This window comes from Lissotriton vulgaris, chromosome 12 (assembly GCF_964263255.1).
Source record: "Lissotriton vulgaris chromosome 12, aLisVul1.2, whole genome shotgun sequence".
In the NCBI taxonomy this organism is placed as follows: Eukaryota; Metazoa; Chordata; class Amphibia; order Caudata; family Salamandridae; genus Lissotriton; species Lissotriton vulgaris.
In genome coordinates, this window is record NC_141700.1 from 28,744,564 (window position 1) to 28,947,155 (window position 202,592).

At 47.5% G+C, this 202,592-nt stretch overlaps 1 protein-coding gene across 1 annotated transcript; it reads right to left on the reverse strand.

Moving 5' to 3' along the window:
• Nucleotides 1–3,187: 3,187 nt before the first annotated feature.
• Nucleotides 3,188–198,308, reverse strand: MAU2 (MAU2 sister chromatid cohesion factor). The gene is made up of 19 exons (XM_086946848.1): nucleotides 198,004–198,308; nucleotides 143,809–143,826; nucleotides 135,423–135,488; nucleotides 134,938–135,033; nucleotides 133,709–133,803; nucleotides 132,910–132,937; nucleotides 114,565–114,720; nucleotides 107,850–107,996; nucleotides 106,185–106,275; nucleotides 105,457–105,560; nucleotides 103,073–103,150; nucleotides 67,060–67,125; nucleotides 53,674–53,757; nucleotides 52,889–52,938; nucleotides 51,768–51,845; nucleotides 51,139–51,250; nucleotides 16,597–16,687; nucleotides 14,261–14,388; nucleotides 3,188–11,147 (listed from the first exon to the last, which is right to left on the reverse strand). The coding sequence occupies exons 1-19, from the start codon at nucleotides 198,253–198,255 to the stop codon at nucleotides 11,073–11,075; spliced, it is 1,815 nt and encodes a 604-aa protein (XP_086802974.1). The 5' UTR covers nucleotides 198,256–198,308; the 3' UTR covers nucleotides 3,188–11,072.
• Between the last annotated feature and the right edge of the window lie 4,284 nt (nucleotides 198,309–202,592).

Genomic DNA, 202,592 nt, shown 5'->3' on the forward strand with positions numbered 1-202,592 from the left:
TTACCTCTCGACGTGCTGGTCGCCCCTGGAGAGTCTCCGCCCGAGCCTGCAGCCTTTGTTCCCTTTTGACCTTTTCCATTGGATAACATTGAGCACCCGACAGCTCAAAAGTACCCTGCACCAAGCCGCCCGAGTACCGCTGGCTATGCCACCGTTGTCCTATCCTGCTTTCCCATTTGTCCTGAGCAAGTGACCAGGAGCCCAGCTCCCACAGCCGCATGGCCTGCTAGCCAGCAGCCACCAACCGGAGGCCACGCGTCCCCCATTGGATAACCTTGGACGTAACCTCCTCTGCACCCGGCCGCCCCTGAGAGTGAACCAACTGTACCTACTCGACCCTATGGGGCGCCCGATTCTATGCCCAGAACCAAAACTTCACCAGTCGAGTACTCACCAGGAAACCTGTAACTCACTTACCTGCCATTGAATACGATTGACTGGTTTGACTCGAAAAATCGTCTAAGTGCCTACTTGTGAAAACTTGAAATATTCATATGAAATCATCCGAATTCCGAAATACTCACCTGTGATCAGGAGAGGAGCCAGTACTGTACCTTGTAGCCCAGTGCTGAAACGCAAAAGTAATCCCTAGCGGGTTTACCAGTAACTTATATTTTCTCCTTAGGAATCCATTGTCTGCTTTTCTAGGACATTTCTTCTAAGTGTCTACTTTTGAAAACTAGAAATATTCTTTAACAATCATACGTAATACTGAAACGTAATTACTTGCCTGTTTTGAGTTGAGACCCCAGTGTTGGCCCCAGTAGACAAGTACTGGATTACAAAAGTAACGAGATCGTACTTTACCTGCAACCTGAATTTTCTCCCATTGGATAACATTGCCAGATTTCTGTTGAAAAGTTTCTAAGTGAACTTTTAAAATAGCTTTTTATTCCTGAAAAATAACTACAATACCTAAAACGTTTTCGCTATACTGTTTTCAGCTTAGACCCCAGGACTGAAACTAGGAGCCAGTCCTGGAATAACCAAAGTAATCTACAAAGTAATCAACTGTGTTTATATAAGGAAATCCATTGAACTCAATGCTAAATTCTGTGTAGAATTGTGTTGCCTACTGTAACCCCTGTACCAATTATCTCTACAAAGTTTATTGCTTTTCTGCAAAGTACTCATCTAAAACCTCTCATATTGAGAACAGTATATTTTTGATACCTGTTGGTTCTAGAAATAAAAACTATATCTTTTGATATAAAAACAATTGGCCTGGAGTTCAGTCTGAGTGTGTGAAACCTTTTACTGATTGAGTGTGTACAACAAATGCTTTACACTGTCCTCTGGTACTGCCTTACTGCTCAACCAAGCTACCACTTTGGAGAGTAAGGTCAGTTCTTACTTTAACCTTTGTTATACCTCAGGGGTTGGTGGACTCTATACACACTATACCTTATTCTGGTCCAGTATATATAGAGCCACTTTCTTCACAACAACTGTCTTGGTCCCAGCCCTACCAGCCTGTCTGGAGACCTTGAAGAAACATGCTCTTAACAGCGAACCGTTCTGCAGGACCAGCGACCTCCAGAAGTCTGGGAGGACTGCCTGCCTTGCTTAAAGGCCAAGAGCTTCTGAGGACAGCGGGCCAGGTCCACAAAAGAAACCAACACCAAGGACTCCTTTGCCTTTTAGAACCGCAAGTCCTGCCAACTCCAGATGCCTATGGCCTGAGTCTCATTGGCCCAGCGGTCCAGTGAAGTCTACCCAGCAATCGTGACCTCAAATCCACTGGTGGATGACCTCTCCTGGACTCCATGAAGAAGCTTCAGCATAAAGGGTCCCCTGACCGCAACCGGCCCAGGTGAAGATTTCCCAATGTCTAAAGTCACCCCTGCATCCAAAGCCCCCGACCCTGGGGAGCACAATAAAGCGGTGGCCCAGCATCCACAACGTCTCAACCTGTCTGCCCAGTCATTGGTCACCTTCGTCCAACTTCCTAGTCCAAGTCTGCACCCTCTGTGAAACAGAGCTCTGCCATTCACCTGCATTGGGTGCCCAAAACGGTTTCTGCACCCTGCCACCCCTGTGCACTGGTGGTGTAAGCTTGCTGCTGCTCCCAACCCTGTGCTTGCTTAAAGCCCTGGAGCCTGTGCCCTGAAGTGGCAGGTACTTACCAGCTGACCATGCATCCCCGATCACCCCCAGTCGCCACCTTTGACCTCTGCTTCCGTCCGCCCCGGTGCTGCAGATTTGCAAATTTGGTGTCCACTTGAGCTCTGACTGCCCTGTGTTGGTTCAAACCTCCAAAGATTGGGATAGTAATTTGTGTACTTAACTGTGTATAAATGTTTGCCTTCCTCAGGACTACTATAAAGTATACCTATTGATATTTGCAACACATTCCTACAGTACCTGAAAGTATTGCTCTTTTTAACCAGGTACTGACCTGCAACTGAGTTCTTCCTTGTTCTACAATAAAATAAAACTACTTGGGTTTAGTCATTGAGCGTGTGCCTCATTTGGCAGTGTGCGCACAACAAATGCTCAGTTTTATCTATTTTAGTCTATGTAAAGCCTCTGGGGATCCACTGGAACCTGTGCACACTATACCTTGCTTTGGTATAGTAAATACAGAGCCAGCTTCCTACACCTTGAAGTTAACTAAAGGTATTCATGGAATGAGTTCCAAGGGACAACTGTTTTTTTTTTAATTACCCTTGTCCCTGTGGACATATAGGCTTGCCTTTGTATGGGTTATACAACTTTTTAGAAAGCAAAAAGCAGGAAAAAAGCAGCACCCTCCAAAACAGAAGGTGTGGCAATCCCTACATGTCAGGTGGGAAAAATAGCAAAGGGGTGTGGCCGTAAGGGCGATATATCCGAGACAGTCACTGTAGCACAAGCAGTTGTAGCGTATGCAGACTGTAAACTTTTTTAAAGAGGTAAGGTTATGTTTAAAGGAGATTTCTAAAGACCTTCCTCGGAGCACAGACAATTAGCAAACCGATGTAAGAGAGTAACATCAATACAGCAGATTATTATTTCAAGCACATATTTCACGTTTGTGTTGCTGCAGAATAAAGCTAAGCCAGTAGGTCATTCATAAAACACATGTGATGAGAAGGGTCAGACTGAGGGAGATCTAAACAAAAAGCAGAAAAAAATAATTTAAAATGTCACTTGACGTTTCAATATCTTAGAGTAACAGTTGTTAACATTAAATGAGAGAATACAATTTAATTAACACTTTTTTATTTAAAAATTCTTCTAATATATAGAAAACAAGATAAACCAAATGCAATGACAAGCTAACACCTACGCTTCGAATTACTTAGAATTCCAGTGCCTTATGTACATTTTACAAGGTTGATATTTAAAGGTGTGGTTAAAAGCATTTGTCTGGCATACATTTTAGTACGGAACTGCAATCGCACTAAAAACAGGTAGAAAATACAATGTACAGACCCGTCAGCATTACAAAGTGTGTATTGTCGCAGAAAAAACAATTATACAAACAATAATGTATTATGGACATCTACAGTTGCACGGATAAAAGGAACCCTCCTGTTTCAATCCAAACATAGCATACTATTTACAGGTTGAACACAAAAATATTTACTCTGAAAGCATGAAAAACATGGTTTTCCAAGGAAACTGAAGTGCCTACACTAGATTTTGGACTTTGAATTTTATCATAGATTATTTTTGAAAAAGGTCATCACGCAGGTAGCAATAAAGGGGCTAAGAGGTCTTAGACTTATTAAAGAAAGAAAGGAATTCAATGGCATGTGCTGGTGTAAACAGGAACTCAGGATCTACAAATCCATTATTGAAGGATCAGGCGCATACTTTTGTACCAATGAGTAAAACATTTATTTCAGAGACAGAATGGGTTAACCAATGTAGTCACCACATTTCCAGCCCTGGGCTTTCCTTTTACAAGCCACTTTAGTAAGGAACAAACAGCTTCAAATGGGGGGGGGGGGGGGGGGGGGGGGGGGGGGGAGGGGGGGGATTTACATAAAGAAATCCCAAACCAGGAAACACCGGTATCATATCAGACGATAGTCCTATAAACCATTAAAGTTAATTCCCAGTTATAAGCAATCAAACGCTGCATTATACTAAATATTCTCTAAAATTAAAGCAATGTCCAATTCCGAGGGGCAATATTGGATTCAGACCTGCAGGGACGTCAGCTTATTATCCTTCAGGTTACATGAGTCTTTCAGGCTTTTACAGTCAATGTGCAGAACCATAGAGTGTGTAAAGTACAGTTAGAATCAATGTTACACTCAGTTATATTAAGTGTGCACATAAGCAGGAACCTCAAGGGATATACAGCTACAGCAGCTGGTGGTGAACTCAAACATCAGCGCTTGATGTGCAAAGTCTGGTGCCTGGGTGAAGCTAACAACCATAAGTTAGTTTAATTGATGCAAGTGATACTCACATATTTATTGTGGCCATTTCTGCAGTTTATTTTTTGATTCAAGACAATGGAGGACAACCCTGTCAGATAGCAAAATAAAATAAATTGAGGCCTGGTTTCCAAAGCGTTGTAGACACCTGAAACAGCATCGTCCCAGAAAGATATGGGGCTGCTGTTTTTCTTCCAGCATAAATTTGTGGTTGCTAGTCTACTACTGGCCTTCTACCTGCACATTAAAGTGATCTGCAAGGTTTTAAATGAATAGAATCAGGGTTCACTGACACCCCAGAGCACAAACAAAAACTGTCAAGAGACCATATCAAATTATGGGCACTCAGAAAATCCGATACGTTTGAGGTCAGAGATACCATTTTAATTTCATTCGTTGTCTTATGTTGTGTGAAGCGATTTTACAGCATCTAAAAAGGGTGCCTCTTAAAGCTCTTATTCCAAACTCATACAAAACATTTAGTACAATTATACCAAAAATAAGCAATTGTGATACTGAACAGTCTGAGAAAAGCTTGCCATGGTTAAAATAAGCAAATAGGTCTTACAATTGGGCCATTTAATTTTCACCAGTAAATAGTACAAGATCTATGATAACACAATCCAAATGGAACTTCGAGACCACAATTTATAGTCAGTGTCAAATTTTCTCTTTTGTTTGGGTTGGGGTTGTAATTTTCTCAGAAACCAACCTGTGCTAAACATTAAAATGTGCATACGTGCATATGTACTCAAATGTCACACTACTGATGAAAAAATATCTAATTATCCACTTCACATAATAAAGCAAATCTGAACACGCAAACCAACAAATCTTGAAATCCTTACAATGAAAACTACAGAACGTGTCACAAATAGGGGCAATTCTGTGTCTCATCGGAAAAGAAAATGCAAAGTGATCTACAGTTAGCTGCCCTAAAAAAACTAAAGGTACATCTAGGATGTGTACTCTACTCCTGTATCTTCAAAACTCATAAGCAAGCTACAATCTCCGGTTTTGCCAAAGTAATATGCACAATGTACATTTACCTACAAAGAATGTTACTGGGAATTATTTGCAAAATAACCTTTTCTGAATATCCAGCTGTACAGGGACCATCAAACAAACCTTCTAGTACAATATACGGCCTGCATTTGTTTACATGCTGGCATGCATTGGTGCACACTTGGAAATGTCACCATGGTAAAGATAAGACTTCTTGGAACATACTATATTCTCAGTGTGGTCTCGAAACAAGATGCATAAGGCTGGTAGGTAAATTGTATTTCAACTCCTGCAGGTTCGTAAGATGCAACATTTACTTTAGCACTTACGACTAACTTTGAACCATCATGTTCTCCTTAGATGGCTTTTATTTTTACTTGCCCTGCTTCTACTAAAGATTTTCACTGAAGTCCATACCCGTTAAGCACACTATCTTTATCTCCAGGTACACAGAGGAAAAACATGCCCAGGAAAATAATCCATCCCGAACAATTATTATTCTGCATAAGACCTGTGAAAAGGGTGGGATAGTCCATTTAACTCTACACTCCAAAAATATTTTCAATTTCCTATCTAGCAGACATCCTACCTCCTTTTTCAGTAAGAGGTGAGCTCAATGTCCCTCAAAAATTACTCTAATTCAATACTTCAAAGGGAAGAACTGTGTGTTCATTTGAGGAAAAAACAAAAGCAAACCATGTATTGTTCCATCACACAAATTACAATCTCCAGAAGTCCAACGTCAAAACATTAGATGTCCTAGGGTCACAAGCATACACATATCAGGGCAGGTTTCGCATAAACAAGTGTGCCAGATGTAATCAGCAGCTGACACTGGCCTCACTGATAGGAAGTATCTTGTTTTCCCCTTGCTTTCATCATCATCAAAACAAAACAAAAAAATCTGCTAATAACTGATATCTCTGCCTCCCAAGCATGCCAACTGTAGTTTGAAAAATACATGATAGGTTGTTGCCAAAAAGGTTAAACGCACAAGAACTGTAGCATCTAAATTTCAAAACACAATCACCCAACATAAATAAAATGTAAGACATGGCTTTTTGGATATTGTTGCCATAATAGCGTGTCAATAGCCACATTATTTAGTTCACCTTGGCTACTGTAGAGCAATCAAGCTCAAAAAAGGAAAAAAGCAGCAGTGTATATTTTCATCAGTATCCTTCAAAACAGCATTCCTAATCTTTCATTTAATGCACGTTCCCAAAGCATACCAACATAATCTGCATTCTTTCACGTGAGGAGTTCAGGAGAAAAAGTTTCTATAACAAAATCATAGCGCATGACCAAAAGGCATTATAGGTTTCCATGTGGATTGCAGGAGGCATCGTGCCCTCTGGGCCAGAAGGACCTTAATGGCCAGCCCTTCTGCAGAAGAATGGTAGAGCTCTATATCTGTGTGCTCCAACAAATGCTACTCTGTACAATTTATTTTTACATTATCTACAGGACCACGATTAAAGGTTTCGACAACGTGAACAAATCTGGTTAAAAAAATCTCTTTAAAAGGTTGCTACAGAAACTGTACAGTTTGTTTTGCTAAGATTTTCTTATATAAAAAAGTTCGTATGAAAGACTATATATAATCGAAAGATGCAGTTAAAGGTGTTTAAAGTGAATACAGGGATTGGATATTTAAATAAGGTTACAAGGGATTTAGGTATAATACAAAAGTGTTTATTTCTTTTACACAGTGTTACCTTGCTGTTTTTAAACTATAAACATCCGGTTTACCAGTCAAAACGTGATCAGAAAAAATTATGTTCTCAAGCTCACGCCTTAGGCATTTATAAATGGTATGGTCTGAAAATAGAAGATCATTAATTTTAAGTCAAAACATGAGTGGGTCTACAAGATGATGCTAAGATGTACATACAACCATTAAATAATTTAATATACACAAACAGAAAACGGCTATACAAGAGTTTTCCGGTCGCTCGCAGGGTCTTCTGAGATAGGCGACAATAAGACAGGCAGGTTTCTTACAATGAGCAATTAATCATAAATAAAAGCACAGATTTGCCTTTGGAGTCCCTTTTGTTAAAGGGAAATATATGAGTTAATGATAGATACATTTGTCTCAACTAGCCCTGCCAACATTGAACTCTTTGAAACCAAGTGCTGTAATAAAATTCAACCACGATTTGGGGGTGCTACTGGCAGAAATGTGCGCACTAGGCTGCATTACATGAATCTGTAGGTGAATTAAGGTTTCCCCGAACCAGCGGAATCTACTATCCTCCTTTCAGTCGCCTTAGATAAAATGTGGTGATATCATAGATTGCAGAGGTGCACAAATCTAAACGTTGACAAACACTTGTAATGCAGAACAATTCATTTTCAAAATGGTACAGGGTGCCTCGGATACTCTACAGACATTACAAGGCATCACAAAAAACTCACAAAAATGTTTAATCCACCCATTTTTACGGTCCTGTGTATGCGGAAGTCTCTCCTGTTTTCTGTAGAGACTTGTGGACTTCTCATGGGAGTACTAAGGCACTGTGCCACACACCTGCTGCTTCACACTCTGTAGAGGCAGTCTGTTTATTATTAGCCCATTTACACATGATAAATATCTACATCACTTTTAAAGAAATGTCCTCCAGGTCCGCCCACCCTTTTCACTTCACCCTAAAATGGTTATACTCAAATGGTGTATTTCTGCAACAGCAATACAATGAGCATTTACATGCCTTAAATTTAACATGCCAAGTAATCAAGGATTACAAGCAAAGCCAAAACCATTCCTTTTGCTCTCTACATAAATTGTCGCTGCTAAATTGCAAGTCCAAGTGGATTACATCTTTCATAAAGGATTTTAAAGAAAGCTGAACTAATTCCAGACATTTATGGACCTATCATTTTAACTGGGATGTTGGCATAATCGGTCGTGTCTGAAAAGGCAGAGAATGTTAGACTTCCAGACCCATCAGCAAATAACTTGATTTAAATACTCTTCTACAATAACCCCCCTCCTTGTCTACACACACCAAATGCCTCGAATGCAATTAATGGGGAAGAAAACTGGCAAACTGTATGGCAGTCAGATGTTCAAATAAGCATGTAAATGGTGTAGGAGTTTAATTTTTGGCTTCTTGAAACACCTATGCAGTACAGTTAGGCATTTCCCCTACCTTCTCTTTAAAGCAACTATTTATCTAAAATAAGTGTCCATGACACACAATGAGCAGGGAACATACTATTACAACTGAATTCAACTAACAGAAGTCAAACCTGGTTACAAATCCATTTAAATGTTGGCAATCCCTGTGACCGGCCAAAATTTGTTTTCCATAGCATTTCTGTACCAAAAAATAATTTTCTTCAATTTCTTTCTTGTTGAATGTACGAACCCTACATTAAAAATGATCAATTTGAGAACACTGAGACTAGTTGTATAAGCAGAACGGATCAACACCTAAAAATGACCGAAAATAAGAGCATGTGCTAAATGGACAAAAACAAAGGTTTGAGGCCAAGAAAGGGGCAGCAGGAATAGGTGGTAACTTGCAGCAGAGACCCAGGACTGTGTACAAACAACAAAGTCTTCTACTTGCACTTGGGATGTTCCACAGAATACTGTGGGAGTCTTATATTGTAACAATCTGGTCTAATTTTAGCACCTAAACACACTGTAGTCTCTGCTAACAAAAGCTCCATTACCAGTTGCTATGACAAAAAGGAAATTGTGCCTTAACAGTATTTTGCAATAACATAAGTAACTGAATTTCCGCAAGCCTAAAAGTATGAAAGTTACAAAAGTATCAACTTCTCCAGCAAAGAAGCAACCTACAAGTAGCAAATGCAAAGAAAATTGCTGCACACTAGGTTTTCACCAGGACTTATGAGAGACAATCAAGCACAGCAGGAGGTAAAGAATAGAGATCCAGAAATTGACATTTAAGAGAAGGCCACTGCAGACACTGGAAAACTCAACCTTGCTGACAAGCTTCCTTTTCCGGAGATAAGACAAAACAGGAGATTAAAATGGATATTAAAAAGCAGTGTGTCATAGTCATTTGACTTGACAGACTAACACCACACTTTCTAGCCGACCGCTTTTTATTAGCTATTACATTTTCAGCTCATTGGAGATCCTCTGCACTTTTACACCACAATATGGTAATGGGATTGTTTAGGAAAAACCCGAATGAAAGTACCTGGAAGTGATCTATTTTCATTCCTCTCAACTCCTCTTCACATTATCAAAACAGGCTTCATTTTGACCTTGTCTGAACATACCAACCAAGCACACCAAAGAGCAACGCAAGGCAATCTGAGAAAGGAGCTTTAGAAAACGCAAACCAATTCAAACACGTCATTTTTCAAATACAACAGGACACAAAACATTTGCATACTTTAAGCTAAATATTTTATGTGCACTGTTTAAACAGTTTGGTTTATAAAAGCTGCCTACAGTGCCCTTTTCAGTTACTTATTGTAGAAATGCAGACCTTTAACTAAATACAAACGATGCATTATTGGGCTCTTTGGGAAAGGTTTTTGCTTCCCTTTAAAAAGGTATTTTTTTCAGTCTTAAGTAAAAACATGGCACACTCGGGACCCAAAAAGTCCCAAAAAGATTAATGGAAACAAAACCAGACATTCTGTACCAACAATCTCTGACCATCATCAAGAATCTTTTCCCACTGCACATCAAACTTGTGAGTCTTTGCCTGCGATGACGTGAGAATTGCGATCTGCCCTGTGCAAACCAGGTTTTGTGCTGGAAGTAAAACAAAGTTGAGCCAAGCACACTCCTTTCAAAACAAATGTTCACAAGCCTTTCACAAAGTTTGGAAAACATGAAAAATTAAAACAAAACACAACAAAAAAACCTGCTGACTAATCTTGACTCTTTCTTGCTCTGCCTGATTGCACTGTGATAAACTGCAAGTACTACTGAAAACTGGGCTATGGGTTTACGCCCTGGCAAGAATGAGGAAGGGAGATATCATTGTGGCATGAGGTTTGAACACCTTTTGATTCCTGAAGCCACAGCTGAAGTTCTCCCAACTAGGCAACATTACTTACATGATTTTCCTGCACATTTTTATAATCATCCTTCTCATAAGCTGTAATGTTAACAATGGCTAGATAGCTTTTGCTGATTGAATGGCAAGTTCAGGTCGCCATTTTCTTACTTTAAGTTTCAACTAAGGTGCTGCAAAGGGTGGCAGAGGGTGCTACTAAATGTTGAGATAACCTAGAATTATGGTCTCCACTCAATTGAAAACAGCACAATCCAGACCAGGTGTTTCTATTGAATATGTAGGTGATGAGCGCTTTATCGTGTAGTGGGTAAGATCAATAACAGATCCACAGTCTTCAGATTTTTTTTCGCCTTGTCCGTCTGCCCATCTCATCCTCCTTTCAGCTGCAAACCCTGCATCCTAGCAACCAACCGGCAGCTTTCACACAGAACTGCCTTGCGGTCATACCTTGATGCTGCTTAGAGGGTTTGTGGAACACTTCAGTGGTGTTTGAAAAACCCAGCGAATATGGTGGAAAAGAAAAATAAAGGCCAGGTTTCCCCTTTGTATTAAAGTGTGCAGTGCTTCCTGGTAGCACCATCCTCAATCCCAAGCAGAGTTTATTGAGGTGGGGAAGGGTCCTGGCGACGAGGAGAGGCTGCAGTTTAAAATGTGCATGGTACACATACATTGCTATCCTTCATAGGAGGCTGGCTAGGCTTGTGGTTGGGCCGTTCTGAGCTTGGAACTGTACCGGAGGAGGTCCATCCGTCCACTGAAAAAATACAGAACTGAGTATTACAACAGTAGTGCAAAATCATGGTAAACGCTTCTCACAAAAACATCACACCAACTACAGCATGACAAAACCAGGGTCATACAGCATGACGAATCCAGGGTAATGCAGCATGTCTTGATTGACAGAACATTGCATGCAGATTGATGCACTTAAAATGTACAGCTTCAAAACAAGGAAGCAAACATCCACATTTAGAGCATGAGCAAAGCTGTGGTATCGAGCACAATATGAAAACAAGTTATTACAGAGTTCAAGTTCAGTCACCTTGTCAGAAATTGATCTATTACTGCTGAATATTTTGAAACAGCAATCTAGAAACCTGGCTAGCATGCTGTTCAAGTCATCTGGCAGTCTAGAAAGAGCCAAACCTGAACTGAGTAAATTATAAGCAGCTGGGTCAACATCATCCTCTTCCCTTACCTGCATATGGGATTTGTCTTAAGGTACAGATTTTACATTGCACACACTTACCCATGATGGCATTATGCCGGATGCATAGGATTACTCCAGCATTGAAATCATTTGAGCCCCTGCACACACTTACCCATGATGGCATTATGCCGGATGCATATGATTACTCCAGCATTGAAATCATTTGAGCCCCTGCCCCCCACACACCCCGAAATAGAGCACTGGCAGCGAATCACATGGTCTCTCACGCCACCTCGTGACACTTGTGCTTCACCAATGACCTCTAGCTCAGACAACCCAGTCTCATTCTCCTTCCCCACTAAAATAGATTCCAACAGCTCAATTGTCTGCCCAGAGCAATTGCCACAGGCTTAGGTGCTCCGTGCATTTAGGGAGAGAACCTCCCCATACCTCATTAGTGGTTGATCTACTAAGAGCAGCTGAGCTGTCCCTTGAGAGGTGGCCTGCGTGCTCTGCATTTGAGGTAGTGTTACATTCAGAGTTAATCTGGCTGCTCTCAAATCCAGAATGGTCATGCGCAGGCTCCTCTACTTTGATCACAATACCTTGAATGTTAACTCAAAGGTGAGCAGCACAGACTTGAACTTGAGAGATGCCTCATTCAAAGCAACTGCTATTTAAGAAGGGTGAAAAAGCTCCCCTTTCTTCGCAAGGCTTCAAGAGTCAAGACTTCTACCATTACTACCCTGTCACCAACTGAATTTCGAGACAGACCATGCCCTGCTACCCCATGGAATTGATTCCACTGGAGACTTAGATCTTATTGGAGTTTGAATCTTAAATGAGACTGGGGTGCCAAGAACAAGCAAAACGTCATCAGCCTCACAAGACAGAACAGACCTGGCTGGCTGAACCAGATTGACTAACAAAAGTATACTCTCTTCAACAGACCATATGCTTTTTGGAGGAGGAAAGTATGTATAAGACCAGTGTTCAAAATAACGCCCATGTGTCGAAAATGTTACACTAATTTTCAGATTGAAACTGAGAGCATTTTCTTCAATGATCACCCCAACTGCTACAAAATAGTGACTGTACCCGCTCGATTCTTGCACACGAAAGAACGTGAACTGGCAGCGATGGACCAATCATCTAGCTACAGCTAGATGAAAAGAGATTGTCTTCGCAAATGAGAATTTTGGTCTCTTCGCTGAAGCTCGATTTGATAAAACAAAAACAAAAAAAGAAGAACCAGACCAGGTCCCAAACACACGTCCCCTCTTGGGAATCTGTATATATGCATTCTTTCCCTTTTAGCGAGGGCAGCACCAACTCCATGTCACCTGTAATCTACAGCACCACTACCAAAGGCACGAGGTGGTGAGGACGATCAGTGATTTATGCCCATCTACTACTTGTCTTAAAAGACTTGAAGACAATGTTTTGGGGTTAGACAAAGCCTTCAGTCATAAAAAAAAGTTTGAATAAAATTAAAAACACTTCTAGATTTTTTGTAGGTGGAGCCATGGAAAAATCACTGACATTAAAGCACACAAAGCATTTTGTATGTGGTAATAAGATCACATCTTGTGGAGGTGGAACTGAGAGAAGGCACTGCTAATACTATGCTGACACCATTAACAGCAGTGATGGAGAGTATGATGGAAAATTTTGAGATGTAGTCTGACACCTAAGGAAGTTCAAGTGAGCATTCTGAAGGTGCTATCCATCAGAAATGACTTATCTTAACTATATAAAGTAACAATAATGCGCTGCAACCACAAAGTATTTTTTGCACCAGTACCCTTTGCTATTCTACAGCACAACACAGATAGATACGTGGCTTTCTTTAACCATGCTTGTCAATTTAATTTAGTGGTAGATTAATTTGTGGATCAGAAACATCAAATATGGGGTATGGTTGGGAGCGAAATAAAATCGGCAATACCAGATCTACACTATTTTACAAATGATCATGAATTTACCCTTCCATCCTCTATGCCCTCCACGCCCATCCCCCACTCCTTACTAACCATCCAATGAACAATCTGCAAATTTCAAATCAGAAAATGTTTAATGCTTAAATGGATGGAATGAAATGCATATCTGACAACAGTATTCAAGTACATTTAAAGGATCAGGAATTGTATGTATATCCCAAAAAGACTTAGTTGTTGTCTGATACAACATTAACCTGCCCATGCTAGATTGGAAGATACAGTTTGTAGGGTGAAAGTTTCCCACTATGGTGGCAGTCTGTTGAGTTGCAAAACCTTGCCACTTTTTATTTTAAACTTGTGTGAACTGTATTGAGGGGTTTACCAAAGAGGCGGAAGGCAAGGACAGTGTTAGGACTCTCTGTCTTGTGTCTAAGCACCGTCCATTACAGCAGTGCTTCGCTGTGGCGGTCCTTAAAACTTCCTGTTAGCTATTGGGTGTGTCAGTCTTTTTTGTGTGCAGTGTTTGTAACTTAGCTTTGTTCAAGTGTTCTAGTTTCTGAACTAGAGAGTTGATGCATGGGTTTTTTTTTTGCATCCGTCCATGGAGAAACAAGAAAGCAGGCCCTGCAAGGACTTTGGGGTGGTGTGAGGCAGGCAGTAACCACAAACTTAACATACTGACAGGAACTTTGAACCCTGATCTTGTCATTAGTAAGATACCCCTCCGAATCTTTTAAGCATAGTCAGTAACAGGGCAAGTTTGAAAGCTTGGTGTACCGTGATAAGGTTGTGTTCTGGAAGACTGCAGGCTTCAATGTGATCCTGAAGAAGCTGCTGGGAAAAGTTCTGATGCATCTGAGCTGCCTCGTGAGCATCGATGGTGTTACCACAGGCTTTGTTCAGATCTAGGAGCAAAAATATAAGTGTCCAAAAGTGACTATAATGAGAATAAGAAGGGCACATTAACAAAACAGGCAAACCAGTCATTAGCACAGCCCCTCACTCCCTCTACATAGAAAGTAATATCCAGGTTTGTAATAAAAATACTAATCCCTTCCGACAACACTTTGCATGAACCCACTGCGTGTCTGTTTACTTTTCAGTGTAGGACTAAGTCAATAGGTGTGGCTGCAAGAGTGTTCACCTAATATATTATGGTCCCTGGCCTCCATTTATTGCTACTAATATTCTGGGTCAAGAGCTAAAGAGGGCACATAACGCAACCACTTTACCATATAAAAGGCTTCAAAGAATCATCATTCACAGACCAGAGCAAGTCAAAGTGAGGGTCCCTTTCTTTAAACTGAAACACAGGAAACCTATTATTCTAGCCACTAGCATGGGAGGACTTTACTTTTGTAATGATATCTTCCTAGGTCTACCCCCGCCCCCCAACAAAAAAACCACTAGTTATAATCTCTCCAAAATGCCTTTGCATGATTACTGTTGGGTATTAAAGAATGTGCCTCAATCTACTCTCACCTTAGGCTTCCTTTTGACAAAAGATACCTATTCAAATACCTCTGTATCTGCTATTGTGTGGTCCATATTTAAGCTTCGTCATATTTGCAGGATCTTCTCCACAGATATGACCCTTCAACTTCAGTAATCCTCATCTATTTTACTAGTGATTTCTCGCTTCCTAAGCGCCAGACTTGGCGGTTTCTTCTTTTGCTGTCTGACAGCAACTGCCTGGAATACTCTACAGATGCATCTCCTCAGCACCATTTCTCATCTAGAGTTCAGGAAACCTCTAAAATGTCCTCTTTTCAAACTTTAACCTTCCCTTTTCTTCTCACAGCAACTGTACACATATTACAATGGTAGGGTACCTCTATGGGTAATAGTGCACTCTATAAGTATGCAAAACAAATCGTGGCTACCAAAAGCTAACCGAGTGATGAGAAAAGATTGACCTCGTGAAAATAGGGGGATGCAAAGATTATAAATTACATTATCAACAAACCATGCCCCATAACCATTCCTCAAAAAACAATATAAACTGGAAAGGTATGCTTTTTCCACACTTCTTGCAAATGGCCAAATGATCATTTCAATGGCAGTCGCCTTTTTGAAAGCCTAACAAACAAAAGTAAGTACTTCTGCTGCATTTACAAAGTAAAATTAATAGGCAATGTCAAAAGTTATGCTCAAGCACGGACCAGCACATTCTTATCCAAAACCGTGGTAGTTAAAAAGACCATTAGCAATATATTTCTCTGCAAAGTTGGATCACCAGCTGAGATGGATACCAGGACGGATGTGTAAGACAAAGGGTATTTTTTTATTAAATTGTCACAAAGTATTATTGAGCCCATAGTGGTTTTCAATTGTGTACAAGATCATCTGCCTCATGCCCCTGTAAAATCAAAGCTATCACACAAAAGGAGGTCTTCATTCCCTAAGAACAAACAGTTTGAGGGTTAAAAAACAAATCATGGTGTAAGGGGTACGTTTGGAGACCTATGCGTTGTTACAAATCCCTACGTATTCCAGATGATTCAATTCTAAAATCAACAAATCGCCTGGGTAAGGCCTTTCTAACATTTTGCAATGAGGCATTGGAAAAAGCCTTACTGAGAAAAATAAAGTCCCAGATTCGCTGGACAATTCTAACTCCGCCATCTAGGCTGCCTTTACAAGAAGCCTGATAAACATGTAATCTGGAGACAAGACATCCTTGCAGACCAACAACGTACTGTCTCACATGGATGCTTAGTCTGAATAAGACCGGTAAAGAAAAGGTGCAAGTCAGTTTTGTTTAAAAAAACATTCGCGTTTGAGTCTATTCTTTTCTAAACTGGTTCTATGTACTAATGAACGTTTAAAAAAAAACATCTAGCTCTGTAGAAGATAAAGCGAAACCATTACTGCCTACTATAGAAAGGTTCGTTTTTTTTGTCTTAACAGAATATTATCAATCTTGTTAAAAACTCCTAATCCTACCTAATGCATGTCCAACCTCTTAATTATCTCTTCCTTTGGTTTGCCTCCCCCCCCCATTTGCCCCACAAAGCATTCCAGAAGGCCTGCAAAACAACTAGCTTTTTCCAAAAAAACAAAATTAAGCTATAAAATACACAATCTTAAGCAGAGATAGATGTATTAACTACCTCTCAGTAGAGCGGAGGACCACAGCTGAACAGACATGTCGGGTATCTTGCTGGCAAGCTGCATGGCTGGTACCACCATGTTGTTGCTCTCCTGGTAAGGACAAAGACATGAAAATAGATGGGTATACTGTAGCCTACTTTTGGCTCACCATGGATACAAAAAACGTCACAAATGGCAAAAGTAAAACTGGCTACTACAGCAACCTTCAGATCTACCTACAAGTGTGGATGATTGAGATGGGAAGCTGGTCACCTCAACATGTTTACAGCCAAACATGTATTCAAGTACAGTATACCCCTCTAGCTCCCAAAGCCCTCAAAGTGCAACAAGCGGCTTTGGCGGAGAAAAAAAACATGCAGATGGTGAACAATTTATTTTTTAAATCTGCCAAATCTTTACACCCAATATTAACTGAGAATGTAAACACTTGGTTATCATTTGTTTGCCCATCATAAACATCTAGGATGTGCGTTTTGCACTCAATTATGACGGACTTGAAAAATAATTGTAATCTGGGCTTTAAGTGTCTTTTTAGTTTCTACTATCACATTAGTCTGTCGACTCTTGCCTGCCTAAACCATGATAATTTGGCAATAGAATGTTGAGGAACCAGGATCTATGAGCACACCCAAATTTCAACGATGTAACAGAATCAGACATATATAGAATGAAAATAGTTGATTCAAAACGTGTGTTTATTTAGACCATCTTCAAAACACTTAAAAAAACCTTTACATAAAATTAATTATTTAATAAAAACGTGTTATAAAACCATTTCTATAACCACAACAGGTAGCTTAAAATTACATCAAACATGTGTGCTAAAAAAATAGTCAGACATTTATGAACAATTCATTCACAAACCATACGAATTGCCCAAAGCAAAAGATACATCTATGAATTCCATATGCAACTATACATTGGCCGCTTGCCACCTTCTTAAATCCCATGTTTGTAAAACAGGTTCCAGCAATCTTTTTTAGTGTCCTAAAAAATCACAGAAACTAGTACAATGTGCATTAGTTCCCCTTTCATATTAAGACCACATTTACAGATGTTCTTCTTTTCCAAAAAAAGAGCCTTGCACTTGAGAAAGTAAAATCGGATTAATACCACATCTAAATTTCAGGCTTGATCTTAGACGTGCCTTTGGTCAATTACCGAAGTAGGGAAATGTTTCCTAATGCAGCCACGAGCCCATCAAGGGATACAGATTTCTTGTTTCGGAAACAAATCAGGCCACCATCCCTGGCTTTATAAACTTACCCTATCGTTTTTTGTCAGTTTCTTACATAGATCTTCAATCCTTGTACTGACCAATCTTGCCCAATATAATTCCCTTCCCAAAATGCAATTCTTTCAAATTTACGATATTTTGAAGGAGCTCAGTCATTTCTATTCTGGACTAACAGTTTTTTTTTAAATTCTTTTTATTGAATCAAGCCATCAAACAACAACATTTACAATGCAATGTCTCTGCATTGTTAAAGGTAGAGCTATTGGCATTGCTCATGACATTATTTTTTTGTTTTTTTTTGTTTAAACCAAATAAATGGCAGTGTCATTTACAATGCCAATAGCTTAATCGCTCGCAAATGCGAGATCTATTGCATTTGCACCCACAAAGAGCCACACACACAAAGCCACCCACACACATATAGAGCCACCCACCCACACAGCCAGCCATCCACCCACCCACACAGAGCCTCACACAGAGCCCCCCACACACACACAGAGCCTCCCACACACAGAGCCCCCCCACCCCCCACACACACACACAGAGCCCCCCACACACATAGAGCCACACACACAGCCCCCCCACACACAGAGCCCCCCCACACACATACACAGAGCCACCCCCACACACACAGAGCCCCCCCCACACACACAGAGCCCCCCCACACACACAGAGCCCCCCCCACACACACAGAGCCCCCCCCCACACACACAGAGCCCCCCCCCACACACACAGAGCCCCCCCACACACACACAGAGCCCCCCCACCCACACACACACACAGAGCCCCCCCACCCACACACACACACACAGAGCCCCCCCACACACACACACAGAGCCCCCCCACACACACACACAGAGCCCCCCCACCCACACACACACACAGAGCCCCCCCCCACACACACACACACACAGAGCCCCACCCACACACACACACAGAGCCCCCCCCCACACACACACACACACACACACACACAGCCCCCCACACACACACAGCCCCCCCACACACACACAGAGAGCCCCCCCCCACACACCCAGCCCCTACACACACACCCAGCCCCTACACACACACACAGAGCCCCCACACACACAGAGAGCCCCCCCCCACACACAGAGCCACACACACAGAGCCTCCCACACACACGCACAGAGCCCCCCACACACAGAGCCCCCCACACACAGAGCCCCCCACACACAGAGCCCCCCACACACAGAGCCCCCCACACACACAGAGCCCCCCACACACACAGAGCCCCCCACACACACAGAGCCCCCCACACACACAGAGCCCCCCACACACACAGAGCCCCCACACACACAGAGCCCCCACACACACAGAGCCCCCACACACACAGAGCCCCACACACACAGGAAGCAGCTCAAGACCTGGTTGTTCGAGCAGTAGAAGATCCCCCTCCCCCAGCGCCTTGAGACCCTCTGGGTAAGTAGTGTGCTTTATAAATGCGATGATTGATTGATTGACACAGAGCCCCCACACACACAGAGCCCCCACACACACACACAGAGCCCCCCCACCCACACACACAGAGCCCCCCCACCCCCACACACACACAGAGCCCCACACACACACACACAGAGCCCCCCCCCCACACACACACACACACAGCCCCCCCACACACACACAGCCCCCCCACACACACACAGCCCCCCCACACACACACAGCCCCCCCACACACACCCAGCCCCCCCACACACACCCAGCCCCTACACACACACACAGAGCCCCCACACACACAGAGCCCCCACACACACAGAGCCCCACACACACAGGAAGCAGCTCAAGACCTGGTTGTTCGAGCAGTAGAAGATCCCCCTCCCCCAGCGCCTTGAGACCCTCTGGGTAAGTAGTGTGCTTTATAAATGCGATGATTGATTGATTGACACAGAGCCCCCACACACACAGAGCCCCCACACACACAGAGCCCCACACACATACACACACAGAGCCCCACACACACACACAGCCCCCCACACACACACACACAGCCCCCCACACACACACAGCCCCCCACACACACACAGCCCCCCACACACACAGAGCCCCCCACACACACAGAGCCCCCCACACACACAGAGCCCCCACACACACAGAGCCCCCACACACACAGAGCCCCCACACACACAGAGCCCCCACACACACAGAGCCCCACACACACACACAGCCCCCCACACACACACAGCCCCCCACACACACAGAGCCCCCACACACACAGAGCCCCCACACACACAGAGCCCCCACACACACAGAGCCCCCACACACACAGAGCCCCACACACACAGGAAGCAGCTCAAGACCTGGTTGTTCGAGCAGTAGAAGATCCCCCCTCCCCCAGCGCCTTGAGACCCTCTGGGTAAGTAGTGTGCTTTATAAATGCGATGATTGATTGATTGACACAGAGCCCCCACACACACAGAGCCCCCACACACACACACAGAGCCCCCCCACCCACACACACACACAGAGCCCCCCCACCCACACACACACACAGAGCCCCCCCACCCACACACACACACAGAGCCCCCCCCACACACACACACAGAGCCCCACCCACACACACACACAGAGCCCCCCCCACACACACACACACACACAGCGCCCCCACACACACCCAGCCCCCCCACACACACCCAGCCCCTACACACACACCCAGCCCCTACACACACACCCAGCCCCTACACACACACACAGAGCCCCCACACACACAGAGAGCCCCCCCCACACACAGAGCCACACACACGCACAGAGCCTCCCACACACACGCACAGAGCCTCCCACACACAGAGCCCCCCACACACAGAGCCCCCCACACACAGAGCCCCCCACACACAGAGCCCCCCACACACACAGAGCCCCCCACACACACAGAGCCCCCCACACACACAGAGCCCCCCACACACACAGAGCCCCCCACACACACAGAGCCCCCACACACACACAGAGCCCCCACACACACAGAGCCCCCACACACACAGAGCCCCCACACACACAGAGCCCCCACACACACAGAGCCCCCACACACACAGAGCCCCACACACACAGGAAGCAGCTCAAGACCTGGTTGTTCGAGCAGTAGAAGATCCCCCTCCCCCAGCGCCTTGAGACCCTCTGGGTAAGTAGTGTGCTTTATAAATGCGATGATTGATTGATTGACACAGAGCCCCCACACACACAGAGCCCCCACACACATACACACACAGAGCCCCACACACACACACAGCCCCCCACACACACACACAGCCCCCCACACACACACAGCCCCCCACACACACACAGCCCCCCACACACACACAGCCCCCCACACACACACAGCCCCCCACACACACACAGCCCCCCACACACACAGAGCCCCCACACACACAGAGCCCCCACACACACAGAGCCCCCACACACACACAGAGCCCCACACACACAGGAAGCAGCTCAAGACCTGGTTGTTCGAGCAGTAGCAGATCCCCCTCCCCCAGCGCCTTGAGACCCTCTGGGTAAGTAGTGTGCTTTATAAATGCGATGATTGATTGATTGACAGAGCCCCCACACACAGAGCCACACACACACACACAGAGCCACCCACACACACACAGAGCCACCCACACACACACAGAGCCACCCACACACACACAGAGCCACCCACACACACACAGAGCCACCCACACACACACAGAGCCACCCACACACACACAGAGCCACCCCCACACACACAGAGCCACCCACACACACACAGAGCCCCCCACACACACAGAACCCCCCACACACACAGAGCCCCCTCCACACACACACACAGAGCCCCCCCACACACAAAGAGCCACCCACACAAACACAGAGCCACCCACACACACAGAGCCACCCACACACACACAGAGCCACCCACACACACACACAGAGCCCCCCACACACACAGAGCCACCCACACACACACACACACAGAGCCCCCCCACACACAAAGAGCCACCCACACAAACACAGAGCCACCCACACACACAGAGCCACCCACACACACACACAGAGCCACCCACACACACAGAGCCACCCACACACACAGAGCCACCCACACACACACACAGCCACCCACACACACACACAGCCACCCCCACACACACAGAGCCACCCACACACAGAACCCCCCACACACACAGAGCCCCCTCCACCCACACACACAGAGCCCCCCCACACACACAGAGCCCCCCCACACACACAGAGCCCCCCCACACACACAGAGCCACCCACACACACAGAGCCACCCACACACACACACAGAGCCACCCACACACACAGAGCCACCCACACAAACACAGAGCCACCCACACAAACACAGAGCCACCCACACACACACAGAGCCACCCACACACACAGAGCCACACTCACACACACAGCCACACACACACAGCCACACACACACACACAGCCACACACACACACACACACACAGCCACACACACACACAGCCACACACACACACACACACACAGCCACACACACACAGAGCCACACACACACAGATCCCCACACACACAGATCCCCACACACAAACACACAGTCCCACACACAGACACACAGTGCCCCACACACAGACACACAGAGCCCCACACACAGTCACACAGAGCCCCACACACAGTCACACAGAGACCCACACACAGACACACAGAGCCCCCCACACACAGAGCCCCCCACACACAGGGAACAGAGGCCAGAAAAAAATAACGAGGGAACAGAGGCCAGAAAAAACGCTCGCAACGAGGGAACAGGGGGCAGGAAAGCAAGCACAACGAGGGAACAGGGGGCAGGAAAGCAAGCACAACGAGGGAACAGGGGCCAGAAAAAGAAGCACAACGAGGGAACAGGGACGAGGGAACAGGGGGCTGGAAAGCCAGCACAACGAGGGAAACGGGACGAGGGAACAGGGGGCAGGAAAGCAAGCACAACGAGGGAACAGGGGGCAGGCAAGCAAGCACAACGAGGGAACAGGGGGCAGGCAAGCAAGCACAATGAGGGAACAGGGGGCAGGCAAGCAAGCACAACGAGGGAACAAGGGGCAGGAAAGCAAGCACAACGAGGGAACAGTGGGCAGGAAAGCAAGCACAACGAGGGGGCAGGAAAGCCAGCACAACGAGTGAACAGGGGGCAGGAAACCTAGCACAACGAGGGAACAGGGGGCAGGAAAGCAAGCACAACGAGGGAACAGGGGGCAGGAAAGCAAGCACAACGAGGGAACAGGGGGCAGGAAAGCAAGCGCAACGAGGGAACAGGGGGCAGGAAGGCAAGCACGAGTGAACATGGGGCAGGAAAGCAAGCACAACAAGCTCTCTGTCTCTCTCTATCTTTCTTGTGCCCTCTCTCTACCAACATCTTGTGCTGTCCGTAATCTCTGGAAATGCAATGACGATTTACCATCTTACACACCTGATCTATGGTAAAAAGAAAAAAGAAAACGGATGTGTGTCCATTACATAGTCAATGATGCAAACACAACAGGTGATGGACCGAATGTGGATCAATGTCACACACTCACCCCAGTCCAAAGATCTGGGCCCAAATCCATCGTTATTTTGCACTCCACACCACCCCGGGTTAGACAATGGCGATATGCAAATCAGCTCTGACCCTGTGCCCCATGGGAACAGTCCAGTCCGAACTACAAAAGCCATGTCCTTCCCAGAACGGAATCAAGCATCCGAGGACCGGACCGGTTTCGAGGTAACACCTCTCATCAGCCCGGCTAGCTTGACTCCAGTGGTGTGGAGTGCCTGGGACCCACGTCTGGGCATCCCCAGCGCACTTAGGGCGGAATATGCAAACACAACAGGTGATGGACCGAATGTGGATCAATGTCACACACTCACCCCAGTCCAAAGATCTGGGCCCAAATCCATCGTTATTTTGCACTCCACACCACCCTGGGTTAGACAATGGCGATATGCAAATCAGCTCTGACCCTGTGCCCCATGGGAACAGTCCAGTCCGAACTACAAAAGCCATGTCCTTCCCAGAACGGAATCAAGCATCCGAGGACCGGACCGGTTTCGAGGTAACACCTCTCATCAGCCCGGCTAGCTTGACTCCAGTGGTGTGGAGTGCCTGGGACCCACGTCTGGGCATCCCCAGCGCACTTGGGGCGGAATATGCAAACACAACAGGTGATGGACCGAATGTGGATCAATGTCACACACTCACCCCAGTCCAAAGATCTGGGCCCAAATCCATCGTTATTTTGCACTCCACACCACCCTGGGTTAGACAATGGCGATATGCAAATCAGCTCTGACCCTGTGCCCCATGGGAACAGTCCAGTCCGAACTACAAAAGCCATGTCCTTCCCAGAACGGAACCAGACGTGGGTCCCAGGCACTCCACACCACTGGAGTCAAGCTAGCCGGGCTGATGAGAGGTGTTACCTCGAAACCGGTCCGGTCCTCGGATGCTTGATTCCGTTCTGGGAAGGACATGGCTTTTGTAGTTCGGACTGGACTGTTCCCATGGGGCACAGGGTCAGAGCTGATTTGCATATTGCCATTGTCTAACCCAGGGTGGTGTGGAGTGAAAAAAAAAAAAACGATGGATTTGCGCCCAGATCTTTGGACTGGGGTGAATGTGTGACATTGATCCACATTCGGTCCATCACCTGTTTTGTTTGCAATTGCCGCCCTAAGTGCGCTGGGGATGCCCAGACGTGGGTCCCAGGCACTCCACACCACTGGAGTCAAGCTAGCCGGGCTGATGAGAGGTGTTACCTCGAAACCGGTCCGGTCCTCGGATGCTTGATTCCGTTCTGGGAAGGACATGGCTTTTGTAGTTCGGACTGGACTGTTCCCATGGGGCACAGGGTCAGAGCTGATTTGCATATTGCCATTGTCTAACCCAGGGTGGTGTGGAGTGCAAAAAAACGATGGATTTGGGCCCAGATCTTTGGACTGGGGTGAATGTGTGACATTGATCCACATTCGGTCCATCACCTGTTTTGTTTGCAATTGCCGCCCTAAGTGCGCTGGGGATGCCCAGACGTGGGTCCCAGGCACTCCACACCACTGGAGTCAAGCTAGCCGGGCTGATGAGGTGTTACCTCGAAACCGGTCCGGTCCTTGGATGCTTGATTCCGTTCTGGGAAGGACATGGCTTTTGTAGTTCGGACTGGACTGTTCCCATGGGGCACAGGGTCAGAGCTGATTTGCATATTGCCATTGTCTAACCCAGGGTGGTGTGGAGTGCAAAAAAACGATGGATTTGGGCCCAGATCTTTGGACTGGGGTGAATGTGTGACATTGATCCACATTCGGTCCATCACCTGTTTTGTTTGCAATTGCCGCCCTAAGTGCGCTGGGGATGCCCAGACGTGGGTCCCAGGCACTCCACACCACTGGAGTCAAGCTAGCCGGGCTGATGAGGTGTTACCTCGAAACCGGTCCGGTCCTCGGATGCTTGATTCCGTTCTGGGAAGGACATGGCTTTTGTAGTTCGGACTGGACTGTTCCCATGGGGCACAGGGTCAGAGCTGATTTGCATATTGCCATTGTCTAACCCAGGGTGGTGTGGAGTGCAAAAAAACGATGGATTTGGGCCCAGATCTTTGGACTGGGGTGAATGTGTGACATTGATCCACATTCGGTCCATCACCTGTTTTGTTTGCAATTGCCGCCCTAAGTGCGCTGGGGATGCCCAGACGTGGGTCCCAGGCACTCCACACCACTGGAGTCAAGCTAGCCGGGCTGATGAGAGGTGTTACCTCGAAACCGGTCCGGTCCTCGGATGCTTGATTCCGTTCTGGGAAGGACATGGCTTTTGTAGTTCGGACTGGACTGTTCCCATGGGGCACAGGGTCAGAGCTGATTTGCATATTGCCATTGTCTAACCCAGGGTGGTGTGGAGTGCAAAAAAACGATGGATTTGGGCCCAGATCTTTGGACTGGGGTGAATGTGTGACATTGATCCACATTCGGTCCATCACCTGTTTTGTTTGCAATTGCTGCCCTAAGTGCGCTGGGGATGCCCAGACGTGGGTCCCAGGCACTCCACACCACTGGAGTCAAGCTAGCCGGGCTGATGAGAGGTGTTACCTCGAAACCGGTCCGGTCCTCGGATGCTTGATTCCGTTCTGGGAAGGACATGGCTTTTGTAGTTCGGACTGGACTGTTCCCATGGGGCACAGGGTCAGAGCTGATTTGCATATTGCCATTGTCTAACCCAGGGTGGTGTGGAGTGCAAAAAAACGATGGATTTGGGCCCAGATCTTTGGACTGGGGTGAATGTGTGACATTGATCCACATTCGGTCCATCACCTGTTTTGTTTGCAATTGCCGCCCTAAGTGCGCTGGGGATGCCCAGACGTGGGTCCCAGGCACTCCACACCACTGGAGTCAAGCTAGCCGGGCTGATGAGAGGTGTTACCTCGAAACCGGTCCGGTCCTCGGATGCTTGATTCCGTTCTGGGAAGGACATGGCTTTTTAGTTCGGATTGGACTGTTCCCATGGGGCACAGGGTCAGAGCTGATTTGCATATTGCCATTGTCTAACCCAGGGTGGTGTGGAGTGCAAAAAAACGATGGATTTGGGCCCAGATCTTTGGACTGGGGTGAATGTGTGACATTGATCCACATTCGGTCCATCACCTGTTTTGTTTGCCATTACATAGTCAAGTCAAGTCAAAAAGATTTATATAGCGCGCTACATACCCATAGGGTCTCAAGGCGCTTGAGGAGGGGTGGGGAATTACTTGTCGAATATTCAAGTTTTAAGTTGTTTTCTGAATGCTAGGTGGTTCTGAGTAAGGCGAAGGTGAGTAGGAAGGGAGTTCCAAGTTTTAGCTGCCAGGTAGGAGAAGGATCTGCCTCCCATGGTGGTTTTGTTGATGCGAGGTACAGTGGCAAGAGCTTGGTTGGAGGATCGTAGCTGACGGGAGGGGGTGTAGAAGGACAGTCGTGTGTTGAGGCATTCAGGTTCAAGTTCGTAAAGTGCTTTGTGTGCGTGGGTTAGGAGGCGGAAAGTAATCCTCTTATTTACGGGGAGCCAGTGTAGGGTTTTCAGATGACCAGAGATGTGTTCTTTACGCGGGATGTCTAGTATGAGCCTGGCAGAGGCGTTCTGGATGCGTTGGAGTTTTTTCTGGAGTTTTGCGGTGGTACCGGCGTAGAGGGTGTTTCCGTAGTCCAGGCGGCTAGTGACCAGTGCGTGGGTGACCGTTTTACGAGTTTCGGTGGGGATCCAGCGAAATGTTTTTTTGAGCATGCGAAGAATGTTGAAACAAGATGATGAAACGGCGTTGACTTGTCTGGTCATCGAGAGTGAGGAGTCCAGGATGATGCCCAGGTTCCGTGCGTGGTCTGTCGGGATGGGTGCCTTTCCAAGGGCCTCTGGCCACCAAGAGTCATCCCAGGCGGAGGGGGAGGAGCCTAAGATGAGGACTTCTGTTTTGTCGGAGTTCAGTTTCAGACGGCTGTGCTTCATCCACTCGGCTACTTCTTTCATTCCTTCGTGTAAGTTGGTTTTGGCGGTATTAGGGTCTTTGGTGAGTGAGAGGATCAGTTGAGTGTCGTCAGCGTAGGAGATGATGTTGAGGTTGTGTTGGCGAGCGATGGTCGCAAGGGGGCTCATGTATACGTTGAAGAGGGTGGGGCTGAGAGAAGATCCTTGTGGCACGCCACAAATGACTTCAGTGGCCTCTGACTTGAATGGTGGGAGGCAGACTCTCTGGGTTCTTCCGGTGAGGAACAAAGTGATCCAATCCAGTGCTTTTCCTTGGATTCCGACGTTTCTGAGGCGCTGTAGAAGGGTGCTATGACAGACTGTGTCGAAGGCTGCGGAGAGGTCGAGGAGGATGAGGGCGACTGTGTCTCCGTTGTCCAGTAGAGATCGAATGTCGTCAGTTGCAGCGATGAGTGCGGTCTCAGTGCTGTGTTTGGCTCGGAAGCCGGACTGTGAGGAGTCGAGGGATTTGTTGGTTTCGAGGAAGGCGGCGAGTTGATTGTTGACAGCTTTCTCCATGACTTTGGCAGGGAATGGAAGAAGTGAGATAGGGCGGTAGTTTTTGAGTTCGGTGGGGTCAGCTGTGGGTTTCTTCAGGAGGGCGCTGAGTTCGCCATGTTTCCAGCTTTCCGGGAAGGTTGCGGAGTTGAGGGAGCAGTTGATGACGTCACGGAGGTGCGGTGCTATAATGGAGTCTACTTTGTTAAAGATGTGGTGAGGGCATGGGTCTGTGGGGGATCCTGAGTGGATAGAGTTCATCAGACGGATGGTGTCCTCAGTGGAGATTGGCTTCCAGTCGTTGAGGATGTTCAGGGGGGGGTGGGGGTCCTGCAGGGGGTTGGGTGGGTTGGTCTTCGGGTCGGTTGTCGAAGCTGTTGTGGATGTCTGCAATATTGTTGTGGAAGAATGAGGCTAGGGAGTCGCAGAGGGCTTGAGAGGGGGTGATGTCGTTGGAGTTGGCCGAGGGGTTGGTAAATTCCTTGACGATGTTGAATAATTCCTTGCTGTTGTGGGCGTTGTAATCTAGTCGGTCCTTGAAAGCGGCTTTCTTGGCGGTCCGGATCAGTTGGTGGTGTATGCGGGTGGCGTTTTTGAAGGCGTCCTTGGTGCTGGTGGTTGGGTCTTTTTTCCAGGCCTTCTCAAGGGAGCGGCAGAGTTTCTTGTATTTCTTAAGATCATCGTTGAACCAGGAGGCCTTCTTGCTGCCTAGTTTGATTTGTCGTTTTTTCAGTGGTGCCAAGATGTCGGCGCTGTTGGATAACCATTGGGTGAGGTTGGTGGCTGCTTGGTCTGGGTTTGAGGAGTGGGCTAGGGGGTTTAGAAGAAGCAATGAGGAGATCTGGTCGATGGTGATTTTGTTCCAGTTTCTTTGCAGAGTGGGTTGGTGGTTGTTGGAAGTGGGCTTGTTGTAGGTGAAGTGAACGCAGCTGTGGTCAGTCCAAAGGAGAGCTGTGGTGTGGCTGAAGGAGACATGTTTGCTGGAGGTGAAGATAGGGTCGAGTGTGTGACCTGCGATGTGGGTGGAGGTGGTGACAAGTTGTTTAAGTCCGAGGTTGGCGAGGTTGTCCAAAAGGGTGGTGGTGTTGCGGTCGTTGTTCTTTTCAAGGTGAAAGTTGAGGTCTCCCAAAAGGATGTAATCCTCGGAGGGGAGCGCGTGTGGAGTGATGAAGTCCGTGATGTCTTCACTAAACTGTGCGCGGGGTCCTGGTGGCCTGTAAAGGAGGGTGCCTCTGAGTGTGGCACATCATTTTAAACCAGCAATTTGATCTTTAAATGATAAATGTGATCTGGTAAAACAGTTTCATTCCTGTCTTGTGCAAGGTAAATACCAATTCATCAAGTCTATGTACACCTACGACTGTCTGGCTCCCAGCCGCTTGTGATGTAAATAACCTGCTGCTTTCTTGCGTCTGGCAGCTCCCTCTGCGGACTCTTTGAAGCTGTGCAGACGGGGTCCGCTCATGAGCGTTCAAAAAAAAATAACTAACTTGAATATATCCTCCACCGATTCCTAACTCTTTCATCAGATACAGAAGGTTAAGAGGGGTGGACACAGGAGGTGGTGGGTAGCCCCTAAACGCTACTCACTTCAAGCGCACGGGACACCTCCCTTCATCTCCATCACTGCAAAGGAGTTGGTGCTGTAATTCACCCGGTGGCGTCTCCTGCGCTGCGCCAGCACAGAGGCGGCATGTGCGCTTCTTTTGGGCTTCCTGAGCACATACGGTTGAAGTATTTTTTCAAGTTAATATATATTTTTCGGACAAAAGGGCTGGGAAACATGACAAACCTGGGGGTAGTAACTGCCTCTATGTTTCTGGCTACTGTTGTCAGAAGAAAAAAATGCATAAACTCAGAAATATTTCTAGTTAGTGAGTGTGCAAGATGGCAAAAAAGAAGCGCACAGACCACTTCTGCACTAGCACAGCGCAGAATACTTCACCATCATTCATCCCCAGAATGCCAGTCCATGAGTCCACACCGCACCCTGCCGAGGGCACTTGACTACTCACACTTTCCCCAAAAATAATAATCCTTCATCTCCTCACCCACCGCGTGTGCATCAATACTCGCTCCATTAGAGCCCCCCTTCCACACCACGGCGCGTTCGGATCTCGGATGCACACTGGTGCGCCTCGGATGGCACTTTATTGCTCGTCTGCAGAGTTCAAATACCGGCTCTACTGTGGCGCTCCTGGGCTGTGCAACGCCCGCCACCACCTGTACTTCGTGGCCCATTACCTCCACCGTGTGCCGCACACGGCCACCACCTCACAGGTGGCACCGATCACCGCACACATCTTTGAGGCGGCCTGCCCCTTTGTCTAGCGCCTCTCTCCCCCTTCTAGGCAGACGGATGTGTGCACTAACACACCGGTGTGCACACGCCCCCGCAGCATCAGTGCAGACTCCTGTTCTGCGCCAGGGTGGCCTCCCGTGCAAGCTTTAACTAGCTGGTCCCCTGAGCGGCGTCTAGTCGCAGCTCCCACCGGACTCATGCCTCCAGTCCCCCCGCTCTCTGCACGCGGTGTGCATGCCGCCCAAAGAGCGGCGGGGCTGTGCCAGGGTGCAGGCCACCGTCTGTGCCAGGGTAACCCGATCTGACACAGGAGGTGCCGCAAGCCAAATAGCGCACGGTGTCCCTGGAGGGGCTCGGCCCGCCAGGGCCCTCGTACCTGCAGTGCCTCCTCCCCCGTAGAACACCTACAACTCCGCACTCACTGCACGCCGACACTACGCCGTGTCCTCAGAGTTGAGATTGCGTCACTCGTGGAGGACAGAATGGAGGAAGGTATTCACCCGCAGGGCCAGGCTGGTGTGTAGAGACTTGCTATGTTGTTGCCATGTGTATATAGGCTGTATGCAGGGAGGGGGCGAGTCCTGTCACAGCTGTGCCACAACACACTACACCCCACGCGCCTGCTTCCCAAGGCAGGAGGGGGTCAACAGGGCAGATGCCAGGCAGGCGTTAAAACTTTTTCGAGCCCAGGCTAACTCAACGAGGGCAGTGCCACAATGCGGCAATGACCAGACTGCCTTCAGGGGCAGTAGCATTTCTGAATCCACACGTGTGAGTAACACAGCGGGTTTCCACGGTTCGCAGGTAGCTGCAGATTTTAAACTGGAGACATTTCTGCGCACGAAGAGGTCTTGCTGCTTTTTTTTTTACAATAATGCAACACCGCCTAATTCTAACTCAGCAGAACGGGATAGTTAGAAATGTAAGCTCACGCGAAAAACGCATATTCACTGCATTTTTCAGTTACCTTACATACGTTCTGAGGACAGTGTATGGGCTACATTGCATAACTACTTTAATGAATATGCCTTGGCAAAGCCAAGACTCTTCACCTTGCGATACTTTTGGCGGTACAGTGCAACGCCGGGACACACTTTTCAGCATCTTCGGCAGCCAGCTCATGGAGGTGGGCAGGGGAGTGAAATAGGTAGTAGAGCCAATGCGCGGCTAAATAATTAAATAAAGAAGCCACGGAAGGCTTAACAAGCGCCACCATGTTTCTCCTAGGCGAGGCATTCCAGCCAAGGAGAAACGCAGCGTCATTTTTGGATTCGGGGGCGTGTTTTCTTTCTCTCCTCTTCCCATTGGCTGGAATGTAAAATTCCAGCCAATGGGAAGAGAGAAAGAAAAGAGAAAGAAGCGAAATAACACACCTCCGAATGCGAAAAACACAGGGCTTAAATGGAGTGACGCCCCTCTTCTCCAATGGCAGGCCTCCGTTTAGGAAGCCAGCCAATGGATAAGAGGGGCGGGTTGAGGCCTCACTCTAGAAAACCAGGTCTCGGAGCGAGACTGCGCAAGCGCAGCCTACGGTCCGAGACCTAAAAAGGACAATACAGAAGAATCGCTTTACCATCTTGTAATACATTTGAAAGGAGAGGCGGGAAGCAGAGTCAAAGCACATACATTATCAGGAAAGAAATACATTCAAGCGGATGGGGGAACATCAAATACTGTATCTCTAGGTGGTACACAAATCTACCCCCTATATTTATTCCACTGATCCCAAACCAATGCCCATTCTCGGGGAGGGCCTCTCGCCACGTACACAATTTTTTCACTTAACATACTCCAGTCCAAGTCACTTCCAACTGTCTCGGGTGGGATGCAATTCGGCACCCCACTGTTGAGCAATGTTTCTTTTCGCAATCATATAGCTTAGTGTGGCCCACTGTGTCTGCGCTGAGATCAGTGGGTTCCCAAATATTGAGAAGGCATCTGCGCGCCTCCGGTAACAAGAAGACACGCGTAACCTCCTGGATATTATCATGAATCCTACTCCAATACTCGGCTATGTGTCGGCACTCCCAGATGATATGGGAGAACGTTCCCACCAGCCCACATTTACGTCTACACAATCAACCTTCCAAAGCCCCCTTCTGTACGAGGAGGGGGCCTGTTACATACACTCTGTGCAGAATTTTTAACTGTACTAGTCGCAGCCTAGCAGGAATAGCGTCCACTTTTGGGGAGGATAGCGCTGATTGCCAGCCTTCATCATCCAATTCTATCCCATCCCGGGTCCACTTATCCCTCAGCTCCTTAAGTAGGTCAGCCCTATTATTTATTATTTTTTTATAGATCAGGGAGATCGTCTTTTCGGGGAGATGACCGTCTTGGATTGTATCCTCAAGGGGCGATGCTTCCGGCATATCCACCTCCGCACTCAGCGTCGCCATTAACGAATGTCGAACTTGCACATATTGGTAATATTCAGAACCTGAAAGCTCAAATTCCACCTGCATTTCTTCAAATGATTTAACCCGCCCCTTGCCCCACATATCCTTTATAGTTGAAATCCCTATTAATTCCCATTTATCGAATCCCTTTGTGTTCCAGAGATTACCCAATCGTTTCGAATCAAAAAGTAGGGTTGCTAGTGTCAACCTGTTCCTCCGCCCCAAGGAGTTCGTAGCATCATGCCAGATTTTTACTGCATGTTTGGTGGGTCCTGTCAAAGCAAGCTTCATCGGTCTGGAATATAATGCCCTGTTATAACTACCCCTCGGGAGGAGCCATTTGTCCATAGCATAACCGGGATCTGACACGGGCCCATAAGTTCCATGATTGATTGCAGCCAGCTGGGAGGCCCAGTAATAGTGCTTGATATCCGGGAGGGCAATACCTCCATCATACCATGGGAGCGTCAATTTTGCTAGAGCGATATGGGGCCTCCCCTCCCATAACAGACTACGTTGTAGCCCCTCCACTGTGCAGAAATAACTAGCGGGCACTACGTTTAAAGTATTCTGAAGGGCATAAAGGAAGCGGGCAGAGACATCTTGAATAGGGCCGCGCGGCCCAACAATGAGATCGGGAGCCTTCTTCAGTGAGCGGAGTCACTTCTGAGCCTCAACAACGGGGGAAGAAGATTTTCAACATATCTGGTTGTCGGATCCAGGGAGACATAAATACCCAGGTATTTGAATCCACTCGTGTTGATCTGAATGGGACCGTTTCTCGGAGGAACCGGAGCCTCACCGTTAAGAACATATAAAAGATTTCCCCCAATTAATAGAGAGTCCGGAGTTTTTACCGAAAGATGCCAGAACATTATTTATTTGCAAAGTTTCATATAGCGCTGGCTAGACCCGGAGGTATCAGAGCGCTTTACATAAGGATCAGCGAGTTACAGGATACATAGTTATATCAATTGAATCAGTTACAGGTTACATAGTTACATCAGTTTGAATCAAAGAATCACAGTGGGAGGAGGAGGAGGGGGAGGGAAGGAGACACAAACGGGGACACGAGGAAAACTATGTCAGATGACCGGCTGGGTAGGTGACGGCCAAGGGGCCAGACTCCTCTATAACTGTATAGGACAGCTCCACCGGGCATCAGCCAAGGTTGCTCGGTATCCGCAGTGGGTACAAAGAATTTTGGGATCCGACTAGGGGGCGTCATCATCGTTCCATCGAAGGGGGAGAGAAGGAGACACAAACGGGGAGACGAGGAAAAACAATGTCGGATGACCGGCTGGGTAGGTGACTGCCAAGGGGCCAGAATCTTCTAAAGCTGCATAGGACAGCTCCACCCGGCATCGGTCAAGGTTGCTCGGACTCCGCGGTAGGTAAATACAGTTTTGGGATCCGCCCAGGGGGCATCATCATAGATCCATTGAAAGCATCTAGTGTTCCTGACTGCTGGGTTGGAGTGTGAGATGTGCGGTGGGAGCTGTGACCGATCCACGTACAGGCCTGTGTTGCTGCCCTCAATGCTTAAGCGCCATCATAGAAACAGCTTACAATAACACCAACATTTGCCCACGAGTTGAATCTTGCATACATTTCTTTTTTTTAACATACTTTGTTGCTTTCCAGCATATAACATGGCGTTGTCACAATACAAATGCGCACTCTCCAGACCTGCAGCACTACTTCCTCGTCTTCACAAGACTGCCATCTTGGGGTCATGCACCATTTAAAGTAAATTCGTCAGGCAGCTGGAGTCTGACTCTCTAAGAGGTGCTTTTCATGAATCACTCGTGCTGCGCCAACAACGATTGCTCAGATACACAATTTCTTCTTCTCAACATCACTGTAATCGGAAAGGCCGGTCCTGGCATTGCATTTAAGCCCCCATTTTAATAACAGACTTAGTCACGATAAGAGCCACGCAAAGTGTGAAAAACTTGGTCATACCGCTATAAATACCTTACCGGAAGAATATGCACACCCGTGGCTGTGGGACTGTAGCAGGACTTTACAACCTTTACAATTACAGTCTTTTGCAATGTGGCAACCTAGATTCAGGCACTAAATGAAGCCATGGTTATGCCTGCGTACAATGTCCGTAATGCTCTGCAATGCTCCAGCGATTTTAAACAAAAGGACTAAATTCTACAGCGAGAAGATCAGCAACACCACTGCCAGCGAGAATAGCATGTTGATGTTGATGGCCATTGTTAGAAGGGGCGATCCCAGAGGCCAGGTTATGTCTACCCGCCTCTCCTGTGACCCGCCTCTCCCACCAATAATGCCGAGCCCTAACGAGGGATCCCCACCGGGGAGGACCTCAAGTATCGAATCGTACACACGAGGACCACACCACACTTATGAACAGACACTCCACCGTAGGTTTTCGATATCAAGTTCTTTATAAACAGGTAAAAGGAATTAGCACTCTTATGTACACACGATCGTAAAAGTCTCAAGGCTTCTGGGAAGGGGGTAGCAGGACAGTCTCAGTCTCTTAGGCCAGTACGTACGTACCCTGCACACAGCTCTCAATCCTCGAGCCGGGGGTTACGGAAGATGGGAGTCGCACTGGGTGTCCTACTCACTTGAGGTTGACTCAATTTGTGTTGGTAGCGTTGATAGTCCAGCCGGACCAGAGTACTCCTCGAGCCGCGACGGCGTCAGCAGGGCTCGATCTGGAGGGTAGTTCGTGAGGAGCCGCGACCACGTCAGCAGGGCTCAGTATGTTCGTTGAGGTCTTTAGGATTCAAGCTTGAGCCGCGACGAGGTCAGCAGGGCTCCGATGTTCCAGTTCCAGGGATGAACTGCGACAGCGTCAGCAGGGCTCGAAGAGTTACGAAGTTCAGTTTTCCCCAAGGGCAGCCACGATCAGATCAGCAGGGCTTTCTTGTCCAGGATACACTTGCCCGCTAGTTCAGGGGCGGGCCTTGATATAGTCCAGGGGCCCTTTGATGTCCGGACCCTCGTAGGCGGAGGGCCGAGGATTTGGGGGCGGCCCGTTGGTGAGGTCCGGCGGTTGGCCCTTTGATCCCTTGAGAAAGCGTCCGGTAATTCCCAGACGCCCAGCAGGTCTGGAGCCAGCACTCTGGGAGGCCAGAGGTGCAATCGAAACTGGCCCCCAGGGGAAGACCAGAGGTGTGACAGAAACCAGTCTCTCAGGGGAGGCCGGAGGTGCCATCGAAACTCCCTGTCTTCTCGCACTAGGGTAGCCCTCACCCTCCCAACGGGGGCTGGCGCGTCTGGAGCCTAAGCTTCGCTGGGGCTGGGGTCATGCTAAGCCCATGGAGTTAGGGATCTCGGGAAGGGAAAATGGCTGCCTATGGGGCCTTGCGGGTTTGGGGCGCGCGAGCTGGGAAGGTTGCCGGGGACAGGCCAATGCTGGTCACGGGCGTTTGGTCGGACATGGGCAGGGCAGCCAGGGGTTTCTGAGTACGGGGCTGGGCTAACGGGGAGCTGAGGAACGGGGGGAACCACGCCACAAGGCCAGGTCCAACAGCCATCAAGGCCTTGTGGCCCACCGCCAGGGCTTTGCTTGTTGTGTAAGTGTTCGCCATGAGGTCAGTCACCTCTAGGAAGTCGCCTTCTCCAGCCGAGCCTTGCTGATGCCCTGGCACCCCTCAAGCAGCCCCCCCTGGCACACCACCATGAGGGACTTACGCAGGGCGGTCAGGTAAAGCAGAATATCATCCGCATATAAGGAGATTCGATCTTCCCAGTCAGGGGAGTACCGTATTCCACGGATTGATGGTTCCCAGCCGTTCCAGGCCGCCAGGGGTTCAAGAGCCAATGAGAAAAGGAGAGGGGGCAACCCTGACGAGTGCCCCGACCCAAACAAAAGGGTGCAGAGACGCGACCATTGAGCACTATCTGGGCGAGCGGCTCAGCATATAATAAACGCACTCAATCAATATAGCCGGGCCCGAATCTAAATTTCGCCAGGACCGCCCATAAATAAGACCACTCTACGGTATCGAATGCCATACTTGCATCAAGAGAAGCGTTCACGGCTCGTTCTTGCAAAGTGTGTGCTCTAGCTATTCCTCTATGTAACCTGCATAGATTCAAAGCCATGTTTCTATGGGCTGGACCAGAATTTTAACATTTCCACCAAAGCTAGCTAACTTCATGTGGTTAGTAGCCCTGTTTCAATCCTGATGGCCTGGATCATAGAAGGTGGTAAGGAAAGTCCTCTTTTTAAACATGTACCCTCTTCAAGATCCCAGTTTGATTTCCCACTTATGCAGATTACCTCCACAGCATATTGTAACAGAGGCTGGATCATCCTTAGGTATGCCATCAACACTGGTCTTAGAGAGGAGCCTCCATTCATTTTATCTAATTTCTTGAGTCTCCCTACTGAAGAAAGAGCTTTTGCCTGCAGATAATCAATATGCTCCTTCCATGATAACACAAAACTTCCTATACTTAAAATGGATAACTGTTAATAGTCTCAATTAAAAAAAAAATGGAAACCATTTAAACGTGAATCTCTTCTTCCCAGAGGGAAGCACTTTTGTTTTCTCCAAATTAAGCATTAGTTTTTTTTATCACAATAATCCGAAAACACATCTAGCTTTTTCTGTAGACCAATTTACTCCAGTATTGGTATCTTTCATAGATTCACATGCCTGAATCATTCCCCGTCGTCGAGACCGGAGTCTCCGGTCTATAAAAAAGCAATGCTTAGTTGTATAGCAAACTGAAAAGATGCCTAGGCCCATTTCCCTTTTGCAACCCATAACCTTAATTGTGTAAAAGAGACCAAACTTGTCTCTGAGCCAATCAGAGCTCCTCACCCTCCAGAACACTCCTGAGAGAACCTTTTGTGTGCACTTTTGCCATAGACACCCTTTTGTGCTAATTCCAAGGTGAGCCTCTCAGGGGAGGAGGGTGGGTCGCATGTGAATCTATGAAAGCTTCCAATACTGGACAACTACAGTTACAGGTAAGTAACTTGTTTTCTTACTCCAGTATTTGAGCTTTCATAGATTCACATTCCTAAATCAGAATAGCGAGCAGTAAATCATAGCACATTTTTTGTTACTTAAGATCTTGAACTAGGCTACCTATGTAATCTGACAATAGCAGCATTCAGATATAAACCCATCAATAAAACTTCAAAAATGTTATAGAATACAGCATACACCAATAAAATGGCTTATATCACCAACAAAGGAAGGAGGCATGGTAAAGAGAGCTTGCAGTTACTGGAAAAGCTTCCTCAGTACTGCTTGTCCACTGCCACTTCATCTCTGCAGGTACAACGAGGCAGTACTGTCTGGTGAAGGTATGCGTACTCTTCTAGGTAGCAGCCCTGCAGATATCCTGGATAGGTATGCCAGCAAATAAAGCAGTGGAGGTGGACACTGCTCTAGTAGAATGGAAACGTACTGTGCATTCAACAGCTTTCCAGCCGCCTGATGACATGCGCTGTATTGCACTTGAAATCCACCAGGCAATTGCCCTCTTTGACAACGGAAATCCCTTCCTGGGGGCACTAAAAGCCACAAATAATTGGGAAAGCCTTCGGAAAGGCTTTGTTTTTTGCAAGTAAAACTTCAGACAGCGTTGTACATATAATGAATGAAGAGCTCTTTCAGCTACGGTTGAGGGAAAAACCTCTTAAGGATCAACGGTTCATTTAGATGAAAATCTGTTGGCATTTTTGGAATGAATTTGGGATTAGTCCTTAGGGCAATCCTGACCTCCCTGAATTGCAAAAACGGTTCTTGTATCCTGAGAGCCTGTATTTCCCCCACTCTTCTGGCTGAAGTGAGAGCTACCAAAAGAGCCACTTTCCAAGATAAGAATTTTAGAACCACCCTGTGAATTGGTTCAAAGGGCTGTTTCATAAATTGGGATAGAACAATGTTCAACTGTCAGAAAGGTGGTGAAGGTCTTATGCGAGGTAAAGTCCGAAACAATCCCTTCATTAACGGTTTAATAACTCTTTCAGACCACAATGATGGACCCGAAGAAGTCATTCTATATCGAGAAATTGCCGCAAGATACACCTTAATAGAAGTCTGTGCCAAACCAGCATCAGAATATATAGAATAATTTGATATGCCGCTGAATGACTGAATTCTGGCCAATTGTTTGTATCAAAAATGTTTCTTTGTTGTATTTTATTTTTAAAACCAAGCCAGACTTAGTGCAGGTAAGTAAAAATAGTACATTTCTGATAATACAGTAGAATACAGTTAAATGTAGATAAAGGTGGGTCAAATATTCAGAAACAGTTGAAATTACTTTTCAGTTACTTTAAGTTACTTTTCAGATTACTTTTTCTACTCGGTGACATATGCCTAGATATCACACTGGGACATTTCCTGGATTTAAGGTGAGTAAAACAGTTTGTCAAAATACAGAAGTTTTTAACACAAAAACAGTCAATGCAATCCTATAGAGAACAAGCATTTACAATGCAACTGTCTCGCCTTTGCAAAAGTTTGAGCTATTGGCATTGAAAATGACAACATTTTTATGTGTTAGTTTTGAAAACAGATAAATTAAGGACATTGTTATTTACAATGCCAATAGCTTAATCTATCGCAAATGCGAGACCTATTGCATTTGCAATGCAATAGGTCGCGTATTTAAGCGAGTTTGAGCAATTGACATTGCAAATAATGCGTTTTATTTAGGTTTCAAAAACCAAAACATAATTAAAATCTCTCTCACACTGCGGTCTCTCTCACACTGCGGTCTCTCTCACACTGCGGTCTCTCTCACACTGCGGTCTCTCTCACACTGCGGTCTCTCTCACACTGCGGACTCTCTCACACTGCGGACTCTCTCACACTGCGGACTCTCTCACACTGCGGACTCTCTCACACTGCGGACTCTCTCACACTGCGGTCTCTCTCACACTGCGGTCTCTCTCACACTGCGGTCTCTCTCACACTGCGGTCTCTCTCACACTGCGGTCTCTCTCACACTGCGGTCTCTCTCACACTGCGGTCTCTCACACTGCGGTCTCTCTCACACTGCGGTCTCTCTCACACTGCGGTCTCTCTCACACTGCGGTCTCTCTCACACTGCGGTCTCTCTCACACTGCGGTCTCTCTCACACTGCGGTCTCTCTCACACTGCGGTCTCTCTCACACTGCGGTCTCTCTCACACTGCGGTCTCTCTCACACTGCGGTCTCTCTCACACTGCGGTCTCTCTCACACTGCGGTCTCTCTCACACTGCGGTCTCTCTCACACTGCGGTCTCTCACACTGCGGTCTCTCTCACACTGCGGTCTCTCTCACACTGCGGTCTCTCTCACACTGCGGTCTCTCTCACACTGCGGTCTCTCTCACACTGCGGTCTCTCTCACACTGCGGTCTCTCTCACACTGCGGTCTCTCTCACACTGCGGTCTCTCTCACACTGCGGTCTCTCTCACACTGCGGTCTCTCTCACACTGCGGTCTCTCCCTAGAACACACACACACACTGCTGTTTCTCACACGGCTTTCTTTCTAACGCACAATGCTATCTCTCACACTGCTGTCTCATACACACTGCTGTCTCTCGAACTGCAGTTGTGGGATGTGGGTTTCCAGCTCATATTTGGAGGGTAGGCGCTGCTGCGTTTCATGGGTATTTTTTTTTTTACATACTCCCCAGGGCATTAGTGGTAGCTTCAGAAGCTTTTGTTTTGCGGGGAGGGATGTTGGGGGTCAGATCTCAGCCCAAAGCCCCGACCCCTCTTCATGACCTTGTGCCCTCATGACTCGTAAGCGTGTGTAGTAGAGAGCTTGTGTAGTAGAGAGCGTGTGTAGTAGAGAGCGTGTGTAGTAGAGAGCGTGTGCAGTAGAGAGCGTGTGCAGTAGAGAGCGTGTGCAGTAGAGAGCGTGTGCAGTAGAGAGCGTGTGCAGTAGAGAGCGTGTGCAGTAGAGTGTGTGCAGTAGAGAGCGTGTGCAGTAGAGTGTGTGCAGTAGAGTGTGTGCAGTAGAGTGTGTGCAGTAGAGTGTGTGCAGTAGAGTGTGTGCAGTAGTGTGTGCAGTAGAGTGTGTGCAGTAGAGTGTGTGCAGTAGAGTGTGTGCAGTAGAGTGTGTGCAGTAGAGTGTGCAGTAGAGTGTGTGCAGTAGAGTGTGTGCAGTAGAGTGTGTGCAGTAGAGTGTGTGCAGTAGAGTGTGTGCAGTAGAGTGTGTGCAGTAGAGTGTGTGCAGTAGAGTGTGTGCAGTAGAGTGTGTGCAGTAGAGTGTGTGCAGTAGAGTGTGTGCAGTAGAGTGTGTGCAGTAGAGTGTGCAGTAGTGAAGAGTGAGTAGTAGAGTGTAGTAGAGTGTAGTGAGTGTAGTATAGAGAGAATAGTAGAGAGTAGCAGAGTGTGTAGCAGAGTGTGTAGCAGAGTGTGTAGCAGAGTGTGTAGCAGAGTGTGTAGCAGAGTGTGTAGCAGAGTGTGTAGCAGAGTGTGTAGTAGTGTAGTAGAGAGTAGTGAGTGTGTAGTATAGAGTGAGTAGAGAATAGTAATGTGTAGTAAAGTAGTGTGTGTAGTAGTGAGTGTAGTAGACAATGTGTAGTAGAGTGAGTAGAGTATGTAGTAGAGAGTGTGTAGTACAGAATGTGTAGTAGTGTGTGTAGTAGAAAGCAGTGTGTAGTATAGAGTGAGTAGTAGAGAATAGTAGAGAGTAGTATAGTGTGTAGTAGAGTAGTGAGTGTGTAGTAGAGAGTAGCAAGTGTGTAGTAGAGAGTGTAGTAGAGTGTGATCCGACTCCCTAAAGTTATCTAACAAACTATGGACTTCCTACGATTATACTCACAACAAAAACGGAGTAAAATTGTTCAAAACGGTTGTTATATAAACTTCTTTGTAGGTCATTTACACAAATTGAGATCTCAAGTTTGAGTTCTTGCATGACTAGATGAGTGAATCACGGATTTTGCCTTGCATTCTGGGACTCGTAATCTTGATTTTAATTGTAGGGGAAACAGGACTACAAATCCCAGAACGCGAAAATAAAAAAATTCGGACTAGGTGAGCTAATTTAGCATTGTACTCGAAAACGTCAGACCTCTGATTGAAGCTGCATCGAATAATGCATTCCTTAGTTCCTGTTCCACATCCTCATAAGACGGCTGACTCACTCTACCAGTAATCTGCCCCATATTCCATGCATATCTGTGGGTCTCCCCCCCCCCTCCCCTTTGTATATATAAGCAGACTGCACACTGCTAGGCAGCAAGCTCAATGTTTCCAATTATAGGAGCCAATGGCCACTATTTACTTTTCATGGCTTTCCTGCAATCAAGATAGCAACATTACATTTACCACAATTCAATGAATACAGTTTGAACTGGAACAATATAAGAGCTCTGCTGTAAGGACCACCTGTAAATGAATGGATTAGAAACAGACGCTCTAAATCACGTCTACTTCCAACACCAGCAGAAAGACTCGAAGGCCACGAGAGGGCGACAGCGGACCGTTAATCACCTGAGCACGGCACCTGCGTGATACGTGTGAAAAAAATAAGCGTTCGGTATTTTTTTTAACCGCTCGGTATTTTTTTCGGTGACTGTTGTAAACACTGGTGGCATATTTCTCGCGAATACTTGTCTGTTCATTCGCATTTTCAGAGAGAAGTCAGCGGGAGAAGCAACATAAATGCTCCAGTGTTTGACACCTTCACACCAAATAAAAAAGCCAGACAGCAATGAATAGAACCACACAAAATTTCAGATAAAGTGATGTACAACATTTGTCAATATGTGACAATCACACACGGAGCCAGGGCTTTGCTGTTGGAGGCAACGACGTGCAGCACACAGTTTTAGGTAATCTGCCAGAGGCGTTTCACACTTCCCCGTTGTGTATGCTCTAGTGAATTTGCACCAGGGTAACAACCAGGGGACATCAGTTGATGCCTGTAAAAAAAGACAAAGGGATAAATGGTTTTTACCCCAAATCTTTTTTAGGTCGAGGTAATATCCGGTCTGCCGAAGGCAGAACCGGAAGTACCGAGATTTAATGATTCTTAGAGTGGACGATTTGTCCCGCCTCTTTTTTTGCCTCTCTCCCATTGGCTGGCTTCCTACACGGAGGCCAGCCATTGGAACAGAGCTGTCCCTCCGAATAGGCTCCGTCCTTTTCGGATTTGGAGGTGTGTTCGGTGTTCTTTCCACTTTTAGGCCACGCCCATTCTGAGAACACCGAACACGCCCCAAAATCCGAAAAAATTCTGAAGCTTGAGGCCGTCATTTCCCTGCTGGTAAAGTTGAGGTAGGCTGCTCTTTCCTCGTTCTTGCAGTCGTTTTTTCCCGCCCCCTCCCGCTGTCCGTGTCTTTCTTCCCATAGTATCCCACCCCCCTCCCGCTGTCCGTGTTTTTTTATCCCGCCCCCCCTTTGTTGTGCGACCCGGAAGTACTAACTTTGTGTTTAGTGCCTGATTTTATAAGATCAGTAGCCGGCAACGGACTTACGTTGAATTACGGATGGGCGTTGTAAGTAGCTGAGAGATGGTCACCTTGTGCACACACGCATATTCTATACGGACGGGTGTGTCTTCGAGCCAGGCATAGAGTGACAGGGCTCGATCTGCCAGCACCACAGGAGGTAGGTGATCGTATAACAGCCGGACATCCCATGGATGAGCAATCCACACAGGAGACTCGTCTCGGCCCCCCCCCCAGACTCAACTACAAAGCAAACAATGCATTTATTAGGGAAGGGGGTAACCTCCAAACACCTCACCCCCAACCCCTCCCAAAATAACTCAACGGACTGTATGTCACTCGTAAATCTAACCAGCCGGTGTTGTCAACAATAAGATGACAGCTGGTACTTTGTTTATACACGCCAGAGACACGTGCAGACTCCACGACCAATGAGCACTTCGTATTTCTTAGCAGCGAAGTAGGATTGGCTAAGGGACAGCTAATGCTCCAATCTTAGGTCCCTTTACACTATTCGAGATCCTAATACTTGCAGACCATTCCAGATTATGCTTAGCCCTGCCATTTGCGGTTATGCGACCCGGAAGTACTAACTTTGTGTTTAGTGCCCGATTTTATAAGATCAGTAGCCGGCAACGGACTTGGGTTGAATTTACGGATGGGCGTTGTAAGTAGCTGAGAGATGGTAACCTTGTTCACACATGCATATTCTATACGGACCGGCGTGTCTTCGAGCCAGGCATAGAGCGACAGGGCTCGATCTGCCAGCACCACTAGGTGATCGTGTAACAGCTGGACGTCCCTTCCCAGCATCACCCTCTGTTTCTAGCTCGCAAACACACCCTTCAGTGAGACAAACCTGTACGTCCAGGATCAGGAGAACACAGTAAGATGTTAATCGCTAGTTCCTCTTTACATCCCCAGCAGCATCCCTGCCTCAGTTACAGAGAGAGACGCTACATCGGGTTTTGCCGTCTTAGCTGCCAAAATAGTAGTTTTTCTTACATGTGACACCATCAGCTAGCAGGACGCGGCTTTTTACACAACAGCTCATTCATACGGAGATGTTTAGTGCATGCCTACAGTATTAAAGGAGAAGGAACAAGTCTCAGAAAGTAGCAGGACTGTTGAAGGTGTCACGCATGAAAAAGGACCGCTTATCAGCTATACCTAGATTGTGTTCATGACCGGGAGTAGCACAATGACCTACGAGCCCTATAGAACCGAATTTCCAGATACATGCGTTTACAAAACGTGTCTACCTCACAGGCACACCGTACATTATCTGTAATATGTGTTCACCTAACCAGCACACTGTACAGTGTATGCAGCATTTGTTCAGACAGCAAACTGTACGGTATCAGGAGGAAACAAAGGGAGCTGCCAGCCGATGTTGGGTCTTAACACCCACCGCAGCGCATTCCAGCTGCAAGATTTACTTACCCTTGGTCAACAGTTGTCTGCATACCTGGCAACTTTTTGACTTTAAAATGGGGTGAATTTAGTTGTTTAGGAGGCCGATGTTTTGAAGGTAAGTTAGGAATGGACACTTCTTTTGGGGGGTGATGCAGTTTTGAAAACGGGTGATCATATACAATCTATCATTTTGTTTGTCAGGCGGGAGAATACAAGTACAAAAAGCGTGTCATCCGCCAAAATTCGGGAGAGTTGAAAGGTATTTGCCCGTCGCTGACCAAAGAGCACTTGACTACTTGTCACATTAGCACACTGCTGCACACCCAGGAGCATGCACCCTATGCGTCCAGTTGAGAAACATCGTGAGCGTTAGGCTGCCAGATGACCCAAAGTTGCCCCAGACATTATGGCCTTAGGTTTATTTTTTGCAAACCATGTTGTTGTTGTTTAGAGCAATCGGTATCAGTAACAAGAATCTAGTGTTCAGCTACCTAAATATTGAGAATTAAATAAAGGTACAGGGCTGCCTCATTGCGTCTTTAGTGACATGGAGCCGTCTATTCATTTTATTTGCAGGATTCAACACCGTATGAACCAGTGGGCACGCAGTGATTTGGTAGTACCTAGGGTACATACCACTTCAGCAAGCATCTGTAGCCGTACCATCTGTTATTTGAAGCTCTAAAATGAATCATTGGGGGATGGGCTCTACTCCGTGTCAAAGAACTGCATGAATTGCTAACTTTAGCTTTGGGGTAGCTGAACCAGATATATTTTTAGATTACCGTTTGCAATTATTTCACAACCCTTATTTTTTGTTGTTGCATATAGAAGACTAAGAGATATAATGCGAGCCTGGCAGCACCGCAAAATCCTCTTCTCCAGAGAGCCGAATGTAATTTGCCTTTTTTTCAGCATAGATACATTCTGGACCAAACAATCAGTCATAATCTACAACCAGGGGGTAATGTCCCAGGGCGCCCCCGACAACCGTTACTGCCAAACAACCATTAGTGCACTAGCTGTCTCCAAGCCAGAAACACTTGATGAAGAGGGACGTCTCTGCTCTGTATTCTCCCCAGGAAATGTACCATGATACTCCACTCCCCGAGGTACTCTACAACCAGGCATACACAGCATTGCCCTTTTCATACGGTTATACGCAGAAGCTCCTATGTTTCCAAAACCATGCCCCCCTATGAGTTCCACGCACCTTACATCTATAATACTGCAATATCGCCTGTTGCCTTTGCCTTCAGTTCAGAATCTTGCTTTACAGTAGACTATCACTACTGTGGGCGTCTGCACACAACATGTGAGCTACCATCTCCTATGTTACGTGATTACCAAATAACTCCAGCAGTGCACTCTACTTTAAGACCTTGGGCACTTTAACAGGAGTTTGTGTCCATGTCAAAGTACATGAGTCAACCTTCCAATTTTAAAGATATCTGATCGGGCATCCACAGTAGCACTACCTGACTCCAGCCAATGCACACATCGGCCTGCACTCGATGTAACCAACTATTATACATCCCATTCAGCACCATCTTCCTTCATCTCACAAGCATATGAAAGGGTGCTGCAGAGTGCAAGAATAGTCGGAGTCCCCATTAGCCACACTTTGTTAATTTGTGTCATGCAATTTTGTGAAAAGGTTGGGTGATTTTTTTTATTGAATCGTGTTCCATATATTAGAGTTTTACACAAAGATGAAGCTTCCACCAATGCCTGATAAATACCAGTTAGCTCTAAAATCTACATCTCTATCACTATTTTTGAGGGTGGAGGCACTTGTCGGCATTACTTACTCACCTGGTAATTTCCAAACCCCAGGTTGACAGAATTTACTTTGTGTGGGACCTACGTTTACTAGTATGTGTAGCTCTATTGTGTTCTGGTGTTTATGGCTATACATGCATGATTCATGGTGGGTGGGTGGTTCTTGTATGTGGTTCTTGTGTTGGTGGGTGTATCTATTGTTTGTGTTGATATTTGTGGTTTTGGGATGTGTGAGGTTGCGTTAGTGTGTCTGGCTCTTGAGTTTACTTTTGAGAATGACTCTTCTTTTGGTGTTTTTTTCTGTTAAGTGTGTATATGTGATAGCTTTTTTTGTAGGTGGCTCTATGTGTGGGTGGCTCTCTGTGTGTAGGTGGCTCTCTGTGTGTAGGTGGCTCTCTGTGTGTAGGTGGCTCTCTGTGTGTAGGTGGCTCTCTGTGTGTAGGTGGCTCTCTGTGTGTAGGTGGCTCTCTGTGTGTAGGTGGCTCTCTGTGTGTAGGTGGCTCTCTGTGTGTAGGTGGCTCTGTGTGTAGGTGGCTCTGTGTGTAGGTGGCTCTGTGTGTAGGTGGCTCTGTGTGTAGGTGGCTCTGTGTGTAGGTGGCTCTGTGTGTAGGTGGCTCTGTGTGTAGGTGGCTCTGTGTGTAGGTGGCTCTGTGTGTAAGTGGCTCTGTGTGTAAGTGGCTCTGTGTGTAAGTGGCTCTGTGTGTAGGTGGCTCTGTGTGTAGGTGGCTCTGTGTGTAGGTGGCTCTGTGTGTAGGTGGCTCTGTGTGTAGGTGGCTCTGTGTGTAGGTGGCTCTGTGTGTAGGTGGCTCTGTGTGTAGGTGGCTCTGTGTGTAGGTGGCTCTGTGTGTAGGTGGCTCTGTGTGTAGGTGGCTCTGTGTGTAGGTGGCTCTGTGTGTAGGTGGCTCTGTGTGTAGGTGGCTCTGTGTGTAGGTGGCTCTGTGTGTAGGTGGCTCTGTGTGTAGGTGGCTCTGTGTGTAGGTGGCTCTGTTTTTGGGTGGCTCTGTGTGGAATCTCTGTGTGTGTGTGGCTGTGTGTGTGGGTGGCTATATGTGAATGACTGTAGGGGTGGCTCCGTATGTGTGTCTGGGTGGCTCTGTATGGGTGTAAATGCAATAAGTCATACATATGCGAGCGATTAAGATATTGGCATTGTAAATGACAATGCCATTTATTTAACGATTAAGCTATTGGCAGTGTAAATGACAATGCTATTTATTTATGATTTAAAAAAAAAAAGAAAAAAAATGTCATGAGCAATGCCAATAGCTCTACCTTTAATAATGTCGAGACCATTGCATTGTAAATGCTTGTTACCCAGGCAAACAAGCGCTCGCCATGACACAGCCTTTTCTCTTTTAGAGCCGTCCCACTTGGACAGGCTCGGCATGACTTGCTGCTGTGGTAAAAGCTTTCCTATCTTCTTTATGGGGCGAAACAGATGGACCCATAAAGAAGATAAGAAAGCTTTTACCACAGCAGTAAGTCAAGGAATCCAGTCTGAAAGGGATGGGGCTAAAAGAGAAAGAAGAACGTCACTAGGACCTCTTCTCCAATGGCTGGCCACCGTTTAGCATGAACGGTGACGCCAGCCAATGGAAAAGAGGGGCGGGGCTTAACCTCACTAGTGAAACGTACTGAATCTCATTAAATCTCGCCAGCTCGACTGCGCAGTCTTTCGCAGGCTGAGACCTAAAAATGGGGTTATCGTTTTGCAGTTAATTAAACAGTCTTGAGGGTTGAGTTACTGGGGTTAGTACAAGGGTTGCCCCAGAGTCAAGGATGCACTTAAAAAACACCCTCAGCAGCACTAGGGTGGCCTGGAGCAGAGTGCTAAGGCCCAATGTTATCCGATAGGGGATAGGCGGTCTCCAGGTGGTAGCTACTCACGAGCAGGCCACAAGGTTGAGGGAGCAAAGCTCCTAGGGTAAAGCACAGTGGGATAAAGTAAGCACACAAAGTGCACCCACAGCGGTACTGGGCGCCGGGTGTAGGTGCTGTTTTGGCGTTGGTGTCCTGTTTTCAATGGGGATTCTCCGGTTTCAACAAATACTGCAGGCTCGGGGATGAAGATCTTCTGGAAGCTACAACCGGATGGAGAGGTAAGTTGGGATGCCTGGGGATCCTAGAACACAGTCGGTTCAGCCACCCAAGGCTGTGGGAAGTCGGGTGCAGGGGTGTCTTCTGGCGCCAGGATTTTCTTACCAGCTCCAGTCAGGGGGGAATCCTCCAGAAGGGGCTGCAGGCGTCGTCGGGAGACTTAAGGTACGTCAGGGATCATCAGATAGCAGGTCAGGTACACCAGCGGGTGCAGAGTGGTCTAGACTCATGGATTTGGCCAGCACCAGAGTCTGTGGGTGAGCAAATCCGATGCTCACGGGAGACAAAGTCTTGATTTGAAAAGACAGGGTGGGTCCTCCTGGTTCTTGGGGGCTGCTGGCTGCAGGACACATCAGGATTGCGCTGGAGCAGGTTCGAGGTGAGGACAGGCCGATAGGGCCGCAGCAAATTCAGTGGTTGTCTTTTTTTTTTTAGTTCAGCACTGCTTCAGTACTTCTCTATTCTTGTCTGATAAGACAAGGTTCAGGGTTGTCCCTAAATACTCAATTTAGGGGTGTTACAGATCGGGACCAATGGTTTCCTTCCTTGAGGTGGGTACACCCCCTATTAAGCCACCCTCCAGTGGCAATTTTAGGGAAAGAACATGGACCCTGGGTACCTGTCTGGCAGGAACCCAGGGAAAACTCAGTGAAAGTACATCAGTAGTTTAGCAAAATGTGGGGGCAACCATGCAAAAAGAGGGCACTTTCTTACAGGTGTTCCACCCAATCTCCCATTCCTAAGATTGACGGCATGGCTCCAGAGTTCCTCCAATATGGACATCTAGGTCTCTCGTCCGACTGAATGAATATTCTAAAAGAAGATAGGAGACCATCTATGAGGAAGTGTACAGCCAATGGCCAAAACCCACACTTGGACAGGAACAGGTTATTCTGCCCTGCCTATTGTATTTGGCTAAATCAGGTCTCCAGTCCACTTCTATAACAGTGCACTTGGCAGCCATTACAGCTTACAGAAAATCGCCAACGCAGGTTTCTATTTTTCAGATGCCAGTAATTACTGACTTTCTTGAAGGGCTGAAAAATATCTCTCCTCAGGTTAGGTCCCCCTCTGGGGGCTTAATATAGTCCTTTCTAAGTTGGTGGGTCCTCCCTTCGAACCCATCCATAAAGCATCACTGCAGCACATGACGTGGGCGGCAGCTTTCTTAGTGGCAATTACCTCTACAAAACTGCTCTAGATATCTTTGCAACAAACGAAACTCACAAATGACAATTGTGTGCAAGTTGGCATCCCCAACCAGGATCATGAGGAATGTGTTTAGACTAATGGTCCTGGATCTATCCATAACTACCCCCCCCCCTCACCCACCCCTAGCCCTCCCAATACCAAAGGTTCTCAGAAGGAGGAAAGCGGAGCGGTGTCATCCCATCCAGATAGCCCCAAGGTGGCCCATGCAGCATTGTTTCACGGAGCTTTTAATGCTATCGGAACCCAACCTAGTTTCCTGCCTATGGTTGTTTCGGATTTTCATATTAATCAGTCAACTACACTACCCACTTTTCTCCCGAACCCTACCACCCCTCCTAAGACAGCTTTGTATTCTTTCGACTTCAAAAGGGTTCTAAAATTCTACCTGGATAAAACCAAGAGCATAAGAAAATCTGACAGCCTATTTGTGAATTATGGTCCTATGTGCACTGGTCTTCCTTCCTCTAAGAAATACATCTCTAGATGGATACTGTCCTGTATTACCTTCTTTTACCAGTAAGCTAACAAGCAACTCACTGGTGGACCAAAGTCTCATTTCACCAGAGAGAAGTCCTCCACTACAATCCTTCTCAGAAATGTACCCATTGGAGAGATTAATAAAGCTGCTACATGGTGATCAGTACTTATTTTTGCTCGCCACTACTACCTAGATTCTGATACTCGGGCGGATGCTCAGTTTGGGCAAGCCTCTTTAAGGAAACTGTTTGAATAACTTGCCCTCAGGGAGTACTAGCTATATTGTAGTTGTTCGACATGATTCTGGGAATGGGCTTGCTACTGTAATCAGTACTTAGGACTATTGATGAGTATCTCCTGGAAAAGAAGATTAAGTTACTTACCAGTAATCCTAGTTCTCTTCCAGGGGTATACTCAAAGTCATAAGCAACTCACCTGCCTCCCTGGATGAATACCATCTATAGTAGCAGTCTGCTCCTTACTATCAATACACAGTGTAATATGCAGTAAAAAAATAGACTTGACCTGTCACCTGTGGGGCCTGATAGGAGTTTGGAGGTCTTAAAGGCATGGCACCAGTTTACGTCGGTTGTGTGTACTCTATGCAGCCTATGTGCTAACTGCCTGCTATCACTAGCCTTTTTCCTTGAAAATAAAGGCTATGTTGAAAGAGTGTATGTTTCTATGTCACACACATGTTAAATAGATATGTATTTAAAATGGAAAATACAAGGCAATTTAGCTTATTTGGTGGACTAGGCTACATGCATTTGTGTATATATATATATGTATATATATATATATATATATATTTTTTTTTAATAATATATATGTAGGTTTGCTACACTGTACTGTGTAATAGATTTGGGTTAAACATACATTACTATATAAGTATTTTGTATATGCTCCGAGGTCCCAGCGCGAGAGTAAGACTATTCAGTGTTTTTGACTTTGATGAGTATACCCATGGAAGAAAACTATGATTACAGGTAAGTAACTTATGCTTTTTAAAGACCCTGAACCATAGTTTTAGACCCGAGCCGCTGATGAGGGCGTTAAACATGAAAGAATAACTATTATAACCTGCAGTAGAAGAGCAATAAGGCTATTAGAATATCCCACACACTTAGGGTACAATGTTCTAAATTAAAAATGAATAAACAAAGATAACAATTGCAATGTTGAAGCATTATTGACTGCCATTATTGACCAGGAGTAGTGTAAAAACATAACATGGCCTTACCCTGTGATTCCCAAGCACATAAAAAATATGACCCAGCAGCACCAGCGAGCAGGCTGTTAATCGATTCAAATCTTCTGCATTGGACATTTTGAGGGTTTCCCGCAGAAATCGCCTACAAAATAGAAGTTACAATTAGCACATTCTCTGTAGGACATGCATAGTGATGCAGGCATAAATGGGTAAAAAAACATAATTGAAGTTTTGCAGTTTCACTCTACTATATCATCTCCATTTTAGACTTCAAAGTACTGTGAAATACCAGATGAGATACACTCCTGAAACCCTTAAACAGTTAGCATACTTGAGAATGAGTTCTTCACCAATCAACTCACAACACCTATCATGCCAAAAACATTTCTGTAACAATTATGGGACACAACAATAATGTAGGTCTGATCCCCTGACCCTCATGTTCTGTCATAAGCTTACATCTGTCACACTCCATGACATCTCCCTGAGCTTCCCCCCCACTCAATGCTAGTGATAGTGCATTGTAGCACCCACAGCCACACACACTTTGCTTTCAGACAATGAGGATTTGTGGTGCCACATTCATATATTCACTTATAAATATTGCAAGCCAATAGATTACAAATAAAACACATTGACAAAGGGTAAGAAGTACTCACTTGGCTTCGTTGTATCTTCCTTGAAAGAAGGAGAAGAGGCCTCTGATGTAAAACGCTGCTGCCCTGAGACAATGGGAGCTTAGGCGAAAAAAGGGATATATTGAAAACAGAGCCACTTGATTATCGTCACTGCAAGTGTAGCCTAATGCGTCCATAAGAACAGAGTGCCCTAGGTACCCCGATTCTCGCAGCAATCTCAGCATTTATCATTAAATACCTAAAAATAAACTGCATTCATAAATTGTAGCCAGAAAACAATATAAAGGAGCACTTTGATATTTCAAGTGAATTAAATCTAAAAAAGGCAACTTCTAGCCCTCCTCAATTCCAAGGAATGCATTAGTGTGTTTACATTTGCTAGAGTGCTGACAGCTTTAATATCTGGCCAATGTTTATTCAGGTCTAACTGGAAACATTAGTAAATCAACACAGTATGTGCTTCTCCCCATGAAGTGTTAGCCAGTGACCGCACAAGAAAGGTAAGTCTATCTTGTGGGGCCTAACAACTTTCATATTTGGCTATTGCAGACATTACTTTAGATCACAATCAGGGGTAAATGGTTTCTGCCAGGAGCAGAACAGGGCATGTTAAAAAAATATATTCAGACTGCAACAGGACACAGGCTGTCATTAAGAAAAACCCAGAAGCCATGGCCAACACCAAAGGGTACACCACCACTAGTCAAAATGAGTTTCTCAACCTAGCACAACATTGGCTAAGATTTAGGACTGAAAGGAACAACTGGCACTTCCAAAAGGAGCATAGCTTTTTCCAATAATTATCTAAATAAAAACTCATCAAAATGTCACCTTCATAACCCAAGCAAGCAAATATTTCCTCCCTTTTTCCAGCAGTGTCATTAAGGCTTATTGAAACCTGGCAGAAGCAAGAATACAAGCTACAGTACGAGTACATTTGCATTCAATGTTAACCAGTAAACAGTCACTCTCTCAAACCTATGTGGATAGCAGTAGAACTTGAGGTAACACCAAACCCATTATGTCAACCCCAATGGACTGATGAAAACACTAACCACAAACCCCTGTCCTCATCCCAAGGACTGCGCTGAAGTAGAATGTAAATAGTGTAAAATGTTTTTAATCATCCACATCCATCTTACCTTACAGGGAAGTTGTGATCTGGGTTTATCCTTTCCAACAAACTGAACAGCTACAACACAAAAGAAAAACTATGTAAGAAAAGTGATGTGAAATACCATCTGCGATGCTTGCTTGCTCCCAAGATTATCCTTTCTCTCGGATCTCTTAATGTTTTACTGCAAGTATTAGAGAACCTGATGAATCAAACTAAAGCGTAAGCAGAAAGATAAAGACTTTTTATTGACTTCAAAACAGACAACTTGTGAAAATGTACATTTTACAGCAGATCTTTTAAGAAGAAAACAGGCCATTGGGTAGAGGGATGTTGCAAGTGGAAAACAAGACTGCCAGCAAGGAAAGCATTTAGACATTATGCATACCAAATAACCAAGACAACGCTTAATTGACTTGTTAACCCTTCAGACCACTAACAATGAAAGACTAAAACACCCTATAACAAAGTGACCAGAATGTACTACTGATGGTAAAGCCAATCAAACAATAAGCCTCTAGTCTGCACTCGAACCCTCAAAAAATGCTCAAAGGAACCCAAGACACATTGTTATAAGGCACACAACACACATAAAACATACCATTTGAGCTCATTAGAAACAGACTAATCCTCAAGTTAATAGGGAAATTGGTATGTAACTCAGAAAATTTAACTGGACTAAAATTGCAGATTTTCCTCCATTTTGTAGTTCGCAAAAATTGAGATTATGCAGATCGTAAACCACTGTGAACTGAATCAGTTTTTCATGCAATTCCCCTTAAAAATATGATCCAGTGGAGATTATCTCCTTACCTCTTGGTGTCTGTTGCCTTCCCGTATGTAGACACTGGCAAGGTTTGTTACAATGAAGGCCCATAACTCCTGATGCGTCGTGAGCTGTAAGCAAAAAACAGAAACCACTGTCAGGAACCAGGGTGCTAAAAAGTCTACTCTGAACCCAACCTCCTTTAAGGACTCTGCTGCTTCACATCTCATTTCAGTTAAAACGCGTAGAGTATAGGTAGCTCTCTCTGGAATTAAGTCACCAATCTACACGCAGGAGAAATGTCAAAGTATATGTACCATACTGGCACCAATGAAATGGGAGTACACAATTCTGCAAAAGGGAATGGTTCACTTAAGTCCTTCAGTATTGAAGTTTTCATAGGTTCAGATGCTTGAATCATTCCCTGTCGTTGAAGTGGGAGCCCTACGGTACCATAAGCAGTATGTATCACTATCATAGGCTATAATGGCAATGAAAAACTCAGTTTAATAGCCTATATCCTTTTTAAACAACCATATGCAATGTAATAGGTCTAGCATTAGTGACAGTTTGAGCGATTGGCGTTGCAAATGGAAGTGTGTTCGATTTTCTTTTCTTAAATATCCCAGCTGTAGCATAAGTAATCAAATTAATCTTATTAAGCAAGAAAAGGATGCTGTACCACAGGTTTTTACTAAGTGTTCTTGTGGAGTTGTAAAGGGAACTCTATTAGCCACGTAAGGTACTTCACCCTTAATACAATTATAAAGAGAAAGCTTATAGTTGAGCATGCGTTTCTATTTGTTTTTATTGGAAGTGAGATTTTATTCAGATAGCATTTTAAAAATGCACCATTTCTCCAGTATTGGAACTTTTATGTCAGCTAGCGCTGCGTAAGTTCTAGACAAGTCACCCCTTCAGGAGGCCTTACTAGCCCCAAATCAGGGCTCACTGTATCCCAGGTGTCGGCACACCTGCATGAGCAGATATGCCACTATAGCATTAGTGTTTATTCCTAAATAATGTAAATGCTGCCAGGGAAGCCACAGAGAGTACATGGGCTGGAATCTCGACAACTCAAGTTACATAGCACCATGATGGCTTTACTGAACACAGGAGTGATTGGTATTAAACTAATCCTTCCAATAAATACACACTGATCCCAGTGCAAGATTTACTAGACCCCTGGGTAGAGAGTGAATGCTCCTTGGGACCAGAAACAATGCACATCCTGGGCATAGGTGTCATGCCTCCTCCCCCAGGATGGGCCAGTGCTCGAAGAGGGTCGCTTCAAAGGCCTGGCGCCTTTGTAATTTGACACGCATCCTTTGCTGCTAGCAGCAGATGGCAGCCCCCCCCCCCCGGCTTAGACCCCCCCACTTTGGACACGAAAACTTAGGAAGAAAAGGAGGTGTGCCCACCTCTGCCAACTCCACCCCTTGGGTGGGGGAGTCGAGGTGAAGCACATCAATCTGTCCCTGCCATCTTGAAGATGGGGAGACCCCCTCTAATCAGGGCTAGGACCCCCTCCCACAGGAGGCTGGCATAATAGAGGGTGTAGCTCCCCCAGGTAAGGTGCCCATTGGCCTTACCTACTACTCCCCTATAACGCCTCCAAAATGTATTATTTAGGTGGTCTCCCAGGACCTAGAAACTAGATCTGCGACGTCCTAAGAAGAAAGAGGACACCCTGCAGTAGAAAACAACTGCCTTGGAGCCAGCTCTACCGGCCCGATTCCAGCTTTTGATGACCTTGCGACTTGTCTTGCAGCAGCGACCCCTGAAACCCTGGGAGGACTGCTGCCTTCGAAAAAGAATCCAATCTCCTGTGAACAGTGGACCAGTCCAGAAGAAACCTACTCCAAAGACTTTGGATGTAAGTGGATCCTTGTCCCCTGCCCACTCTACACCCGATGCTCAGAGCCAGAGTGGTTCACCTGAGCAGTGAAGTCTCCTCAGCAATCCTGACCTCGAGTCCAGCTTTGGCGGACCACTCCTGATCTCTAGGACTGCGTCTACACTGTGAATCCAGAGCCTGCCCCCCCGACCATGACCAGCATGAAGACTCCGTTGAAAGGCAACCCTGCACCGAAGTCCCTACGACCCCCTACATCCCTACTTAACTCTGCTGTTGTTGGTCCTCCTGTAACCTCCGGTGCTACGCCTGCACCTCTTTGCCCAAATAAGAACCCCCATTGAACAGCATTGGGCACCCAACGTCGAAATTGCACCCTACATACGGCCGCTTCTGTGCAGCTGGTGGTGGTTGTTTGGTGCTGCTTTGTGCACATGTGCTTACTCTAACCCCCAAATTTTGGCCTCTGCAACCGATCTACTTACCTGCAAGCAGGCACACCCAGTCCCAACTGGGAAGCACTGAGTCGAACAGCCATTTTGACCTCTGGACATGGTTGCCCCAGTGCCGCTGGTGGTCCAATGTTAGTACTTAACTGACCCCTGCCCCTTGCTGACTTTTGGTTCCGAAGAATGAGATTGCAAGTTCAATACTTAGCTGTTTACTCGCAATATTGTTTTCAACATTGGATAACATTGGACTGTGTTAAAAGTTTCTAAGAGTCGATTTTTTCAAAGTGGAAAGTATTTCTTAATTAAAAACGTACTTACCTTATTACGAAGATCTGGGTCTTAAGGATCAAATGAAGTATAATTTTCTAAATCTGAAAGAAACAGGTTAGTATTAGATTCCTTACCTTACAATATAACCCAGGCGTCAGACTGGATCCGGAAATTTTTGCGTAGCAGTACCCTTGCGCGTCGGTAGGCGTCAACTGCCTCGGCGTCGATCATGACGACAAGACCTGCTACGACTGTCGGGCCTTAACCTCGAAGGCTAGACGGGAGCGGTCCCGCAAGCGGCTTGAGCTCCGGCAGTCAGCCCCGTGCCGTGAGAGGTCCCGGTCCGGACGGAGGTCGGGGGACCAGTTGCGGGGGCGGAGCCATCATAGCTCCAGGAGTCGACATTACTCCTCCGGGTCGAAGTCGTCGTCAGGTAAGCACAAGAAGTCTAAAAGAAGTCATCGCTCTTCCGACTCCCCCCCGAGGCTCACACAATGCAGCCGGGGGTTCGGGTGACACCGCCTACGCGGCTCCGTCGGAGTCGCGGGCGTCGCGACCTGCCCCATACCCTCCGGTCCCTGGGCAGCAAGCGATGCCGGAGGAGATCGAGCGCTTCCTCATGGCCATGAGGTCCCTCACTCCTCTGGCAGGTTCCGCGGCGCCTTCGGGCCCAGCGGACCCGTCTGGGGGCCCTAGCAGGTCGGGTGCTTCGGCCCAGACGCCGCCGGCGCCTTTGGGCCTGGTGCCGCAGCGCCCCACTGGATCCGCTTCTGGATCCGGATCGTCACCGGTCGACCTGACTGCCTCACCAGCGCCGAATCCACAGGTGTCACCTCCGGCGCCGTCCCCAATACCTCCCTCGACCCAGTTCCGGCGTCGGAGCGGCGCAGCTGGGCGCCGCTCTCGACGCCGCTTTGGGAGTTCTACTTCAATGAACCGCCCCCGTCCTTTGACAACCCTGATTATCAGGAGATGGGTGATGAGGAGTATTGGGAGGGGTCTGAGGACCCTCTGACACGTAAGTGTCAGTCCCAGGAGGACTGGACAGGTGGACTTGGGGATGCCAGTGGTCTGGACACTTCGCCAGACACTGGTTTTGTCTCACCTCCTACCGTGGCTTTCGGAGGAGGGGGCAACCTTCAGTGTGGTGTTCACGCGGGCAGCCAAGGCCTTGAGCTTCCCGTCGTGGCCGAGAGGACTAACCTCCTCACTGAGGTCCTTAAACCGCAGTCAAGCTCAACTGAGCCTCTGCTGCCGTTTAATGAGGCCTTGACTGACGTTCTTTTGGGCACCTGGTCCAGGCCCGCTACAGGCCAGCCTGTAGATAGGAACGTGGTCAGACGCCACCGCCCGGCCCCGGGCGACCCTTCTTTCCTGTCCACCCACCCCACCCCGAGAGCCTGGTCATCCAGGCCTCTAATTCCCAGACTGCATTCCCGTCGGCTCCGCCTGATCGGAAATCCAAGAGGTATGAGAATTATGGAAAGAAAATATTCTCCTTCCTTAGTTTGGGACTGCGGTCTTCCAACACCGCATGCCTCTTGGGCAGTTACACCCACTCCCTGTGGGACACGGTCGCGGACGTGCTGCCACAATGCCCGGCGGAGATCAAGGCTAAACTCGCCCAAGCCCTTGCGGAGGGTCGAGATGCGGCACGTTTCTCCATCCGGTGTGGGCTGGATACCATCGACTCACTAGGCAGAGCGATGGCAATGACGGTGGCGATTCGTCGCCACGCCTGGTTGAGGTCCGGCAACTTTTCAACGGATGTCCAGAATACTCTCATGGACATGCCGTTTGATGGCAGTCGCCTCTTTGGCGACGAGGCAGACCATGCGCTTGAGCGCTTTAAGAACTCCAGGGCTACGGCCAAGTCCTTGGGCCTCTCGGCCCCACTCCAGCAAACGGGTGCCTTTTGCTCTTTTTGTAGCCAAGGCAGGGGCGCCCCCCACACATGCTGCCAGCCACGCACCGCAGACTAACATCCAACGCGGTGGCGGCCATGGAAATCGCCATGGAGGCGGTCGGGTACAACGGCGAGGCCAGTCCACACCTTCCCCTGCAGCATCCGCCTCATAACCCTCCTAGTCCGTGCTTTCAGGCCCATGTGACGCCAGTGGGGGGCAGGGTTCGCCATCACCACTCCCACTGGCGCACTGTCACATCGGACAGGTGGGTGCTGCAAATCGTCCGAAGGGGCTACTCCCTCCCCTTCGAGACTACCACTTAAGCCATGCCACCGCAATACCACTGCGTATCGGGGGATCATCTGCGGCTTCTGCAGGAGGAAGTTCTGGCCCTCTTGGCCAAGTGGGCCATCGAGCGCGTTCCTGGGCCAGAAGTAGAGTGTCGTTGCTACTCACACTACTTTCTGGTACCCAAGAAGGGCAAAGGGAGCCTACGCCCTATCTTGGACCTACGGAACGTCAACGGCTTCCTCCGGAAGGAGAAGTTCAAGATGCTGACACTGGCTCAGATCTTAGCTGCCCTGGACCCAGGAGACTGGATGGTAGCGTTGGACTTGCAGGACGCTTATTTCCACATCCGCGTCCTGCCGGCCCACCGAATCTAACTGCGGTTCACGGTTTGGCCGCGAGCACTTTCAGTTTACCGTGCTCCCCTTCGGCCTTACCAGCGCCCCACGGGTGTTCACGAAAGTGATGGCGGTGGTCACAGCTCATCTGCGCAGGTTAGGGGTTTCAGTCTTCCCCTACCTCGTCGACTGGTTGTTGAAGGCGGGCTCGCCCCAGACAGTCGTCAGCCACCACCAGACGACAGCAGACCTCCTGCACCAGCTGGGGTTCTCCATCAATGTGCCGAAGTCTCACCTGTGCCCCTCTCAGAAGCTCCTTTTCATCGGAGCGGTTCTCGACTCGGTGCAGTTTCGGGTTTACCCCCCCCGAACAGCGGGTTTGGGATATACAGGCTCTGATTCTGATCTTTCAGCCTTTATCCCGAGTCTCGGTCAGGTTGACGCTGCGGCTTCTGGGGCTGATGGCTTCCTGCATCCTTCTGGTGCATCACGCCCCTTGGCGGATGCGGGCTCTGCAGTGGGACCTGAAGTTTCAGTGGGCCCAGCATCAGGGCAACCTGTCCGAAAATGTCCTGATCTTGGAGGGCACTGCAAGACAGCTGCAGTGGTGGCTCACAGACCGCAATTGGGTCAGCGGCAGAGCACTCTCCCTTCCCCAACCGGAGCACGTAGTTGTGACGGACGCGTCCCACCAGGGCTGGGGAGGCCACAAGGGAGAGGCGGAGATCAGAGGGCTCTGGTCTCCGGCGGAGTCCCGGCTCCATATCAACCTTTTGGAGCTGCGGGCGATTCGTCTAGCACTAAAGGCATTCCTCCCCTCTGTCCGAGGGAGTGTAGTGCAAGTGTTCACGGTCAACACCACCGCCATGTGGTACTGAAACAAACAGGGCGGGGTGGGGTCGTTGACCCTCTGCCAGGAGGCTCAGAGCCTCTGGCAGTGGCTGAAACATCAGGGTGTGACCCTGGTGGTTCAACACCTGGCACATTCTCTGAACGCCAGGGCGGACGAACTCAGCCGCCGGCGCATGATGGATCACGAATGGCGTCTCAACTCGTACGTGGCGCAAGGCCTCTTTCAGCAGTGGGGAGACCCTTGGTTAGATCTATTCGCCACCGAAGAGAACGTGCAGTGTCATCAGTTCTGCGCGTTGGAATTTCCAAGGCGGCACTCGCTCGGAGATGCTTTTCGTCGCGAGTGGAGTTGCGGTCTGTTGTACGACTTTCCGCCTATACCACTTCTGCCAAGAGTGCTGAAGATCAAACGCGACCGGGCCCAGGTCATCATTGTGGCTCCGGACTGGGCACAAAGGTACTGGTATCCCGAGCTACTCAGTATGTTAATCGATCCCCCGATTCGTCTGCCTCTTCAGGAGGACCTTCTGTCGCAGCAACAGGGGACGGTCCTCCACCTGAACCTGCTCAGTCTCCACCTCCATGCTTGGAGATTGAGCAGGCGACAGTTGAGGCCATTTGACTTGCCTACTGAAGTCTGTAACATCATTCTGGCAGCCAGGCGTCCCTCCACTAAGTCGGTATACGCCTGCAGGTGGAACAGATTGTGGCATGGTGCACAGCAAAGGCTGTGGATCCGCTCTCTGCCCCTCTTTCTGAGGTTCTTCTATTCCTTCTTTCTCTTGCCCAGCAGGGCTCTGCTCTGGGCACTATCAGGGGCTACCTTTCTGAGGCTGCCTGATCAACCATCTTTGTTCAAGTCCCCTATTGTAAATCGCTTTCTGAAAGGCATCACCCACACGTTTCCACCGGTTCCCTTCGTGATGCCTCAGTGGGACTTGAACCCGGTTCTTACTTATCTGATGTGCGCTCCCTTTGAGCCACTTCACAACTGTCCTATTCGCCTTCTTACTTTGAAGACTGCTTTCCTGGTTGCCATCACCTCTGCCAGGAGAGTGAGTGAGCTCCAGGCTCTTTCCTCTAAACCTCCTTTCCTTTCTGTCCATCCGGACAAGGTTGTGTTGCAGACAAGACCCTCTTTCCTGCCCAAGGTTGTCACGGCCATCCACATCGGGCAGTCTATCACCTTGCCCACCTTCTTTCCGCCTCCGCATCCCTCAAAGGAGGAAGAGTGGCTCCACCGTCTGGACCCAAAACGTGTGCTCTCATTCTATTTGGATCGCACATGCCAGTTCCGGGTGGATGACCAACTCTTTGTTGGCTATGTGGGCGCTAAGAAGGGACGGGCGGTACACAAGCGGACCATCTCTCGGTGGGTCGTCTTGTGTATCAAGGTTTGTTACTCCTTGGCAAGGAAGGAGCCTCCTGTTGGGCTGAGGGCCCATTCCACTCGGGCCACGGCGGCTACCACTGCCCTGGGTCGGGGAGTCCCCTTGCAGGACATTTGTCAGGCAGCTACATGGGCCTCGCTGCACACGTTCGCAAGACACTACTGCCTGGACAGCCAAGTCCGGAGGGATGGCTTCTTTGGCCGTTCCGTCCTCCAGGACCTTCTGGTGTGATTATTGGTTCGCAGACCCACCACCGGGGTTGGTATTGCTGGGGTATCTATTCTAAGGTAAGGAATCTAAAATGAACCTGTTTCTTTCAGATGAACAAGTTACTTACCTTCGGTAACGATATCTGTAAGAAACAGTAGTTAGTATTAGATTCCTTACCGCCCCACCCGTCCTCCCCGTTCTGCGAATCGATATCTAGGGTTAAGGTCATCCCCTTTAAGGGCCCTAGTTTCAATGGCACCAGTGTTGGTTTTTGACATGGCTCTGCGTTTTGGGCGCGGAAAAGCTGTGTCTAAGAACTGACATCAGCACATGGAGACGGCGTCTTAAGTACTCCGACTACGTCATCACGGCGCCCACGACGCCGGATGCGGAGCCGCAGACGACGCCTACCGACGCGCAAGGGTCCGGCTACGCAAAAATTTCCGGATCCTCTGACGCCTGGAGATATTCTAAGGTAAGGAATCTAATACTAACTACTGTTTCTTACAGATATATCGTTACCAAAGGTAAGTAACTTGTTCAATTGGTCTAGATCTCCTTTTTGAGCCCGATGTCCATTATTGAGCGCCGTTGTGCAATAAATGCCTTACACTCCTCTGTGTTAAGCCTAAGCCTGCTTACCCACATTACAACAAAGAGCACTTTGGGTTTTACGTTGAGCCCTGTACACATTTAGGGAACCCCTGAACTCTATGCACATTATTACCACCAAGTGGTAATAACATATACAGAGCCAGCTTCCTACAAGGGACTAGTAAACAATTCACCAATGGAAAAAAAAACATTTGTAAAAGACAGACAAAGGAGCCAATAAAATACATGGGTGGGGAAATGGGCAGAGCTTACAACCAATACTCTGAATACATGTCTTGAAAAATCAGCGCAAGCGCTGCCTCGGCAAGACCTAAAAAGGACCAAACTTGAACTAAAACCAATCAGCCGACAGCACCCTCTAGAACACTCAAAAAGAGGCTGGGTCCCTCAGATTTTCTACAGCACCTCGTGTGACATGAGTCTCCCTGAGCTCTGCTCAGTTTCTTCAGCTTTTACTTCTTTTTGGATCCGCCAAGGTTATGTTTCATGTTTCAATTCTCTGACCCTGGCACTAATATGTCAGAGTAGCATTAAACAAGGTTATGGACTACAAAATATGTAACCTTATCCTCAAAAACTCACGTTCAGAGAGATGAGACTATTATTAGGACTACAGAAACTTAAATCTGCCACTTTGATAAGGACTGTGAGGATTCCTTTATCTCACAGGAGAGCTCAAAGGGAGAGGTTGTACCAATGTTCTCCAGAAAGCACGCAGAAAAGCCAAACAAAAAGACTTACCATGAGTCTTGATAAGGCACTTATCAGAGAGAGAGAGAATTGGGAAAAAAAAACACATCATCGCTCAGATTTTACAGGATTCATACTTCCACATTCCCACTCACGCATCAAAGTTCACATTTGGCTTCAAATTACCTTCCTGCATTTTTACCTACTACCTAGACCTGTGGCAGTTTTTTTCAGGAAGGACTATAATCAGGTATTCTTCTACTTCGACAACTGGTTCATAAATGCACCAACTTCATTTAAAGCGTCCAAGGCCACAGAGGCTTGCATAAAGTGGTTTTACAAACTAGGTCTCCTTGCGAATTATCAAAGATCATCAACTTCTCCTTCCAAGAAGATACTGTTCCTGGGCAACTAGACTAGATACTCTCCAAGGCTAAGACTTGCGATCACCAAACAAGCAACAAAGCCTCTAGAAACTGGCACTCGAACTATAAGAAAAAAATAATTCTGTGCGCCTGTTCAATTTGCTTCTGGGCATCATGTCCTCAGCGATCAATATGATCTTTTGCATGCTTGAAAATGAGACCCTTACAGGAACAGCAATATAAACAACAAATTCAAACAAATGTACAGTTCAAGGGGCTTGTGATCTTCGCACAGGTAAGATAGAAGCTCTAGCCTGGTGGTCCCTGACCTTCCACCTGGCAGAGCACCTCACGTTCTTACCACAAATACCTCACGTAATAATGACTACAGATGCCTCCCTGGAGAGCAGAGAAGAACAGCTGCAGAACCTGCACATTCAAGTAAAGTGGTCTCCGTTACCGAAGAGCATACACATCAATCACCTGGAGCTCAAAGCCATCTAACTCAGTCGCCAAGCTTACCTGCCAATGATAGCATGCAATGAAACAGCCTCCACTAATGGAAATTTGACCAGTCAGCGATAAATAGGATCTTTTTGTTCTGGGGCAAACCGGCTTTAGATATCTTTGCAACAAACCAAACTTGCAAATGACAATTCTATGCAAGTTGGCATCCCCAACCAGGACCGCGAGGAATGCCTTTAGATAGATGGTCCGGGATCTTTGCTTAACTTCCCCCCCCCCCCCCCCCCCCGCCCCAAAAACCAAATGTTCTCAGCAGGAGGAAAGCAGAGCAGTGTCGTCTCATCCAGATAGCCCCCAGGTGGCCCACACAGCATTGGTTCATGGAGCTTTTCCTGCTATCGGAATACAACCGCATTCACCTTCCAAAATCCCGTAAACTTTTGACGATAAACTAAGGTCAGGTCCTCCATCCTGATCCGACCGCTCTCCTCCTTCAATGAATTCAATGAATTCAAAGATCTCAATGTTCCTCATAACTGCAGGTGTATTCTGTCCAAGTCAAGGTGGGAGCCATGATAAAGACCAGTAAAATATAATGGAAGTGTTTCTGCCTCTCTGATTATTCAGAGTTTTTTCCTCCGGTAAGTACCCCTTCCCCAGAATGACACCTGAACATAGTTCTAAGTCAAATCATGAAGAGTTAATTCAAACCCATTCACAGAGCACACCTCATTTCTCACATGGAAGATCGCAGTAAAGGAAATACAGACTTTCTCAACCCAACAACTTTCTTGCGCCTCGTCAATTTAGTACTTCTCAGAACAAATCCAAAGACTTATTCCCAAAGTTCCTTTGGATTTAGCCTCAATAAAGCACTTATGCTTGAATATCTGAGGGACCCAGCCTCAGTTGCGATTGTTCCAGAGGGTGCTGACAACTGATTTTTTAAATTAAAAAAAAGGACATAGGCTAATAAACTGACATTTTCATAGCCACTATAGCCTATGATAGGGATACATACTATTTTATTATGTTAACATGGGACTCTCAGGATGACGGGGAATTAATCAAGTGTAGGAAGCTGGCTCTGTATATGGTATACCACTAAGTGGTTATACCGTGTACAGAGATTCCCCAGAAGTGTACAGGGCTCAATGCAAATCTAAAGTACTCTATTTGTAGTAGCGTGGGCGAGCAGCTTTAGGCCAAACACAGAGGAATTTTAGACATTTGTTGTACACACAATGACCAAATAAATGGACACATGACTGAAAAAGGAGACCCACACCAATTTTATAAAAATAAGCTTTGCTCAAGATTTATTTTAAGATCAAGATCTTCGCAAAAACGTGAGTACATTTTTAAACAATAATGCGGTTGCAGGTCAGTAACCAAGTTACAGTTAGTCTTTGCGTTTCAGGGTCAGCAGAGTAGAAGGTTCAGCCAAGCACAGACACTGCACCACCAGCGGGACGGGGAGGCCAAATACAGAGGTCAAAGTTGAAGATCAGGCCCAATGCGGACTCTGGGTGCTTGTGACACACTGCTGGCAGTTAAGTAAATCTGTTACAGGGGTCAAGCTTTGGGGGATAAAACAAACAGAGGGGGTCACAAGGCAGCACAAATCTACACCACCAGTAGCACAGGGGTGGATTGGTGCAGGGAGCAAACACTGTTGGGCTCCCAATGTAATTCAATGGAGAAATGTGGTTTGGAAAACAGGCTACAGGCGATGAACTAGAAACCAGCTACAGGAGAGGTAAGTTGAGATGCTGTAGGTCCTAGGGACACCATTGGACAAGCTCAAGGCAAACCGTTTGGGTGCAGTAGTGTCCTTTGACGTCGGGGTTCTCTCAGCGGAGCCTTTGGATTCACACTGTAGGCGTTGTCGTTGAGTCCAGGAGGGGTCGACCAAAGCTGGACTTGGACTCAGGATCGCGGAGGAACCTTTTACTGGATGAGTGGGCCACCGGACACAGGCCGGCATCATCGGCTGCAGGGTGATCAAAGATCGAGGATCCTTAGGGAACCAGAGTCCTTGGTGTTTTCTTATGGACAGAGCCGCTGTCCTCTGGAGTTCTGGTCTTTCTCAAAGGCAGGCAGTCCTCCCAGGGATTGTGGAGGTCGCGGATAGGCGTTGGTCATTCAGCATTGTCTTTGAAACTGCAGGCAGGCTGTTAGGGTTGGGGCCAAGGCAGTTGGTGTTGACCATCTTCTCTGCACAGCATCTTCCTCATCCTTCTTAGGTCAGAAGGATAAAGTTTCAGAGTATGAGGTAGCCACCTTAATACTAGATTAAGGGATTTTTTAGGGGAGTGACAGGTAGGACCAATGGGCACCTTACCCAGGGTGTCTACACCCTCAATTATGCCCCCCTCCTGTGGGATGAGGGGCATAGTCCTAGCTCTGATTGAAGGAGTCCCATGTTGAAGACGGCAGGGACTGAAAGATGTGCTTCACCTCGCCTCCTGCACCTTAGGGGTGGAGTTGGCAGAGGTGGGAAAACCTTTTCTTTTTCGTTTTTCCAGCCCAAACTGGGGGTCTAAACCGGGGGCTGCCATCTGCTGCTAGTAGCAGAGACTAGGGGTCGCATTACAAAGGTGGCAGGCCTTTGAAGTTTCACTCTTGAGCACTGTGCCCATGATTGGGGAGGAGGTGAGACACCTCTGCCCAGCATGTTCTTGGTTTCTGGTCCCAGAGAGCAGGGGATCTCGACCCAGGGGTCCAGAAACATATCTGGTGTTGGCAGGCTGCCTATAACCGGTCTAGGACCACATCAGGATTGTTAGGTTTTCAGGGGGCCTCTCGGAGTACGTTTCAATAAATCCCACACTGGCATCCATGTGGGTAATTGAGGGGAGTAGTTTGGTACCAAACACTCCTTTGTTCAGAGAAGCCATCACGGTTCTGTGAAAGTTGAGTTTCCATGTACTTTCTATGGCATCCCTAGTACTTACAATATTAGGAAATAGATCCAAATACTGTAGGGGGCATATCCGAGCCCTGCCTTAGGGCTGTAAGGCCTGCTAGAGGGGTGACTTACCTATAACTTAGGCAGTGCTGGTTGGCATGGCAAACAGGCAGCGTGCCATGTCGATTTTGTCGTATTGTATGCACCAGGGAATGCATGCTGCAGTGGCTGTCTGCATGGCCTAGATGAGGAGTTACAGGTAAGTAACTTATTTTCTTACTCTGCATAAAAACTCCAACTGTTGTACATGAAGAACACATTATTTGCACCTGTAGTACACATTCTCAAGCACACCACTTCAAAGCAATTTGCCCAGGCTCCATTGACGAAAATGAAAACCTCCATTGAGGTAAGGAACCTGGTCATTGAATTTTTTCACATAAACATACCCCGAGTAATTCTGACAATTATTAACAGCGGGCATCAAATATATTTTAATCTCATACCACCCCTAGAGCTGTTGTGCACAGGTTAGAATAAAATTGTGTTTTTTTAATATACTTAATACACCCTCAGAACGCATAATCAATGATGTCAGTTTATTGTATGCCATTGCCCACCTCAAGTATGACTTAAATATCAAGAGTTGTATGTACATAATGTGGCCTCAAATGTTCCTCCCAAACAGTGGACTACTGATGGGGGGTGGAATCTGAAGTTACCAGTCTCAAAATGGAACTTCTGGTTCCAATAAGTGTGCCCTAGCCCTGCACGAGCCTCATGTTACAGTGTCTAATATAACAATAGTGCAAAACAGATCTTACCCGGAGTGCTGTCGTAAACTGGGCTTCTGCATTATCCATACAGTTCACAGAAATGCAGTAGAGACCCTATGAAAGATGACAACTGCCATGTTAGAGAAGTCAGATAGGACACCACGGTATGCTGCACAAAGCTTGCTTTGTGTTTTATGGCATTCAGAGCATGCACCTCACATTTTTCACAATCAAAATCTCACATGGATCAAAATGTTCTTTAGTGCCACTGCTTACATGTGAAATAAACAATCAGTGTATAGGTCATGACAAATATGGAAAAGTCACCTGTACTACTAACTCTCCATCACGAGAATCTTCAATAAGGAGGAATTGGCAGATATACATAGGTGAAGGCAACGTTCTAAATCATGAACACTGCACATATATGAAATTTAAATCCTATCTTTTTTCTAAACACATTTTGAAACAGATTTTAATTTTGACCGGACACTGTAAATATGACTAATATCAGGTTTCTTATTTTTCTTGTTGAAGTAAATTATTCAAATGCTGCACAAAATTATTCGACTTGAAAAACATTGAGCCACTATTGGACTGGGCAAATCTCCTGAACTGGACTTCATTCAGACTTTCTAAGCATATGTCACTTAAAAAGCTAGTTTTCTCCGCTGAAGGAATGTTTGGGGCAGTGTAGCTCTCCAGCCACCTCAGAGCAGCTCACCTGTGTGCAGCCCAGCTTATTAAATTAGAAACCTTTTGCCTGGTTGAATTATTATACATATAAAAAATTGAAATTATACAAAACTAATCATTTGAGTAGGTCTCAATGCGTTTCCTTAACCATGAATAGCTCTCATCGTAGAAAAGGTTGGAGGCCCCTTTGGGGCATGGATTCTGAGGCTGATTCAATGGGAAATGGGCAGGGTTGGGCAATAAAGGAGGAGAGCTGTGCACATGTTGGAAACAGTAGAGCAATACTGCAAGTATTAGATGTCTGTACATTTGAACAGCGTTCCACTTATAAAGCATTATTATTCCACCGCTAAAGTCCGAAATGTGACTAACAAGATGCAGATGCAAGCAGGACCGGTGTTGACTGTACTATAGCATTTTCATCCGGTCTAAAGGGTGAATGTAAATTTGGTAAAAAGGAGAAAGCCATTTTTCCCCAATTCTTTAAAACCAGGACCTGAAAATCTACATTTGAACCATTACAAACACAGAATTTCAAGAAGATTAGGTAGTAGTGTTCCCAAAGGAAACGTCCGCACAGTTCTTTAGAATACAGTATTGTTAAACAAGTAGAAAAATACACGATATATGTAGAAGCAATAAAACAAAATTATGAAATGGGTGCTAAAGAAACTCCAGGCACCTACTACCTCAAGGTGCTACAGGCACACACAAATGTGAAAGCCGTATGAACTATCAAAAAGTGAGATTCTGATTACAGCACTCCTAATTAATCAAAGATTTTTCAGTCTGGGCTTAAATATTGGGCCCTCAGCAACAAAACTCTAACGGCCACCCGCTAATTAAAATATATTCATTTTCGCAACCCTGATAAAACGACGGTCGCGCTTCCTGAGCGATCAGTGGCCCACAACAGCAACTGTTGTGGGCTACTGTCTGGTTGCGAAAATGAATATATTTTAATTAGCGGGTGGTCGTTGCTGTATAATTCAGACCTCTTTGTAACATGGGACTCCGACTCACGAGCCCGTCTTTCACTTGCTAAGTCACATCTTCGTATTTGATAGATGTTGCGGTCTTCGATATACCTTGAGCTACCTTTGATGCTCTGTATGCAGGTCTATACTCATCATTCAATTTTTCTAGTGGTGCTCTGCCCCATACAGACTGCATTCTGCTTCCAATAACCTGGCGTACCAATAGATATCAATCTATCATATTTATGCCTTGATGAAGTCCCTGTGTGGGACGAAACACGTGTTGGCGATTTACGTGCTGGGAGAATCCTTTTTTTGAAATTTGAATATCAATAAAGAAAACTTTGAAGAAATTTAAAGAGGACTCTATTTGAATTCATCTTGGATTATTTGGACCCCCTTTTTGTCCACTAGAATATTTGTTCTGTTCTCAAATCTACTCTTTATGACAGAGTTTTGTTGCTGAGGGCCAAATATTTAAGCCCAGACTGCAAAATCTTTGATTAATCAGGAGTGCTGTAATCAGAATCTCACTTTTTGATAGTACAAACACAGAATTTCAAGTCACATGACATGCTGTAAATCCCAGCTCAAATACATTTTACCTTGATTTTTTTTTCTCAAACGAAATGTCTGCAGCTGAACTGTGAACATGTCCATTGTCCGGGCCTAGTAGAATTGGTATTTTTTGTAACTATGCTTTTTTCTAAAACTAAAGATAGAGCCTTTTTGCTGCACAAAATCTTACTTTGCGGGATCCTTCAAGTGGCTCAAAGATCTGGCACGGGGGAAGAGTCTACAGTGTCATAATGTTCCCTTTTCCTACTGTCAATTTAATGCAATAAAGTTTCCCTGGTTTTAAAAGTGCTTTTTAGGTCGAGGACTCCGTCGCACTGCGTAACAGTGGGTGGAGCTCCGAAGATTTAATGTTTCTTAGAGGGGGCTTGGAACCCGCCCCTCTTCTCCATTGGCTGGCTTCCTAAACGGAGGCCAGCCATTGGAGGAGAGGGGCATCACTGCGTTCAAGCCCCGTCTTTTTCGGATTCGGGGGTGTGTTTTTTACTTTCTTTCTATTTACTTTCTCTCCTCTTCCCATTGGCTGGAATTTTACCTTCCAGCCAATGGTAAAAGGAGCGAAAGAAAACCACGCCTCCGAATGCGAAAATGACAGTGCTTTCTCCGAGGCATTCCTGCTAATGCTTAGGAGAAACGTGGTGGTGTTTCCGGAGCTGCTCGGCTGCGCTCGACTCCCCCCCCTTCCCTTCTGCTGAGGTAGGGTCGCACTTTTCATTAAATTAAGACTGCACAGCTCTCCTCCGTCCCGCTCTCGCCTCCCCCCTCTCCTCCATCCCGCTCTCGACTCGCCTCCTCCCCCTTCCGCTCCGAAGCCCCCACCCCTCCCTCCCTCTCCAGCGGCCATGCTGCCTCAGCATTTTTTTCTCTTCAAAGCATTCGGGTTAGAACCGAGAAATCCCAGTGCCAGTCAGTGCGTTCTGATGATCGACCTTGCCCCCTCTCCGTATTGTGCCCGCAGCCGTCTGTTCACATACTGGGACCTGCACCCGCAGACCTGCATCGATTCGTGTCCGCAGCCTGCGTGGCCGCTTATTTGGGGCCATCAAAGCTTTCTATCAAAACCGATTACATTTTTTTCAATGTCGAAACCTCCCACGGGCTTCACTACTAACGTTCATCTCCTGCAGTCAGTGAGCTGAGGAACACGGGACCCAGATGCAGGAAGTAGAGGTGTCAGCTGCTGGAGTGAAGCTCAATCCTTTATCGTTTGAAAACAAGAGCACCGGGAAGACTTTAGGCGCAGTTAGTCCGAAGGCACCAGTTTAAAGAGTAAGACGGTGAAAGGACACCCGTGACTGGAGGTTAACGTGCCCTATTTGCACAGCCATGACTGGAAAATGCGTGCGGGACGTGGAGCGGTACCACCCTATTACAGGAGGAAGAAAATAGGACGTGTGCAGACTGCGGAGCTAAAGGTATGTGTAAGCTGGACAACTTATTCAGCCTTGGACATTTTGACCGTACTTTAGAGTTCCCTCCGTCTTCTCGTTTGAAACAGAGAACCGATGCTCCCTTAGGACATCTCTTAAACCAGATCCCAAATTACCGGAGTAACCGCCACTGCCACAACCACCCTCCCTCCAACCCCAATCACTTTACTCTTCAGCAATCGCTTCCATAGCCTCCTGTTATCGATCCACACCAAGATCCCAAAAGAATTCGTAAAATAAAGTGCTCCATATCTGGCACGGAGACCTCAGCGTCACCCCGCCCTCCTCAAAGGTCTTCAACAGTTCCTAGTGGAAAATCGCAACTAAACAGACTCAAAGCAGATGGTGCGCGCGTGGGGGGGCTCTGTGCGCGCGCGTGGGGGGGGGGGCTCTGTGCGCGCGCGTGGGGGGGGGGGGGCTCTGTGCGCGCGCGTGGGGGGGGGGGGCTCTGTGCGCGCGCGTGGGGGGGGGGCTCTGTGCGCGCGCGTGGGGGGGGCTCTGTGCGCGCGCGTGGGGGGGGCTCTGTGCGCGCGCGTGGGGGGGGGGGCTCTGTGCACGCGTGGGGGGGGGGGGCTCTGTGCACGCGTGGGGGGGCTGTGCGCGCGCGTGGGGGGGGCTCTGTGTGTGGGGGGGGCTCTGTGTGTGGGGGGGGCTCTGTGTGGGGGGGGCTCTGTGTGTGGGGGGGGCTCCGCCTTACCCAGAACCACATTTACTTCAGGAAGGAACTTAAAACCTGGCTATTCGATAAATAATGCACCCCCTTCCCCCAAGCGCCTTGAGACCCTCCGGGTGAGTAGTGCGCTATACAAATTCCTGAACTTGAACTTGTGTGGGGGGGGCTCTCTGTGTGGGGGGCTCTCTGTGTGTGGGGGGCTCTCTGTGTGTGTGGGGGGGCTCTGTGTGTGTGTGGGGGGGCTCTGTGTGTGTGTGGGGGGGCTCTGTGTGTGTGGGGGGGGCTCTCTGTGTGGGGGGGGCTCTCTGTGTGGGGGGGGCTCTCTGTGTGGGGGGGCTCTCTGTGTGTGGGGGGGGCTCTCTGTGTGGGGGGGGCTCTCTGTGTGGGGGGGGCTCTCTGTGTGGGGGGGGCTCTCTGTGTGGGGGGGGCTCTCTGTGTGGGGGGGGCTCTCTGTGTGGGGGGGGCTCTCTGTGTGGGGGGGGCTCTCTGTGTGGGGGGGGCTCTCTGTGTGGGGGGGGCTCTCTGTGTGTGGGGGGGGCTCTCTGTGTGTGGGGGGGGACTCTGTGTGTGGGGGGGCTCTGTGTGTGGGGGGGCTGTGTGTGTGCCAATAACTCTACCTTTAATAATGCCGAGACCATTGCATTGTAAATGCTTGTTCTTTTTTTACTATTCTTCCAACTCACATTAGCTAGGGTTTTTTTGTAATATTTTAACAAATGCGGGTTTAATTTTCTTTTGGTTATAACTTTTGACAAACATTAAGAGTGTTGCTAGATTTTCCTTTTTTCCTTAGTGGATTTTTTTGTATAGATTTTATATTCTTTTACTTACACATGCAATCTTAATTTACAGTTCAGATATTGGTTAAGAACTGAATCATTACATATTTTTTCTGATGTATGCTTCATTGTGCAGGCCAAACTGCCCAAGGTGAGCAAATGTATGGCCTAGAACATGAACAATGGCTCAACAAACCGCTTTCTAAGTCAATCAAGAGCTACAGACTGCCAATACATGAATGGGCACTGCCATAATTACCAAACAATGATTTTGATTTATTGATCCTGTCTTGACTATGTAGCCTCCACAGCCAACAAAGTATGCATATGATGTTTTTTTGTGGGCAGAAAAGGTTTAGACAAGCATTGGAAATGCAATTGGTCTAGCATTTGTTTGAGTTAGAGCTACTGGCATTGTAAAGGCAATGTTATTTACCCATGTGTTATGCTCTGGAGTGTATGTATGTGGTGTGTAGTAGAATTATGTGGGTTGGAATCCATTAGTTATTTGGGTAATTGTGTGTGGAGTGGATTTGTGTCGCGGATAGTTATTATCTGGTATTGAGTGTACTGGAATTATGCGGAGTGGGACTGTGTTATGGAGTGTAATTATGTGGAATGTTATTTTGTGTTGTGGAGTGTTATGTAGTGGAGTGTTATGTAGTGGAGTTCAAGCATGTGGTGTGATGTTGAGTGTTGTAGCACAATGTCGAGTTGTGTGGTGTTAATTGGATGTATGTGGTGAGGTGTGTAATTGTGGGGTTGAGTTGGATGTATGACGTTACAACGCAGGCTATTACAACGCCTGCCTTTACAACGCGGTTTTTACATCGCATACCTTTACAACGCATAGTGCTTTGGGGAGCTGGATAGTGAAAAGTTTAATTTTCTATTCCAACTCCAGTCCCCGTGGACACTAGGGAAGGTGTTAGATAGAAAATTAAACTTATTCCCTATCCTAGAGCGCCCCCCAGCGCAATGCGTTGTAATAGTTTGCATTGTAATGACCGCGTTGTAATGGTAGTGCGTTGTAAAAGTTTCGTTGAAAAGGCTGTTTACCATTGAGTTGTATTATGTGTGGTGGTGTGGATTGGAAATGTTTGGAGTTAAATTGTGTGACGTGGAACTGTCTGGATAGCTTTGCGTTTTTGGTGACGAAAAAGAACAAATTGGTAGGAGCTAGGCTCCAGATCTGTTTGTTAGGAGGTTTAAAAAAATAAATGTAAACAAGCATTTGCAATGCAATAGGTCTCGCATTAGGAAAGTCGGAGCTATTGTTATTGTAAATGACATTTTGTTTTAATATGTGTTGGCTTTGAAAATATATAAATTAATAGCATTGTTATTCACAAAGCCAATAGCTTACACTTTCCTAATGCGAATCCTATTGGCTATGGCATTGCTTGTTGGTAGCAAGCAAGGACAGTGCTGTTGTAGTGATGATGTGGTTGGGCTGAGTGATGCGGGGGCGCCCCCAAGTGATGCGGGGGGCATGATGCGGGGTTGCCCCCGAGCGATGCGGTGGTGCTCCTGAGGGGTGCCCCTGAGTGAGTGTGAGTGAGTGTGAGTGGGCGAGTGAGTGTGAGTGAGTGTGAGTGGGCGAGTGAGTGTGAGTGAGTGTGAGTGGGCGAGTGAGTGTGAGTGAGTGTGAGTGGGCGAGTGAGTGTGAGTGAGTGTGAGTGGGCGAGTGAGTGTGAGTGGGCGAGTGAGTGTGAGTGGGCGTGTGAGTGGGCGTGTGAGTGTGAGTGGGCGTGTGAGTGTGAGTGGGAGTGTGAGTGGGCGAGTGAGTGTGAGTGGGCGAGTGAGTGTGAGTGGGCGAGTGAGTGTGAGTGGGCGAGTGAGTGTGAGTGGGCGAGTGAGTGTGAGTGGGCGAGTGAGTGTGAGTGGGCGAGTGAGTGTGAGTGGGCGAGTGAGTGTGAGTGGGCGAGTGAGTGTGAGTGGGCGAGTGAGTGTGAGTGGGCGAGTGAGTGGGCGAGTGAGTGGGCGAGTGAGTGGGCGAGTGAGTGGGCGAGTGAGTGGGCGAGTGAGTGGGCGAGTGAGTGGGCGAGTGAGTGGGCGAGTGAGTGTGCGAGTGAGTGGGCGAGTGAGTGTGCGAGTGAGTGGGCGAGTGGGCGAGTGAGTGGGCGAGTGGGCGAGTGAGTGGGCGAGTGAGTGGGCGAGTGAGTGGGCGAGTGAGTGGGCGAGTGAGTGGGCGAGTGAGTGGGCGAGTGAGTGGGCGAGTGAGTGGGCGAGTGAGTGGGCGAGTGAGTGGGCGAGTGAGTGGGCGAGTGAGTGGGCGAGTGAGTGGGCGAGTGAGTGGGCGAGTGAGTGGGCGAGTGAGTGGGCGAGTGAGTGGGCGAGTGAGTGGGCGAGTGAGTGGGCGAGTGAGTGGGCGAGTGAGTGGGCGAGTGAGTGGGCGAGTGAGTGGGCGAGTGAGTGGGCGAGTGAGTGGGCGAGTGGGCGAGTGAGTGAGTGGGCGAGTGAGTGGGCGAGTGAGTGAGTGGGCGAGTGAGTGAGTGGGCGAGTGAGTGAGTGGGCGAGTGAGTGTGAGTGGGCGAGTGAGTGTGAGTGGGCGAGTGAGTGTGAGTGGGCGAGTGAGTGTGAGTGGGCGAGTGAGTGTGAGTGGGCGAGTGAGTGTGAGTGGGCGAGTGAGCGAGGGCGAGTGAGCGAGGGCGAGTGAGCGAGGGCGAGTGAGCGAGGGCGAGTGAGCGAGGGCGAGTGAGCGAGGGCGAGTGAGCGAGGGCGAGTGAGCGAGGGCGAGTGAGCGAGGGCGAGTGAGCGAGGGCGAGGGCGAGTGAGCGAGGGCGAGTGAGCGAGGGCGAGTGAGCGAGGGAGAGGGCGAGTGAGCGAGGGCGAGTGAGCGAGGGCGAGCGAGCGAGGGCGAGCGAGCGAGGGCGAGCGAGCGCGAGCGAGCGAGGGCGAGCGAGCGAGGGCGAGCGAGCGAGGGCGAGCGAGCGAGGGCGAGCGAGCGAGGGCGAGCGAGCGAGGGCGAGCGAGCGAGGGCGAGCGAGCGAGGGCGAGCGAGCGAGGGCGAGCGAGCGAGGGCGAGCGAGGGCGAGCGAGCGAGGGCGAGCGAGCGAGGGCGAGCGAGCGAGGGCGAGCGAGCGAGGGCGAGCGAGCGAGGGCGAGCGAGCGAGAGCGAGCGAGGGCGAGCGAGCGAGGGCGAGCGAGCGAGGGCGAGCGAGCGAGGGCGAGCGAGGGCGAGCGAGCGAGGGCGAGCGAGCGAGGGCGAGCGAGCGAGGGCGAGCGAGCGAGGGCGAGCGAGCGAGGGCGAGCGAGGGCGAGCGAGCGAGGGCGAGCGAGTGAGGGCGAGCGAGTGAGGGCGAGCGAGTGAGGGCGGGCGAGTGAGTGAGGGCGGGTGAGTGAGTGAGGGCGGGTGAGTGAGTGAGGGCGGGTGAGTGAGGGCGGGTGAGTGAGGGCGGGTGAGTGAGGGTGGGTGAGAGGGTGAGGGGATGTGAGGGAGGGCGAGGGGATGTGAGGGTGACAGAGGGTGAGGGTGACAGAGGGTGAGGGTGACAGAGGGTGAGGGTGACAGAGGGTGAGGGTGACAGAGGGTGAGGGTGACAGAGGGTGAGGGTGAGTGAGTGAGGGTGAGTGAGGGTGAGGGAGGGTGAGGGTGAGTGAGGGTGAGGGAGGGTGAGGGAGGGTGAGGGAGGGTGAGGGTGACGGAGGGTGAGGGTGACGGAGGGTGAGGGTGACGGAGGGTGAGGGTGACGGAGGGTGACGGAGGGTGAGGGTGAGGGTGACGGAGGGTGAGGGTGAGGGTGACGGAGGGTGAGGGTGACGGAGGGTGAGGGGGTGTGAGGGTGAGGGGGTGTGAGGGTGAGGGGGTGTGAGGGTGAGGGGGTGTGAGGGTGAGGGGGTGTGAGGGTGAGGGGGTGTGAGGGTGAGGGCGTGTGAGGGTGAGGGGGTGTGAGGGTGAGGGGTGTGAGGGTGAGGGGTGTGAGGGTGAGGGGTGTGAGGGTGAGGGGTGTGAGGGTGAGGGGTGTGAGGGTGAGGGGTGTGAGGGTGAGGGGTGTGAGGGTGAGGGGTGTGAGGGTGAGGGGTGTGAGGGTGAGGGGTGTGAGGGTGAGGGGTGTGAGGGTGAGGGGTGTGAGGGTGAGGGGTGTGAGGGTGAGGGGTGTGAGGGTGAGGGGTGTGAGGGTGAGGGGGTGTGAGGTTGTGAGGAGGTGTGAGGGAGGGTGAGTGAAGGTGTGTGAGTGAGGGTGTGTGAGAGGGTGAGAGTGTGAGGGAGGGTGGGTGAGGGTGTGTGAGGGAGGGTGGGTGAGGGGGTGTGAGGGAGGGTGGGTGAGGGGGTATGAGGGAGGGTGGGTGAGGGGGTATGAGGGTGGGTGAGGGGGTATGAGGGAGGGTGGGTGAGGGTGTGTGAGGGTGGTTGAGGGGGTGAGGGTGACGGGGTGAGGGGATGTGAGGGAGGGTGGGTGAGGGGGTCTGAGGGTGGTTGAGGGGGGTGAGGGAGGGTGACGGGTGAGGGGGTGTGAGGGTGTGTGAAGGTGAGGGTGTGTGAAGGTGAGGGTGTGTGAAGGTGAGGGTGTGTGAAGGTGAGGGAGGGTGAGCGGGTGAATAGGTGTGAGGGTGAGTGAGGGTGGGTGAGGGTGAGTGAGGGTGTAAGGGTTCGTGAGGGTGAGGTGTGAGGGTCCGAAATAAATGGTGGCAGGGCAGACATAATAAGACAGAAAAAAGACTGCGTGGTAACTGCGTTGGTCAGTTTCAGAATCAGGAGGGGCAGAGTCAGCACAGTCTGCGAGGGATCAACGTGTCTAGAGGCAAAGCATAGCGGATGTAGCATTGCAGCTAGCAAGTCGAGTGTTTTCAAGCTGAGTGTCCCTAGAGAGAGGGCAACACAGCAACAGCATTTGAGGAGCAAGGCTACTGTAAACAAGCACGGTAGGCTTTCACTTTCGTCCAGAAACAAGCTCTCGGCATTGCTGTGGCGGGTGGCAGGGGAGCGGCAGCGCAATCCTTTGAAGTCTGATGCAGAGGCACAGACTAATGGTGGTGTGTTATGTGGCTGGCGATGGTGTGAAGGTGCATAGAACACATAACCTGTATGCGTTCCGCAGCCGTTTTGGTAGACTTTTCTTTTCCGCTTACTATAATCTCGCAGGAGCGCATTGGCTCAGGCGAGACCTAAAAAGAAGTTAGAGCGATTGGTGTGGTAAATGTATCTTACTTATGTGTTATGGAATGGAAGCTGTTGGTTCGTGGTGGTCAGGGAAGAAACAGTGATTGCCTGTGCACGTTCATAGAAGACCATACACACTGGATGTGTTTAGCACCTGAGCATTTCCAGATTATTTCAATCTGCTTTGCAGGCATGCTTCTACTATAATCTTTTTGCGATTAGTTTCACATTTCATGCTAATTTACTCTTGAAATGTCTCTGCAACATATCAAACGATAAAATGCCTGATGACAGGTTAAGTAGGAATTAGGGCTCCCGGTTTTATGGTATTTCTTTATTTATTTATTTATTATTTCCGTCTGTATTTATCCATATTGATTTTTTTGTCATTTTAGCTGTATATATCTGTATTTATTTTTGTCGCAAGCAAAAAAAGACGTTGCAGCTAGTATTTTTCCACATTTATTTAATAAGACAGTGCACACGGTTGTTATAGGTTTAGCTATATGTTTTTCTCCAGTATTAGGGGTGTCTTTCATAGATTCACATGCCTGAATCATTCCCCGTCGTCGGAGTGGGAGCCCCGCGGTACATAAAAAAAGCAATAAAATGCCATAATAACATAGGAAAAAACCAGTAATTCCCAACCAGGAAGTAAAGTAGCCAAAGCTACAGGAGAAAAAACTTCCACACTCATGACTATCCTAGTCATTTTGTATAGTCCAAACTACAGCCAATCAGGCGACAGCACCCACCAGGTGGTTCTCCCCAGAGGCTCAGGCTCTCAGATTTTCTACTGCACGTCATGTGAAGGGAGTCTCCCTGAGCTCTGCTCAGTTTTCTTCTCTTATTCCAGTTTGGATTTTTCTTTCAAGAATGTCTCCTAAGAAATCTTTATTTAGAGCTTGTGACTCTTGTGGTAAGCTCTGGCCTTTTAAAGAGGATTCCCACAAAAAGTGCATATACTGCCTTTATCCTGATCATCAGGTCAAGGACTGTAAAATTTGTAGAATCTTCCCTCAAAAGACCCTCAGGGATAGAGAGGGTCGCCTGCTTTTGTGGCTACAAAAGCTCAATAATTCTGATAATCCTGCGTCTGAGGTAGGCAGTATTGCCTCCGATTCTACTTCAACCTCTAGGAAGAGGCCTGCGACTGAGGGGTTAACATCTCCTGAGGCTAAGGCGGCTAAGAAACGTCTGCCATCTAAGGGGTCTGAAAAGCCTTCTACTATCAAGGCTACTCCCCCAGTCAAGGAGAAGGAGGGACCATCTACACCCCCTAAAAAAATCTTTCAGGAAATTGCCTCTGACTTCTGAGAAGAATTTGCCTCAGATTCCACCACTGTTGTCGACGGCACCATCTTCAACTCCTTTGTCGACGAGGAACTCCATCGACTACATCTACGTTGACTGTAACATTTTCATCTCCTAAGCCTCATATGATCATGTCGACGGCGGCTTCTTCGCCTACTTTGGTCTATGTTTCTGTCAGACCTCTCTCGTCGACGGAGCAGCTTTCTTCTGCAGTCGCCGGCGCATCGTCGCAGACTCCTCTGAAGAAGATCCCGTCGACGAGAGTGTCAACGACATGTTCCGTCGACAAAGTCTATATGGCCGACGACACCAACACCGTCGACGGACCCTTCATTGTCCACGTTGACTACTACCTCGCCTACAGCTAAATCCACTGTAACGAATCCTTCAGTGGAACCAACGTCGACGCCGCAACTATCCTCTTGTACCGCTTTACAGGTCTGGTCACCTTCTACGGTTTTTCTGACGCCCAAACAATCTTTGCTTCAGAGACGTGGGTCGACCGTGGAGCTCTCACCCCTGTATATTTCTCCACAAAAAGATACCCCTGCAGGTGCCTGATAAATTTCTGGATTCTGAACACAGCGAAGAAGACTCAGACATTGGGGAAACCTTTGGTACAGCAACTAGTCCGTCCGAGTTAAATATCAAGTATCCACATGACGAACAGGATGATCAGCAATCACCTGAACATAGGCTGTCCCCTGTAACAGATGTCCCTGCCACGCAGGTGCCGATCGCATTGCTCACCAACCTCGAATACATGTTGGATGACTACTACAAACTGTTCCCACCATCAGAAACTACAGGCTCGGTGCCTCCTACACGTGCTACGAAGCACCTATACCAGACTTTCGACCTCTAAAGTCTCCTCCACCTCGGCCGTCCACTCAGCCTGAGGATCAACAGCTTTCAGATGAAGAAGACCAGAGAGAGGAAGGCGAAGTGGATGATACGTCGGAGATGGATGAATATCAGGTGCAAACTCACTCTCCATCACCTCCCGCTACCTCGGACCAACCACCAGTAGACGTTGGTGGTTTCCACCTCTTGATGGAATGGGCTACTAAGCGTTTCCATATTGATATGGAGCAAACAGAGCAAGAATTTTTTCTTTACGACTTTAAAGACCAGCCTAGAAAACAAGTCAAATCCATACCGATCATTGACTTTATCTGGAAGGAGGGTATAAAGCTAATGTCTACTCCAGCATCCATTCCTCCGGTCTTGCAACGCATTGAGAAAAAGTACAAGGCTCCTGGAAAGTCACCTGCGTGCCTTATAGGACAACCAAAACTGGACTCAGTTATTATCCAGGCGGCGCAAAAGAGAGCTAGAAACCCTTCATCTCCAGTTGTAGCCCCACCGGACAGAGATGGCAGGCGCCTGGATGCCATTGGAAAACGAGTTTCAACGATGGTAGCTACCACAGTCCGGGCTGCAAATTCTTTGGCCATCCTGGGCAGGTATGACCGCCAGATGTGGTCAGACATACCTCCGTACATAGACCTCCTTCCTGAGCCTTCTAAATCTGAGGCGCTGAAGATCTTACAGGAAGGACAAAGAATCTCAGAGGAAATTATTGATTCAGCAGTTGACGTCGCCTCAACTGGTTTCCGGCAGCTAGCTGGTGCTGCTGTCTTGCGTAGGCAGGGGTGGCTGCGATCTACTTCTTTCTGTCAGGCCTTATGATGGTGAATTCCTGTTTGGCCCGCAAGTTGAAGAAGCCTTACAAACAATAAAGAAGGATACAGAACAGCGAAATCCTTGGGTACACTTCAATTTCGCAAGCCGCCCTTTCAAGGAGCGAGAGGACGTGGATCGTTCTCAAACAGAGGTGGATACTCACAACAATCTTCCTACAGACAAGGAAATCAGCGCTATCAGACCCAGCGCTATCAAACCCACGGCCAGAGGAGAATTATTCCCAGAAGAGGGGAAAAACTACCTACCGCGGAAAGGATAAGCGCCAATGAGACCAGTCACCTGCCACCACTACTACACCACTCTCGAGAAAAAGTTGGAGGACAGATATCAAAGTTTTACTCAAATTGGCTATCGATAACATCAGACAGGTGGGTCCTGGATATTATAGCCAAGGGCCACGCATTTGAAAATCGACCATTTTCCTACGAATGTTCCCCCAAAAGGCCCAACTCCAGCTCACCTGGAGTAGCTATTTGCCCAGATCAATTTGATGCTACGGAAAGGAGAAATCGAGAGAGTACCTCAAAATATGAAGGAAATGGGATTCTACTCCAGATTTTTCCTAATCAAGAAAAAGTCAGGAGAATGGCGTCCGATTCTAGATCTCCGTGCCCTAAACAAATATTTGAAAAAGTTAACATTCAGGATGTTGTCACTTCAGGAAATACTGCATCTTCTAGCAGCAGGAGACTACATTACCACCTTGGATCTCCAAGATGCATATTTCCATATCCCCATCTTACCTCGCCACAGAAAATTCCTGCGATTCAGAGTGGCTGGCAGGGATTACCAGTTCAAAGTACTTCCCTTCGGTCTATGCTCGGCGCCAAGGGTATTTACAAAGGTCTTAGCCCCAGGGGCTGCTCACCTCCGGCTGTCGGGGATTCAAATATTTCCATATTTGGACGACTGCCTTATCAAGGCCAGTTCTTACGAGGAAACAGAACACCATTTACAACGGTGTCTGAACCTTTCTCAGTCCCTGGGTCTCTCCATCAACTTCAGCAAATCCCAGTTGATACCATCACAAAAACGGGCTTTCCTGGGAGCAACCTTGGACACCCAGTTGCTCCAAGCCTTAGTCTCGGACGAGAGGCAAGTCAAGATACAAAATATGGCCAAAAATCTACTTTCAAGAAAGTCAGTTTTATTTTGACAGTACAAGTCTTTTCTGGGGACGGTTATCGTCTTGCATTCCATTAATACTGAATTGCCGACTCAGAATGAGGCCTCTGCAGGAAGAACTGAGCTTACAGTGGCTCCAGGTCTCCGGCTCTTTCGAGGATCTCATTCAGATCACACCTCACATGCGGAGGTCCCTCCTCTGGTGGAAGCAAAGAAAACATTTGCAGCAAGGTTGCGCTTTCCTCCAGGATGCGCCAAGTCTGACAATCACCACGGATGCATCCCTCGAAGGCTGGGGAGCTCATCTTCAGGGCCTAACTATCAGCGGCAAGTGGAACCCTCAACAAAGGCGTTGGCACAAACATGCTAGAACTGAGAGCTATTTCGTGCAAACATCCAGGATGCCAATGTGTTGGTACGCACAGACAACACAACAAGCATGCATTATGTAAACAAGCAGGGAGAAACAAGATCACTTCTCCTTTCTCAGGAAGTCCAAAGGCTATGGACATGGTCAATACAACACAATATCAATATTCAAGCAGTGCATGTTCCTGGAACGGAGAACGTCTTGGCAGACACTCAGCAGGACAACTGTATCCACTCACGAGTGGGAACTTCATCAGCAGACCGTGGATTGGATCTTTTGAACTATGGGGTCATCCAGACCTAGACCTCTTTGCAACCAAGACCAACAGCAAATGCTGATTCTTCGCAAGCTGGCATCCCCACAAAGACTCTCAGGGGAATGCGTTTTCGATCGACTGGTCTCTGACATATGCGTATGCCTTTCCACCAATTCCGCTAGTTCCCAGAGCCATGTCGGCTGATTCTAATTGCTCCCAGATGGCCTCGCCAGTACTGGTTCACAGAGCTCCTTCTCCTATCGGAGTGCAAGCCGATTCAGTTGAGTACAATTCCGGATTTACTCTCCATTCAGGACGGCCAGATTTACCATCCGGATCCAACATGGCTGAAATTAGCGGCCTGGCGCGTGAGTACCGTGAGTTTGCCCATCTAAACATCCCTGCGGATTGCAAGGAAGTTCTGGCCAAGGCGAGGGCACCTGCTACCATAAAGACGTACAGTCTCAAATGGGAAAGTTTTTCGGTCTCGCCTAGACGAAAGCAAAAGCGAGACAACTAGTGCGAGACAACTTATGTTGTCACTTTTGGGGGAATGTGGACAGCAGACTGCCACGCGCTTCTTCTGGCAGAGATTTGACCTCGTGGGCGCGCATGCCCAGGCCGGCGCTGTGCACGTCCCCTGCCACAGATTCCCTGAACACACACATGCACACGCAGGCAGGAAGGCGCGCACACACACACGCGAACCCCCTCTACTTTCCCCCACTCACCGGCACCCCCTGCAGCACACACACAGGAGCGCACCTACACACACACACATACAGAGACCCCCCCCCCCCGCCGCCACCGCCGCATACATACAAGCGCCCCCCGGCCGCCGCCACCGCCGCATACATACAAGCGCCCCCCCAAGCCCCACTTACCGCCATTCTAAACTCTTGCAGCCTCCGCGGGGCTCTCCCTCGGGCATGGGAGCCCCGCGTCACCAGCACTGCTTCTCTCCGTGGGCACGTGCGCGGGCTTCCGAAGACGGAAGTCCCGCCCCATGGAAGGTTTCGGTTTTGCTGTCGGAGCTGGTTTTGCTGGGAGGAGGGGGAAGGAGCCAGGTGCTGGTCCTGCATTGACACACTTGCTGCTGCTGCTCTAGTCGGGCAGGATGGCGGGCTGCTGCCTTTCGGCGGAGGAGAAGGAGCAGCACAGGATCAACACGGAGATCGAACAGCGGATCAAGAAGGACAAGCAGAACACTCGCCGCGAGCTCAAGCTGCTGCTGCTCGGTAAGTGGCTGCGGGCTTGCAGCTAAGTCTCACTACAGTCTTAACATGGCCGCGCCCCTCCTAAGGCAGGCTATACTGGAAACGCGGCTTTATGGTACCCTGTTGGCCTTGCACTTTACTCTCCGTTAGGTGTCCCCAACATGGCAGCTGAACACGTTCCATGATGCTGATGCACACAGGATCGCCGTGCATGCACACTATAGCTAGGCAGCCACAAGCAAGAGCACTCAAAACGGTTTCCCACAGACCGTGTTTACAACACCCCGCATGCGTGATGAAAGACGAGTTAGCGCAATGGCGCCCCCCTGCTGGAGCCTCCCTCACATCTACCTGGAGCAGCGTTCCATGGCCGCAGTACTGCAAACTAGCGTATGTTTGAGGCACTACACCTTCTTCCCTCGCCAAGGCTGTTTACCCGCTGGCTTCCCATCCCAATAGTCATAGGCACTGCGGTCGCAGCTCTGCTGAGCTCCAAGGCTACCCCTGCCTGCTCACCAGCGAAGGGCTGGGCTGCTCGGCACACTGAGGCAGCGGATAGAGTAGGTGCCAATGTCGCCGTCATTTTTACAGCACACACTGCTCCGCATGGCTCGGAGCGGCTTATAGAACGCAGGAACATACCTGCAGCACCGCAAACTAACAGCCAGCGCATCCGCGGCCAGAAACTACTATGCCTGGCTCCCACCTGGGGCTGAGGGTCATGGGCTCCCATGGCCCTCTCAGCCCCCACTAGACAGTGCCTTGCGGCTCTGTAGGCGGTTCCGGGGGACTGGCGGGCGGGGTGCTGGTGCATCCCAAGGGCTATCTTTGAGCAACCCCAAAGACCGGATGCTACACCTCAGAGTGTTCCACTCCATCCCATTCTAATTTCCACTACATCCCCTTCTACATTCCCCGCTGTCTCCCTCTCCTTCTACCCTTCACCCCACCCGAAGCTTCTTACCCACCGCACACTACCCTTTCTCATCCACGGCTCCTTTCCTCTCATGTTACCTTCTCTACTCCTGCTGCTCTGTCTTCCTGGTCACCCCACTGCATTCTTCGCTCATCTGCCCCCGCTCTCTTATTCTGTCCATCAAGGCCCACTTGCCACCTCCTTCTATCTCACGCACTTTGCGCTAGTCATTGGCTTGTATCCTGTTTAACCTCAACCCCTCTTAGATCCCCCTGCATTTATAATGCAATAGGACTCGCATTTGCAAGAGGTTAAGCTATTGGCATGGTCATTTAAAAGGCCAATAACTCAAACTCTCCTAAATGCGAGACCTATTGCATTGCAAATGCTTGTTGTGTCTGGTGTCGTTCCGCTGGAATTCACCCTTTTTCAGCTAAACCAGAGGAGATCCTGCCTTTTTTCCTACATCTGGCTCGCTCAGGGTTATCTCATGCTACCCTAAAAGTTTTCCTGGCAGCGATTTCAAGATATCGACAAGATGGGACCAATTCTCTTTACTCTACGAGAATAATACAGCAACTCTTTAAAGGCCTTTTTAGAATGTTCCCTCCGGTACGTCGTCCACCTCCATCGTGGCATCTCAATGTAGTGTTGGCACAACTCATGCGACACCTATTCGAACCCATCCACAGAGCAGATCTGAAATTTCTTATGTGGAAGGTATCACTTCTACTGGCCCTAACCTCCTCTAGGAGAGTCAGCGATATCCAGGCTTTTACTGTTCTACATCCTTTCTTACAGTTCACAAATGACTCTGTGGTGCTCCGCACCAATCCCAAATTCATTCCAAAAGTACCTTCGGATTTCCATTTGAATGAACCAGTGGTTTTAAAGACATTTTTTCCTAACCCTCAGACACCTGCGGAAAAGGCATTGCATACTCTGGACATTAAAAGGTGTCTAAAATTATATTTGCAAAGAACATCTACATTGCGCAGGTCTGATCAACTATTTGTCACTTATGGGACAATTCGTAAGGGAAGACAGTTTCTAACCAAACAAATGCAAGATGGATATCTGCAGCTATTGCACTTTGTCACGCACAAGCAGGAAGGCCTCTGCAAGCAGCTCCTAGAGCGCATTCTATAAGAGCAGTGTCTTCCTCTACGGCGTTATTTGCTGGAGTTCCTCTTCAGCACATCTGCAGAGCGGCAACCTGGGCCAGTCGCCATACTTTCACCAAACACTATTGTTTGGATGCAGCCAACGAGACCGATGCTTCGGTGGGTCGAACAGTTCTACGAAATCTTTTCATCTAAGGTGAGCCTCTGTATCCCACCTCCTATTCCTGCTGTCAGGCGCTTGTTATGTTTCTGTTATGCATATGATCAAGTGATTGCGTTCTACTATGCTTTTACTGATGTTCTTTTACATATTGCATTGTTATGTGCTTCTAATATTGACAAGCTTATGCTACCATTAGCGTCTGCCAAGCACGTATATGTACTGCTTTCTACTCTGATTCAGGCATGTGAATCTATAAAAGACACCCCTAATACTGGAGAAGAACAATAGTTACTTACCTGTAATCTGTGGTTCTCCAGTATTGGTGTCTTTCATAGATTCACATGCAACCCGCCCACCTCCCCTCAGAGGCTCTTAGACTACATTGGTTTACCATCACTCCTTGTGAGAAAATCTGAGAGCCTGAGCCTCTGGGGAGTACCTTCTGGTGGGTGCTGTCGCCCGATTGGCTGTAGTTTGGACTATAGAAAATGACTAGGATAGTCATGTGTGGATGTTTTTTCTCCTGTAGCTTTGACTACTTTACTTCCTGGTTGGGAATTACTGTTTTTTAGGTCTCGCCTATTCCATTCCGCAGGAATGAATATGCGAGTCTAATGCCGTCAAACCAAGACTTAAATCCAAGGCTCCCCAAAAGCGAATTTCCAACAGTTCGAGTGAATCACGTGACCACAAGCACGCGCATTTCCCCACATGAAAGGAATCAGCCTCCCTCCCACAGGCTTCTCCAGCATGCGCTCGGCCGGCCTCTGCCAGTTCTCCTCCCCAAATTATTCACTTCACTTTTCACGGCCACAGGCCGTGACTCGCATTTCTACTCCCCCCCCCCCCGTTCTAACATCAAAGGCATCAGCCTCCCACAGGCTTCCCTCCCACAGGCCTACATGTTTACTCACTTCCCCTCTTCCACTCATAGCCCGAACCCGACCCAAAGGCATTGGAGCGCTTTATAGAGCAACAGTTACATCACACAAGGACACATTCATTTTTGTAGGCACGGGGAGAGCAAGTGACTTGCGCAGAATCACAGGACGTTCAATGGAGTTTCCAAACGCAGCTTTCCAATTCCAAAGCCGGAAGCTCTGGCCCGTGCGCCATATCCTCTCCCGGTCGGCACCGTAGAGGCTGGCAGGACATGGGCGTGGCTAAAGAGCAGCAGCCAAACACGCAGCGTTTATACAGAGTCCTTTATTGCTGGAAATGTACTGCAAACATGGAAACTGCACAGGGCTGTGTTACAATCTCAAGTGGGGGCTTCCCCGAATTCCACGCAGAGATCTCACTCCACTCCATTGTTACGTTTCATGTTGTTAGTGTACTCATTGTGTGTTCTGTCATGGGCATTTTGTTTTGTTCAGCTACTTTTTGGTGTATTACTATTTTGTATTGCTCATGCACGAGAACATCCCCAAGCCTTCTGCCTGCCTTCTGCCTTGTTGTCTAAGCTTGCATAACTTCAGGCTCCCCCAGCGTGCGCTCGGCCGGCCTCTGGCATTTCTCCTCCCCTAATTATTCACTTCACTTGTCACGGCCGCCAGGCCGTGACTCACTCGCATTTCTCCTCCCACCGGCCCATCGCAGCCTGCCCAGCCTGTGCCGTCTCTCCCTACTCCTTAACCCTTCACCCTGCCCCCACCACCTCTCGATATTGCTGCTTGTTCTGGTGCTGTGCTTCGAAACTGTATCGAACAATGGAATCCTACCATTTGTCATTTTTTTCAGGCTTCCCTCCCACAGGCTTCCCTCCCCGCCTGCACTCCCCAACCAGGCTGCCATTACTTGCGTGCTATTATTTTAATAGAATACAAGTTGTCTGTGTGCCCCACTTTCTCACCCAGCATGTTAGTGTGTCCCACCTCCTCACCAAGCTTGCCCGTGTGAATGGCATCAGCCTCCCTCCCACAGGCTTCCCCAGCGTGCGCTCGGCCGGCCTCTGCCAGTTCTCTTCCCCTAATTATTCACTTCACTGGCCGTGACTCGCATTTCTACTCCCCCAAGCCCATGTAGACACCTCCTGCCTTAAAGGCACACATCAAAGGCATCAGCCTCCCACAGGCTTTCCCCCCGCAGGCTTCCCTCCCCGCCCCCCCTGCCTGCACTTCCCAACCAGGCTGCCATTACTTGCGTGCTATTATTTTAATATAAAACAAGTTGTCCGTGTGCCCCACTTTCTCACCCAGCATGTCCACGTGTCCCACCTCCTCACCAAGCTTGCCCGTGTGCCCACCTCCTCAAACAGCCTGTCCATTTGCCCTCACTTCTAACCCAGCCTGTCCGTGTGCTATAGCTCCTCATCCAACCTCAGTGCCCCTTCATTTCCTTGACGTCTTACATAAGACTTTAGCTAAGGCAAGCCTGTCCATGTGCCCCACATTTAAATGTCCACGTGTCACTCCTCACCAAGCGTGTCCGTGTGCCTCACTTTCTCATCCAGCATGTCCATGTGTCCCACCTCCTCACCCAGCTTGCCTGTGTGTCCACCTTCTCAACCAGCCTGTCCATTTGCCCTCACTTCAAATCAAGCCTGTCTGTGTGCTAAAGCTCCTCAGCCAACCTCAGTGCCAGCTCCACCTCAGGCTGTCCGTGTACTCCAGCTCCACCCCAGCCTGTCCGTGTACTCCAGCTCCACCTCAGCCTAGGTGCGACTTGGTGTAGTTTATCGTAAACCCTAAGTTGTGCAGTGTTTGAATTGTTAGTTTTGTGTGTTGTGCACACTGGTTGAACGATTTTGCTTTTATGAGCCAGTCGTCGAGGTAGGGGAAGACATGTATTCGTTTTCTTCTGAGATGTGCTGCCACTACTGCTAAGCACTTTGTAAACACTTGTGGTGCTGGTGTGACCCCGAATGGAAGGACTTTGAACTGATAGTTTTGTCCTTGTATGACAAACCTTAAATACGTCCTGTGCGAAGGATGTATTGGAATGTGAAAGTAGGCGTCCTTTAGGTCTAGTGTGGACAGAAAGTCTCCCTGTTGTAGTAATGGGAGTACCTGTTGTAAAGTGCTCATGTGAAAATGATCTGATTGTATGTAGTGGTTGAGGGGCCTGAGATCGAGAATCTGTCTTAATGTCCCGTCCTTTTTCGGAATTAGGAAATACAGTGAGTAAACTCCTGTTCCTTGTTCCTCCAACGGAACTACTTGAATAGCATCTTTTTGTAGAAGTGCTAGAACTTCCTGTTGAAGCAGAGTTTTGTGTTCTGCAGACATTGGACGCCGCCTGGGTGGTATGTTTGGGGGGGTTGCTGCGAGTTCTAGGCAGTAGCCATGTTGGATAATTTGTCTTACCCACCTGTCTGTTATGGAGTTCCAGACAGGTAGGAACTGTGAAAGTCTGCCCCCCACAGGAGTGGAATGCTGTAGGGGAGGCAGAGGAAAGTCACTGTTTAGGAGTGGAAGAGGAGCGGTTGTTGTTACTACCCCTACCTCTTCCCTTGTTGTTATTGGCTCTGTATCCTCCTTTGAAATAGCCTTCATTAGAGGAGGTTTGTGTGTGCGTTTTAAAAGATGATGTTGTGCCTGCAGCGGTCTGCTTAGAGCCTCCTCTATAAGAGGAGTGGCGAAAAGAACCTCTAGTTTGGGTGGATTGTAATGCCCCCATAGACTTAGCGGTGTCTGTCTTTCTTCATCTTTTCTAGTGTATTATCTACTTCCGGCCCGAACAATTGGTTCTGATTGAAGGGCTGGTCAGGATGGTAGTTTGTACTTCTGGTTTGAAACCTGAAATGCGTAACCATGCATGACGTCTGAGAATCACACTAGTATTGACTGCTCTGGATGCTGTGTCAGCTACATCTAGTGCGCATTTAATTGAGGCATTGGATATTAGTTTGCCTTATTGTAAGAGCTCTGCTGCCTGATCTTTGTATTGATCTGGGAGATGTTCCATTAACTTTTCTAGTTGGTCGTAGTGAGCCCTGTCGTAGCATGAGAGTAAGGCTTGTGTGTTTGCTATGAGCCATATGTTTGTTGCTTGTGCAGCAATCCTTTTCCCAGACGCATCAATTTTTTATTCTTTGTCACCAGAAGTTGTTGGCTCTTTTACATGCATTTGACACTACCAAAGAGTCTAGTGGCAGATGTCCGTTAATATAGACCGGATCACCAGGTGCTGGTCTATACTTTTTTTCTATTCTGGGATTTAGCACCCTACATCTTACTGGATCTTTAAAAATGTCTGGAGCATGTTTAATAAGGAGTAGTTTCTTTTCTGTAACTCCAGTTCTGTAGTAGGGGTATCTCTGTTATAGTCATAATCTAGTGAATAGTCCCGCCCATGTGCGTGGACCCCGGAGCAATCAAAAATAATCTCTAAAGTGTCGAAAAAATGCAGAACTGCACAGACACTTAAGAGAGAATTTAAAGACATATAATGCAGCCTATAAAAGGCTACACTGTCCAGTACTTCACCTAGAAATTCCACCAAAAATCCACAAAAACAGCAAAGCCTGTCCAGATTTCCTTTGTCTTCAGTACAAACCCCTCTGGAAGATAGAGAGGAAGGCATGGACAGACAAGCCCCATAGGCTGCCATTATGTGGCTCAGAATAGGATACTGTGCCTTTAAGAGAACTTTCCAGAACTCCACAGTATCCCAGAATGCCTTGCAGGTCTCTCTTACTTTCAGTTCTTTTTGAAGGCGTAACACGCCCGACCTGTAGCATTCTTTACATGAACATCTCTCCACCGGGGAGGAGGGCGGGCGCTTATGACTATAACAGAGATACCCCTACTACAGAACTGGAGTTACAGAAAAGAAACTACTCCTTCTGTAGTAGGGGATCTCTGTGTATAGTCATAATCTAGTGAATAGAATGGCAAGCCCATCCCCACACCAAAGCGGCATGGAGAAAAGAAACCAACACCACTATTGTGCAAACAAATTCCGCAGCGAAGCCTGTCCAACCTGAGCATCTGCTCTGGCATCAGCGTCCAGACAGTAATGCTTAGCAAAGGTATGAACTGACTTCCAAGTGGCGGCCTTGCAAATTTCTGCAATCGGCACATTACGGAGCAAGGCTGTCGTGGCAGCTTTGCCCCTGGTGGAATGAGCCTTAGGCTTACCCCCTAAGGTCTTATTAGCTTTCTGGTAACATAGTTGTATGCAGGAATGGACTAGAAATGGACTGCTTAGAGGTCGCAAGACCCGTCCTGACTGATCCGTAATTGATAAACAATTGGTCTGACCTACGAATATCTTTAGTCTTATCCAGATAAAATTTCAACACCCTCCGAACATCCAGGGAATGTAAGGACCCTTCCGCTGGAGATGAAGGATTCTGAAAAAACGTAGGCAAAGTTATAGTTTGGTTGACATAAAAGTCAGAAATAACCTTGGGAAGAAATTTAGGGTGAGTACGCATAACAACCTTAGCAGCATGAAATACAGTATAAGGTTCATTACAACACAACGCCTGAATTTCACTCACCCTGCGGGCCGATGTAATGGCCACGAGGAACGCCGCCTTCCAGGACAGGTGCTGCAACGAAGCCTTATGAATGGGTTCAAAAGGCTCCTTCATCAAACTGGACAGCACCACATTCAATTCCCATGAAGGCGAAGGAAGCCTGACAGGAGGGAACACTTTCTTCAAGCCTTCCAAAAAGTCTTTGATCACAGGGATCTGAAAGAAGTAAGTCTGTGAAGGGCTTTTCCTGTAGGCAGTCAATGCAGCGAGATGAACCCTAATAGAATGAACATTAAGGCCAGATCGCGCCAAATGTAGAAGGTAGGGAAGGATGACATCTTCCTTGCACGTCGTAGGATCAAAGTTCCTGGACATACACCAGATACAAAACCTCTTCCACTTGTAACGTAGGACGTCCGAGTGGAGGGCCTCTTAGACTCCTTCAGTATGTCCATGCAATCTTCTGGTAGATTCAAATGGCCATATTGCACTACCTCAGGAGCCATGCCGCCAAACTCAAGGATGAGAGGTTGGGGTGCACCATCTGCCCCCCGAACTTCGTGAGAAGGTCCGGCCTGCACGGCAACCGTATGTGTGGAAGGAGGGACCGGTGTAGAAGGTCCGTGAACCACCACTGTCTGGGCCATTCCGGGGCAATCAGGATCATTCGTGCCCTGGACCGGGACAGCTTGATGAGCACCGTCGGAATCAGAGGGATGGGCGGAAAAGCGTAAACAAAGCTGTTCGACCAGTTGATCCAGAGTGCATTCCCCAGCGTCCCTTGCTGGTAGTACCTGGAGGCGAAGTCTCGGCATTTGCTGTTTTCGGCGGTGGCGAACAGATCTACGTCTGGAGTCCCCCACCTTGCGAAGACTTCTCGTAGCACGTCGTCGTTTACGACCCACTCGTGGTTTTCCTGAATCAGCCTGCTCAGTGCGTCCGCCTGAACATTCTGCACACCTGGCAGATGGGTAGCCGTTATCGTCAATCCTCTTGCCAGAAGCCAGTGCCAGATCGTCTGCGCCTCCCGAGACAGGGTGCGCGATCTCGACCCTCCCTGCTTGTTGAGGTCATACATTGTGGTCGTATTGTCCGTCTGTACAAGCAGAGAGTTGGTCCGGAAGGACGGATGAAAGGCCTTCAGCGCCAAGTGAACAGCTCTGAGTTCCAGGAAATTGATGTGATACGTGGCCTCCGTCTGAGACCACGTGCCTTGGATCTGTAAGGCCCCCGAATGCGCTCCCCAGTCCTGGAGAGAAGCATCCGTCACGATCGTCTGAGTAGGAATGTCCTTGTGGAAGGGAGCCCCTCTGAGGAGATTCTCAGCTGAACACCACCACTTCAGAGACTGAAGAGCATGCAGAGACAGTCGTATCTTGTCGTCCCAAGATCTTCTCCTCTGGTCCCATTGGTCCTCCAAGCACTCCTGCAGAGGTCTCATGTGTAGTCGTGCATGAGGAGTGAGGAAGATACAAGAGGCCATCGACCCCAGTAGAGAAGACACCGTCCTCACTGTTGTAGATGGAGCGGTCATAAGAGCCTGAGCCTTCCGAAGGATCGATCTCCGTCGCTCCTCCGAAGGAGACACGCTTGCTGACAGCGTATTGATGGTGGCCCCCAAGTATTGAATACATTGGACCGGGATCGGGACAGACTTGGACATGTTGATGTGCAACCCCAACTTGTTCAAGAGAACGCACGTCTTCTGGAAGTCTGCTTGAGCTTCTGAGAAGGAGGAGGCCTTGATCAACCAATCGTCCAGGGACGGGTAGACAAACACCTTGCCTTTCCTTAGGTGTGCCGCTACCACTGACATGCACTTTGAGAATGTGGAACGCGGGGTGAGGAAGAAAGAACGGGCATGGCGTAAAAAGTACGACGCTATCTCCAAACAAGAATATACCTCATCCTTAGCCCAGTACAAACTAGCCATACAATCAAGGAAGGCAGCTTTCTTTGAGGAAAGAATAACTACTGCTAGAAATCCGCAAAAAGAAATCTTCCGGGTCCTGGCGGAGCTCAGGGTGAACAAGGAGCAAAGTCCCGAGTTCACCCAGGAGGACTGTCAGAGGTTCCAGGATTTCTTCGTAAAGAAGATATCTGACATCTTGGATGAAATTGCAGAAACTGCACCCCTCGAATGTCCGCACATACCGGACCTCACTGGCCCGCTTAACATTCCACCTCTAGCTGAGCTATCCCTTATTTCCAAACAGGAATTACTTAAAATCATAGGCCGAGTCAAATCAGGCTCCTTGGTGGACCCTTGCCCGCCTGACATATTTAAGATGGCAATGCCAGGATTAGAGGAAGAGGTTCTGCACCTATTGAACACCTCTCTTCGGACAGGACAGATCCCTTCAGTCTTTAAAGAGGCTCGCCTGATCCCCTTATTGAAGAAACCTGGAGCAGACACAAAATGTCTGAAAAATTTTCGGCCTATCTCCCAGCTGCCTTTCTTGGCCAAGGTAATTGAGCAGCATGTGTTAGCTCTATTATCGGGCCATCTAGAGAGTAACAACTTGCTGGAGACCAATCAGGCAGGGTTCCGTGCTAATCACAGCACGGAACTAGTTATGTTATCCATTCTGGATGAGCTAAGGATGCGAGCTGACGTAAAAACACCGAGCGCCCTGGTACTACTGGATCTCTCCGCGGCGTTTGACACCGTGTGCCATAAACAGCTTCTGTCGCGGTTGAGATCCTTTGGCGTCGTGGGTACAGCACATGCATGGCTCACTTCATTTCTGCAGGGTAGGACACAACGAGTACAGCTGGGGGATCTACTTTCTACCCCTGCTCCGATCACCTGTGGGGTCCCCCAGGGATCTGCCTTGTCCCCACTACTTTTTAACATCTACCTGCAGCCACTAATTGCTCTCCTGAATAGGATGGACTGCCTAGTGTACAACTATGCCGATGACACCCAGATAATCATCCGGCTGGATGATGGTCCAGGAGCATCCACCAGGCTACAGGACATATTGAAAACTACAGTCAATTGGATGTCTGAGAACTCCTTAAAAGTTAACCCGGATAAAACGGAAGTATTACCCATTTCCATCTCGGGTAACCCTTGGAGTGATAAATTTAGGCCTAGGGAGCTGGGTGTACCCCCAAAGCCGGCAGTTGCAGTTAAAAGCCTAGGCCTATATGTGGATAATAAATTATCCATGGAAAAACAAGTTACCACCGTAGTAGGCACCAGTATAGGCTTGTTAAGACAACTTAGGAAGATCGCTGCCCTACTCTCATTCTCTACCTTGAGACACGTGGTCTCAGCCACAATTCTGGCTAGGCTGGACTACGGGAACTCCCTTTATTTAGGTTTGCCACAGCGGCTGCTGGACAAACTACAGGGAGTCATGAACGATGCAGCTAGGTTGATATTTAAAAAACCCAGAAATGCCCATGCCTCTCCCCTGATGCAGGAGTTACACTGGCTACCAGTTCGCCAGAGAATTGTCTTCAAAGGGATGTGCATTGCTCACAAGGCTTTGTATGGCAAAGCACCAAAATACCTAAAATCCCGACTATCCCTTTACATACCGGGTAGGACTTTGCGTTCGTCGGACGCCACTCTTCTGTCTCAGCCCCGCTTTAAATTGACCACGGTGGGGGGCCGTGCTTTCTCCAACACGATCCCAGCTTTATGGAACAAATTGGATCCAGAGCTCAGGAAGGAGAGTAATTTACTTTCCTTCAGAAAAAAACTAAAAACCGTACTATTTAAACAAGCATGGAGCAGACCTTAGGTGTACAGCTGGTTTTAAGTGAATATTACATCTATCACGGAAATCTGGTCAGACAGCGCTTAGAGACCCCTGTGGTTATAACGCGCCATACAAATTAAATAAATAAATAAATAAAATAAATAAATGTCCTGGGTGCAGATTTCAGTCCAAAAGGCAGCACCGTGTATTGGTAATGATTGGTGCCGACTTGAAATCGCAGAAACTTCCTGTGCTTGTGCACGATGGGCACGTGGAAGTACGCATCTTGTAGGTCTATGGCACAAAGCCAGTCCCCCTGTTGCAACTGAGGATAAATCTGATGCAACGACAGCATGCGAAACTTTTCTCTGCGAATCCACTTGTTTGCCTGCCGCAAGTCCAGAATGGGCCTGAACTCGTTCTTGTCCTTTATGCGAACCAGAAAGAACCGGGAGTACAGACTCCTTCCTCTTTGAGACAGAGGTACGTCTTCTATCGCCCTTTTCCTTAACAGGATATCGGCCTCCGCCTGGAGCTCGCGCAGTTGATACTGCGAACTGACCGGAGGGATCGCTGGAGGAGGGCTGAGGAATCGAAGACTGTATCCATTGCAAAAAATATTCAGCACCCACTTGTCCCGAGTAATTTTTCTCCACTCTGCCAGAAAAAATTGAACGCTTCCCCCCACCGGAGCGGGTAACGGATGACAGGGAAGTAACCGCTCAGGGTCGAGACCCGGCCGGGCCCTTGCTCGCGGTAGAGGACTGCTGTCCACCTCTACCCCTCTGACGTTTTTGGAAAGGTCTTCGGAACTGCTGCTGTTGTTGCTGCTGCTGTCGTCCCGAAGACTGTCCTCTTCCTTTCCCTTGCGAGCCGAACCGCCGTTGGAACTGGCGGTAGGGTTTCCTATCCTTGGGCTTCTCCAAGCCCACCGCCGTCAGGGTTTCTGCCTCGGCCTTCATCCGGGCCATCTCGTCATCTGCGTGTTTACCGAAGAGCGTGTCCCCGGAAAACGGCAGGTTGGCCACTCGCTGTTGCGCCTCAGGCTTGAGAGACGTAAGCCTGAGCCATGCATGGCGGCGCTGGTTGATACCGTGGCAGTAGCCATGAGCAGTTACAAGGAGATATCCGCCGCGGCACTGATGGCCTGGTTCGAGACCAGCATCCCCCTCCTTGACGATTTCCATGAAGTCCTCCCTCCTGTCGCGCGGCACAAGGTCCGCGAACTGCTCCATGGAATCCCAAAGCGCACGGTCATATCGTCCCAGTAATGCCGAGTCGCTGGAAGCCTTCATTGTGGTGGAAGAAGTCTCACATGCCTTCCTTCCCGCCAAATCAATCCAGCGGCTTTCCTTGTCTGGAGGCACGGTGGAGGACGGGGAGGTAGAATGCTGTTTTCTGGCCGCCGTAACTATTACTGAGTCGGGGACTGGGTCCATCCTCAGGAAGGCAGGGTCCAAGTCCGGTGCCCTGTATTTTTTCAAAAATCTGGACGGGGCAGCCTTTACCACCGCAGGTGTAAGAAACAGTTCCTGTGCCGGTTCAACCAGTCCCGGAACCAAAGGCAACAGAGGGAGAGACAGGTGCTTCTTGTGCAAAGTCTCGAATATCACGGACGTCGTAGGTGTAGGAGCAGTCACCTTGATACCCAAATTCGCAGCCCCCCTCAGAAGAACCTCCTGGAATGTACCGATTTCATCGATAGGAGACACCCTAGTCTCCAGGGAATCGGACAAAGTAGGGGAATAGGAGCGGGTCCTAGAAGACGTATCGGTGCTGGATCTATGTCTCCTATGGTGCCGTCTGGAACAGGTGGAGGACCTGTGCCTGCTCCTCGATCGTTCTCTCCGTCTGGAGCGAGATTTCGATCTCTTGGGCCTCGGCCGGTCCACCGGCTTCTCCGGGGTGGCCGACTTGGGCTTACGTGGTTCCTTGGATTTAGGAGTCTTCTTGGGAGGGGCCGTGAGCCTGGGCAACGAGACCGACCTCGGTGGAACCGGTGGAGGCTTTTCAGGCAGAGGAGGCAACGGAGGAGGGGTAGGAGTCCTCGGACGCAGGCCTCTAGGTAACGGAGGAGGAGGTGGAACAGACTTCTTCGGAGTATACACCTCAGAGTACACCGATCCAGGTGACCCACCATCCTTCCCGGGCTGAGGGGAGCCCCCCACAGCCCTAGGCTGCGCAGTACGATCCCTCGACGCCGCTGACCGGTGTTCAGGCGCCGACCGTCGGCCCCTCGACGTCGAGCGCCCCTTCCGCGTCGACCGTCTCCTCCTCTTCGGCGTCGAACGGCTGCCATGTCTCGACGTCGACCCAGACCATCTTGACGATCCTCTGCGTCTTGACGGCGATCTCTTGCGCCGACGGCGACCGCCTCGACGTCGCCTTGGAGTGTCTCGACGTCGACCTCGACGGCGATCTCCTTCTCCTCGACGGCGAACGCTTCCGTCTCGCCGGCAACTGCTTCCGCGTCGACGGCGGGCTCGACGACGAGGATCCCCTCGACGACGATGAAGCCTTGCGTCTTGACGGCGATCGACGGTATCGCCTTGGCGGCGAGCGCCGACGCCGGGCCTGTCGACGCCGAGAGCTCGACGTCGACGCCGAAGACAGCGACGATGACAATGTCTCTGTGTTCGACGGCGGCCTATGCAGGTCCCTCGACGTCGACGGGCAAAGTTTCCTCGACCCAGAGCCCTGGGGAGACGGGGAGCCGGCCTTGGACTTCCCCCTCGACGTCTTGGCGGGTGCCACCGACCCAGACGGAGAATGGGGACGTGTGCTGAGCTTCCTGCCCCCGGGGAGCCCCCCAGGGGCCTCAGCATGGGCAGATGAAGCCCCTCCAGACCCACCTTGCGTCTTCTGTCTTCTTTCTTCTAGTCCCTGAAGCCTGATCTTCAGTCTGTCCTTCAGGGTCCTGCCAGTGAAACCTTGGCAGATCTCACACTTCTCAGGGATGTGGGAAGAGGGAAGGCAGAGGATACAGACCTCATGGGGGTCTGACTTGGCCACCTTCCTGGAGCACTCCGGGCATTTGTCGAATAATGCAGGCATTATGGACGACCAAGGGGTGCAAGAAACCAAGAAGAAAGCTTTAAAGTACTTAAAAAGTACACAAAATCGAGTTTAGTGCAAAAAACACCAACAAAACCCTTGAAAAGGGAGAGCTCAATGCTCCAGGGTCCTGCTTGCAGGAGCCGGAAAAAAGAACTGAAAGTAAGAGAGACCTGCAAGGCATTCTGGGATACTTTGGAGTTCTGGAAAGTTCTCTTAAAGGCACAGTATCCTATTCTGAGCCACATAATGGCAGCCTATGGGGCTTGTCTGTCCATGCCTTCCTCTCTATCTTCCAGAGGGGTTTGTACTGAAAACAAAGGAAATCTGGACAGGCTTTGCTGTTTTTGTGGATTTTTGGTGGAATTTCTAGCTGAAGTACTGGGCAGTGTAGCCTTTTATAGGCTGCATTATATGTCTTTAAATTCTCTCTTAAGTGTCTGTGCAGTTCTGCATTTTTTCGCCACTTTAGTGCCTGTATGGGGTTGCCTGTCTGCCTTTCTTTGTGTCTGTCGGTCTGTCTTTCTCCCTCCTCCCGTATGTCATCATTGACTCCCCTTTGGGACGTGCTTGCACCGCTGTCCCTTCTCCCTCGGGCCCCTCCCGGCTGTCTCCTCTCTTGCACCGTCATCCCCTCACTCTCTTCCTCTCACTTTGCTTTCTTTCCTCGGTTTCTCGCGTGCGCCCCTGCGTGCCCCAGTCCTCGGCACCCTCATACCTGTCCGTGTCGCTCGTTGTGTGTTTCGAAGTTCGTGGGTGTACGTGTACCGCCCCCTCTTGTGGTCCCCCCCCACCCTTTGATTCCTCCACGCGCGGCTGGCCTGTCGTGTCTTTGTTTTCCTGATTTCCCGCTCTCAGGGGCTTATTTACAAGCCTCGTGCGCCGCCCGTACGTCACTTTTTCCCATATTTAAAGTGACGCACCGGCGGAGCGAGAGGCTTGTAAATAAGCCCCTCAGTGTCCGGGAGACCAATGCAAGCATCCACCCCTCTTCCAGTGCAGGCAAGGGCCCCCGTCCTTCCACTGCTGACCGCTCGGCACAGAGCCCCGTCCGAGCAGCATGGCTGTCCCCTGAGACCCGGCACCCCCCCCTTTTTCATAGCTGCCCGTTCGGCACACAGCACGCCCCTCCACACTTCCTCCCTTCCATCCATGGTCTGTCCCTCCCCAGCCAGAGCATGGCTCTCCCCTGAGCTACAGAACCCCCTGTAGTGTAAGAATCCTTCCCTCCCAGCTCTCAGCGGGCACGCAAGGCAGGGCCCCGCAGGGAGGGTGCCTGTCATGTACCTCTGCCTGTCCGACCTCGCTTTTCCCTGCTTTGAGGCGAGTCTTCCGCCTGCTGCGCCGCTGCCACTCCCTCTCACAACTCCGTCCTTATCATCACAGATGTTTTCAAGGCGCTATTTCATTCCGTCTCTTTCTCTAGATGTCTCCTTCGTCTCCCCTTTCTTCTCCTATAGCTTGTCCCCTCCCTCCCTCACTCGTGGTCTCCCCTCTCTGGTCCATTCGCTCCTCCACAGCGCTTTGAGACAAGCTCAGTGCAGTATAAAAGCCCTATACGATGAATAAACAGGATATAGCATTGCATCAGAACATAATATATAGCGTATAACAATATAGCATATGTCTGAGTGTTCTCAACACGTCACTTCCTGTTAGCAGTGTCTCGGTCTTGTGTCAGACACTCACCCATAACGACCCGCAAACCCATTCCCGCAGTAGACCTCTAGGGGATGTTTGCTCATTTGCCACCATTGCTTTTCTGACGTCATTCTTCTATATTTCAGGGTGAATTTCTTTATTTTGGATGAAAACAACGTAACACGAGCTCACACTGACTGGTCCGAACCCATAAGTACTCTAAACGGTATGTTTTGCTGAACTTGCACACCTGCTCTTTGTTTCGTTTGCTCGTGCTTCCAGCTGTGCTGAGGGTGTGCGTGTGGTTGTGAGTGTGTGAGGTGTGGTTGTGAGTGTGTAAGAGGCGTGAGTGTGTAAGGCGTGCGTGTGCCTCCAGAGTGCTGGTCTGTGAAGGGTGCGCGTGGGGCTGAGGGCGTGCGTGTGGTTGTTAGTGTGTGTTTCTTCCTTCTTATTCCCTCTTTTTTCACCATTCTATCCTCCCCATCCTTGTATTTCCTTGCTTTCATATTTTCCTATCTTTTAATTGTTCATATCCCTCCTTTTCTTCCTTCATCGCCTCCCTCTTTACAGTCACTCTAATACTTCACTCTTTCCATCCTTATCTCTTTACTCATCCACTTTGTTCTTTCTCTTATGTCCGACATCATCCAGCAAACGTAGGTATTGGCTCTCATCTGGAGAATGTGCTAGCCTGGAAATCACCCGGGGGAAGGGGCGGGGGAGCAGCAGAACAAAACTTGTGATTTTGCTCATCTTCGCTATTGCAGTAGGAAAGATGCTCTTTGCTTCAAACTGCCCCTTCCCTATTTCAGCTGAAAAAGAATATGAATCTAAAAAATGTGACCTTTTCTATTTAGATCACCTTATTTTTCTCGTTTTATCATGTCTATTAAGCCTTCTCCATCTCCAGAAAATCTTGCTTCATGTCAAACCTTTTCTTTGCCTCCTATTCCATTTGTAGGTCTGTGCAGTGCTCTGATGTCTCTCGAGGCCTGATTGCAATTATGTAAAAACTGAATAAATAAAATAATAAAAAGCAGTTTAGGCCAGAGAGGTTTAGGTAAAAGTCAGAAGTCTCTGGACCCAGGAGAAGCTCAAACCCGCGCAGAGAAACTGTAGAGGGTACTAAGGTATCAGTATGTGGTGGGCTTCAGGACAATGTAAAGCACCTTGAGGTTGTCGCTGGTCTTACTTTAGTCTTGTGCAGAAACCACTGACGGACCCAGAGGTAGATTGAGTTTCCAGACGTGAAATATGTGTGCTCACTTGCTTGAGTGCCCAACGGTGCACGCAAGGCATCTAAGATCATGGAAGTTGGGGGGTTGTTGGGGGGAAGTTGGAAGCACTATAGTTCTCCACAGTCACCAGCTCAGCCATCCCAATGTACTCATGGGCGGCGTAGGTTTATGTTGGTCACATCATGTGTGAAATACTACAGTAGGACCGCGTGGGAATCAGTTTGACCATTTGCAAGGGACGTGACCCACTCCGCCAGCTTCTCAAAATGGAGGCATTAGTAAAAAAAATGTTAAGGACTTGTGATAAGCGTGTACCTGCTTTGAGAGTTGTGAAGGAGAGCTAATTAACTCACCCTGTACCATGGCGATTTAGACACATTATCCGTCCATGGCAGTAGAGGCATGTTCCGATCAGAAATATTTGTGCCCAAGATTGTTTTTTTGCTCAGAAAAAATGAGTTATTTTTAGAGGGGTCGGAGTGGGACACAGTGGGTGGATGGATGCATGATGGATGTATGCATGATGCATGGATGTATGGGTGGATGCATGGATGGGTTGTTGGTTGGATGGGTTGGTAGATTGCATACATTGTTGAGGGATTGGCTGTATATATGCATCTATCCATCCATCTATCCATACACCCATCCGTACACCCATCCGTACACCCATCGATGCATGCACCCATGCATGCATCCACCAACTCATCTATGCAAGCATTACAACAAGAGCCCGCAGCTCTCCTTCGTCTCTCCTCGCCCCCCTTCCCTGTGCCCTGCCCTGCTATTGTAAATGACAATGCCATATATTTATGTTAAAAAAAACATAAATAAAAAAAAAGTCAAGAGCAATGCCAATAGCTCTAACTTTAACAAAGGCAAAACCATTGCATTGTAAATGCTTGTTCTGTTTAGGATCTGGTCTAAACAGTTCTTCTTGTTCTGTAATCTTCGGCGTCGATTTTTTCGGTGCCGATTGAGGTTGCTTGGTGTTCTTTGCCTTAGGAGGAGTGATTGAGTCCTGTGGCAATTGTTTCGGTGCCGAAGTTTGTTTAGGCTTGGTAGGCTTGTCAGAGTGTTTATGCGTGTCTGTATTATGCCTTGGAGTCTTTGGTACCGATATCGGAGATTTTGGCGTGGAGACAGGTTTTGTTGGGCCTGCGGCGCCAGAATCTGGCTTCCCTTCTTCATTTTTGGAACCGGAGGGTTTCAGAGTCTAAGCTTTCGGGTCCGGTAGGGTACTTGGCTTCGGCACCGATGTGTCTTTTGGTTCGGGTGCCGAAGGGTCTTTGTGTTTGGACACCGAAGGGCGTTTTGGCTTTAGTGTCGAAGGATGTTTCGGTGCCAATGGAGGAGGCGGAATTGGCACATGTTTTTTCGGCGCTGAGGCACTGGAAGGCGTAGTCTTTGTCCTCGGAGCCGAGCCCGAAGGCGGGGCGTTGGAGGGTAAATCTCGGTCTCGACTGGGCCCCATGGGCAGAGTGCCGACCGCTGCCTTTGTCTTGGGTAGTGTATGTTGTGCGGGGGCAGTGGTACTCACAGGTTTTCGAGATGGAATCGAATCGTCCGAGTACTCTGCCCCCAATATGATCTGGAGATCAGGCGAGTCTTCCTCGGCGACGAGTGGAGCCTCGTCCTCGGAGATATCTTCGATTGGCTCTTGGTCCTCGGAGACGTCCAATCTCCTCAAAGATGGCCTCCGGTGCTGGCGCTGATCTCCTCATTTCGTGTCGATAGGCCATCCGATCCCAAATGGTTTTCTTCGATCGGAAGGAGGCACAGGCTGCGCAGGTCGACTCGTGTTCTGGCGAGAGACAGAGGTTGCAAACCTCGTGATGGTCGCTATGAGGCAATTTTGCTCGACATACTGGGCATCTCTTGAATGGAGTTCTGTCCATGAGGTGTAGGCCGTACGGCGCCGATAGGCCCAACAGCCAGCGTCGACGCACCGGAATGTAGCTGGTGATCTCGAAAAGTCTATTCGATGTCAAAATAAGTTTAGATAAAGTTTCTCGCTTCGAAATTGCAGAAAAAGTCTTTTCTAGCCAGAGCGGAAAACTTTCATCCGAACCCAGTGGCGGAAAAAAACAATCTGAGGATGGAGTCGATGACCATGCGCAGTATTGTCCAAGGGAGGAGTCACCTATCTCGTGACTACAAAGACTTCTTCCAAGAAGACAACAACCTGCAATCATCCGAGCCCAACACCAGGTGGCGATCTATTGCTAAGTGTAGGGTCTGCAGCTCATATGCCTCGAACATAATGTTTTCATTTTCCAGCAAGTGGGGGGGAAATCAGACTAGATTACACTTTCACACCAAAATAGGACTGGTCTATGAAGTCAGGCATAAACTCAGAAACAGTAGACCGTCGGTGAGGTTGCGCAATTTGCAACCTGCATGCTTTATCTTTTAATGTTAGTTACACCCCGCACAATGTCAATGTCTACAGGAGACAAGATAAATGTGAGAGCAGGTTTCTGAATTTAAACTCAATAGGAATACTTTAAGGAAAGACTGAATGACCATAGCAAGTGTTTAGGAATTTATATGTGGTGTCACTCACCAATAAAGTGTGTAGCTGGGCTGCGTGATTCGAGAACAATCTTGGAGATTGCTGACAAAGCTGGCAGACTTGTGAAATCTGTTGGAAAAAGGCAAAAACAATATTTTCTGGAATCCACAGACTCTATGCAAATGTTCAGGGCATACTGAAGCAGAATTATTTATCTCTACAACATATTTTATCATTGCCATGCCATTGGATAGCGTAGAACCTAGTAACATGTACCATCTTACTAATGACCTCTTTGAAGGTTAACCAATCTACTTGAACCTTTTACGCAACAGCCTCAGTAGGAAAGACACTGATTGTGGTGAAGAGGACACATACCCTTAATTCTCAAATTCTTATGCTTCAAAACATCTATGATCAGGCAACAGAATATGGTAATTGCTCGGGATACTCCCTTAACAGAGAATAGACAGTTATTTTGTGTACCGACAACATTGTATGTTCGGATCAAACAATTAGTGAAGCTCAATTTTGATCCTCTTCTTGTTAAGATAAAGAGGGATTTGGACAGGATAAATAGTCTTCACCTCACGATTATAGGCAGAGCCAATTTTTAGAAAATGAAAGTGTTACCCAGATGTCTATATTTATTTTGAGCGATTCCTCTAGCTGTAGAGCATAAAATGTTAATACTGATTAACTCATGTCCAAATGTATCTGGCAGAATGGCAAGATCCGGAGATCCCATAGTCTCATGTCACTTCCACTCTATAGAGGGGGGCTCACTATACTCAATATTATCTTCTATCATTGGGCAACATTTCTTAAACAACTCACCCCTTTAATTAACATCCCAACAGAAGAAAGTATGATGGACATTGATCTAATACCTTCAATCTATGAGCTCCTACTTGGTCAAAAAGCTAAAGGCCTATTCAAACTGAGGCAAAGTATTACAAGAAATTTAAGGGAGAAATCATAATTAGTGCATGGAAAATCTGGGATAAAGGTACTAAGCATATGCACTTTGGGAAAACTAATCGCTACACACTAGCACTGGCACTCAAACGTAACACATGGTCTTGAGTTTGATGTTATTGCAAGGAAGTGGGAAAGGCTGGGTATTAGCACCGTCAATGATTTTTTGTTAAATGACTGATACAACGTTTTATGATTTGAAACTTAAATACGACTTGTCTAATGGTGATTTTCTCAAATTTGTGCAAATATTTGCTAAACTTAAAGCTAAAGAGCCTATAATTTGTTTGTCAAGAACTGAAATTATTTATGTTATGTTTAGAGTAAATACTACAATAGGAACATTTTACAATATTCTTTTGACTAAAACTCACGATGACCTTGAAAACACCGAAACAAAATGGGCGGCTAAATTAAATATCCGAATATCGACATAGAGTGCTGGAGTTGAGTCACAATCTCTTTATGGCTAGTAATCTGAAAGCACAGCTCTTCAAAACCCCATTTGACCTCTATAATACCCCGGACAAATTATTCAGTTGGGGCAAAAGAGAGAATGACCTGTGTCCCAGATGTTCACAAGGACCCGCGACTCTTATCCACATGTTTAGCAACTGCTCTGAGCTGGTCTTAATTAAAAGTATGATTTCAACCTTTTGGGAAGAGCTATTGGCCACAAATTACCCGAGTCGGAAACTCTTTTCTTATTGGGACATGATAACTCCTTAAAACTATCGAAGACAGAAGAAAGACTGCTATTTATTGGTACAGCTGTATTAAGGTTAATTTTGTCTGCTCGCTGGAAAGAGCCCAACCCCCCCAGCTTTCAGATATGGCTAGCTAGATTTTTAGCGGTTTATAGCGGTGAAGTGGCCACTTATGATACTAGAGGATTTAAATCAAAGAAACGGGGGGATGCAATTTGGCTGCCAGTCACTAAATGGAAAGCAGGCCTAACCCCGCTTCTGGGACTATTTGATTTGGCTGGTCCCATTTAAATACGGTTAATGATTTTGTTGGATGGAAATTTTTTACATCTTGCCCTAGATAACATTTTCTGACACTCCTTTTCTTCGCCTTGCTGTTTTGTGCCATTTTCCTCCCCTGTGTTTTTCTCTCATTTAGTTATGTATCTCTCAAGTGTTTATACGGTATTGTATTTATAATCATTACTCCATGATTTTGTCTTGTCTGCGTGTTGCTATTATGTTCTGTTTTTTTACAATGTCTCTTGCTGTTTCCCGATTCAATTAAAATGTATAAAAAAATAAAATAAAAAACATCTATGATCAAAAGTATAGAAGGCAGACCAAAATTCTGCTACTTCAGTCTTTCAAAGAGATCATTCCACGTAATGTTAAATATGAAGTTATAATAGTTAAAGCTACAGAATTCTGATCACCTAGATAATATCCTAAACCACTGCGATGCACTGAAGTGACAAGAATGGAACATACCTCCTGCAGGGCAGTAGCTTTGTGTCCAGTCACTAAGCGGCACATAATTATATGTTCCAACAAAATGACCTGGAAGGATGATAAAATCGAACTGCTGTCTAACACTGTGAGAGATGAGAAATAAACACAAGTTGTACATGAGCCATGCCACATAACAAAAGGTTCAAACACTGGGTGATACAGTTAAATAAATGTGTTGAACAAGGATTAACAATGTTTCTATTCATAACCTTTTCTCTCAGTTCAACATCCAGCAATGGTACTTGTAGAGAATAATTGTATTTTGTCAGGCTAAGTTACATCCATTCACCTTGCACCCAGCTTATGATAGCCCTGCAAGTTATAGACAGGCAGTTCTGTCTCCAAGCATTAAGAACTCACATGGAGATGACATTCCTTTCGATTCCAAGTAAAACTACATAGTATATTTAAAAAGTTAAGTATTTATATCTGGCACTTCAGTTTCAAAGAGCTGATAAACAGAGCAATGGGGTGGTCATTGCACTGCTTCTGTGAGAGTAGAAGTCCATAGGCAGCCTGCAAAGGGGCTCATTTTATCTCTTTTCAAGGCTGCATGGTTAAGGACATTTCACCTTTTCTCTTTTAAAAAGAAAAAGGATTCCCACGTCAGACTACATATGGTGTTATGAGGCAGTCTGGTTATGCCAACAGCTCAGGGAGCTATAATCACAGTACCAAAAAGTTAATTGTAATACTTTGAGTCTTACTTTTCAGCTTTTCTAACTGCATGAGTGCTTTGTCCGTGTACTTCTGTGCCTTTTCCAGGTATCCTGCTTGCATGGAGTGCATCACCGTCACCTATTGAGGATACACAGCATTGTTAACAGCAAGAAGCAAATGTCCAGTGATCTTAAGCCTTCACCTACCACACCCAAGCAAGAGTATCACTGCCAAATTTGGTCACAATTCCATGGTACTAATTCAACTTATGTTTTCGAGAAGCATAAAATAAACAAGCACATAACAAACCAATGTGATCGCTGTCAAGCAAGACTCACTTCCTCTGCTTCCCCACTGCTACTCTTGAACACAACCCTCACACAAAAGAATCACCATAAGCAGTAGGGTGGTCCAAGATAATTTGCCAAGAATGGCTAGATTAACATTTGTATTTGCTTGAGATGGGATGCTATCGTGGGCACAGAGGTAATGCTAGCCATTCAAAGCTTTTATGCATTTTGAAAGCAAAGCTACATATCCTGGAGGCCTTCTGCACAGTGTTCCTTGTTGTGACTGAATAGCTTTTACCCAGAATTAAAATAAGTTGGTCCACTATTATTTGGTTGCAGTTATGAGGTTAGGTCTAGGCTGGACCTCATCTGGACTTCAAAGAGCAGATAGCGAATGGCCATTTCTGAAGCAGGCACTCAATCCAATCTTACTAGGAGCGAGTCAGTTCACACATAGTGGTGAGAGCAGTTTGCTCTAAAATAATATTGGCCATCTAGCTTTATTTTAAATTATTATTCCCTGTCAACGGGAGAGTTAACTGATTTAAGAACTCATCTGACAGACGCTCAGTCTGCTGAGTTGATACAGTTCTGTGTATTTTCATGAATGCAAACAAGGGAGCTTGAATACATTGATGTGGGTTCCCTCATCCAGAGCTCTTGCAACACTGGTATAAACAAACTTTCATAAGACCCACTGTTTTCAAGATGTCTCACTATCACACACAGGTAAGGAGGATCTCCAACTTAATGCACACAGGTGCACCCGCCCCCCCCCCCCCCTTCAAATCTCGATTTTATGTGGGAGCCAGTGAAAAGGTGCTAGAATCCAGTAGCTCAATGCTTTGCTCCCTCTACTCTACTGTGTGCCATTTAAAATGACAATAGCTTAATATACAACATCAGTGAAAACCTAATGTGGGAGTCTGAGCAGATTATTTTAGAATTAGTCCAAAGAAACGTACAGTGATCTCTCAGAGTTCCTGCAACTGAAACCAGAGCCAGATGAATGGCCAGTCTTTTAAAAATAGAAGGACCTCGGTCTGGAGTCCAGTACTCTTCTGGGTGGTTCATAAACTACCATTTAAAAGAAAAATTCCATAGAGATTTGATGCAAGAGGTTTGATACAGGGGTAACAAGAGGGCTAGATTGAAAGAGGGGCAAGGTCAGTGTTCGATGGAAGGTAATAGAAAGATAGCTTGACAACAGTTCTATCGATCACTTTACTGATGCATTATCCGCCTGGATTCAGAGTTGTAGTTCAGTGTTGCAGAATGATGTGTACTTATGCAAGACTTTTCAGTGAAACTGGTTCAGATCTGATTAAGATGCGATTTTAGACACCAGTGAAAACTGACAATGCACGAGTTCCCACAACACGTGTTCCGTGAGACAGAGTGAAAGGAATAGGAGGAACTCACCAGGTACACCAATACACACATATGTTCCTTGGGCAGCCAGTGGAAAAGGTCAGCGGGGTTACTAGGGAGAATCTCGTCATCATGGAGGGTTGAAATGGTCTGGATGCACTGCTGGAGCTGCTTCAAGCATGGCTTGACACTTTTGACCTGTTTCAAAAAGTCGTCATTATTGCACCAGAGATGGAGGGTGGATTTGAAGGATATTAATTTAAAAAAACCTGTTTGGCACTAAATCCTTAAAGACATTTAAACCAGCTATTTGAATGCATATCTGTACCTGGCACCTAATTTTGCATGACGCATCACTTACTAGATACAAATGTACAACAGGCACGAAAACGGACACATTAATGGATAGTACGGTGTTGCCCACTCTAATATGTTCTGATACTCATCAGCTGCATCTCCAAACCTTCAAATAAATATACGATCTACAGATTAAGAGTATGATCTGTAACCGTCATTTAGATAATCATGTCACCAGCTAAGTTGCTTTGTTGCATTTTGGCCAGCATTTTATGGGAAGGCACTGTTTTAACTGATTGATGTCACAGTAGCTTATACAAGGTCCCTAAACGCCTCCCAACTCTCCTGGGTTTTACAGACCTCAGACAATCAGTAGCTGGATGGCACCAGATTCCCAATGTGACACCCTCCAACCAACTACACCCACGCCTCCATTACAAGTGCTCCGTCAAATAACAATCCCTGCACAAACACCTGGGCATGTTGATATCTCAATTACAAGAGATCAGGCCCTTTTGTTACATGTCAAAATCTGCTTGTTAGATCTAATTTTTGAAGGCATGGCCTAGTGCCATTATAGCCTATGGTAAATTTACATACTACTTGACTATGGTACCATGGGATTCCCAATGCAGCTCTTCTTTTTTTTTTAAAAAAGACCACATTTCATATAAAACCATTCAGTAGCTAGCACCCTATTGAATAATTTCAAAAAAGAGGCCGAATCCCTCAAACTCATCGCACGTCGGGTGTGAAGGAAGTTACCCTGAGCTCTGCTCAGTTTTTTTTCTCCTAAAACTACTACTAGAACTTTATATTTCTGCTAACATGTCTGAAGAAAAAGGCCTGTTTTGTACCTGCAAATCTTGGGGGAAGAAAAGGGTTTATGTGGATGACCCACATAAGAACTGCATTTACTGCCTCCATCCCCAACATGAGGCAAAAGTGCAAAATATGTCACAATTTTTCCTCTAAAACCTTAAGGGAAAGAGGGGGAGGCTACTTTTGTGACTTGAAAAAATTAAGTCACACAAGACATTATGCGATGAGGACAAGGCCTCTCAAGTATCGCAAAAGAGCCCGGTCCCATGAGAATGTTTCTGAAGGGGCCAAAAAACGTTTTAAAACTTCCAGGGCTAAGGACTCTCATATAAAGGAGAAACTCTAAACTCTCCTCAGAGCCAGCCTTATCTGTACCATCTACTCTCTCAAAAGGAGAAAGTACACCCTCATGACACCTCTTCTAATACAGGAAAAAATAAAACCTCTCATAAGTTCCGAGCAACGCCATCTCCATTGACGGCCCAAGCACAGACGGCAACCAGTACTTCTATCTCGTTGTCGCGGCAGTCTGCGTCTATAACGTCAACCACAGCTGCCATCAACTCTCCCATAAGACAATTCAACCATCCACAACATTGTCACTGCAGACAGTCGATCGACAAAGCCACAATCAACTGCACTTGTCAAAGAGAGGATCACCATTGCAGTCGGTCCAGCCATCACCGAATCCATCGACGGGGGCCTCGTCGATGAGAAATCTATCAAAGATGGAACCGAAAGGCAACATCAGCCAACAGAGTACAAATCAAATTGCATAAGACATTTCTACGCCCAGAGATCACCTCACTAAGCAAGGTGTCTGATACCACAGAGTCACCTATTGGATCTTCAGGATTCGGGTGAGGAAGGTCCTTTTGGCACTGGCAACAGAGTCTGAGCTGCATGTAAAATTTCAGGACTTAGACTAGGATGATGAAGAGAAGTATTATCAACATTACTGCCCTGCTCCTCAAAGACAATTTGAGCCTATTCTAGACCCCCAGGCATTATACTGAACACCTACTGCCATCCTTAATTGAGGACCTACAGGAGTTACTGTCATATTACAGGAAGACATTCACTGTCATATTACAGGAAGACATTCTCAGCCACGGAAAGAACGTCCTGTACATCCGCAAATGCAACCTGCTGCCCGTTTGAATCCAAATACGCCACCTCCACTCACACCAAGTTTAACTCCTCGTCCATCAGCGCATTTACCTCCAAGGGACTATCCATCCTCTTCTGACGAAGCGGGTGAGGAGTACGGGATTCATGACCCTCCATTGCAGACTGAGTGGGATGATCACATAATCCCTACACCATCTTCCACATCATCCAACTGACTCTCCACGGGACGATATTGAAGTTTTCCACAATCTAATGGAGAGAGCGACCACTAGGCTTCACCTCCCTATGGTGTTGAAGCAGCCAGGCTGCTTCGTATACGATTTTAAAGAGCAAAAAAGAAAATCGGTACACTCCATACCTATAATTGGCAGAAGAAGCTAAAGGAAATTAATGAAAACACCAGCTTCGATGACTGCTGTCCTTCATTTAATTGACAAAAAATAGATGCCCCCTGAGGACTCCCCGGCATGTCTCACTGGGCATCTCAAGACCCAGAAATCCCACAACGCCAATTCCCATGCCTCCTGACAAAGGAGGACGCAGATTAGGAGTTATTGGGACACGCTTCTCCTCAATGTCTGTCATCCCAATTCGGGCCCCCAATGCTGTGGCAATTTTGGGTCACTATGATCGGCAGATGTGGTCTGATATGGCATCTATGTTGGATTTCATCCCGGATGACAAGCAACAGGAAACAAGAAAAAAAACTGACTGCGTGATGGATACAGCTATAACTGGTTTTCAGCAGTTAGCCGGCGCAGCAGTTCTAAAACGTCAGGGGTGGCTGAAAGCAGCAACATTTAGGCCAAAATCCGGGACATATCGATTGATGGAAAGGGTTTTTTTTTTAAAACACATGGATGAGTCTTTACTGACCATCAAAACAGACACCGATACTGCCAAATCTCTGGGCACCATGCAGTATCATAAACAGCCCATTCGAGGTGCGCATGGTCAGGGGTTTTTAGGCTATAAGGGTGGATGCCAGTGCACCCAACAGTATCAGTCCTCCCAGTCCCAGTACAGACAGGGTTACCAGCAGCCCTCTTATTGACAGTCAACAGCTGGCTTCTCCAAACAGGGATCCCGAACGAGAACACTTTCTCAAGGCGGAGACACAGGTCGCAAACTATGACCTCACTCAGGTACCCCCTATGACTCTTTCCCGTCGCCACGAAAATATCCAGCCACATCAATCTGTGGAGCAACTGGGTGCTGTACCGGAGAATTTGTACAATGACCACGGAACTCCCCTCCGGGGAGAGCTACTCCCTTCGTCTTCACTTATTAAGAAAGGAGGTCAACAGTAAGCTCCTCAAGGGAGCCATAGAGGAAGTTTTTGTAACCCAAAAGGGAAAGGGGTTCTACTCCTGTTTCTTTCTCATATGCATAAAGTCAGGGGGCCTATATTAGGCCTCAGGGAACCTAACAATTTTGACATTCAGGATGGTTACAAATTCGGATACCTTGAATCGCCTCAACGGTGAAGGTAATATAACTTATCTACATGTGGAAGACACTTTTCTTTCACATCCCCATTCATCTCAATCATCAAAGGTACCCAATGTTCACAGTAGTTGGTACCCATTTCCAATTCAAGGTCCTTCCCTTCGTACTAAAATCCACCCCACGGATATTTACCAAAGGCCTCGCGCCAGTGGTAGCCACGATGATAAAGAGAGGTCATCAGGTATTTCCCTACCTAAACGACTCGCTGGTAGAAGCCCCAACTGCACAACAACCCTCAGAAGCTGCAAATGACTGCCTACCTCAGCTTTGTAAATTATGCCTTACTGTAAAACATCACAAATCTTCTCTCATCCCTACTCAAACACAAACGTTCCTGGGAGCCAACCTGGATACAGGTCAGAAAAAAGGCTTTTTATCACATGAGTGGCAAGATCGGTTGGTTCACTTGGCACAGAACATAAAAAAAAAACCAGTGCGTGTTCAGTGAAAATGCACAAATCGCTCCTAGATAGGCTTTCTTCTGCAATAAACCTAGTGCCTCACATTCCTACCATCCATCCCAGATTTCATCGTCATGAGGGACGTATCTATGGATGTCAGGTGAGTGCATCTGCAAGACCTCCAAATCCAGGGCACATGGTCTTCTCAAAGAATGATGTAAACAGTCTGTAATAAAAAGCAATTTCTAACCCTGCAAGCTTTCCCACCAAGGATCTGCAGTGCTGGTTCGTATGGACAATACGACCAGCATGTATTACATCAACAAGCAAGGAGGAACAAAGTCTCTCACACACACTCACAAGAAGCCCAAAAGCAATGGCTCACGGCATATCCCTAAAACCTGAACATGTTGAAGGTCTTCACAATACATTGGCAGACACTCAGCAAGACTAACAGCAGTTGCCACAAGTGGGAGCTGGACCATCATCAGCTGGAGAAGATCTTCTCACAATGGGGAAAACTACCACTGGATCGCTTTGCGACGAACAGCAACAACAAATGCCGGTTTTATGCCAGCAGATTACCTTTCCCAGGGTAGTCCAGGAATGCCCTTTCAATGCAATGGTCCGGTATATATTTATATGCTTTCCCCCCCCCATCCCATTGATAGCCAGGGTCCTAACCAAAATGAGGACAGAATGCAGTAGTCTCCTGCAGATCACACCCAGTGGGCACAGGAAACACTGGTTATCGGAGCTTTCTCTTTCAGAAGCCTTCACTTGCATGCTTGGCTCCTGAATTCTATGAGTTACGGGACGTAGAAACAGCTCAAGAATGCAGGACCATTCTTTCCAAATGCAAGGCAAAAAGCACCAACAAAACTTACATACTGAAATATTGGAGATACTGTATTTTGTGCAAAACAATAATTTGCATCCTTTTGAAGCTTCGCCAGGGCAAATCTTAACATATCTGCTCACTCTAGTTCAGTTAGGCCTAGTTTTTGCATCTGTAAAGGTACACCGTACTGCCTTTTCCAGGTACCGACACTTCCTCTGTTCTTCCAGACATGTAAAGCAATTCATGAAAGGACTTTTTCGAACATTCCTGCCAGTAAGAGCCCCGCCTCCAGAATCATGTCTCAATGTGGTACTTTTGCAATTGATGAAGCAACGTTTCAAATCAATCCATAGGGCTGAACTAAAATGCCTCACATGGAAAGTGGCTCTTCTCCTCACTCTCACATCCACCAGCAGTGTTAGCGAGATACAGGCATTCACTACTAAAGAACCTTTCTTGCAATTCACAAATGAATTTGTACTTCTGAGAACTGATCCCAAATTTATACCAAATGGTTCCCATTCAGCTTCACCTTAATAAACCGGTCAACCGGAGGACTTTCCCAATCCGGCTACGACAGCCAAGCAAGCAATTCACACTTTAAACATCAAGTTTTAGTTACAAAGAACTAAAGACATCCGCAAAACTGACCAGCTATTAGTGGCTTATGGTTGGGGCAGTCAAGGAGCACCTGTGACAAAACCAACTACAGCCAGATGGATTTCTGCTGCAATTCAATTTGGTCACATAAAGGATGGCAAACCTTTAAGAAACCCACAAGTTTACCCATCACTACCTGCCTAAAATCCGCGCAGCACAGTGACGCAGCTGTGGTTCGAGCAGTGCTTCAACATAAGTTCCAATAAGTTGAGTCTCTAATTACAGGCGTTTGTTTAACTTGCATCGATCTTTATGCTTAAGTAGGTTATGCATGCAGTTATAATATACACATGTATATTTCTATGTTTTATTCTGGGCAACATTTCTCAGCAAGTGTCTATTACTTCTACCCACCGCCCGCTAAGGATCGATATATCCCTGAGACACCGCTTGCTCTTATTTAAGCATGTGAATCTATGAAAGATACCCCAATACTGGATAATAAATGAAGTTACCCAACTTAAACTTCATATACACAGTACTGGTAAAGCTCTCAAGGGTCTAGGACCAGCTTTTCTAAAACAAAAACTTCAATATTATTCACCAAAAAGATCCTTACGCTCCGAACACAGTCACCTACTGGTAGTGCCTCGCACCAGGACGGTGACATGGGGCGATAGAAGTTTTACCAATGCTGCAGCCAAAATCTGGAACATGCTCCCAAAGGAAATAAAACTGGCACCATCGTTACTTCAGTTTAGAAAACTGGTAAAAACATGGTTATTTGATCAATAATCCGCTCAGAAATAATACGTCTGAAGGAATATACCACCTCACTCTGAGATTTTCAGCAAATTATAGCGCCAAGACACCCACGGGTATACGCCGCGCTTTATAAATTTTTAAATAAATAAATAAATAAATAAATTAAATAAGCAGTAAAATACAAGTGTGGAACTCATTTGGGTATATTAATTCAGATCTACAAACAAGCTTGACAAAAACTGTATAAAGGGCAATGTAATCATGTGAATTCATCACAGAACTACAAAAAGTTCAGTTTTTTCCAACTTTACTCACATTTGATGTCTTTTTTCAATATATATTGAATAAATTAAGTATGAGAAAACATGCTTAACAAAAAGGGATTTAATTAAAATCCTACCTGTCCCGCATCCAAGTAATGGGTCACCTGCAGCACCAAGAAAAAAACCCTGAGCGACTCCTTTTGGATGGGATTTCCTTGCCAGTTTTCGACAATTTGACCACAAAGCGTCAAAAGTGGATGCACTTCTTGCAGTTTTCGTTCCATCAGAAGCAGCTGCACAAAAAAAAGGCAGTAAAATGTCACGGTCCACTTCATGGACTTTAAATTCTGTTCAATTAAGCACTTCCTTCCCCTTTTAAGCACCTCTTCATTTGCATCCCAATTTTAAAACCGCCCACTCCCACCTGCCTTCGCATCACAATAGAAAACTGTTAAAAATTGGAGCCTTATTCTGAGGTTATATTTTTTTGATCCTAGACATTTGTCTCAGTGGTGGAGACCCCAGGAGATAAGCCACAAAACAATAGGTTTCTCGTACCTGAAATTCCACGTTAGTGGAGGAGAAACAATGGGATAGATGGCAGTTGTATAATTTTAAGGGAACTTTGCTACAGCAAGGTATATTATATCCAGTCTCATTACTATCCTAGGGGAGAAAAAGAGCAAGATCAACTCCTTTTACTGTAGGATGAATGGTGTAGATGCCTAATGTATGCGGCTAAGGGGAAGGTAGAACGTCCAGTTTAAACTTTGAACGTAGAGGTCACACAAGTTTCGCAGCTTCTCTATTAGAACACCTCAAAAAGAAGATGGGGTGATGAATCAAAGTCAACAACTTAAATTATCCTGTAAGAACACCAGAAGGGGGCAGTGAGGGAGAGGGAGATATATATATATATATATATCACATCTTGGAAGATGCAAGGAACAATATGAAGCTGGTATTTTAAAAAACATACACTTCAATAACAAACTGGAAAGCCACAAAGTGACAATAAATTGTTCAGACCATGAATCATCCACATGTAAAGCACAAGCTCTTGGTTGCCTAAGTGAAGAATCTACTGGACTGTCCAGTCTACAACACTTGTGTTAGCCAAGCACACCACGAGAATGGAAACACACTTTGCACCTCAAGAATGTATCAGTCTGTATTCAGAGCTGGGACATATAGCAAACATTATTGGATTTGGAACCTCTGCAGAGTGTGTAAGCGGCACAGGGAAACCTGTCCTACCAGATGGTCTGACTTGCTAAAAAAAAAAAAAAGGTCAAGCAGTATAGTATATAACCAAAAGTCTGGTTGGACACAATTACAGTTTGCCTGTTTGAACAAATTAGCACTTCTGAATGGCACCTTTGACTAACGAGTCCACAAGTTAACCTATATTTTTCACATCAGATACCCTCTGTTAACTGGGAAGAAACAAGGCGTCATCCAATGGCAAGAAATCAGAGCCAACATACTAGCATGGACGTTCTAATTTACCGATCAAGGAGACCGCTGAAATAATATATTTAAGTAATTGCTTAATTATTAACTCCAAGCCCAGTGCTGGCGCTTTAAGGTGTTCTACAGTGCAACACTTTCCTAGGTGGAAAGAAATGTAACAGTAGCCCTAAGGAAGGGGACCATAGAGAGGGGAAATTAGATCTCTAAACTGGGGAAACAGTTTTTTTGCTTGTATTCCATTCCTCCAGTCAGTTCGGTATTTCCTCTAGAATGACTCTTCTGCCCAATAAGGGTTCCCATTTAAATGTCTGTGACCTACAATAAACAAGACACTTGCATTTGTCTCCAGACCTTTGGAAACTTCTGACTTAAATCCAATCTACCCTATAGCTGTTTGTAGAAAGCAGGCTCTTTATGTGATATATCAATAACCTAATATACAGTGTAAAGAGCCTAGGGGTTCCCTTACTATGGAAGAGGTGCTTGCTATGCAATACCAAAGTGTGCTATGGGTGGGTAGTGTGGTTGAGCAGCAGTAGGCTTAACACAGATGCGCGTAAGACATATGCAAATAAACACAATGATTAATAAATTACAACATGAATCAAGACATCAATTTATGAAAAATACCAAGTATCTTTATATACGTTTAGGCACCAAAATCAATCCTATCAGGCAAGTGTGTTTCGGAAATACAGTAGAAGACAGTTGCAGAAGAAAATGCTTAAACACAGTCAAGTATTTACTGTGGAGGTAAATGTAGGATACCCAGCGGTAACCTGCACCACCGTCAAACAATTTTGGATTGCAAGCAATGGGGGAAATCGGGTGACAAGAAGGATTGTCATTCAAAGACTGTTGCAGTTGGTGGTAAAAGCACACAACCTTTTGCAAGTTTTGTGCCAATGGGCACTTGGGGGTCCCACGACCAGAGTGGAAAAGGCAGTTTTAGATTACCTTGCCCTGGGACTCTGGATGCAGGGACATGTGGAAATGTCCGACACCAGGGGCAGGTGCGCTAAAGATGCGACTCAGTCAATCCGTCAACAAATGGTGGTCGTGCCAAGACTGTTTCTAACACAGTTGACGCCACCAAAAAGGAGATGGAAATTCACAGTAGTGGGGTCGTTTCTTACGCCGGTTGCAGGTCTGTGAAGTGCCCTCTTGTGGGAGTGAAGACTAACGGGTTTGGTGGCCGGGCTGCTTACCATCAAACCTTGGCTGCAGCAAATGATGTTGAAAGGGACTTCATAGGCTGGAAGTCACTGGGACTGAGGTAGGGGCTCGGAACGTCTGAGAGCCAACTACCATTTTTGGGTGCTCCTGCCACTTTGCTTTGGGTCACCCCCTCGCCAGACCCACCGGCAAGCACTTTGTTGCTGCTTTGGACTTGGCCTGCGAAGTGCAGGAGACTGGTTCGACCAATCCAAGAGTTCCACGTTCTTTGTCAAAGGCAGGCAGGTCTCCCAGGTTTCTGGAATACAGATGCAGAGCAAGACGTCTTTGGGGCAGGAGTAGGAGACTACAGGCAGGCCAGCAGGGTTGGCGCCGGGTCAGTCACACGTCATCTTCTTGCTCTTTGCAGGTCCTCAGTGTCCGTACTGCAGGATCTGCTTCTCTGGTGCCACAGACTCTCCTAAATACTGAATTTAAGGGCGCTAGGGGAGTTTGGGGTAGTAGCGAATGGGTTACTGACCCATGGGGTCACTATGCCCCATATATGGCCTTTTCCTGTGGGAAGTGGTCATAGCCCTATCCCAGAATTCGTAGGTTTGCCATCATAAAGAAGGCAAACTCTGAAAATGCGGGTCCACCCTGCAGTTCTACAAGCCAGGGTGGTACCAGCCTTGGTGGGACTTCTAGCAACTTAGCTACTTTTCCCCACATATCCAGCTTCTAAGTAGGCTCCGGACAGGGGGTGGTGGCTTCCTCTCCTGTGAGGGGAGTCAGATTAGCATTCCAGAGGCAACAGCATCTTTGAAGCTTGCCAGCCCATGGCGGCTATTCAGCAAGTCATACTGTGGGCGGGAGGGTTAGACCTTTTTCCTGGACAGGCTTTTGTTCCAGACGGAGACAGCAGAAGGCTCTCTCTCACCCTAGGAGGCCAGAACATTGTCTCGGGTGGCAGGTTGGCAGAATCCAGTCAACAAGCACACCAGAGGCTGGTAGTATTTCAAGGGGCACGTCTATAATGCCCTAAGGGCATTTAAAAAAAAAAAAATCCAACACTGGAATAAGTGTGCGTTTCTAAAGACAAGATGTTTGGCACCAGACATCCATATTTTCAGTGAAGCCATCATGGAGTTGGGGAACTCGTTTTATTCAGTGTACTACAAGAAAAAAACAGTTTCCTACATTAGTCATAAAATAAGTAATAAAGGATGCTGGATGCAAAGGTATGCGCAGCTCTGCTACATAATGTGCAATGGGGTTAGTCTCTGCAAGAATCTTACTGTCACACAAACATTAACTTCACTTAATTGATGTGGTGTTTAAAAATGCGAACAGATGCTGCGTTTGCTCAGGCTAAATGTGAAGTCTTTACCAGTATAAATGTTTCTGAATGTTTTCAAAAGCAAGATAGATATATTGCTGAAGTTTCCATTTGATGAGTTTGGCGATCTGGGGCACCCAGACAAGTTATAGCTTATATACTACTATTAAGGATGTAAGCCTCCCCTCTGTAGTGTAGAAAACTCAACCGGTAGCTAGGAACAAGTGGAGAAGGAAACAATCTACTTCACACTGACAAAATAGCCACAACACCACCGCTTGTAGATGACATGAATGAATAAATAAATATCTTCCCATAAGATCAATGAGAACTATTTTCACCTTATTAGGTTTAAACGGTCACATTACAGACATTTGTGAAACTTAGGAGGCAGAGTGGCGTAAAAGCCCTTCTGTCCATCACTCTGCCGTTTCTTGTTACTGGTTGTGAACACCAACAAGGAGTTTCGGGAGACATAAGAAAGCTTATCTCTACTATCTGCACTCTAACTTTATTCTCTGAATGGAACAATCTATGTGATATACTTATTTTCTTTATAACAGCTGTAGGAAGCTGCCTCTGTATGTACTATACCAAAATAAGGTATAGTGTGCACAGAGTCCAGTGGAACCCCAAAGGTGGGCAGAGATAAAAGTAAAGAGCACCTCACCAAGAAATGATGTTACACACTCAGACTCAACTCTGACCAATTTCCTTGTATAAAAAATATAATTTAGTTGTATTTTATTTTTTAGAACCAAGCCAGGCCGGGTACAGGCAATTTTAATACTACTTTGCAAGAATAATACAGTTCAGATACAGTTGGAACAGAGCTGAATTCAATTGGATTGGCTACAGGCACAGTATGTGTTTATAAAGCAGTTTGAATTACTTTTCAGGTTACTTTTCAGATTACTTTTCAAGTTACTTTCTCTACTCAGTGTAATATGCCTAAATATCACACTGGGACATTTCCTAGAAGAAAGGTAAGTAAATCCGTTTTTGTACATTTGCATTCTTTTAAGGATTCATACAAACCAACAACACTGAGAAAGTGCCATCTTTCTTGCCTTGGTATGCCCCCACTTTTTTATGAACTGCTGATGTGCTTTGACTGAGTGTACCCTGGGTTCCTGCCAACCTGGTACACAGGGCCTGTGTTCCTTCCCTAAAACTGTGCTGAAACTAAGAACCCAATTGGCCTCTCTGGCCACCTGTCAGCCCCTAGTAAATGGTACCCTAGATACCCAGGGCATGGTGACCAGAGAAGACCCCTGAGGGCAGCAGCACTTATTGTGCCACCCTCAACTGTACCCTGGCACACACATGCTGCCTTTGCACGCTGAGTGCCTAAGTACAGAACTAAACCAAGAGTCGACATGGCACACATCCCTGTGTGCCATGCCCACAGAACCCACTGCCCTGGCATACTTAAGTCACCCCTCTAGCTGGGAGCCCTATGCCAGAGGTGTGGGCACAGGTGAATGAGCCCTGTGCCCCTACAGTACCCAGGGCCATTCCTGGGCACTGTAAGAAATATTCTTTAAAAATCCTACGAAATATTGAAACGCAATTACCAACCGGTTCTAAGTTAAGACCCCAGTGCTGGCCCCAGGAGACCAGTGCTGGATTACAAAAGTAACGCAATCTTACTTTACCTGCAACCTCAATTTTCTCCCATAAAATAAAATTGTCAGATTTTCATTGAAAAGTTTCAAGTGTGAACTTTTAAAACAGCTTTATATTCATGAAAATGTACTACAGTAACTAAAAGTTTTTGCTAATCTGGTTTCAGCTTAGACCCCAGAACTGAATCTATGATCTAGTCCTGGAACTACCAAAGTAATCTGCATAGTAATCAACTGTACTTAAGTGTAGAAAACCCATTGAGCTCAATGCTATAGTGTGTTCTAGGATTGTGTTGCTTACTACCAAGACTGCATTTACTGTGTGCACAAACTTTATTGCTCCTTTGCAAAGTAATTACATGAGAGTACTCATAACGAGGAAAGTATATTTTTATAACTGTTGGTTCTAAAAATAAAAACAACTATATCTGTGGATATAAAAACAATTGGCCTGGAGTTCAGTCCTTGAGTGTTTGAAACCTTTTGCTGATTGAGCGTGTACAACAAATGCTTTACACTGTCCTCTGGTACTGCCTTACTGTTCGAACAAGCTACCACTTTGGAGAGTAAGGTCAGTTCTGACTTTAGCCTCTGTTATACCTCTGGGGTTGGTGGACTCTATACACACGGTACTCCATTATAGTCCAGTGCGTATATAGAGCAACTGTTAGACGGGGACCCGGAGGGTCGGCCAAGCACAGGGGGAGAGGCCTCCGGCGAGGGCCCTCTCCGGTAATCGTACAGATAGGTAACTTCCCCCCACAGATAGACGCCACACAGAGATGAATTCTGCACACTTTTATATATCTTTTAGGCAAGGTGAATGAGCGGTACAGTGGGACCAGGATACGGGGATCCCGTCAATTCTAGTCTCTTTGGGGGAAAAGGGGTAGCGGGACAGTCTGAATACCGGTCTGGTACAGAGGCAGCAAAAGGTGGAGCTCACAATCCTCGAGCTGGAGGGTTCGTAAGGAGGGGCCGCGGCAGCGCCAGCAGGCCTGGTAGATGGTTCACGACGAGGAGGGCCGCGGCAGCGCCAGCAGGCCTTGAAGATGGTTCACAAAGATGAGCCGCGGCAGCGCCAGCAGGCTTCCAAGGATGAGTTCGTCTCGGTGTCTCTCGACTCCAGGATACAACTGCCTTCCTGCTCTGGAGCTGCCCCAGTTATAGGTCTGGCGCCCTTTGATGTCCTGACCCTCGCACTTGGAGGTCGGGAGGTCCGGGATGAGGGAGTCCAGACACCCAGCAGGGGGGTGGAGCCAGCGCCCAGGGAGGCTAGGGGCGATCGACACCTGGCAGAGGAGAGCCATTGACACTCCTCCTTCCATTGACCCGCCAAGTGGTCTCTTCACCCCCTGGACGGATGGTGGTGCCTCGATGTCAGGGCCTGCCCGGGCCCGAGGTCGACCCGAGGCCACGCGGCCTGGTCGTGTAGTGTCCAAAATGGCGGCTGGGCCGGGGACAGTGGTTCTGGAGGGGGCCCGGGCCAGCCGATACTGGGGTGTTCAGGAGCTGGGGTTCCGTCGGGGAAGGGTCGTGGGTTGCCCCGGCGGGTTGCAGGGGTTGTTCTTGTCCGGGAAACAGGAGGAGCAGGGGTCCGTGACCCGCCATGCGGGGAGGGATCGGGCCTTCCACGAGGCCTGTCCAACATGCGTCCCCCCCAGCTGAAGGCAGGGAGAGTCACCCATCCTCTTGGGTACTCTCCTCGCCGAGGCGGAAGAAGCGGGACAGGCCGTCTGCGTTGGCGTGGTCCTGGCCGGGGCGATGCTCCACAGTGAAATCCATCACCTGCAGGGAGATGGACCAACGCAACAGCTTCGGGTTTTCCCCCCACATCTGCATCAGCCATTGCAGGGGTCGGTGATCTGTCTGCACCCGGAAGTGGGTACCGAAGAGGTAGGGCCGGAGCTTCTTGAGGGCCCACACTACGGCGAAGGCCTCCCGCTCGATGGTGCTCCAGCGCTGTTCTCGGGCCAGCAGGCGTCGGCTGATGAAGGCCACTGGCTGATCGACTCCCTCAGGGTTGAGTTGGGAGAGGACGGCCCCAACGCCATGATCTGAGGCGTCTGTTTGTACAATGAATTCCCGGCTGTAGTCGGGGGCCTGGAGCACGGGAGCGGTGCACATGGCGGACTTCAACTTCTCAAAGGCCGCCTGACATTCAGGAGTCCAGTTGACTGTCTTGGGGTTCTTCTTGGACGTGAGTTCTGTGAGGGGCCCCACGATGCTGCCATAGTCTTTTACGAAGCGCCGGTAGTACTCTGTGAGCCCCAGGAAGGCTCGGACCTCTGTTTGGGTGACCGGGGGCACCCAGGCCTGGATGGCGGCAATCTTGAGCTGGAGGGGGGCCACCAGGCCACTTCCCACCTGGTGCCCCAGGTAGGTTACGGACCCTTGGCCGATCTGGCACTTGCTGGCCTTGATGGTGAGCCCGGCCTGCCGGAGGGCGTTCAGGACCTCTGAGGTGGGGGAGGTGTTCTGCCCAGTGGCGGCTGTACACAGCAATATCGTCCAGATAGGCGGCGCTGAATTCCTCGAGCCCCGCCAGCACCTTGTTCAGGGACCTCTGGAAGGTGGCGGGGGCGTTTTTCATTCCGAATGGCATCACCTTGAAGTGGTAGTGGCCATCCGGGGTAGAGAAGGCTGATCGCTCCTGGGCCCCTGGGGTGAGGCCGATCTGCCAATAGCCCGCTGTCAAGTCGAAGATGCTCAGGTAGCGGGTGGCCCCCATGCGATCAATCAGCTCATCTGCCCGGGGAATGGGATGAGCGTCGGTCCTGGTGGCGGCGTTCAGCCCTCGATAGTCCACACAGAATCTGAGCTCGGGGGCGACGCCCGGGACGGCGGCCTTAGGGACCAGCACAACCGGGCTGGCCCAGGGGCTGTCGGACGGCTCGATCACTCCCAGAGCCAGCATTTTGGAGACCTCCGACTGGATGCAGGCGCGTACTCGATCAGGTACCCTGTACGCCCTGTGTCGGATAGGGGGGCTATCCCCGGTGTCAACGTCGTGGAGACACCAGGGGGTGACCCCAGGGATGAGGGAGAATAGGTCGGCAAATTGGAGTAGCAGTTCTTGACAGTCTTGGCGTTGCGCTGGAGACAGGGCATCGGAGAGGTGGACTCCCTCCACGGAGCCGTCCTTCGAGCGTTTTCAGAAGATCAGGGAGGGGCTCGGAGTCTTCTTCAGCCCCACTGTCGGTAGCCATCAGGAGGCTAAGTTCAGAGCGCACAAAGTGGGGCTTGAGTCTATTGGCGTGGAGGACACGTAGGGGGTTTCGGGGTGACTCCATGTCTACCAGGTAGGTGACGGGTCACTTGCGCTCCACCACTTTGAAGGGTCCCATCCATTTGTCCTGGAGGGCGCAAGGTTCAACCGGGGACATCACCCAGACCTGTTGTCCCGGTTCGAACTCGATGGATGAAGCATGCTGATCATACCAGCGCTTCCTGTCTTTTTGGCTGGCTTCGAGGTTGGCCTTGGCAAGTTCCCTGAACCGCCGGGTCTGGTTACGGAGAGTCAAGAGGTACTTGTATACATCAGGGGGAGTCTTCTGAGGAGCCACTTCCCACCCTTCTTTGACCAGGCTGAGGGGGCCCCGGACGGGGTGTCCATACAATAGTTTGAACGGACTGAAGCCCAGGGATTTCTGGGGGACTTCTCTGTAAGCGAACAGGAGGCACGGGAGCAGCACGTCCCATTGGCGACGTAAGGGTTCTTCCAGGCCCATGATCATCCCCTTGAGAGTGCGGTTAAATAGTTCTACTAGTCCGTTCCCTTGCGGGTGATAGGGGGTCGTGAATTTGTAGGTGACTCCGCATTGTTGCCATAGGGACTTCATGTACTTGGAGATAAAGTTCGTGCCCCTGTCACTGACGACTTCTCGGGGGAAGCCCACCCGCGAGAAGATCCCCATCAGGGCTCGGCCCACCACAGGCGCCGTCACGGTCCGGAGAGGTACAGCCTCTGGATAGCGGGTGGCATGGACCACCAGGACAAGTATGAATCGGTGTCCCTGTGCTGTCCGGGGCTCCAGGGGCCCCACAATGTCGATTCCCACCCGCTCAAAGGGGGTGGTGACGATGGGAAAGCGTTGCAGGGGGACTGAGTTTTCGACCGCTCTTCCCGCTGGCCTGGCAGGTAGGGCAGGCCCGGCAGTGGTTTGCTACATCGTTCCACATCTTCGGCCAGTAGAAGTGGGTCACCAGGCGGCTGTACGTCTTGTCCTGCCCCAGGTGCCCAGCAAGGGGCACATCATGTGCCAAGTTCAATAGGAAGTCTCTGAATCGGAGGGGGACCACCAGCACCCGGCTGGCTCCCAGCTCGGCGATCTTTTGCTCACTGTAGAGCAGCTCGTTGTCCAAGTAAATCCAGTGGGCCCCCGAGGTATCTCCTGCGCTCTGGGCGAGGGCCTGGTGTCGGAGTCCCTCGAGGGAGGGACACGCTCTTTGTTCCTGGCGGAATTGTTCCTGAGTGGGGCCACCCTCTTGACGCCACTGGGCCAGGTCTGGGATGTCTCGGATTTGATCAGGTTCTTCGTTGCTGGACCCCGGGGGACCAGGCTCAGGGGTTGTTTCTTCTGTGACGATCGGCGGAGGAGGTTCAGGCCACTCCGGTTCCTCTGGGCTGGAGATGGCGTGGGCGGCCATGGACCGGGTCGTTACACAAACCCATTCAGAGAGACCAAGCATCCCCAGGTGCTCCCTCCGCTCAACGGCTGACCAGGGGGAGCTCTCGAGGTTGTTCCCCAGAAGGCAGTCCACTGGGGCATCGTCGCGGACAGTCACTTTTAGCATGCCGGACACCCCTCCCCACTCGAAGGGGACGCAGGCCATCTGGCACAGGCTTTCGGAGTTGTCAGCCGACCGCACTGGACAAAGTACATTGGGTAGGATCTGGTCAGGTGTCACCAGATGGCAGCGGACTGCGGTCACACTGGCCCCTGTGTCACGGAGGGCTTCCGCCCGGCGTCCATTGATGGTGACCCACTGGCTGTATTTCTGCGTGTTGGCGGGGAGGGGTGCCCGCGGGACCATGTCTCTCTCCCCTAGACAGACCAGGGACATGGCGGCGGGTTCCCACTCGGGTGGTACGGTTCGTACTCTTCGGCGTCTTCTTGGGCCGGCTCTTCTCCCAGGGCGGCGGCGGCGACCTGGCGGTTCATGGGGGATCTGATTTTTCGGGCAGTTGGGGTCATTGGCGTAGTGACCGGGTCGCTGGCATCTGTGGCAGGTAACGTTGAAGCGGAACCCTGGTCGCGTTGGAGGGCTTCCTCTTCCAGCCGGGGGCGGGGGTTGCTAGTGGAGGGCACCGTGACGGTGTCCCTGCCCCACCCTGGCCTCCGCCTCCCCCCCGGGGGCGGTGGGGCCCTTGGGAGGCTCGGTTCTGTTCGCTGGGCCAGCTCCGAGTGACTCGGGTGCTCTCCCATCGGTCTGCTTCGATGGCGAGTTTCCGAGGTTCAGTCAGTTTACTATCAAGGAGGTGCTGTCTTAGTTCTACGAAGCAATTATTGGAGAGGTGCTCCCATACAATAAGGTCGAACAATTGCTCGTAGGTGGTGACTTGGCTGCCCTTGATCCACCCCTCGAAGGCTCGGCTAAAAAAGTTCACGTATTCCACCCAGGTGGTACCCGGGATTCGTTTGCAGTCTCGAAACCTCTGGCGGTACATCTCGGGCGTGAGCCCATAGCGAGTGAGGAGGGCGGCCTTCATGTGGTCGTAGGATGTCATCTGGTGGTCGGGGAGTTGCAGCAGGGCGTCTCGCCCTTCGTTGACGAATCTCCCCCATAACCCGGCTCCCCAGTCGCTCCGCGGGATTCGGTGGGAGGTCATTGCTACCTCGTAGGCTTTAAACCATTGCTGGATATCATCGTTCCGGTAGTATTCCCTGACAACATCCTTGGGGATGTGGACCTTGGGGTCCGTAGGGGCAGTGGGGCTCTGGTGCCCGGAGACTCCGAGGTCTTTGTTCTGCCGCCGAATTTCTACCTCCTTCAAGTTGCGCTCATGCTCGTAGGCTAGTCTTTTCTCTTCCAGCTCCCTCTGGCTCTTTTTCTCTTCTCGTTCTTCCCTGAGCCGTAAGTGTTCGAGGGTTATTTTTCGTTCTGCCAATTTGAGTTCTCCATCTAGGCGGAGTCGAGCCAGCTCCAATTCGTGGAGCCGGCTTTTCTCCCGTTCTCGGGCCTCCTCGGACGAGAGGCCCGATCTTCTTTCGTCCACAGGGGTGGTACTTGCTTCGGTGGTCTCGAGGCTTTGATTTTGGGGTGGGGATGCTTCCGTCTCCACCCAAGATTCTAAGGCATGTTTGAGGTCATCTTTCGTGCTCAGTCCCGTGGTAGCAATGCCCAGTTCTATACAGAATTGTTTTAGTTCTTTGTGGCTGTACTCTTCCAGCTTTTCCATCAGGAATTTTCCTGTTCCGCTTTCCTTTGTTGTCATGGTGGCTGTGTGTCGTGGGGTGAGTTACTCTCTGTACGATTATGCGTAGGTTCGGATCGCGCCGCTGGCCACCAATGTTAGACGGGGACCCGGAGGGTCGGCCGAGCACAGGGGGAGAGGCCTCCGGCGAGGGCCCTCTCCGGTAATCGTACAGATAGGTAACTTCCCCCCCACAGATAGACGCCACACAGAGATGAATTCTGCACACTTTTATATATCTTTTAGGCAAGGTGAATGAGCGGTACAGTGGGACCAGGATATGGGGATCCCGTCACTTCTAGTCTCTTTGGGGGAAAAGGGGTAGCGGGACAGTCTGAATACCGGTCTGGTACAGAGGCAGCAAAAGGTGGAGCTCACAATCCTCGAGCTGGAGGGTTCGTAAGGAGGGGCCGCGACAGCGCCAGCAGGCCTGGTAGATGGTTCACGACGAGGAGGGCCGCGGCAGCGCCAGCAGGCCTTGAAGGTGGCTCACGACGAGGAGGGCCGCGGCAGCGCCAGCAGGCCTTGACGATGGTTCACGACGAGGAGGGCCGCGGCAGCGCCAGCAGGCCTTGAAGAGGGTTTCACGACTAGGAGGGCCGCGGCAGCGCCAGCAGGCCTTGACGATGGTTCACGACGAGGAGGGCCGCGGCAGCGCCAGCAGGCCTTGAAGAGGGTTCACAAAGATGAGCCGCGGCAGCGCCAGCGGGCTTCCAAGGATGAGTTTGTCTCTGTGTCTCTCGACTCCAGGATACAACTGCCTTCCTGCTCTGGAGCTGCCCCAGTTATAGGTCTGGCGCCCTTTGATGTCCGGACCCTCGCACTTGGAGGTCGGCAGGTCCGGGATGAGGGAGTCCAGACACCCAGCAGGGGGGTGGAGCCAGCGCCCAGGGAGGCTGGGGGCGATCGACACCTGGCGGAGGGGAGCCATTGACACTCCTCCTTCCATTGACCCGCCAAGTGGTCTCTTCACCCCCTGGACGGATGATGGTGCCTCGATGTCGGGGCCTGCCCGGGCCAGAGGCCGAGGTCGACCCGAGGCCACGCGGCCTGGTCGTGTAGTGTCCAAAATGGCAGCTGGGCCGGGGACAGTGGTTCTGGAGGGGGCTCGGGCCAGCCGATACTGGGGTGTTCAGGAGCTGGAATTCCATCGGGGAAGGGTCGTGGGTTGCCCCGGCGGGTTGCAGGGGTTGTTCTTGTCCAGGAAACAGGAGGAGCAGGGGTCCGTGACCCGCCATGCGGGGAGGGATCGGGCCTTCCACGAGGCCTGTCCAACAGCAACTTTCTCACATCCACACTTTTAGAGCAATTTTCACAAGCAAGCAGTCAATGCAGTCATATGGGAGAAAACAATGTTATCAGTTTAACTGTAATAACTTGGCTTTGGGAGTTAGTTTTCTAGGGTTAGAACCAGGGTTTCTGCAGCGTCAAGGATGCACTCTCAAAGCACCCTCAGCGGCACTAGGGCGATCGGGTGCAGAGTGCGGAGGCCCAATGTTATCCAGTAGGCGGTAGGGGGCCTCCGGGTGGTGGCTGCTCACAAGCAGACCACAAGGTTGTGGGAGCAAAGCTCCAGGACTTAGGCTCAGGGCAAAGAGGGATCTGATTTAGCACAAAAGGTACGCACACAGCGGCACAGTTTTCAATGGGGATTCTCCAGCTGCAACAAACACTGCAGGGGCGGGGACGAAAATCTGCTGGAGGCGATCACCCAATGGATAAGTAATTTAGGATGTCTTGGGGTGACGGTGAACCATCTGTTGGGCCACCCAAGATTGCATGAGATCGGGTGCAGGGGTGTCTTTCGGTGTCAGGTTTTTTTTTTTTACTGGCTCCGGTCGGGGAAGTCCTCCAGAAAGGGGCAGCAGGTGTCAGTTGAAGACTTGAGGCAGGACGGGATCACAGGATCCCAGATCAGGATCACTGGGGAGACCCCCTTGTGGTGTTGGGCCACTCATACTCGGGCCTTGGGGTGCAGACTCACAGATTTGGCCGGAGCCGGAGTCTGCGGGTGAGCAAATCCGGTGCTCATGGGAGAGAAGTCTGGTTTGGGAAGTCAGGGCAGGTCCTTCAGGTTCTTGGGGGCTGCTGGCTTCAGGACACTGGGATTTTGCTATAGTAGGTCGAGGTTTGGACAGGTCGGTAGGGCTGGGGCCAAGTCAGTGGGGGTCCTCCTCTTCTTAGTTTCAGCACTGTTTCTTTGGTACTCCCTTTCTTCTGGTCGGTTCTTGTCTGAGGAGGCAAGGTTCGGGGTTGCCCCTAAATACTAAATTTAGGGGTGTTATATGTAGTTGGAGGTTGGAACCAATGGGTCCCTTTCTTGGGGTGGATAAACCCCCCTATTTTGCCACCTTCCAGTAGGAGGGAGGCATAAGCCTCACTCTGGTTGGCTGGGTCCCCCATCTTTAAGATGGTGGGGACTGAGAGTTGTGCTTCACCTCACTTCCCCCTTCTGAGGGGTGGGATTGGCACATCTTTCCTCCTAACGTGGTTCTCCCGCCGAAAATGGTCGTCAGAAGCTTCCCCTTCGTGGACCCAGCCATCCTGGGAGAGAAGGCTTGGCACCTAGTCTCAGGATGCGCTTTGTTTCAAGACCCTGAGAGCAGCAGGCTCTCGACCCAGGAGACCAGAAACATGTCTGGTAGTGGCAGCTGGCAAGCAGCCCGACACTAGCGCTAGGTCGTTTTTCAGGAGGCATGCCCTCTGTATGCATTATTCATTAAATCCCACAGTGGCAACAGTGTGAGTTTAATGTGCTGACTAGTTTAATACCAAATTTCCCAGTTTTCAGTAAAGCCAGTATGGTGGTGTGGAGTTCATAATGACAAACTCCCATACCATTCACTATTCTACTTAATCAAAATAACGAACATATCCACCAGTCAAAATTACTTTCATATTTTCACTATGCTAATTCACACTAATCCATTATGAGTTCTGGAGTAGCGCGCTACTCGCCGAAAAAGCACTTCACTGCCTCGTGAGGGGTAGTAAGCACTATATAAATGTAATTACAATTCAATACAATATAATCTTTATTGCATTACTGCACTTACAATGTCTAAGAACTGACAGACAGAGTAGGGGTGCAGGGCTCATAGACCTGCCTCACCACTGGTATAGCGCACCCAGCTAGAGGGGTGGCTTGCCTATGCCAGGATAGTGGATTGTAGGTATGGCACACAGGGATGAGTACTATATGTCGACTGTTCACTTTGGTCAGCACCAAATCACGCAGCCTGCAATGACAGTGTGATGGTGTAAATATATAGGGTCCCTAAGGGTGGCGCAATAAGTGCTGCAGCCCTTAGAGGCCTTCCCTGGTTACAATGCCCTTGGTACCTATGGTGCCTTTTACAAGGAACTTACATGTGGCCAGAGAGATGCCAATTGGGTTTTGCATCAGTACAGTTTAGGGAAAGAACATAGGCCTTGGGGGGTACCTATTTGGCAGGAACCCAGGGCACACTCAGTCAAAGTGCATCAACATTAAGCAAAAAGTTGGGGGCAACCATGCAAAAAGAGACTTTTCTACAACAGCATTGCTATTCACTGGATGATTTCTGGAACTAACTGAATTGTTTTACAACTGCATTTACTGTGGGTGTTTACTACCGTTTTAACATGGTTTCTCTCACTTGGCAGCATTCCAAATAACATGTTTGATTAAGTGTTGCTACCTGAGCACACCTATGCAAGACAGCAGTGTTAAGACCGCTCAGAACAGTGCCATGACCACATGAGCCTAATAAAAAGCACAAAATTAGGAAATCTTCAAAATGTTCCTAGCTTGAAGTGGAAACCTCCAAGTAAAATAGGGCAGAAGCTGCAGGCCAACGAAGTAGCCATGCAACCACAAAAGAGGTTCTAGTCCTGGCAGGGAAGCTGAAAACAAACAGGTGAAAATACCACATCACAGGTAGAAGAGAGGAAGAACACATTAGTTATGTGCATCCTAAGCAGCACCATCCACGTTATCAAGAGTTGAAAAAGAGCCACCCACAATTTTAGCCATAGCTACAGTCCTTGCTAATCAGATAATTCCTACAGTCACCAAGTAACTATCCATGTACCACAACTGACGATCTACATGATGGTTTCTGGTCTGTTCCTGCAATAAAAACACTTAATACCAGAGCACACTGCACTTACCATACAAAAAGAAAATCCACACCTAAAACTAATTGCAGCTGTGATTTGCAGCCTTAAGTTCTCACATCATTGTGTGGGGAAGCAGACACACTAACATGTGCTCCTCCTTGCACCACAAAACAGACGTCTGATACACTGAACAGGAAGCACTGTAATTCAGTAAGGACATGAATGGTTATGGAAAGAAAAGAGTAAACCAAAACAAAAGGTCCCACGATTTTGACAGAGCGAGAAAAGACAGGCAGATCAAAAGACGAGGCAAAACCCTGATCTTGCTCCAAAGGTGAAAGTAAGATCTGAGCTTCCTTAACGAGAGATGGAAGTGAAATGTAGGAAATTAATTGGTCCCACCAAATAACGTCTTACCCCAACACCTGGAGTGGTTCATAACACAAATATTGCTGAGCCACGGCAGATTGACATATAGAGCGTATCCCCTTTATGGATTTGCCATAAACTAACTGAATGACTTAATGAAGCTGTAAAAAGCACACAATTCCAAGACTTAACACGTAAGAGACCCAGACATACAGCTACCAAAAAAAAGCATTTTGTGATTATCAAAAGCAGGAAAATAAAAGCATTACTAAGGTGCAAAGAAGCACAGGCAATTATAGTGCTTCACATAAATATGCCGAAGCTCATTAAGTATCAGGAAACTGAAAAACGTTTTAATATAATAATTATAATAGTGTTATTTGTATCAGATGCCACGCAGCTAGTAAAGAGTTGTACATACTCTTCATTATTCCTCCATTTGTGCTGTGCTACTTCCTACTAGTATCCTCATAGCTTTCTATTCTTTGCTGCACCTTGAAGCTAGACCACTGGCATTTTTTGTGCTTTACAACAAACATTAAGAAACTAAAAGATTTCCATCACAGAGGTTAAAGTGAGGTATTTATAACAGAACCCGAACCCAACACCCCAAACTCTGTCATAAAACCTATTTCAAACAGGTACCCAACCTGCAGACACTAAAGACATTTTATGGGGCAACCAATATCAGGTACAGTAAAAAGTTACTAAGATTCAGCATACTCAGACCGGTTATAATAACATTATGTGGTTATAATAAGAGGGCTGTCCAACAAGATCATAAAAATACATAATGGGTCAGCGAGGCAGGTAATCTGTTCATGGCTGCTTTATATAGCCGTATCAACAAAGAGAGAGGTAGGGAGAAGGGAACACTCTTATTCCCCACTGATCATCATTAACAACAACAAAAGAGTGTTCAGAGCTCGTCTGGAAGGACGGGTTTCAGAGCACAAATAGAAGAAAGTATAAACACCCTCTTGGTGTTTATAGACAGCCCTCACTCACCGACCTGGTTGGTGACATGCTTCATCATCGGGCCCCACTGGGAGTGGCCGAGTGCCACCCCAGTGTGCTTCAACGCCAGATTTACTGCCGAGCGGGTTAATGTGAAGTCTTGAGTGGCTAAGTGGTTGTGTAAGTGACTAGAAAAAGTGTAAGTGGTGAGATTAAAAATGCCTTAATTGCATCAAAAAATTCTTTATGGTCTGATCAATAAGCCATATTAAAAATGTGTAGGAAAACTCAGCCCTTGGTAGGGTGGGCCTTAGCGCGTCCATACCGCTGGGGTTTACTACACTATAGGTCCTGACGAATGGCAGGTAAATTAACACCGACATTGGCAGAAACATGTTGACCAGCACATAAATCTAGAGGAAACAAGCCACTAAATTTATCTGGCTGAGTTTTCCTACACATATTTTTAATATGGCTTATTGATCAGACAAATAATTTTTTGATACAATTAAGGCATTTTTAATCTCACCACTTACACTTTTTCTAGTCACTTACACAACCACTTAGCCACTCAAGACTTCACATTAACCCGCTCCGCAGTAAATCTGGCGTTGAAGCACACTGGGGTGGCACTCGGCCACTCCCAGTGGGGCCCGATGATGAAGCATGTCACCGACCAGGTCGGTGAGTGAGGGCTTTCTATAAACACCAAGAGGGTGTTTCTACTTTCTTCTATTTGTGCTCTGAAACCCGTCCTTCCCGACGAGCTCAGAACACTCTTTTGTTGTTGTTAATGCTTTATATAGCCTACAATTGTGATTTTCCGGTCTATCCTATCTTTGCTCAGCATCACTGTGCAATCAGCAACTAAATGTATTACTGCACACTTAGCCAGTTTAAAAAGCTTAACTGTAAATTAAGACTTTAGCGTTCAAACTCCTTTCAAGACCTGTACACTGTGCTCCAAAGACCCTGGAAAAACACTCAACATGGAAGTGCACAAACTAACAATAATTTGAATGTAAGAAATTTGATAACTTACCATTCCTTTACTGAGCAGGAAGAGTGCCCTAAGGAGAGGGAAACATTGGTTAGGATGACAAAAATAATGTTTGCCATTTCAAACAGGTTTGCTTTGCAGGGACACAGTGCTCATATAAGTCATCTCTAAGCAGAAATAATAGCACCCCTTAAACATTTCTCCTAAGTCTTAACTAGACAAGTCAAAGTATATAGATAACAAGTTAACCAAAAACCTCCAGAGTCCTGCGAGTTACACTAATTAAAATACAGAATGATAATAATGATTTAAACCTCCCCCTTCAAATGCTTCTTAACAGAACGCAGGCAAATGACTAGTAAGCACTATATAGAACTTTTATAACAGGTGAGGTGGTGAGCTTTTTAAATAACACCTTTATAAATAATAATATTTCACTCACATATATTGCAGCTCAGTTATATATTCAGAGCAGATAATAGTAAATGAAAGCAGAGAGTCTCTCAACTAGATAAAGCACACCACCTGACATCACTGGATACTCAAAGTCCTGCAGCCTAACTCAGTGAGGCCACATACTCTGAGATAAACTCACCATGTTATAAGAAACAAATGGAAACCCCAGTCGGTTTAAATTTAGTGCTCAATCAGAATTGTAAAAACAGTGAGAGGAGTTCCATTTACCGAAATAGTAATAAAAACAAAATGTGACAGCAGTCAAAAAAATCAGCACCATGCTATTGGAAAGAGATGTCATTGCTTCACTCACCCAGAAAAGAAGAGTAGCACATTTTAATAGATATCTTTTTGAACAAAAATCAGAAAAAAGCCATTTTTATACCTAGTATATTCCGATCCAACAACCCGGGCATACTCAGCGCCGACTCCCAGAAGGTCACATGCAGAAACCAAATCTTTCTCCAGCGTGTGAAGTTGCTAAAATAACCAAAAGAAAATTAGTGGTAGCAAGCTTGTGTAACCCACAAAGTAATTAAAATACCACAACATGCCTTACAGTAACAGATTCCAACCCTGTACAACGCAATAAAAGAATAAGCAACAGTAGGGCACCTGGTCATACTTAATGTGACTGCAGACACCCGTACTACTGTAATCAGCATTACCAAAAGCAAAAGATTAGAAAGCAAAACAAAATAATTATACAATTCAAGGGCATGCCCGAAAAGAAGAGATTATTCACATTTACATATTTAGGTGAAATCCCTATGTTAGAATACTTGCATCCCACATAATACAAAACCAGACACTCCATGTTTCTTGGTGTGAGACTGAACATTCAAAGCCACAACAAAGTAGTGGAGGGCAATAAATAACAAGTGCTACCTTGCCGGCCACCAGCTTGCTATTACGCGCACGCTCTTTTGAGCGTAATAGCAAACTTGTGGCCGGCAAAGTATCACTTTTAAAAGCAGCTACTAAATGTCTATGCCAGACCAGCGCATGCGCCAGATCAGGCCGAGACCTAAAAAGAAGGTGGAGTGCTTTCCCTACACGTCCTGAAAATATACCTGCGGGGGACTCTTCTGGGGAAGCAATGATTTGGAGAGAAACTCCTTAAGGCCATGGATATTCAACAGGAATAAACCAGACATTTTGAACTGTTAACACGGATTAGGTCTGATGTTCTAAAAGCCTTTTTTTCAAAGTTAAAATGGTTGCAACTTTCCTACAAACTTACATGCTTCAAAATGTGTCTACTTTAATGCTGTAAAAAAGGTGCGCTTGTGATTTTTTTTTTTATTAAAAGACCAGAAACTTGTCACTTCAATCAAATACGATAAGAGTGTCCACCAATGCACAGTGCCCCTTCGCCATTGTGTTTGGATTCATTTCCAGTACCAACCAAGTCCGGCAGTCATTTCTTATTGAGTTAATTAGTGACTCAAGGGCAAACAATATCAAAGTATACAACACAAGCAACGTATATATAATTTACTACTTAAAAAATAAATAAAATACATTACCACACCCACCTGCCACCATATACTACTTATCTCCAGCTAGATTTTAGCACATTTACTAAGATTTCATAAACTACAAGATACTCACCGCCAGCTGGAATAACAATCTACAATGCCAATATGGCGTCTGCTGGGAGATCTGAATGGCTTTTCGTAGAAGAGGTTTTGCAGCATCAACTGAATTCTGCAAGAGAGCATGACTAAATATGTAAGGAGGTACCAAAGTGTTAACAGATTTGCCTTGGCTAACAAAACGGAATAGTTAATTTAAACCTTAAGTCCAGTATGGAAAATCTAAAATAAACATTAACTAGATTTCATCTTTTTGAAATGGGAAGGAGGAGTAAAAAGGGGAAGTTCCTCAAAAGATTGTTTGCTCCTTCCTCATTATAAACACCCTACCATTACATTAAATCGTTTTGGGAAATATTTGTCTTTCTAACACATGATAATGACCAAATGCTAAAGTAGGTTATCCACGTGCAAGTCGAAGCAGGTACATCAATAACATTGTCTTTTTAATGTGATAAAAAGATGACATTTAAGCTACAGTCCTAAATGCCTGCTGCTTACCTCTTGACAGTAGAGTTCAGATAGAAGGCTCGCAGCTTCAAACTTCACATCTTCAAATTGAGATATCTAAGTACACAACATTAAGGAAATCATGCCTGGATGGGAACAGCGCAGTTACAGAATTTAAAAGAACACACATCTCCAATCTACATCTCCAATCTGTTTCTTCAGAAAGGGTTCTGGGAGCCGCAAAATTGTTTAAACCAACTTACAACTTTTAAAACATGCAAAATTGCTCAATTCCCGTGAAAATCCCTGAAACGGGTTTATACTTAGGAGTGTTAAACTAGAAAACAAAGAAAATTAAATTCCAAGCAATTCCGCAAATTATCAACAGAACTAGGAGATTACAGTGACACACACAGAAGGGAGTCAACAGGACTATAAGTAGTTCCTCAAACAGTTTGTTTTACACAAGCACTCAAGTAGAGCAGGAAGGATGCTAATAAATAGCCAGTAATATTAGGTGAAAAATAATATCCCACTGACCTGAGACAAGACATGAATTACAAATTCTCAAGCAAATGTGTAAAAGTGACAGTCAAAGAAAGCAAATGGTTGAAAGGGCAGGGCTCAAAGCCCACTTCATGTATACTGTTAGTGTCAGGTCAATGTGATAGCTGTGCTGTCAAAACCCGGCCTACAAACAGTACATCAATTGGTGGCTGCACATGCTAGATACCTGGTTCAATGAGATAGTTATCAATGGAATTCCCCCAATCTAGAAAGTTGCTGCTATGGTTACCATAGTTTAGAAGTATTCATTATTCCTAACTAATCACTCCTCTAGATTATTAGTCAACTTCTAAAATGGTTTGCCGAGATTTCATCATCAGATCGAATTGGCTGGGCGGAGAAGAATGGAATCATTCCTACAACCCAATAGGGTTTGGTGAGTGTTGCTTCATTTTACATGATTCAATGGCCTTAATAGCTATGGAAAGCAGAGTGCTGGACACCAATTCACCACCAGTATATTGCACATTTATTGATTTTACTAATTAAGACCCTTGACTAAATTAAAAAGGCACCACTATGGCCCAAGAAGCAGTGGTTAAGTGCACTTCGGAATCTTGTCATACGTGCACTGTACTCTGAGACACGGGCAGGTGCGAGATAATGAAAATCAAGCAAATGTGCCAAGATCAGCTGCCAGTCCAGGGAGTGCCGGCAATTCGCCATGGCTCCTTATCTTTTTTACATGTTAAATTACCACAACACCTGGGCCTATGCCCCAGTTTGCACAAATATCTCTACTCGGAGGCCGGTGCATTAGAGCTTTATATGCTCATGTTTCGTTGCTCAAACCACCTTGGATATTCAGCAAACTCTTAGTGTATTATCGCTGTGTTTATTTGGCTAAAGTCCAAATTCTATCCTTTGGAAGTCAAGTATCAGAGCTTTTGAATAGATGGGTGCAAAGGGATACCTTTCAATAATCATATAAAGCTAAAACCATACCACTAATAACGTATCAATGTCCCCATTTGATTCCAGGCTACAAACGTACCTTCCGATTCCACTGAAGGTATCATTTTGAATAAAATCCTATAACCAAGTCAGAATAAGACTGATATTTGTGGGGTCTTGCCCTGAAAGTACTGTTAGAAAATTACAAAAAACAATTTGATGGACAGAATGTAGATCAATGTCTTACATTCACCCCAGTACAAGGATCTGGGCCTAAATCCATCGTTTTTTGCACTCCACACCACCCTGGGTCAGATAATGGCTTTATGCAAATCAGCTCTGACCCTGTGCCCCATGGGAACAGTCCAGTCCGAACTACAACAGCCATATCTTTCCCAGACCGGAATCAAGCATCCGAGGACCGGACCGGTTTCGAGGTAACACCTCTCATCAGCCCGGCTAGCTTGACTCCAGTGGTGTGGACGCTCTGGGACCCACGTCTGAGCTACCCCAGTACACTCAGGGAGAAAATTACAAAAAACAATTTGATGGATAGAATGTAGATCAATGTCTTACATTCACCCCAGTACAAGGATCTGGGCCTAAATCCATCGTTGTTTGCACTCCACACCACCCTGGGTCAGATAATGGCTTTATGCAAATCAGCTCTGACCCTGTGCCCCATGGGAACAGTCCAGTCCGAACTACAACAGCCATATCTTTCCCAGACCGGAATCAAGCATCCGAGGGTCAGAGCTGATTTGCATAAAGCCATTATCTGACCCAGGGTGGTGTGGAGTGCAAAAAACGATGGATTTAGGCTCAGATCCTTGTACTGGGGTGAATGTAAAACATTGATCTACATTCTGTCCATCAAATTATTTTTTGTAATTTTCTCCCTGAGTGTACTGGGGTAGCTCAGACGTGGGTCCCAGAGCCTCCACACCACTGGAGTCAAGCTAGCCGGGCTGATGAGAGGTGTTACCTCGAAACCGGTCCGGTCCTCGGATGCTTGATTCCGGTCTGGGAAAGATATGGCTGTTGTAGTTCGACTGGACTGTTCCCATGGGGCACAGGGTCAGAGCTGATTTGCATAAAGCCATTATCTGACCCAGGGTGGTGTGGAGTGCAAAAAACGATGGATTTAGGCCCAGATCCTTGTACTGGGGTGAATGTAAGACATTGATCTACATTCTGTCCATCAAATTGTTTTTTGTAATTTTCTCCCTGAAAGTACTGTTAAGCAGTATACAAACTTAGCAACTTTTCTTCCTGGATTTGGTACGAGTTACCAAATTGGCCGACTCTTTGTATTCGGTTTATTCTTCATTTTGTTCAGCTGAGCTTAATCAACTTTACAGATTTTGGGTGACTCATCCACATTCAAACATCAAGACTCACTATGAAGCACTCATTTATACCTTCAGACACGTCTAATTTATAAATCAATTAGTCTTATTCTAAGCCTGTTTTTATAGGGAGATATGACCCTCTTTTCAAACTTGAAGGACTTTTTGTGATCACTCCGAAATTATTACCTGTAGATAAATGACCAAAACAAATTTGCATTAGGAACATATCAGCAAATCATAGAATATTCGTGTGAGTATTTCTTATACAGCTTTTTACCAAGTGTGCTAGAGACCAACTCTGTTTATGTAAACTTTAAGTATCTTGCTTGCAGCACAAATGCATTTTTAGGTCTCAACCTCTGCCAATGCTATTGTGCATTGCAGATGTCGAGACTTATAGAGTTGGATCCACGAAAGCTAAACCAGGCGGATTGCGCTGAGTGCATGTGCCCGTGCACACACTTTCCATTTGCTCTCAGAGCCGCCTGCCGCGCATCACTGCATCAGACCCGCCACAGCAATGCCGAGAGCTTCACTTCAAAGGGATCCGCTCCCCCGCCCCCTGCTTCACACTTCAAAGGAATGCGCCACCCGACCACGCAATGCCGAGAGCATTTGCCGGCCGCTTTTAATTTCATTTCGCGGCCGCTTTTAAGTATCCTGCGTGTCTTTTGCGCTTGTTTATTCATCCGATTCCTAACATATGGCATGTACTGAAAAGTTATGTACTAAACCTGGCAGAGTGGGTGCCCTTCGAACTTCTTGTTGTTTTTTTTGCAAGCACGCATTTGTCCTGATCAGAATTGGTGGAAAGCATCAAACCACCAAATACTTAATGCCACCGCAATCTCTTTTTGATTCATTTAGTCTTTTTCGTCTATTTCTTGAAAGCGAATCATTTTCTCCCGTTACTATCTGTATTTGAAGATAATTTGCTCACAACGGGGTCGGCTTTGAAAGTAACATTTACTGCCTGTTGACAGCAATGCCATTGTTTTATTATTTTTGACGTTTGAAAGACCGAGGGAATGTGCTCGCTTTCCATAAATTTCCTTCGTGGTTCCTCCCTTCAGGCGATATATGGCATTCCTAGATGCGCGTTTCCTTTAGTGACAGCGCCTCTGTAATTCTGGTCTAAGGACCCCTGTGCGGTGCTCTGTGGTAGTCTGTGTGCTCCGGCATATTTAAAGGCTTGGTGACTCCGCCCCATGGCTGTCCAAACACACTCTCTCCACAGGCCCCAACATCAAAAGAGCTAAGCCGAGGCCACTGGAAATTGGAACCACAGGGTTCTGTATATCAACTTCACCACTGTGATGGGCAGTTATTTCTTTCCATAATGCATCTTTTCTTAAGATCTGGCAGGTGTGTCTGTGCATGTAATGGGGAAGCACAGCAAGATGGCTCTTTATTTGCAGCACCACCACATTATCACCCGGCGCAACCCCACAGCGCCACCACACAGCGCCGCCTCCACGGCGTCACTCACGGCCTCCACAGCGTCACTCACGGCCTCCACAGCGTCACTCACGGCCTCCACAGCGTCACTCACGGCCTCCACAGCGTCACTCACGGCCTCCACAGCATCACTCACGGCCTCCACAGCATCACTCACGGCCTCCACAGCATCACTCACGGCCTCCACAGCATCACTCACGGCCGCCACAGCATCACTCACGGCCGCCACAGCATCACTCACGGCCGCCACAGCATCACTCACGGCCGCCACAGCATCACTCACGGCCGCCACAGCATCACTCACGGCCGCCACAGCATCACTCACGGCCGCCACAGCATCACTCACGGCCGCCACAGCATCACTCACGGCCGCCACAGCATCACTCACGGCCGCCACAGCATCACTCACAGCCGCCACAGCATCACTCACAGCCGCCACAGCATCACTCACGGCCGCCACAGCATCACTCACGGTCAAGGGCCACCACAGCATCACTCACGTTCAAGGGCCACCACAGCATCATTCAGGGGCACAACAAAATCACTATGCGCTCCCACAGCATCACTGAACGCCACAGCATTACTCGTCGCCACCACAACATAACTCCGCGCCATCACAGCATCAATCTGTGCAACCATTCAACAACAACTGGTTCAAATATGTTCTCTCAATGATTCAAGCTTTATTACAAATGTCACAAAAAAGATGTTAATATTTCACTCCTGTTCTTGGATTTTCGTCACAATAAAATACACTTAACAATCTTCACAAAAGTTATTTACAAAAGTTTAAGCTATTGCCATTATAAATTACAATCACTTATTTAATTATTTAAAAAAATTAAGCCATTGTTATTTGTAATATCAATACATCTAAGTCACGTAAATACAAAACATGTTGCATTACAAATGCTATAGGTGTCACATTTGCGAAAGTTATAACTATTGGCATTGTAAATGACAAAGCTAGTCATTTAGCTATTTTCAAAAAGAACATAAATAAAAAAATTGTCATTTACAAGACCAATAGCTCAAACTTTCATAATGCGAGACCTATTGCATTGCAAATGCTTGTTACTCTAACTGCTAAATCTTAACCTCACTTATATCTGCCACGGATGCCTAAGAAATACAGTGCTAGAAAATGGCGTACAAGTGAAATGCCATCAGTCACATACATTGCGCCAACACTCTTAAGGAAGAAAATCAGGTCACTATAGGATAAGACAAAAACATTAAACACAGTGACAATGAGAATTTTCAAGACAATTGAAACAGTCATGAGAATCCTACAAGAGTCAAAAATATAGCACCAGCGATCAGATAAAAGTAAAATGCAAAAACAGTCAATAGTAAAATAAATTGTGTTGATTAACCCATGTTATCAGACATATCATTCATTCAGCTGTGGGGAAGGCGGTTACAAATAAGTCAGGCAGCATGAAGAAATTTTGCAACTGCAACAACAATCACTTCTCTCATGTCAGTGCATAAAACACGTCATGCAGGTACAAACTGAGTACATCCCAGGAGATGGCATACAGGTTTGAACCATTGCAGACAGGACACTTGCTAAAAGTACAATATTTCTCACCTTATTGAGCACAGAAACTATTCACAGGCACCTCATTCCTCCATTTTAAATAAAATTGCTACGGGATACATCCCAGAACAATGTCAAAGTGTGATTCATATGCAGGTGAAATCTTGAGGTCTAAAACAAGTCTGTCAAGCGCCCTACCGCCACACACTAAAGTTCTCCCAGCCATAGGTGCTCCATAACCATGGAGCAAGAAACAGACTTTACTACATCTGGGGTGTCCTAAAGTGAGGACAAGGCAACCTCAACTCGTAATTTGATATATGCAAGCCAAGGGACCCACTCGCAAACCGGGGATCTTAAGAGGACCTTTATCGTAACTCTGAATGATTCCAGCTCATCTGTGGCCAGAGCCTATGCCAAGAGGTAATGAGCTGGAGTATCGCACTACGTCTGACTGGATAAATACCAATGTCCAAAAGTTGGGGAGGGCAAGGAGCACTTTGGGGTAGATTGAGGAGACTCCTGACAAACCTATCTTCAACCTTGGAGAGGTCCTCAATTCTCACGGGAAACCAAAACGCTACACTAGACATAACTGAGCTTTTCGATTTTAAGTTATAAATTGAATACTGCTGGAGCAGGTGACAAGCATGAGCTCTCAAGCATTTTAATTACAGCACCCGGTTCTTGTTGAAGTTACAGCAAGCTCTTAATGTGCATGGTGTACCTCAGCTTTTTAGTTAAACAGACCCCCAGATAAACTCCTGATCTTGCTGCAATGGAATGCCCTGCACCTAAACTATTTGCCCGCCCTGATTTGTATGGAGTGAGTACCATAAATTTAGTGTTTTTAATGTTCAGTTCAAGGCCTCTGCATACTACAAAAACTTAAGTGGTCAACTTTCACCTGCAGGCCAGACAGAGTTTTGGAAATTAGGAGCCTGTGGTGTACAAAAACCAGCATCTAGATTGTATACGAGCCTGGCTTAGGTGAGTCATTGCCAGGGAAATCAAGGGCTTTACTAGATTGTTAATGTTAAGTGTGAATACCTGACAGACACCAGTCACAATACTAAAGTCTGTGAGCTTTCCTTTGTACCCATAGCCAACACGGGCAATACTGAAAGCATGCAGACTAATTAAAACAGACTAAATGTTAGCTGGAACACCCATCTGCTTCTGAACTTACCGCAGCTTGGTTCTGCGGATCGAGATGAAAGCACATATCTTTTCCATCAGACAATTTGTAAAGTGTTTAAGTTACATGGAAGTTATTTATCAATTGTATTGTTTTTTTCCTCAACCTTTTTGTTTACAAGTGTTTGGATAGTGCGTTTTATTTTCTGTAGTTTTAGTAAACAATTAAAAATAACACCGAGATACAAACAGCGGATTTTAAAAGTAATTTGCTAATCAGAAACCCCTTCCTAAGTTCACAGTCGCATTAGAACATAGGAATAACACAGTTAACAGGTACTGACCTGCCATGACTTGCTTTGGGCTTATTTTCATTTGCACTGCCACAATTCATTTATTAGGCTTTTTTGTTTTAGCTTATGTCTTTTTTCCTTTCAGAATTTCACAGGGGACGGATAAAACACAGCTTTCCGCCACAGTCTGCACTTAAAAAACCCAGATTCTGTAGTCATGCAACAATTTGATTTTAAATAAATTTTTGCAAGGAATATGGGAGATTTCTTTTTATGTTCATAGTACAACCCACAAGATGAACCTGGTCAGAAAACAGACAAGCCAAATCCTTCATTTAATGTTCGATTTGGATTTTTATTTTGGGAAGTACAAAATGGTAAACTTCTCTTGTGGTGTAGCAGGAGAAGAGCTGCTGACTAAGAGCAGCTTTACAAAGGGAAGAACTGTTTCACTCAAGCATCACTTGATGTTAGTCTACAATGGACAGTTTTACTCCTAGCCAAGAGCCAGTTTCCTCTTCAGGTCGAGACTACACAAAGAGGAGACCCTTAAAAGGAGACTTGTCTCCCTCACAAGCTTTGTGAACACCTGCCTTTCTCCTTCGCAGTGTGAAGGATAATGAGCCTACAATGATCTGTAACGCAGATGCACATCACTTTGATCAGTGTAAAGACTGGATTTGAGAAAAATTAGACTGATAAGGGGAACCGATATTAACACTTCTCTTTAATTGATATCTTTAGCATTATACAGTATATCCTTTCCTAAACTACAAAAGTCTACAGCATCAATATTCTGAGTATATGAAAAATGGAGCAGTGGATTCTAAGTTTTCCACCAAATTCCCGCAAAGCTTACTCATTTCAATCTAGTATTGTAATTTCCCCCAAAAATATTTAAAGTAAAATTAACAAAATAAAAAATAATAAAGCTTAAGGCTGCCACCCCAACCCCCCTCCCCCTCCCCACCAAAAAAAACCAGTTGCAAGCTCAACAGGAGCCAAACCAAGTTAGAGTTAGACGTCTTTTTAAAGTGGACTAACTAGACAGATTTCACCCAGATCAGTCACTACCCAAATTAGGACACAGCCTTCTGGCCTCCTCCTGACCCAACACCCCCTTATCAAGGGTGCTCTTGGACAGTGAAGACATAGAAAAATAATAAAATTCCCACAGCCACAAAAAAGGATACTTGTTGCGATATCAGCCACTGAAAAGGAATAACATATATTAGTTTTTAACCAACAAAATAAATTATAACTAACAACACTAAAGCAACTGGGGTATAGGGCATAGAATGACTGCACTTTACCCAATATCTTGTGGTCTAGTTTTCAAAGAATTCTGTGTGCCAAGAACCTGAAGTCACATACTCCTAGACTCCCAAGGGCAATGCCCAAAATGCTTTACAATAGAACACAATGGTTCAGCACTCCCACACAGTACACAGTACACAGTAACAATGATAATCAAAAATAATGATTTAAAAGATCAGTTCAGTGGGACTTAAAGTTCTCTTTTTCTTTTATTCAAAATGTTCATACGAAGCGTAGCCAACGCGTTTCGTTTAGATTGGTTCCACAAACTTGAAGCCGTTACCGGGGTTGAGCCGATATGCCGCCAACAAACAAGCGAATACGGATGCCATAAGAATTGGTTGCGTATACTGGCACATTCTAAACAATCCTTCCTGTCTATAAGGATGAATACTTTAATCGAAAGATTGACCTGTTTTATTTAAAATAAGGCTATTATTGTCACGCACACTGGAAGTTCCGAATACTATGTCCCTGAAATACATCTGACAATTTCCATATCTTTCGCCCTGAAGAAGTCCTCTAGACGAAACGCGTTGGCTACGCTTTGTATGAAGATTTTAAATAAAAGAAAAAGAAAACTTCAAGTCCTACTGCACTGATCTTTTAAATCATTATTTTTTTGATTATCATTGTTACTGTGTGGGAGTGCTGAACCATTGTGTTCTATAACAAAATTAATTATGGTTTCCACCTACTAGACAACGGATACAAACTACAAGTCAGAAAGTGATTCAAGCGATTGAACAAGAACAAAGCCATGTTTCAATGGAGAATGAGCGGGGTTTCTTTAATGAAAGCAAATGACAGCGCTCATCACGGACACCGTCCAACCTGCTCTACATGACACAGAAGGTGGACTGTAAATGAGGAGTGCAAATAACCATAACAAAATCAAGGCTTGGATATGGTGATATCAAAAGGACAACAGTAGGTGCAGATCCATACAGGACGTCACAAAACAGTTAACTGGTGAGCGAACATGGACCAGTAGCGCATCAGTCAAATCTTGTGCGTGGAGACTTTTTCCATGGTGCACTGCTATTTTGAGTAATGTGCCCTTTCGTAGCATTAGAATATGTTCAGGTTTGCGCAACAGAGATGGAAAGTAGAAGCAATCTACTAATGTCCAATCTGTTACTCATCCAAACATTAAAAGCAACACGACCATACAGAGCACTGCTGAATAATAAGAAATCACAAGGGCCATTCAATGGTGCAAGCTGATTTACAGTCTCACACACACCGCTAAACACGCATTCTGTTCGGTTACTTTGATGAAGAGCAGCACGACAAAGTTTGTTGTGCAGATATCACAGAGAATCACTCTTCTCTAGTGTACAATTGGTACCTAATGCCTTTGAATTCTTTAGGTAAGATAATTTGACATCTGATTATAATTGAAATGGACCATGGAATGCTAAATGTCAATAATGAAAATGGTGCCAACCAAAATACGGTCCAGCTCTGGCACATGGTCCAAAAATAGATGGGCCGGGAAAATAAGATTACGAGGTACACACCACTTCGGGGTGCAGAAATACTAAGAACAAAGGGCAGATACCAAGGCTTTGATAAATGGAATCTCACTGGAATATCTTGGGTGGGGGACCTGAGGCCAGGGGGATGGGAATACAATCATTTGAGCTCCTGCAAAAGGAATATGATCTTTCCGTTAAAGAAACGTTCTGTTACATACAGATAAAACACGCGCTACAAGCAGCGATCCCCAAAAATATGACCTTCCCGGAGTCCTCTCCACTGGAAGACAGAATCCTGATAGACCACAAGAAAAAGAAAGCCATATCCCTAACATACCAAAAATTTATAAATAACTCATCACCTCCACTCACGACTCTCAAAAAGAATGGGAGGCAGACATCGGAGGAATAGACGAAGAAGTCTGGGGGGATGCCCTGTAGTCCCCAAAGGAAGTGGCCGTATCCAGTAAGTTCAGGCTAATACAACTAAAACTCCTTCACAGTATTTACTATTCAAGAACCCGTCTAGCTAAAATGGGCAGAATAGAGGAGACTACTTGTAGAAGAATGTGTTGGATAGAGGGGGCATAATACCATACAGTTTGGGTATGCACGCAGATTCGACACTACTGGGTGGCCCTAATCCAGAAAATGTCCGAAGTAGTGAAGAAGACCCAGGGTGGTGTCTCCTTAATATATATAGAAGCCATCTGACCTTAGCAAAAGGGGGAGAACATGGGTTACACTGGGACTCACAATCGCAAAGCGCAACATCGCAAAAAACTGGGGGGGGGTAGGGTGGATGGGGGGGTGGGGGTGGAGGCAGCACCCTGCTTGCTGAAGTGGGAGAAAAAATTAGATTGGTGCAGGGTGGCTGAAAAAACGGTACACACAAACAGAGGATGCCCCAAAAAGTGGAAATAGATTTGGGGTATGTGGAACACGTATCGGGGGAACCTGTTTGCAATTCCAGTCGGGGAGAGAAAACTCGAGAGGGGCAACCAAATGGAAGATTCCCCATAGTAATGAGAAGAAACGATCATAGATGTGGGCTAGGGAAACAAGGTGTCTAGGGAAAAAGGACTCTTGCCAATGATTGTGAGACGGTAATGTATAAAGGTGATGTAATTACTGCTTGGCTTACATGGTATTTGTTATTTCAACCGGTCATGTTCAATAAAAATATTTTTTTTTACATTTAAGTGGTGAGCTAGATGCAATTAATGAAAATCGCCTAGCCTGTGCTAGTTGGCGAAAATTTTAAATTTTCACTCTTTACCATTGCCATATGGCAAATTTCTCCAAAACTGAGTGCATCTACTGTAAACCAACTGGGCAGGATGAAACTTGTCCATGGTGTAGGCACATGGCTTAATTCAAACTGTTCACTGCATGCCTTATTGGGCTTAATGGCAACAAGACATGATGTGAAAAATGGTCATAACTGTAACTGAGGAAGGAGAGTTAAGGAGGAGAGCAAAAATGCACTTGATATGCTAATTGAATATACTTACACAGGAACTGAGCACTCCAGACTCCGTATATAAATCGGTAATCAAGCCATGATGGAAACGGATTGTTAGGTACCATATAGGTATTGCAAAAAAAGGTATGCATTGTGGTAACTGGACCTAAAGTATTTGACCATGCCAAACTAACAAGCATATGCTGGTTTACCATTTCTAACAGGGGACTTTGAATGCCTTTCTGACTAGAGCTGAATCATTATTGACCCACCAGAAAAAAAGACTCCCTGGAAACCCTCGTGGCACAAAAACGTTCGGCCATGGGTAGTATAGCAGTGACCAAATCCCCTAATGGAGTGGACCATTCGTGTTTGGCCGTACCTGATAGTAGCACAAACAGGGAAAGTGTCATTCTCAGCGCCTCGCCACCTTTGTTAGTATACCCATCACAAGAACTCACAGAAGCACAAACTGTTTGTATCAGCCTTCCTCAGAACGCTGCAGGGGAGGGAGCTGGGGCCACAACATCAACACCGTCTCATAGGCACCATGCATAGGCAGGGAAAGGCCATTACCTGCTCGAAGAGGGTCGCTAAACCTTGCAGTATTAGTACCACCAAGCTCTTAAATAGCGATGAGCCGCCAGCAAAGCGAACTAGGTGTGGGGGGTCTCTCAAATCAACACATAATAAACAAAAAACTAAGCCAGCAACATAAGTAACTAGGCCCTGGGATACAGTAGACCTAGATGCCAGTCGAACGCCAGACAGTGGTGAATGTGCTAGCGTAGAGTTGGGGGCTGATCTTGAGTATTGGAAAAGAGCTGAAACGCTGATAACTGTCCTTCTGGGGCATTTATTAGGCAGACTAAGGTCAATAGAGGAAAAAAGTTTGTTACTCCTGGCCCAGACTAAGGCATCTACCAATGATGCTAGTCAGTATGCAGTGGAACATCCCAAATTCCAATTCCAAGTAGCACCTGTAGTATCGGGGGGGGGGGGGGAGGAATGGGGTTAAAGAACAGTCCACAGGTTCACAAGATGGGGACACCAGAGCGTCAAACCCAGTCCCCCCCGGATGAAAATAGAACACAAGCACTACCACCAGGGGACACAAAGACCTCGGGTGGGGACTGCAGGTAACATCGCAGCACAACAAACAGCCCACATTAACACAGTGGATAGAGTCACCCCATACCAACATCCCAGGGAGTCATCGACACAAAGTGAACGATGTACCATAGATCTGCCAGTTTTTAAGATTACCCCCGCCGCATGCCCATATACTGTGGTTCTGACAGGTGTTCCAGCCTGCACGAATGATAGAGAAGAATCTACATTAATGCTGATTAACAAGACAGCTCATTGGTTGGGCAGGAATGTAGGTTTCAACATTACTGACTATAGGCACATTCTGATGGCCAGGAAAGTATCTTGGATTGGCAGCACCAGGAAAGCCTTCTCAGGGTACTGCGTTATTGTGACCTTAAGGTACCCCAAGCTCGTGTGTAAGCTGCTCTCTCAGAGCAAGGGGCTCTATCGAGATGAAGGGGGCTCAAGTATTAAAATGGTCCCACTTGGCTATTTTTATCGACACACGATGATCTCAAACAACCTGCAGGAACATATGGGGCATCGGGTGGGAGAGTATGAGGGAGGTTTTAGAGTCAAGACATACAACTTTTACACCTCCCTCAGTAATGCCAGAGATTTAAATGACATTGATTGACTGGACCTGCCTGGGTAAGTCAAAGGCGTTCATGCCCATGCAAGAAATGCCATCACCATAGTCCCTGGAAGGACAGAAGTGGCGATCACAGCTGGGGGAGCAGTAGTTCAAACCGGTTCAGACCCCAACGTAGCATGATTACAAGAGCTTATCGACCTAAATATGGAGGACGAAGGGCCCCACACCCGTCTGACATTGGTCAGTGCAGACAGGCAAAATGAGAGAGAAGTCAAGTTAGTTTCCTGGAATAAAGCAGGTTTATCCTCTAAATTTAAGAATGAAGACTGGGTACGATATATAAGGACATTTCAAATTATCTGTCTACAGGAAACATGGGAAGTGGTGAACAGTTCCTTCTATCTAGAGGGTTATAAGACCCACTTTGTCCCGGCCTGCAAGAAACTATCAGGGAGAGCTAGGGGAGGGTTGGTCACATTCGTTGATCCCAGGTTACAGGGCAGATGGACTGACTTGTACTGGGATTCTGATATTGTACAGGGGCTTAGGTTCTACAATTGAGGTCACAAGTTAATTCTTATACATTTTTATAATGCAATGCCATCTGGGCAGGGCATTGTATGCTTGCAAGAGCTAGACAGCAGGCTCACCCAAACACAAGAGCGAGGGGGGATGGCTCCACATCTGGTTTTAGTTATGTTATGTTATGTTAATTCATTTGTAAAGCTCGTCTGTTACCCGTGGGTGTCCTGGCACCATCTGCTATCCTGAGAGTGGGGGAGATTGAGGGTGAGACTAGAACAACCATGTTTTGAGCATTTTCCTAAATGGTAACAAATCCGTGCAGTTCCTCTGGTGAAAGGGAAGCTGGTTCCACAATTTTGCGGCACCTACCACAAAGCTTTTCCCACCCCATCAGGCTTTTTTTACTGGTGGGACTCTCACCAATTTTTGGAGCTGATGAGCGTAAAGGCCTAGTTGGTAGATACCATTGAAGTTGGTCCTGTAGATAGCGTGGTCCCCGGTTCTGGAGTGACTTAAAAACGAGGCACATGGATTTGAAATATACTCGTTGCCTCACTGGCAGCCAGTGAAGTCCACGGATTTCACTAGAGATTGGGGAGAATTTTGGTATGCCAGAAATCAGCCTAGCCGCAGTGTTCTGCAGCATCTGTAGCCTATGCAACAGCCTCTCTTGGATGTTTAAATGGAGGCTGTTGCAATAGTCCAGTCGTGACATAATCAATGCCGTAACCACCGTCTGTCGACTCTCCCTACGCAGGAAAGTGAGAATTTTCTTAGTGGTTCCAAGGGTGAACATCGTGGATGACACAATGGCGTTAACCAGCTTTTTCATGTCCAATCTGTCATCCAAGTACACTCCCAGGTTTTTCACTTGCGTGGAGGGTGAAGGCAAGGGTCCCAAAGAGTCGGGCCAACATTCAGAGGTCCACAAGTTAACATAATTCCCAAATAGAATGACCTCAGTCTTGTCTGAGTTTATTTTATTTATTTATTTAATTTTGAAAGTTGTATATACCGCTGGCTAGCCCCGGAGGTATCAGAGCGCTTTACATGAGCATCAGATCATAGTTACAGGTTACATGGTTACACAACTTAGAGCATGGCAACATAGTTACTTGTAAGGTCGAGATAAACAATAAGCACAAATACGTAAGGGGAAAAGGAGGCAAGGTGAGGGATTCAGGGGAGGGGGCTTGGAGTAGGGGAAGTAGACAGATAATGAAGGCGGGAAAGAAGAGGGGAGGTTGAGAGACACAGCATGGGGAGAGGAGGGGAAGGGTAACTGGGACACCGTCCAAAGTCCAGTAAGCTATGATCCCAGGGGAAGTGGTATTCCTTCCCTCTCTCTATTGCGAGAGGCTCCCTTTACGCAGTGGACTCTCTCCAAGGGGTCTCAGACTCCAAGGCCTACATACTAGATCCTTCCCCAAAAAGGGGAGAGGGAGTGCTTTGGCAAGGGGTGCCATACCATACCTCAAGTGAGAGTGGCTCCCTTGGCGCAGTGGACTCACTCAGCGGGTTCGCTGAGACTCCAGAATATAAATATTGGATCTTTCCCCAGCAAGGGGAGGAGTGCTTAGTCAAAGGGCACAAAGGACAGGGGGGTAGGCAGAGTAGATGGCAAGGGGGAGAGATTCAGGGGAGAGAGGATAGGAGCTAGGGAAGAGACAATAAGGAGAGACGAAAAGAAGTCTGCCTTAAGACCGACTGGGTAGGTGACGACCAAGGAGGGAATCCACGGCCCATCTCCCCTATAGCTAAACAAAGTAGCTCCATCGGGCATCAGACAAAATAGTTCAGTCTAGAAACATTGAGAGAGGAGGGAGGGAGAGACATAAATAGAGGGAGGATGCGGTAGGAAACGACAGGAGAGACGAAAGGAAGTGAAACAATGTGGTTCAACAATATACCAGAAGAAGATCAGCAAGTAAACATGAAATCAAACAATCAGCAATACAATTAGGGGAGGAGAGAAAGGAGAGAGAAAGTAGTGGGGCGTAGGGGAAGAGGGAAAGTGGGGTTAAGGGAAGAGACAACCGTAGAGACGAAAAACTGATCAATATTATTGGTATTATATAAGAGTAAAGACGGATCGGGACCAAAAAAGAGCATATATTTGTCCAGAAATGTAGAGAGAGGAAGAGACTTTAGAGACATATCTAGGGAGATGGAGACAAGAGGAGACTTTTATAAAATGCAGCACATGGTATGAAAGCAGCTAGAGGTGGAGAATTAGTGTACTTGAGCCAGTGTTGACAGGAGGAGTAGGTCTGGTGTTCGCTATCAGCCTTTTATCTTTGTCAGTGTCTGTTTTGTTTTGTCAAGGTTTTGGTAAAACATTATTGTTGGGTGAGCTACTGAACCCGTGCCAATATATGAAGAGAAATAAAATTGGCCAAAAGCAAAGATATTTTTTCTGTCAAACACCACATATTGGCATCAAAGTCCCTAGAACAGCAGGATATTAATTTGGATGCAGATGTGTTCCTTGTGAAAGATGTGTCACTCACAGTGAAGTTTAATTTAAGACAATTACTGGACATCCAGGATCCAACCGCTTCCATACAATCGTGTAGCTTGTGGCTCACAGCCCCTTCTGATCCTGGAAGAAGTGATACCACTATCTGCATATCGTCCGCATAGGAGGTAAGATGGAAACCAAAAGATCTTATCAATGGCCAGGGACGATACGTAGACATTAAGCACCTCAGCATCCTGAAGGTATCTGCTCAGGTGACTATTAATCAATTTTCCCAACATTTTGGCCGGAAAAGGTAGGCGAGAAATTGGTCTAAAGTTGCGAACATCTTTTGAGTCTAGATTAGGTTTTTTTTTTTTTGGTGTAAGATTTTTATTGACCGTTACCATCAAAATAACATCAGTACATCTGGTCAGTCATACATTTCGTATGGTAATGCAGTAGTTTGTACTTTCACACAGCTATTCAGCCGACAACCCTCCGATCCGGCAGCGAACGTTGGAAATGATGTGGAATGCCATCAGGATACAATAATTGAGTTTATGAAATCTTACGTTTTCTAGTCCATTTTTTGTTTTTATGTAAAAAAGTAAACAGAACAAACTCAATGGCTCATCTGTGATATATAGTCACAAAGTAAAAAACGATGTCAATGAAGTATGCCGATCCCAATTACCCAGGTAGATACCCCTCCCCCCTCAAGCACCAAACAAAGTCTAAATCTCTATTAGCAAAGGAACATTACCGGTCCCTCCCCGGAATACCCCCCGATTCAATCGACCAGTTCCTCCTCATCCTCCGAATCGTCGTCTTCGTCCTCCGGCAGCGGTTCACATAGGTCTCCTCTGTATCTATTCCATGCCTCCCATACCTTGTTCCATTTCTTTGGGTTAGCTCTCATTTTATACACAGTTCTTTCGGTTAGCATCAATTTATCCATAGTCCTGCACCACAATGCCAACGTGGGTACCTCCGCCACCCCCCATCTTTGTGCCACGTCGCGCTTGGCCACCATTGTTCCGATAGTAACCCACTGCTGTTGTCTAAGATTAAGGTCAGTACCCTCCCAAATATTCAGTAGGCAGAGGCGTGGCTCCGGCGTAAGGGAAGTGTCAAGAGCCTGGGATATTGTCCTCATGACCTGTTGCCAATACCTCCTTATGGACGGGCAATCCCACAGTGTATGCAATAATGTACCGTCCTCCCCACATCCCCTGAGACAGTGTGGGGTTTCAGCCCTATGTATTTTATGTAGGGTAGTGCTTGTGTAATATACTCTATGTAGTATTTTTAGTTGTATGAGCCTAAACCTGGCCGACACCCCCGCCTCCCTTGGAGACGCCATAGCAGCATTCCAATCCGTCTCGTCCATAGCTCCCAACTCACTTTCCCATTTCTCTCGCCAATTTTTGCAGGGGATCTGTGAGATTGTTCAACAGTTTGCGATATGTGAGTGAAGTGGCACGTGTTTGCAGAAAGTCTGTAAGAAGCCGGTCTTCTAGGGGTGAGGACTCTGGGATGGTGGACCCCGGTTCCAGTACCGCCAGCAAAGCGTGCCTTATCTGGATGTACCTATAGGTTTCAGTGGGGCCTAGTGCGTATTGTTGTTGCAGTTGTGAAAAGGGAAGCACCCCTGTGGACGTCCAAAGATCTCCCACCGTTGAAATGCCTATATTATCCCACTGGGTGAACCCCTTGCTGGACCTAAGGCAACCCAATTTTTTGGTGTCCCAAAGTGGGGTCAGCTTTGTGATGACCCCCTTCCACTTTAGCCGTGTGAGCGCCCTGTACCATAAAGTAACTGTATGCTTAGTAGGGCCAATCAGTCCCTTAAGAAGACTCGGGTTGTATAACGGGGCCAACAAACTTTGCGTCCCCAATTGGGTCCTATCAGCCAAATATGCCGGGTCATCGTGTGGTGCGTGGATTAGTCACCACTGCGGTGACTTTACGAAAGTAGGAGAGCGGAATTACATCTGGGGTGTTCTCCAGAGCATACAGGAGGCGCGGTAGCGCCATCATTTTAAATAAGGTAGCGCGCCCCAATAGCGTGAGTGGCAGGGCCGTCCAGTGTCGGGCATCTGCTTTCAGGCGAAGGAGGGGGGGCGCCAGGTTCCGATCATAGAACACGCTCGTGTCACCGGTGACATGTATGCCCAAGTATTTAAAGGAGACATCAGTCAACACTAGAGGACACTGTTCAGGAAGGATTGGTATAGGGCCTTTCAGGACATAAAGGACCGACTTTGTCCAGTTAATGGTATATCCGGAGGTCGAGCCATGTTTATCACAGAGTGCCAATAATATCTGGACACTCGATCCGGGATCAGATAAGTAGACCAACATATCATCAGCATACAGGGATACTCTGTCTTCCCAGGCATCAGTCCATTTAATACCTTTCAGTAGTGGTGTTCTCCTAATAACAATAGCGAGTGGTTCAAGGACTAGCGCGAACAATAGCGGGGACAAGGGGCAACCCTGACGAGTCCCACGCGCCAGAGGAATCGCTCGGGAGATGTGGCCATTGGCCGCCACATGGGCTACCGGGTCCGTGTAGAGAAGCCTAACCCACGATAAAAATTTTGGTCCAAAACCTATCCGGGTCAGAACTGCAAACAGGTATTGCCACTCTACCATATCAAGCGCCATTCTGGCGTCCAACGACAAAATGGCCGCCGGCTCCTTCAGCAAATGTGCTCGAGCCAGTGCGCCATGCACCCTACGGAGATTGAGTGCCGTGCTCCTATGCGGCATGAAGCCCGATTGGTCCGGGTGGATCAGTTGGGATAGATGCGGGGTCAGTCTATTTGCAATCAGTTTCGCCAAAATCTTCGCCTCTGCATTGAGGAGCGAGATCGGGCGATACGACGTACAGTCCTCGGGAGGCTTGCCTGGTTTCGGGATGGCCACTATAGTCGCTAAACGCTGGTCCAAAGGCAGTGTCCCGGCCCCTCGGCAGTCCTCGAACATGGCCAACAGTGGTAGGCCCAATGTATCCGTCATTGTTTGAAACCATTCGATCGATATCCCATTAGGGCCCAACGCTTTACCTGTATGCAGTGCACCTATCGCCACACGGAGTTCTTCCACCGTGAGGTCTGCTTCCAACTCAGTTACCGCCTCCGGCGACAGCGTCTCTACTTCTACATCCTGGAGAGCTAGCTCTGCCGCCTCTGCCGTGACCACCACCCCCGGGGTATAGACTGCCTGAAAGTGATCCGCTAAGAGGTCAACAATTTTGGAGGAGTTTGTGTGACACGTCCCTTCCGGGTCCCGCAATTGCAAAATGTGCCTGCCGCCGCCTTGTTTCCTGTCTAACCAGGCCAATAGTTTGTTGGCCTTATCGCCTACATCATAAATCCTACTCGCTGTTGTCGTCTAAGAAGGTCGTCATGTCGCTGCTGGCAGAGGTGTAATGCGTGTCGAGTGTCGTCCGACGGCACAGCCATATGGGCCGCGTTAGCCTGTTCCAACTGCAGTTCTAACTCTATCAGTTCCTGTTTCTGCTTGCGTTTATGGTCGGTTATGGCCGCGATTGCCTGGCCTCTCAACACCGTCTTATACTCTTCCCACGGAGTTGTCGGGGAAGATACCGAGCCGGCATTTTTCCTGGAAGTAATGCTTGGTGGTTGTTTTCAGGGTTTTTCGAACTGGAGGAAGTTTAAGATAACCAGGGTAGATGGGATAGATTCGCTTGCGAGCCGCTGCTGTGCAGGACAGTGTGGCAGTCAAGGGGGAATGATCTGATATACCCCGGGGCCTAATCTGCACGTCAGTAATCGTGAGTCTGCCACCCCCCAGTGTAAGGAAGTAGTCAATGCGGGACAGGCAGTCATGAGTGGATGAATAGTAAGAATAATGGCGATCCGTGGGGTGGAGCTGCCTCCAAATATCGACCAGACCCTGTGCCTCCAGAAAGTCCCCAAATTTCGTTGGGCCAGTGGTGGGGGTGCGAATCGGGAATCTATCCTGGTCAGTATTGGCCAGTGCATTGAAGTCTCGGCCCACCATCAGGTCCCCGTCCGGGAGTTCCAGAAGAAATTTGCCCAGGTCCGGAAGTGCCGATGAATGTAGCGCTGGCGGGATGTATACAGACACCACATTAATGGGCACACCTTCCCATTGCCCACACACTGCCGCGAAGTGGCCATGTTTGTCTGTTTTTGTGGATTGTTGTATGAAGCGCAATGTTTTTATCACCCCAACACCCGTCCCTCAGGACCCGGAGGTAAAATCCGAATGTACAACCATGTGATAACCTCTTCTGTCTAGAGCTCTGGTAGCTGCACCCACCAAGTGTGTTTCCTGAAGCAGGGCGATGTCGCAGTTCAGTCGCCTGATACACTGCAGAACCAGTCCCCTCTTAACTCTGTCCCCAACCCCCGGACATTCCATGACATTATTTGTAGCGGTGGCACAGGCCCTATCCCAGTGTCAGTTGTTATGTTATTAGGCCGTGGGTGGTCCGCCATCGTGTAGACGTGTATGTGAGTTGGGATTCCATGGGGCAGGACGGAACTATGGTCGATGGAGGACTTCCCCTCCATGTGTAACTAATCGCATGTTGGAGTCTTCGTAGTGCTAGAAGATCAGCAGTGGCATACCCGGTGTATGGAATGCGGTTATGTGTGACTGAGTAATTTCCAGATGACTATTAGAGCCAAACAATTCAAACTAATAAACCAACGAAACCCCCCCGTTCCCAGAACTCCCGCCCGCCCTGCTTCCCTGCTACACGGACTCAAAACTGCCCGCCACCCCAATTTAGCAGAGTGCTTAGACCCACCCCAAAGAAAACACACAGTTACTTGCTCGTTGGGGGTGAGGAGTACTCCGGAATTAGCGACCCCTCATACCATCTGCAGAGGCCCTCGGCCCAGTGTCCATGGCGGTTCCAGCCGCAGTCCCAAACAATAATGTCTCATACCTGTCGAGTGTTCATAAGTCTACCTCCTGGTTCGTGTTGCCACTGTCTCTAACTGGCGAGCTTCTGCCACTGTTCATATCAGCGTCTCCAGCGTCGTCCCGGTCGTTCGGATGTTGGCCACTTTTAGTCCGTCCAGGGCGGCGAGAGTGGGAGGCAGGACGCCAGCCGTCCAGCCAGTCTCGTGCAGTCTCAGGGTTGTCGAAAAACCAGGTCCTGTTCCCCGCCACCACCCGGAGCTTGGCCGGAAAGATCATAGAATATGGAAGTTCTCGTTTCCTGAGTTCCTTTTTAATGTCCAGGAAAGTCTTCCGCCGCCTGGCCACCTCCGCTGTATAATCCGGGAAGAACGTCACTGTAGAGTTCAGAATTTTCACTGGCGGTGAGACCCGCGCCGCTTGAAGGATGACGTCCCGGTCGCGGTAATTAAACATTCTCGCTAGGATCAGCCTGGGCGAGGCCCCTGGCTTAGGCTGACCTCCCGGGACTATGTGCCCTCTCGACTGAAAAGAAGGCCGACAGTCCTTTAGGTTGAAGGTGTGTTTTAATGAGGTTTTCCACGTACAGATCCATCGCTCTTGTGCCCTCCGACTCCGGAACACCAAGAATGCGTACATTGTTCCGCCTGGAGCGGCCTTCTTGGTCGTCCAGCTTATCTTTTAGGATTTTGTTCTCCGCCATTACCGCCTCCATGGCCGTCTGTAGTTCCGAGACATCCTCAACCAGCCATTTCCTAACCAGTTCTAATGAACCTACTTTCTCGGCCATCTTGTGAAGATCCACTCGGATGAGGGTGATTTCGGTCGAGATGGAACGCACCGTCGTTTGAACCTGTGAGAGAGCCTCCTTCATAACATCATCCAGCGTCGCCTTCTTCGTCCCCACAGTATCGCCTGCTTTCGTGGAGGAGTGTCTTCCATCCGCAGGAGGGAAAGCGGTTTTGTCGTTTGTGTATCGTTCGATACGAGTCTGAGTCGTAGCTCCTTTAACACCCTTCCCGGCCATAATTCGATCACGGAAATGATACAGTTCGTCGGAGCGATGGAGCACCAGGAGCAACCACCGCCACAGCGCGGCCCTCAGTCTAGTTCAAAGAGAAGCTCCCGCAGCAATGGGGGGAAACGCCCCAATGATCTTAACGGAGCAGATGGTCAGCGCCTTCCCGGCAGAATACTATCCCTATGGTGTTCCTGAAGATTCTCGGGCACCTCCTTCAACGAGCTACTTTCAGTTATGGCAAATGTTCCGTCCCTAGACAGGGACCCCGCTCGCCGGCCGTCGCTCGGGGTGGTTCCCCAGCACCGATCACTTCCTGTCTGTGGTAGCCGATCAGACTGCACTTCCGGTCGGCTTCATTCGCCACTAGACTCCCCGGAGGCAGGCCTGTGCTTCGATCGAATCAGCACTCGACGATAACTCCGTCATCCGGCCCTCGATTTTTGTCCGGGTACTTGCCGCCAGTTCCGCCCGGTCTCGGGCGTTCGGTGCCTCCGTCTGAGGTAAGATTTAGCCACGGATTAACGTGCGGATAGATGGAGGCCGCTTCCCTGCCGGAGCTAGTCCTCTATGCTGCCGCCATGTTCGGCCGCTCTAGATTAGGTTTTTTTAGCAGAGGAATCAAAGAGGCAGTCTTCCAGTATGCCGGAAAGCGGCCTACCTCCAGTACAGTATTAAAAAGAGGAGTAGGAGCTGCAGTAAAGATTTGAGGGATCAATTTGGCTATTTTAATAGGACAGGGGTCATAAGGGGAGCCTGATTTCAAATTTTGCAGAAGTATGGCAGTGTCTATGTTAGCTAGCAGAGGGAATTCAGTCAATGAGTTCTGAGTTTGGGAGGCCGTATTCCTATCCGTGCCGGATTCATATGAAAGACCATTGTTGGCGTTGTTGAAGGTTGAGAAAATATCCTCAACTTGGTCTAAAAACTAACTGGGGATTTTATCACAAAGCTGGCGTCTTCAATAGCCACCTATGCCCAAATCTCAGAGCTAAGTGTGTGAACTGGTCTAAATGCACATTGGAAGAGGGCCCGCACTTGGAACATACCAAGGAGGGAAAGGCACTTAGTAAATTATTAAATGTGCATGCCCTCACACTAAATCGGAAGATCCTAAGTAGTTTGACCAACAATGCTCCCGCGCCTCAAGAGAGCTGAAAGCTGCTTTAAAATCCACTCCAAGAGAAAAGGGCAGGGTGATCATCTGCAGGGCAAACTACAAGTTAGCTGTTAAAGGCCGCAAAATAAAATTACAACACCAAGCCTGGGAGGATCTGAGGGAGGCGATGGAGTTAAAAAATTCAACTGCCTTCTGGAAAGTCATAAATAACTCCTGTTTCCAAGGGGCAAATAAACCTAGGATAGCTAACAACATTCTGCCAGGGAAATGGCAGTAGCACATTTTTAGGCTCCACAACCATTGCACAGATAAGACCCAGGCGGAAGGTAACAGGGTGGGAACGGAACATCACTGAGATAAGATTTTATTTGGGTGAGATCAAGGCAGGGATTGAAGGTTTGACCCTAAATAAGGCCCCCAGGTCCCAATGGGATTCCACCTGATCTCTTTCTGAGCAAGGTAGATCTATGGGCGCCCATCCCGACAAGAGTCATCAACGCAGCAGTCAACACTACAATGCCACCATCCAGGTCAACAGTCACATTAGTCCCCATTTTCAAAAAAGGAAATAAAGATAGCCCACTTTGTTACAGACCAATCTCCCTAATAGATGTGTCAGCAAAGGTGTTAGGGAGGGCTATCCTCAGCCGATTAATTGATTGGGCTGAGGACCAGCACATTATAACTGACACCCAATTTGGTTTCAGGCCTGGGAAGTCAACAAACGATCAATGTCTTAACTTATATTTGCTTTCAGCCAAGTACACTATCGCCAGCAAAGGTACCATGTACATGGCATTCATGGACTTGACGGCGGCCTTTGACCGTGTCAACCGAGGGAAATTATGGGCAATCATGGGTGACCTTGGTGTTGCCCCAGGACTTAATATTCTAAAAACCTTGCACTGGGACACCACCGCCACGGTCAGATATAACCAGGAGGGAAATACCACAAAACCATTCTCATGTTTTAGTGAGGTCAGACAAGGCTGCATTCTGCCCCCCTTTTCTTGTTTACATTGTACATAAACAGAATTGATCAGGCACTTAGCACTTTAAAGGTTGATACACGGAGCATTGGCTCACATGGGATACCCGTCCTGCTTTATGTCGACGATGCAGTCCTCTTGGCCCGCACACCCAAAGGGCTACAGATTCCGATAGATGGCTTTGTTCTTTTTATGGAGAATTTAGATTTTTGTCCCAACCTGTCAAAATTACTTGTTACGGAAGTGGGCAAAAAAAAACAAGTAAAATGTACAACTTTACCATTGGTGAACATCGGTTGGGCAAAGTACATTCTCTCTCGTACTGGGGATTTTATTTGATGGCTATTTTGATTTTTAAGATTTATTGGAGGAGAAATGTCTTATTTTAACTAGTTGCTCTAGGTCGATCATGAACTTTGCACAAAGGTTAGGTCGGTGGTCACCTGAGCAAATTTCGAGGTTATATACCTCAATGTGTTACGCCAAAGTTTTGTACGGAAGTGAGGTATGGGGTTTTATTGATGTGAAGCAACTTCAGATTGAGCAAACGCCGAAAATACTTGTTTTCCTCTAAGTGCCACAGAGCACGCCATCCCATATCGTCCATGAAGAACTTGGCGCTCACTACATCAGGTACAAGCTGGGAGTTAAGCCCCTACCTAATCTGCTGGGTCAAAACTTGGGCAAACAGAGGCATCATTTAGTAGGCAGGTCATTGCAGACTGCCTGGTCCGTAATCGGGGGCTTAATATCCCATTGCTAAAGTACGTTAAGGACTCCCTTGAAAGAATGGGTTGCGCAGACCTTTTTGCTAACCCCTCTAAAATATCTATGCAGGATAAGACCCTGGTTAAGGATAGGTTCTTTAAGCAAGTTACAACACTCAGGGAAGAGAGGGAGCTGACTGAGCCGTCAGTAAGAGAACATCTAACTAAAACATCCATCGGCATTGAATCTTATTTGTCCTACTTCCATAATGCCCATGAAAGATTCATGACGACACGTTTTAGGTTAAATCTTTTGCACCACGTACTAGCTGACCAGTCAGGATATACACCGTCCACAGAGATGAAGGGACCATGTGGCTGCGACCAACGGTCCCCACAGGATACCCCTCACTTTGTTTTACTTTGTCCCTTTTATTCAAAGCCAAGGAGCCTTTTTTTTGAGTACTTGAAAGAAAGCCAGGTTTAAACACGTATGAGCGGCCTTGTTATTTTTAAAATTCTCCTCAGATGCTTTGACTCTGTATTCTACTGTACATTTTTTAAGGGTAGCGTTCAGGCTTAGAGCAACTGGGGGAAATGGGGAGAACAGAGGTTGACCGGGAAGTCACCCTGTGCTCATGGACTCACAAAGGAATTGGTTGAATGGAGGGGCACCCACTTTTTGATATATCGAATGTGTATTATGGAGAATTTTAGACTGTTCAATTGGTTTTTAAATTTGATGCATTTTATCTGTACTTTTATGATATTTTTTATACCGAATAAAGTTATGTGATTCAATCAATCAATCAATCAATCAATCAATCATATCATTTTTAAAGCGCACTACTCACCTGTGAGTGTCTCAAAGCACTGGGGTGGGGAATGCTGCTACTACTCGAAAAGCCAGGTCTTGAGGAGTTCTCTGAAGGTCAGCAGGTCTTGGGTCTGCCGTAGGTGGAGGAGGAGGGTGTTCCACGTCTTTGCGGCGAGGTGGGAGAACGATCTGCCGTCTGAGGTCGCTCTTCGGAAGCGGGGGACTGTAGCGTGGACGAGTTCGGCGGAGCGGAGCTGGCGGGTGGGGGTGTAGAAGCAGAGTCATCTGTTGAGGTACGTTGGTCCGGTGTTGTGGAGTGCCTTGTGTGCGTGGGTGAGGAGCTTGAAGGTTATCCTCTTGTTGACCGGGAGCCAGTGCAGGTCTCTCAGGTGGGGTGTGATGTGGCTGCTGCGAGGGATGTCGAGGATCAGGTGTGCAGAGGCGTTCTGGATGCGTTGGAGCAGTCTCATGAGTTTGGCCGAGGCTCCTGCGTAAAGGGCGTTTCCATAGTCCAACCTACTGCTGACAAGGGCCTGGGTGACTGTTCTTCTCGTGTCAGTGGGGATCAACTTGTAGATCCTACGGAGCATGCGGAGGGTGTTGGAGGAGGAGACGGCGTTGACCTGTTTAGTCATGGAGAGGGTGGAGTTGAGGATGACCCCTACGTTGCGTGGGTGTTGGAGCGGTTTCCAATGCGGTCGGTCACCATGAGTCGTCCCAGGCCGAAGGGTTGGCTCCGAGGATGAGGACCTCCGTCTTGTCCGAGTTCAGCTTCAGTCGGCTTCTCCTCATCCATTCAGCAACGGCCTTCATTCCTTCGTGAAGGTTGGTTTTGGCGGTGTGGGGGTCCTTGGTGAGGGAGAGTATCAGTTGGGTGTCATCGGCGTCGGAGAGGATGTTGAGGTAATGCCGATGGGCGACGTGGGCGAGCGGTGCCATATAGATGTTAAACAGAGTTGGGCTGAGTGATGAGCCCTAGGGTACGCCGCAGATGATCTTGGTGGCTTTGGAGCAGAAGGGGTGGGGGGGGATGGGGAGGCGGACGCTCTGTTCTGCCGGAGAGGAAGGAGGTGGTCCAGTCCAGGGCCTTCTCTTGGATCCCAGCGTTGTGGAGGTGTGCTCGTAGTGTGTGGTGACAGACCGTGTCGAAGGCGGCTGACAGGTCCAGGAGGATGAGGGCCACCGTTTCGCCGTTGTCAAGCAGGGATTTGATGTCATCGGTGGCAGGAATGAGGGCAGTCTCGGTGCTGTGATTGCTGCGGAACCCGGACTGGGAAGGGACCAGGGTGTTGTTCTCCTCGAGGTAGCGGGTCAGTCTTCGATGACCTTTGCCAGGAACGGGAGCAGGGAGATGGGCCGGAAGTTCTTGAGGTCCTTGGGGTCCGCCTTGGGTTTCGTGAGTAAGGTGTTGATCTCAGCGTGCTTCCAGCTCTCCGGGAAGGTTGCTGTCTCGAAGGAGGTGTTGATGACTTTCCGGAGATGGGGTGCGATGGATGTGCTGGCTTTGTTGAAGATGTGGTGTGGACATGGATCTGACGGAGATCCGGAGTGGATGGTGTTCATGATTTTGATGGTGTAATCGTCGTTGATGTTGGTCCAGTAGAGCAGGCGGTTGGTGCAGATGGTGGTCGTGGGGGCGGAGGTCTCAGTGGTTGTCGGGGCAGTTGTGGCGTAGAAACTGTCGTGGATGTCTGATCTTGTGGTGGAAGAAGGTGCCAGCGAGTCACTCAGGTCTTGCGAGGGTGGGCCGTCTGTGTTGGAGCTGGGGTTGGAGAGTTCCTTCACGATGTTGAAGAGCTCTGTGCTGTTGTGCGTGTTGTTGTCTAGGCGGTCTTTGAAGGAGGCCCTTTTGGCGGATCTGATTAGGTGATGGTGTCTGCGGGTGGCATTCTTGTGGGCGACATGGCTGTCCGGTGTTAGTTCACGGAGCCAGATCTTTTCCAGCTTTCGGCAGGTTTGCTTGGAGGGCCGGAGGTCTTCAGTGAACCAGCTGGCTTTGTTGGTATGATTGTTAGAGGGTTTCTTGAGCAGGGCGAGGGTGTTGGCGCAGTCGTTGATCCACTGCCTGAGGTTGCGGGCGGCGGTGTCAGGGTCGGTATGGTCGGCGGGTGGGCTCTGGGCGAGGGTGGTGGTTAGCTGGTCTTCGGTGACTGTGCTCCAGCAGCGGTGAAGCATCTGTTGGGTGCGGTGGTGCGTGGTGGGTTTCTTGAAGGTGAAGTGGATGCAGCAGTGGTCGGTCCAGTGGAGTTCGGTGGTATGGTTGAAGGAGACGTGGGGGCTTGCGGAGAAGATGGGGTCAAGCGTGTGACCGGCGGAGTGGGTGGGTGACGGGTTGTCTGAGTCCGAGGTTGGCTAGGTTATCGATCAGGGTGGTGGAGTTGGTGTCGTCATTGTTCGAGGTGGAAGTTCAGGTCCCAGAGGAGGATGTAGTCCTTGGAGGCGAGGGAATGTGTGCTGACTAAGTCGGCGATGGAGTCGCTGAACTCTGGTCGGGGTCCGGACGGTCTGTAGATGAGGGTTCCTCTGAGGGTGGTGTTTGGGGTCGGTGTGGATCTGGAAGTGCAGGTGTTCGGCGGTGCTGAGGGTGTCATCGGTGTTGGTCGAGACTCTGAGAGTGTTCCTGTGGACGATGGCGATTCCTCCTCCCGTTCTGTTGGTGCGGTCCTTGTGGGTGAACTTGTAGCCTTCCGGGACGGCTATGGCTATCTCGGGTGCAGAGGCGGGGTTCAGCCAGGTCTCCGTCAGGAAGGCGACGTCTGGGGAGGTTGAGTCGAGTAGGTCCCAGAGTTCAACGGCATGTTTTCAGGCGGAGCAGGTGTTGAGAAGGATGCATCTGAGGTGGTTGGGTTCTTTCCTGGTCGGCAGCGTGGTGGGGCGGATGCTTGTGCAGCTGCAGTTCAGGCAGGTGAAAGCTCCTTGGGTGCGCTTTGGGGCGCCAGGAAGCAGGTGTGTGATCGTCCGGTGTTGAGTGCGTGGAGGGTTCTGGCATCGTAGCGGTGTCGGGTGTCATGGTGTTCGTGGTGTCCAGGGGTCCTGGCGCTGGGAGCGGTCCAGGCACCGCCAGGCTTGCCTTAGGTGCGCCAGCGGAACGCCCGCTGAGCCTCCATATGAGGGGATGTGGGAGGGAGGAGCAGCTGGGAGGCGGGAACGGAGCAGCGAATGGGATTGCAGGTGTGCGGGGCCACAGGGACGCAGCAGCGGGAAAAATGGGCGGGCCGCGGGAGAACCGGGCACAGGAAGGAAAAACAAGTTTAGGCAAGAAAACAAGTACAGGCACAGAGGAATAAAAACAAGTCTGGGCAAGAAAGCAAGTTAGGCACAGGGGAATAAAAACAAGTCTGGGCAAGAAAGCAAGTACAGGAACAGGGGAATAAAAACAAGTCTGGGCAAGAAAGCAAGTACAGGCACAGGGGAATAAAAACAAGTCTGGGTAAGAAAGCAAGTACAGGCACTGGGGAATAAAAACAAGTCTGGGCAAGAAAGAAAGTTAGGCACATGGGAAAAATACAAGATTAGGCAAAAACAATGCAGGCAGAGCCGTGCAGCAGTGTGGGGAGCGACCTGCCTGCGAGTGACTGTTTTATGAAGTACAGTCAGAGACGCAATAAAGGATTTGAAACGGTCTGACAATATTGCATTTCATCTGTCCAGGAGGGTGAGAACGAGACACTGTACTGTGTTCCTGATGTCTGAGTAGGGGAATCATATGTTTTCATTTCTTGAATGGGTGTAATTGTTAGGAGTCAGATTTGGGTAGCTTAGGTGCAAGGTCAGGTAGATTTAAGTTTTGGTCCATAATTAAACCCAGAGATTTTCATGCGATGGTCTAGAGATGCTGAAATCGCAAGTGCAAGAAAATTATTAAGCTAATGTTGTAGTGGAGGTGGGTAGCCAATAGGAGGATGACTACTGTTTTAAATCTGTTAATTTCTAGAGAACATACATCATTCACTAAGTTTCTCTACGAAGGTTTTCAAGTTCATGTTTTTCAGGTTTGAAACAAGAATGTAAAGCTAAGTATTGCTGGCGTACTGACGTTATTCTAATAAACGTGAATTTAAACAATGTGCAGTTTCTTCTGCGGATATTTAAAATAAATATTATGAAACAGAAAAGGGCGGATGCCAAAGCAAAACTTAAGTATTCATATGCTGACTTTTCTAGCTATCAATCAGAGCACAAACTTTTCATTTGAAACATAAGAAAAATCTGCACTCCGAAGTCCAAGGCTTGGAGTTAGGATAGTGATCATATTAAATGGGATGTCCCTCATTGTAAGTTATTTCTAAGCGTAGAACATGGTGAGAGACCAGTAGTAACTACCTGGGGCTGCCCTCCTCTCTAGATAATATTGCTCAAATGAAGTTACCCACCTCCATGCATAAACTGGACAAGAGAAAAGTTTTGCGATACAAGAAAATATAATTGTCTTTCTTGTCAAATGTTTTTAATTAAGAACCAAACATGCCGAGGCCTAAATAAAAATTGTACCTCTTTGCATAAGCAGGTAACTTTTAGTCGTTTAAATAACCGACTTCTGAAGCAAGGGGAAGTTATAAAATCTGACAGATTTATTTAGGCTAAACTGTGAGGACGAAAGCAGCACTTAAAATGAATGGTAACGTAGAAGAACACAGAGTACCAATAATCAGACCACTGAAGATTTAGAGTGGCAGGACATCAGAAGAACAGGTTCAAGGCCCCCATGGTCTGTATGGAAACATCACTACTCTACTCCAAGGACTAAGTGCCAGACTAAAGTCACAGAGGATCATATTTCCCCATGTGCAAGGGACTCATTTATAGAGGTGAAACCAAATGAGCGGATTAAACCACAACTGCTGCACAGTTTGAGTAACAGGATTTTAGGCAGCTGGCAATACCAGACAATGCTAGATTATGAAAAACCAATTACAACTACCTACACATTAAACACGTACATTGAGGTGTTACACCAGAAAGGGGGTGCCCAGTATCAATGGTTCTATTCGGAATTTTTTTTTTAGTTCTGTTCACGGAAGTTAAGTCATTCACTGTGGAAAAAACAAACTTTAATGTGACCCAAGAGGAGTTACTGCTTACAAAACAAGCTCCGATCAAACCAATAGGTCTCATCTTTGAGACATATTGGCTTTGCCAATGTTTTTTAACCAAGCTGCACAGCATCTCACGATGCTAAAGAATAAATTAAAGAGGCATTGGACACAGCCGCCCATATTGTTTTGAAGTTACTCATACCACAAATGTGCACCCCTACAAAAGAATCTGGGCACCTTTTCTTAGGTCTCGGCCTGCCAATGCGCTTGCGCATTGCTGGCTGAGATTATAGTAATTGGTTTGCTGCCTTTTGCTCTCTGTAATGGTCCAGGGTGGCCAGTTGTGCCCCCTCCTCCGTTGCTAGAGGTATACTCCCCTCTTTGCTCTATTTGCCCCTCCTCAATGCTGTCTGTGCTCTGATGCTAATCTCAGAGCAAGAACATTGTGTTCTTCTGCTCTCCTCATATGCCCTAAAAGAAGCCCAGTGTTCAGGAGCAACGTGCCCTCCCTGCATTCCCCACCCCGCCCTCCTCCCCATTCCTGCTTCCCGTCTTACTGCACAAGCCACTGTGTGGACGTGACAAGCATTGCCACATAAAATCCATAGGATTCCATCAATGGGTACATTAGTGCCCAGAATATTTACATCGATCTGACCTCTCCCCCTTCTCAGGCAACTTGGACTGCTAATAGGCTTTGTCCTCTTTCTCTTGCTACTCTTCCCTCCATCCTTGACTCCAGCCTGGGCTCCTTTCTTCTATCTCTTCTGACCAGCGCTACCATTATGCAGCTCCCAGCCCCAACCACCCCTTCCATCCCACCCACTCAGCCTTTTTACCTCACAGCCTTTTTGAAACCCACTACTCCATTTCCTGTACCTCCTTTATATTGCCCAGTTACTTTCTTTCTCCCATGTGGCCTTGGCCTTTCCTCCACCCACACATACTCTACTTCCAATGCCTACATCGTTTGATGTCCTAGTGAATTCTCTCCCTTGCCCTTCCCAGTCGGTTGATCCATTCCTACGGCTCTTTCATTTCCTGTATTTCAACTCTCTGCTCCTCAGGGGACAAGCACCACCAGTCCATGCTGTATGAGCTCCAGTTTTACTGACCATGACATATTGACTTTGATTTTTTGTTGCTACTTTCAAAATAATGAAAGATTTTTGCCAGTTGCCAACACGAGTAGCAACTGCTCCCCAAGTTCCCATTAGTTCATTTATCACCCATGGCTATCTGAATCTGTGTATTTAATTGCTGACTATTGATTCTTGGTGATAAATCACTTTATATCGAGGAGGGAGTAGCGAGCCCTTCTATGAAAATGAGGACATGATATCGTCAGCTGGTAGGCATTGGTGTGAATCGCATAACTGTGCAACAATAAATAGCCTGCCCGGATGTGCTCGCTGCACAAACAGCTCGTTGTTTCTAGTAATGCTAGTTGTCTATTAATGTCAAGAGGAATACAATTGTAATAGTATGCGAGAAAGGCATACTCAGTCTCGGACGTAGAAGTCTTGTATACTTCTTTCAACACGCACTCACACACGCACTCACACACACGCACTCACACACACGCACTCACACACACACGCACTCTCACACACACGCACTCTCACACACACGCACTCTCACACACACGCACTCTCACACACGCACTCTCACACACACGCACTCTCACACACACGCACTCTCACACACACGCACTCTCACACACACGCACTCTCACACACACGCACTCTCACACACAGTACAGCCTTCAACCCCCAACACGCCGCCAACTCCACCCGCCAACTCCACCCGCCAACTCCACCCGCCAACTCCACCCGCCAACTCCACCCGCCAACTCCACCCGCCAACTCCACCCGCCAACTCCACCCGCCAACTCCAAACCATTGTTGTTTGTAATATCAATGCATGCAAGTCACATAAATACAACCCATATTGCATTACAAATGCTATAGGTGTCACATTTGCAAAAGTTATAACTATTAGCGTTGTAAATGACAAAGCAATTAATTTCACTATTTTTCACAACAACACATTAAAATAAAATTGGTCATTTACAATAGCAATAGCTCAAACTTTACGAATGAGAAACATATTGCATTGCATTTTAACTCTGTTAACTTCTGCTGATCTGATGCTCACTTTCACCACACCTCCTTCTCTAACTCCCTATTCTATTCTCTTCTCCTGTGCTAATCTGCTGCTTTCTTCCACCCCACCTCCTTCTTTAACTCCCTGTTCTCTTCTCATGTGCTGATCTCCTGCTCTCTTCCACCCCGCCCCCTTCTCTAACTCACTGTTCTCTTCTCCTGTGCTAATATGTTGTTCTCTTCCACCCACCTCCTTCTTTAACTCCCTGTTCTCTTCTCCTGTGCTGATCTGCTGTTCTCTTCCACCCACCTCCTTCTTTAACTCCCTGTTCTCTTCTCCTGTGCTGATCTGTTGCTCTCTTCCACCCACCTATTTCTCTAACTCCCTGTTCACTTCTCTTCTCCAGAGCTGATCTGCAGCTCTCTTCAAACTGCCTCCTTCTCTACCTCCCTGTTCTCTTCTCCCGTCCTGCTGCTCTCTTCAACACCTCATTCTTTAACTCCCTGTTCTCTTCTGCTGTGCTGATCTGCTGCTCTCTTCCACCCACCTCCTTCTGTAACTCCCTGCTCTCTTCTGCTGTGCTGATCTGCTGCTCTCTTCCACCCCGCCTCCTTCTTTAACTCACTGTTCTCTTCTCATCTGCTGCTCTTCCACCCCACCACCTCCTTTAACTCCCTGTTCTCTTCTGCTGTGTTGATCTGCTTCTCTCTTCCACCCCACCTCCTTCTCTAACTCCCTGTTCTCTTCTCCTGTGCTGATCTGCTGCTCTCTTCCACCCGCCACCTTCTTTAACTCCCTGTTCTCTTCACCTGTGCTGATCTGCTGTTCTCTTCCACCTGCCACCTTCTTGAACTCCGTTCTCTTCTCCCGTGCTGATCTGCTGTTCCCTTCCACATACATCCTTCTGTAACAGCACACACACACAACACATACAACCACACACACCTATCGCCCTCCCTCACTCCATCCATCTATCGCCCTCCCTCACTCCATCCATCTATCGCCCTCCCTCACTCCATCCATCTATCGCCCTCCCTCCCTCCATCCATCTATCTATCGCCCTCCCTCCCTCCATCCATCTATCTATCGCCCTCCCTCCCTCCATCCATCTATCGCCCTCCCTCCCTCCATCCATCTATCGCCCTCCCTCCCTCCATCCATCTATCGCCCTCCCTCCCTCCATCCATCTATCGCCCTCCCTCCCTCCATCCATCTATCGCCCTCCCTCCCTCCATCCATCGCCCTCCCTCCATCCATCCATCTATCGCCCTCCCTCCCTCCCTCCATCCATCCATCTATCGCCCTCCCTCCCTCCATCCATCTATCGCCCTCCCTCCCTCCATCTATCGCCCTCCCTCCCTCCATCCATCGCCCTCCCTCACTCCATCCATCTATCGCCCTCCCTCACTCCATCCATCTATCGCCCTCCCTCACTCCATCCATCTATCGCCCTCCCTCACTCCATCCATCTATCGCCCTCCCTCACTCCATCCATCTATCGCCCTCCCTCACTCCATCCATCTATCGCCCTCCCTCACTCCATCCATCTATTGCCCTCCCTCACTCCATCCATCTATCTATCGCCCTCCCTCCCTCCATCCATCTATCTATCGCCCTCCCTCCCTCCATCCATCCATCTATCGCCCTCCCTCCCTCCATCCATCCATCTATCGCCCTCCCTCACTCCATCCATCTATCTATCGCCCTCCCTCACTCCATCCATCTATCTATCGCCCTCCCTCACTCCATCCATCTATCTATCGCCCTCCCTCACTCCATCCATCTATCTATCGCCCTCCCTCACTCCATCCATCTATCTATCGCCCTCCCTCACTCCATCCATCCATCTATCTATCGCCCTCCCTCACTCCATCCATCTATCTATCGCCCTCCCTCACTCCATCCATCTATCGCCCTCCCTCACTCCATCCATCTATCGCCCTCCCTCACTCCATCCATCTATCGCCCTCCCTCACTCCATCCATCTATCGCCCTCCCTCACTCCATCTATCGCCCTCCCTCACTCCATCTATCGCCCTCCCTCACTCCATCTATCGCCCTCCCTCACTCCATCTATCGCCCTCCCTCACTCCATCTATCGCCCTCCCTCACTCCATCTATCGCCCTCCCTCACTCCATCTATCGCCCTCCCTCACTCCATCTATCGCCCTCCCTCACTCCATCTATCGCCCTCCCTCACTCCATCTATCGCCCTCCCTCACTCCATCTATCGCCCTCCCTCACTCTATCTATCGCCCTCCCTCACTCTATCTATCGCCCTCCCTCACTCTATCTATCGCCCTCCCTCACTCCATCTATCGCCCTCCCTCACTCCATCTATCGCCCTCCCTCACTCCATCTATCGCCCTCCCTCACTCCATCTATCGCCCTCCCTCACTCCATCTATCGTCCTCAAGTACAAGACAAATAACTCAAACTTTCCTAATGCGAGACCTATTGCATTACAAATGCTTGTTTTGTTTAAGTACTGATCCAAGTTGAATCTATAACTAAAAGGAAAAAGCTTGTGAAAGCATTTCTTTGAACACTAAGGGGAGGCAACACGAAGGGCATGAACTGGGGAGGACAATCAACAGACGAGAGAGGAAGATGCAGGGGGCAGCAATTTGGAGGGCAGTGTGGGGAGGAGCAACGTGAAGAGGGTGGGCCGGAATGCACCAGTGGAAAATTCTCAAGGGCAAGCACATACATTGGAGGTAGGGGAAGAAGAACACCAACGACAGAGGAACCCATAGTGCAGGCAGAGAGAATCATGCTAAGGTGAAAGCTGAAAAAAAGAAGCATTATCATAGCCAATAGGTTTCGCCTTTGGGACCTTGTAAGTGTTTAGCCATGCAATCCTGGGTGGTGTGATTGCCACTGGGAGCTCAAAGGTGCAGTTTCAGGGGTAATTAGAGGTTCCTGTCGAGCCAGTGTAATCTGTGGTGCACTACCACAGGCCATAACTAGGAAAACCCGGATAGGAATATACAGCGCTGCACATGAAAAGTGAGTAAACAGATTGTACAACCATATGCATTTGTAAACATGGATTCATAAACACAAGTGATGGAAGAAAATAGAGAATTTTTTGGGGGGGGGTAATTGGGCATTGTTTCGCATTATGCATAAAATCTTTCTGTAAACATTCTCTAGCACTTGGTCTTTCCTACACCATGCAGATTAATTTGAGTTTCCCCCTTTCGAGGCAGACGCTGCACAGTAAAAGAGAACTAGTTCTTTTATGAAGCTGACGGCCTACAATTCGGCCAGGTTTTGCAGTAGCTTTGTGAATGCATTTGTAGTGTGACACAAGGTTAAAACTGACCTCCTCTCAGTCTTTGGGTGAAAGAAACCATCTTGGTAAATATTTGGCGCGATAATGGTCGGAATTCAGTGCCCATATAGAGTGCCTTTATTCCCCAGCTGCTGCTAAAGATCTTGTAATCTGTGGCAACTCACCTAATCCTCACGTGCTTGGAAAAAAATAAAAAACAAAAAACAACGCTAAAATGTGATTGCGTGCTATGGTGCCATTGGGCCATATAAACGCTATATAAAACTACTATTAAAAAACCTAGATATATAAAGGATGCTGAAGGAATAGCCTGCTCTACTTCATCAGTACACCTACTCATGTTTGTGAGGAACTGGGGCAGCCATCCTCACGGTGGGGGAATACTGTCCCAGCATGTTGCTCGTTTCAAGTTGAAATGAGACATGCAACGCTCCCTACTCCGATTTTGCTGTAAAACATGTATTGAAAACACAACCAAAACCCCGGGAGTTTGCTGAATAAATAAAAATAAGCTTTATGTAAGTAAATCCATGTGGGGGGTTCTGCGGAAGAAACCTGTGAGCAATACCACGGAACAATTCTTTAACACAAGTAGGATAATTGCAGTGCTCATGGCCAGCTGTGGTGCCACGCTGGAGCAGGACCAACATACCACAAAGAAGCACAGAGTGAGTAAAAGAAAAGAAAAAGAGTTCCAGAAAAAGACAAAAGCGTAAAGATACACGAAATTAGGGACTGCTCCGTGGGAGGATACAAATTACAACAAGGTGGGACATTAAAGAAGGATTAACTACTAGTGAGGAAGCCTTTTTGAAGGACAATCTAAGTAAGAAATAAAGAGGCAAGGGGCTGGCTGTAAGCCCACTGTGAGAACACAGCATATCTCAAAGGGACATCGCATGTGCTGCCTAGGCCCAACCTAAGATGCTCTCCCAGAGTGCTTAACCGAAAAGAAAAAAAAAGTACTGCTTGAAAAGCCTGCAGCGGAAGCATAAAAAACAGCCAATCAAAAGCGACGGTGAAGAAGCAACGCTCCATGAAAGGGACAAACAGACTGACATGACAAGCATTGGAAATGCAATAGGTCTCGCATTTGTTTAAGTTTGAGCTTTTGGCTTTGCTAATGGTATAGTATTTTAGCCATGTGTTATTAGGTGATGTGAGTGTAATTATGTGTGTTGAATTATAATTGTTAGCTGTGGAGCAGTATGAAGCATAGAGTTAGGAGGCGGAGAGCAGTGTGATGAATTGGGATGGAGAGTGAGGATTCGAAGAGCATGAGGGAGAAGGAAGGGAAGTGAGGAGAGTAGCATAAGGCAGGATAAAGGCGAGTGAGGAGAGCTGTATGAGGGAGAAGGAAGAGTATGAGGAGAATACCAGTCTGAGGTAGAAGGAAGGAGAGTGAGGATAGCAGACATACCTTATGGGCTAAACTTTGATGTATGGGTATTTTGCTGATTAGTTTAAAAGGAATCATTTTACTACAAAACAACACTTGATGACACTATTGATGTTTAATATCAGTTCAGTTCATGAAGCTTTATTCGGTACATAAAAAAAATCTCGTTTGTGCTATAAATTAGACAAGTCTCAATGAGGAGATTTTATCAGAGTCCTTACATTGTCTCAACATAACTTCAACACCATGGATGTATATGGAAAGATCTAAGGAAAGCACCTTTTAATTTGCCTTAAGACTGATTCTGCAGACGTGCTTCCTAATTCCACTACAGGGAACCCCATGTTTACTTCTAAGTAACTCAGGCAGAAGTTCTTTACCAATATATCTCTCTCTACACAGAAAATAAAGACCATGGGAACATTTTTGATGATCACTCCCTTCGTCCCAGTTTCTGTGCTGAAGTAGGACAAAGCAGAAATGTGAGTAAACCATGCACGATCATTGGTTTCACATCACTGCCTTTTCATTTCTACTGACTTAGAAGATAGAATAGGTGGCTGAAAAGAAAATTACGTTCATAGAACATTTCCCTCTACCCGAACTAGATCGCAGTGCGAATGTAAACTAACGGTGGAAAAAATAATTTAAAAAAAAAAAAATATACATCAAAAATAATATTACTCGTCTTAAAAGATTAACCATGTTAGCTACTGTTTTTATTTTTACAAGTGTTATGAAGATATTTAATAGAAATTGCAGGGCTGCAAATGTGCGTCAACAGAAATAGCCAGGAGCGTTCTAGGAGAGATTGACCATGCTCGATACGTCAGTTGCTGAGCATTCATGATGGTTGTTGTGAATGATTTGCGTCGTTAGCACATAAAGTGAAAGAAATCCATTGCCTAGCAACTAGCTATAACCTAGCAGTCCTGCAATCCATCACCTTTGGCACATCTCTGGTTATTTATGTGACATTATGAAAAATACCGGCTAAGACAAAGGACTAACTCCACGGTCACACACTTACTGTAAACATCTTAAGCTAAAGCGCGTGTGCCCTGATTGCTTCAAAAGAAAAGAAATAGAAAAAAAAATGTTCTATTTCTTTACTTTTGAAACAATCAGCACACCCGTGCTTTAGCTTGAGATGTTTACATCCAAAGCATAAGTGCGGCAAAGTAAATAAAGAGAAAACATGGCGGACACACGTTTTTTTCCTTCTTTATTTACTTTGGTTTTAATCGCCGCATTCGCGCTTTAACTGTAAAGATCTTAAGCTAAAGCGGGTGCCGCAAATGGTTCATAAGTGAAGAATTTGTTTTAAAACTTTTCTATATCTTTACTTTTTGAGCAATAGTGGCACCGTGCTTTAGCTTAAGATCTTTACAGTTAAAGAGCGAGTGCCGCGATTATTGAAACCAAAATAAATAAAGAGAAAAAAAGGCATGTTTGTGAATGCAACTAACCATAGGAAAGGTGCGTGCACCTTTATTCCTGCTGGGGTACCACAAGGGATACATTTTGAAACGAGGCTGAAGCTATTGCCATCCCCATGTTGAAAGGAACCCTGGCTCTGAATGCGATAGAAGGTAGCACATGGGAGGAGTGGTGGGAGGGGCTGCAATGGCTAATGGCTTTTCTCAAACAAGATCTTGCCACGCCATTGTGCAAATTAAAAACAAGAGTGCGGGTAGGAGGAGAGAAACACTTGGACAAGAGAGAGCAAAGTGAGGAGAGAAAATCACATAAGGAAGACAACTGGTAAACACATGTACTACAATAAGGTGCTTAAGAAACTAGATGGAAATATTGTAAGTGCCTGTGGAGGGTTGCCAACTGTGGGGTTAGGGAGTACCACAGATGTAAGCACTCAGACATTGCCCTGCCATAGTAGCACCCCCGAGATTGAACACAATAAAGAAGCTTTGATGTCAGTGGGGAAAGTGCACACAAGAACAGGACATGTAGCACAGTGCACAGATTTGGTGCATTCAGGGCAGTGCACACGGGATGTGCACACAGGACGGTACACATGCGACAGTGAAAGCAGGACAGTGCACACAGGAAGGACGGTCCTTCGGTGGCGCGCTGGAATCCTTCACCGGGGAATGAATTTACTGAGCTCGGTGGCTCATGCTTTAGGAAGCAGCACGTGCCGCTCGGTGGAATGTCTGCCGGGTTGCTAGTAATAACAAGGGGATGGAGGTTGAAGCGAGCAGCTGTTGTGTAGGTGTGACGGGGGACAGATAGTGACTGTTCTGTCACAAACACTCTACTGCTGCTGAGAATTGTAAGAAACTACAGACTGCATAGAAATTACTAGGACAAAAAGCAATTTAACGTGAAGACGCGTGCGTTCCACACATCTTCGAAAGTGAATTTTGTGTAGCATTTATTGAGTGATGCTTTGTGTGGAGCATTCATGAGCTAATAAGCACTGATAAGGAATGCCACAAAACAAATAGGGAGGCGAGCGCTGGCGAAGCGTCGCGCTTCAAGAGCCCGGTGGGGGGGGGCGGGGGGAGCCAGTGAGTGAGAGGGATGCAATGATGCGAGGCAGGCGGCTCGGGGAGCAAATGGCAAGCGCGTGCACGGGCACATGCACTAGGCGCAATCCGCCTGGTTTAGCTTGCCTGGTTTCAACTCTATAATCTCGACATCTGCAATGCCAGAGGCATTGGCAGAGGTCGAGACCTAAAAATGCAACAGGGCACATATAGAAGTAAAACTAAAGGCTTTAGTCCTGCTTTTATGTTGACCAGTTGTTGCTTCTCAAAATCTGGTCACACTGTGTGCATGCCTAGTCTGTGCACAGAACCCGTTGCACATTTGTGTTAGTGCATGGTCACTGTGCACAGTACCCGTTGCACATTTGTGTTAGTGCATGGTGGTCACTGTGCAAAGTACCCGTTGCACATTTGTGTTAGTAGAGGGTGTACCACAGAGGCCTTCCCTCCCGCCGCTTGTTTGCACAGGGCAATTGGTTACCGACCTTGGCGGCTCAGCTGCAACCGCTGGGAGAGAGCAGAGAACACGTCACTCATTAACCAGCCTGTGTTTCGTGGCCTGGCCGCGTGTAGTCAGCACTGGCCGTGGCGGGTAACCTCGCTTCCCGCCCGCATGGTGCTGACCCCCCCCCCTCCCGGATGGTCGCCTGCTGCAAGTGACCATGCAGCATCTTCACTTGTGCATGGATCGCGGGGCTCTAACGCAACACGGGAAGGAATCTGGCAGCAGAACACCACTGTGGATTGTTTCAAACATCTCTGAAACACGGAAGTGTTCGCACAACGAGGCAGGAATGAGGAGGGTGTGATTAGGGTGAAACGTGTTTGGAGGAGGGAGAGGGTGTTGTCAAAAGTGCCACATTGCAACTTGAGTTTCAAATGCCCTCCTATTGTCCATGCCAGGCCTAGTGTTCGAGCACCTCAGAAATGCACTTCGTGACTCGCGGTTTTCATGTTTTATAATAGAAATACTAGACACAATATAATGTTAAGTGACGTCAGCTAAAAAGTCAAACGCTGCTCAGATCTTCCTAAGGCAATACGGTAGGTGATTTTTATTTTCAGACCTTCACTTCCGGGTGCAGCCAGGGAGTCTGCACATGGGGTCGTGCCTGGCTGCCCTGGTTCTGTTTCTGTTTCCAGGGTTTGGGGCCGGTTAGGTTCGGGTGTCTGTTTCCATGCATCGCTGGCATTCTGTTGCAGATGCAGGGGGAGTCCGGCACGCAAGCGATCCCTGGGAAAGCCCATGCCACGTGCAGCCTCGCTTTGTCATTTACAATGCCAATAGTTATAACTTTCTCAAATGTGACACCTATAGCATTTGTAATGCAACATGTTTTGTATTTGTGACTTAGATGTATTGATATTATAAATAACAATGGCGTTTAATTTTTTTAAATAATTAATACTTAAATAATTTATTTAATTTGTAATGGCAATAGCTTAAACTTTTGTAAAAAACTTTTGTGAAGATTATGTTCAGTGTTTTTTATTGTGACGAAAATCCAAGAACGTAAGTGAAATATTAACATCTTTTTGTGATTTGTAATAAAGCTTGAAAGCTTGAAAACAGCTTGAAACATTGAAAGAACATATTTGAACCAGTGATGCTGTGGTGGTGCTGAGTGATGCTGTGGTGGCGCTGAGTGATGCTGGGGTGGCGCTGAGTGATGCTGGGGTGGCGCTGAGTGATGCTGGGGTGGCGCTGAGTGATGCTGGGGTGGCGCTGAGTGATGCTGGGGTGGCGCTGAGTGATGCTGGGGTGGCGCTGAGTGATGCTGGGGTGGCGCTGAGTGATGCTGGGGTGGCGCTGAGTGATGCTGGGGTGGCGCTGAGTGATGCAGGGGTTGCGCTGAGTGATGCAGGGGTTGCGCTGAGTGATGCTGGGGTGGTGCTGAGTGATGCTGTGGTGGTGCTGAGTGATGCTGGGGTGGCGCTAAGTGATGCTGGGGTCATGCTGAGTGATGCTTGGGTGGTGCTGTGGTGGCGCTGAATGATGCTCGGTGGCGCTGAGTGATGCTGGAGTGATGCTGGGGTGGTGCGGAGTGATGCTGGGGTGGTGCGGAGTGATGCTGTGGTGGTGCGGAGTGATGCTGTGGTGGTGCGGAGTGATGCTGTGGTGGTGCGGAGTGATGCTGTGGTGCTGCGGAGTGATGCTGTGGTGCTGCGGAGTGATGCTGTGGTGCTGCGGAGTGATGCTGTGGTGCTGCGGAGTGATGCTGTGGTGCTGCGGAGTGATGCTGTGGTGCTGCGGAGTGATGCTGTGGTGCTGCGGAGTGATGCTGTGGTGCTGCGGAGTGATGCTGTGGTGCTGCGGAGTGATGCTGTGGTGCTGCGGAGTGATGCTGTGGTGCTGCGGAGTGATGCTGTGGTGCTGCGGAGTGATGCTGTGGTGCTGCGGAGTGATGCTGTGGTGCTGCGGAGTGATGCTGTGGTGCTGCGGAGTGATGCTGTGGTGCTGCGGAGTGATGCTGTGGTGCTGCGGAGTGATGCTGTGGTGCTGCGGAGTGATGCTGTGGTGCTGCGGAGTGATGCTGTGGTGCTGCGGAGTGATGCTGTGGTGCTGCGGAGTGATGCTGTGGTGCTGCGGAGTGATGCTGTGGTGCTGCGGAGTGATGCTGTGGTGCTGCGGAGTGATGCTGTGGTGCTGCGGAGTGATGCTGTGGTGCTGCGGAGTGATGCTGTGGTGGTGCGGAGTGATGCTGTGGTGGTGCGGAGTGATGCTGTGGTGGTGCGGAGTGATGCTGTGGTGGGGAGGAGTGATGCTGTGGTGGGGAGGAGTGATGCTGTGGTGGGGAGGAGTGATGCTGTGGTGGGGAGGAGTGATGCTGTGGTGGGGAGGAGTGATGCTGTGGTGGGGAGGAGTGATGCTGTGGTGGGGAGGAGTGATGCTGTGGTGGGGCGGAGTGATGCTGTGGTGGTGCGGAGTGATGCTGTGGTGGTGCGGAGTGATGCTGTGGTGGTGCGGAGTGATGCTGTGGTGGTGCGGAGTGATGCTGTGGTGGTGCGGAGTGATGCTGTGGTGGTGCGGAGTGATGCTGTGGTGGTGCGGAGTGATGCTGTGGTGGTGCGGAGTGATGCTGTGGTGGTTAACCATTTTGTAGCATTGTAGTGTTACCTTAGCACTGTCAAATGTTCATTTGGACTGTATTATCTGAAGCCTAAGAAGCACTTTGTCTGCCTGAATGAAGTCCCCAAGGCTTTGAAACTACCTCTGGTGTTGAACACAGACGTTTCTATGGGTATATAATTTCTTTATTTAAAGAGTTTTTCATATAGCGCTGGCAAGACCCGAGTGTATCAGAGCGCTTTAAAAACATTTGATTTTTAAATATTGTCAAAGGTAGTGTTGGATAAAAATTGGTTACAGAGTGCATTTTTTTTAAATCACATTAGTTACAGATTAAAAGTTATAAAATAGAGTCTTTTTAAAGTGAAATCACTGCAATTCCTGGAGAGGGATAAACAATGTAGTGAAACTTAAGGAGGCGGTTTCAGTTGGGATTCAGGTTGTATGATGGACTTTAAAGCCTGATGTGCTGATTGAGAAGATATTTTAATTGTCTTTTGTAGCTCACGAAGGAGGGGTTTGAGATTCCACGACAGAGAGGGGCTGTGAAGGACAGAGAGAGGCGACAGGCAGAGGCGACAGGCAGAAGCGACAGGCAGAAGCCACGCACGGCGGACATCGAAGGGTGGGAGGGGGGGAAACTAGCGACGGGGTGGAGGACGGGCATGAAGTGTCAGCAGCAAGGTGGTGGGAGTGACAGGCCAGCAACAAACGGGGAAAGGACATGCAGCAAAGGAAGTGAGGTGGTGGTAGGGATAGGCAAGCAATGAACAGAATGCAGACTCTGAAAAGTAATAAAATAAAGTATGTTACACGTGCATGTTCAATGGAAGGAGAGTAGCAGCGGGAAGCAGTACTTGGTTCAAGATCCACAGCAAGGACGAATACGTGGAGCCAAGCAGGAAGCAGACGCGGATCAACGGGAAGAAAGACAAGTGGGTTAACCCAGTTTTCTTTCACAAAATGAAACGTAAATACATTGACAGCCTTTTTGTCACTTTTGTATGAACTGCAGTTCAAATCCACATATTACAAGAATCGAACTGCATTTCCCAAAAATTGTCACTAGTTGGAGACTAGATGGACGCTGGCCGTCTCACTTGCCTGGGAAGGCCGAAACGGACAATAACAAAGCTGAGAGGGGGTGATCCAGTTTAAAACCTTTACAATGGGCACCTCAAGCATACAGAAAACATTTGCAGGTAGGAAGAGAGTACAGGGGGCATGGAGCACTTAGTCTGCATCTTAACCCCTACAAAACGGTGTTGTTGGAGTATGAGCATAACAATGGGTAAATAATTGCTGGCTCCCTGCCTTGATACTGGCTCAAATAACATATACACAAACCTCAATTTACAATAATGAAGACAAACAATAGCGCAACTCAGCCGCGAGATCACCATGCTGTGCTTATACTGGTGGAACCGTGTGGCAATAGAAAAGGGACTCACCCAAATGAAAAGTGAAGAAAACATTCGCATATTTCCCCTGACTTAAGATCCCTGAACTGGTTGCCTTTTGAAGCCAGAATACATTTGAAAATTGCCTGCATGACACACATGGCTGTACACCACAAGTCACCCAACTACCTCACCCAAAAGCTGTCTGTATCAGGAGGCTCGAGAACCAATAGAAGCTCAAAAAATCTCCTCCTGAAACCTCGAAGATTCCAGAAGGAGAAAACATACAAACGCTCCTTCTCAGGAATGGCAGCCAGGATCTGGAATGCACTCCCTCCCGAAACTAGGCTGATCTCCTCCACTGCATTTTTAAAGAAAGAAGTGAAAACCATCCTAATGGCTAAATACACCTGATTTCTATTTTGGCCCGATCTAAGACTTTACACCGACTCTGTATTAGCTGTCTATTTGATTATCTACATGTATTATGTACTATGTATTATGCTTGTATCTGACTGCGATCTTATTTTGTCACTCACGTACTACTTATTACCCTTACTGTAGCAAAATGTCTGCTCCCTTGCCCCTTCTTTCTGTAAAGCAAAGATCTTGTTCGCGCTATATAAAACTTGGAAAATAAATAAATAAAAACATTGTAAACGCAACAAAAGAAAAAAAGTGTGCATGTGTAAAATACATACTATAACGAAGCAGAGTAACGAAAAGTAAAACGCAGTTGCTCTGCTTCTTAGCAGTATGTATTTTAAACCTGCACAATCTTGTTGCGGGATGTATTTTAAACGTGCACACATTTTTTCTTTTCAAGTATTTGCAGTACAATGCAATAGGTCACGGAATTTCTCAAGTTACAACGGTTGTTGTTATAAATAGCGTTGTATATAAATATATTCACAAATGGTGTACGTTTTACCGGAATTAGCTCGGCTTGTAATTTTTTGGCTGCTGTGGATGCCGATGCGGAGGAGCATGGTGTCGTCCTGCGGGGGTGGTGTTGGGGGGGGGATCCTGATTGGGTCTGCCGGCAATTTAAACAAGTATTTGAATGCGGAAGGGGGTGGGCGGACGAGCCGCGACGTCATGGATCTGAAGAACAAGCGAGGGAGGGAGGGTGCCAAAAGAGGAGGCGAGCGCTGACTGGCTGAGGGGAGGGAGTGGGCAGCAAAGAAGCCGAAGCTGCTCCTGGCGTGAAAGAAGTGAAAAAAAATATTATTCATAAATGGTGTACGTTTTACCGGAATTAGCCGGGATTGTAATTTTTTGGCTGCTGTGGATGCCGATGCGGAGGAGCATGGTGTCGTCCTGAGGGGGTGGTGTTGGGGGGGATCCCGATTGGGGTCTGCCGGCAATTTAAACAAGTATTTGAAACACGGCCTAGCGGCCGTGAAAGTACGGCCTGCAGCAGGGGGCGGAGCGGATGCTGCTGGCGGCAGATGGCTGGCTTTCATGTGCACGCGCTTTAGGTCAATGCGCTTGCGCATTCAGCTTGCTTTTCACGGGCACAGCATGGAATCCCCCGATGTTTAAGCTCTGGTTAAGCCCCTATATTCTCGCAAGCGCATTGACAGGCGAGACCTAAAATCAGTGAAGGAATGCAGTGGCAGAGGGCTCCTCTACCGGTGCAGAGCTGCTGCGAAGGAACACCAGGTGTTGCCATTCAAACACAAAATTATATTTACAACAAGGAGGGTCCATCAAATGCCTCCTTCCAGCAAGGATAACGAGTCAACAATGGGAGAAAACCGAACAGACAAAAAAAAAAAAAAAAAAGGGGCAGGAACAGCTACCGAATCCCTCCCCTCCAGGACACCGTGACCTGCCTCGTGGTTGCCATAGCAACGTTTCTGGAAATCGGTTTGCGACACCAGAAGTCAGGTCACGAAGTCCTGAAAAGGAGGGATCACAGCCGGACAAATCATCCGGACAGGGTCATTGTCCAATGGCAGGCCTCCATTTCGCGAGGCCGGCCAATGGCAAAAGGGGCGTGGTTTCATGCCCTTTCTTGATTACAAAACTCTCGCCTGCAGCAGCGCATGCGCTGCAACGCAGGCTTTGACCTAAAAAACAAGCAGGCTAACGAATGATAGGAAAGCCAGCATATGATAAGCAAAGGGCTGGCTCCAAGCCCCTGTATGTTGCAGATGAGCCCACAATGTGTCAGAGGGTGCACTATCTAGCAGGTGAGACCTAAAAATGGAAAGCTTATTTATATTCATCATATGGGCCCAATATACAATCAGAAAATGACTTCATCCTCTCCATGTACTCTCCACAGCTGATGTTTGACTTACTTAACCAGTACCTGCCACGAAATCAGCCTAACAGTTTGAAGAAAGCGGTCTGGTTATGTTTTATAAACCAGGTCTAATCTATCCGATTCCATACTCCCTTGTGCCACCTCAGGCATATTACCATACAGATACTATTAGACAAGACTATGAGAGTGTCACTCCAGGGAAAAAATCCATTTAGGATCCAGACATCCTGTTCTCTTAGGCGTGATATCACAAGTAGAGGGCCCTGAAATGTCTATTTTAGGCACTCAAGCATTTTCTTAATAGTCAGCGGAACACTCGTCCCAGGTGTGGCTAACCGAATAGGAGGGTAATTCCTCTTCCCCCACCAGGCATGGTGTAAACTCAAACAGAAGTCTCTCAAAGATCAATACAGTATATCTACAGAGCCCATAGGAGATGGTGGGAGTTAGAACTTGAGTTAAAAGGTGCAGCCAGTTAATTTCCCTAGGTTAAAGTCTCGGTGTGATGAGTGCTTCTCAAAATGCAGAAGGGCCTACTTTTGCACTAACCTAGTTTCAGGTAATCTGGGAACTTGACTCTGCAATGAATAGGACAGCAATTTATGGCAGCCCCCTACACACTTACCAGAGGCTATGTTCTTATGATTGGCCATGTTTCACGATGCGGATGGAAGACAGGACAAAGACCACTGACCAGGTGTAATGGCTGACCTTTTTTGGCCCCTTTAAGAGGGAGAATGATGGAGAGTGACTCCAGTCTATCACCCTTATAGCATAGGGATTAGGACTATAGATAGGATCCCTGTCTTTTATATAAGCAGAGTATTTTCGTGTCCCTTTTCTTTAGAGTAGGGCTTATGAATTCAAGCTAGGGGATAGATATATAAGTATTAATCATGATTTGCCCTTTTGCTAACGTGTTAGGATATTTTCCATGGAGTTATGCGTATTGTGGGACCTGTAGGCCTTAAACGAGAGAGACTCCATCTTGCCCTCTGCCTGGTAGCTCGAGAGGCCTTCTAGGTCAAGTGTAATGTTTTAGTTTTAAGCTGTTGTTCGCTTGGAGAGAACCGGCTCAGGCTGGCGCTTATCGAAGGAATGTATTTTTCTCCATTCCGAAGACACAACTTCAGGCCGGCCGGCTGGGAACGTGTCCTTGGTACGGGGAGGTACAAGAATTTGGTGGGCGGCAGGTTACTGGCCGTAGCTTTCCATGAAGGAACAGGCTTTGATATTAGCGAGGGTGTTAGTCAGTCGAGAGTCAGTTCGTAGGCGGCATCTAGCCGTTAGCATCTCTGCCATTAATTATTTCATGGCGGACAGTCGCCATCTTTGAAGTCCGAGAAGGATTTAAGACCGAGACTCTCTGAGAAAGACTGAAGGAGAATTAGCGCGGAGCGCACTGAAACAGAGAGAGAGAGAGATACGGTAGCTAATAACCAGCAAGGTTCCAGTGGCCTGGAGGGAAGCAGACGAGACTGAGCCTAGCGGTGCAGACGTGTACTTGTGACGGCTGGGGTGTGTCTGCGAGACGAGCCAGGACACAGAGACGAGAAGGGAACCTAGATGACTGCCGAGTCCCGACTTCACATTAATAAGGTGACATCCGCCCTTTCCATAATAAGCGCGCATTCTAATCTTTGCCTTTTCTTTGCATAATCTGTGTTGCATAGTACTGTGTTATATGTTTATTGATAATAAATATCCTAGTTCTTAGTGAACTGATATGTGCCGTGTATTCTTGTTCAATCTTGGTAAACGTGGCTTCTAGTTGGTTGTTGTTTATATGAATGCATGAGTAACCCCAATCAGGTAAGTGGTGATCAAATAAATAGGGAGCGAGTGGACCTTTGATGCCAAGAATAAGAGGTACATTATACTATTCGGAAACCGGACCAAATTCTATTATTATAGTTTCATCTCAAGTAGACAAAGGAGAAATCGTTCCGATAGGTGTTCATAGGAATGTGGTCGTCGTTGATATACGGCGTTAGTGAGAGCGTTGGGGTGGATTACCAACGTGTATACCCACAGGATTGTGGCTTGTGTAAGTGAGAGCGTTGGGGGGGATTACCAACGTGTAGGTTTGCCGGATTGTAAACCGTTTGGAAAAGAGAGCATTGGGTTCTGCAGGCCCATGTGTAGACACACCGGATTGTGTGTCATATCTGCCCTGGGGTAGATCAGTCTGGGTCGGAGTGGCCAAGAGACTTACTGATGTGAATAAGATATGGTAGAAAACCTATGCATGTTTATTGCTATTCCCCATCCTTAGGTGCGACTTGTACATATATATATATCTATATCCATTGTGAATACGTTCTAAGGAGGGAGGTGAGTACGTTCTGGCTGGGTTAGAGGGGCCCCTAGGGGCTGATCCCATCTAAACGGAAAATCCGGCCATTACATCTGGCGTCACAAACTGTTTACGAAGCCTGTGTGCGCTGTATTGTTTTGATCTTGTTAGTTTGCGCTCGGCTCGTACGTATAATATTTTGTGTATAATTGTGTATATAATTTTTGTATGTCAATATGTTTGCGAAAAAATCACCGTCGGTTTTCAAGTTGCCTATTCAGATTCCCGGCTGGGAGTCTACGCCTTACGAGGCTTTGGCCCGTGAGTGGGCCGATTCTACTGGTTTGAGTGAAAATTGGTCTTCTTGTTTGGAGCAGGCGGAGCCTGCCGATGTGGTGTCATGCTTACAGAAAGCGCCAGTGGTGAAGGGTGATGAGCTTCCTATATTAGGACGCAGAGGTTGGATTGTTCTTAATGCATACAGAATTCTTCATGAGAAGTTTGTTCAGCTGCAGAAGCAGTTTAAGGACGTGGAAGGACAGTGTGTTGAGTTGCAAAATGCGCATACTCTTTTGCGCTGTCAAAATAAATTGCTTGCCGACAAACTTGAAACATATCAGACCATAGCCGAAAGAGCTGCGGTCCGCATTGCACGATATAAGTACAAACATCGTCGTGGTCGTGTGTCTACGCGGAAAGTGCGTCTGGTCGTAGCAAAGGCCGGAATGGATTGGAACCCTGATGAGTGGGATGGTAATATCTGGGATTCAAATGCTTCAGACTCCTCAGCTGAGGAGGGTGATAAGCGCAAATCTTCTCGCTCTGGACGTGATTGTAAATCTGCTTCTTATACCGATACTGTTGCTCACAGCGACCGTGCTCGCTCTTCCCATTCAGGTGACGTATCTTGCCCCGATTGTTCTACTAAATCTAAGATGCGGGCTTCCTCGGAGGCCCTTCCTGAGGTTTCTGCTCATCCCGTGTTTCGTCGCAAATTACAACAAGCCCCTGGTAATCCAGCTGGTATTGCTTTGGATTGTATTGAAGATTTTACTCAACAGGAGGTTAGTGACATTTTACAACGATTTCGTCAACGGCCTGGTGAGGCCTTGCTTACATGGATGGTGCGCCTTTATGAACTCGGCGCTGCCGGTATTATGCTTGATGCTGTTGATTGCTTACGGTTTTGCTCTTTGAGTTCTGATTCCACTATTCAAGATCATTTTCGGAACTATAATGGTGCTGGTCAAATTACTTTGCTCCAGCTTGCGTCTGACGGCTGTAACCATAAATATCCTACTGAATCTGATTGGCCTGTTAATGACAAGCCATGGTACACTTTGCGCGATGCGTCGCAACGTTTGAAGGAGGAAGTCATGAAAACTGCTATCTTTCTCAGTACTTCTGACAGATTGCTGGATGGCCTTTTAACATCTTCTGTGCGTAATCGCATTATCCGTTCTTCGCCTGTTGCTTACAAGCAGGTTATGATGACTTTGTTGATTAATCAAACTGGCAATCCTTTGTCTGCTGTGCTTGAATCTGTTCGTCAGCTTGGTGAGCTGGGTGAGTGGTTTAAACCTGAGAGACAATCTCGACCTGAGGGTCGTACTGCTGGGGACTATAAGTTCTCTAGACGTGACATGTTTCTTGCTGATGGTGTCAAAAGGGAGGACATTGATGGTGAGCCTAATAATCGCTTATGGGATATGTTTCGTAAGCGTGGTTTAGATCGGAAGGAGGGTGCCCGTCGTGTGCGGAAGAATGAGTATGACCGTGGTTCTGATGACAGTGGTGATGAGAGACGACGTGTGGATTCTGATCGCCGTGATGATCGGCGTTATGAACGTGATGTGTCCCCTCATCGTGATTACGAGAGAGGGAGAGAGAGGGATGAAAAAAGGGGGAGAGATGATCGTGTTTCCAACCGACATAGAGAGGAGAGGAATTATTCCCCTGAAATGAAAAGAAGGGAGGATCGTAACAGACTTTCTGACCGTAATTCACAGTATTTTGAAAATGACAAAAATCAGTTTCGTAATGGAGATGGATATGAACAAGACATTTTGATACCAAAGAAAACAGAGAGCATTTACCCTGATTTGTCCTGGTTGACAGAACGCAGGAAAAATGACTAGGAAATAGGTCAAGCTCCAGTACACAAGTGGGCTCACAGAGACAACAGACCCTATGTAGATATTGAGATATTTTGGAAACATCGTAATATCCAAAGGGCCCGAGCATTAGTTGATACAGGAGCGGAGGCCACTTTAATTCACGGAAAATCAAAGAAATTTAAAGGACAGTTTTTCACAATTACTGGTTTAGGTGGAAAGGAAACCCCCGCAGTACAAACTACACTTGAAATTAAAATTGGTAGGATTCCTCGTAGGGAATATTCTGTGTTAGTTGTGCAACTTTTGGAGTATATAATTGGAATTGATATTCTAAAAGGAATGACTTTGCATCTGGACGATGGTTGTTATCAATTTGGAACTAGACATTACATTTCAACCAGACCCGTATGGGTTGGCCGTTTACGGATGCCTCCTATTAAAATTCCTCTAGCTACGAAAGTGGTTTCTCAGAAACAATATCGTATCCCAGGTGGTCATGAGGAAATTAATGCTACAATTCAGGATTTGGTTGACGCGGGAGTTATAACTCCGGTCACGTCTGCTTGGAATAACCCCGTCTGGCCCGTGCGCAAAAGTGATAATTCTTGGCGCATGACTGTTGATTATCGAGAATTGAATAAACATACACCTAAATTGGCTGTTGCAGTACCAGACATTGTCACTTTGATTCAGAGAATTCAAAAGCATCCAGGTACATGGTATGCGTCTATTTATATTGCTAATGCTTTCTTTTCAATTCCGATTGCCCCCGAGTGTCAGGAACAATTCAGTTTTACATGGAATGGACGTCAAATGACGTTCCGGAGTCTTCCTCAAGGTTATGTACACAGTCCCACGATCTGTCACCGGCTGGTGGCAGAGCATTTGTCTGAAGTGCCCGCTAATCCACAAATACAGGTGTGTCATTATATTGATGACATCTTGATTCAAGGTGAGACGCAAGATCAGGTACAGTCTCATTTAGATCAGATCCTTGATTGTTTGCGAGCAAAAGGTTGGGAAATTAATCCTGATAAATTACAAGGTCCATCCCAAAATGTAAAATTTTTAGGAATTAATTGGCATGAAGGTCACAGAGAAGTGATCCCACAGGTGAAGCGAAAAATCCTAGATTTTGCAGTTCCAAAGAATAGGAAAGAGGCTCAGTGTTTTATTGGTTTGTTTGGCTTTTGGCGTCAGCATATTCCCCATTTGAGTCAGATTTTAGCTCCATTATATCGAGTCACTCGTAAGAAGAATGCGTTTGAATGGGGTGAATCACAACAGAATGCTTTTAATTTGGCGAAAGAAGCAATTCAGTATGCTTTGGATTTGTGGCCGGTGGGTGAAGGTGATGTGGACTTGAATGTGTCCGTGGAAGGTCTGTATGCCAATTGGAGTCTGTGGCAAAAGCAGGGCAGACAAAAAGTGCCATTAGGTTTTTGGACTAAAAAGCTACCTGAGGCTGGTGAGCGTTATTCACCTTTTGAAAAACAATTACTTGCATGTTACTGGGCTCTGGTGGATACCGAGCAATTGACCCTAGGCCATGCTGTGGTTTTGAGACCTGAAATTCCTATTATGCAGTGGGTTTTGAGTTCGCCGAAATCTCATCGAATTGGACATGCTCAAGAGGCGAGCGTGATTAAATGGAAATGGTACATTCAGGACAGGGCACGTGTGGGTCCGAAAGGTGTGGCAGTTTTACACGAGCGAGTGGCGCAGGCGCCCTCCAATGAGACTGGAAGTGATTGTTCCGTACCCGTAGTGCAGGAATCTCCCGTTAAATGGGGTAAATCATTTGATGATCTGTCCGCGGAGGATAGAAAACATGTGTGGTTTACGGATGGTTCAGCGAAGTTCATTGGTGAGAAACGACATTGGAAAGCCGTCTCCTATAATCCAATCACGCAGAAATTATTGAGTACAACTGGTGATGGTAAGAGTAGTCAATATGCTGAACTCTATGCAGTTTACCAAGTTTTGAAACAGGAATTGCCTGGCACATGTCATATTTTCACTGATTCCTGGTCCACTGCTAATGGACTGGCGGTGTGGTTACCAACATGGCATTCTCATAATTGGGAATTGCATTCAAAAGAACTGTGGGGAAAAGAATTATGGCAAGAAATTTGGGAGTTGCTCCCACAGAGTACTGTAACAATCTTTCATGTGGATGCTCATACTCCGATAGACTCCCTTGATAAATTCTTTCATAACATTGCAGATGAGATCTAAAATTGCTGAGGCAGTGGTGGACATGCAAGATTCTGATTTGGCGGGACTGGCGAAATGGGCCCACCAGAAGGCGGGACATTTTGGAGAGAAAGCCACTAGCAGGTGGGCTGCCGATCGAGGAATTCATATTCCTTTTTCTTTGATTAAAGATGTCATTCTGCATTGTCCCATTTGCCAGCATTCTAGAAAGAAGCAGGTGCCTCAAATTATTCGAGGCCAGTTACATCGAGGAAAATTGCCCGCTCAAATTTGGCAGATTGACTATATTGGCCCGCTCCCTATGAGCAAAAATTGTCAGTATGTCTGTACAGTTGTTGATACTTATAGTGGCCTTTTGGTCGCTTTCCCTTGCAAGAACGCTACCCAAGTGAATACCATTAAGACCCTGGAGTTGCTTATTTTGTACTATGGTGTTCCATTCCAAATTCAATCTGATAATGCATCCCACTTTCGTGGAAGATTGGTACAGGAATTCTGTGTGGAAAATAACATCGATTGGGTGTTTCACATTCCATATTATCCACAGGCTTCGGGACTGATTGAGAGAATGAATGGTTTGCTAAAAGAACAATTGCGTAAATTGACAGATGACCATTATAAAAATTGGAGAGACTTTTTGTTTCAGGCATTGTTAATTTTAAATAATCGCCCTTTGTTACATGCCGAATCCCCTTTGATGCGTTTGTTTCCTCCAAATGTGGATGTAAAGCCTAATTCCCTGTCCAACACTGTCATGTATTGGGAAATTACCCCCGGTGCTTTGGCTCCATGTAGAGCGACCCCAGGTTCCGCAGGCCTAGACCTGCATGCTTTAAATGATGCAAATTTACCAGGAAAAGACCGAATCATTGTTGAAACTGGCATTGGTGTCTGTATACCTGCCGGTAGTTTTGGATTAATTGCCCCCAGATCAGGCCTTGCCCTGAAAGGTATTCAGGTACTCGGAGGAGTAATTGACAGTGACTATCAGGGAGAGATTAAGGTTCTCTTGCTTAATAGCAGTGAGACTGACTTATTGATCAAAAAGTCTGACCGTGTTGCTCAGTTACTGATTATGCCTGTCTTCAGTGGTGAGATCAAGAAAGGCTCTGCCCCAACGTTGCTAACTGTGCGAGGACAAAAAGGCTTCGGATTGTCTGATCTTCCTGGAGCTAAAATATGGGTGCAATCGCCTAAAAATCCCCCTGAACAGGCTAATATTATTGCGACCGGTCATGACAACACCGTTTTGGTGATGAAGCCAGGGAAAGATAGCTGGGAAGCTGTCCCAGCTGATAAATGTTACCTACGAGAATGATTAAGGCCTGTGTTTGTATTTTTCCAGATCATTCTCTGGTCTGCTGTTGCAGGATGTGTCGCCGTTGGACTCCTTTTGGCCTGCTACGCCGGGAGAGGAGAGGATCCACCGACTTCGGTTGATTGGAAAACCCGAGTTCCGCGTTCCTTTGCTGCATGGGACTCCTCTGCCAATTTTTGGATCACTCTGGCTAAGAGAGTGACGAACTCTCCACATTTCTGTCTTACCCCCATGAGGTCTGTGACTGACATTTTGGCGACCCGTTTGGTTGCCGTCCCAGCATCCACTGAGACTTTAGGGCATATCTTTAATATTTCAAATGCTCGACCAAATATTATTCTGGGCGATTTCGCGGCCCATGAATTTTGCCCCTTATGTACTGTCCTTCCTGGCCTCGATACCCCTATTCATTCCCAAATCACAACTTTTAATATCACCCCAGGTGATTTATGTTTTATTATGACATGTGAGCCCAAAGCTATCACCGAATGTCTTAAGATAAAGATTCAGGCTGCTACTTCTTTTTCAGCTCATCAACGTTTGCTGTGTTTAAAGAGACTTCCAAATTCATGTGTTTCCGTCAAAAACAATATGACATGTAGACGTTTATTGGTTGCCCCTAGTTATTATCGTTCCATGTTATTACCTTCTGGCTGGCTCTTTTCCTGCGGGAACTCGTCTTGGCCCTATATTCCCGCAAATATTTCCGGTGGTCCATGTGCTATCACTAGATTGAGTTTATTGATGTTTTCTTCACATCCTAGTTCACATTCCCGTATGGTACGAGATTCGATGTCATTACATGAAGACTGTGATTCCTCTGTTCATCTCTACTCTAAATCGGAATATCTTGGTTTAGCTTTTTCCATTATTGGTGTCCCTGCATTGGCCGTGTATAATGCCAAAACTATTGGCAAGATGGCCTGCTGGATGGTTAAATCCATCAATCAAACCTCTACTGTATTATCTGATCTGTTATTAGATGCCCAGGGTGAACGTAGAGCTATTTTACAGAATCGCGCGGCAATTGATTACCTTTTGTTAAAACATGGACATGAATGTTCTGATTTTGAGGGCCTATGTTGTTTTAATTTGTCCGATCATTCTAAATCAATCCAAGCCCATATTGACAAACTCCACGACTTGACTGCAGAAATTAGACGACATATTGATCAGGGCTTATTTGACTGGCTCTTTAATTGGTTACCTGACTTGCATTCTTTACGACAGATTTTAGGGGGAATTATTGTTGCCATTTGTATCTTAATAGCTGTCTGTTGCTTTATTCAGTGCATTCCTTCCCTGCTCCAGTTTTGTAGACTTAGCAAAAGACATAGGTCAGTTAATTTTGTTTCCTATTATTCCTCTACTGATGTGAGTTCTATATAGATTGTAGTTAATAGACTGGAGTCAAGGGGTGTAATGTAATGGCTGACCTTTTTTGGCCCCTTTAAGAGGGAGAATGATGGAGAGTGACTCCAGTCTATCACCCTTATAGCACAGGGATTAGGACTATAGATAGGATCCCTGTCTTTTATATAAGCAGAGTATTTTCGTGTCCCTTTTCTTTAGAGTAGGGCTTATGAATTCAAGCTAGGGGATAGATATATAAGTATTAATCATGATTTGCCCTTTTGCTAACGTGTTAGGATATTTTCCATGGAGTTATGCGTATTGTGGGCCCTGTAGGCCTTAAACGAGACAGACTCCATCTTGCCCTCTGCCTGGTAGCTCGAGAGGCCTTCTAGGTCAAGTGTAATGTTTTAGTTTTAAGCTGTTGTTCGCTTGGAGAGAACCGGCTCAGGCTGGCGCTTATCGAAGGAATGTATTTTTCTCCACTCCGAAGACACAACTTCAGGCCGGCCGGCTGGGAACGTGTCCTTGGTACGGGGAGGTACAAGAATTTGGTGGGCGGCAGGTTACTGGCCGTAGCTTTCCATGAAGGAACAGGCTTTGATATTAGCGAGGGTGTTAGTCAGTCGAGAGTCAGTTCGTAGGCGGCATCTAGCCGTTAGCATCTCTGCCATTAATTATTTCATGGCGGACAGTCGCCATCTTTGAAGTCCGAGAAGGATTTAAGACCGAGACTCTCTGAGAAAGACTGAAGGAGAATTAGCGCGGAGCGCACTGAAACAGAGAGAGAGAGAGAGAGATACAGTAGCTAATAACCAGCAAGGTTCCAGTGGCCTGGAGGGAATCAGACGAGACTGAGCCTAGCGGTGCAGACGTGTACTTGTGACGGCTGGGGTGTGACTGCGAGACGAGCCAGGACACAGAGACGAGAAGGGAACCTAGATGACTGCCGAGTCCCGACTTCACATTAATAAGGTGACATCCGCCCTTTCCATAATAAGCGCGCATTCTAATCTTTGCCTTTTCTTTGCATAATCTGTGTTGCATAGTACTGTGTTATATGTTTATTGATAATAAATATCCTAGTTCTTAGTGAACTGATATGTGCCGTGTATTCTTGTTCAATCTTGGTAAACGTGGCTTCTAGTTGGTTGTTGTTTATATGAATGGATGAGTAACCCCAATCAGGTAAGTGGTGATCAAATAAATAGGGAGCGAGTGGACCTTTGATGCCAAGAATAAGAGGTACATTATACTATTCGGAAACCGTACCAAATTCTATTATTATAGTTTCATCCCAAGTAGACAAAGGAGAAATCGTTCCGATAGGTGTTCATAGGAATGTGGTCGTCGTTGATATACGGCGTTAGTGAGAGCGTTGGGGTGGATTACCAACGTGTATACCCACAGGATTGTGGCTTGTGTAAGTGAGAGCGTTGGGGGGGGATTACCAACGTGTAGGTTTGCCGGATTGTAAACCGTTTGGAAAAGAGAGCATTGGGTTCTGCAGGCCCATGTGTAGACACGCCGGATTGTGTGTCATATCTGCCCTGGGGTAGATCAGTCTGGGTCGGAGTGGCCGCGAGACTAACTGATGTGAATAAGATATGGTAGAAAACCTATGCATGTTTATTGCTATTCCCCATCCTTAGGTACGACTTGTACATATATATATCTATATCCATTGTGAATACGTTCTAAGGAGGGAGGTGAGTACGTTCTGGCTGGGTTAGAGGGGCCCCTAGGGGCTGATCCCATCTAAACGGAAAATCCGGCCATTACACCAGGATTCCAGGAACTTACGCTTAGAATTAGTGAATTCGGGAGCGTACTATTGGGTCTGCAGAACCAAAAGGATACGGAGCACAAAGCTCTGCACTTTTTGCCCTATTAAATGCACCCTAAATTCATTTTCTCTAGTAACACCGTCAAGGCCACCAAGAGGCTGCTCTTCCATCTCTTCTGTGCAATGCCATACAACAGTCTTTTGTGGGTTATCAGTGCCTCAAAAGGAACCCACTCTGTTGCTTCTAGGGGAACACTATACAGCATTTCCTTTGGGTTTACCTGTGCCTCCAACAGGTTCCTAGTTCTTTGACTTTTTGGTGAACCCCATAAAGAAATGATAGGGCATTTAACATGGCGTCCTGCGGATTACCCATCTGTGGATCCTATGTGAATACAATGCAATGCTCCTTATTTGTTTGATCATGAACCTGAATGGTTTCTCTATAGCTCCAGAAAGAAGGCCATATAGCACCGCTTTGGAGTTTTAAGAATGGCTACAATCGGCTGCAACTTTGTCGCAGCTGGGTGAATGCCTACACCATTCCGTAGGGTTTTAACAGAGCAGCAATAATCTGTACTAGTGTGCTACTACATATTCGAAAATATGTCCAACTGTACCAAATGCACAACAAATCGTACTATAAGAGTTCAAAATAACCCTGCAAGATAACCACATAGAAGTGGTCATTACTATAAATGAGGGCTAAGTAATTCCTATCACACATCGCCCAGGACATATTGTTTGGAATTAAGGTCAACCAATTGTTATGTTTATTTTGTCCACTGGACGTGCAGATCCAACCCGCTGCAACACAAATGCGTTCGCTGAGAGTTTATAGACTCACTGTATGGATCTGCGAAAACAGAGTTTCTGCAGCTAAGGCAATGTGTGTATTCTTATGTACATGCTGTCCAAATTTGTACCTATGATTCATGAATGCAAACACATTTACTAGTAGGTTAAGTTCTATAAGTAAATGTACTGAACGGTGAGCTTAACCTACAGGACAGGCTGTGGTTTCACTATAAAAGTGTGTTATTGTGTAGGCAAAATGTAACAATCTGGGGAAACTTAAAAATTGTCCCAGATTGCTCCCCAAGTGTATATAAATACACACAGAAATATGAAACAAGACTGGTGATTCTTTGCATTCAAAATAAAATGTACACAAAACAAATTTGAAACTGGAAAAAACTTTTCCTAAACTTTCTTGCAACTCTAAATACCATTTCTCTGAGGCATCATTTACCAAACTGTGTTTGAAGCACGAAAATATTGTAAGCAAGTAATGGAGAATTGATGTAAAAGCATTATGGGCAACATTCTGGGAAATATTTATGACAGTCTGAAATGTACTGATAAGGCCGGAAAACCTTACGACTAAGTAACTTTAGTATTTTCATTTTCACATCAACAAATACACAGAGGTACATTTGCTCATGTGAAAATCAGCCAATCAACTGCATATTCATTATCCCTACACCCCCTTACCTCGCCATGAAAAAGACTAAACTACTGCCTCTGTCGGAGTACATTTACAACATTTTCCAATTTGGGAAGAGATTAGAGATCATTTGGTTAATAACCTTAAAAAAATAAAAGCGCGGGTCACACTGCATTACAAACATGGAATTACCATTTAATTTAATTTAATTTGCGTGTTTATATAGCGCTAGAATCACTCCCGGGGGAGTATCTCCGCGCTTCGACCGCTGCGAAACCCTTCCTGGCTTCGCTGAGAGATGGTCCCTTAATGGGTATCTCCAGCGTGAGACCAGGCATCCCCGGCGGTCTGGTGGGGCCGTTAGTGAAGATGAGGCAAGCTAATGCCCAGAGTTGCCGAGTGTGATCGCTGATCAGAGTGGGCACCAAGGCGAGAGAATTATCGAGTCCGCTGACCCTGGTCCAGAAACCTGCCGCGCCGGGAATCGAACCCTGGTCCCGGGCCGTCCTCTGCTCTCGGGTCTGCCGCCTCTAACCAGTGAGCCACACACTTCATTTCCCAATTACTTCCAGCACATGTACAGGGCGGCAAAAATCACAGCCTTGCTAGAACCAATCCCCGATAAAATATGAGCCCTAATGTAATAAGAATACTGCCATAACTAGTCATGTTATTATAAGGCACCAAGAGGGACAAGTGGAACTTTTTTTTACAGGGAGAAGTAGATTTCGGAAGCATTCCATCCCTTGGAGAAATACTTTTTTAATATAATTCAATAGCGCTTCTAACTATACCTGAGATAATCAGTATAATGCTAACTATTACAATATAATAATCAGCATGAAAATATGTAACAAATGCACAACTCGTATGAGTGTTTGCAAATGCAAATTAAATGTTCATCCAGAAAAAAATGCAATTCCACATTCTAATGTTATACACATTCCACCACAATACAAAATAATGCCCAAACCACAAGTATAGCCAATTGGTGGACCTGGAAAGGCTTGTGCAGAATAAAAGGTTACACCTTTTAGGTACAAGACCGACACATACAGGCGTGTAGTCCCACTGAATGTTATATACAAACTAGTAAACAGAAGAGAGAGTAGTAGTAAAATGGCATTTGTGCCTCAATGGAAACCCACATCATTCTTGTTTTAACTGTGCCAAAGATCCGAATCATACAGGTTGCAAGGCCAGTCAACTCTCTGTTCTTGCTGTTTTAATGCAGCATGGTGTCTTCTACTTACCCCCCTGGTGACACACCCCTATAACCTCCTGGCTGCGCCTCGACCAGCCCTCACTTGGAGGTGTAACGGGTCAGCACCTCAGACCCCACCTCATATTTTACCAGTCTGTGGCCCTCCCCCTGGTACTCTTGTCTATGTACCACCTCTGCTGGGTATACATTACTCCTCCTAATCTCTCACCAGTCTATGGCCCGCTTCTCGGTACGACTCCTGTTTATGTACCTCCTCTACAGGGTATGAATCATTCCCCCTTCATCTTTCACCAGTCAGTGGCCCTCTCCCTGCTACTCCTGTTTATGTACCTCCTCTGATGGGTGTGCATTACTCCTCCTAATCTCTCACCAGTCTGCGGTCCTTTCCCCGCTACTCCGGTTTATGTACCTCCTCTGCTGTATGCATCATGCCCCTCATCTCTCAGTGGCCCTCTCCCGGGTACTCCGTTTATGTACCTCCTCTGGTGGGTATGGATCACTCCCTCTCATCTCTCATCAGTTAATGGCCCTCTCCCCGGTACTCCTGTTTATGTACCTCCTCTCCTGGGTGTGCATTACTTATCATCGCTCACCTGTCTGAGGTCCTCTCCCTGATACTCCGGTTTATGTACCTCCTCTACAGGGTATGTATCACCCCACCTCACATCAGTCAGTGGCCCTCTCCCTGGTACTACTGTTTATGTACCTCCTCTGATGGATATGTATCACTCCCCCTCATCTTTCACCAGTTAGTGGCCTTCTCCCTGGTACTCCTGTTTATGTACCTCCTCTGCTGTATGCATCACTCCCCCTCATCTCTCAGTGGCCCTCTCCCTGGTACTCCTGTTTATGTACCTCCTCTGCTGTATGCATCACCCCACCTCATCTCTCAGTGGCCCTCTCCCTGGTACTCCTGTTTATGTACCTCCTCTGATGGGCATGTATAACTCCCCTCATCTTTCACCAGTCAGTGAGCCTCTCCCTGGAACTCCTGCTTATGCACCTCCTCTGATGGGTGTGCATTACTCCCCCTCAACTTTCATCAGTCAGTGGCCCTCTCACCGGTACTTATTTTATGTACCTCCTCTCCTGGGTGTGCATTACTTCTCCTCCTCGCTCACCAGTCTGCGGTCCTCTCCCTGCTACTCCGGTTTATGTACCTCCTCTACAGGGTATGTATCACTCCACCTCACCTCTCATCAGTCAGTGGCCCTCTCCCTGGTACTACTGTTTATGTACCTCCTCTCCTGGGTGTGCATTACTTCCTCTCACCTCTCATCAGTCAGTGGCCCTCTCCCTGGTACTCCTGTTTATGTACCTCCTCTGATGGATATGTATCACTCCCCCTCATCTCTCACCAGTTAGTGGCCTTCTCCCTGGTACTCCTGTTTATGTACCTCCTCTGCTGTATGCATCACTCCCCCTCATCTCTCAGTGGCCCTCTCCCTGCTACTCCTGTTTATGTATCTCCTCTGATGGGTGTGCATTACTCCCCCTCAGCTTTCACCAGTCAGTGGCCTTCTCCCTGGTACTCCTGTTTATGTATCTACTCTTCTGTGTGTGCATTACTCCTCCTCAACTTTCATCAGTCAGTGAGCCTCTCCCTGGATCTCTTGTTTATGTACCTCCTCTGATGGGTGTGCATTACTCCCCCTCAACTTTCATCAGTCAGTGACCCTCTCCCTGCTACTCCGGTTTATGTACCTCCTCTGCTGTATGCATCACTCCCCCTCCTCTCGCAGTGGCCCTCTCCATGGTACTCCTGTTTATGTACCTCCTCTGATGGGTGTGCATCACTCCCCCTCAACTTTCATCAGTCAGTGACCCTCTCCCTGCTACTCCGGTTTATGTACCTCCTCTGCTGTATGCATCACCCCCCTCATCTCTCAGTGGTCCTCTCCATGGTACTCCTGTTTATGTACCTCCTCTGATGGGTGTGCATCACTCCCCCTCGGATCCTACAAGTTCTTGGCCCACTCTTTGATGCTGCCAGAAATGTGGCCCCCTCCCCTAGCCCCCTCTTACCGCCTTTTCCAGGTGCCCCCTGGCCAGGTCCCTGTTCTTGGTGTGATGGTGCAGCACGGAGCCCAGCTGCAGGTGTGTACGAGCTTCCTGGCGCGGGCCCGGCTTGCTCCCCAGCACGGCCTGCAGGCAGTGCACGCACAGCTTCACCTTCGGCGGGCTGGAGGTGCGGAAGTGCTCGGCCAGGCCCAGCAGCGCCACGTACCAAGGCTCGGCCGCCTCGGCCTGGGGGGGCTGCGGCGCCACCGCCGCCATCTTGGCTCCAACAACAAGCGGCCCGGACCCGACGCCCGACGCTCTCGTGAGTCCTCTGCGCCGGAGCTGACGATTGACGTCACGCGCCCGGAGAAGAGGGCTCTGGGAAACCGAGTCTTCTAGGACCGCCGGAAGCGGAATAGCATTGATTCAAAGCTCTGCATCCCTATTCTATTCCCTGCGTTGTTTACTTATCACAAGGGCGCAACAACAAGCTTGGTGATCTGTTCCATGCTCCACAACTGATAATCATACAACCCTCACGTTCCTTTAATCATCCACCAGAAAGAAACTGGAATGAATGCATGGAATGGGTTGCTGGGCTCCCAAGGCTAATACCAGCAGCCAATAATATTTATTTACTTATGTATGCGTTATTATAAATTGTGCAAACTTTACCGAGAGGTGTCAGAGCGCTCTACTATAGAGCGAAGTAAATTACATAAGGAATGAGGGTAGCATGGTGGTAGGTAAAACTACTTGTACGTATAACAGTTACTCATGGTGAGAGTTACAGATTAATAAATTACAGATTCACTCAAGATTACATAAGAAAAGGTGGAGCAATTAGGGCTATACAAGTAAGTAATACATATTTACAAAATTGAGACGTAGTGTCATATAACTTGTGCCCTTGTGTAACATAACTAGTGCTCATGTAAAGAGCTGCAATACCTTCGGGTTGAGTTCGTACCAGATGAACCTGCAATATATATATATATATATATAACCATCAGAGTCATGACCTGGATGAAGGGGTATGTACCTGATGGGGAGCCGGGCGAGGAGATTATTGATAGAAGTGTCTTCGGAAGAGAAGAGTTTTAAGGTCTGTTTTGAAAATCTGGAAAGAGGCAGTGGTCCGAAGGTTTTTAGGTAGCGAGTTACAAATTCTATGGCAGGACGGAGGCTCGGATTATGCTGTTTTATTTCTTTACTGAAAAATTACAGCAGCCAATCAGAACACAGTAAAGAAACAAAAAACTACATTTCCCATGAGCACATCAGAAGCCCGTAGAGGCTAGATAGTATAAAGGGAACCATAGAGGACAATACTTCCTCTTTCTTTGCTGCTCCGCAGCCAGTTGAGTGCACTTTTCCTTATGCTTATGCTTTTTTTGCTGAAAACGTTCTTGATAAATGTGCGCTGCTTGCCTTTGTATTTCGCCACTTCATTCAGGTTGTTATCCCCTGTACTTTTTCGCTTTGCGCTCTATTTGCCCTTTTCAGTTGCGGCGTTCTACGGGAGCGTGTGTCACCTCCCAGTTTGCTGGCACGCTTCGTCCGCGCCTGTACTTTTCAATTTGGTGGAGCGGGAGTGAGCGGGCTGAGAGACGCGTGTGTAGCTTGCGCGTCTCTCTGTTGACCGGCAGCGCTTGTCACGCGCATGCGCAGTGTCTTTGTTGACACTTCTGCTCCGGCGGGACACACGAGTGCGCAGTGACAGCTTTTCTCCTCAGGAGAGTGTATATAGCGGCTTTCTCGGCCCGAGCCCACCTGCCTGGTCTAATTGCCTCCGTCTACACCCCTACTCTCAACAGTTTAGGGGTTGTAAAATAGTGCATAGGCTTTGCCTAGAGTGTTCTTTGGTTTGAAGCAAGCCCTCCCTCCACTCTTAATTTTCTAGTGCTTCCTGCATTGTTAGGGCTCGTCCTTTCCTATTCCGCAGGAATAGGAAACTAGCCCTAATGCAGTCAACCCATACTTCAGGCCAAGCAAGGGCTCTCCAGCGGATTTTCGGAAGTGCACGCCTCGTGCACGAGCTTGCCGCCTGCCTCCACAAAGCCATCTGTTGCTTTGCGCTCGGCCTCAGGCCGGCATTTCTCCTCCCCTAATTACCGGCCGGCACATCAAAGGCTGCTGCTCCCCATGCGTCTTGTTTTTCTGCCCGATTAATCATCCTCCTTCTATCCGTGGAATCGAGCATTTTACTCTGATTGGCGAGCTGGAATGTACTATGTTACCCTTAAACAAGCCAAGTATGTTCGGAGTCCTACTGATCATCCTTTATCCCTATAGGAACAAATGACCATCAACTTTTTGGACTCACGAACCTTATTACTATTGTTATCTTGCTAGAGTGGTTTCTTACTGTTTGCGAGGCACCGATTTTGCATCCGTCGTGTCACATACGAGCATCCATCACGTCTTTCACCTCGCACATTGTTCAATATTAATTGTTGTTTTCAAATTATTCAGTAAATGACCATTGACCGCTATTCTACTTAATTTGTTTTTCTTGAATTTCAGATTACGGGGTCACTGTTGTGTAAAATTTTACATTCTTCTGTATTCTGACTTCTCAAAATGTATCCATAGTGACAATGTAAATAATGGCGATGTAGAAATCGTGTTGTACTTGAATTAGTTCTCTTGGATTTCATTGAAATGACTGAAATCCCGTCGAAAAAAAAAACTATTTTAAGCGTCAGAAACACTTTCTGGCTCATAAAACAGGGTTTGTTAATTAGAAAAGGGCATTTGTTGGAGCAAATTCAGTCATTTTGCGAGTGTCACGGTTTGTAATTACAAAATCCTTTCGTACATCAGGCCACACATCTTTCCAAATGATGTTTTCTAGCAATGCGAATGACATTTGAGGTTTTAAGTTTTACTACGTGATAGTTTTCACTAACATTAAATGTTTCTGTATTTCTTTTCAAACATGCATACATACACATGTACAAGCAAACATATGTACGCAATGTATGAATGTCTGCCCCTAGCTCTCCCCGAAAATGGAGAGAGCTGACAAATATGGAGGTCGCTGTAGGGCCAGGCAGGGGCCTGTCAGGATCGTGGGCCATAAAACGATGCTTCTGCCATGGGCATGACCCGCCCTCTCGTCAATCACCCTGCGCCGACCAGCATCGTGGGAAGTCTCGCGGCGTCGAGTGTGGCATGGCCAGTTAAGGTGCAGTGAGGTAGGGCTCAGCCCCTTTGTTCCTGCCTTCCTCGCCGCAAGCCTCAGTGCTCCCCCCGCCCCCGACCGTCACACCGCTGGAAAAGGCCCTTAGCTAACATCAGGATCCGCTGCGGGCTGTATTGTTGCTTGTTTTTTTTGTTAGCTTGTTATCTGGAATCTCTGGAATTAACTCTTTGATGTGGGGACAGGGGCGGGTCGCTCAAACTGCAGCACAAATTAGTCACCACAATAACAAGGTTACCAGCGCTTTATGAACTCGCTGGTCTTCACAGTGGGCTTAAGAGGCCTTTGCCAGAGCCACCTAACTGCAGTGTTGATGATGGAACTCAGAATACCGCCCTTGGTCAAATGGCTATGTGTGCCAAACGCTATCCCCACATTTTATACATTCAGCCCAGAGGGGGGCTTGGGCTGGGATGTTCTACATTGTGCTGTGTGGCCAGTTCTCTTATCCTGTTTGGGCTCCGGCCTGTGCTCTTAAGTGCGTTCAGCTTTGATCAGGTTCCCTTTTTTGTTTCCGCCTTTGAGTTTATCTCCTCATTAATTGGCTTACTGTCTGGACTACCCTTCAGCCCCACCCACTCCTCAACCATGGAACGCCCCCACCCCCTGGCCAGTGAGCCAACTGTGAGCAGTAATCAACATATGTTGTTTGAGGTAGTCTCTATAATCCACACTCGTTCCCTGCCTGGTAATTAATAAACCAGCAGGGCGATGCCATATGCTGCGGGCAGGGCCAGTGGAATTATGCAATTCTGTGGCCTGAAGTTTTCCACATAATTATGGATGTGCCACACTTACCGTATAATCCATCATCTTATGCGCAATTTGCAGATTTTTACTAAAACAAAATAGTTTCATGCGCAAACGGATCACAAGTTACTAAAAATGCTTCATTTGTGTTGCCTCGCAATGCCAAGTCCTTTATCCCGCTTCAGAAGCAGGTGACCTCTCAGTTGCTGATTTAAAGTGTTAAAATGAGATTAATTAGCTGTAATCTTTGCCCATACATTGTTAAGATGTGTAAAAAAGCAAATGAGTGACGAAAAACAGTTCCATCTTGTTAAATGCATGTAGGGGAATGGTGCCTCATGCTGGATCCTGAGGCGGTTCTCTGCCTCGGCTAACTTTGCGGGCAGTGAAGGTTCATGGGAAGTATGGAGTTTATTCCCTCCACAACAGCCACATGCTTTTAGCAATGGAGCCGACTCCATCGCAAAACAAAAACATCTCCTCCTCCAAGGCTACCTAGCAAGGTAACATTCTCAAGTGTTGACTAATTAAAACTTTTTTTATAATACGTACATTTTTATTGTAGCCTATAAAGCCCAAGTTCTTAATTTTCATTGCGTAAAAATGTCATTTGTTTTAATATAAGGAGATAAATCATACGTCCAAGATAGTCTGATCT

Coding starts and splice junctions, on each gene's coding strand:
- MAU2 (XM_086946848.1), bottom strand. CDS start 198,255: ATGGCGGCGGTGGCGCCGCAGCCCCCCCAGGCCGAGGCGGCCGAGCCT. Junction 114,721..132,909: donor TCCTGCTCAGTAAAGGAATG/GTAAGTTATCAA, acceptor TTTTTTGTGCAG/CTGCTTCTGATGGAACGAAA. Junction 106,276..107,849: donor TGTGTGTATTGGTGTACCTG/GTGAGTTCCTCC, acceptor TATCCTCAATAG/GTGACGGTGATGCACTCCAT.